Source organism: Scyliorhinus canicula, chromosome 15 (assembly GCF_902713615.1).
Source record: "Scyliorhinus canicula chromosome 15, sScyCan1.1, whole genome shotgun sequence".
Classification (NCBI taxonomy): Eukaryota; Metazoa; Chordata; class Chondrichthyes; order Carcharhiniformes; family Scyliorhinidae; genus Scyliorhinus; species Scyliorhinus canicula.
The window spans coordinates 29,320,036-29,533,321 of NC_052160.1; the positions used below are offsets into that span (position 1 = coordinate 29,320,036).

Sequence of the window (213,286 nt, forward strand, 5' to 3'; positions counted from 1 at the left end):
GGAAGGGTCAAGAACTAGAGGACACTGATTTAAGGTGACTGACAAAAGAAGGAACCAAAGGAATTTTTTAAAGCAGCGACGACCTGGAATGTATTACATGAGAGTGTAGTGGAGGCAGATTCAATTGTGGCTTTCAAAAGAAAAATGGATCATTGTCTGAAGAGAAATAATTTGCAGGGCTCTGGGGAAATAGTGGCCAATGGCAATTGTTTAATGTCCTTTGGGAACATAATCTGCCATCCTTACCTGGTCTGGCCGATATGTGACTCCAGATACACAACAATGTGGTTGACACTTAAATGTACTCTGAAATGGGCTGGCAAGCCACTCAGTTCAAGGGAAATTAGGGATGGGCAATAAATGCTGGCTAAGCCAGCGACACCCACATCCTATGTAAGAATAAAAAAAGTTGCTTTTGCAGTGAGCCAGGTGGACTGCCGAATGGCCTCTTTCTGTGCTGGAACCATTCTATGACTATTGTAAATGGAGCTGACCACTAACTCCTGATTGACAAGATTCACAAGTCGTAGAGTTGCAGACAGTTGTCTTTAATCCCCTGGTAGATGTAACATAGACCATTATGCCATCTCCTTCCACTAATTATGCAGCCTTCTGTGAAACTCAGCACCAGCAGTGTCCTGACCAATTATTGCATGATCAAGTTGTGCGGAGTAGCAGAGTAGGTATGAGGCTTATATGGATGGTCATTCTGTTTGTATATATGTTATTTACAGCATAAATTTCTATTTATCTTTTTGCAGAAAATACACCAATAAAAATGATTTGACCACTGAAGTATTTGGGTTTAGGGGCGGTGATGCGGCAATGGTCTTCAGTTTCTGTCTCAAAGTACCTGCTTCTTTCAGCCAACTGGTATTCTATCTATCGGATCAAACTGCACTAGGGAGAATAGGTCTGAGATCTGGAACTCCAAAACTACAGCTGTGTTTCTGCCCCGTGCTCCATGTGTGAAATATTTCTCCTGGACTATTTGTAAATAAGGAGCCATTTAGTTTAAATAGCTGGTGTGGTTAAGAATAACAACATGTTGGGCAGCACGGTGATGCAGTGGTTAGCACTGCTGCTTCATGGCCCCGAGGTCCCAAGTTCGATCCCGGCTCTGGGTCACTGTCCGTGTGGTGTTTGCACATTCTCCCCGTGTTTGCATGGGTTTTGCCCCCACAACCACGCTAAATTGCCCCTTAATTGGAAAACATGAATTGGGTACTCCAAACTTGTTTTAAAAAAGGCACCATGTTCCATGTAGAGTTAGAACCTATCTCCAAGAACTACCAATGAAAGTAGAAGGAAATGGTAACTAACTACTGAAAAAACTGCAAAGGAAATGGCTCCGGATGAATCATCAGCAGACAATGAGCCAAGGGATCTCTGCCTTTGGGCAGAACACACATGAAGCATGACTTGTAAATAATGCTATTTTAGTCAGTACAAATTGGATAATAATATGATTGAGGGTTAGATGTACACAATTATTGGGTAGGGTTGAAAAAGAAGACAACAAGCTTTATGGAATCCTCGGCTTTATAAACAGAGGCAAAGAGTGAGGAAGTGAGGACGTCATGGTGAACCTCTATAAAACATTACTTAGTCTTACCTGGAGTATTCTACCCAATTCTGAACACCACACTAGGAAGGACATGATTTCAGAGATGATGAACTTTACTTTGGTGGATAGATTGAAGTAGTTGGGGTTATTATCCTTGGAGAAGTGAAGGTCGAGAGGAGATTTGATAGATATTCAAAATATTTTTTACAAATTTTTTTAAATTAAAGACAGCATGGTGAGGACTCAGGTTCAAATCCCAACCCTGGGTCACAGTCAGTGTTGTTTGCACATTCTCCCCGTGTCTGCGTGGGTTTTGCCCCCACAACCCAAAGATGTGCAGGATAGGTGGATTGGCCAAACTAAATTTCCCCTTAATTGGAAAAAATAATTGGGCACTCTAAGTTTATATTAAAAAAAATATTTTTAGTCAAGACATAACAAAAACGATAGCGAGTAACCAAAACCCTCCCCTCCCCCCCCCCCCCCCCCCCCCCCCACCTAATGTTAACCAACTCTTTAAAGTACAAAATTAACGGACACCACCTTCAGAAGAACCCCTCAATTGCGCCCCTCACGATAGAACATAGAACAGTACAGCACAAAACAGGCCCTTCGGCCCTCGATGTTGTGCCGAGCAATGATCACCCTACTTTAAACCCACGTAACCCGTATACCCGTAACCCAACAATCCCCCCATTAACCTTACACTACGGGCAATTTATCATGGCCAATCCACCTAACCCGCACATCTTTGGACTGTGGGAGGAAACCGGAGCACCCGGAGGAAACCCACGCACACACAGGGAGGACGTGCAGACTCCACACAGACAGTGACCCAACCGGGAATCGAACCTGGGACCCTGGAGCTGTGAAGCATTGATGCTAACCACCATGCTACCGTGAGGCCCCACGATGTACTTAACTTTTTCAAGATACAAAAATTTCACAAAATCAGACAGCCATACAGAGGCACTGGGTGGAGAAGCTGACCTCCACCCCATCAGCACCGACCTATGATCAATCAGCAAGGTAAAGGCCAGAACATCGGCCCCAGTCTGCAGTTCCAACACCCCAAATATGGCCACTAGGGGACAGGGCTTCAGCTCAATAATGTAGAATTGCTGACAAGGTGCTGAAGAAGGAGACCCAAAACCCCATGAGCCTATGACATGCCCAGAACATATGTACATGATTGACTGGGTCCCTCCCACACCGCTCAGACTCATCCTCCACTTCCACAAACAACCTATTCATCCTGGATTTGGTCAAGTGGGACCTCGACACCACTTCAACTGCATCAGCCCTAACCTTGCACATGATGACGTCGCATTCACCCTTCACAGTCTTGCACCACACCCCATCCTCCAGCTCAGACCCCATCTCCTACCCCCACTGGTTTTGACTTCATCCAAGGATACCATCTTCTCAACTATAAGCCTCCCATAAACTCCCGACATGCTCCCCATCTCCATCCCCACCAAAAACAAAACCCTCTCCAACAACGAAGAATGGGGTATCACTGGAAAAGACAAGAAAATCATCTTCTCAAAGTTTCGCACCTGCAAATATCTAAATGCGCCCACTTGTGAAAGCCCAAATTTCGCCAACGACTCCTCAAAGCTCGCAAATCAGCCCTCCACAAACAAATCCTTCATCACAGCAACCTCCTTTTCCTCGGATCCCCGGAATCTACTGTTGAGCCTCGCTGGCTCAAACATATGGTTCGCACACACCGGCAACAGCTTCGACACCGCCCCCAGTTTAAAATGTTGTTGAAAGTGTTCCATATCTTCAATGTGGAGGCGACCACCAGATTAATAGAGTACTTCCCTGGGGAAAAGGTAGCCGTCGCCAACACCCGTAGCCCTGACCCCTTCTCTGCACAATCTCTACACCATCTGCACCCACACATCCTCCAAGTTCGCATACCGTCCCAACACTTTCTCAGTGTTTGCCACCCAATAATAGTAAACGGTAAAGTTTCCATAGTCCCAGATAACCATAGGCTGCTTTCCCCTTTGAGGGGGAGAGCTGACTGGTGGTGATTCAACCCGAGGATCACCACACCTCAAGTGAGCAAAATTGAGGCCTTCCTGAATAACCTCAGCAGGTACAGGAATTGAACCCACTGCTGTTGGCCTCACTCAGCATCACAAACCAGCTGTGACTAGCCCACTTAGCTAAACCAGCACCCAATAATAGTATGACAGACTTGGTAGTGGTAAGCCTCCTGACTGCTGATCCCTCTGAAGTACCGTTTTCCAGATCCTGGCTACTTTTCTCACCCAAATGAACTTCGAAATCAGTCCCTCCAATCCTCAAAAAAAAAAGAATTTGGGCAAAACACTGGCAAGCACTGAAATAAGCGGCAGGACATTCATTTTCACCGCCTGAATTCTGCACCTCTGCATGTCCGCTTTAACCCTGCTTACCAGACTAGTGACATACAGTTTTCAAAGCCGACCCCAACCTAGGCCACCTGAACTCCTAAGTACCAGAAATAGGAACCCGTCAGACGAAATAGGAACACCCCCAAGTTGACCCCTCACCCCGCTTGGGTAACTGGGAAATACTCCCTTTTCTCAGAATTTAATTTATACCCCGAAAAAACCCAAATTGTTTCAGCAATGCCATATCACCCGTTTTGGGGATCAGGTCCGTTACATATAAAAGATCATCAATGTACAGGGATGCCCTATGCCCCAATCCAATCCCCCACCCCATTTACTATGCCCTTTACCTACCTGACAACCTTAAGGCAATGGCCAATGGCTCAATTGCCAATGTAAACAAAAGGGGACTCAGGGCACTCCTACCTCATTCCCCTATGCAACCGAGAGTAACTCAAGCTCATATTGCTTATGTGTTAACACTAGCCTTAGATGCCTCATATCGTAACTGAAGCCATGCCACAAACTTAGGCCCTATCACAAACCGCTCCAATACAACCCCTATTCTACCCTATCGAAGGCTTTCTCCACATCCAATGTCACAATGACCTCACTACCCTCCGCTGGGGACAATATCACATTCAATAGCCATCTCATATTAGACGACAAGTGTCTACCTTTCGCACACCCAGCCTGATTTTCCTCTTAACCTGTGGGTGATGCCCCTCTAACCTAAGTGCTAGAACCTTTGCCAGGATCTTGGCGCCGTAATATCTCCCGATAGGCCACTGGTCACCTCAACTGACCAGCCAAGAGATGGCTGGCCTTCTCCCCATATCCATATACTATCCCACCTTGAGCACCGCAACTGCTGCACTGCCTTATCAGTGGAAAGTAAGTCAAATTGCATCTGCAACTTCTTTCTACCAGCTAAAACCTCTGGCGTTGGGTCCCTTGAATACCCACCATGTACCTCCAAAATCTCATCCATCAAACACTGGCGCTTCTCTCTTGCCTCCTTGTCCCTCTGTGCCTTAAACAAAATTGCCTCCCCTCACACCACTGTCTTCAAAACCTCCCACAGTACTGAGGGTGACATTTCCCCATTCTTATTGAACCCCACGCATTCATCAATAACCCAGGTCATCTATTTTAAAAAAAAATATTTTTATTGAGGCATTTATTATGTACATTCCACTCCCCCATCCCTGGAATTCCTATTGCGGAATATTCAGCATTCCTCACCTCTGGCAACAGGGCTCTCCCTATCACAAAATGTCTATGCGCGAATACACATTATGTACCGGAGAGAAAAAGGAGAATTTCCTGCTCCAGGATGCAAAAATCATCAAGGATCGCCTTCATTTAAAAAAAAATATATTTTATTGAGGTATTTGAAATTTTTTATAACAGTAACATAAACAATTACATCAATATGGTAAAATAAACATCCTCCCCCCCCAGACCAATCGTCACACACCTCAACCATGCAACAACAATCTGCCCCGCCCCCTTGGAATCCTGCATCTGTTGACATTTAAATTTTCCCCGAGAAAGTCGATGAACGGCTGCCACCTCCGGGTGAACCCTAACATTGACCCTCTTAAGGTGGACTTTATTGTCTCGAGAACCCAGCCATGTCACTAACCCAGGTCTCGACACTCGAGGGCTTTGAGTCCCTCCACATTAACAAGATCCGTCTCCGGGTTACCAGGGAGGCAAAGGCCAAGTCGTCAGCCTCTTTTGCCCCCTGAACTCCCGGATCTTCCGACACTCCAAAGATCACTACCTCCGGACTCGGCACCACCCGTGCTTTTAGTACCATGGACATTGCCTTAAGCAAAACCCTGCCATAACCCTCTAAGCTTCGGGCATGCCCAAAACATGTGGACATGATTTGTTGGGCTTCCCGCGCACCTCGCACACCTATCCTCAACCCCGAAGAACTTACTCATCCTAGCCGCTGTCATGTGTGCCCGATGGACTACCTTAAATTGTATCAGGCTAAGCCTGGCGCATGATGAGGAGGTATTAACCCTGCTTAGGGCATCTTCCAATAGCCCTGCCTCTTTCTCTACTCCTAACTCGTCCTCTCACTTGCCCTTAAGCTCCTCCACCGGAGTTTCCTCCGTCTCCAAAAGATCCTGGTAAATATCCGATACTTTCCCCTCTCCCACCCAGGTACTGGAAACTACTCTATCCTGTATCCCCTGTGGAGGCAGCAGCGGAAAGGCCGGCACCTGTTTTCTCAGGAAGTCTCGCACCTGCAAATACCTAAAACCATTCCCTGCTGGCAATTTAAATTTATCCTCCAAAGCTTTCAAGCTGGGAAAGCTCCCATCTATAAATAGATCCCCCATCCTTCTAATTCCTGCCCTCTGCCAACTCCAGAACCCGCCATCTAGCCTGCCCGGTACAAACCTGTGGTTATTATAAATCGGGGTCCAAATCGATGCTCCCTCCCCTCTCTTATATCTCCTCCGTTGCCCCCAGATCCTCAGAGCTGCCACTACCACCGGACTTGTGGAGTATCGTGCCGGTGAGAACGGCAGAGGTGCCATTACCAGTGCTCCCAAATTGGTGTCTTTACATGACGCCACCTCCATCCGCTCCCATGCCAACCCCTCCCCTACTACCCACTTCCTAATCATGCCTATATTAGCCGCCCAGTAGTAATTGCAGAAGTTTGGCAGCGCCAACCCGCCCTCCCCCCGACTGCGCTCCAGCAACATTTTCTTCACTCGCGGGGTTTTAATTGCCCACACAAAGCCCAAAATAATTTTAGTCACCCAGTGAAAAAGGCCTTAGGTATGAAGATGGGGAGGCACTGAAAGACAAACAGAAATCTGGGGGGGACCGTCATTTTCACAGTCTGTACCCTCCCTGCCAGTGATAGCGGGAGCATGTCCCAGCTCTTAAAGTCCCCTTCCATTTATTCTACCAACTGGGATAGGTTTAACTTGTGCAGTGCCTCCCATTCCCAGGCCACCTGGATTCCCAGATATCGAAAGCTCTTCCCTACAATTCTAAGCGGCAGCTCTCCCAGTCTCTTCTCCTGTCCTCTTGCCTGGATCACAAACATCTCACTTTCCCCATGTTCAATTTATACCCCGAAAAATTGTCAAATTCCCCCAAGATTCGCATTACTTCCCCCATCCCCTCCAACGGGTCCGAAATGTACAAGAGCAGGTCATCTGCGTAGAGCGAGACCTGGTGCTCCACCCCACCCCGAACCAGCCCTTTCCAGTTCCTCGAGGCTCTTAACACCATGGCCAATGGCTCTATGGCCAGAGCAAACAGTAACGGGGAGAAGGGCACCCTTGCCTCGTCCCTCAGTGTAGTGTAAAATACCCCAACCTCGGCCCATCTCCTTCATGCACACTGCCAACACCTTTGCCACCCCCAAGGGGACCAGGGACTTTGGTTTGGGCGCATCCAGCTTGGGGCTCAGAACATAATTCAAATCCCCTCACAAAATCAGCTGGTGCGTATCCATATCAGGTAAACCAGCCAACATCCTCTTCATAAATTCCACATCATCCCACTTTGGGGCATAAACATTCACTAGAACCACCAACTTACCCTCCAATGTCCCAGTAACTATGACATATTTGCCCCCTTGGTCCAGTACCATCTTATCCGGATCCGGAACTGAACTCTGAAGTATTGCCCCCGGGCCCTGCTATCAAAGCCTGAGTGGAATACCGGGTTAACTCAACTCTTCTGATGCCTAACCTGGTCCCTTATCTGTAGGTGGATCTCCTGCAACAGCGCCTCATCAGCTCTCAAACTTTTTAAGTGGGAGAAAACTCTTGCATGTTTCACTGCCCCCCCCCCACCCAAACCCCTCACATTCCATGTAACCAATTGAATCAGGGGTCTCTCAGCCGCCTCCCCTTTAAGACAGCCATTTCCACCTTGAGGGCTCACTTCCCCTCCATCCATCAGACCCGTGAAATCAGAGCTCACCCCAGATGGCCGCCCGCTCCACCCCACGAGTGGAACAGCTTCCTGCTCCCAGGCACAATCAGCACTATATTCCTCCTCCATCCCAAAAAAACACTTCCTCTCGAACCACTGCCTCTTACATCCATCCCCTTCCCCCACCATTCACACCCTCGAGGCACCACAAAAACAGCTTGCACAGGTTCTGCAAACCCCCTTCTCACCTCGCTCTCATTCACCAGCCACCCTCACTCAGCTAGCCCAACAGAAGCCCATCCTATCCAAATAACAATGAATAAAGCCAGGCCCCTAATTAAAACCAACCCCCCCCCCCCCCCCCCCCCCCCATCCCCATTCCCCAACCCAGAAATTGCTGAGCACCCTATTCCCTTGTCCCCAACCAAACATCTGCTCTAAGCCTTTTGGTGCTCAAAGAGCCTAGGAGAAAGGGAGATAGACTCCCCAACTAACCAGCAACTATTTCAAATATAATCATACAAAGTAAAAGAAAGGGGAAAGGGAACAAGGAACACAGAAATACAAGTTCAAACACTCTTGCTACAAGAACATCAGCACACAGGGCCATCCCAACTACCAACCAAGTCTACTGCAAGCCCCCTTCAGTTCAGTCGATATTGCTGCCGAACTGGCAAGTAGGAGGCTGACCTTCAATAGGGCGAAATTGGCGCTTTAGCAGAGTGGGATGCAGTTATACCCAGCCTTCAGCCACGATAAATGCCTCCGTGTCCTCCGCCGACTTGAAAAGAATGACTTTGGGCCTTGTGTCTAAGACCCAGGGTCGCCGGGTATACCACACCAAACTGCACCCCACTCTGCAAAATAGCCAATTTCACCCTATTGAAGGTCGCTTTCCTCGCCAATTCTGCGGTAATATCTTGGTATTTGCAGATATTGCTACTTTCCCACCGCACCTCCCAATTCACCTTGGCCCATTTTAGAAGCCGGTCCTTTGACTGATAGCTGTGGAAAAACACCGTCATCGCTCGTGGTGGCTCATGCCCTCGTGGCTTTGCCTGAATGACTGGCGGACCCGATTAAGCATGATAGGGGCCCCTTGTCCTCCTCCCTACCAACGTCTACAAAATCGGCTCGAAGTATTCAGTCGGGCTCGGACCCTCCACTTCCTCAGGTAGCTCCACGATCCTCAGGTTATGCCGCCTCGACCTATTCTCCAGGTATTTGACCTACGCTCTTCAGCCATTACTTCACTCTTCCACACTCTGCAGCTTCAGATCTAGTGAAACCAACTGGTCGCTGTGCTTCCTTCACCTCCTTCAACACCTTGCCATCCTGCCGTACCGTCACCAACTCCTTTTCCATCGCCCCCTTTACAGGTGCCAGGGCCTCATTCACTGACTTTCTGAGGGTCTCCGTCATTTTCCTCCCATGCGTCTCAAAACATTTGCCGAACTGTTTATCGAATTCGACAGCCCTTACCTCCTCCAATTTATTGACTGCAATCAGCGTGGCTCCACCCGATATGCTTGCATCTGCCATCTTAGGCCCCTTTGGGCTTCGCGCCTTGCTTGACTCCTCTGACAGACTACCGCGTCCTCCTTTTTAAATTATGTTTCTCCTTGTGTCCTTGGACATCTTTATCCCCATAAACTCTCGAATATGCTGGGTTCACCCAACAATTACTCCCGAAGATGGGAGAAAAGAATCAAAAATTGACAACTCTGACTGGAGCTACCTTCCATGTGACCGCCTTCTACATGACACCACCGGAAGTCTCAGAGATATTCAGAATCATGAGGGATATTGACAGAGTAGATCAGGAGAAACTTCAGGGTTTACACGATTATGAGAGGCATGGACAGGGTGGATAGGGAGCAGCTGTTCTCTTTACTTGAAGGGTCAGTTACTCGGTGACACAAGTTCAAAGTGAGGGACTGGAGGTTTAGGGGGGATTTCGAGGAAAACGTTTTTACCCAGAGGGTGGTGACGGTCTGGAATCCGCAGCCTGGGAGGGTGGTAGAGGTGGGTTGTCTCACATCCTTTAAAAAGTACCTGGCTGAGCACTTGGCACATCATAACATGCAAGGCTATGGGCCAAGTGCCGGCAAGTGGGGTTAGGTAAGCGGTTAAGGAGTTTTTCATGAGTCAGTGCAAACTCAATGGGCCAAAGGGCCTCTTCTGCACTGTATTATTCTGTGATTGTGATTCTGTGACCCGATTCCTCAATGAGAGATTACTGGAGTAAACTATGGGCTTGGTATAACTACAGGTTGGATATTCTGCAACAAACTGATATGCAGGTGTGTTGACTACAATCAGCCTGATTTGTGAGCAACATGGTGTATGTCTCAGTGGCAGTAACAGTCATGTAGGTCCCCTACAACTGCCACCACCCCAGCGATGAAAGCCGTCACTAAAACAGCACTAATCCTAAAGATCAGCACAGCACTCCAGATAAAATTCATGACTTATCCAATTACAACGCAGTAATTGCACAGTAACTGAAAGCTCAGTATTGGCCTAGGCCAGGGCTGTTGTACACAAGTTAGACCAAACCTTTTCTGCTTCACTGTGACAATGTGCAAGAACCTTAATGGATTGGAATGAAACAAGCACATTGTACAAAGCAACATGCTGAGATTTATTTTGCTCCCGAGGTGTCAATAGAGAATAAGGAATAATTTACACCAAAATATTTAATATATATTTACCAGGACAGTAGCATCTGTTTCATTTTGATCTCCAGTTGTTAAATCACAAGCATAAAATAAACTCTGAACAAATACAATTAAAACAAGTTTGCAAGAGACACATTTATCTGAAAAATGGAGAATGCTTTTATGTTTGAGGCTGCTATTACAGGTGGAATATGCCGGTGAATTTCTAAATCTTACTCTGCACAGGGCTGTGTTAAGTTTGTATTGAATAGAAACTCTAAACTACCTACTTTGTTCTCAGAGCGACTTCCAAGCTAGACAATTTCCATTATGACTCGTGTTATAATGTAGAGGCACTGACCATTTGTCATCTAGGTTGAGGCTGGGGTTCTGGTCTCATGTAGCTGCTCGGAATGAGCTGAAGGTAAACCTTTCTAACTAAAAGGAAAAATGCCTGGCACAGCCCTGATTCACACATGGAGGTTTTCCTGAAGGAATCAGAACACTTAAAAGTTCACAGGTTCTACTTTAAATTGGATTAATGTCTACCTTTGCTGGAGAATAGGAAGAGGTTGAATGTAACAGTATCCATCCTTGATACGCAATCTGTAGGCTGATCCAATTGGGCAGCGGCAGCTTTGGGGCCTACAGGTTTAATTGACACTCATTCACCAATTATTATCCAGGCCTCCAGATGAAGTGGGTTGAGTTGGTGGTGTTACACCAGAGATCTAAACTGTCTAGTGAACATAGCTCTGTCAGTTAGTCTGAATCCATATTGTTAGCAGCTGGGGAGAAGACAGTTTTTTTTCCCATAGCATTTCCACAATGAGACTCTGGGGAGGAACGAAGAGAAATGTAGAAAAAAGAAGGTTCTGCAGAAAACTTCAAAAAAAATGTAATCAGATCCTTCCCTGAGAAGTAAGCAGCACTGGGTAAATGTAGTTCCAGCTGCTTTGTCAGGGCTATTTCAATACACAGTAAATGAATGACAACAGAACAATAAATCTGGAAAGAAAAACTTTCAAACACGGGGAAATAAAAGTTGCTAAAAAAAATGTCTAAATTGTGATTTACTGCTTTGATTACTGCTCCACCTCTCTTTGAAATAGCAGCAGTTTGTTGTGTTCAGATTTTGGAGCTGTGGGGGGTGATGATGTAAATGCTTTTACTGCAGCATGTTAAGAATCTTGGAGCACAATCTGATGAATACATTGAGGAGCAAGGAAGTCAAACAGACAGCTGATTAAATGTTCCACCTGTTCAAGAAACAAAAGTCATGAAGAGTAATTATTCACCTCATAAAGCACAGGACTAATAATTCACCCTGTAAAACAGCTCTCACAGCCCCTCGCCGCAACTCCTTCCAGATTGACTCTTCACTTATGAACAAGTCTTGCCATCAATTAAATATGGTGGATGACTGTATCCAAGTTATCCAAGTCTTAACGGAAACCTGGTTGAGGTGGTAACTTTGCCCTGAGCAAAGCCTCCTCATTTGGCTGTACATTCCACCATTTGCTTTGCCCAGATAGTCGCAGTGGCTGTGGCACTTATCACCGAATCACACCTACTCCTCTGGTACTTTATCCTCCTTTGAGCATCTCCACTCATCGCAACTCCCTTTCAAAATCCATATTCTCTACTACCCAAGTAAGATAAAAATATTTGCACCAAGATATCTTCACTGCTTGCCTCCCTCAGCCTCTGCACTGACAAACCTCTTGGGAATTTCAACCTTCATCTTAATTTATAGTATGCTCTCTCCTCTGAGTTCACTATCTTCTTACCCTTCTTAAATTTCTCCCTCCATATAAACTCTCCAGCGCATATTCATTAGAATCCCCTTGCTCATTTATGTGGCCCTATTACTCCCATTGATATGGCGTTCTCTGATCACTTCCTTCACCCACATCCTCTATCCCATCTAAAAGTTGCTTCCTTCTGTATCTCCCAACCCAAACAGACAGACTCAAACCTGAATGGATATGGCAGATAACTGGTTAGCTATACATTTCCAGGTTTGATTGGACCAGACAAAGGACCATCAGGTCCTGTTCTTGCCTGCCAAAAGTGCTCACAATTCTACAATCATCCTGAAATGCAAAAATAACTTCTGGCTTCTTTCTCTGGTGAAAACCATCTTCTAAAACCGTTTTTTCCTGTCCCCTCCACCTTCACCAACAAGTGTGTGGACCGTATGGAGTTATTTATCTCTAAGATCAAGAGCAACTGAACAGCTGCCTCTCCCATGTCTCTCCCTTGCATTAGTCCCACCAGGCCAAACTTCCTCTACCGGTCCCACTGCCCTAGACCTGAACTTTCACCGTTCTCAACTTTCTTTCCTACCTCATGTTGTCCAAGGACCAGATTCAGACTGTGACAAAGGTAAACAATCCATTGCCCTTCTGGTCTGGTCTGCAAGCGTTGACACAGGGATACAGTCTCAGTGCAAAAGGCACAGGGGTGTTGAATTCTTACAATATTCACAAGACCTTTTTGGTGTCTATGTCATAAGCCCCACATAGAGAAGGGGCAATTTGGACTTAGTTTTAAGAAATGAAGCTAAGCAGGTAGAAGAGGTGCCATTGGGAGAACAGTTGGTAGCAGTAATGATTTGATTAGAACCAGAGTAGTTTAGAAAAGCATAAAGAAAGACAAAGTGCAAAAGATTTAAATTGGGGCAAGGCCAATTTTACTAAGCTATGATATGATTTAGAAAATGTGGACTGGATATAGCTACTTGAAGGTAAATCAGTCTCAGAGTAGTGGGAAGTACTCAAGGACGAGATAATGAGAATTGAGAACAAACATTTTCCCACAATGACAAAGGGTGTAACTCCCAAATCTAGAACCCTCTGGATGCCAAAGAGCATACAGAATGGATAAGACAAAAAGGGAAATTTCAGATACCAAGAGTTCAATACTACAGAAAGCAGGAGGAATATAGAAAGTGCAGGGTAAAATAAAGCAAAGAAAGGACATGAAAAATATCAACAATAAAATAAAGAAAAAGCTTAAAGTCTTTTATAAATAGAAAAACAATAAGAGGATGACAAAGGAAAGAGTAGGACCAATAAGAGAAAAAAATGTAACTTAAACTTGCAATGAGAAGGGTGGCACAGTGGCGTAGTGATTAGCACTGCTGCCTAATGCGCTGAGAACCCGGGTTCGATCCTGGCCCTGGGTCACTGTCCGTGTGCAGTTTGCACATTCTCCGCGTGGATCTCACCCCCACAATCCAAAGATGTGCAGGGCAGGTGGATTGGCTATGCAAAATTGTCCCTCAATTGGAAAAAAAATGAATTGGGTACTCTAAAATTATAAAAAATAAATAAATAACTTGTAATTAAGCCATTCGGCCTGTGATGTTTAACGTGGCAAAAATAAATGGTACATTACTGAGATCCAGAGGAAGAAAAGAGGGATGTTGGGGAACGTGTCTACACCGGTCAGGTAGGTAAGGTGGCTAAAAAGCCAGATAGGCGATATTTGCCGTTAACAGTCGGAAAGATATGCTAGAACTACACAAAACATTAATTAGGCCATCAGCTAGAGTACAGCGTGCAGTTCTGGTCAACCAGAGTACAGAGAAGATATATGAGGATGTTGCAATGGTTGGAGAATTTTAATTTTGAGGAAGTTTGGATAGGTTGGGTTTTCTTTGCAATTCAAGGCAGTTAGGGGAAGATTTAATTGAGGTGTATAATATTGCGCTGGGCTCAGGATAGAGTGGATAGGAAGGACCGTTAGCAAAGAAGTGACCAACTATGGGTTATAGATCTAAAGTAACTGGCAGGTGAATTAAAGGGGAATTGAGGAGAATTTTTTTCATTCAGAGGGTAGCGGGGCCTGGAATTCCCTCCCTGAAATGGTGCTAGAGGCCGAAACCCTCATAACATTTGAAAAGTACTTGGATATGCATTTGAAATGCTGTAACATACGGTTTTGGACCAAAATCTGTTAATTGGGATTAAGCTAGTTTTCTCTTTTATGGCTGTCACAGACACCGATGGACTGAAAAGCCTCCTTCTGTGCTTTAAATTTTCTATGTTTCTATTCTACCTTCTGTAAACGTGAGGCAATCTGAAACTCTGCTGCCCATGTCCTGACTCACACCAAGAGTCAGTTACCCATCAACAGCCTTGTGTTCACATTAGTTTCTGGTTAAGCAATAGACTAATTTTAAAATGCTCAGCCTCGTCTCCAACTCCCCCCATGATGTCACCCCTTCCTAACTCTGTAATCTCCTCCTGCCTCACAACTCTCCGAGATGTCTGTTCTCATCTAATTCTGATCTCTTGAGAAACCCTAATTTTAATTGCTCCAACATTGGTGGCCAAGCACTTCAACTCCCGAGGCCCTAAACAATGGAATTCCCTGAAGACACCCCTTAAAATCTACTTCTTTGTCCAAGCTTTTTGTCATTTACCCTATATCTCCTTGTGTGCATTAATGTCAAATTTTGCTTTATAATGCTCTCGTGAAGCACCTCGGGACATTTAATTAGATTAATGATGCACTATAAATACACAATGTTGTAAGCTACAGGACCGAAGTTCAGGAAGAAATTTTCACGTGCGTTATGGTTATAATGCACATGGTTATATAGGCAGATCTAGAAATCATTGCTTTGGCCATTTAGAACCATAGAATTTCTGCCACTATACTGAAACTGGAACTGAGCTTCCTTTGTGATTGTTTCAAAATTAGAATAGATTAAAGGAAGTTAGATTGTGTCTAATTTTTGATTCAAATTAGGTTACTGAAAATCTCCGGTGTGTTTAGATAGAGAATGACTAGCACAACCCTGTCCCACCGCACAAACAGTGGTTAAAGTAGCGAAGGCTTTTGTGATTTTACATAAAATATAATACCCATAAGTGAACATATTTTACATCATTATCAAAAAAAACAGAACAGGCAAATTGTGTGAATTTTCTACAAGGTGGATGAGTGTAACATGTGAGGGGCAGCGTGCACGGAGCTGCTGCACTGAGTACTTGCCTGTTGCTCACTCTTCGGGTAGATGAAATACTGCAGGCAATCCTCAAGCTCCAGTTTATCCCAGGGAAGGCTGAAATAGACAGGGAGAATTGATTTGGAAATTCTATCATATACATTTAAATTATGCATGAAAAGAATTAGACATCTCTCTAAACGTTTGCATTTTTTTCGTCTTCCTATACTCGAGAATGTTTGACAACACAAATTATAATTATTGTTCTTAAAGTACAAGAAGTCCACGTCGGACATTGGGAAAATCAGATGTAGTCCCTACAATACTTCCTGCAGCACATAAGCCCACTTCTCTAATGTTGATGTTTTAGTTATTTTGCTGGTGTAAAAGCATTGGGACAAATTGGGACAGCTAGGTCCTCCTAGCCCCAGAACAGTGATTAAAAACCTTCTGGTTGCCCTTTGAACATCCAGGTATATTTGTAGGGGCGAGCTCAGTGCAGGCACTGCCCAGTTGAATCCCAAATTGACAACTGGATCCTATGTAAGTCATCCTTTGCTTTTAGGGGGAGTGGGAGAGTTATTAGTTATGCCTGGTTTGGGACAGTACGAGGAAATTAGAAGAAAGGAGGCATGAGGCTAGTGATCCTGTTATAAGATAAACTAACAATGAAAATGAGCCCAGCCCTGGACATTGCAGCAAGACATTCTGGAGAATGGCAGATATCACAAAATAACAAATGGAAGTGAGTTGCTGCAACTATAGAAGGTTCAGAACAATTGCACTTTGGGAAGGTGGAGAGTTTATCTTGAACCTCAGTGAATCAGTGAGAGCAACTGCCTATGCTAGAAACTATTAGACTACATTAACAGCATTCCCGGGTGAAGTCAGGTAATACATCCATCTGAAATGACAATCTTAAATGAGGGAAATTCACACTCAAGTTAACTTAGAGTTCCTGTGGGTGTGACTTTGTCGGTGGCAGCAGGTTTTGCTGCTGCTCTATTTGTCCCCTTAGCTGGAATAGTATGTCCAGTTCTGGGTGCCACACTTTAAGAAGGGTTTGAAGAGGGTGCAGAAAAAAGATTTACAAGAATTTCTGAGAACTTCCATCATGCGTATAGATTGGAGAAAGTGGCACTTTGAGAGGAGCAAGTTGAGAGAAGATTTGATAGAGGCGTGCAAAATCACAAGGGGTCTGACAGTGTAGATGGGAGAAACTGTTCCTATTGGTGGAAGGATTGAGAACCAGAGGCCACTGATTAAGGTGAATAGCAAAAGAACCCCAGGTTAGATGAGGGAAAAAGGTTTAAATTGCAGTAAGTGTTTAGAATCTGGAACATACTGTCTGAGCATGTGGTTGAAACTGATTCAATCGTGATTTTCAAAAAGGTATTGGATAATCATCCAAAGTGAAAATCAATGCAGGGCTATGGGGAAAGTGCATGGTAATGGGACTAGCCGAGTTGTGCTTCCAGAGAGCCTGCATGAATATAATGGTCCAAATGCCCTCCTCCTCTTGTGCTATAAAAGACATCTGCTGATTAGGAGGCTGGAATTTTTGGGCCTATACGAAATATTGAACGAATTACACTACTAATTTTTATTTTTGACAAATGGAAATGTACTCATCTTGCAGAATCCTCTCCTTTGTTTCATTATTCACCTTTCTATTGAAATATCCTAAGGTATATTTATGAGGTATACTTACAGGTATACAAGGTATATTTAGAAGAACACAACTAAGGTTGTGACAAATTTACTCACCTAGTCAGCAGTGTACTAAAGCAGCAGACTCCGTTATCTCTCTCCAAAGCCAGCATTAGGCAAGGACCACTAGTGAGCAGTGAGCACTGGGAAACAAAAACAATCACAGGTATAGATATCCGACAAGGAGATAACATGAAATAAAGATACACATAACTGCACAGTGCTACACTGCTACCATACACACCCCCATAACAGAGTATGCATGAATAGGTAGATCAAAATAGACAAAGGGAGAAAACCTTAGACAACACCTTCCAAACCCACATGATCACTACCATCTAGAAGGACAAGAGCAGCAGATATCCTGGGAACACTGCCAACAGGAGGTTCTCCATGTCACTCACCACCCTGACCTGGAAATATATCGCTGTTCCTTCACTGTCGCTGGGGCCAAATCCTGGAACTCCCTCCCTAACAGCACTGTGGATGTACCTATACCTGAAGAACTGCAGCGGTTCAAGAAGGCAGCTCACAACCACAACCTTCTAAAGGGCAACTAGGAATGGGCAATAAATGCTGGCCTAACCAGCGACGTCCACATCCACAAACTAATTTTTAAAAAAATGTGTAATACTGCATGGGGCGAACTACCCAACCTTATGTACTGCCTGGCTCAGTGTCTGTTCCTGTTAATAGCAGACTCCATTGGCTCTTTTTAAAAAAAATGTATTTTATTCCAAACATATTCAAAAGTACTAAAACATAAATAAGTCGGAGAACATTCTCCACATCTCACGATTTACAGTTTGTACAAGTTTTTATCCCCTGTTCACCCCCTCCCCTACCTCATCCCCCCCACCCCCACAACGAACAATTCCTCAAACATGGTTGTGAACAGTGCCCACTGTGTCTCAAAGCCCTCCGCTGATCCCCTCAATTCAAACTTAAACTTCTCCAACCGGAGGAAGTTGTACAGTTTCCCTAGCCAAGCTGCCGGGAGGCATTGTCGATCGCCATTCCAGCAAAATCGTTTGCCGGGCAACCAGATGGGCGAAGGACACCACATTAGCCTTCCTCCCCTACATCAGCTCTGGCATTTCCAATACCCCAAAAATCGCCACCATAGGGTCCGGCCCGGCCTCTAACCCCACAATCCTTGCTGCCGTCCTGAACACCCCCTTCCAATACCACTCCAACTTCTTGCAGCCCCAGAACATGTGTAAGTGGTTTGCTGGTCCTCCCCAACACTTCTCACAGTCCCTGGAAGAACCCACTAATTCTCGCTCGAGTCACGTACACCCTGTGTACCACCCTAAACTGTACCAAGCTCATCCTCGCACACAAAGAGGTCAAATTCACCCTGCGCAACACCTCACACCACACTTCCCATCCTATCATCCCATCCCATCCCCCTCCCACCCCCCCCCCCCCCCCCCCCCCCCCCAACTCTTCCTCCCATTTCTCCTTCATCCTCACCACTTGCGCTCCCCCTACTGGACCCCTCCTCTATCCTTACCCATTCTAACCCTTCTCCTTCCCACCACCGCCTCACTTTCCCCATCTTCGCCACCCAATAATAATGCAGCAGATTTGGTAAAGCCAACCCCTCTTTCTTCAGTATTATGAAACGTCTTATAGATTGCTTGCAGAATGTTTCCACTTGTGAGCATAACTAAAGGTCTTTAGTTTAAAATAATCACCAAGAAAACAAATTCAAAATTCAGAAGAAACCTATTTCCTCACTTCCTTTCTTACACACTGTTCAATTGCACAAAGGCCTACACAGCCAGTTCCAGTGAGGCGAGTATAAGCAACATCTATAAGGGATAAACTAGATAAGCACCTGAAGGAGTAAGTAATAGAACAGTAGTTCCCAAACTGTGAGTCATGACTCTAATTGGGGTTGCAGAACAGTAAATGGGGTCAAAAGAAATCCCCCAACCCTTGTACCTGGCTGTGGGAAATAGCCAATCCTAACTTTTCTTTGTTCTTTAGAGAGATACAGACCATGTAAGGGCAGGCAGAAGGTTTTGTTTTTTGTCAGGACATCATGATTGGCACAGGCTTGGAGGGCCAAAGGGCCTGCTCCTGTACCGTACTTTTCTTTGTTCTTTGTATAATTAGAACTCCAGACAATTGTAGATTTTGATTGGCTGCGGCAGCTTTGATTAGGCATGCTCTGACCTAACTATGAATCTATATAAATATGACAGAGGTTGTCCAGAAAAGCATCTCAGAGCTCCGGTGATGGAAACAGATGCAGACTTAGAAACCACCGACAGACGAATTACCAAGGGCTCGGGATGTTCATCACAAATTTTCATATATTTATGCTGATCTATACTACGTGAATTTTTATAATTACATACAGAATATTGTTTTATTGCTGTTTTGTTTTTGTTGATATCTGGAGTTGTGCTCATTTACATTAAAATGGGGCATTTTGGAAAATAACTTCAGGAAGTCTGGAATAGAAGAATATGGTGATGATATGTTTAGATGAGGAAGGATTGTAGGATGTTGAAATGGTGCATAAACATCAGCATAGGCTGGGCAGGCCGAATGGCCTGTTTCTGTGTTACACATTCTATGAAATGTTTCCTGATAGGTGCAATGGAGATGAGGCAGTAATGAGAAACACAGTGGAAATCATAGTCTTTCTGTAAAGCTCCTCTGTGATTACTGTTTGACTATTTTCACTTATTTCCTCACTTCCTTTCTTACACACTGTTCAATTGCACAAAGGCCTGGTATTCTACACAGGCAGTTCCAGCAAGGTGAGTGTAAGCAAATTGCAAATGTGTCTCCTAGCAACTTTTCAATCATTAATTTGAATAGAGCACAAGTTCAGAGTATAAAATGTGCTCAGTATTCATGTGAATGCCCCTGTGAGGATTATTGAAAATGGCATACTGTAGTTGAGGTGTTGTCCACATTAATGAGCTTTGCCACATGCTGAGCCTGTGATTGGTCCAGAATGCTCATCCTTGCCCCCATCAGCCGATAACCACAGCTTCCCAGCTGGTCCAGTACTTCAATGTACGGTGGGTGGTGGAACCTCCTGATAAGTGGAGAGGGCAGAAGCAGGCACATGGTCTGGCACAATGGCCTGGGCAGCAGCAGGTCTGTGGGACAAAGAAAAAGAGAGTACAGTAGACTAAATCTGACTCATGGTTAGGGAATTGAGATTTCAAATATGACATTCCAACTTCAGACAATGCGAGACCTGGGAATAAGATCAGGGGTGCACAGGAAGACAGAATTAGAGGAGCGCTGATAGAACATAGAACAGTACAGCACAGAACAGGCCCTTCAGCCCTCAATGTTGTGCCGAGCCATGATCACCCCACTCAAACCCACGTATCCACCCCATACCCATAACCCAACAACCCCCCCCTTAACCTTACTTTTATTAGGACACTACGGGCAATTTAGCATGGCCAATCCACCTAACCCGCACATCTTTGGACTGTGGGAGGAAACCGGAGCACCCGGAGGAAACCCACGCACACAGGGGGAGGACGTGCAGACTCCACACAGACAGTGACCCAGCCGGGAATCGAACCTGGGACCCTGGAGCTGTGAAGCATTTATGCTAACCACCATGCTACCCTGCTGCCCCTGCTACCCTGCTGCCCCTGATAGCTCAGAGGATTATTGGGGATGGAGGAAATTACAGAGATAGAGAGGGGAAAAGCCATGGAGGGGTTTGAAAACAAGAATGAGAATTATAAACTCAGACATTGCTTGACTGGGAGCCAATGCAGGGCAGTGAGTGGAAAGGGAATAGGAGAATGGGAAGCTGCAAGGTAAGACAGGGCAGATGGGTTTTTTAATAACGTCAGGCAAGGTCTTCATCAATCTAACATACACAATTCCCAGGTGTGGGCTCCACACTATAGTTCTCACCCTCATTCACAGGCAACATTCTTTGCAATATTGGCTGGTAGTGTTTTTGAGGGAAGGTGCTGTGGTACAGGTTGGTATTATTATTAGCTGGTACTGTTGTTGATGGAGGGGTTGTGATACAACATGGTATTGTCACTGAGGAAGGGGCTGTAGTTCAGACTGTTACTGTGAAGGAGGCTGATATGGTTACTGACCAGAGTTGGTTGGCAGCATCAATAACCCTTTTGTGGAAATTAGTATAAAAGGTAAATAATTTGATGGTAGCACAGTGGTTAGCACTGTTGCTTCACAGCACCAGGGTCTCGGGTTTGATTCCCAGCTTGGATCACTGTCTATGCAGAGTCTGCACGTTCTCCCCGTGTCTGTGTGGGTTTCCTCTGGGTGCTCCGGTTTCCTCTCACAATTCCCGACAGACGGGTTTGTTAGGTAAATTGGACATTCTGAATTCTTCCTTAGTGTACCTGAACAGGCGCTGTAATGTGGCGACTAGGGGATTTTCACAGTAACTTCATTGCAGTATTAATGTAAGCCTACTTGTGACACTAATAATGATTATTATTATTTGCTGAGAAGGTTCCTAATATTGTGGCTGGGACTGAAAGTTTGTAGCTCTTATTCAGGCTAGTACATATATTAAGGATTACCTTGCTGCTTCTGCCATGTGGTCGCTCCTGAATCCAAATGGGTGAGAGTTAAAGACCTAACCAGCTTGCGTTTTTTTGGGAACTCAGGGTTGATGAGCCAGTCCTTTCTGTTACAGTGAACCTGCAAACAGAAAATTGGATATTTGAGGAATGCATTAACATGACAGCTGAGGGGAAGTTAAAGGAGCAGTTTTGCCATCCAAGGGTATCTCCTGATGCCATTTTGTGTTCTAAATGACGCCACAGCATTGGAACTCCCAATTTAGGAGTTCCCTAGGCTTACTCCAATGTTCTTGGAAAAAACAAGGGATTTTTAGCCCGAATGTGTTTGTATCATTTCTCGTTTTTCACATCATGAGGTGTCACACTGAGTTACATAGGGCATGACACAGACATCGAATGCTAAATATAAATACATCTTTACAAAATAATGGGGCATCTTGAACATATTTCTTCAGAGCAAATGTTAGGTTTTACCTGCTCATCCTGCATCATTTGTGACTCTTCACAGCAAAGTCCTTCTGGGAAAAATGTCTTCATATCCCGGATCGCTGTCACAAAGTTTGAGGAACCTGTAAAGGAAATAATTAGACACAGAGTGTCATGAATGTATAAATTCTTAGAAATTATATTTCATATTTGTGGCAGTAATATTATTCAAAATCTCGGTTTGAAATACATAGATAGTATGCCTTCTAAAGCTGTAATTAAGGAGTTGTAAAAGGCGCAGTCATGATTTGTTCCAACTATTTATCTGATTACAGATAAAGGTTGAATTGCTGGAGACTCCCTGGAGAATAAATAATTTATAAGGGACTGTTATTTAGTCATAGATAAGCAGGTCATGGACATCTCAGTGGGATACAGATTACGTAATTATTGGGAAGAGTCGGGTCGGTCTGTTGTTTTGCACTCTGCTACAATATTTTAAGTTGAACAGGAGATTTATGAAATGCTGTTAGGTTGAGCAGAAGTGTACTGGATCTGCTCTTGAAAGGAACTCTCTCCAAAAGTTTTTATTTTAAAATTAATTAATTAGTTAATGCTAGAAATGTCAGTCAGCGGGGTAAAGTGCTTCACCTGTGAGATGTGGGAATTCAGTGACGCTTCAAGTGTTCTGGACAACTACATCTGGAGAAAGTGTACCCAATTGCAGCTTGGTTGGAGCAGCAGTTGGATGTTCCTAGGAGTATGCAGGTGGTGAAAAGCCTCATCGGCAGGAGTTTTAGCGACATGGTCACACCCAAGGTGCAGGCAGATTAATGAGTGACCACAAGAAGGGGCATGCAGTCAGTGCAGGAATCCTCTCTCCAACAAGTATACCTTTTAGGACACTGGCCTATCAGGGAAAACCAGCAGCAGCAGCAGCAGCCAGAATGGCGGCATCATGGCTGGCTCTGTTGTTCAGCAGGGCGGGTCAACACGCAAAAGAGCAGTAGTTACAGGGACTCTATAGTCAGGGGCACAGATAGGCAGGTGCTTCTGTGGCCGTGACAGAGACTCCAAGATGTTACCTCCATGGTGCCAGTGTCAAGGATGTCTCTGAACGGGCACGAGACATTCTTAATTGCGAGGGTGAACATCAGAGGTCGTGGTACACATTGGTACTAACGACGTAGGCAGGAAGAACATAGAACAGTACAGCACAGAACAGGCCCTTCGGCCCTCGATGTTGTGCTGAGCAATGATCACCCTACTTAAACCCACGTAACCTGTATACCCGTAACCCAACAATCCCCCCATTAACCTTACACTACGGACAATTTAGCATGGCCAATCCACCTAACCCGCACATCTTTGGACTGTGGGAGGAAACCGGAGCACCCGGAGGAAACCCACGCACACACAGGGAGGACGTGCAGACTCCACACAGACAGTGACCCAGCCGGGAATCGAACCTGGGACCCTGGAGCTGTGAAGCATTGATGCTAACCACCATGCTACCGTGAGGCCCCTAAGTGACAAGAGTGACAAGGTCCTGCAGAGGGAGTTCAGGGAGTTAGGTAGTAAGTTAAAAAACAGGACCTCTAGTGTTGTAATCTCGGGATTACTCCCTATGGCATGTGACAGTGAGGCTAAGAATAGGAAGATAGGGAACAGCACGATGGCGCAGTGGTTAGCATTGCTCTGGGTCACTGTCCATGTGGAGTTTGCACATTCTCCCCGTGTTTGCGTGGGTTTCGCCCTCCACAACCCAAAGATTGCAGGGTAGGTGGATTGGTCACACTAAATTGCCTCTTAATTGGAAAAAATTAAGTGGGTACTCTAAATTTAAAAAAGTAAAAAAAAAGAATTGGAAGATAGTGCCGCAAAACAGATGGCTGAAGAGCTGGCGTAGGAGGGAGGGTTTAAAATATCTTCCAAGGCAGCTGAGACCGATATAAGAAGAATGGGTTGAACATAAACTGGAGGGACATCAATATCCTGGCTACGAGGTTTGCGAGCATTTCGGGAGGGTTTTAACTAGTGTCAGCAAGTAAAGTAATGAGGGAGAGTTAGAGACTAAGGCCAGTAAGTCTAAGAGGAAGAGCAGGCAGGGAGAAGTTGCTGAATACAGAGGGACTGGTGGTCTGAAGTGGGTTTGTTTGAACGCGATGGATAATAGGTAAAACGGACGAACTTGGAGCTTGGATTAGTACTTGATGGGTGTGAGGGATGAGCTGGTCTGGCTGGCCGCATAGGGAGTGCAGGGGGTCGGGGCAATGGGCAGACATTTGGGGTGGACTAGGTGGACCCGATTCAGACAAAAAGTCACCGTTCTCGTGCCCCACCCATTCCTCTATCCCAGCCACCCCCGCCTCAAGGACTCGATGGGACTGTGTAATGGAATGGCCAGCTCACATGGAGGGATCACCAAGGTGGACAATGGCAAGTGCCAACATGGGCAGGAGTCAGACGTTGTCAAACGATGCGGAGCACCAGAGCTCATGCCAGAGGGGGTTGTCATCAAATGGGCCAGATCTGCTGTACTGCCGCCCAGGGCCCGCACCCCATAGTGCAACAGGTGAGGGGGCTGAAAGAGTGGGGGGTTGTGCGGGTGGGTGTTCATGGGAGGGGGTTCTGATAATCTCCCCTCCTCCACCAGGGCACCCCTCTGCTGCACGATGTTGTGGAGGATGGAGCAGGCCACCACGATGTAGGAGACTATCCTGACGCTATACTGGGAGGCCCCTCAAGAGCAGTCCAGATCCTGAACCGCACCTTCAGGATGCCGAAGCACCGCTCGATCACACCCCTGGTTGCTGCATGGGCATCGCTGTAGCGGGTCGCTGCATCGGTCTGTGACCTCCAGATAGGCATCATCAGCCATGGCCGCAGTGGATAACCCCTGTCGTCCAGGAGCCAGCACCTCATCGAGTGCAATCCCTTTCGGTTTGTGAAGACCTGCCTGTCATCGGCCGGTACTTGTAGACAACATGCATCCCATCGATCAACCCCTGGACCTGGGGCATCTTGGTGACGACGGCAAACCCTGCTGCCCGGGCATCCTGGTGGACTCGGTCCACATTGAATTTGATATAGTGACTGGGATATAGGGGGCTGGATTCTGCGATTCTGGGGCTGTGTGCCCACGGAGGTGGGAACGATGGCGTTCTACGTCAAACAAATGGTGCAAAACGGCCACCGATTCCCCGTTTTGCTGGGGGCTAGCAGCGCGGCAGCGTAGAGCACCTGGCTCTTGCTGCCGATATGCCCCAGAGAATTACCGGGTCCGTGGCAGCGGCCGCACCGTGCAACATGGCGCCGGCGCACGCGGATCTGGCCTGCGAAATACGATCATGGCCCCCTTCGGCCGGCTCACGTACCCTGGACCACCGCTCCACAGCCCCGAATAATATCCCTCCCCTGCCCACGGATAGGTCCTCCCCTGACTCTGACGGTGCTGGGCTGAGTCCGCAATCACCATGCTGAGTTCCCGACGGGTGAGACCACACGTGTTCTCACGCTGTCGGGAACTTGGCCGGTCGGGGGGGGGAGCATCGGGGGACGAGTCTCAGGCAACGTCCTGAGGCCGTTGATTCGTGGCGTTCTCCTGGAGTACGTTGCTTTGGAAGGTGCGAAGCGCCGCAATAGCAGCGCCGCCCCGATTTGGTCGTGACTTCGGATTCTCCGGTCGGTCGCCAAACGCGATTTCGGCACCGGCTACCGGAGAATCCAGTCCAGGGCCTGGAGATGGCGCGGATGCACCTGTGCACTGAGGACTGAGGGATTCTGCACAGGTCCCCACTCAGCGCTTGGAAGGACACCATTGCGTAAAATATCATGGCGACCGTCACCTCGATGGCCACCGGGAGTGGGAGCCTCTCTCATTCCCCACAGTGCCAGGTGTGCCATGATCTGGTAGATACGTCACACTGTCCCTCTGCTCAGCCAGAATTCTTGATGTCACGCCCGGTCCAGTAGGTCCTCAAATGACTGGCGCTGCTGGTACACACATGGCCACATGCAGTGCCTCCTTCCCACCTCCTCCTCTCCGGTGTGCTGGGCGGCCGGCTTCTCCATCCTCACATGGTTGGTTCCTGTTCCTCTGTGGCAGGCTCTTCTGCTGCAGAGTCCTCCTCGAGCAACTCCAGCGCGTACTGCCTCAGTGCGTCTTCCAGAACTACGGCGAGTAAAATGAAGGCCACCATTCCTGACTGAATTCAGATGTCCATTGTCTGTAGGGGGTGAGTCAGACATGTTAGCATGGTACATACTTCCGGGCCACCGGTATACACAGTGGCCCAGGTCTGCACTGCAGCCCCACTTGTGCATTTCCTCTCCCCTCCTCCCCACAGCCACTCCATGTTGTTCTCCCTGGCACTCTGCCTTCCGCACCCCTGGCACCTGTCTCTGCTGCCAGGTATACCATTGGCTGGTGCTACCCATGCAAGTGGTATGCCCCGCAGCCCCCGTCCGGCACCCTCCTGGAGGGGCTACTGTGGCTGCTGCCCTTTGGTGGGCTGCGTCCTGTCTAGCTGGCGAGTGGCAGCCGGTTGGGGTGGGAGCTGGTGAGTGATGGCTGGGGTGGTGGGGGCACCCATACAGCTGTGGCACTCTGCACGAACAGGGGTCACGGTGGGCGGTTAGTGGGGTGCGCAGAAAGATGGCTGCCTTCAGGCCGTGGCAATTGCCAGGGTGCCCGATTTTTAAACAAGTGAAACTCGCCGTCAGGAATTCCCCCCAGCGGAGGCGGGGCATCGCAGAGGCTCTGGTGAATACCGGGCCAGACCCACTAATGATATGCAAATGGTGTTTATGCATGTGTGGAGTGATGCCGCTCGGACGTGACTCGGAGATTGTCATCTGAGGGAGTGGGACTTCTCCTTCTTCTCTAACATACATCGGGTGTACTTCCCGATAGATTTTTTTGTGGTACAGTGGGGAAATTGGTGCTTCTAGGGGTGGTGGGGGCTGAATATTCAATGTAATTTCAGATCACATATCACATTATGTGAATGCGAGATTGGAGTCGAGTTGGACCCAGCGCTGTCCTTGGAGGCTGAATACTGCACTCCTTGCAGTCAAGGGCTTCTGTGAGAAGATAGCCTCAGTCTAAGGAAATTATGTGAATGACATTCAGACTGGGGAGTGATGTGTTGGGCTGGCTGGGTCGATGTAGACTGCACTTGATGCAGTGTAGCGAGAGACAGACTTCCAACACTTGAGATGCAACACGATTCTATTTAACATCTAAACTATTATACATGTTCAACTGTGGGTTGACACTATGCTGACTTGAATGGAGACCTGACACTAGCCTGACCAGACCTACGAGCTACCACATGGTGTTTGCACTGGCTAGCTCATGAGCTCTGACTGTCTCAGAGGATTGGTCGCGAGAGAGTGGGAAACCTAGTGCCCTCTGGCTTTATTGTGGTAGTGTCCTGCCTGGTGATTGGCTGCTCTGTTCTGTGTGCTTACTACTCATCCTGTGTGTCAATCGCTGCCTGTCTGCACTCCATTATATACATAGATGTATATTATGACAGCGAGATTAGGGCAGCACGGTGGTGCAGTGGTTAGCACAGCTGCCTCATGGCGCCAAGGTCCCAGGTTAGATTCCGGCCCTGGGTCACTGTCTTGTGCATTTTGCACATTCACCAGTGTTTGTGTGGGTTTCACCCCCACAACAGAAAGATGTGCAGGCCAGGTGGATTGGCCACGCTAAATTGCCCCTTAATGGGAAAAAAAATTAATTGAGTACTCTAAATTTTAAAAAAAGAATGGGGAGGTTTCGGGCAGCGCAGTGGCGCAGTGGTTAGCACTTCTGCCTCAGGGCGCCGAGGACCGGGTTCAATCCCGGCCCTAGGTCACTGTCCGAATTGTGTTTCCACATTCTCCCTGTGTCTGCGTGGGTCTCACCCCCACAACCCAAACGATGTGCGGTGTAGGTAGATTGGCCACACTAAATTGTCCCTTAATTGGAAAAATGAATTGGGTACTCTAAAGTTATAAACAAAAAAGAAACAAAAAGAATGGGGAGGTTTCGCCTTCTGTACTTTGGGAGGCAGTGACCAGAGGAAAGGCAATCTCATACAAGGCTCACAGGGATAGGGAGAGAGAGCGGACAGACATGGGTTGATTGGCTCCATTCTGGACGTGGAAAGGCAGTATTCCAAAGCCCAACGATGGAGTTGTTGGCGGAATGAAAAAGATTACACGGGAAGGTGGTGAACCAACTCTGTTGCTCATGAGGGACCATTTAAGAGTATGTTGCCACGGCCAGCTGCCTGCTGGCTCACCAGCTGAGGAGGCAGGCAGTCACAAGGGAGATAGCCCAGGTTAGGGATGAGGGGGCCAGCTGGTCACGGTTCTGGAGATCAATGGAGCTTTCTACTGGAGGCTGTATAAATCTGAGCCACTGGAGAGGAACTTGGGTAAGAAGCGATTCCTGGACAGGCTCAATTTCCCGAGGGTATAGGGGACAAGGGGGCAGGGACTGGAAGGGGTTATGGAGGGTATCAACTCTATACAGTCAGGGAAGGCGCCGAGACAGGGTTGGTGCCACATTTACTGGGGGTGTTCAAAGACTCACTGTCGCAGGGGGTATTGCCACCCATGTTAGCACAGGTGTCAATTTCACTGATCCTGAAAAAAGACAAAAGACCTGGTGGAGTGTGGGTCATACAGACCCATATGCCAACTGAATACCGATGCGAAAGTGCTGGCCAAGGTTCTGGCAAAGTGGCGAGAGGGTTGCTTGCCAGAAGTGATTATAGAGGACCAGATCGGCTTTGTAAAGGGCAAACAGTTGACGGCCAATATCAGACGACTGTTACATGTGGTCATGTCCCCATCCAGGGAGGAGATACCCGTAGCCAGAAGCTGTGTGTGTGTGTGTGTGTGTGTGTGTGTGTGTGTGTGTGTGTGTGCGCGCGCGCGCGCGCGCGCGTGTTGGGGAAGGGTTGGGTGCTGTCGGCAGCGGAGAGACTTGGGAGCTTTGCACTTCCCTTCTTCCTTCTTAGGAAAATGACCAACTGTTTGCACTGCATTTGATTGTTCTGTGGTTTATATGAGTTGCACCTGTTCTCTGCTGAGCTACATTTGGAATAAAACATTTATTAAAAAAATACTAAACACTACCCAACTAAATTCTGCAAATTTGTCATACTTGCAATTGTTGATTTTTACCATGAGCTTAATTGTGCCCTCTAGCACTGACCTCATGGAGTCTGTGGGATGCGTTGGGTGGGTTGCCCATTTCCGTTGGATGACGGACAAGATCATAACATCTACTGGTCACCTGGTTAGCCCTATAAATTGCAGTGTGTTGGCCCAGCACTGAGCTGTTCTTCGCAGAGAAGATGAAGTGGAGATTTGATATAGGTGTTCAAAATTATGACGTGGCCGTACAGAGTATATGGGGAGAATCTCTTCTTGTTTGTGGAAGGATCAAGGACCAGGGGCAATGATTCAAGGTGATTGGCAAATGAAGCATCGGCAACATGAAGTAAAACTTATTTTAAGCACCGAGTGATTAGGATTTGCATTGACTGAGGTTGTGCTGGAGACAGATTCAGGTGAGGCTTTGAAAAGAGAATTAGATATTTATTTGAAAAGAAAACTTTGCAGTGTCAAGGGTAAATAAAGGTGGTGGGGTGTGGGGGCAGGGGTGGGACTAGGCGAGTTTCCCTGGCAGACAGCTGGCATGTACATGAAGGAGCAAATGGCCTTATTCTGTGCTGTAAACATTCTAAAATTTGCGATGATATGTGTATACTTCTACATTTTTTTCATTGTGTATATAATCTGTGTGGCTAAGGAAAGCTCTGTCTGTTTGTGTCCAGGGTTAATCAAAGGAGTTCAAATCATCTGTGGAGTCTAAGGGATGAAAGAGTAATAAAGTGTTATGTCTTTAATTTGTAATGAGGCATTATGGTACATTTTAAGATACAAGTAAATACAGTAAATTTGAAATGTACATTTGGAGTTAAATGTTGAAATTGATGTGTAGCTGTTGCATTTCAAAAGGTTCGAAGGTGACAAGGAACATCTGTATATTACAGGAGATTTGTGTGTAAACAGAGGCAGACATTTTACATTTTATTTATCTAAATTAGAGGTAACATAGGAACATGAAAGGTTTTAATATTTAGGGAACCTACGTTCAAAGGGGCTTGTGAATGGACAATAAAAATGGAAGGAAAAATCTATTTATTTTTTAAAAAATTTTAAGTACCCAATTATTTTTTCCAATTAAGGGGCAATTTAGCATGGCCAATCTACCTAACCTGCACATCTTTGAGTTGTGGGAGTGGAAAAATGTATTTATGAGAACAGGTTTTCAGCTGTAGTGAGCTGCTCTGGAGCCAACTCCTTTGTGTTGGTTACAAAAGATTTTTAACTGACGATAACAATGCAGTCTCAGGCCAGGAGGATATTTGCCGTTTGTTTGACTCTGCCTGTGGAAAACCATATTGCGTGTTTTGGTTCTGGGAAGCAAGTAGATTGTACTTATGTTTGCAGTGAAAGGCAACATTTTGTTCGGGTAATATTTCCTGGATTTTTCAGGTTATAATCTATAAGGACTGGTTGCCAAAAATATAGTTGTGTACCTTTGGTAAAACATTCTTGGAGGTTATTTTGTCACTGTGTATTGTTTATCTCGTTTGTTTAAGTTTTATCTTTCCTTTTAATGAATATTTTAATTCTTAAATTATTAAAAGTTATCACTGGAGTTCTGTGTGTTTGTGTTCAGTAGCTATCCCACCTCGTTTCTACATACAAAAAAAATTATATTCAATTGAGACAAATTTCAATCTGAAATCTGGCTCACACGGCTTTCACTCAGCTGCTGTCATAACAGATTCTGCAAAAGCGGAATGCTGGAGCAGTCAATGTCACAAATGTTACTTAAATTACAGCAGCAAAACAGGATCCACAACTTATTCATTATACACATTTAGTAAATGGATAGTGCTAATGTGTTAAATGACTTACCATATAAGCCGTTATGGGCTATGTCTGTTCCACAGAGACTTCTCCATAGGAACTGGTTCAGACCTCTGGCCTCCCCTGGATCTTCAGGGCCAAGCAAGTCAAGCAGCTTTTTCACAGCATTATCTCGTTGAACACACAAAATGACAGAAGCACCCGAGGTCAGGGAATCAATACTGCATTTCACCAGTCGTGGATCCTGGAAAAATGTTCAGCAATTGCAGATCAATAGTCAGTGTTGAGCACAGAACACCAATGGTGAAGTACACCATTAAAAATTTTTCCACAAAACGCAGGACCAATCCAACCTGGCTAACTACTGCCCCATTGGTCTACTCTCAATCATCAGCAAAGCAATTGAAGGGGTTGTCTCGGCAGTGCTATCTTGCACAGCAATAATCATCTCACTGACACTCAGTTTCTGTTCTAATAGGGCCACTTAGCTTTTTTTTTTTCAAACTATTTTTATTTGACAAATTTTCAACAGTTTTACAATTTACAACAATGCCACAAAACTCCCCAACCAACCAATGGCCACTCAGCTCTTGCACTCATTACAGACTTGCTCCAAGTTTAGACAAAGAGCTGAACTCAAGAGGCAAGGTGAGAATGACAGCCCTTGATATTAAGGCAGCATTTGACTGAGTATGACATCAAGAATCCCTGCCAAACTTCAGGTCAATGGGAATCAGGGGGGAATACTCCATGGTAAATCATAACTAACACAGAGGAAGAGTGTTGTGATTGTTGGAGGTCAATAGTCTCAGTCCCAGAAGTTCCGAGACCCAAACATTTTCAGCTGCTTCATCAATGACCTTCCCTCCATCATACGCCAAAATGTAGAGCTATTTGCTGATGATTGCATCATTTGTGACTCCTCAGATACTGAAGTAGTCTGCGCTCAGATGCAGCGAGACCTGGGAAACATTCAGTCAAGATTCCAAACCAGACGACAACAGTGGCTAGGATACGTAACCAAAAGCCCAATATTTTTGTTTATTTGTAAGACTGTGTGGAAGGACTGATTCGCTACAGGAATTATTACATGAAGAAATAGGGATTTGTTGCTTTTTTTAAACAAAACTTTATTATGAATACAATCTTAAACTCTTTGACTTCACACTCAAAAAGAACAGCTTACAATTCCCCCTTAAACCCTACTCCTCAATGTCATGTGAGAGTACCTTGAAGAAATGGGTGTTTATAAATGGGGGTGGATAAATATCTGTGGTGAGAGTACCTTTAAGAAATGAGTGTTTACCACTGCAGTGATGTCAGAGAGTGGGTGGAGCTGGGCTGTCAGCTTTTTACTTTTGTTTTTGAGCAGGCTGCAGGGTGTGTTTTAGTTTCATTTTCAGAGCTGGACGGCTGCAGTCACAGTCAGAAGGTGTATGAATCTCTCTCTGTAATCTAAGGACTGTAAATCGATCCTGGTGATTTAAACTCATAACAGTAGTGACTTTAACCTGATGTGTTTCTGTTTTGAAGGTCTTTAAGTCTTATGGATGTTAAAAGGACAGCTTAATCATTACTTAATGTTGTATTCTTTGGCGGTTGTATTTGAATTAATGGTTGCTAAGATGTTCACTGTATGTTTTAAAAAGATTAACTTGAGTTCATAGAATAAACATTGTTTTGCTTTAAAAAATACTTTTCAGTTTCTGCTGTACCACACCTGTAGAGTGGGCACTGTGCTCCCCATGCCACAATCTATTAAAAGTTGTGGGTCAGGGGAACTCCATGATACCCTTTGGGGTTCTCTAAACCCTGGCTTAGAACATCAATTTCCCATTAATCAACAAGAAAATAAACACACAGCTCTCACTCTATCTTAAAATCAGCATGGCATAGAGTAATACTTGCATTAAGAAACAGATTTGGCTCCTGTTGGAACTCCTTCAGACTCTGGCTGAATGACTTCCAAAAGCTGGTTCACCTGGCATGTTTCAGCATTTTCCTTGTCCCCAGACAAGTCTGTTCTGCTTTAAATATCATTACTCTTTTATAACCATCCAACTGTGAGAGAATTGTGGATTCAGTGTCGGACAGATCAGAATTCACCTCTTCTCTCTCCCAAAACCTTCACCAAAACGGATTCTCTGCATTCCCTGGCTCCACCCACCAGTTACATTATTTCCATAAATGGAAAAACAAATTAACTCTGCAGACTGAAAGTACCTCAATGCCCATGGACTTTCCCCAGTCAAACCACAGTGCATTAGCCCAGACTGAAAACCTCATTCCTTTGGTGAATTTTACCTTCTGGCTCCCAGACATTTACAAAAAATCCTTTTTGAAAAATATGACCCCTGCAGTCAAACATACTACAGCCCGGAGTCAAATTCTGCTTGAGTGGAGGTCTTCAGCTCCGCCCAGTGCTTTGGCTTGGTTGGGTGACCTCATGTCATTTTTACACTTTGAGAAGGTCAAATACACCATTCAGGGCTCTTTAGAAGGGTTGTACCTAAGATGGCAGCCAGTCATTTCTTTTTTTAAAGAGTTAGTCACCGTCAGCTGTTAAGGGGTTTAATTTAAAGTTGTGGGGTTAGGTTCATTGGGGGTCTTGATTATTTGCGTTCTTTTTGCATTGTAACTTGAATGAACTGATTTATATAATTTTGTTTATAATGAAAATTTTTCAATAAAAATATATCTTTTTGTTAAAGAAAGGTGCTGTCAAAGGAGCTTTAACAAGTTGCTGCCTCGCATCTTGTAGCTGGTACACACTGGATCAACAATATAAATAAAGTGCCGGCGGTGGAGGGAATGAATGTTCTGCATGAAGTGCCAATCCAGCAGGCTGCTTTGTCCTGGATGATGTCAAGGTTCTTGAGTGTTGTTGGAGGTGCACTAATCCAGGAAAGTGAAAGAGTATTTCAACACAATGTATTCTTTCATGGGATGTGAGCATTACTGGCAAAGCCAGCATGTTAGCCATCCCTAATTACCTTGAACTGAGTGGCTTGCCACACCATTTCCGAGGGCAGTTAAGCATCAACCACTGTGGATCTGGAGTAACATGTAGCCAGACCAGGTAAGAATGGCAGATTCCCTTCCTTGAACCACAAAGCCCCTAGTCGCCACATTCCGGCGCCTGTCCGGGGAACTTCAATGAAGCCTACTTGTGACAACAAGCGATTATTATTATTATAGGTTTTTATGACAAACAACAATGGTTTCATGGTCAGCATTACTGAGACTAAATTTTCAAATCCAGATTATTAATTGAATTTAAATTCCACCATCTGCTGTGCTGCCCTTGTCCCCAGAGCCTGGGCCTCAGGATTACTAATCCGATGACATTACCACTCCACACCGTCTTCCCTCAAGACAGATAGGTTTTGGGGAGTGAGGAGGTGAGTTACTTACTGCAGAATTCCAAGCTACATTTATAAGGCTGGTCCAGTTGAATTTCTGGTCAACGGTAACCTTCAGGATGTTGATGGTGTGGAGACTCCGCAATGGTAATCCCATTGAGTGTCAAGGGCAGAAGCTTTGATTATCTCTTGTTGGAGATCATCATTGCCTGGCAGTTGTGTGACATAAATGTTATTTGCCACTTATTAATCCAAGCCTGAACACTGTCCAGGCTTGCTGCATGAAGACACAGATTGCTTCAGTATCCGAGTTGTCACTGTACCAGGATAAGGCTCAGGTGCTAAACCAACCTGGCTGGCTGGCTAGCTGTGCTGTTTGGAGAGAGTGGGTAACAACTGAGTACAAGACTACTGTGCACCTATCCACTGGAGGAACTGAAACCATTGTTGCTAGAGAGATATCCTCAACTGGTTAAGCAATCTAACTGCAGACTTTCACTTGCTATTAGCCAAAAGAGGGTCATCTCCACCTGGAAACACTGGTGAGTCCCAGGAATTTATGTCAACTTTCATATAAAAACAAATTATTTCAACTGTACAGACCTGCTGAATGCTATGTGGAGTCAGAAGTGAGGCTTTTTCTGGATCCAGACTGACGAGTTTCATTCCAACAACACAGAAATATTCCTGGTCTAACTTGCGGAGTATCTTAAGGTGATATTGTGGCCAAGAAGAGGGTTTGATAACCAGCACTGTAAACAAAGGCTGGGCACCTGCAACCAACAGCAACAGAATCATAGACATTTCACTAACTACAACAATGATATGCTATTAAACACAGCTGGCTTAGGGATGTATAACCTATAGGCAGAATGTGTGTAGGGCATTTCTGGAATATCTATCAAAGCTCTTCATTCATTTTTTTGGTGAGATAAACAATATATGTATATGAATTGTATGTAGAGCATAATATGACCTCTCTCGAGGTAGATATGGACACTCAGGACTTACCAAGCAGCATGTAGCTGAAGATAGATTCTGCGTTGACGGTTTGTGTTTCTTTATCTGAATCAGTAAGAAGAACGTTAAGAGACAGACTGTGTTAAGGATTTTAATCTTTTAAAAAATGTTTTTATTGAAAGATTTTCATCTTATGACAGACTTATCAAACACATACCATGCAATTGTATCTGCCCAGAGAAGAAAAAGGAAAGAATGGAAAATATAAAACACAGGAGTAATAATAATAGCAAAAACATAACACAGAAATAGCCGAGGCGGGGGCAGCCAACAGCTCCACGGTCAGGGCCATTGAGTACCGCAGATCCACTTCCAATATGAAGTAGATCAGTCATTACCTAGCAGCCTTTTCCTTCCTATACCTCAGGGCCCTGTACGCTATTATTTCCCCCCTTATCACTACCTTTAGCGCCTCCCCTTTTTGGTTGCAGGATACATATCCATCGATGGCTTGTGACATTTTTTCGCAGAATGCCTTGTCGGCAAGGAGGGCTATGTCTAGCCTCCATGGGGGGTGTTGGGCCCGGCCCCGGCCCGTCACCAACCTCACATCCATGTCATGTAGCGCGTGGTCTGAGATTATTATTGTGGAATGTTCCGCGCCTAAAACCCCTGGAAGTACTGACTTACCCACTACAAAGAAGTCTATGTGAGGATAGGCTTTGTGAACATGGGAAAAGGAGAGATCCTTCTCCTTGGGTGGTTGAACTTCCACAAGTCCACTCTCCCCATCTACTCCGTGAAGATTTCCAGTTCTCTAGACATTCCTGATTTTGTCCCCGATCTGGAACTTGTCTGTCGCTGGGTCCTGCACATAGTTGAAATCTCCCCCATGACTAGTTGGTAGGTCGGGGATCTCAGCCATACTTTTAATGAACTTGGCAGCGTCCCAGTTTGGGCCGTATATATGTTTATGAGTACTATCAGGACTCCTTCTAGGATCCCGCTAACCATTACATAGCATCTCCCAAGATCATTCACCATGTTCGTTGTTGTAAAGCCTGTCCTTTTGTTAAACAGTATGGCCATCCTCCTTACCCTTGTGTCGAAGCACACCAGGTATGTCCGTCCCACCCAGCTTTTCCTTACCCTCAGTTGGTCTTTCTCTCTTAAATGCATCTCCTGAGGAAAGACTACAACTGCCCTCAGGCTTTGAGATGGGCAGACTCTGGCTCTTTTCGCTGGTCTGTTAAGTCCCCTTATGTTCCAGGTGACAATTCTGATGGGGGGAGGTTTCTGTCCCCCTCCTTCTGTGGGGCCACACTTGCCTCGTGAACATGCCCTTGTACACTGGGGTTTCCCTTTGTTCCCTTTAGTTCATGGTCATCCAAGTTGACCACCATCACTTTCCTCTTTCCAACCTTCTCCATGAGCGACGTGTTGCAACCAGCATTCTTCCCTCTCCTCTCATCTATCTCCCGACCTTCCCTCTGAGCTGCTTGCCCGAGCCGCCCCCTCTTTCCTTTCCCCGTAATCCTGTTTCCACCCCCCCCCCCCCCCCCCACTTTCCTGCTCCCACCCCCCAGTTTGCCATTTTACCCCACCCACCCCCACTCCTGCCAGGTGCTCCCTCCCTCTCTGGAGATGCACTGCGACACCTCGCTAGTGTGATGGTTCTCCCCTGCATATGGATCCTATCCCCTCTTCATGTCCCCAAGTACAGTTGCCCTCTCCCTCCCCTTAGATCGTGTAACTTAACATAGTACTTAATTGTCCCTCACTGTTTCTTCCAAAATCTGTCCTTTCATATGAATTTGTTTGCTTCCTCTGGTGTGTTGAAATAAAGTTCTTTGTTGTTGTACGTGACCCATTGTCTTGCTGGGTGAAAGCACTTTGCTTTTAAACAGTGCAGTTTTGGCCCCAATAAACGCAACCCGGTGCTTGGTCAGGTCAGCTTCAATGTCCTGATGGATGTGGATGGTGTGTCCTTCTCACTTACACGACCACATGCTCCTTGTCCACTTCAAAACCCATTGGAGTTTCACTATTATTGCCTGTGGTGGTTTCCCCGATTTGGGTTTTTGTCAGAGCGACATGTGGGCCCGGTTCACCATTGGGGGTTTGGTGACGTGACCAGTTTTCTGAGCATCCTTCAAACCTGCTGGGTTCTTGCCCTTTGCACCCTCCGGTAGCCCGACGATTCGAAGGTTCTGTCGACGGGACCTGTTTTCCTGGTTGTCTACCTTCCCTTTTAGCGTCTTCTGGGTCGTTACCAACCTTCTCACCTTGGTTTGAGCGAGGCGATCTGCTCGACCTGGTCGGTAGCCGATTTCCCCAGGTTCCGCACCGTCGCCTCTTGGGCCTCCGGTCTCCGCGCTGTCCATTGCTCCCTTTATGGGGGCCAGCGCATCCTCTATTGTCGAATTCATAGCCAACGTTATGTCCTCTTTTATAATCTCTCTGTATTTCTAGAGCTGCGCAGAGATAACCTCTATCAGTTGCTCAGTCAAAGTGTGGGCCGGCTCTGGCAGCCCTGCTGGGTTCACCATGCTCAGGTCTGGCTCACCTCGCATGTCCCCTTGTTCTGGGGTTGGGGGTCTTCCTTTCTTTGCTCTTGCTGTGTTTGCTGCCTGACTGCTGGTTTGACAGCAACTCGGTGGTTGGGGAACTTTGTCGTACTTTCGGAGCCCATTTGATGGGCTGAAAAAGGTCTAGTGACAAGTTCATAGGAGAGAGCCAACTTTTGTCCGACCGCTTAGCTGATGGCTGCCACTGGGAAGTGTCACGGGTTTGAATCTTATACTAGAGATACAAACAGCATGAGCAAAGGGATTCAGCATGTCATAGAAAAACACAATCACACCATCCATACAACTGAGTTATCCCAGTTATCAGTCTTCAAAACATAGGGCGATCAGTGCAATAGTCAGAGAACAGTATTTGTTGCATTTTCTAAGATTATCATTTCAACATTACCAAAACTCCTGCTTCATGCCCAGGTGATTATACCTACCCAGCTTGGTATTCCCAGATCTGAGACAGGGAGGTAGGTACCTCAGTAAAGGCCGAGCTTCGGGATCTGTGGATGATACAATATGCCAATGATTACTGGAGCAATTGAACATCAGACCAACACCTCAAGCTGCTGGAAGTGGGTGGGAATAAAACTGGATTTATTTTTTTAAAATATTTAATTGAGGTATTTGAAAATTGTTATAACAGTAACATAAACAATGATATCAACATGATAAAATAAACATTTCCCCCCCCAGCCCAATCTTCACACAACTCAACCATACAACAACAATCCCCCCCCCCCCCCCCCCCACCCCCTCCTTTGAAATACTGCATCTGCTGACATTTTAATTTCCCCCGAGAAAGTTGACGAACGGCTGCCACCTCCGGGTGAACCCTAACACTGACCCTCTTAAGGCGAACTTTATTTTCTCGAGACTGAGAAACCCAGCCAAGTCACTAACCCAGGTCTCTGCACTCGGGGGCTTCGAGTCCCTACACATTAACAAGATCCGTCTCCGGGCTACCATGGAGGCAAATGCCAGGACGTTGGCCTCTTTCGACCCCTGAACTCCCGGATCTTCCGACACTCCAAAGATCACTACCTCCGGACTCGGCACCACGCGTATTTTTAGTATCATGGACGTTGCCTGAGCAAAATCCTGCCAAAACCCTCTAAGCTTCGGGCATGCCCAAAACATGTGGACATGATTTGCTGGGCTTCCCACGCACCTCGCACACCTATCCTCAACCCGAAGAACTTACTCATCCTAGCTGCTGTCATGTGTGCCCGGTGGACTACCTTAATAAAACTGTACTTCATAGAAATTAAATGGGCTAGCCTCTAGCTGTCACTCTACTTCTAATATACCCATGTCATGAGAAGATATGTAATACATCCTGGAAAATCAGGCCGACTCTAAATGACATTTCATCTAAAAGTCCAAATTTTAGTATAGAAAGATGGCAACTAGAAGCAGTGCTTCAACTGCTAAGACCTCGGCCCATGGTTTAGGGGTAATAAATAGTGGGAGTACAAGCTTGAGTTTTTCAGTCCTGACTTAACTTTTTCCAGTACTTCTTTAAAAACGTATTTTTTTGGGGCCTGGTCATCACAGGAAAGGTCAGAATTTATTGACCATCCCTAATTGCATTTGAGAAGATGGTGACGAATTGTCTTGTACAGCTACAGTCCATGTGGTATTTCTGAAAGGACACGATCAGATGGGAACATAAAAACTCGGTTCACCTCTGCAACTTTGCTGACTGGTGACAGGCCATAGACTGGTGACCAAACCAGGTCAGCCTGATTCAGGACTGACAGTAATGGGGAATGAGACCTGGGGTCCACAGCTCTGCCTGGCCAAATCTACAGATACTGAACTATCCCTAGGCCAGGGCCAGCTGTTTGGACATTCTGGAGGTCAGATTTGCCTGATAGTTGACTGAACCAGAGACTATCACAACATCTGTGATCTGAAACTGGAGTCCAAACCACACATTTTGCAGCAATGGAGTGTATTGGCATGGAGAGTCAGGGTCAGCTGGAGCAAAGGATCCATAGCACTCGATAGTAGTACTGTATCCAGGCAGGGGAATGAGCCTGAAACCAAAAGAGGATGGTTTGAATTCGGAAGTCTTCGAGGAAACTGGGAAAATCTGTTCTTAGGTTTCACTTGAAGTCAAAATCCCAAACTCGCTAAATTGTTTCTAACTCCATTTTATCAGCAAGAAGCTAACTAACGCAAAGCCAACAGTGATCGATTGGTCTCCGTCGGAGGAGAAGGCTTATATTACAGGGCAGAAAGGATTTTCTCATACCTGAGGGAAAATAACTGCCTTGATTCCTGGGGCACAAACGTCCTTAAAGACACATCACTACAGGTGATTTGTGTCAGGTGCGATAATGGCAGCTCTGATTTGTATATGACAGTTACTTGTATAAGGAAGAAGTGAACAGATAATTAAAATGAAAAACCCGCCCATGAAATATCATATCTGGAGAATAAAAATGAGAAATGGATACGAAAGCTAATTTCAATCTGGCTCTCATTTCTGTATATTCCCTCCTCGAGAAGAATGAGAAACAGTCCCATTAGAGATGAAACATGGATCATACCCGAGATTAGCTCCCTGTCAGTGAAGAACAAAGCCGCCTGTCTGAAGGCCAGCTCCGGGGTTGGTGACATGACTTTCTCCAGGTTGCTGTGATTTTCCTTGAACAAATTGGCCCTGGGTTTGGATGCACTGAGTATAGCAGCCAGTGTTTTGAAAGCATTCACACGTCTCAGCACACACACCAGGGCAGGGCCGGATGCCAGGCAGTCAATGCTTGCCTGCCAGTGTCTGTCACCCACTTCAAATGGGGTCAATTCTTTGGCCTGGCTTCGGCTTAAATGTGGCAGCCATTTCAACCCCAGAAGTTCAAAGCCTCCATCTATTAGCTCTGCACCTGAGGAGAGAACAGGAGGTTAGAGACATCCCCCATGTTCATCTATATATCACACATCTACAGTTCATACAAGTTGTCAAGTGAGAGTTCCTTTAAGAAATGGGTGTTTAAGAAATGTACCTTTAAGAAATGGGTGTTTATCAGTGATGTCAGAGTGTGGGTGGAGCTGGGCTGTATGTCAGCTTTTTACTTTCGTTTTCGGCTGTTTGCTGCAGAGTGTGTTTTAGTTTTGTTTTCAGTGTTGGAGCTGAAGCCAGAGCAGGTGTACTGTTGATCTCTCTGCCATGAAAAGACTATCTCTAGATCATTTGGTGAATTCAGAATTATAAATGTTCTCAGTAGTGAATGTAAATCTAATGTGCTTCTGTTAAACGGTATTTCTTTTGTCTTCTGGATGTTGCTTGGGAAGTTATTAAGGATTACTTAGTGTTGTATTCTTTGGGGGTTGTATTTGAATTAATGGTTGCTAAGATGTTCACTGTATGTTTTAAAAAGGTTAACTTGAATTCATAGAATAAACATTGTTTTGCCTTAAAAAATACTTTTCCATTTCTGCTGTACCACACCTGTAGAGTGGGTCGTGTGCTCCCCATACCACAATCTATTAAAAATTGTGGGTCAGGTGAACTGCATGATACACTTTGGGGTTCTCTAAACCCTGGCCCATAACAAAGTCAAACTGCACCACCATTAAAATCTGTCAGCGAGTAACTGATTCAAAACAGTTGATACAACCCCAAAAAGCCGAAAATTCCAAAACAGCCATGGGGTGTGAAAACCCGAATCTCATGCTCATTCCAAGCATTTGCTTAACTTCAAGTTTGATCTGATATTCAGAATTTGGTGAACCGTAAGTTCCTCCAGCTTAAATTTGGGAGGGCCAAGCCATGTCTTCAGCTCTAGCTACCACCTGTACCAATGATTTCAGCTACTATCTTTGCTGTCCTGTTTAACGCTGAGCTTCACACAATTTCCACTACGAAAACCACTTAAATCAATGCCACACCAACTAGCCCCTCTTTTCCCAAGACCTTGCACATGCCTTTGTCATCTCCAAACTTGTCAACTCTAAAATTGTCCTTGCTGACAACCCACCTTCCATAAATTCCAACTTGTCCTCATCCTGTGTCACTTGCATGCCACTGTTGTCCTCTCTGGCCTGCGCTGGGTCTCCAGCCCCATGTGCAATAAATTAAAAATTCTCACTTTGGTGGTGGCATTGTGGTACTGTCACTGGACTAGTAAACCAGAGACCCAGAGTAATGCTCTGGGGATCCAGGTTCAAAACCCGCCACTGCAGATGGTGAAATTTGAATTCAATTAAAATCTGGAGTTAAAAAGTCGAATGATGACCATGATATCATTATCGATTGTTAAAAATCCATTTGGTTCACTCGTGTTCCTTAGGGAAGGAAATCTGCTGCTTTTACTTTGTCTGGCCTACATGTGACTCCAAACCCACAGCAATGTGGTTGACTCTTACCTTCCCCCTCAATGGCAATTAGGAATGGGCAAGAATGCTGACCCAGCCTGCAAAGCCCATGACCCACCAACAAATTTTCTAAAAAATTGTCTTTAAATCCCTTGACAGGTATGGCCAAATAACACATTTACAATGCTCTCTGGCCCTGTACTACCTGACTTCTCTGATTGACCTTTACTAATTGGGAGCATTGTATTCAGACCCCAGCCGTACTTTGTGGAACTCTCTGATTAGATCACTCTATCATGCTGTACTCCTTTAAAAACTTCAAAGTCAATCTCTCTGTGCACGTCTTTGGAACCTCTCCTGCGCATTCCATTCTTGGTCCAATGTCTGTTTTCCTTTCAGTAAAGCACTTTGCATAATTCTTTACGTGAAAGATGCTAAAATAAATGCAAAAACATGGTAAGCAGCCTCACCTGATATGTTGCGTGATTTATTTGATGGGGGTCGTAGAAGGTCCCGCAGACAGTTCCCAGCATTTTTCACTGCTGTGGGTCCAGTTAGTGTGAGAACAACAACTTGCTCCAGTTCAGGATTGGACACAAAGCTGTGTTTATACAGCACATCCATATTCAGGTTGGCAGAATGAGGCACGGCACTGAGAGATCCACCTGCACACAGACAGAAAGCAATACCATCACCTCAATCCACAGCACACAAATGTAATTGCTAATGCTTTCCACTTCTAAACACATTGGTTACAGGGTGACACAGTGGTGAGCACTGCTGCCTCACAGGGCCGGGGACCTGGATTTGATTCCGGCCTTGGATGACTTTGTGGAATTTGCACGTTGTCCCCATGTCTGCACGGGTTTCCTCCCGGTGCTCCGGTTTCCTCCCACAGTCTAAAGATGTGCAGGCTAAATGGATTGGCTAAGATAAATGTACAGGTTTGCGAGGATGGGACAGGGGAGTGGGCCTAGATGAAGTGCTCTTTCGGAGGGTCAGTGCAGAGGTAATGGGCCAAATGTCCTCCTTCTGCACTGTAGATATGGAGTTCTGAAATGGACGCAGGCCCCATGAGAAACAACAGGTGATGTAATTTCAGAGCTGATAGTGGTAATGCCAGAAAACAGTAAATGTTGGAAATACTTAGCAAGCCTGGCAGTATCTGTGGAGAGAAAAACAGTTAACGTTTCAGGTCAATGACCATTCATCAGAACTCTCCTATGTCTTATGAATATGGTTGACTCCTAACTGCCCTCTGAAATGGTCACTCAGCTGTATTAAACTGCTACAAAAAACAATAAAAGCAACACTGAAACATTGCCCTTGGCACCAGTCACAATGTAGCTCAGTCTAGTTGACTCTGCAGTCATCTTCCCTACCACCCGGGGGCCTCGCTAAAATTGGGAGAGCTGTCCCATAGAGTCGTCAAGCAACAGCCTGAAATAGTCATACTCACCAAATCATATCCTACAGCCAATACAGCCAGAATGGAAGCAGACAATTAAACAACTAACTGTTCCAACTCTACCAACATCTCGATCTTCAATGATGGAGCAGCTCAGTACCTCAGTGCAAACGACAAGACTGAAGTGTTTACAATTATCTTGAACAAGAAAGTGCCAAGAGGATGATCCTGGAGGTCACTGCATTACTGAAGCCAGTCTTCAGCCTATTAGATTAATTCCATATTCTATCAAGAAACAGCTGAGCACATTGAGTACATCAAAGTGTATGGGTCCTGACAATATCCAGCCTGTCCACCATCTGCAAGGCACAAATCAGGAGTGTGATGGAATACTGACCACTTTCCTGGATGAGTGCATCTCCAGTAGTACTCAAGAAGCTTGACACCATCCAGAACAAAGCAACCCACTTAATTGGCATCCCATTCACATAGATTCATTTGCTTCACTACTAATACAAAGTGTATACAATCTACAACATACACTGAAACAACTCACCAAGGCTCCTTGGACAGCTCCTTGAACCTTCCACCCATGATTGCTACCATTTGGAAGGACAAGGGCAGCAGATACTTGGGAACACCACCACCTGGAAATTGATCTCCAAGTCACTCACCTTCCTGGTTTGGAAATATATTGATGTGGAGATGCCGGCATTGGACTGGGGTGAGCACAGTAAGAAGTCTTACAACACCAGGTTAAAGTCCAACATGTTTGTTTCAATCACTAGCTTTCGGAGCACTGCTCCTTCACTTGAGGAAGGAGCAGTGCTCCGAAAGCTAGTGTTTGAAACAAACATGTTGGACTTTAACCTGGTGTTGTAAGACTTCTTACTGGAAATATATTGTCATTCCTTCACTGTCCCTGGGTCAAAATCCTGGAACTCCCTCTCTAACAGCACTGTAGGTATACCTATACCACATGGAATGCAGTGGGACAAGAAAGTAGCTCACCACCACCTTCTCAAGGACGATTAGGATTGGGCAATAAATGTTGGCCTAGCAGCAATGCCACATCCCATGTGTAAGAATTTTGATCCTGAACTAGCTGTACTCATGACCAGACTGTTCAAGTTACAACACAGATGTACATCTGACAAAGTAGGTTTTTTAATTCATTTACAGGATGTGGACGTTGCTGGATAAGCCAGCATTTATTGCCCATCCCTAGTTGCCCTTCAGAAGGTGGTGGTGAGTTGCCTTATTGAAGCGCTGCAGTCCTTGAGGTGTAGATACACCCACTGTGCTGTTAGGGAGGGAGTTCCAGGATGTTACCACAGTGACAGTGAAGGAACGGCGATATATTTCCAAGTCAGGGCAGTGAGTGACTTGGAGGGGAACCTCCAGGTGGTGGGGTTCCCAGCTATCTGCTGCTCTTGTCCTTCTAGATGGCAGTGGTCATGGGTTTGGAAGGTGCTGTCTAAGGAAGCATGGTGAGTTACTGCAATGCACTTTGTAGATGGTACATACGGCTGCCACTGTTCATCGGTGGTGGAGGGTTTGAATGTTTGTGGAAGGGTGAGAAATTGAGTGGGCTGCTTTGTCCTGGATGGTGTCGAGCTTCTTGAGTGTTCTTGGAACTGCACCCATCCAGGCAAGTGGAGAGTATTCCATTACACTCCTGACATGTGCCTGGTAGATGGTGGACAGGCTTTGGGGGGTCAGGAGGTGAGTTACTCGCTGTAGGATTCCTATCCTTTGACCTGCCCTGGTAATGGGGCTGGTTTTATCACAGTGGGCTAAACAGCTGGCATGTAATGCAGGGGAAGGCAGCAGCGCGGGTTCAATTCCCGTACCGGCCTCCCGGAACAGGCGCCAGAATGTGGCGACCAGGGGCTTTTCACAGTAACTTCATTGAAGCCTACTTGTGACAATAAGCAATTATTATTATTGTTAGACACAGCGTTTATAAGGCTAGTCCAGTTCAGTTCCTCAACAATGGTAACACCCCAGGTTGTTGATTGTGGGGGATTCAGCGATGGTAATGACATTCAATGTCAAGGGCCGATGGTTAGATCCTCTTGTAGGAGATGGTCATTGCCTGGCACTTGTGTGGCGTGAATGTGACTTGCCACTTGTCAGCCCAAGCTTGGGTATTATCCCGGTCTTGCTACATTTGGACATAAACTGCTTCAATATATGAGGAGTCGCGAATGGGGCTGAACATAGTGCAGTCATCCACAAACATCCCCACTTCTGACCTTATGATGGAAGAGAGGTCATTGATGAAGCATCTGAAGTTGGTTGGGCCTAAGGCACTACCCTGAGGATCTCCTGAAGTGATCTCCTGGAACTGAGATGATTGACCTCCATCATCACAACCATCTTCCTTTGTGTCAAATATGACTCCAACCAATGGAGAGTTTCCCTCGATTCCTATTGACTCCAGTTTAGCTAGGGCTCCTTGATCCCATATTCAGTCAAATACTGCCTTGATGCCAAAGACAGTCACTCTCTCCTCACCTCCGGCATTTTGTCCATGTTTGAACCAAGGCTGTAATGAAACAGGAGCTGAGTAACCTTGGCGGAACCCAAACTGAGCGTCCATGAGCAGGTTATTGCTGACTAAGTGCCGTTTGATAGCACTTGTTGATGATTCCTTCCGCCACTTTGCTGATGGTGGAGAGTAGACTGATAGGGCAGGGCGGTAATTTGCTGGGTTAGATTTGTCCTGTTTCTTGTGTACAGGACACACATGGGCAATTTCCCACATTGCCGGGTAGATGCCAGTGTTGTAGCTGTACTGGAACAGCTTGGTTCTGCAGCACAAGTCTTCAGTACTATTGCCGGGATATTGTCAGGGCCAGTAGCTTCAATTTTACAAGGGCTGACTAATTGAAGCCACAGTCAGTCAAATGCTGCTTTGATGTAAAGGGTAGTCACTCTTACCTCACCTCTGGAATTTAGCTCTTTATTTTCCCCTATGCTTGGACAAAGGTTGTAATGAGGTGTGAATCTGCAGCATCCAGTGCCTTCAGGTGTTTCTTGATATCTCTAGAGTGAATTGCATTGTCTGAAGACTGACATCTGTGATGCTGGGGACCTCCGGAGGAGACTGAGATGGATTATCCACTTGGCACTTCTGGCTGAAGATTGTTGCAAATGCCTTAGCCTCGACTTTTGCACATGGGCTCCTCCAAAGTTGAGGATGGAGATATTTGTGGAGCCTCCTCCTCTAGTGAGTTGTTTAATTGTCCACCACCATTGACAGCGGGATGTGGCAGGACTGCAGAGCTCAGATCTGATGTGTTCGTAGTAAACTGTCAGATCCACAAAAAGTAGAACAAATCAAATCTAGCCAATTACTGCCTCATTACTCTCAAGCATCAGCAATGTGAAAGAAGGTGTCAGTAACAGTGCAATAAAACAGCACTTATTCACCATCAACCTGCTTAAAGATTAGTATGAATTCCAGCAGGACCACTTGGTTTCACACCTCATTACAACCTTTGTCCAAGCATAGGGGAAAATAAAGAGCTAAATTCCAGAGGTGAGGTAAGAGTGACTACCCTTTACATCAAAGCAGCATTTGACTGACTGTGGCTTCAATTAGTCAGCCCTTGCAAAATTGAAGCTATTGGGAATCATCTCGCCACTGCCTGAAGTCATAAATAGGACAAAGGAAGTTGGTTGTGGCTGTTGGAGGCCAATCATCCCAACCCCAGGACATCCTCAGGAGTGCCTCAGGGCAATGTTCCAAGCTCAAGTATCATCAGTTGCTTCGTATCAAAAGTGGGATGATGATTGCATAGTGTTCAGTTGCATTCATAAATTCTCAGCAGTCCATGCCTGCATGCAGAAAGACCTGAACAGCATTCAGGCTTGGGCAGATAATTGGCAAGTAATATTTGCACCACACAAGTGCCAGACAATGATCATCTCCAACAAAAAAAAAATCCGCTTATCTCCAACAAAAAGTAGAATCTAATCATTTCCTCTTGCTATTTAGGGCAACACGGTAGCACAAGCAGCTAGCACTGTGGCTTCATAGCGCCAGGGACCCAGGTTTGATTCCCCGCTGGGCCACTGTCTGTGCGGAGTCTGCACGTTCTCCCCGTGTCTGCGTGGGTTTCCTCCGGGTGCTCTGGTTTCCTCCCAGTCCAAAGACGTGTAGGTTAGGTGGATTGGCCATGCTAAATTGCCCTAGTGACCAAAAAAGGTTAGGAGGGGTTATTGTGTTATGGGGATAGGGTTGAAGTGAGGCTTAAGTAGGTTGGTGCAGATTCAATGGGCCGAATGGCCTTCTTCTGCACTGTATGTTCTATATTTTATTCAATGGCATTGCCATTGCTGAATTCTCCACTATCGATATCCCGGGGGTTACCATTGACCAGAAATTCAAATGGATCTGTGCATAAATACTGTAGTTAGAAGAACAGGTCAGAAGTTGGGAATTCTGCACTGAGTAACTCATCTTCCTATTCCTCAAAATCTGTCCACCATCTATAAGGCACAATTCAGGATTGTGCTGGAATACATTTCACTTGCCGAGACTAGTGCAGCTCCAGCAACTTGAAGCCATCCAGGACAAAGCAGCCTGCTTGATTGGCACCTCATCCAGAACATTAAACATTCATTCCCTCCACAACTGCTGTACAGTAACAGTGGCAGCAGTGTTGTATCATATACAATATGCATGGCAGCAACTTGCCAAGTGTCTTTTGACAGCACCTACCAAACCTGCAACCGCTACCACCTATAAGAACTAGGGCGCAATTGCACAGGAACATCCAAAGGTTCATGCTAAGCTGAGTGGCCCATAAGTTTCCATGCAGGCTGCTCACAAATTGACCCCTTTAAGTTATCACGAATGTGCAGCCACGCAAATATTTTAAAGGCCTTTGCACTTAAATGAATCGAGGGAATGTTGAACACCAGCATCTGCAAGTTCCTCTCCAAGTCACACACCATTCTGACTTGGAACTGCATTGCTGCTGATTAGCTGAGACTGGGTTCAAATCCTGGAAGGTCCCCCCCCCTCCCAATGCTATCGGTGTACCTGCACCACATAGACAGCAGTGGTGCATCCCACGAACAAAGAAAAAAAACTGATCTGAAAAAAAGCTGATGCCACTGGACTCCAGGATCCCTGCCACTGGCTGGTACTCCCACTTCCCCAATTTATCATCTATTGCAAAACCTTACCTAAGCCCTGCAGCGTTTGTTCAGTGTAGGGAGCCACGTGAAAACACAATTCAATCTCAAATTTGGTATTGGGAGGAAGCCTGTTCCGAACACCTTTGAGTAATCCCTGTTCCGCCAGCTCATTCGCTATACCTACAGCAGGACACAAGCACAGTGTGAGTACAATGTAGTGTATGAAGAGTTGAAATAATGGTGGCAGATCAGTGACTATAGAGGAATTAGTAGCTCAGTTAGGTCAGGATGCTACTGCAAAAACTCAACCAAATAACTCCATACTGGTGAAATATTTGTATTATTGTACCTTTCAGCAAGCTGACAACATGATGATTTGCGTTTTCTTTCTTTAAAAGTAGCAAGAAGCAGGGACAGGGCAGGTTTGTGGGAGGGCCGCCATCAGAATCGTGAGGAATTAGGGCTCCACTTCCGCAAAATACTGGGATCTGCAATAGCAAAGGAGTTTCCCTGTTGAGAGCTCCGAATAAACAATGGGCCGCAAGTTATTCAACTGTCCATTATCGAGTATTCCACAAATCGCTGAATATATTCTCACTTGATACATTAAATTGCATATCCCCCAACACGACTCACACAATTTTATCCTTCACTCACCTCTGGCTGGCAAGGTTCTACCCCGGTGTGCCTTTTACAATGCGAACGTCCCTTCTCATGGTTTCTTTTATGTGAAATAGGAACTATTCAAATATGTAATTTTTCCCCTTAGAAGGTGCAATGGTCTTTGCATCAACCACTCCCTGTGGTAAAGCATTCAACCCAATCACAACACTCTGCCCATTCTGTCAGCATATGTCTCTGTGCTGTCTGTTACCTTCCTCCTTCGTGTCTACCAAACCCACTTCTGAATATAGTGTTACCAATTCCCAAATACAAATCATCTGTGCATACCAAGAAAAGGAAAGGACCGAGTACTGACCCTTCCAACACTTACAATCTGAGAAACATTCATTTATCCTAACTCTTTCTTTCCTGTCCTTCAAAAAGCTTTTATTCGTGCTAAATTTCTTGAAACCATATTGCTACAATCTTTGAAAATGGACTTGTTAAAAACAATTTCTACCAGACTCAGTATTATCTTTATCTACCTAAATGGTGTTAAACTTGTCACTCATGACTTGATTTAACAATTCTGGCTCTCCTTGATTAAGTCATGATCAGGAACAGAAAGAGACCATTCAGCCTCTCTAGCCTATTAACATTAGATTGTGGATGACATATTTGTACTTCAAAGCTATCATCGTTCTCTCTCTTGATTAACTTGTACTATATCTATTTGCTGTGACCCCCGATTTTCTCCCAGTGTGCTGTATCCTCTTACTTTGACCTTCTCCCACTGTGCCATAACCCTTTAACCATGGCCTCTGACATTCTCCCAGTGTCGGAACCATTTATTAATGACGCTGATCTTCTGCTGTGCTGTACCTGCATACTTGTAATCCCAAGGCTCCCCGCTCTCTTTGCAGACAATCGAAGGCGTCGCATACCCTGTAGACTGAATCCTCGCTTGGTACAGATGGACATTATATCTCCATAGCAATGAGGTGGTACAGCAGGAGATACTAGCAGAAATATGTCAGCTGAGATACAAGCAAAAGTGAGAAACTCAATATTTCTTTCAAATTATACAGTGATATTTGTTTATGGTGGGGCATGCAACCTGCATGTCAATGACTGATGAGGCAGAAGGCAGAAAGCCACATTCAGCTTGAAAACATCCATTTTCCAACACCATTCATGTTCACAGCAGTGAACAGCCCCTTCATCATCATGCAATTAATCAGGAGGCACTGGGTGACTGAAGGTCATCACACGCGACTGCCAGGGCTTGCCTCTGTATTTCAGGAATCTCAGTCACTGGAACGGACTGCTTCCCTTGGAAGTGACTAGCAGAAAATATTTAACAAAGATTAAAGGGTTCTTATTGGAATGGTACAGTGTCTTCTCTTACAGAAATGGTACAACATATGTTACTCTTCAAGAACCAGACTAGATCTGTGGTCTTCTGCCAAGAATCAGTATAAACTCACAGCCTCCTAATTGGAGCAGGGCCTTTAGTTACTTGTACAATATTCTGTCCGAGCATTGGGATGTACCTCTAATTGTTGCAACAAGTGTAGCAGGAGGCCTGCAAGTCTCTCTGGGGTCTATGTGGGTTCCCGTAGACTGGAGATTTTGAGATCTGTGGATGAAGGATTGGTACAGTAGAAATAGAATCAGGCTGTGTATCAAAATCCTTGACAAGTGCAAGTTTAAATAAAAATTGATTTTTTATTTATTTCTCTTGATTCTTTTGTCAACTTGGCTGAATTATGTTGAACGCTCACCTCTGAGTCAGCAGTCATGAACTCAAACTGCACTCCAGGAATTGAGTGCCTAATGCAATGGGACAAGCTTGTTTTTGCAGTACTGGCAGAATTGAGGGAGAGCTACACTGTGATAGAATCTCTGTGGTGTTCATTGTAACGTCCTTTTCAGTGTGTTACATACCTGGATTTCAAACTGTTTTTCCTGCCAGGGTTCTGAACGCCTACTCGTACAATCCCATTTTCAGGAATCCTTCCACCAAACCACACGCAGAGCTCCCAGTGGATACGGCTTTCCTGGTGTGGGGAGTAGAGGACTGGCTCATCACGATGCTTGCAGTAAAGGGCATTGATGGAGTGCTGATCTGTCACACTGGCCAGCTGAGGATCTGAGGGCCCAACAATGTCCATCCACAGTGCACGAGCATTCATACCTCTCAGTGCTAATGCCAACAGAGGTCTTGGGTCAGCATCATCTGGAGTGTAAGCAGAAGGCAGCTTACCTGTGGAGGAAAACAAAACACTGTAACCATGGGCTAGATTCCCCGTAAATCGCAATCGGCGCAGGGGCGGAGAATGGGCGTCAACCCCAAAATTTTGACTGGCGCCGTTCCCGCGATTCTCCGGTCGCCGGAGAATTGCTCGGGAGTCTCTCACTTGCGAACTACGCGCCGTGGCAAAGGGGCAGAGGCCCCCCCGCGATTCCCCACGTGAAACCGGCCGAGTTCCCGATGGCGTGGTTCTAACCACCTATCGTCCGTCGGGAACGTTGGCTGGCGGCTGCGGACTCAGACCGCGGCCGTCCTGGTGGTGGGGGGAGGGGGGGAGCCTCATGGACGGCCAGGGGAGCTATCGGGTGTCACGGACTCGCACGTTCTCGGAGGTCTACATTTTTGGTCTGAGCCCGCCATGCCGCACAGGCCGGCCGCTGCAGGACGCCGCCGTGTGCATGCGCAGACTCCCGACCGGAAGTGTGGGGCCCCGTATCCACAGCCAGAGCTGCGAGGAGCACTCTGGGGCCCTGCCAGCCCCCTGCAGGTAGGGGACTCGCGCAGGACTTTCTTAAGGAAAACGCTGGCATGGGGACATAGCCCCATTATTGGAGAATCCAGCCCCATATCTATTAGCAAACGTGTGAAAAATTACCTTTTAAATAATTAATGTAACTATGGATTTGAATTCTATAATATTTTGTTTGGTAGAGAGAGATTTACGAGAGTTTTGAATCGAGTGAGTGAATCCAGCCAAGGGTTTGCTGGTTGATTCTCCAGGACGATTAATTGGTTATTCCGCTACTCAGACTAAGTTAGAATACACAGCCCACTGGTCACATTTGGCTTTGCACTCTGTTTACCTGCGCTTTCAGCCAGGAGTCTGTGTGAAGAGTAAAGTAGACGAAGGCCACAGATATCTATACCATAGCCAAGGATGAGCTGCAGTGTGTGATGAAGGGCCATAGGATTAATCAATAAGTTATCAAAAATTAATGCCATGGTAATCTGAAACAAAGTAATGGTGAAATGAATTAATCAAACTTAATTCTAAGTAAGCATCTACTTTAAAACAATCTGTTGACATTCACACATAAAAGGAGAAGCTTACAGACAAGTTTGCCCTCAATTTCCTGCTCTGTGGGATGGTGGGCATAATCTGCTGTTGGTTTCCTCCAGTAGATATTTGCTGGAGTACAGATATTGTACCCAAGTGCTGTACACCGTAACAGTCATTTCTCACATGATGTCAAGTCAGTTTTTCGCATGACCAACACTTAGGATTTGTGTCTCTTTACTTCTATGATCCATCATTAATTATGGACCTGACTGGATATTTACACAGGTATGTTTCATTCCAACACATGCACTGATATATGACAGCAGTGTACAATCCTGTCCTTACCTCTGGTTTCTCCTCACAGCTCTCACTGATCTCAGTCACAGAGGGACAGTAGCTCTCGTCTGTCTCTACTGTCTGCCAATAAAACCCCATCTCAGTTTCAAATATTTTCTTAACAGTCTGTGTAAAAACCAAAGGACAGCGGAGCTAAGTTCAAATTCTCATCAGGGTTACAGACTCAAAGATCCTATACTTGTTATATTATCTTTTACATCCTCCTGGTGCAACTAAACAACACATACATTCAGTGTGACCGACACTCATGAGAGTGCTCAATGTGAACAAAACAGTTATTCATACCCACCTTGAGATCTGAATTGACAGAGATAATGGAGTTGAGACGAACTAGAGGAAGGTAGATTTGTGGAGGGAACATTTGTTCCTGAAGAGAATTATTCAGCTGTTTATACCACCATATCACTGCTTTCAGGCATGTTTGAGATAAGAATTTCACAACTAGCTGATAAAATATTGATGTTCCGCGCAGTTCTTCTTTTGTCTGTGAATAACCAAATAAAGGAGGCTAGGGCAATCAGTTCTCACAGTAAATATCCTTATGACAGTGCCTGCCCCTTTAATCACCCAAATCCCAGGAACAACAGCTACTGATGTACATTCTAGCCTTCCATTGAGAATAGGCAGGGCTGTCACCACATCTGGTTAAGGCACTAAAGCACTGGTTAAGACCTTACAGTAGCTTCATTCTTTAAAATGTCGAATTTTCCATTCACACTATAATCCACACAGTCCTGGATATTTCCTGGGGAGAACAAGAGGTGAAGATATCCAGCCTGCGATGTGCTCACATCACAGATATTGCACAGCTGATTAACATGCTCCACAGATTTCTCTATGTCCCGTTCACATTATTTTCATGCTGCAAATAAGTCCTCTTGCTCACACATGAATGTATTACAGTTCTTTCTCATCCCTAAGTAACTTAAAATAAAAATCCTAAGCAGCATTGTGTGCCCCTGCAAGTTGTGATGGCTGAGATGGGAAGGAGTGTAGCTTATGGCAAGGCAAGATAAAGTCGCCAAAGTCCTAGGTGACTATAGGCTGCTTTCCCCTTTGAGGGGGAGAGCTGACTGGTGTTTTAACCTGAGGGTCACCATACCGAAGGGCAAGGTTGAGAAGGCAGGCCTACATGAATAACCGTACCTATATGAATAACCTCAACTGGTTCAATAATTGAACCCGTGCTACTGGCATCGCTCTGCATCACGAGTCAGCTGTCTAGCCAAGTGAGCTCAAACAGCCTCATGTTGTAAAGGACTGACTAGCAGAAAATATTTAACAGAAGATTAGAAGGGTTCCTGTAGGAATGGTACAGTATGTCATTCCCTAACCGCAATATATATTACTCTAGTTTACTGTATATTACTGTAGCTTATAGACTGCACAAGTGAAGGACATTACAAAATACTAATTTTTCTTCATTCAGTATCCTGTAGATAAACCAGCATTGCGATTAGGAAGAGTAGGCATGGATATTATGAGCAAACACTACTGACCTTGTTTTTCCGGCTCTTACTGTAGGTGGGTTTGCTGGGGCTCGGCCCCTGACTAATTGGCACCACACAAACATAAAGAGCCAGGCCATCTTCTTGCCAGACCTGTTGAAGACCCACCACCTGAAATGGTGCCCTCAACTCCACCTCAGCACAGTCTCCATATAATCCATTCACAGGAACCAGCTGACTGGGAACCTGGGTAACAGGAAAAACAGTTTGTTCATAAACACTTCAAAATAAACATTTTGAAAGTTGGTAATATCAGGTCACTCAAAGTATTAGGTGCATTTATTTTTCTGACATCTTCTTGTAGTTCAGCTGTTGTCCACACATCGCAGTGGTGGAAAATAACAGGCTGAAATCCGTGAAAACTTGACACAAAAGATTGACTTCTAATTTTTTTTAAACAACTGGATCACCATATTAAGAGCAATCGGTTATGAAATACCAACACACTCCTGTCCGGGAGATCTGAAAGATTCTAAAATTAAGACTGTGGCTAGGTGGAGACCACAACCCCTGTTCAACTTAGGAACACTGGAACTCAGTATTGCATCATCCTCTTTTAGCAAGAAACTCACCAGAGAAAGGAACCACGACACCAGTGTATTATACAAGTTGGATGTGGTCATCATTGTGTCTAGAGAGTGTCCAGCCTGCGGTCCACTTGTCACCAGTTGGCCACAGCTGGAGAGTTGGACAATAAGTAGAAGCATGTCACTTCTTCCTTTCTGAGGTAAAGTGCTGATGTTGGGCAAATAGGAGGCCTCCTGAAAATAAAGAAAAGAGAATGAGCCAATGGCTACAGAGCTTCCTCCAGGTATAATTGGACTATGGTTGCCCAGTTATCTAAAAGATGAAAGGAATTTGTGAGACTGCAAATCTGATGTCTCACACAGTATCTTGTCCCCTCTCTGTCGCCTACTGGTTCACACCTGTCACAGTGTGATAACAGGAGCAGGTCATTTCGGTTAATATTAATGTAAATGATCAGTCATTGAGCATATTCAAGTCTGAGATTGAGGAGTGGAGTTCCCTCTATACCACTTTGCTGATACTAACTGCGAAAGAAGAGCAGAGTTCCCTCTAAGCCACATTGCTGATACTAACTGTGTGAAAAAGGAGCGGGTTCCTCCTACACCACATTGCTGATACTGACTGTGTGAAAGGAGTGAAGTTCCTCCTATATCACATTGCTGATACTAACTGGGTGAAAGAGGAGTGGAGTTCCCTCTATACCACATTGCTGATACTGACTGTGTGAAAGGAGTGAAGTTCCTCCTATACCCACATTGCTGATACTGACTGTGTGAAAGAGGAGTGAGTTCCCTCTATACCCACATTGCTGATACTGACTGTGTGAAAGGAGTGAAGTTCCTCCTATACCCACATTGCTGATACTGACTGTGTGAAAGGAGTGAATTCCTCCTACACCACATTGCTGATACTGACTGTGTGAAAGGAGTGAGTTCCTCCTACACCACATTGCTGATACTAACTGGGTGAAAGAGGAGTGGAGTTCCCTCTATACCACATTGCTGATACTGACTGTGTGAAAGGAGTGAAGTTCCTCCTATACCCACATTGCTGATACTGACTGTGTGAAAGAGGAGTGAGTTCCCTCTATACCCACATTGCTGATACTGACTGTGTGAAAGGAGTGAGTTCCTCCTACACCACATTACTGATACTAACTGGGTGAAAGAGGAGTGGAGTTCCCTCTATACCACATTGCTGATACTGACTGTGTGAAAGGAGTGAAGTTCCTCCTACACCACATTGCTGATACTGACTGTGTGAAAGGAGTGAATTCCTCCTACACCACATTGCTGATACTGACTGTATGAAAGGAGTGAAGTTCCTCCTATATCACATTGCTGATACTAACTGTGTGAAAGAGGAGTGGAGTTCCCTCTATATCACATTGCTGATACTGACTGTGTGAAAGAGGAGTGAGTTCCCTCTATACCACATTGCTGATACTGACTGTGTGAAAGAGGAGTGAGTTCCCTCTACATCCACATTGCTGATACTGACTGTGTGAAAGGAGTGAAGTTCCTCCTACACCACAATGCTGATACTGACTGTGTGATAGGAGTGAAGTTCCTCCTATACCCACATTGCTGATACTGACTGTGTGATAGGAGTGAAGTTCCTCCTATACCCACATTGCTGATACTGACTGTGTGAAAGAGGAGTGAGTTCCCTCTAAACCACATTGCTGATACTGACTGTGTGAAAGAGGAGTGAGTTCCCTCTAAACCACATTGCTGATACTGACTGTGTGAAAGAGGAGTGAGTTCCCTCTATATCCACATTGCTGATACTGACTGTGTGAAAGGAGTGAAGTTCCTCCTATATCACATTGCTGATACTGACTGTGTGAAAGGAGTGAGTTCCTCCTACACCACATTACTGATACTAACTGTGTGAAAGAGGAGTGGAGTTCCCTCTATACCACATTGCTGATACTGACTGTGTGAAAGGAGTGAAGTTCCTCCAATACCCACATTGCTGATACTGACTGTGTGAAAGAGGAGTGGAGTTCCTCCTACACCACATTGCTGATACGGACTGTGTGAAAGAGGAGTGAGTTCCCTCCATACCACATTGCTGATACTGACTGTGTGAAAGGAGTGAAGTTCCTCCTATACCCACATTGCTGATACTGACTGTGTGAAAGAGGAGTGAGTTCCCTCTAAACCACATTGCTGATACTGACTGTGTGAAAGAGGAGTGGAGTTCCTCCTATATCACATTGCTGATACTGACTGTGTGAAAGAGGAGTGAGTTCCCTCTAAACCACATTGCTGATACTGACTGTGTGAAAGAGGAGTGGAGTTCCTCCTATATCACATTGCTGATACTGACTGTGTGAAAGAGTGGAGTTCCTATGACACATTGCTCACAGTAACCGTGTGGAAGAGGATTGGCATTGCCTGCGTGCTGTGCGCTCACACTAACCGTGTGGAAGAGGAGTGGTGTTCCCTCTGCGGCACGCTGCTTTCCTGTCACAGACCTCAGGGGCTTCAGGCTGTCCAGCTGCCTGTACAACCGCTGTCGGCTCTGCTGCTCCTTCCTCCAGTGCTCTCTCAGCCTTTGGTCATTTGGCTCCAGACTCCGACTACGACATGGATTACTGTTTCAAAATTAAATAGAATGGAAAAGCAGAATATTTGTTACGAGGTGTGAACCTTTTAAATGTTGTTGTTCAGAAGGTCTGGGTGTGCTCTTTAACATTAATAAAGAATGCCAGCATTCAAGTACAGCATGGAATTAGAATGGGAAATAGCATGGTTGCCTTCACTGCAAGGGGGCTGGAGAACAAGAATAAGACCACGCCAAGAGTCGTGTGTGCAGTCTTGGTCTCCGTATCTAAAGATGGACACATTTGCATTGGAAGCAGTACTGTGAAGGTTCATTAAATTGGTTCCTAGGATCAGAGGCTGAGTAAATTGGACCTATACTCTCTGGTGTCTAAAAGAATAAGAAATGTTCTCATTGAAACACACTAGGTTGTGAAAGAATTTGTTGGACACTGAGAAATTGTTCCCCCTGGCTGAGGAAATAGAACGTGAGGCACAGTCTCAGGATGAGAGGCTGATAATTTAGGACTGAGATGAGGAGAAATTTCTTCACCTAAAAACTTGTGAACCGTTGCAATTCTCTACCCCAGAGGAATGTGGATGCTCCATTGTTGAATATATTTAAGGCTGAGATAGACAGATATTTGGTCTCTCAGTGAATCAAGAGATAGTAAGAAGTCTTACAACACCAGGTTAAAGTCCAACAGGTTTGTTTCAAACACGAGCTTTCGGAGCGCAGCTCCTTCCTCAGGTGAGGTCATTCACCTGAGGAAGGAGCTGCGCTCCGAAAGCTCGTGTTTGAATCAAACCTGTTGGACTTTAACCTGGTGTTGTAAGACTTCTTACTGTGCTCACCCCAGTCCAACGCCGGCATTTCCACATCATGGTAATCAAGAGATAGGGGGAGCAGGTGAGAAAGTGGAATTGAGGCTGAAGATTTCAATGAATGGGGGAGCAGGCTTGTGAGGACATATGGTCTACTTCTGCTCCTGTTTCTTATGTTATGTTCTAAATCAAAATACTTTACAACAGGGAACAAAATAATTATATACAATTTACTCATTAACAGTAGTTTATCCTCATCACAAGGGTTATGGAGTTCCCATCAGGAATTAAACTTGCTGGAAGTATTGAAAGTACATGGATGTTTGCACATTTTTGCCTTTTTTGCTTTCTTTCTGATGATGTCTGTAACGGTTATAAAGCCAAAAACTACCTCAATAAAATTGTTTATTTAAAAAAAGGAATTAAACTTGCTAGTCCGTTGAACACCAACCTGACACTGACCTGAACACCAACAAGTCACTGAGGAGGTTACTGATTAGATGCTACGTACAACCATAATGACTGGCAATTATACTGCACCTTTTGCACGGAATAATGTCAAAGGCACTTCACAGATTAGCGAGAGAAATTAGGAGGGGTGACCAGACATTTGGCCAAAGAGGTGGTTTTCAAAGAAGATCTCAAAGGAGGAGAAGAAGGTTGGGACATAGTTGCACGTAGTTAGAATCATGCTTTTCCCCCATCGCATGATATGTTGTCACTGGTGAACGTTAGAGGTTGGCAAAGATGAGGCTTTGAAAAGATTAAAAGTTAAGGATGAAATTTGAAATTAGGTGCGTTGAGGGACCGTCAGCCAATGTGGACCATAGTTGGTCTGACCTCAGCAAAGGCAAATAGCTCCTCTGTAACTGGAGTGACAAATCCCAGAGCGACAGAGAGAGAGTGAAAGAAAAATCAGAAGAGAAAGGAAACCAGTGGAGATTAAAGCAGAAACAAGATTGAATTCCAATGAAAGGTCATCTTCCTGGAAGTTTACCTCTGTTTCTCTTTCCATAGATGCTACCAGACCTGCTGAGTATTTCCAGCATTTTCAGTTTTGTTTCAGATTTTCAGGATTTGCTGTATATTGCTTTTGTTTGGAAGAACAGATTGATATTTTGTTAAAGCATCTATGAACTTTCCCCGTTTCACGCATATTCCCTTCCTTACCGGTTTATATTTGCAGGATATTGCTCCCTTCCAGGCAGTGTTGGCTCACTCTGTCTGACAGCTGGTATTGTGACTTTTGAAGTACAGTTTTTCAGTGTGGGAGCAGATGCGAGGATGAGTTGGTCACTGGGTGAACTGAGCGCCTCTCGGGCTTGTCTCTCTGTGTTAGAGTCTAGAGCCACAGACACCCCAAGCTGCTCACCGACAGGCTTCTTGCTTTCACTTCTTGCTTTCCTTCTCTTCATCTGGGTTTGTTTGGCTGCATCATCAGTTGCTCCTGTCTGTTCAACTATATGTTTAGAATCACTGTATGGCATTTTTGTGGACTTGACAGAGGCTTTTCGCAGTTGCTTCAGTAACTTGCTTTTACCGGTGCAGTTGCCGTAGCTGGTAGAGAAAAAAATAGATTCAGGTGAATGACTGACATTAAAATTATATGTATTAGGCTCATAATTCTGCAAGTGGGGAGCGTAACGTTAGTGAAACTGTAATCCAGAGGTCTGGACGGATGGCTAACTATTAACAGCCTTCTCAAATGGCCTAGCAAGTCACACAGCTGTAGATAGCTTACCATTGCCAACTCAAGGGCACTGGGGGATGGGCAATAAATGCTGGCCATGACATCACACATGTTCACATCACATGAATGAATAAGAAAAGTGTTCTGGATTCCACCTGGTGCAGGTGTACCCGATTCCCCCAGTATTTGAACTGGCAATTGAGGCTCCCTACTAGTATTGCATATTCATCCGTAAAGCTCTATGGTAACCAGTGTATGTCAGTCTCTGTGAAAGTTGAACAGTTTCTTAAATTTCAGTACAAAGTGGTACATATTTCAGTTGCACAGTAGCGTAGTGGTTGCTTCACAGCACCAGCGACCAGAGTTTGATTTCCAGCTTGGGTCACTGTTGGTGCGGAGTCTGCGCGTTCTCCTCATGTCTGCGTGGGTTTCCTCCCACACGTCCTGAAAGAAGCTTGTTGGGTGAATTGGACATTCTGAATTCTCCCTCAGTGTACCCGAACAGGTGCCGGAATGTGGCGTCTAGGGGATTTTCATAGTAACTTAATTGAAGTGTTAAGTAAGCCTACTTGTGACACTAATAAAGATCATTATTATTATTCAGGAAGAAAATTTAACAGGAAGCATCACTGTGCTGTAACTCACTTGGATATCATTATCAATCTGTGGTACGTGATGTAATCTTAGTCCCACATATAGGTGACAGTTCATTCACACCAATGAACATACTTCAAATTGTGAGAGCTAAAATTCTAATTATGCATTCAAATAGCATGAGTTTCATTCTCTCACTTAAATGATTAACCTTTCCTCACCCTGAGTCACTCTTGGGTTCTTTCTGTTCTCGGTCACTATCATGGGCTGACACGCTGCTCTGGCTGTCTTCCTCAAAGGATGATTCTGTGGAACTGTGTAAAATAACAGGTACAGGAACAAGAATTAAAGATAAGGATTTACTCTCACACCCACTGCCAGCTGGTGGGGATTCCTGGCAGCAGCAAGGCCTTAGGTAATGATGAAACTTGCCGCCATGGTAATGAGGGCTTGTGAACCCAGTAAATCCTACAGGAACCCAATAGGACACAGATAGACTCGCAGCTTGAAGTTGCACACTGAGGCAATTAAGTTATGACTTCAGCTCGGAAAAGCTTCCTTTAGTTTGGGTGGATTTTGCAATCCAGAGCTCTCAAGAGTACTCAGGTGAAGAGTAGTTCAGGAAATCGCATTCCTGAAAATTCTACTTCCCTTTGTGAGTGCTGGATAACCTATCATTATTTCAGTAAAAATGCAGACACTTTGGAAAGAAATGGACAATTTTCTCAATGGTGCTAAGCCATGAAGGAAACTCATGCTTGTTAACCATTTAAATAAGCTGGAAGCAGGCCTGGACAGTATTTTAGTTTAACTGGACCATTATAGGGAAGTTTTTACATCATACTCACTGTAGTAAGCTAACTTATGGTCAAGACACCATTTTGAACTAATATTGGGCCATAGAAGTTGATGTACCATCATTCGGACTCGAATCGTGAAGAAGTTCCATATATCAGGCTTTAATCAACTAGTTGTGTGCCCTACAGTTGACTTACAGAGAAAGGCCGACTGCCGGGTCCTACGGGTTCTTATAACCCGCCTCGTAGGTGGGACTACTTGCCTCTCGGCCAATGGGTGAGCAGTCACATGACTAGCCTCAACCAATCAGCAGAGAGGCAAATGACCGGCCTGAGCCAATGGGCAGCGAGTGCTCTGAACCAATGGCAGATAGGGACCGTAAATCTCCTAGTTATACGACCACATTCACCCCTTGTGGAGAAAGAAGCCGGGGGGGGGGCAGGAGTAACAAGAGAGGGGGGCTGTTGGACTGGTGGTATGACTAGAGAGAACGAGGTGTACCGAGGTAAATGGCGGCTGCCCACTGGCTCGCGACGACTATGCATATACAATGAACGGCAATGAACAGTACACAAATAGAAAAAAAAACAGGAAAAAAATGTGCAACTTGTACATTGGAACTCTGAATGACACAGGGAGTCCGATAAAAGTCCAGTGGAACATCAGATCGACGCGATCAGTCTATCGGGTGCCCTCGATGTTCTGCTGGACCGTCGCAGCGGTGCTGGTGACGTCAGGCCGGTGGCCGTCCTTGACTCCGGGAGCAGCGGTCGTGATCCTGTGTCCGTACCCCTGGTCGGTGCTAGCGAAGCTCTGGCCTGGGTAGGGGGTTCATATGCGCTGGGTTGCGGGGGCGCCGGGTGGGTGGGACTGGGCGGAGGGTATTGATGTGGGGGGTTGGGGCCGCACGCCGGCGGGTGCCAGGTCTCGAAGGGAGACCGTGTCCCGCCGACCATCGGGATACTCCATGTACGCGTACTGCGGGTTAGCGTGGAGTAACTGGACTCGTTCCACCAACGGGTCGGACTTGTGCACCCGCACGTGCTTCCGGAGCAAGATGGGCCCGGGTGTGGCCAGCCAAGTCGGGAGAGGGGATCCGGAGGACGACTTCCTAGGGAAAACAAGAAGACGTTCATGAGGCGTTTGGTTTGTGGCAGTGTAGAGGAGAGACCGAATTGAATGGAGGGCGTCGGGGATGACCTCTTGCCAGTGGGAGATAGGGAGATCTCTGGACCGTAGGGCCAGTAGGACGGTCTTCCAGACTGTGCCATTCTCCCGCTCGACCTGCCCGTTACCCCGAGGGTTATAACTGGTCATTCTGCTAGAGGCGATGCCCCTGCTGAGCAGGAATTGACGCAGCTCATCGCTCATAAAGGAGGACCCCCGGTCGCTGTGGATGTACGCGGGGTAACCGAACAGGGAGAAAATGGAGAGGAGGGCCTTGATGACGGTTGTCGTGGTCATGTCGGGCAGGGGATGGCGAAAGGGAAGCGGGAGTACTCGTCAATCACACTTAAGAAGTAGGTGTTGTGGTTATTGGAGGGGAGGGGACCCTTGAAGTCCATACTAAGACGTTCAAAAGGGCGGGACGCCTTTACCAGATGCGCTTGCTCGGGGCGGTAGAAGTGCGGTTTGGACTCTGCGCAAATGTGGCAATCCCTGGTCACGGTCCTGACCTCCTCAATGGAGTAGGGCAGGTTGCGGGTCTTGATAAAGTGATAGAAGCGGGCTACCCCTGGATGGCAGAGGTCGCGTGGAGGGTGCGGAGGCGGTCAATCTGCGCGCTGGCGCAGATACTGCGGGACAGGGCATCAGGAGGCTTGTTGAGCTTCCCAGGACGATACAAGATATCGTAGTTGTACGTGGGCAACTCGATCCGCCATCGCAAGATCTTGTTGTTCTTGATCTTGCCCCTCTGTGCATCGTCAAACATGAAGGCCACTGACCACTGGTCTGTGAGGAGGTTGAACCTCCTGCCGGCCAGATAGTGCCTCCAGTATCGCACAGCTTCAACTATGGCCTGTGCCTCCTTTTCCACCGAGGAATGGCGGAGTTCGGAAGCGTGGAGGGTCCGGGAGAAGAAGGCCACGGGTCTGCCCACTTGGTTGAGGGTGGCCACCAGAGCTACGTCAGATACGACGCTCTCGACCTGTAATGGGAGGGACTCGTCAATAGCACGCATCGTGGCCTTCGCGATATCCGCTTTGATGCGGCTAAAGGCCTGGGGCGCCTCCATCGACAGTGGAAAAATGTTGGATTGGATGAGGGGGCGGGCTTTGTCGGCGTAGTTCGGAACCAACTGGGCGTAATAGGAGAAGAAGCCCAGACAGCGTTTAAGGGATTTGAGGGAGTTGGGGAGAGGGAGTTCCATCAGGGGGCGTATGCGTTCGGGATCGGGGTCTATCACTCCGTTACGCACTACGTAGCCGAGGATGGCTAGACGGTCGGTGCGAAACACGCACTTATCCTTATTATGTGTGAGGTTAAGGAGTTTTGCGGTACGGAGGAATTTCTGTAGGTTGATGTCATGGTCCTGCTGGTCGTGGCCGCAGATGGTGACGTTATCAAGATAAGGGAAGGTCGCCCGTAAGCCGTATTGGTCAACCGTTCGGTCCATCTCCCGTTGGAAGACCGAGACCCCATTTGTGACACCGAATGGAACCCTTAGAAAGTGATAGAGGCGCCCATCTGCCTCGAACGCGATGTACTTGCGGTCACCCGCGCGGATGGGAAGCTGGTGATAGGCGGACTTAAGGTCCACCATGGAGAAGACTTTGTACTTCGCGATCCTGTTAACCAGGTCGGAAATACGAGGGAGAGGGTACGCGTCCAGCTGCGTAAACCTGTTGATGGTCTGACTGTAATCAATGATCATCCGGTTTTTCTCCCCAGTCCGAACTACCAGCACTTGGGCTCGCCAGGGACTGTTGCTGACCTCGATGACTCCTTCCTTTAGTAGCCTCTGGACCTCGGACCTGATGAAGGTCCGGTCTTGGGCACTGTACCGTCTGCTCCTAGTGGCGACGGGTTTGCAATCCGGGGTGAGGTTCGCAAACAAGGAAGGGGAGTCCACTTTGAGGGACGCGAGGCTGCAGACAGTATGGGGTGGAATAGGGCCGCCGAATTTAAAGGTCAAGCTCTGCAGGTTGCACTGGAAATCCAGTCCTAAGAGTGCCGGTGCGCAGAGGCAGGGGAGGACGAGGAGTTTGTAATTTTTAAAAACCCTCCCCTGGACGCAGCACCCGGTGATGTGGACGGAGTGCAAACATGAGGCATGAGGGGGGGGGGGGGGGTTGCGTGCCACGTTACCCAAGGGGCTGCCGTGCGGCCGGGGGCATATGCGCGAGCGTTTCGGTCGGCAACCTCCAGGGAGAATGCGAGGGTCCATGCCTCAGCGAGGCTTAAAGTGTCTTTTTCTAATAGTCGCTGGCGTAGTGCAGAAGGTCACATGCCTGCAACGAAGGCATCCCGAATTAATAGTTCCGTATGTTCTGCCGCAGTAACTGGCGGGCAGGCGCAGTTTCTCCCCAAGACAACGAGGGCCGGATAAAATTCATCAAGGGACTCACCGGGGAACTGCTGCCTTGTAGCCAGGAGATGCCGTGCAGAGACTTGGTGAACAGGCCTTTGAAAATGTCTTTTCAGAAGGTCCATGGCCCGCCATAGTCTTGTTCATCCTCAATCATCGAGTAGACGGTGGTGCCCACGCACAAGTGGAGGATGTGGAGTTTCTGCTCCTTGGTGGGTTGGCTGCCTGTGGTGGAGAGGTAGCTGTTGAAGCACGCCAGCCAATGTTTAAAAGTTGCTGACGCGTTTGTAGCATGCGGGCTGATGCGGAGGCAGTCTGGTTTGATCCGAAGCTCCATTTCAAAATTCTAGTTGATTAAATTGATGTACCATCAATTGGACTCGAGTCGTGAAGAAGTTCCATATATCAGGCTTTAATCAACTAGTTGTGTGCCCGACAGTTGATTTACAGAGAAAGGCCGACTGCCGGGTCCTACGGGTTCTTATACCCCGCCTCGTAGGCGGGACTACTTGCCTCTCGGCCAATGGGTGAGCAGTCACATGACTAGCCTCAACCAATCAGCAGAGAGGCACATGACCGACCTGAGCCAATGGGCAGCGAGTGCTCTGCACCAATGGCAGATAGGTACCGTAAGCCTCCTAGTTATACCACCACAGAAGTAATATTGTATTCTGTACTTTATAGTCATTCACATGCATTAATTAGTTACTGTGTGATAGCTGATCAATCACAACTCCAATTCCTGCCTAACCCCGATAACCTTTCACCTCTTTGTTTATCACAGTAGAAGAGAATGAATGATCATGAAATGTCCCATTGTTCTTCTCCAATGTACGTAAATGGTTAAACCCGTCAAAATTAAGTCAGTAACAACAATGACCAATTGAATAATTACAACAGAATTGATTTGGGATGAGGCAAGGCTAATTCAAGATCTAAAAGAGGGCTTTAAGAACCATTTTGTTGCTTGCAAGTCGGACTATAGTCGTGGTGGTACTCAAAGTTACTGGGCAGGATTTGTGGTAAATCACTGTCAGTGAGGGAAGCTGAGGAACATTTGCACTTCACCTGGGGTGTTCGCCCAAACTGCAGGTGTAAAGATCAATCGTGCATTGCTATGTATACCTTTCCTTTCTTTTTAAATAAACTTCCATATTATTTGCTATTTCAGAGTCTTGTCTTGCCTTATGGTTGAGTCTTTAGAACAAATCCATTTTATAGGGTCAATTCAGAACTGATTAATTAGGCCGTGCATAACTAAATTAAACTGGATCTACCTCTTTAAAACTGACAAGGATTGGATCTCAAACATCTGCTGTGAAATAAGCTGTCCAGTCACACACTATTTGTACAGATATGGAGAAGTCAAGTCTTATCTTTCAGTATTCAGAATTCAAAGAGTGTGCAGCCAATCAACGTAGGAACCGTTTTGCCCTGGGAACCAATTCTACAAATTTGTTAGATTGAATACTTTTTCTTAAACGTTTTTATGGTATGTTACCCTGGATTACTGTCCATTACCTTTCATTCTGCAGACAGGTGAGCTTCTCCTTACTGTCTTTGCAGCCTGTCTGTGATGTGCTTCCGTCTTGCTCCCAGTTCCGGAGGTCAATAAAAACAGTTTCCGGTTCGGAAGCCTTTTTCACTGTCAGCTTTTCTTTCATCCTGATATAGCTGTTTGTTTCAGGACTGAAAACATGAAATAAGAAAACAGAAAAGATTAATAAGCCCATCACTTAACAAAGAGTTCTATTCTGAAGTAAAAAATATACCTCCCAAGCAGATCTGAGATGATGGCTGGGAATTTGTGGCGGCATGGTGGTTAGCACTGCTGCATCACAGCACTAGGGGCCTGGGTTCGATTCTGACCTCAGGTAATTGTCTGTGAGGAGTTTGCATATTCTCCCCGCGTCTGCGTGGGTTTCCTCTGGGTGCTACGGTTTCCTCCCACAGTCCAAATATGTGTAGGTTAGGTGGATTGGCCATACTAAATTGCCCTTTAGGGTGGGGTTACAGGGCAGGGGATTGGGCAGGGGGTGGTCTTTTGAAGCATCGGTGCAGACTCGATGAACCGAATGGCCTCTTTGTCTACTGTAGAAATTATATGATTCCAGTTTCTTTGATGTTATTCCCATTTCACTATTCCAACTTTGAGAGAATGTTGGTCCCGGACCACTTCTGGTTTATCGGGAAAATTATTCCGCACTCTAAAAATTCAAATGGTCTCTCAGAACATCATGAATATAAAAGATCCCACGACAATATTCAATGTGGAAGAGGGTTCACTCAGTATCCAGGCAATTTTCTGCCATCAACCAATTCCATCCAAAATAATTGATTCATTTGGCATTTCTTTCATTTGCTCTTTGAGAGTTTGTAGTGTGCAAATTGGTGTTTGTTTGCTTACAACTACTCTAAATATCAAAATTAATGAATTCACAGTAAGACACTTACTGAAATGTTCTTTACATATCCTAACCACTGAATTAGATATACATATTGTTAGCCATGAATTTAATTAATTAATTTTTAATACTTTATATTACCCAAAGTTGATGGAGGCAGGTTTTTGCAAGGGGTCGGGGGTTGCAGGTGTTGATAACAGCGCCGCGTCCATTTGTCTCAGAGAGATACTTGGGATGTCCGGATGGGGGAGTGTTTGTTTTGAGTCACTGGGGTGTTGGAGGATGAAATGGGGGGTCGGGTTTTTCGTTGTTTTGTTTTGTTGTGTTGAATATTTAAAAAGGTTAACAGTTGAATAAAAATATTTTCAAAAAAAGAATATTACCCAAAGTTCCTCATGGTTGTCGAATAGTTTTTAAAAACATCAATAAATTTAGAGTACCCAATTCATTTTTTCCAATTAAGGGACAATTTAGCATGATCAATCCACCTACCTTGCACATCTTTGGGTTGTGGGGCGAAACCCACGCAAACAAGGGGAGAATGTGCAAACTCCACACAGACAGTGACCCAGAGCCGGGATCGAACCTAGGACCTCGGCGCCATGAGGCAGCAATGCTAACCACTGCGCCACTGTGCTGCCCTATGGCTGTCAAATAGTTTTGTTTCTGATTTCCATTCTCCGATTTTAAACGACAAGCATATTTTAAACTTCAAATCATATTTCCTGAAACCATGGGCGGGATTCTCCATCCTGGCAGCCAGCCAATGGGGTTTCCCATTGTAGGCACCTCCGTGCCTCGGGAAATCCACGGGCGTGAGTGCGCTGCCGCTGAAATAGAGATTCCGCCGGCGAATAATCCAGCCCCATATTTTTAACAAGTTAAACAAACACATTATTAATCACTAACTTGTTTTGTACCTCAGAACATAATTGGAGTTATTGGTACTGCCTCCATCAAGCCTGGTCCAGCTTGTTCTGTTGGACTGGCGCTCTCCATCATGCACCGGGGTTTGGGTTTTCAATGTGATAGCTCCTCCTGACTGCTTTACAGACAATGAGGTGAGCTGTTCCATAAGGCTCTGTTCTCTATTAACACGAGAAGGTACTATATAGCAAAATGAGAGCACACAATAAAATCCGCTTACACTCGGGGCAGATTTGCATTTAATTTGACACAATAAACCAAGTATTGTACAAAAGCTAATTAAGGTGCAACTCCGAGACAGTGTAACTCCATCAGAGTATGGTTCTTTACAGTTTGAGCTGAGGGCGCTACAAACCAGACAGGCTAGACCTGGGCAGGACTGAACTGATGTCCTAGAGGGAGTATTTGCTAGAATGGTTGGGTTTAAACTAAAATGGCAGGGGATTGGAACCTATGCAAGGAGGAAGCATGGACAAGACCAAAGACAAACGGGAAATAAGGAAAATGATAGGCAGAGTCTTCAAGGGCCAGATTCAAACAGGGTCACTGTGCAAAATAATGGGATTGGGAGAAGGAATGTTGAAAAGACAAGCCTTAAGGTATTTTGCCTTAATGCGCAAAGCATTCGCAATAAAGTGGATGAATAAATCATGCAAATAGAGGTAAACAAGTATGATATAATTGGGATTAAGGAAACATGGCTGAAGGGTAACGAGGGATGCGAATTGAATTTCCAAGGATATTCAGTATTTAGGAAGCACAGACAAAAAGAAAAAGGCAGTAGGGTTGCATTGCTGGTTAAAGTGGAAATGATGTACCATCAATTCACTACAAGACGATGAGAGCGAGTGAACATAGGCTTTATTATCCAAGAACGTGCCTGCCTGTGACTGCTGTAACAATGAGCGCGCCCCCAGGCGGCCGGTCTATATACCGCCTGGAGGGGGGGGGCAGAGCCCACCAGGGTGCCAGTACAATACATGAAAGGAGATCATATAACCATTCCCTGGCCATAGGCCACAGTACTATAGACAACTTATATTATGGTGAATATATTCACCACAGGAAACTAATGCAATAGTGAGGAAGGACATTCGCTCCGACTATGTAGAATCTGTATGGGTAGAGCTGAGAAACACCAAGGGGCAAAATAGTTAGTGGGGATTGTATATAGACCCCCAAACTGTAGTGGTGATGTTGGGAATGGCATTAAACAGGAAATTAGAGACGCATGCAATCTGGAATTATGGGTGACTGGTAGCACAGTGGTTAGCACCGTTGCTTCACAGCGCCAGGGACCCAGGTTTGATTTTCGGATTGGTCACTGTCTGTGTGGAGTCTGCATGTTTTTCCGCATGTCTACGTGTTTTCCTCCAGGTGCTCCAGTTTCATCCCACATGTTCTGAAAGACGTGCTTGTTAGGTGAATTGGATATTCTGAATTCTCCCTCAGTGAACCCAAACAGGCGCCGCAGCGTGGTGACTAGGGGATTTTCACAGTAACTTTATTGCAGTGTTAATATAAGCCTACTTGTGACACTAATAGTGATTATTATTATGACTTTAACCTGTATATTGACTGGGCAAATCAAATTAGTAACAATACTGTAGAGGAGGAATTCCTGGAGTGTATACTGGTAGGTTTTCAAGAGCACCATGTTGAGGAACCAACTAGGAAAACAGGCCATCCTAGACTGGGTATTTTGTAATGAGAAAGGAATAATTGGCAATCTAGTTGTGGAAGACCCTTGGGGATGAGCGACCAAAATATGATAGAATTCTTCGTCAAGATGGAGAGCGACGTGGCACTTCCGGTGACGGCGGGCGGGAGGCAGTCGCACACTGGAGGGCTCCCTCTCGGGAATAGAAATTTCAGAGTTTTAACGCCCGGTCCCGGGGGCAACGGAGGCTGAAAAAGCTGTAAGAAGGCACAGGGAGGAGAAATGTCCAAGTTTGAGAAAAATCCGGCCCAGAAAAAGGGGGTTAATGAAAGTCCACCAGTGAGTGGAAAAGTCAGTGCAGGAACTGTAAGGAAAGCGGAGGCTGGAGCACCAGGGGAGGCCGCATTGCTCACAGCAGAAGAAATGACTAAGGTGATGGCTGTGGAACTTGAGAAACAATTCACAAAGCACATGGAAGCAATGAAGAAGGAGATGGGGCTGTATTAAAAGTGCTGGTGGAGGAGGTGCGGGAGCAAGGTGAGACGCTGAAGGAAGTGGAAGAGGCATTATCGCATCACAGTGATCAACTCACCTCGATGGGGAAGGAGTTGCAGAAGGTGATAAAGACCAACAAGGGTCTGCGAGCCAAAATCAAAGACTTGGAAAACAGATCCAGGCGGCAGATACTGAGGATTGTGGGTCTGCCCAAAGCGGTGGAAGGCCCGAGGCCGATGGAGTACTTTGCCACGATGGTGGCGAAGCTATTGGGGGAGGGGGATGATCCCTCTCGATATGAACTGGATTGGGCTCATCGGTCGTGGAGGGCGATACCAAAGGCGAGTGAGCCGCCAAGAGTAGTAATTGTGTGTTTCCGTAGGTATAGCGTGAAGGAGAAAGTCCTGGGCTGGGCAAAGCAGAAGCAAGTGATGCAGTGAGCGGGAGTTGGTATACGCATATACCAGGACTTTAAGGTGGCGCTGGTGAGGAGGCAGGCTGCCTTCAGCCGGGTGAAGAAGGCACTGTACAACAGCAAGGTGCAGTGCAGCATAGTGGATCCAGCTAAGTTGACGGTGACCTACAAATCCAAGGACATTTATTTTGGGACGGCGAAAGCGGCAGAGGAGTTTGCGAAGGCAGAAGGACTATGGCAGAATTGAGAAATGGGACTGAGAGCGGGTCGTGTACCTATGTAGCCTCATGTAACTTTAGTTTTTCACTGCATGTTGGTGTATGTACTAAATGAGTCTACGCTGTATATATATTTAAACAAGGGAAGAGATGGGACTTTCAATTGCAATGATGGTTCTTTGGGGCTTGGGTGTGTATGCTGGGGTTGTTTGCTAAAGGGGATTTCTTGGTTTTCCTGGGACAGGGCAAGGGGGAAGGAGATCCGGGTGGGGGCCTCCATGCTGACCGGTTTAAGCCGGCCAGTGAACGGGAGTAAGGTGGGGGGAGGGGCTGCAGCCATCGGAGCCTGGTAGAACAGGTTTCGGTGAGTCAAGCCAAGGTGAAAAGTTGGGGAAGGAACCGAGGTTCGGGGGGGAGTTTACAAGAGGAAGTGGAGGGGAAGCGTCTGGGAGGGGGAGTGGGGAGGTGTCTACAATTCATGGGTGTCATTCACGGTACACTTTCAGGGATTGGATGGCGTAGAATATTAGGGGGGAGGGTTGAGGGGGTGGACTATATATGTCAATGGTGACCATAGGCGATTCCTGATTCCTTTTTCTTTTTTCCTTTCTTTCCACCTTGGGAGGGTTTGTTTTATTTGATGCTTATATTGTCAGGTGGGCCGTTGTTTGGGGGTGGTGAGAGAATGGGATCATTGTTGTTGATAAGGGGATTGACATTGTATTCGTTTACTGTTTGTTGGTGGGGTGTAAATTCTGAAGAAAATGTGAAAATGGAGAACAAAAATATTTAAATAAATTTATTTAAGGCTAAACAACTAAAAAAAAGATGGAGAGTGACGTAGTTGATTTTGAGACGAGGATCCTGAATCTAAATAAAGGAAACCAAAATGGTATGGGGCGTGAGTTGGCTATGATGGATTGGGGAACATTACTGAAAGGGATTACGGTGGATAGACAATGGCAAACATTCAAAGAGCGCGTGTGAATTGCAACAGTTGTTTATTCCTGTCTGGCGCAAAAATAAAACAGGAAAGATGGCCAATCAATGGCTTCTGAGGGAAATTGGAGATAGTATTAGATCCAAGTAAGAGGCATACAAATAGGCAAGAAAAAAAACAGAAGACATGAGGTTTGTGAGAAGTTTAGATTTCAGCAAAGGAGGACCAAGGGATTGATTAAGAAAGGGAAAATAGAGTACAGGGTAAGCTTGCTGGAGATATAAACACTGACTATAAAAGTTTCTATAGGTACGTGAAGAGTCAAAAATTGGTGAAGACAAATGTATTTCCCTTACATCAGAAATGGGAATATGTAATAGGGAATAAATAAATGACTGACCAACTAAATACATATTTTGGTTCACAAAGGAGCACACAAATAATTTACCCCAAATGTTGGGGAATACAGGGTTTAGTGAGAGGGAGGAACTGAAGGAAATCAGTATTAGTAGGAAAACAGTGTTGGGGAAATTGATGGAATATAAAGCCGACAACTTTCCGGGGCCTGATAAGCTATGTCTACTGTAATTCTTTCAGGGAGTAGCTAGTAGAGTTGATGTGGATGTGGTTTATTTGGACTTTCAGAAGACTTTTGACAAAGTCCCACATAAGAGATTAGCATGTAAAATTAAAGCCCGCGGAATTGGGAGTAGTGTATTGAGATGGATTGAAAGCTGGTTGGCAGACTGGAAACAAAGAGTTAGGAATAAACTGGTCTTTTTCTAAATGGCAGGCAGTGAATAGTGGGGTATCGCAGCGGTCAGTGCTTGGATCCCAGCTATTTACAATATATATTAATGATTTAGATGAGGGAACAAAATGTAGTAACTCAAAATTTGCAGATGACACAAACTTGGGTGGGAGTGGGAGCTGTAAGGAGCATGCAGAGATCCTTCAGTGTGATTTCTCCACATTGAGTGAGTGGGCAATTACATCACACGACACATGCAGTATAATGTGCACTTTGGCAACAAAAACAGCAAGGCAGATTATCAGAATAGCCATAAATTGAGTGTGTGTGTGCGTGTGTGTGTGTGGGGGGGGGGGGGGGGATGTCTTGCTGTCTTGATAGACCACATTTGTCTGCAGTTTTGGTCTCCTTATCTGATGAACGATATTCTTACTAAAGAATGAGTGCAACGAAGGTTTACCAGACTGGTTCCTGGGATGGTGGGACTGACCTATGAGGAGAGATTGACTCAGTTAGGATTATATTTGCTGGGTTTTAGAAGAATGAGGGGAGATCTCATAGAAACCTATAAAATTCTAACAGGACTAGACTGGGAAGATGCAGGAAGGATGTTCTCAATGGTGGGGGAGTCCAGAAACAGGGGTTACATCTAAGGATATGGGATAGACCATTTAGGACTGAGATAAAGAGACATTTATTAACCCGAGAGTGATAAGCCTGTGGAATTTGCTACCACAGGAAATAGTTGAAGCCAAAACATTGTATGTTTTCAAGAAGGAGCTAGATATAGCTCTTGGGGTGAAAGGGATCAAAGGATATGGGGGAGGAAAAGTGGGAACAGCTTATGGCATTAGGTGATCAGCCATGATCATAATGAATGGCAGAGCAGGTTCGAAGGGCCAAGTACCCTACTCCTGCCCCTATTTTCTATGATTCTGTGTAATCTTAGCAGTAACTAAGTATGTGCAGTTACCTGGGAAATGTTCTCATCCATTGTAACTTTTACAATGGGTAATCAAAGTCATAATGCATGTCAATGAATTAAAACAATCAGCCATCTATCTTTAACATGCAAATAAATAGGATGAAAGCATAGTCCAGGAGGTGGAAAAGAAGCGTTTTTCCTGGCCAGTTTTAGCCAATCACCAACCTGGAACTTACCTGACATTCATTCACTTTGATCAGCACAAGCATCATAAAAATCAAATTCACCCATATACCTTTTTTTCCCCTAAAATACACTTTATTCAGAGAATTTATAAAAGTACATTATGTGCATAAAGGTTGAGACATTCTATAAGGCCGAGACTCTGGGCTCACCACCTGCCAAACTACATCAGTTCACTCATTTACTGCTGCCCCCACAAGGCAAACAGCCTGAAGCTCAGACCACAATCCCTGTGAGAATAGCTAATTTGGAAAATCATGGGAGACTGTTCACATTAAGCATATGATGAATTGCTAACAAAATCCCAAAGTGGCAACTGGTGCAATTTAAAATGAATTAACTAAAAAAGTCTGGATTTTAAAGCTACTCTCAGTAATGGTACCCATGAAATCATTGGGATGTCATAAAAACCTAGTTCGCTAATGTCTTTTAAGAAAGAAAACCTGCCGTCCTTACCCAGTCTGGCCTATCTGTGACTCTAGACTCTTAGAAATGTGGTTGAATCTTAACTGTCCTCGGAAATGGTCTAGCAAGCCACTCAATTGTACCAAACCGCTCAAGAAAAGTTGCAAAGGAGTAAAACTGGATGGACCACCTGGCATCAACCTAGGTATCAGAAATGACAATGGCACACCCTGCCTAACTTCCCTGCAAAATCTTCCTTGCCAAAAATTGGGCGAGCTGTCTCACAGACTATTCAAGCAACAGTCTGCCGTACTCACCAAACCATACCTTATAGCCACTGCCCATGACTCCTCCACCACCATTCCTGGGTATAACCTGTGTAAGTCATATCTAACTTTCAGTGAATTATGTCAACAGTTAGAAACAGCCAACTTAAATTCAGCACTTGACTTAGGAGACATCTTAGAATGGATTTTTGTACTTCTGTTAGGCAGCAAAACAATCTGTACTCTTAATATTTGATGTATTTAGTTGTAGAAACAATGGAGAGATCTTGGTGCCTAGAACCATGCTAACATACTAAAATGCATGCCAGAAGAAGCTGATTAATTGAAAACCTCGATGACAAGCCAAAGCATTAACCCTCTCAGCAGAGCTGACACTGAACATTCAAGCTTTTCAGTTTATAAGTATTATTTCACCTTTTTAAGTTCTAGATTTATTGGGTTAATATGAAGTCAGATAATTGCATAATTAAGAATCAAATAAATTAAAATTAAAAAGCTACACCTGCCCTGATGTGGCATTAGGCCAAAATGGGCAAGGAAACCGTCTGTTGATAAATCAGTACTTCCCCACGTTGAATAACACTAAGAAAAGTCAGTGAGGGTAGCAAGGACACAGAATGTACTCTAGGTGGAAGACTTCAATGCCCATTGCTAAAACGTGCCTTGTAGCATCACTACTGACCAAGTACACGGAGAACATATCTGCCAGACTGGGTTTGCAATGAGTATGTTGGGTGAACCCAGCATGGCAGTAACGGGGACATGACTGTCCCCGAACAATCTGTAATGTCATGGCCCTCACTCTGCCACTAACATCAAGCCAGAGTATCAACTTTGGCTCAAGGATGAATGAGGAAGGGCAATCCAGGAGAAGCACCTAAAAATGAGGTGCCAACCTTGTGAAGTTACAACACAGGCATGCCAAACAGCAGAAGCAGCATGTGGTAGAGCGAAGCAATCCTACAACCAATGGATCAGATCAAAACTCTGCAGTAATGCCACATTAAGTCGTGAATGGTGGTGGACAATTAAATAACTAAAGAGAGAAGGAAAATCTATAAATATATCCTTTCTCAATTTTGGATGAGCCCAGAATGGCAGTGCCAGAGACAAGACTGGCTGACTTCGAACCAGCTTCAGCCTGAAGTGTTGAGTAAATGATCCATCGTAGCGTCACCCCGAGATCCCAACATCACAGATGCCAGGTTTTAGCCAATTTTGTTTCACTCCATGTGATATCAAGAAAGGGTTGAAGGCACTGAATTCAGCAAAGACCATGGCCCCTGACAGCTATCCTGGCGATAGTACTGAACACGTGCTCCAGAACTAGCCATGCCATTAGCTAAGCTGTTCCAATACAGCTACAACATTGACATGTACACCACAATGTTGACAATTGCCCAGGTATGTCCTGTCTAGGATAATCAGGGCAAATTCAATCCAGCCAATTACCAGCCATCAGTCCACTTTCAATCATCAGCAAAGTGATGGGAAGGTGTTGTCAACAGTGCTATCAAGTTGCATTTACAATAATATCCTGTGCACCAATGCTCAGTTTGGGTTCCATCTGTGCTGCTTAGTTCCAAACAAAAGAGCTGAATTCAAGAGGTGATGAGAGTGTGAGGCAGCATTGGATCAGGTATGATATCATGGAGCTCTAGCAAAACTGAAGCCCATGGGAAACAGGGAGGGAAAAATTCCCCATTGGTTAGAGTCATATCTAGCACAAAGGAAGGTGTTTATGGTGCTGGAGACAAATCATCTCAGCCCAAGGACATTAAGGTAGTACCCTAGGCCCAACCATCATCAATTGTTTCATCAATGACCTACCCTATATCACAAGGACAAAGATGGAGAGATGTGCTAATGACTGCACAATATTCAGTGCCATTTGTGACACCTCAAGTATTGAAACAGTCTTTTTCCTATGCGGCAAGATTCAGGTTTCAGCTGATATGTGACAAGCAACATTTGTACCATACAAGTGCCAGGCAATGACCATCTCCTTCAAGAGAAAATCTGCCCATTTCTCCTTCACACTGAATGGTATTACCATTGCGAAGTTCCCACAATCAACATCCTGGGGTTGCCGTTGATCAGAAACTTAACTGTATCAATTATATAAATACTGTGGCTACAAGTGCAGATCAGAGGCTGGGATTCTGTGTCAAGTAACTGAGTTCCTTATTTCCCCAAAGCCTATCAACCATCTAAAAGGCACAGATCAGGAGGGTAATGGAACATTCTCCACACGTCTGGATAAGTGCAGCTCCAACAACACTCAAGAAGCTCAACGTCATCTAGTAAAAAGCAGCTTACTTGATTGGCACCTTATTCATCACCTAAAATCATAAGAAACAGCAGGAGAGGTCCATTTGGCAGGAGACAGCCATGTGGCTGCTCTGCCATTCAAAACGTTCATGGTTAATCTGGTGGTGGCCTTAACTACACTTGCCTACCTGCCCACAAAACCCATGATCCCTTGCTGATTAAACGTACGTCTAACTCAACCTTGAATATGTAAAATGACCTAGCACAGGGGAAGGTGGTTAGGTTGCCAGCGAATCGTGCACACATGTTTTGGGGTTGCCAGAAACTGGAGACAGACTGGGAAGCAGTATTTGGGACGTTATCTAAAATTGTAGGAGTGGAGGTCAGACCAGACCCAATGGTGATGGTCTTTGGGGTATCGAAAATGCCAAAGCTGCTGGAGGGGAAAGGGGCGTGTCATGGCCTTCACCTCTCTAATTGCCCGGTGAAGAATCTTGATTAATTGGAAGCTGTGGGCGGCAGCCTGGCTGGGGAACTGTATGACTTTCTTCAGTTGGAAAAGATCAAATTTGAGTTGAGAGGGTAGGCAGAGGGCTTCGAGACACGATGGGGGTTGTTCTTGACAATATTTGAGGAACTGTCCATCACGGGGAATGGGGAGGGAAAGGGTAATGGGTAAAAAGGGGAGAAATTGTACAAATTGTGGACTGTGAGATTGTGGAGTGTGCTGTTGTAAATGTTACTGTTTTTTTACACATGTTTGGAATAAAATACATGTTTTTTTAAATTCTCTCTTTTTGGAGATGACCATTGCCTGGTCCTTTTACTTGCCATTTGTCAGCCCAAGCCTGAATGTTGTCCAAGTCTTTCTTCAGTACATGAGTCAAAACTATTACTGAACATTGTGCAATCATCAGGGCACATCCACACTTCTGACCTTATGATGGAGGGAAGATCATTGATGAAGTAGCTATGATAGTTGGGTCTTCGACACTATCCTGAGGAACTCCTGCAATGCAGTCTAAGTGCTGAACTTTCTCACAGCCAAGAAACACAATGGTGAATATGCAGCAATTCAGAGCACCTAGCTGGAGGAGACTAAATTGTAATGAGTATCCAAATAGCCTAGTTTCTTGCTTTAGGAAGAACTGTGGAATCCACCTTAACACTTTCATGCAAGTGAGGAGGGTCCTTGGATAGAATGGTTCCCCAAATCCTGGAGTGTCCCATCCTGAGGAGTACAGCTCTAATTATCTTGCTCCATGGTTGAAGGAGGATTTTAGTGGTGATTGCCAGTGGCTATGGAAAAAGAGCACTTTTTAATGATTATAAAATGCATGAATGTGATCCCTACTTACCCGAAGCAGACCAAGTTCCATTCATGGTGCTGTCTAAATCACTGCTGCAGTTTTCCAGCTTTTGTAGACTCTGTAAGATCCCATCCAGTCTACTTGGTCTATACACTACAAACAAATTCAAAAGCAGCTGGAGGTTAGCTTGTAGGCATACCTCAATATTCTGAGATTTAAATTAAAAAAGAGAGGGTCCTGTTTAAAAAAAAAACAAGAACACACATTGGGAAAGACTTGGTCTTTGAGACTGATACTGGTGCCAGGACTGGAGCCGAGCGCATCACTTCAGACTTTACCAAATGCTTTTGGCGGAGGTAAAGGAATCACTGACTGCCAGGCTCCAGTCAGACATTTGGTGGTTGGGATGGCCAGTAACCTGGCATATAAACCTGAGGAATTGAACAAACGAATGTGATATAAAATAGGATAATTAGTTAGAATAATGTAGAGGATAGAGCCGGTCTGATGGTAGTGAGTTAGCAGGCAAAGAACAAAGGAATTGAGCGAAGCATGGCCAGAAAGGGGGGAGGGAGCCTTGTGCAGAGGATGGTGAAAAGAATGCTGGGTAACAAGAGGCCCAGGGTTGAGGAATGCGAAGTGAACCAATCAGGATATATGGCCAGGTCAGGAGGTGTATAGGATGACCTATGGGAATCTTGTATGTGAAACTTGATGCCATTTGAATGATATGTATAGAGATCTCTTGTCCTCGGTCCTCACTTGGTCCTGGGAGCTTCAGGAGACTCTATGTGTTCTGAATTTCTATAGAGCGGGTCGCCTTGCAAGTTGTTTAAAAATAAATATACCATGCCTACGATCCCTCTCGAGTTTTATTGAGACTAGACTGACGGGTAAAGAACTTAATTTGTCAAACCTAAAAGTTTAGCTCACTACTGATGAATACTGGAGGAAGCTATGTGGGATCTGAAGTATCTGGATTCTTCCTCTCTGACACAATGCTGAGAAAGTGTTTCCATAAGGGGAAGCCTGAGAATAATTCCTTCTGCCTCCTAAAATGCTTGGCCAGCATTTTTTAAAATCACAGTGATTCTTTCCATATCTAGTCAGTTATCTACCCAGAGGCGAAAGGGCAGTAAATACCTTCTACCAAATCAGTTGTGATCAGTATTCTAACTCAACACCACCCTTCCCTCTTCAGAATGTTTTAACTAAACACTTGCGTCTGCAGCAGAGGGGGATAATGTTTATCAGCTCACCTCTAAAGAGAGTATAGGTGGTCTGTGGGTGTGCCGTCCTGTACATGTTGACTTCCTTCTGTTTAGCCCTTCCTGTGGCATTTGTATAGTTTCCTGGTTTCTATTAGAATTGCTTAAATGGCTTTCAGTCGATGTTGCCTTGTTCAGGACAGTTTCTGGTCCGTTTTCAGGGATATTCTGCACAAAGTCCATTTCAGTTGTTAATTCTGAAAGTCCATATATGGCTTTGGTTGGTATGTGGCAGCAATCTAAATTTGTATCTCCACTGCCTTGACATCTTAGAATTTTCGGTGTCTTATTTTTAATGACTTTGGATGTTATGGATGATTGTGGATCTCCTCCACCATTATTTCCTAGATCCACAAAGTGCTCATTTATGTCCAGTGAATTCTCATTCTCACCAGTGTTAAAAGCTGCGGATTGTCCTAGTGATTCAACAGTGTTACCAATTAAAGAACCAGCTTCTGCCGCCATAAATTTTCTGCGGGTGGTTGACTTTTCCAAATACCTTGCATTTTCACTCCTAAAGTCCTGCTGACCATCAGATGATCCTTCTTTATAATCTTGTGCCCAAGCCTCAAGTGGGCATCTTGCAGACTCCAGCATTTCCTGTGGACATTAGAAACCATTGACATTGTCACCAAGATGGATAATTCATGTTTAAGAGTTAAGACTTCAAGGAGAGAAGTGAGGAAAACATTTAAAAAATCTACAGGGTGGGAGCATCACTCTGTATGAGCATGGGCCAGAGAAAGGTTTACAATACAATACTCACAATTTTTCACCCTATATTGGTGTTTAGCAGCTCTGTATCAATACAAAACCTTGCACTTTATGTCCTATATAAAATACAGTGAGAATCAGATGTCCCTTTATTCAGAAAAGTTGACAGTTAAGCTCCCATCCTAGTATATGTCTGACAGGGCAGCACATGCCCAATTATATTTAAGCCTGAAAAGTTCATCTCACCTAATTTTGTTGTGGAAGTGGGAGGCACATCTCTGAACTGCTGTCATGATGCCTGTATTGGCAATTCATGAACAGTGATGTATGATGACAGACTCAGTTTTGCACTGATTTTAATGAAAATAGATTAAAGTTGTTGTTTCACTGATTCAATAAAATAATTTACTTCAACCTCGAGCACATGCACTTCAAATCACAGCAGTGTCAGGTGAGCGGGAGCTCAATCACAGATATGTGAACAGAATTGGGTCAAAATGGAATCAGCGGAAATTAGGTAAGAGTTGGGGTACTGTCTGCAATGACAAATTCTAAGTCAGGTTCTTGTGTAAATGGAGCAGGGCACAGGCAGCATATCTTGAAGGTGGTTAAGGGAATGTAATATGTGTTGAACAGTTGCATTTTACCTCAAGAATTGGATCATCAAGTGATATCTCCTTCAAATCCTCAGGCATGTGGGAAATTAGCCCAAAGCCACCACGCTGGAAAATGGGAACTTCACCATCTTCTGAACCAGACTGTGCAACAAAAGAAAAACGTAGAACATAAGAGTTTGGATTGGAGTGCAGTAAAGGTGAAGAGTAAAAGGAGCTGGGTTGACATTCGGTGACAGGTGAGGTAGCTCACCATCAGTGTCCGCTCAGGGAATTCACTCCCATACACAGCAAGAACCACATTAAATTGTGGGATTCCAAAGCTGAGACTTACTGATGAAAAGTCTGAATCAAGGGAGGGAAGTTCATCCTTAACATGAGCGAATATCCTATCCCAGTACGATTTGAGACCATCGCAACCAATCTCTGAGCTATCATATGTTCTCTGAAGTTCACAGTTGGCTTCATCAACTTGGGCTGGTTTCGGATTATTTGAAGTCATTTTTATTCACAGCCCTGCTTTTTCATACAGTAGGAATCTGAAAACAGAAACAATTAAACAGTTTGGATCATTTACATTTCTTAGTGATTAACCTACCCAGGATAACATGCTCAAGGGCTATCCAGTCAGTTAGACTATGAAAGATTCATGCACCCATGAGCAAAAAGAAATTTCTTTCATACAACCTATTCCAGTTAGAGTTGCTACAATCAAAAGTAAATTCATAATCAGGTGGAATGAGAAAATACAGCAGGAAAGAGGATTAAAATGTCAGCAAAGTAACAGGATCAGCTCCTTAAACTCATTCAACCATTAAATTTGATTATAGTTGATCTGGACCTCAACTTGATTTACCCGCCTCTGGGTACCCAACAAAACCGGATAGATCGCAATCTTAAAAATTCCAATTGACCCATAATCAACTGTCTTCTGGGAGATAGAGTTCTGGAGTTCCACTACTCTTTATACAAAAATGCAAAGCAGTACTAGCCTCCCACTTTGGTCAGTGTTCCTCTGGGCATGTATTGCCACACATCCTCATCCCACAACTCTCATTCCCTCCCCAGGCCGTTGTTAACCCCATGCCTCCAAGACTCTCTGCCCCTCCGCGGGTTACTTACTTGCCCCACCTGCCTCAGAGTGGGTGTGGGAGAGGTGGCATGCTGTGCCTGCCCAACCAGAAGCCAGTATTTTTCCCCACCCTGGGAGGGAACTTTGTTTCCCACAGCCTGTTGGCAACAGGGGCATATATTCACTCCCTCACCTCGGTGAGCCTGTGAATGCCCCTCACCAGGGGGTCTGTTTCTCCGTCTCCTGCACTGTGTTTGCCCCCACTTCGGCCCACCATCCAGTGCATGTACATCAATCTTCCAACCCCATGGAACGCATTTTGCAGCCATCTCCAACCAGTCTGCCTCCCCCTCTGGAAGCATGTGTTTGAGCCCACCCACACAAGGGAAGCCTGTTGCTTTCCCCCCAGTTTGCCTCCCTCCCAACATCGCATCCCAAGGAAGTGTTTGAAACCCCTCTCCTAGTGATCCTATGCCTGTACTCACCTCCTCCCCCAATCCAGGGGTCCTATGCCTGCACATTTCCACGCCCCCAGGGGTCTTGTGTCTGTACCCCACACCACAGGGATCCAGTGTCTGCAAACACTCCCCCCCCCCCCCCCCCCAAGGATCCTGTGTCTGCAACCTCCCATCTTTATTTGCCTCCCCGTCCTTGACCCCCCCCGGGTCTCTGTTTGCCCCCCTCCGGTCTTTGTTTGCCACCCCCCCTGGGTTTTTATTTACCCCCGCGGATCTTTGTTTACTCACCCGGTCTCTTTGTTTACCCTCCACCCCGGTCTTTGTTTACCCTCCCACGGGGTCTTTGTTTACCCCCGCAGGTCTTTGTTTACTCCCCCGGGGTCTTTGTTTACCCCCCCGGGTCTTTGTTTACCCCCCCGGGTCTTTGTTTATCCCCGGGTCTTTGTTTACCCCCGGGTCTTTGTTTACCTTCCCCCCGGGGTCCTTCTTTACCCCCCTGGGTATTTGTTTACCCTCCCCCGGGATCTTTGTTTACCCCCCCCCCCCCCCCGGGGTCTTTGTTTACCCCCCTGGGGTCTTTGTTTACCCCCGGGGTCTTTGTTTACTCCCCGGGACTTTGTTTACCCCCCCGTCTTTGTTTACCCACCGGGTCTTTGTTTACCCCTCTGGGTATTTGTTTACCCTCCCGTCTTTGCCCCTCCCCCCCCCCCCCCGTCTTTGTTTCCCCTCCCTCCTGGTCTTTGTTCCCCCCCCTCCCGTCTTTATTTACCCCCCCATCTTTATTTACCCCCCTGGTCTTTGTTTTCCCCCCCCCCCCATCTTTATTTACCCCCCCCGTCTTTATTTACCCCCCCGTCTTTATTTACCCCCCCCCCGTCTTTATTTACCCCCCCGGTCTTTATTTACCCCCCCCCCCGGTCTTTATTTACCCCCCCCCGTCTTTATTTACCCCCCCCCCCGTCTTTATTTACCCCCCCCGTCTTTATTTACCCCCCCGTCTTTATTTACCCCCCCCCTCTTTATTTACCCCCCCGTCTTTATTTACCCCCCCCCCCGTCTTTATTTACCCCCCCGTCTTTATTTACCCCCCCCGTCTTTATTTACCCCCCCCGTCTTTATTTACCCCCCCCCCGTCTTTATTTACCCCCCCCCCCGTCTTTATTTACCCCCCCCCGCCCCGTCTTTATTTACCCCCCCCGCCCCGTCTTTATTTACCCCCCCCCGCCCCGTCTTTATTTACCCCCCCCCGCCCCGTCTTTATTTACCCCCCCCCCGTCTTTATTTACCCCCCCGGTTTGCTCCCAATCCCTGTGTTTGCCCCCATTAGAGGTGTCTATTCGCCCTGGAAAGTCCGTGTTTGCCCCTCTCCCGGGGTCGGGGGGGGGGGGGGGGGCTAGGTCCGACCACCCCACTGTTTTGTCCCCCAACTGTTTCTCACCTCTTAACGGTCTGCCGGTTTGAATACACCCGGCACAAAATGGTTACACCGTTGCTCTTGGTTACGTGACGCTAACCTGGCCGAGGGTTCGTATGAATTGCAACAAGAATGAGCCAGTAAAGCACAAGATGGTCATTCTCAATTACAAAGTGCTTTCGTCCTCCGAACAGCGCCGGCATCTCGGAGGACTCTCAGTCACTGCTGCAAGGACACTTGGCTGAGACGTTGCCCAAGTTCTATGGGATCGAAAGTAACTTTTTTTTAATAGCTTATTGTGGTTTCTTTGAGAATTGGTGAATCGGACTTCATATTTTACCCCCAAAAACCGAATCTACAGTATTTTCCATTTGTTCATATTTTGTTCTTGCTGAGACCCGGCACACACGACGACCAAATGGCCAAATTCTTTATCGTATTATGAACAATCGAATTTATTGATTAAGCGTATTTTTAATGTAAGGGAGTTGATGGCTGATTTTACAACTATTCCCTGGCTCTGCAGGAACACGAGCCCAAAAATAAGGCCAGTACCCCAGTCTTTGCAGCATTAAGACTCACAGCGTTGCACCGTTTGGTCAGTCGCCCAAGGACCAAGGCTACGAACTAGGAGCTGAGATTCTTAAAATCATCCCTTGTGAACAGACTACCTCCCACAGTTAAGAAAGCATTTAAAGTTAGTACAGTAAATAGGGCTAGCAATCTTGCCGATGAATCACAGGTTATGGACTTGAGGCTGGTCCTTCACCGAGGAGGTGCTATGATTCATTGGGACTAATCAAAGGTTGGGCATATTCCATAAGTTTTGACTCTTTCTGATCAAGTGATAAATGATCATGTCATATTTTCTCATAGTGTTCAAAAGTTACTTCAGTTGCCATGTTCTGTAACGTAATGGGGTTTTTGGAGCTGTCACGTGAGAACGTCTGAGGCTACCTATGAGCGGGCAAAGGAGGTACCCAGATATAAATCACAGATGCAGAGCTCTGCTGTTCCCCTGGATTGCCCTTCCCAATCGAACAGTGCTATTTCTGTGATAACACAGCATATACTCAACACTCGAAAGTTGGTCAGACGTCTTACCTACTGGAAACATAATTAATTTAGCAGAACTGATGACAGCCCTATTAGGCTCCCTGTCATAAACAAAGTGGGGAAAGGAGTCATCAATTGTGGCATCAGTCAAAAAGTAAACTAACAACATCACCTTTGCTTAGTCCATCAAAATCCTCAACCACGACCTCATTTCAGAGTCACACCAATTTGTGATGATAAGTAAATTGTCATCTGTATGCAAATAATTAATGTACAACTATTGTAGTTCCAGCATCCAACCATCAGGTGGTGTGAGTACACATGAGATCTGGAAACACCATGTGTTCCAGCAGACGTTGTTAGTAAGGAGTTTGTGGCAATTGCATATTGAAGTAGCTCTGTGGTATCTTAGTGTAAGTTAGTGTTAAACCATTATTTCCAACTGTATTAATCTTAGACATTTTAATAATTCATTAGTGTAGTGTTAGTAATAAATAAGATTGTTTATAAAACAAAGTCTAAGATTCTTTGTTCACACTACAATATCAAGATTCAACATCAGCCCAATCAAAGAACAATGCAAAATTCTGTGCTGAGATAATACCAGAAGAAAGAAGTGAGAGCAGGTTCCCTCAACAGTCTTTCTGGGCGAGTAGGGGGGATAGGCAATAAATGTGACCTTACTGGCATTAGCTACATCCTCGCAGCAAATAAGAGAGCCAGCATAGTAGAATAACCTGCATTATCTAATGCCTTTCCCTGACCACAGGGTGTCCCTAGAGGTCTTACTTTGAGGTAATAATGGACTTTTGAAATGCGATCACTGTTGCAATGTAGGAAACACCGCAACCAATGTATGTATAACAAAGGCCCATAATCAGCAATGAGGTGAATAACCAAATACTAAAACAGAAAATACTGGACAATCTCAGCAGGTCTGGCAACATCTGTGGAGAGAAAAGGGAACTAACGTTTCGGGTCTGGATGACTCTTTGTCAAAGCTACCAAATAGTCCGTTTTCGTGATGCTGTTTGACCAATAAATATTGTCCTGGACACCAGGAGTTCTTAAAATGGTGCAGTGGGCGATTTTTACTCAAGCTAGCAGAGGCACTCACGGAACGTTATAGTGGGAGGCACGGCAGCATAGTGGTTAGCACTGTTGCTTCACAGCTCCAGAGTCCCAGGTTCAATTCCCAGCTTGGGTCACGGTGTGTGGAGACTGCATGTTCTCCCTGTGGCTGCATGAGTTTCCTCCGGGTGCTCCGGTTTCCTCCCTCAAGTCCTGAAAGACATGCTGTTAGGTAATTTGGACATTCTGAATTCGCCCTCTGTGTACCCGAACAGGCTCCAGAATGTGGCAACTAGGGGCTTTTCACAGTAACTTCATTACAGTGTTAATGTAAGCCTACTTGTGACAATAAAGATTATTATTTGAAAGATGGCACAACAGCACAGGTGCTGCACTGGAGCGCCAGCTTAGATTTTGCCTTCAGCTGCCTGAATATGGGACTTGACCCCTTCCTGACTGAAATGAGAATGCTTTGAGGAGAATCAGTGGAAAAATGTGACACTGGCCCTGGCATGAGCATGGGATGGGGTGGGGGATTGTATTATTTTTCTTTCAGGGTGCTGTTAGCAGATGCAAAGAAGAATCACGTTTCAATCTGGTAAAGAAAAACTATAACACATACTTCATTGGCTGTAAAACGTTTTGGGGCATCTTGAAATTAAAAACAAAATGCTAGAAATCGGGTCCGGCCGCATCTGTGTCGAGAAACAACAATGTTTCTTTCCACACCATCGGCCTGACTGGTTCTGAATATTTTCTGCAATTTCTGTTTGTATTTGAGATTGCCAGCATTTGCAGTATTTCGCTTCTGTATTGGGGCATCTTAAATTCCTCTTTCTTGATCAAAAATCGTTCCTGATAATTGCACTTCAACTTCATCTTCACTCTTTGATTTCCCCTCGTCTTAACCTGTGACTTTGCGGCCTCGTTACTACAAAATCTGGAAAAATCCCAGGATATTCGTCCTTCAACACTTCAGTTGTCTGATTTTCCACTGGCTTATCAACCACAGTAAGCATCACTCCCACATGCGATCCAGCTATATCATTACCCAAGATAAACTGTATTCCTGGACCAGATAGTTTCTCTATATTACTCCTACTACCACTTCACCACTCTTCACTGGACTTTCCAACCTTACCTTATATAATTGAACACTACTCCTCTCACCCTAAATTCCACATATTACCACCTTTTCTGGCAATATTCTTCCCAAACTACATAACTCCTCATCTCTTACCATTATAGATTGACTAGCTCCCGTATCTCATAAAATTGTGACTTCTTTACCTGCTCCTCCTGATACACGAGTAAACTTTACCCACACAAGTAAATTCTTTAAAGAGATCTGGCACCTTCTTATCAATCACCTCTTGATCAGGCTGTACAATCTTTTGCCCCTCCTTCGCTTCACGTGGGCTTTCCTTTACCACTTTCACAAACCCCACTGTCTTATCCTGTTTTACCACATCAGCCTTCCCAGTGCTTTTCTTCAACCACCAACACTGTGACTTTACATGGCCTAGTTTATTACAGTGAAAACATTTGAAACTTTTCATTTCTTTTCCACCCTCCTGGATTTCTTTTTTAATCTGAGGTACACTCTCCTTATTATCTCCCATCAGATCACCTTTACCTTTACCACTTGAGTATTTTGTATGTCCCCAGCTTCTATCCCTCACAGGCTGAAACCGATGTCCGAAACCAAGCTTTGATTTATGAACTAATTCATAATCAGCTGCTAATCTCTCAGTTTTAACCCTCTGATCTTTCACATTCTATTAGATTGACAGGGAGTGGGATAGATTGGTTTTGGACAATGCTCGGCACAACATCGAGGGCGGAAGGGCCTGTTCTGTGCTACTATTCTATGTTAAAACAAGGCTTTAAACCACCCAGAAACTTCGAAACAGCAATCTCAAAGTTTCCTGCCACAGAGCGAAAATGCTCAGCGTCAAAGAGGGAGGTCCGCCAAACAGAGCGCCACGGCCTTGGAGGACCTGCCACTGGGCAAGTGGAAACCCCTCTTGTGTCACAAGCCTCTCGTTGTTTACAATGCCCTCTGCACAGTGTTATTGGCTGGTCAGTGCCACGTGACGATGTAGCCGGAAGAGAAGCAACGCTGAGAAAGCCGGTGGCCATTTTCTGTCGAACGACAATCCTTTTATTTTAAAAGGTACCTAGCACCGCGGGGGGAGGAGGGATTAGTTCTTGAGGATTTAGGAGAAGATCGCAACAAAAGTAAGGTCACATCGCGGGCACAGTAAGTTATAACCCATAGCAGTAGGGGTGACTGACACACTTATGGTGCGGAGTATCTCATAGCAACATGCATAGGAGTGACAGTAACCCATAGCAACAGGGATGGCTGTACTTCGCAACGGGGATGGCTGTGAATAGCAATAGGGATGGCTGTAACCCATAGCAATAGGGATGGCTGTAACCCATAGCAATAGGGATGGCTGTAACCCATAGCAATAGGGATGGTTGTAACCTTTAGCAACAGGGATGGCTGTACTTAGCAACAGGAATGGCTGTGAATAGCAATAGGGATGGTTGTAACCCATAGCAACACGGATGATTGTAACCCATAGCAACAGGGATGGCTGTGAATAGCAATAGGGATGGTTGTAAACCATAGAAATAGGGATGGTGTAAACCATAGCAACAGGGATGGTTGTAACCCATAGCAATAGGGATGGTTGTAACCTATAGCAACAGGGATGGCTGTACTTAGCAACAGGAATGGCTGTGAATAGCAATGGGGATGGTTGTAAACCATAGCAATAGGGATGGTTGTAACCCATAACAATAGGGATGGTTGTAACCCATAACAATAGGGATGGTTGTAACCCATAACAATAGGGATGGTTGTAACCCATAACAATAGGGATGGTTGTAACCCATAACAATAGGGATGGTTGTAACCCATAGCAATAGGGATGGTTGTAAATCATAGCAACAGGAATGGCTGTGAATAGCAATAGGGATGGTTATAAACCATAGCAACAGGAATGGTTGTAACCTATAGCAATTGGGATGGTTGTAACCTATAGCAAGAGGGATGGTTGTAACCTATAGCAATAGGGATGGTTGTAACCTACAGCAATAGGGATGGTTGTAATCTGCAGCAAAAGGGATGGTTGTAACCTAGCAATAGGGATGGTTGTAACCTATAGCAAGAGGGATGGTTGTAACCTACAGCAATAGGGATGGTTGTAATCTGCAGCAAAAGGGGTGGTTGTAACCTATAGCAATAGGGATGGTTGTAACCTATAGCAAGAGGGATGGCTGTAATCTATAGCAAAAGGGATGGTTGTAACCTATAGCAAGAGGGATGGTTGTAATCTATAGCAAGAGGGATGGCTGTAATCTATAGCAAAAGGGATGGTTGTAACCCATAGCAATAGGGATGGTTGTAACCGATAGCAAGAGGGATGGCTGTAATCTATAGCAAAAGGGATGGTTGTAACCTATAGCAAGAGGGATGGTTGTAATCTGCAGCAAAAGGGATGGTTGTAACCTATAGCAATAGGGATGGTTGTAACCCATAGCAATAGGGATGGTTGTAACCCATAGCAATAGGGATGGTTGTAACCCATAGCAATAGGGATGGTTGTAACCCATAGCAATAGGGATGGTTGTAACCCATAGCAATAGGGATGGTTGTAACCCATAGCAATAGGGATGGTTGTAACCCATAGCAATAGGGATGGTTGTAACCCATAGCAATAGGGATGGTTGTAACCCATAGCAATAGGGATGGTTGTAACCCATAGCAATAGGGATGGTTGTAACCTATAGCAATAGGGATGGTTGTAATCTGCAGCAAAAGGGATGGTTATAACCCATAGCAACAGGTGGCCTTGTCACAGAACTGTAAATTCAGGTATCACCTCAAATTATTTAATCACTTTAATTTTTAGTGGATTGGCGGTTCTTCATAGATCCGTGGCATCCTCATCCTGTGACAGTGTCACTCATTCTTGGGCAGCAGGTCACAGCAACAGGTGTGATGACTGCACTAAGGTGCTACACAACCTGATGCCATCATGGTCCATACATGCGCAGATTTTGTGTCATGAGTGGTCAGTTTATATAGATGCCAGTGTGACTAGTGCTGAGCACAATAACAACCCCACAGACACAGAACACACTTGCTTTGACCTGATTTATCGGGCTGGGCTGACTCAGATTTCTTACCCTAGTGACGATGTGATATGATGGAGGTGTTGTGATGATTTTATTTATCTGTACAGAAATTGAATACAACATGTCTGAACTGAGTGATGAGTCGAGTGAAACGGAACTTCTGAATCGTAGCCTGTCCATGTGGCATGGCTTTGAACAGCGGATTGGTTGTGAGGACTTGGACGTTCCATTAGACCTTCACACAGCATCATCAATTGGGCAGTATGATGTTGTGAAAGAATGCATTCAAAGGTAACAACCGAGGGATTGTTGTCTGCTGCGTCTGATACCAGCAGTGTTACCATTTAAGCAAGTGTAAACACCTACATTTAAAGATGTGAATTCTTCGAAATTGGCCTAAAGTTTACCAGTGGCGATTTTAACTTTCCCCCTTTATGAATCTTAATATACCATTAGATTGAATGTTCACATTTTTAAATGTTGTCCGTTGAACTTCCAAACTGCCCCAGGTCACAAGTGTGGATCCCAATTAGTTAATATTATGTCAATCTACCAACAATTCCAGTGTGAGACACTATATCAGCAATCCCAGTGTAAATCCCATATCAGCAATCCCAGTGGAAAACAAAAATTAATAATTATGTTAATTAATGTCCCCACCTTTAGGATCTAGGTATTTCCCCCTTACCCAATCCCAGGAATCCCTATTTAGTGCTTTGCAGAAAGAGAAAACCATTGTTAAACAGGATAGACTGTACTTTATTATCTTTGAATTTGATGCCAGCATTGAGGGTACCCCTGGGCTGAGTATAACTATGACACAGACTGGCCCAATATGTAGGCGTAAGTCACTGTGTGGCTGTGAAGCTGGGTTAGTGTGTGTGTTGTGGGGGTGTGAGAGTGTGTAGGTGTGGATTTGGTTCAGTGTGTGTGGGGGCCTGAGTCTTTGTTTGGATCAAGCAGTCTGTGGGTCTGTCAGTGTACAGATGTGTGTCTGAGTCAATGTTTGGGAGATATGCTGGGAGCAGGGAATGATTCATTATTTGTCATGTTTAGAGGAAAGATAAACCCGAATCAGAAGAACCGGGGAGGCTGGACCCCTCTGATGTATGCATCATATATCGGCCATGATACCATCGTCCACCTCTTGCTGGAGGCAGGAGTAGATGTCAACACGACGACAGAGAGAGGGCAGAGTGCGCTGATGCTGGCAGCCAGCTGTGGCAATGAGAGTATCGCCTATTTCCTGCTTCAGGTCAGTTTGTGCAGCAATTGCGCGATGTGTCCTGGTGCATGTCAGAGGTATAAGTTAGGTTATAGATGTTGATGGAGATAATATAGTGCACTCAAGGCAACAGAACATCCCGAGAATGCAATGAATGTGATTGAATTGGTGCAGAGACATAAAAAGGAACTAGGATTATGTTATAACCCCCATGAGACCCAAGGGAAGACCCGATTAATCTCCCTGTGAGCCTCGTGGAGTATGAGCTCCCCACTGAGGGGCAGGAGCCCATCAGCGGGATAGTTAACTCAGGACCTTAAAAGCTGGCCAGGTATGAGCTGCGCTGCAAAGTAGTCCCAACTGCGACTGTTATTTGTAAATACTTTACTTTAGGTAATAACAATTCCTTTGACTCTTCCGTCCGGAATCCTCTGTGACTGCTAAATTGGCTATGAGGATAAAGAGGAACTACAGTTGGTGCTGCTAACCATTTGGAGCACAGCCACCTCTCTTCACAAAGGAATAAGGTTTGTACTATTTTGAAAATGTCACTCTTCAGCATACTGTCTGCATTCAATGCGGGTGTTAAGAACTGGACTCAGTATGTGGAACATATGTTTTTTAAAAGGTCGAATGCTATTGTTGGGGATGATCACCAGACAGTGATTCTTCTGACCGCTTGTGGGGCCTCCACTTTCAGCATCATAAAGAGCCTGATGTACCCAGCGGCCCCTGGAATCCAAGATGTTCAAAGAGCTAGTGGCACTCATGGCAAACGATTATAACCCCAAACTGTCAGTTATCGTACAGAGGTACTGATTTAATATGTCCGAGTGGACCCCAGGGGAGTCCGTTACTGAGCTTTTGGACTAATTGCGCAAATTGTCAGAGTTTTGCTACTATGGGTCATCCCTACCCAAGATGCTATGGGACTGCCATGCATGCGAGTAAATAATATGGCGATGCAATGGAAATTTCTGGCTGAGCCGTTGCTGAACCTAAAAAAGGCTTTTGAGATATCGTTCTCACGGGAGAGTGCAGTGAAGAGAGTCCAGGAACTCCAGGGATGTCAAGGATGGAGGTAAACAGTTTAGGTGCCCCCCATTCCAGCGCATAATGCCCCCTACTGCTGGGACTTCCAGGACCCTGCCCTGGCCCAAACACTGCCGGGACCAGGCCCGTTGGAATTGATGGAGCACGATACACGGCGGTGCGGTACTTGTGGCCAGTGAAATCATAGGAATAGGAAACCTCGGGTCAGCCTGTAAACCCGAAGGAGACACCAGCCCAGAGCCTGGACCCTCCACTTTGAACAACCTGATGACGAGGAATGTGCAATTGAATGCATTGCCATGCCACGAGTTTCCCCCAACAGGATTACCATCCAGGTGAACAGCTACCCATTAGAGATTGAGTTGAACACAGACTTTTGCAAGAATCAGGACTGGAGTTCAACAGTTGAGTTTGTGGGACACTGAGGCGAGGCTAGCGTCCTATACAGGCCAACTCTTAGCCATAGCGGGCACTACAAAGACCCTGGTAACCGACGTGCAACGTCTCACCTTACAGAATCGGAGCAGCATTGCCCCACCCGTTGGCTGATGGAAGACAAAGGCCAACAGCATTTATGTCAAGGACATTGGCTGCTGCAGAGTGCAATTATACCCAGATAGAAAAGGAAGGGCTGGCCATTGTATTCGCGCTGAAGAAATTTCATCAGTACGTGTATGGGTGTCAATTTACCATTATGACGGACTACAAGCCATTGCTAGGACTGTTTAAAAAGGACAAGGCGAACAGCTGACAAAGCTCTTTTGACACTTCACTTTATGGGTACCTTGCCGGTCATCACCATTCGGACACGCAACTGGATGCATGGTAGCACAGTGGTTAGCACCATTGCTTCACAGCTTCAGAGCCCAGGTTCGATTCCCGGCTTGGGTCACTGTCTGTGTGGGATCTACACATTCTCTCCATGGGTTTCTTCCGAGTGCTCTGGTTTCCTCCCACAGTCCAACGATGTGCAGGTTAGGTGGTTTGGCCATGCTAAATTGCCCTTGGTGCCCAAAAAAGGTTAGGTGGGGTTACTGGGTTTCGGGGATGGGGCGGAGGTGTGGGCTTAAGTAGGGTGCTGTTTCCAAGAGTCGATGAGGAATCGGTAGGCCAAATCACCTCTTCTGAACTGTAAATTCTATGAAGACTCCACATTGGCCTTTTCACAGTAACTCATTGAAGCCTACTTTGTGACATATGCGATTATTGTTATTATTATTTACTCCCACCAGCCACCCCGATGCATCCATGGGAATGGCCTGGCTGGCCTTGGGTGCGCCTACACGCTGATTTAGCTGGCTCTTTCGAAGGATCAATGTTTCTACTCAGGTTGACGCCCATTCCAAATGGCTGGACATCCATCGTTGTCGTCAACCCTGTCGAAGGCTGTGTTTGAGAAGTTACCTTCAGCACCCAAGTGATTCTGATGTGCTGGTCACAGACAGTGGCATCCCCTTCACCAGTGTCGAGTTCAAGCGGTTTATGAAGACATCCGCATGGGCCCATATTACTCTTCCTCGAACGGGCTGGCCGAGCAAGCGGTGCAGGACATCAAGAGGGGTCTGCAGAAAACAGATCAATGAGCCGTGGAGCTGTGACTGGCACGATTTTTTTTCAGCTAATGGACCTCGCAGCGATGTGCACAGCACCAGCAGAACTGTTGATGGGCCGGAGGCTCAGGCCCCGCCACAGCCTCATGTCCCCCTGGTGGCCCCGACACCGAGATGTGAGAAGTGATAGACTGCGACTCGGAATCCAAAACCTCCAACGGCAATGGCCAGGGATCAGTCACCAGTGGTTGTTACCCCCACACACACACATCCAGCCCCCCCCACACACACACCCAGCCCCACCCCACCACACACACACACCACAGCACCCCCCACCCCACCGCCAACACACACACCTAGCACCCCCCCCCTCACCACACACACACCCAGCACCAACCCCCCCCCCCCCCCCCACCACACACACACCCCCCTCCCCCACCACACACACACACACACACACACTGGAGTGCAGGCGAGAGATAAGCAGGCGCCCTCCTGTTACTACCTTCTTCGGAGGGGACCTACGGACTTCATGGTGGTAGGGATGTTATGACCCTCACGGGAACCACGGGACAGCTCGATTAATCGCCCCGTTGGTCTATGAGCTCCAACCCCACTGCCTAGCAGTTAACTCAGGATCTTAAAGTCGGCCCAGCCAGATAGGAGCCACCCTGCAGAGTAGTCGCAGCTGGGACTAGGCTTGTGACTTGTACATACTTTACTTTTGGTAATAACCATTCATTTGACTCTCCTTCTGGACTCCTCTGTGACTGCCAAAGATTATAAGACTCATTACGGTGAATGTTCAGCCAGTGTAGACAAACCAAAAGGTCTCGGAACATTAACCCTGTTTTGTCTCCTTATGGATGCTTCAGACCTGCGTTTTTACAGCATTCTCTGTTCTTGTTTCAGATTTCAGCATCCGCAGTATCTTGCTTATTTTAGGTGGATTGGGATGTTTGGAATAGAAAGTCACAATAGTTGTGTATTTTTGCACTGCAGTTATGCAGGGAATTTACAGTGCAATGGACAGCCCTTCATTAATATAATGGTCACCAGGCGGCAGCACGGTGGCGCAGTGTGTTACCCTGCTGCTCACGGCGCCGAGGTCATAGGTTCGATCCCGGCTCTGGGTCACTGTCCATGTGGAGTTTGCACATTCTCCCCGTGTTTGCGTGGGTTTTGCCCCCACAACCCAAAAGATGTGCAGGGTAGGTGGATTGGCCACACTAAATTGCCCCTTAATTTGAAAAAAAAATTGGGTAGTCTAAATTTATTTTTTTTTAAAAGGAAAAGAATATATATAATGGTCACCACAACACCAAAGTTGTACTTGTATTAAAGGGAGGAGGAGGTGGTGGCTTAGTGGTATTATCACTGGACTAGTAATCTAGAGACCCAGACTCATGCTCTGGAGACCCAGGTTCAAATCTCACCATGCAGGTGGTGAAATTTGAATTCAATAAAATATCTGGAATGAAAAGTCTAAAGATGATCATGAACCATTGCAGATTGTCGTAAAAACCCATCTGGTAAAGGAAACCCTTCAGTGAAGGAAATCTGCCATCCTTACATGGTCTGGCCTATAGTGACTCCAGATCCACAGCAATGTGATTGACTCTTAAATACCCTCAGGGCAATAAATGCTGGACAAATAAAAAAAAAGATACACAGACTGATCGAGTTTAAAGGAGGGAGCTACAAGGAAAGATTAGAGAATATCCAAATCTACTGTGAGGAGAGGAGGTGCTTAATGGGACATCATTCAGGATATAAATATTAAATGGGGAATTTAGAACATATCATTGCAGAATCTTGCTGCAAACTAAGCTACACAAGTAGAACCAGATATAAAATTGGGGCTTCAATGGGAGGGTTAGGACACTGAAGGGATAGGTTTCGCTGGGAATGTTAAGGCACCAGAGATTTGATGGGCTAAATGGCCTTTTCTTCCATTCATGCAGCAAGGGCTGAGTTGGAGCTGACGGATGACAGAGGCTGGACTGCGCTGTTCCATTGCACGAGCACCGGGCACCAGCAGATGGTGAAGTTCCTTCTGGACAATGGGGCTGATGCAAACCTAAAGTAAGTCACCAAACAGATACGGCTGGCATGTCCTTCACTCTAAGAGTGTCCATGTCCCATATTGCATTCACTGCTCACACAAATAAAATATTAAAAATGTTGTAAATGCAGTGTCTGCATTTAGATAGCTGATAATGTGCTAAATTAAAACTATTCACCTGACCCAAGAACCACCTCGCCTCCTGAAACATAAAATGTGAATGTAACAAAATGTTGCCCCCTGCTGGCTCCCTAGAATCTTTATACTTTATTCTTTCTCTTTGAAGCACCTCAGCTAATTCTTTTTTCAAAGAATTTCTAAACTCTAATTCAACACAGTTTTTGACAGAGAATTCCACATTCTACCTACCCTCTAGGTGAACACATTTTCCCTTTAATTCTTTTTTAAAAAATCTTAAAATGGTGCCTTTCATTCCCATCTCGACAAACAATGGAAACAGTCACTCCATGACTTGGACATCTCTGTCACTACTTGACCTGCTCAACTTTAGAAAGATCAATAATCTCCCCAATGCCTCTAGTCTCCAGTCGCAACCCACTCCCCACACCCATCCACTTCCCCACACACACACACGCACACACACACACACACACGCGCCTCACCTCACCCACTGCACTCCTATATAATACCAGTAGCCAAAGTGTTGCTAATCCACTTCTGTCAAATGACTGAACTAACACTGCCATCTTCTATTTTAGAGAGCCTGTTTTTGGATTTACACCTCTGATGGAAGCTGCCGCCTCTGGTCATGAGATCATAGTCCAATACCTCCTGAACCATGTAAGTGTCTCTCACTTCCCATCTTATCCTATGTGTGCTAAGAGTTCTCTCAACTATCTCATGATGGCAGATGCTTCCCCTGCTTCGTAGGTTTACTGTCCTGACCCCATACAGGATTTGAGTCTGGGTCAGGTCAACAGGGCCCATCATGGTTGGTGGTGAGCAACTGAGTCCCATAGAGCAGGGAGGCAGCAGTCAGTCTTGGCTCAAGTCGAGTCAGCTGGGAATAAGCAAGGCTCGGGAATTTTTTTAATTCTTTCATGGAAAGGCCAACATTTATACCCATCCCTAATTTCCCTTGAGAAAGTGGTGATGAGTTGCTTTCTTGAACTGCTGCAGTTCATCTGGTTACACCCACAGTGTTGCTGGGAAGGGAGTTGCAGGATTGTGACCTAGCAGCAGTGAGGGAACAATTATATAGTTTCAAGTCAGGATGGTGTGAGGTCTGGAGGGGGACTTGCAAGTGGTTCCCATGCATCTGTTGCCCTTGTTCTTTAGGTGATGGAGGTCACGGGTTTGTAAGGTGCTATGGATGGAGGCTTGCCAAGTTGCTGCAGTGCACATACTGCTGCTGCTTGGCATCAATGGTTGGAGGAGTGAATGTTTAAGGTATTGATCATGCAGCTGCTTTGTCCTTCTCGAGTGTTCATCGCACTCATCTAGGCAAGTGGAGAGTGTGCCATCTCATGCCTGAATTGTGTCTTGTAGATGGTAGACAAACTTTGAGGAAACAGGAGATCAATTCTAACTGCAGAACTCCCTGCCCCTGACCTTCTCTTGTAGCTACAGTATAGTATGACTGGTCTAGTTCAATTTCTGGTCAGTGGTAACTTGTGTGGCACAAATGTTATTTGCCATTTATCAGCCCAAACCTGAATGTTGTCTAGGTCTTGCTGCATATGGGCTACAGTACCTGAGGGGTTGCAAATAGCGCTGAACATTATGCAGTCATCAGTGAACATCCCCACGCCTGCCTGACCTTTTGATGGAGGGAAGGTCATTGATGGAGCAATTGAAAATGACACAGTCCTTGAAACCCCTGCTGTGACCTCCTGCAGCTGGTCTGATAGGCCTCCAGCAACCTCAGCCAATTGCCTTTGTGCTAGGTATGACTACAATTAGTGGAGAGTTTTCCTCCTGATAACCATTGATTTTAGTTTAATTAGGGCTCCTTCATGCCGTACTGGGTTAGATTCTACCTTGATGTCAAGGATAGTCAATCTCACCTCACTCCTTTAATTCAGTGTTTTAAATTTTTTTTTTTTTTTATTCAAAATTTTACAATAATTTTTACAAGCCACTACAAAAAAAGAAAAACAACAAAAAGAAAACATAACAGTAAAACAGAAAACAACTTAACCATTTAACAGTTTAACCAATTAACAAAATAAGGTGGGGTATTTGCCCTTTACAAATGAAATCCATCCACCGCCCAAGCCACACCCCACCCACCCACCCCTCTGGTTTGCTGCTGCTGCTGACCTCCATCTAACGTTCCGCGAGAAAGTCAAGGAACGGTTGCCACCGGCTGGAAAACCCCTGCAAGGACCCTCGCAAGGCAAACTTTATCCTCTCTAACCTGAGAAACCCAGCCATGTCACTGACCCAAGTCTCCACACTTGGGGGATTTGCGTCCCTCCACATTAACAAGAGCTGTCTCCGGGCTACCAAGGAGGCAAAGGCCAGAACTCCGGCCTCTTTTGACTCCTGCACTCCTGGATCATCTGATACCCCAAATATCGTTATCCCCCAGCTTGGTTTTACCCGAGTGTCCAAGACCTTGGATATAGCCTTTGCGAAGCCTTTCCAAAATCCTGTAAGTGCCGGGCATGCTCAGAACATATGGACATGGTTTGCTGGGCTCCCTGAGCACCTCACACACCTGTCCTCCACCCCAAAGAACTTACTCATTCTCGCCACTGTCATATGCACCCGGTGCACCACCTTAAACTGAACCAGGCTAAACCTGGCACAAGATGAGGAGGAACTGACCCTGCCCAGGGCGTCTGCCCACAGGCCGTCATCCAGCTCCTCACCCAGCTCCTCCTCGCATTAGCCCTTCAGTTCCTCCACCGAGGCCTCCTCCGCCTCCTGCAGCTCCTGATATGTTTCCAATATCTTGCCATCCCCTATCCACATGCCCGAGACCACCCTGTCCTGCATCCTCCAGGCAGGCAGCGGGAATTCACCCACGCGCTTTTTCACGAACACCTGAACCTGCATGTACCTAAAGGTGTTCCCCGGGGTAGCCCAAATTTCTCCTCCAGCGCCCCCAGACTAGCAAAAGTCCCTTCAATAAACAAGTCCCCCATCCTTCTGATACCCGCCCTGTGCCAACTTGGGAACCCCCCGTCTATTCTACCGGGAACGAACCTGTGTATCGGGGCCCAAACTGAAGCCCCTACCTCCCCCCTGTGCAGTCTCCACTGCCCCCAGATCCTCAATGTCACCGCCACCAGCGGGCTGGTATACCGCATCGGCGAAAGCGGCAACGATGCCGTTATCAGTGCCCCCAAGCTAGTATCTTTACAAGACGCCGCTTCCACGCTGCCCCCTCTCCCTCCACTACCCATTTCCGAATCATGGATATATTCGCTACCCAGCAAACCCCCCCCCCCCCCCCCCCCCCCCCCAAAACTGTGCTCCAAGAGCAGTCTCTTAACACGCGGGTCTTATTTCCCCATACAAATCCCGCAATAATCCTATTTACCCGCATGAAAAAGGACTTGAGGATGGGAAGGCACTGGAAGACAAACAAGAACTTGGGGAGGACCGTCATCTTTACAGACTGCACCCTGCCCGCCAGGGAAAGCGGTAGCATGTCCCGCTTCTTTAAGTCCTCCTCCATCTGATCCACCAGCCGCGTAAATTGAGCTTGTGCAGGCACCCCAGCTCTTACCACCTGAATGCTCAAGTAGCGAAGCTACTCTCCACCATCTTAAGCGGTAACTCTTCCAGTCTCTTTTCCTGGCCCCTCATCTGTATCACAAAGAGCTCGCTTTTTCCAACGTTCAGCTTATACCCCGAAAAGTCTCCAAAATCCCTAAGAATCTGCATGACCTCCCCCAGTCCCTCCACCGGATCCGCAATATACAGGAGCAGGTCATCCGCATACAGTGATACACAATGCTCTCTCTCTCTCTCTAACCCCCCCTGCAGTTTCTAGACTCAACGCCATGGCCAGCGGCTCAGTTGCCAGGGCAAACAGCAGGGGGGACAGGGGCACCCCTGCCTCGTCCCTCGATGTATCTGAAGTACCCCGACCGCAGCCGGTTCGTCGACACACTCGCTACCGGGGCCCGATACAACAATTTGACCCATTCTGTAAATTCCTCTGAAAAACCCAAATCTGTCTACACTTCCCGCAGGTACTCCCACCCCACCCGATCGAAGGCCTTCTCCGCTTCCATTGCCGCTACCACTTCTACATCCCCCCCCTTCCGAGGGCATCATGATCACATTCAGGAGCCTCTGCACATTCGTATTCAACTGCCTGCCCGTCACAAACCCTGTCTGATTCTCATTAATCACTCCCGGGACACAATCCCGGGACAGAATTTGTCCTCAATCCTAGTGGACAAAATCTTGGCCAACAGCTTTGCATCCACATTAAGGAGCAAAATTGGCCTATAAGAGCCACATTGCAGCAGGTCCTTGTCTCGCTTGAGGATAAGCGAGATCAGAGCCTGCGACATTGTCGGGGGAAGGGTTCCCTTTTCCTTAGCCTCATTGAAAGTCCTCAACAACAGCGGACCCAGCAGCTCCAAGAATTTCCTACAAACCTCTAGCCCCTTTTTTTTAAATATAATTTTATTGGAATTTTTTACAGAAATATAAAACGTAACGACAAACAATGAAATGCAACAAAATAACCCATAATAACTGTATCACCCCCAGACCGTATCGACGCATGTATCCCATCCCCCACCCCCCCCAACCCCAATGAACAACAGAAGAACTTAAAAATAAATTTAAATTAATAAACAACATAGTCATCGCCCCCCCCCCCCCCCACACCTTTTCCCTCCCCCACCCCCCCGGGTTGCTGCTGCTGCTACTGTCCCCGTACCCTATCGTTGAGCCAGAAAGTCGAGAAAAGGTTGCCACCGCCTAAAGAACCCTTATACCGACCCTCTCAGGGCGAATTTGATCTTCTCTAGCTTAATGAAACCCGCCATGTCATTGATCCAGGTCTCCACGCTTGGGGGCCTCGCATCCTTCCATTGTACCAAGATCCTTCGCCGGGCTACTAGGGACGCAAAGGCCAGCACACCGGCCTCTTTCGCCTCCTGCACTCCCGCTCCACCCCAACCCCAAAAATCGCGAGTCCCCATCCTAGCTTGACCCTGGATCCCACCACCCTCGACACCGTCCTCGCCACCACCCTTCCAGAACTCCTCCAGTGCCGGGCATGCCCAGAACATATGGGCATGGTTCGCTGGACTCCCCGAGCACCTGACACACCTGTCTTCACCCCCAAAGAACCTACTCATCCTCGTCCCAGTCATGTGGGCCCGGTGCAGCACCTTGAATTGGATGAGGCTAAGCCGCGCACACGAGGAGGAAGAATTAACCCTCTCCAGGGCATCAGCCCATGTCCCGTCTTCGATCTGTTCCCCCAGTTCCCCCAGTTCCCCCTCCCACTTAGCTTTCAGCTCCTCTACTGACGCCTCCTCCGCCTCCTGCATAACCTTGTAGATATCAGATATCTTCCCCTCTCCGACCCAGACCCCGAAGCACCCTGTCGCTCACCCCCCCTCGCGGGAAGCGAAGGGAATCCCTCCACCTGCCGCCTAGCAAATGCCTTTACCTGCAGATACCTGAACATGTTCCCCGGGGGGAGCCCAAATTTCTCCTCCAACCCCCCCAGGCTCGCAAACCTCCCATCAATAAACAGGTCCCTCAGCTGTCTGATGCCCGCTCTGTACCCAACCCTGAAATCCCCCATCAATGTTCCCCGGGACGAACCTATGGTTCCCCCTTAACGGAGCCTCCATCGAGCCCCCCACTTCTCCCCTATGTCACCTCCACTGCCCCCAAATCTTGAAGGTAGCCGCCACCACCGGACTCGTGGTATACCTCGTAGGAGGGAGCGGCCACGGCGCCGTACCAGGGCCCCAGGCTTGTATCTCCACAGACGCCCTCTCCATCCGTTTCCATGCTGCCCCCTCCCCCTCCATTACCCACTTGTGCACCATCGACACATTGGCCGCCCAATAATACCCCGAGAGATTGGGTAACGCCAGCCCCCCCCCATCTCTACCCCGCTCCAAGAAGACCCTCTTCACCCTCGGGCCCCCCTCCATCTCCCTGACTCCCTCAACGCCATAGCCAAAGGTTCAATCGCCAGTGCAAAGAGCAAGGGGGCACCCCTGCCTGGTCCCACGGTAGAGCCTAAAGTACTCCGATCTCCTTCCATTGGTAACTACACTTGCCATCGAAGCCGCGTAGAGCAGCCTCACCCATTTGATGAATCCCTCCCCGAATCCGAACCGCTCCAGCACCTCCCACAGGTACCCCCACTCAACTCTATCAAACGCTTTCTCCGCATCCAGCGCCACTACTATCTCCGCCTCCCCCTCCACTGCCGGCATCATAATAACATTTAGCAGTCTCCGCACATTCGTGTTGAGCTGCCGTCCCTTGACAAAGCCCTCTAGCCCCTTAACCAGTTCCTCCATCTCGATCGGGGCCCCCAATCCCTCTAGTCGTCCCTCCTCCACCTGTGGAAACCTTGTTGGTCCAGGAACTGCCTCATTCCTCTCTCTCTCTCTCTCTCTCTCCCCCCTCCCCCTCCGGGGGCTCTGACTCGTACAGTTTGCCATAAAAGTCCCTGAAGACCTCATTAATCCTTGCCGAGCGCAGCACCGTGTTACCCCTCCTGTCTCTAATTCCCCGAATCTCCTTGCCGCCTCTCTCTTTCGCAGCTGATGTGCCAGCATCCTACTTGCCTTCTCTCCATACTCGTACACTGCTCCCTGTACCTTCCTCAACTGAGCCTCAGTCTTCCCCATGGTAAGCAAGTCAAACTCCGCCTGCAGGCTCCGGCACTCCTTCAGCAACCCTTCCTTGGGGGATTCTGCATACCTACTGTCCACCCTGAGTATCTCCCCCACCAATCTCTCCCTCTCCATCCTATCCCTCTTCTCTCTGTGGGCCCTGACCGAGATTAGCTCCCCTCTGACAACTGCCTTCAGCGCCTCCCAGACCACTCACCTGAACTTCCCCATTATCATTGGTCTCCACATAGCTTTGGATACACCTCCGGACCCGCCCACAGATCTCCTCGTCCGCCAGTAGTCCCACGTCCATTCTCCACAGAGGGCGTTGGCCTCTCTCCTCCCTCAGCCCCAACTCCATCCAGTGCGGGGCATGGTCCGAGAAGGCAATGGCCGAATACTCCACCCCCTCCACTCTCTGAATTAGCGCCCTACTTACCACGAAAAAATCAATCCGCGAGTGCGCCTTCTGCACGTAGGAGAAGAAGGAAAACTCCTTCGCCCTTGGCCTGGCAAATCTCCACGGATCCACTCCCCCCATCTGGTCCATGAACCCCCTCAGGACCTTGGCCGCTGCCGGCCTCTTACCCGATCGCGCTGCCGGCCTCTTACCCGATCTTGACTTAGACCGATCTAGCGCCGGGTCCTGGACCGTATTGAAATCCCCCCCCCCCCCCCCCCCCCCCCCAAACTAGCCATCTCCTTTTTTAGGCCAGCCATGTGCCCGCACCTTCCAGCTCCCCAGGCGGAAGCCCCCCGCCCCGACTCTCCCCTTTAACATCAGTTCCCTTCCCCCTCAGTCAGCACAGCAGCATCCCAGCCCCCCCTTAACTCCCCCTCCCCAAACAAACATCCGCTTAATCTCCCCCCCCCCCCCCCCCCATTGCGCTCCCGTAAATCAGCTGACTCATTCTGATCCCAGCCACTCCCGCCTCCACCTCCAATCCCCCTGTGGGTCCCTTACAGGTCTCCACTCCCCCCCCCCCCCCCCCCCCCCCCCCAACCTAAGTGGGGTAGAGAGAGTCCTCCCCCCCCCCCCCACCCCGTCTGAACAAAGAGAGAGAAACAAAGCAAAGTACCGTACACTCAAACCCCCAGCTTCAGGTGCCACCCCCACCATTTCGCGGGTAAACCGCGCTCCCCATCTGGGCCGACCCCACCTCCTGTGAAGCAGTTCTTCCCAACTGCGACCTCGCCCAGAGCCTCGAGGGCCTAGGGCAAAGGGGACCACAAAAACGCAAGAAAACACAGGGGAAACCCCAACATAACATCGCCCCCTCCAGCAACCCCATAACATACTGCAGTCCATTAACTCGAGTTCAGCTTCTCATTCTTAATGAAAGTCCACGCCTCGTCCGGCGTGTTGAAATAGTGGTGCCGGTCTTGATATATAACCCACAGCCTCGCCGGTTGTAACAGTCCGAACTACACCCCCTTTCTGTGGAGGACCGCCTTGGCCCGGTTGAATCCCGCATGCTTCTTGGCCAGCTTTGCACTCCAGTCCTGATAAATACGGATCTTGGTGTTCTCCCACCTGCTGCTCCGCTCCTTCTTCACCCATCGCAGGACACACTCCTTATTGGTGAAGTGTTGGAACCTTACCACCATAGCTCTCGGCGGCTCATTCGCCCTCGTCCTCCTTGCCAGGACTCTGTGCGCCTCATACAGCTCTAGGGGACTCGGGAAGGCCCCCGCGCCCATCAGCGTGCCCAGCATCGTGGTCACATACGCCCCAGCATCCAACCCCTCCACACCTTCAGGGAGACCTAGAATCCGCAGGTTCTGCCTCCTTGACCTATTGTCCAGATCCTCCAGCTTCTCCTGCCATTTTTAGTGCAGCGCCTCGTGCGCCTCCACTCTAACCGCTAGGCCCAGGATCTTGTCCTCATTATCAGAGGCCTTCTGCTGCACCTCCTTGATCGCCGTCCCCTGCATCTTCTGGGTCTCCACCAGCCTTTCAATCAACGCTTTCTTAGGGGCCAGCATCTCCGCCTTTAAATCCGCAAAGCAGGTTCTTAAAAACTCCTGCTGCTCCCGTGACCACTGGGCCCACGCTGCCTGATCTCCGCCCGCCGCCAGCTTGTTTTTTCGCGCCCGTTCTCTCTTCCCCAAAGCCGCTTTTTTGATCGCCCCACTCCTGGTCCACTCCACACAGAACTGGGGGACCCTCACTGTTTCCTTCCCACACCGGGAATCGTTGTCAAAGTACCGCTGGAGCTCCTTAAAAGGGCCCAAAAGTCCGTTATCGGCAGGAGCTGCCGACTGTGCGACCTACCCAGGCATAGCCGCAACCGGAAGTCAAGTTCATGTTTTTGTTCATGTTTGAACCCAAACTGAACATCAGTGACCAGGTTATTGCTGAATGTGTCGCGTGATCGCACCATCAATGACACTTTCCACACTTTGCAGAGGATGAAAAGTAGACTGATGGGGCAGTAATTGGCCAAGTAGGATTTTGCTTTGTGTGACCAGGACATTGCTGGACAATTGTCCACATTGCTAAGTAGATGCCAGTGTTGTATCTGTACTGAAACAGCTTGTTTAGTGGCATGGCTTGTTTTTGGGACAGGTCTTCAGTACGACTACTATGATATTGTCAGGGACCATAGCCGTTGCAGTATCCAGTGCCTTCGGCCGTTCCTTGATATCACTTGGAGTGAATCAAATTAGCTGAAGACCGGCATCTGTGATGCTGGGGTCCTCAGCAAGAGGCCGAGATCGATCATCCACTCGTGGCTGAAGATGATTGCTGAAAGCTTCAGCCTTGTCTTTTGCACTGATCTGCTGTGCTTATCCATCATTGAGGATGAGGATATTTGTGGTGCCTCCTCCTTCGGTTATTTGTTAATTGTCCACCATCATTCACGACTGGATGTGGTAGGATTGCAGAGCTTTGATTTGATTCATTTGTTGTGGGGTTTCATTTGTTGTGGGGTTTCATTTGTTGTGGGGTTGCTTAGCTCTTATCACATGCAGTTTCCACTCTTTGGCATGCAAGTAGTCCTTTGTAGTAGTTTATCAGGTTGGCATTGCATTTTTAGGTAAGCCTGCTGTTATTCCAGAAATGTTCTCCTGTACTCTTCATTGAATCAGAGTTGATCCCTTGCCTCAATATACATGGTAGAGTGAGAGTTTACATTGATTGTGATTAAATACAACTTTGCTGATGCTGGGATTTGAACCCCAGAGCATTAGTCTGGGTCTATTGGCTCAGTAGCATTGCTGCTATGCCGCCAATCCTGTAACTCCAATAATGAAGCTACCTCCTTTTTTTGATTCTGAATGCAGGATGTCCAGGTTGATGTAAAAGATAAAATTGGGGAAACGGCTCGCTCCTTGGCACTGATGTATGGGTACATGAAGATAGCTAGTCTCATCGACCTGCACACAGCACCGGTATCCAAATCTGTCCGTAGGGACACAGGTAAGTTGTGGTGTCAACATACATTTACGCTTCATGTACATTTGAGGTTTGTTTCCACACGTAAAAGCCATCACACTGCAATTATCAGCAAGACTGCGGTAGGTTCTGGATAACCTGCAATAGGCTCCTGCCTAAGACTATTTCACACACTTCCCAGGAAATTCTATTGTGGGACTGGAGGCAGAAAAGCTGTAGGGAGAGATTATAACATGATTGAATTTCAAATTTCAAGAGTAGAAAATCAGTATATTATCTAAATTGATAGGGATTGCAGAACTCTTGAGGTACAGAAAGATCTGGGTGTCCTGGTATGTGAATCACAAAAAGTTAATGTGCAGGTACAACAAATGATTAGGAAGGCAAACCGAACATTGTCATGTATTGCAACGGAAATGGAATATAAAAGTAGGGATGTTTTGAACTTTGACAAAGAGCCACCTGGACTCGAAACATTAGCTTTTTACTCTCCCTACAAATGCTGCCAGATCTGCTGAGATTTTCCAGCATTTTCTCTTTTGGTTTCAGATTCCAGCATCCGCAGTAATTTGCTTTTATCCGATGTTTTGCTACAGTTTTGCAAGGCATTGGTGAGACCACGTCTAATGTACTGTGTATAGTTTTGGTTCTTTATTTAAGAAAGGACATAATTGCATAAAAAGCAGTTTAGAGAAATTTCACTTGACAGATTCCTGTGATAAAAGGGATTATCTTTTTAAAAAATAAATTTAGAGTACCCAATTATTTTTTTTTCCAATTAAGTGACAATTTAGCGTGGCCAACCCTGCACATCTTTGGGCTTTGGGGGTGAAACCCATGCAGACACGGGGAGATGGTGCAAACTCCACACAGATAGGGATCGAACCCAGGTCCTCAGCACCGTAGGAAGCAGTGCTAACCACTGTGCCACCATACCACCCAGCTAGACGATTCATGACTAACAAGGGAGTCAGAGGTTATAGGCCAGAAAATAGAGTTGAGGCCGCAATCATATTAGTCATGATCTTATCAAATGGCGAAGAAAGCTCAAGGGACTGAATGTCCTACTTCTGCTCCTAATTTGAGGTAAGGAATGCTCTTGGGTCAGGAATGCTCCAGGGAGCACATCACTCAGCAACAATAAAACTGGAGATGGAGGGCTGGTGGGGCATAGAGAGAAATCAGCAACATTGGGGAGTGGTTGCTGGATTAGCGGCATCCATTTGACACTGTCACTAGAATTGGTGCAACTATGGCTCAAAGATGATCAAGTAACAAGCAGGTCTATTTATTTACTTTCGGAGCCTGAGCACGAGTGGGTACAAGCTGATGGATAGCAATTCAGTCATAGCTTCCAACAGCCATTCCCCCAGTGAGTTTGCTGGGCAGCACAGTAAGAGGTTACTGAACAGAGCATGAAAGAACTGGTGTGAAGCTGCTTAATCTCTCTACAGGAATGGACGAAGACTTCAGCTCCTCCGATGAGTCCTTCTCGTTCCAACCACACCACCCACACACTCGCCACCCACATTCCCGGAGAAACAAGGGCCCCAGTATTCACGATGGGCCACAGGCACTAGCCCACATCACAGGTCATGGAACGAAGGGATGGCCACAGCAGTATGGTATAACTTGTTTCATCATCTGTGTGGGGGAGAAAGACTAGATTGTGCAATGGGTGGGTTGTGGGATTGGGAGTGTACTTTGTTTAACATCTCAGCTAAAGAATCAACTTAGATTTTGTGGTGAAGTCTCTGGAGTGAGGCTGGAACTCATAGACTCCTGACTCAGAGGTGAGAGGGGAAAGTGCTACCCACCGACCTTTGGCTGACCTAATTTTACCGGGAGGCATAGAGATAGAGAGTAAGATTCCCTGTGAACTTTGCGCGTGTTGGGAGACTAATAGATTGCCTTTTAAAGCATGGTTCTCAGACTGGGGATGTTGAAGAGTTTCCAGTGGGTCTGTGAAATAATGTGAAAGTACCATGCTCTCTGCCTTTTAAAGCATGGTTCTCAGACTGGGGATGTTGAAGAGTTTCCAGTGGGTCTGTGAAATAATGTGAAAGTACCATGCTCTCTGCCTTTTAAAGCATGGTTCTCAGACTGGGGATGTTGAAGAGTTTCCAGTGGGTCTGTGAAATAATGTGAAAGTACCATGCTCTCTGCCTTTTAAAGCATGGTTCTCAGACTGGGGATGTTGAAGAGTTTCCAGTGGGTCTGTGAAATAATGTGAAAGTACCATGCTCTCTGCCTTTTAAAGCATGGTTCTCAGACTGGGGATGTTGAAGAGTTTCCAGTGGGTCTGTGAAATAATGTGAAAGTACCATGCTCTCTGCCTTTTAAAGCATGGTTCTCAGACTGGGGATGTTGAAGAGTTTCCAGTGGGTCTGTGAAATAATGTGAAAGTACCATGCTCTCTGCCTGGGCCCCTGCTCTCTCCTCAGGCTGCAATCATCTTTGCACACTTGCTCGCTCCCTGTTCCCCTTTTGCTTTCTCTGTGCTCTGTACTCCCCATGTTGCTGCCATCTCTAAGTTTGTGCCAAGATAAACAGACTCTGCAGTGAGAAGCAGGCATATTCATCTCGCTGATATCTGTATGTGAATACTTGCTTTCTTAAAAGCATTATGAAAGCACTCTTTATGGGCAACATTGGGGGATGCATGATTATTAATCCATTTGAAAAGGGTGAATTTAAAGAATTGAGAACCACCATTTGAGGGAAGAGCCCTATGTTTGTTAATATCAGCCTACTTGTGACACCAATAAAGATATTAATATTAATCAACCCACAGTTCAACTTCCCCCATCACATTCTCACTGTTTCTTCTCTCTGCATTCTCATATTCACTGTCTTTTCAGAGTCTCTCCCACCACAAGGATACGTCACATTTAAAAACAACCAGGAAGTAGATGAAGAAGATATCCGGAACCGTGACGTCACCTCTCCAATTAATGAACATGATGTAGAGAGCAACAGCAGCAGGGGTAGGTGCAATTGCTACTGTCGCACCAAAACCAAGGGGCTGGCTGTTTCCTTGCAGCTGGTCATGTGTGCATGTATGAACATATGTGTGTGTCAGTGTGGGCAGCAGCATGAATGTATGTGCAAATGAGCATAAACGTGTGCAAGTGTGAGCATGAGTCATAAATGAGCATGTGAGTAAATATGTCCACCTTTGGAGCAAACATGATCATGACTGTGCACATGCGTGTAAATGAGCATAAGCATGTGTTTGTGAGAAACAACTCTTAACTTGTACAGAACTGCGTGGACCTCTCCTGCTCTCAAAGGCTTAACGGTGTGCTTCAAGGGAACATGACTGTCAGCAGCTTATTGTTTGGGATACAAATCTTTTATTTTTTTAAATAAATTTAGAGTACCCAATTTTTTTTTTCCAATTCCGGGACAATTTAGCGTGGCCAATCCACCTAACCTGCACATCTTTGGGTTGTGGGGGTGAAACCCACGCAGAAACGGGGAGAATGTGCAAACTCCACACGGACAGTGACCCAGGGCCGGGATTCAAACCCGGGTCCTGCCGTAGGCAGCACTGCTGACCACTCTGTCACGTGCCACCCTAGCTACAAATCTTTTATTGGGACTTCGCACTTGAACCATTAATCAGTTTTCCACCTCTCTTTTGCTCGTGCTACTGTCTATGTATTTCTAGTGAGTTTGTTTTGCTCTGTATACATAGTAAGTGACTCTGTATTTGGGCTAGATTTTCCTGTGGTTGGGTTGTATATGTTGGATGTCGCCTGCTGATGACGGTTTTTCTAATATAAAAATAGAGTGCTATAAATACTCAACAGGTCAGCCAGTATCTGTGGAAAGAGAACCAGAGTTAATATTTCAGGTCTGTGGCCTTTACTGAACAGTCATTGATCTGAAATATTAACTCTGTTTCTCTCTCCATTGATGCATTTCTGTTTTTACTTGATTTCCGTATCTGCAGTATTTTGCTTTTGACAGTGTTCTGAGCAATGACTGACAGTTTTCCTACACTGTAGAAGAAAATCCATTCTGCATCACCGACACAGTGACCACTCGCAGGAGCAGCGGCAGCAGCAGCGAAGGGCTGGTGAAGGCATTCAGTGTTAGCTGTGAGGGATCTGTGGAAAGTAACGAGGTGAGAAAGGATGCACAAAGGGGCTGGCCATTTATGGGTTGGAAATACCCTTAAATCTGCACAAGTGAACCTGCTTCAATCCTGCCCATTGACAGCCCTTTGGAAACCCAATCAGCCTTTCTAGTTTTTCTATGAATGGACTGAGAGGTATACAGTTGGGACAGGGATAGGCCAAAAGTACAGTTGTGATCTGATATGCAAAATTATCTTCCCGAGTTACTGGGGCATGTTGTTTGTCACGTAGGGCAGTGGGGCCTGGTTTCGGAGTGAAGGGCAGTGGGGCCTGGTTTCGGAGTGAAGGGCAGTGGGGCCTGGTTTCGGAGTGAAGGGCAGTGGGGCCTGGTTTCGGAGTGAAGGGCAGTGGGGCCTGGTTTCGGAGTGAAGGGCAGTGGGGCCTGGTTTCGGAGTGAAGGGCAGTGGGGCCTGGTTTCGGAGTGAAGGGCAGTGGGGCCTGGTTTCGGAGTGAAGGGCAGTGGGGCCTGGTTTCGGAGTGAAGGGCAGTGGGGCCTGGTTTCGGAGTGAAGGGCAGTGGGGCCTGGTTTCGGAGTGAAGGGCAGTGGGGCCTGGTTTCGGAGTGAAGGGCAGTGGGGCCTGGTTTCGGAGTGAAGGGCAGTGGGGCCTGGTTTCGGAGTGAAGGGCAGTGGGACCTGGTTTCCGAGTGAAGGGCAGTGGGGCCTGGCCTCAAGGCAAAAATAGAACATAGAACAGTACAGCACAGTACAGGCCCTTCGGCCCACGATGTGCTGACCACATCCTAATTTAAGATCAACCTAACCTGCACTCCTTCAATTTACTGCTGTCCATATGCCTGTCTAAGAGTCACTTATATGTCCCTAATGACTCTGATTCCACCACCTCCGCTGGCAGTGCATTCCACGCACCCACCACGCTCTGTGTAAGGAACCGACCTCTGACATTTCCCCTATACCTTCCTCCAATCACCGTAAGATTATGTCCCCTCATGACCGTCATTTCCACCCTGGGGAAAAGTCTCTGCCTGTCCACTCTATCCAAGCCTCTCATCACCTTATAAAAGTAAATTACTGCGGATGCTGGAATCTGAAATGAAAGAGAAAATGCTGGAAAATCTCAAAGGGTCTGGCAGCATCTGTAGGGAGTGAAAAGAGTTCACGTTTCGAGTCTGATGACTCTTTATCAAAGCTGGCAAAGACCAGTCATTGGACTTGAAACATTAGTTCTTTGCTCTCCCAACAGATGCTGCCAGACCTGCTGAGGTTTTCCAGCATTTTCGCTTTCCTCTCATCATTTTGTACACCTCTTTCAAGTTACCTCTCTTCCTTCTTTGCTCCAATGAGAAAAGTCCAAACTCCCTCAGCCTTTCTTCATGAGGCTTGCCCTCTAGTCAGGCAGCATCCTGGCAAATCTCCTCTCCAAAGCATCCACATCCTTCCTACAATGAGGCGACCAGAACTGGACACAATATTCCAAGTGTGGTCTAACCAGGATTTTATAAAACTACAGCAAAACCTCGCGGTTCTTGAACTCAATCCCCCTGTTAATGAAAGCCAACACCATATGCCTTCTTAACAACCCTATCAACCTGGGTGGCAACTTTGAGCGATCTATGTACGTGGACCCCAAGATCCCTCTGTTCATTCACACTTCCAAGAATCCTGCCTTTAACCCTGTATTCAGCATTCAAATTCTACCTTCCAAAATGAATCACTTCACATTTATCTTGGTTGAATAATTTTTTAAAAATTCATTCACGGGGTGTGGGCATCACTGTCAGTGGGCAGAACTTATTGGCCATCCCTAATTGCCCTTGAACTGTGTGGCTTCCTGGGGCATCTCAGAGTCAATTACATTTCTCTGGATCTGGAGTCACATGTAAGCCAGACCAGGCAAGGTTGGTAGATTTTGTTCCCTAAAGGACATTAGTGAAACATGTTTTTTTCAACAATAAATAATAGCTTCATGATCTTCGTTAGACCTTTAATTGAATTCAAATTTTACCATCTGCTGTGGTGTGTTAGGATCCTAGACGGGAAACCGACTATTTGCAATTTATAAAACTGAGGAAATGTTACAGCACCCCAGGAGTGATAACACTGACCAGTAGTTATAATTTATGTTAAAACAAACTTTAATTTAAACACAGGATTAACCACATTAGCAACAAAGAAATAGCTTTACAATTAACATTTATAATAATTCTAAAGTAAAAGAGAAAACCGTAACTTCCTAAACCTGTCATGAATAAAAGTTAACAACCAAGTTTCTACTTGCTTTTCTGTGTGCAGAATCTTTGGTGAGAGAACCTTTCAACACCAAACTGAAACACCTTTGTTCAGATGAAAGTTCCAGGACGTCCTGGCTCCTCCTATTAACTACATCATCTGTACCCAATGCATAAGGAATTCTTTGATCTCTTCTCACAAGATGTCCCTTGACTTGTTTAGTCAGGACCAAGCACAATAACCCTCATAAAGTATCTATACCCCAGGCCTTCAAATGTAAACAATATTCCATTAGACAGCATGATGGCATGGTGGTTAGCACTGCTACCTCACGTTGCCGAGGTCCCAGGTTCAATCCCGGCTCTGGGTTACTGTCCATGTGGAGTTTGCATATTCTCACTGTGTTTGCTTGGGTTTCACTCCCACAACCCAAAGATGTGCAGGCTAGGTGTATTGGCCAAGCTAAATTGCCCCTTAATTGGAAAAAAAATGAATTGGGTACTCTAAATTAAGAAAAAAAACAATATTCAATTAGCTAGCTATTTGTAAGGGCAGCAGAGTGGCGCAGTGGTTAGCACTGCTGCCTATGGTGCTGGAGACGTGTTCGATCTCAGCCCCAGGTCTGTGTGGAGTGTTTGTTTTAATAAATTCAGAGTACCCAATTTTTTTTTTTCCCAATTAAGGGGCAATTTAGCCTGGCCAGTTCACCTACCCTGCACATCTTTGGGTGTGAGGGTGAAACCCACGCAGACATAGGGAGAATGTGCAAACTCCGCATGGACAGTGACCCAGAGCCAGGATTCGAACCCAGGTCCTTAGCACCGCAGTCTCAGTGCTATCCACATGCCGCCCTGTGTTGAGTTTACACATTCTCCCCGTGTCTGCATGGGTTTCATCCCAAAACCCAAAGATGTGCTAGTTTGGTGGATTGGCCACACTAAATTGCCTCATAATTAGAAAAAAAAAATAATTGGGTACCCTAAATTTATTTTTTAAAAGCTAGCTGTCTGTAAACAAGTAAATGGTTTTCAAGATCTATTAACAGAACATTTAACTGCAAATCAATGATTACCATCACAGGTGGGATTTGAACCGTCGTCCCCAGAGCATTAGTCTGGGTCACTAAATTACTAGTCCAGTGGGCCATACCACTACATCATCGCCTTCTTCCAATTTGTGCCTTATACATGGTGGACAGGCTTTGGGGAGTCGGGAGAAGTTACTCAATGCAGTATTCCTGGCCTGTGACTGGCACCGTAGCCATATTATTTATATGGCTGGTCCAATTGAGTTTCTGGTCAACAGTAACCCCAAGATGTTGATGATGGGGGAATTCAGCGATGGTGCGGGATATGATTTCTGAGTATTGTGTTAATGGCTGCACTGCCTGTATTCTCTAAATCACATCAACTTGTTCTTTGAAGGATTCAGATCAATCCAGTAAATGCAGCAGCAGAAAGCAGTTGAGGATTCGCAGAGGCCATGGCAAGAGCATGGAGGGTGCGCTTTCGGGAGACAATGACCTTCACACAATTGCCAGTCCACAGCTACAGATTCCAAATAAGGAGCTGGTGAAATACCAAGGACCAAAGGTACAGTTTGGTCCTAAGCACAGTAATTAGGTTGTGTAGGCGGGGTTATCTTTTTAGCTCCCTCATTGCGGTCAGAAACATCATATAATCTCAATCTGCGCTTCTGCATATTGTATAATTATCTCATAGCAACATCTGTTTAGAATGAGTCACATAATCACCCCTATTTGCCCCTTAAAATTTGTTTATTATCAATTGTGAAAAAGATCACTGACGTAATATTTCTATCATGGAATACTGTGATTCACTGTCACAGACACTGGGATACTGTGATTCACTGTCACAGACACTGGGATACTGTGACTCACTGTCACAGACACTGGGATACTGTGACTCTCTCACAGACACTGGGATACTGTGGGCGGAATTCTCCGCTCCCCTCGCTGGGTGGGAGAATCGCGGGAGGGCTGGGCGACTCACAACACGCCCCCCCCCCCGCGATTCTCCCACCCGCCGCTCGGAAGAATCGCCGGTTGCCGTTTTTCACGGCGACCGGCGATTCTCCGGCCCAGATGGGCCGAGCGGCCTGACGTTCCCGACCGGTTCACGACGGCGGCAACCACACCTGGTCGCTGCCGTCGTGAACATAGGCGCCAAATGCTGGTTTGAGGCTTGTGGGGGGCGGACAGGGGAGTGAGCACCACGGCCGTGCTCGGGAGGGGACTGGCCCGCGATCGGTGCCCACCGATCATCGGGCCGGCGTCTCAAAGCGACGCACTCTTTCCCCTCCGCCGCCCTGCAAGATCAGGCCGCCACGTCTTGCGGGGCAGCGGAGGGGAAGACGGCAACCGCGCATGCGCGGGTTTCAGCCGTCAGCCGCGCATGCGCGAGTTGGAGCCGTCAGCCGTCGTGACGTCAGCCGCGCGTGCGTCGGTTGGAGCCGTCAGCCGTCGTGACGTCAGCCGCACATGCGCGGGTTGGAGCCGCCCAACCTGCGCATGTGCGGCTGACGTCACGTAGGCGCCGCCGTCGCGTCATTCTCGTCACGCCGCCTTGACGCAAGTGTCAAAGCCCGGCGGCCGAGAGTTACGGAGCGCCGCTCCTAGCCCCCCGGGTGGGGGTGAATAAGGTGAGAGGAGCGGCCTCCGAGTCCGTCGTGAAACCCGGCCAAGTTCACGACGGCCTTCCCGATTTATCGCGGGAGCGGAGAATTCCGCCCTGTGACTCTCACACAGACACTGGGATACAGTGACTCTCTGTCACAGACACTGGGATACTGTGACTCTCACACAGACACTGGGATACTGTGACTCTCACACACAGACTGGGATACTGTGACCCTCACACAGACACTAGGATACTGTGACTCTCACACAGACACTGGGATACTGTGACTCTCTATCACAGACACTGGGATACTGTGACTCTCTATCACAGACACTGGGATACTGTGACTCTCTGTCACAGACACTGGGATACTGTGACTCTCTATCACAGACACTGGGATACTGTGACTCTCTATCACAGACACTGGGATACTGTGACTCTCTGTCACAGACACTGGGATACTGTGACCCTCACACAGACACTGGGATACTGTGACCCTCACACAGACACTGGGATACTGTGACTCTCACACAGACACTAGGATACTGTGACTCTCTGTCACAGACACTGGGATACTGTGACTCTCACACAGACACTGGGATACTGTGACTCTCTGTCACAGACACTGGGATACTGTGACTCTCACACAGACACTGGGATACTGTGACTCTCTATCACAGACACTGGGATACTGTGACTCTCTGTCACAGACACTGGGATACTGTGACTCCCTGTCACAGACACTGGGATACTGTGACTCTCTATCACAGACACTGGGACACTGTGACTCTCTATCACAGACACTGGGATACTGTGACTCCCTGTCACAGACACTGGGATACTGTGACTCCCTGTCACAGACACTGGGATACTGTGACTCTCTATCACAGACACTGGGATACTGTGACTCTCTGTCACAGACACTGGGATACTGTGACTCTCTATCACAGACACTGGGATACTGTGACTCTCTGTCACAGACACTGGGATACTGTGACTCTCACACAGACACTGGGATACTGTGACTCTCTATCACAGACACTGGGATACTGTGACTCTCTGTCACAGACACTGGGATACTGTGACTCTCTATCACAGACACTGGGATATTGTGACTCTCTATCACAGACACTGGGATACTGTGACTCTCACACTGACACTGGGATACTGTGACTCTCACACAGACACTGGGATACTGTGACTCTCACACAGACACTGGGATACTGTGACTCTCTATCACAGACACTGGGATACTGTGACTCTCACACAGACACTGGGATACTGTGACTCTCACACAGACACTGGGATACTGTGACTCTCACACAGACACTGGGATACTGTGACTCTCTATCACAGACACTGGGATACTGTGACTCTCTGTCACAGACGCTGGGATACTGTGACTCTCTATCACAGACACTGGGATACTGTGACTCTCACACAGACACTGGGATACTGTGACTCTCTATCACAGACACTGGGATACTGTGACTCTCTATCACAGACACTGGGATACTGTGACTCTCTATCACAGACACTGGGATACTGTGACTCTCTGTCACAGATGCTGGGATACTGTGACTCTCTATCACAGACACTGGGATACTGTGACTCTCTATCACAGACACTGGGATACTGTGACTCTCTGTCACAGATGCTGGGATACTGTGACTCTCTATCACAGACACTGGGATACTGTGACTCTCACACAGACACTGGGATACTGTGACTCTCTATCACAGACACTGGGATACTGTGACTCTCTATCACAGACACTGGGATACTGTGACTCTCTATCACAGACGCTGGGATACTGTGACTCTCTATCACAGACACTGGGATACTGGGACTCTCACACAGACACTGGGATACTGTGACTCTCTATCACAGACACTGGGATACTGTGACTCTCTATCACAGACACTGGGATACTGTGACTCTCTATCACAGACACTGGGATACTGTGACTCTCTATCACAGACACTGGGATACTGTGACTCTCACACAGACACTGGGATACTGTGACTCTCACACAGACACTGGGATACTGTGACTCTCTATCACAGACACTGGGATACTGTGACTCTCTATCACAGACACTGGGATACTGTGACTCTCTATCACAGACACTGGGATACTGTGACTCTCTATCACAGACACTGGGATACTGTGACTCTCTATCACAGACACTGGGATACTGTGACTCTCACACAGACACTGGGATACTGTGACTCTCACACAGACACTGGGATACTGTGACTCTCTATCACAGACACTGGGATACTGTGACTCACACAGACACTGGGATACTGTGACTCTCACACAGACACTGGGATACTGTGACTCTCACACAGACACTGGGATACTGTGACTCTCACACAGACACTGGGATACTGTGACTTACACACAGACACTAGGATACTATGACTCTCACAGACACTGGGATACTGTGACTTACACACAGATACTAGGATACTATGACTCCCTGCCGTAGACACTGGGATCCTGTTAGTCTCCCTCACAGATACTGGGATCCTGTTAGTCTCCCTCACAGATACTGGGATCCTGTTACTCTCCCTCACAGATACTGGGATCCTGTTAGTCTCCCTCACAGATACTGGGCTTCTATTACTGTCTTGCATAGTTACTGTTAAGGCAGTGATGTTTAAAGCACCGATATAGTCGACCATACTTATGAAGGATCAGAACTGAGCTATTTCATCCGTCCTTTCTGTGGAATGGGCTCATGTAGTTGGCTGACCTGCTCCTGCACTTCTGTCCTATATGTTGCATCGGTTCCATCCCTCCGTGGTATTGTGGAGTTTTGTTAACGTTCTCTCTGGTTACAGGACTTGCCACAGTTTCTGGAGCAGATCGGCTGCTTGAAGTATCTGCACATCCTTGAGGAGCAGGACGTGGATTTGCGAATATTCCTCACTCTGACAGAAACTGATCTGAAAGAAGTAGGCATTACGTGAGTAGGTGCTACATGAACAGGTCGAACAAAGATGTCGGGCACGTGGTACTGCTGTGTGTAACTGGGCGAGTGAGGAGTTCAGAGAATGTTTTCGAGAGAGTTTCTTAGAACAGCAGATTCTGGAGCCAATCAGAGAGCCGGCTGTACTGGACCTGGTATTGTGCAACAAAATAGAATTAATTGTTAACTCCATAGTGAATGCACCCTTAGGGAGAGAAGAGTCCATCGAAGACTAGTATTTTAAATTTAAAATAGAGTAATTATGAGGGCACACAAATGCGGCGAATGAAAGTGAACTGAGGTTAAGCGTTTTGTCAGTAAAGATGCTGTGGCTGATATTTAAAGGGATATTTCACAATACACAGAATAGATACATCCCAATGCGAAAGAATAATTCCAATGGGAAGACTCCCCACCCATGGTTAACAAATAAAGTCACAAACTAAAAGTAAAACAACAAGATGGGTGCTAGGACAGAAGATTGGACAGAGTATAAAGAACAGCAAAAATGACAAAAAGATTAATAAGGAAGAAAAAATTAGAGTACAAAAGAAAGAAAAATTAAGACGGTTGGTAAAAACTTATATAGATATTTAAATTTTAAAAAGAGTTAACAAAGTGCAGCATTGGCCCTATAGAAAATGCATCTGGGGAAATTGATAATGGAAAGTAGGGAGAAAGCGGATTAGTTGAACAGGTATTTAATGTCATCACTATTGAGGATACAAGTAACATCCCAGAAATTTTGGGCAGCACGGTGACACAGTGATTAGCATCGCTGCCTCACAGTGCCAGGGACTCGGGTTTGATTCATACCCTAGGTGACTGTCTCTGTGGAATTTGCATATTCTCCCCGTGTCTGTATGGATTTCCTCCGGGTGCTCCAGTCTCTTCCCAATGTCCAAAGCTGTGACGCTTGGGTAGATTGGCCATGCCAACATTGCCCCTCAGTGTCCAAAAGGTTAGGTGGGGTCACTGGGTTATGGGGAGAGGGCGCGGGCCTAGGTACAGTGTTCTTTTGGAGGGTCGGTGCAGAATTGATGGGCCAAATGGCTTCCTTCTGCACTGTAGGCATTCTATAATTTCATGATAAATAGCTGTAAATCAGGAAATGGAAGGGAGGGAAGAATTCAGAAAAATCACAATCACCAGGGAAATGGTATGAGCAAATTGACTTCATCCTAGGGTCTCAAAATAATGGCTTGTGAGATAATTGATGGATTGGTTTTAATTTTCCTAAATTCAGGGACCGTTCCATTAGATTGGAAAATAGCAAATGTAACTTCTTTATTCAAAAAGGGAAGGATACAGAACATAGGAAACTACAGGTCATTTAGCTTAACATTTGTCATAGGGGAAATCTTAAAAGCTATAATTATATGTTATAGCTGGTCACTTAAAAAAAACTTACGGCAATCAAGCAGAGTCAACATGGTTTTGTGAAAGGGAAATCATGTTTAACCAATTTATTGGAGTTTTTTGAAAGTGTCACATGTGCTGTGGATAAAGAGGAACTGGCGAATGTACTGTACTTTGATTTCCAGAAAACATTTGATAAGGTGCCACATCAAAGGTTACTGCAGAAAATAAAAGCTCATGGTGTAGGGCATAAATTATTGGCATTGATAGAAAATTGGCTAGCTCACAGGAAACAGAATGTTCGCATAAATGGGTCTCTTTCTGGTTGCAATGAGTGGTGTGCCACGGGGATGTGGCCTCAACTTTGTACAATCTGCATAAATGACTTGGATGGAGGGACCAATGATATTGTTGCAAAGTTTGCTGATGACGCAGATAGGTAGGAAAGTATATTGTGAAGAGGACATAAGGAGGCTACAAAAAGATATAGATTGGCTAAGTGTGTGGGAAAAGATCTAGCAAATGGAGTACAATGTGGGCAAATGTGAAATGGTCAATTTTGGCAGGAATAATTTTTTAAAACTTATTATCTAAATGGGGAGAGAATCAGTGGGATCAGGACACATAGGTCTTTGTTCATGAGTCACAAAAGCTAGTATGCAGTATTAGAGTTATTCCTGTTTATTTCCTTTGTTCTAATTTCTTCTTTTTTTTATTTTCGTCCTGGACCCATAATTGGGATGTGCCTTTAAGCAGAAATCTCAAAGTTAAACAGCTTGCTTGCCAAGACACTGGGTGCCATTCTCCGCTCCCGGGAAAAATCGGGAGGGCCGGCGTGAACTCGGCCGAGTTTCACGACGGCCGCCGGGCGGCGCGCCGAGAGTGACGCGACGGCGCCGCCTATGTGACATCAGCCGCGCATGCGCAGGTTAGCCGGCTCAAACCCGCGCATGCGCGGCTGATGTCACGGCGGCTGACTGCTCAAACCCGCGCATGCACGGTGGCCGTCTTCCCCTCAGCCGCCCCGCAAGACGGCTTGATCTTGCGGGGCGGCGGAGGGAAAATAGTGTGTCCCGTTGAGACGCCGGCCCGACGATTGGTGGGCACAGATCGTGGGCCTGTCCCCTCCCGAGCACAGCCGTGGTGCTCAGTCCCCACCAGGACCCCTACAAGCCCCAAAACGGGCATCTCACGGCGATTTCACGACGGCAGCGACCAGGTGCGGTTGCCACCGTCGTGAAACGGTCGCGAACGGCAGGCCGCTCGGCCCATCCGGGTCGGAGAATCACCGGTTGCCGTGAAAAATGGCGAGCGGCGATTCTTCCGAGCGGGGGGTGTGAGAATCGCGGGGGGGCGCCAGGGGGTCGTGAAATTAGTCATGGGGGTTCTCCCACGCGGCGTGGGGAGCGGAGAATCGCACCCACTGTGTTCCCAGGTTTTGTATTTTGGAGAGGAAAAACCACACTCCTCAGCACTGAGTGGATCTTAGGGGCCAAGTTTGGAGATGGTCGGTTCGATTGGTTAACTTGCAACCATAGGTTGCAAGGGACAGTTTTCTGCCTGACAATGGCCAGTGATTGGTTCCTGCATATGCTTTCTGAGAGAACTGAGCAGAAATGTTTAGATGGAAGTGAAAGGAATGCTCTCTCGCTCTCGCTCGCTTGCTCGCTCTCTCTCGCTCTCGCTCACTCTCTCTCTCGCTCTCTCTCTCTCGCTCTCCTGCTTGCTGAAGTGGAAGACCTGCAAGCAGTGACTGCCTGACACATTCTTTGCTGTAAACCTGAAATTATCTCCAGTCTAGAAGGAAGAAGTACCAAAACAAAAGCTTGAACTTCAGAAAGACATTGACTGGATGCATCAAAGATCCTTATCCTTTTATTTTTTTAAATATTTTATTTCCCTTTCCACCACCCTTTCTCCTCTGTGCTGTTTGTCTGCTTGTGTGTGTGTGTATAGAGAGTGGCGCAAGTTAAGAAGATGGGATTGGGAAAGGGGTAGTAGATAGTCAGTTACATTTTCTGTCCGATTAATTAGAATCCTGTACATAATAAAAGGTTACTTGTATTTTGAAGTTGCAAATATGGCGACTGTAGTTTATTGGGCTCAACCAGGGACCTTGGGTATTTGAAATTAAATCTAATTTCACCTGTGTTGTGATTCCGGATCAAGTGGGATTGGAATTGACTGTGCACTAGCCCAGCGTGTTGTGACAGCAGGTACAGCAAGTAATTAGGAAAGCTACTAGAATGTAATTGTTTATTGTGAAGTAATTGAATAGAAAAGTAGGGAAGTTATGCTTCAACTGTACAGGGCATTAATGAGACCACATCTGGAGTACTGTGTACAGTATTGGTCTCCATATTTAAGGTGAAGATGCATATGCAGTAGCAACAGTTCAGAGAAAGTTAACTAGACTAAAGGTTGGACTGGTTAGGCTTTTATCCACTGGCGTTTGGAGGAGAAAGAGGCAACTTGATTGAAACCTGTAAGATCCTGAGGGATATGGACAGGGTGGATGTGAAGAGGATGTTTCCTTTTGTGGGAGAATCTAGAACTAGGGGGGCACTTTTAAAAAAATAAGGGGTCGCTCATTTAAGATAGAGATGAGGAGATTTTTTTTTTCAGGATTGTGTGCCGTTGGAACTTTTCCTCAAAAGGAAGCAGAGTCTTTGAAAATTATTAATGCAGAGCTAGATGGATTCTTGATTAACAAGGGGGTGAATGGTAATTGGGGGTAAACAGGAATAAGGGGTTGAGGTTATAATGAGATCAGCCATGATCTTACTGAATGGCGGAGCAGGCTCAAAGGGCCGAGTGGCCTACTCCTGCTCCTAATTTGTGTGTTCATATATATGTTTATATATCTCGGGAGGACTAGTGAAAGGTATTAGTTGGAGGGTGGTGGGAGGCAGTGGGAAGTGGGATGAGATCAGTGATAAAGTTCTGGGAGTGTGATTTATTGCTGGTGTCTCTCTCTGCAGTTTGTTTGGACCTAAAAGAAAGATGACGGCTGCGATTGCCCGCTGGCACAGTAATGCCCTGCCTCTCAATAACACCCTAGAGCAGGCCTACGCTGATCGGCTGGAGACAGAAATGCAGGAAATGGCAATTCAGCTTCATAAGGTGCAATTTATTTCATTTAAACTATATTGAAAATAATTAAACAATATCTGTGATGAAACTCATGATTTGAGGTATTGATTTTCTAGGGCAAATACAGCACAGGTGAGATACCGAGTAAAACTCCCTCTGCACTATTCCATCATAGATTTCCAGGGCAGGTACAGCATGAGTTCAACAGGTTAAATACAAAGTAAAACTCCAGTCACACTATTTCCATCAAATATTCCCAGGTACAGGATGGATTAGATATAGGGTAAAACTCCCTCTACACCGTCCCATCAAACATTGTCCCATCAAACATTCCCAGGGCAGCAGGGCAGGTACAGCACAGGTTAGATACAAAGGAAGACTCCCTTTACACTGTCCCATCAAACACTCCCATGTAGAAGATGGATTAGATATAGAGTAAATCTTCTTTTGCATTCCGAGGCAGGTACAGGACGGCACAGATGCAGAATAAAACTACCTCTACACTATCCCATCAAATGCTCCCAGACAGGTACAGGATAGTTTCAATACAGCTGTCTCTACACAGTCCTCAAACACTCTCGTGGTGGCCACATCAGGGGTCAGATACAGAGTAAAGATCCCTCTACACTGCTCAGTATTCAGGAGGTGTGTGGATGTGAACATTCTGAGCAGCCAGAAGCAGGTCTAACTCTAGCTGGGTCAGTTCATTGAAGTTTTGTGGTTCTTTTATCAGAAGTGTGAAGAAGTGGAGTTGATGAAGGGACGAGTATCACAGAAACAGGAGCTGCGAGCCGTGGTGGAAGGGGTTTTAATGGAGGATAAAATGGCCTGGAAACAACAACAGAAACAGATTGAAGATACACAGAGGGTCTGTCGAGACACAGCAGTTATCCTTGAGCAAATCAAGTGAGTCAGTGCTATCTGTCACCATGGATATGGAATTCCTAATGGGCTGCATGTGTAGTGGTGCCTGGAGAGAGGGAGCTCGAAGTAATATTACCAAGGACTGATTATGTGATGGATTGTGGGTGGGATTCTCCGTCGGTTGACGCCGAAATCGGGAAACGGATTGGGTGGAGAATAAGTTCCGATGCCGAAATAGCTGCAGGTGCCGATTTCACGCCAAATTTCAATTTCCTGTTGCCTCAACAGCAGCATCAATGTGTTCCAAAATGCACATCCAGTAAACACCCTTGACATATCATTCGGGCCCAACCTGGTATTCTCCGGCGCCTCTGCGATTCTCCGCCTCCGATGGGCCGAATTCCCGACAACAAGGTTCACTTGTGCTTTTACAAATCATAAAACTGGCATTGTGGCCGATGAGGGAGAGCGAGGAGGTAGGACACGGAGAGGTGCGACTGTGGGCTGCTGGCTGGACGCTGGCTGGGGTGGGGTGTGGATCCTGCCAGTGCTGGAGGGGGGAGGGGTGTGGTGACGGGGGAAGTGACTCCCCATGGGACTGTTGCAGTGTCCTGGCACGGACCGCCATTGCCACAGCCTGCAAGGCTTCCTTTATACTGACCACCCACCTTGGCCTTGATTCTGCAGAGTGCCACTGGCCATAAGGATGCTACCCATCCCGCACCTCAGCACCCCCTCCCCTCCACCCCACCCTCCGCCATACCAACCCCCCTTTACCCAACCGGGCTGCTGCGTCCTCCACAGCATCGTACAGCAGAGGGGCGATATGCCAGAGGAAGAGGATGAACGCCAGGCCTGGCCCAACAAAGAGGATGGGGGGGGGGGGGGGGGGGGGGGGAGACGGCGACGGCGAGGATGGATAGGACATGGGACCCAGGCAGGGATGAGAGGCCGCATGATGTGTGTGCAGGACCAACGCGCGCGGGACTCTGATCGCCTCCAGGTTCACTATCTGGGTGGGGAAACTGGCCAGGAGCACGGATACCACATCCCGCCCCACTGACCCCCACACCTGCAACCCCTCCATGATATTTACATAAATATTTATCTGTAAATATCACAAATATCTGCACAAATATTTACAGATACGTTTTCTAACCCCTACAACTAAACTCAGCCCTGCACCCATGCAAACTTATGTCTAACTTTCTGGCCTCACGGGCCCTAAAACTGCATCTAGGTGGGTCCCCAGATGGTACATCAAGAGTTGAGAAGGCCTGCTGTGATTCCCACCCTGCGACCTGTGTCCCCATTGGCGGGCGTCTTCTGGGGTGACTTGGCCTGGATGGGCCTGGCTGCTGTTCGGGTGTCCCAGGTGACGTGGTGCCGCCCAGTTCTGCCCGCTGCCGGCTAGATGCGTCAAAGGCAAGAGGGGGTAGTCCGAGGCGCTGCGGTGTTCCGACATCTCCCCTGCAGGAGTCACAGGCACAGGCGCAATCAGCTCCTCTTCCCCCGGGGTGACCGATGGCCCCGGGCTACTCCATGGGACAGGGCTGCGAGCAGAACTAACCTCTGACGCTCCCCCGCCACCTGACGCTGCAACTCCTGGAGGCCCACTCTGGTCTCGACCAGGGTCCGTATGCTCACGGCCATGAAGCACAGGGTGTAGACCATCGCAGTATGGGACTGCGCTACATCACCCATTGGCTGTGCCACCACCTACCGGGTCTGTGTCGCATCAACTGGTGACTGCGCCATCTCCCTCTGGGACTGGGCTGCCTCCCTCGCTGTCTGCGCCACTTCGGCCAATGTCTGGGCAATGCTGCCGACGTTCCCAGCCAAGGCCTGCTGTGACTGGGCCACGCTCCAGAGCGGCCCTGCAATTTCCAGGTGGCTCTGGCACATGGCTGCCTGTGAGGCAGCAACTCTGTCTTGGGCCTCGGCCAGTGCCTCAAAGAATGCTCCAGGCCTTGGACATGCTGATCCACAGCCGCAACCCTCGCCCCTAATGCCTCCACTGCCAACGCCGTGTGATATTGGCCTTGATGGCATGCATGTTTCGCACCACCTCCTGCTCCTGCATGCGGTTGGACTCCTCCAACTGTACCTGCAGGTGCTGGAAGCTCGCCGACAACCCTTCATGTCGTCCCTAGCTCTGTGAGTGCATCTCCACTACAGATGGGACTGTCCGTTCCAGAAGCCCGAAACCCATCTGGGACGGCAGCTAGCCCTTAGTGTTGGCCTGCCCTCCGACCATCCGCCCCCTCGGGAGTTCCTACCTCCACCTCCTGTACCGGAGCAGCCGTGTGGTGAGCACCAGATAGTGTACCAGGAACCTCTTCACTAACATGCCCAACCGAGGTGAGTGTCTATGGGATGGTGGAGGGTGTTAAAGACAACTGTGACGGAAAATCTGTGTTAACTCCGGACTTGTGATCCGGGGCGTCTTGGGTCTCTTGTCGAGGGCTGCCGTCCGTGCTGCTGTCGACGTCTCTGTTCAGCGACGGTGGGGAGGGGTTGGGTTACGGGTGTGTGGGACGGGATTAGTGCTAAGGTCACAACACTGCCTACTCACCCTGGCCGCCCTGAAGGGGTCATGCAGTTTCTTCCTGCACTGCAGGCCTAGCCGGAAGGTGTTCTGGTGGCGCTGACTGCCTCTGCCACCTGCGCCCAGGTATGGCGAACGGCGGTGGCTGGCAGCCTCCTTCCTGGGTGGCCTGCCTCTCCTCCACGCGTCCAGGAGGGTCTTGTGCTCAGCATCAGTGAATCTTGGCGCCACTCTCCTTGCTGCCATCTTGCTGGCTGGGATGTGTGGGGTGTGGTGTATATATGGCTGCAGCTTGTCAGCCCCCTGAGAGTCAATCGCGAAACCAGTGAACCCTGCACCATTTCTCATTGGAATTAATTCTTGGACGGCACGGTGGCCCAGTGGTTATAAAAGCATATAATTTACAGTGGAGAAGGAGGCCACTGCTGCCTACGGCGCTGAGGACCAGGGTTCGATCCTGGCCCTGGGTCACTGTCCATGTGGAGTTTGCACATTCTCCCTCTGTCTGCGTGGGTTTCACCCCCACAACCCAAAGGTGTGCAGGATAGGTGGATTTGCCATGCTAAATTGCCCCTTAACTGGGAAAAAATATAATTGGATACTCAAAGTTATAAGAAAAAAAAAGAAATTGATTGTGTTCCACATCGGTGCTAACCCCTCAACAGTCGCTGAATCGGTCCAGGTGTGGCTCCAGTTTTGCTGTCGTAGAACGCCACAAATCCTGCCCCGGCGTCAACACTTAGTATCAGGAACGGATAATTCCGCCGTGTATGTTTTACAGTGACTGTGTAACAGACTGTCATGGGCTACATGTGTAAGAATCTGGTTATGACTTGGGTGCAGATGGGAAAGATAATATCTGCAGGCAACAACAGGGTGTGTAATGCGTTTGATCAGTGTCTCAGTGTTGGCTGATGTAGGCTCAGTCCCTAACTCCTGAACCACCCAAGCATCTTCTCTGTTTGAGGGAACGGTTTCTCATCACTTTATCCTCTTTGCTAGGGCTTGTCAATCTGAGCTATCGGCCCGATTCAAAGATGGCAATGGACAGAGGAGGAAAGCAGAGCTCTGGAAGCAACCACGAAACACACAGGAAGGTTGGTAATGGCTTAGTATGGGGCTGTGCATGTAACACCAATTACCACATGAGCCGTCTGTGGTAACTAATAGGGTTGCTGTACTATCCCAATGCACCAGACAAACTAAAGGTGCTGAGTCCTTGGGAAACAATATCAAGGGTATTGTCACCTAAATGCACACAGTGAATGATGCCAGAATATGCCATCATATCTCGGCTCCATCTTGTCCTCACTTGACGATATTGGGAAGGAATGCTACCTGATTATGTCTCCCATTCCATTCGCCTCCCCGGCCCCAATAACCAAAGGGACGGTGGGGTCTATTTTAACAACCCGGTCTCCACCTACATTTCCTGGGGAGTCCTGAATGGATAATATTTATAGTTGGTTATTGATTCGGACCTTGATCATGTCCTTCAATCATTCAGTTCCATGTTTGGAAGGTAAGAAATGGAGCTCAAAAATAACATCCGTTTGATAACACTTTCCTCTCTGAGTCAGGAAGTTATGACTTTGATGGCACTGTGGCACAGTGGTTAGCACTGCAGCCTCAGAGCTCCAGGGACCCGGATTCAATTCCAGCCTCGTGTGACTGTGTGGAGTTTGCACTTTCTCCCCATGTCTGTGTGGATTTCCTCTGGGTGCTCTGGTTTCCTCCCACAGTCCAAAGATGTGCAGGTTAGATGGATTGGCCATGCTAAATTGCTCCTTAGTGTCCAAAAGGTTAGGTTGGGTTACTGGGATTATGGGGATAGGGTGGCGGCATGAGCTTAAGTAGGGTGCTCCTTCCAAGTGCCAGTGCAGACTCGATGGGCCAAATGGCCTCCTTCTGCACTGTAAATTCTATGATTCTATAATACAAACTCCACTATTAACTATTTTAGAAATAGACTTCCGGTGGCGGCAATGGAGTGAGCAGTCGCACATTTGATGGCTCCCACTCAAAGTGGATTTTTTTGGTCTTTTCCCCACCCTGAAGAATGAAGTATTTGATGACAAGAGGTGCAGGAGTGCCTGTGGAAGATTTTATTCCTCTGGTGCACCTGGTGGATGGATCCACGAGCTAGGAGTGAGGCAAGAAGAAAAGAGCTGCTGGAACAGGGAGAGTCTTCGTGGTGTGGCACAGGATAAGATGGCAGTGGGCAAGGGGGCTGGAACCAATGGGGTCAGTGGAACAGCTAATAGAGTTCCTAAGATGGCGACGGTGTTGGAACTGATTAAGTTGGGGATTGAGAGTGGAGCTGGAGTCCCAGGGCTGGACGATCAGAAAATGGAGGAGGCGGTGGGGGAGCATGAGGAGCAGTTGGCCTCGTTGGTGGCCACGGTGGGGATGGTATCGGAGACACAAAAGAGGCTGAACGTGAAAGTGGAGGATCTGGAGAATCACTCTGGAAGACAAAATCTGAGGATCGTGGGGATGCCCAAAGGCAATTTAAGGTGCGGAGGCTGGCATGTACTTGGCCAAAATGTTGGAGAGTCTGATTGGGGAGGGGGCTTTTGACCGACCTAGCGCACCGTGCACTGATGAGACCACAGGCGGGCGAGCCACCACAGGCAATGGTGGTGCGGTTGCATCGCTTTCTGGATAAGGAGAAGATTCTCCGATGAGTGAGGCAGACTAGGAAGTGCACCTGGGAAGGGAATAAGCTGCGGGTGTGCCAGGACCTGGGAGCAGAACCGGGTCAAGGCTGCCCTCTTTAAAAAGGGAGTGAAGTTCAGAGTGCTCTACCCGGCCCACCTCTGGGTGTCTTTACGGAAGGGTGAGTACTATTTTTGCACGCCAGAAGACGTGATGGTGATCATGAGGGACAATGATCACAAGTAGGCTTCAAATTAAGTTACTGTGAAAAGCCCCTAGTCGCCACATTCCGGCACCTGTTTGAGGAGGCTGGTACAGGAAGGCTGATGGCGGGGTTTCTGGAGGGCAGGCCTTTCATGGGGAAACACCGAGGGTGCAGGCCATCATTTGGGGGTATATGGAGTTAAACGACACGGGAGGTTGCTGCCGCCACGCTGTTTGAGGAGCTCAACGCGGTGGTTAGAGGGGAGTTTTATTCAATTTGGGCGCATAGGGAGAAAGCGGTGCGTGTGGAGATGGCAAGGCTTGTAGATTAGATCCTGAGGATGGCTAGGAGGTATTCGGCAGCTCCTGTTGAAGGAGAGGCAGAGGCTCCAGATGATATTTGGGTTCGTGTCCACGGGGAAGGCAGTGAGGCAGTTACGGAAGACCAGGGGAGCAGTGTATAACTATGGGGAGAAGGCGAACAGGATGCTGGCCTACCAGCTGAGGAAGCAAGAGGCGGCGAGGAAGATTGGCAGAGTAAAGGACGATAAGGGCAGGGTAGTGTTGGAGAGTGTGAATAGCATGTTTGAGGCATTTTATAGGAGGTTGTACGTGTCGGAGCCCCCGGCCGGGGGGGGGGGGGGGGGGGGGGGGAATGCGGCTGTTTTTGGACGGGCTGAAGTTTTCTAAGGTAGAGGAGGAGCTGGTTCAGGGATTGGGGGCCCAATTGGGTTGAGGGAGGTGATGGACAGTATGGGGGGCGATAAAGGCAGGGAAGGCCTGGTTCTGGGCGGGTTCCCAGTGGAGTTTTAAAGAAGGTTTGGGTCGGGTCGTATGGCCAAATATTGTTACTGAACATAGACGGCAAGTTGTTGGCGTAGGTGCTGATCTCGCAAATCAAGGTCTGCGTCCCAGGGGTGATAGGTGAGGACCCACATGGGTTTTGTGAAGGGGGTGTAGTTGTCGGTGAAGATGAGGAGGCTGTTCAATGTAATTATGATGCCTTCCGAATGGCAAACGATGGTGGTAGTGGTGGCGATTGACGCAGAGAAGGCGTATGATCGGATGGAGTGGAAGTACTTGTGGGAGGTGTTGGGGCGGTTCGGGTTCGGACAGGGGTTTGTGGACTGGGTCCGTTTGCTATACAAGGTGCTGGTTGTAAGTGTGCAGATGAACCGAGTGAGTTCAGGATATTTTGGGCTGCATCGGGGGGACGTTCTCCCCATTGCTTTGGTAATAGAGCTACTGGCAATGGCTCTTAGGGCGTCGAGAGCATGGAGAGAGATTGTGCGGGGAGGTGCCAAGCATAGGGTCTCACTGCATGCAGACGGCCTGCTATATATTTCAAACCCATTGGGTAGTATTGGGGGCATGGGGATATTGGAGGAATTTGTTCAGTTCTCCGGGTACAAGTGGAATATGGGAAAGAGCGAGGTGTTCCCGATTGAGATGAAAGGGCAGGAGAGATGTTTTGCGTAGCTGCCATTCAAGGTGCTGGGGGCAGGTTTTAGATACTTGGGCGTCCAGGTGACATGGGGCTGGGCACAGCTGCACAAGCTGAACCTGACAGCTGGTGGAGCAGATGAAAGTGGACTTTAGGAGGTGATTGTGGCTGGCAGGGCGGGTGCAGATAGTAAAATGACGCTGCTGCCAAGGTTTCTGTTAGTGTTTCACAACCTCCCATCTTCATCCCGAAAGCATTCATCACAAAGGTCACTGCGCTGATTTCTGGGTTTGTGTGGGCAGGGAAGACCCCATGGGTTAGGAGGGCTTTCCTGAAGAGGGGGAAAAGATGGGGGTGCTGGTGTTGCCGAATATGGGTGACGAACATCGCCACGATTAGGAAATGCGTCGTGGCGGAGGGGCCGCCGTAGGATCAGATGGAGGTGACATGGTGTAGGGGGACAGATTTAAGAGCTTTGTTGTCAGCACCTCTGCCATTCTCACCAGCCAGGCACTCCATGAGCCAGTCGTGGTGTTGGCCTAAGGGTGTGGGGACACTGGAGGCAGCATTTGGACTGGAGGATGCCTCGGTGTGGGCACCGATCTGCGACAACAATAGGTTTGCGCCAGGGAGGGGTTGGACACAAGGTTTCGTGGGTGGCAGTGAGCGGGGATAGAGCAATTTGGTGACCTGTTTATAGGGGGCGGGTTTGCGGGGTTGGAGGACCTGGAGGAAAAGTACGAACTGCGCAGGGGGAATGGTTTCAGGTACATGCAGGTTCGGGATTTTGTAAAGCGAGAGATGCCGTCCATTCCTGTGCTGCCACCCCTGGGGTTGCAGGATAAGGTGCTGTAGAGGGATAAGATAGGGGAGGGGAAGGCGTTCGAGGTCTACAAGGAGTCAATGGACTGGGAGGGGCCCCTGATGGGGGACATAAAGTGGAAGTGGGAGGGGAGCTGTAGGCCGGACGTTGCTGAGGCCCTGCGGAGGGTGAATGTGTCCTCGTCATGTGTCAGGTTAAGCCTCATTTGGTTTAAAGTAGTCCATAAGGCACTTATGACGGTAGCAGGGATGAGTAAGTTTTTTGAGGGGGTAAAGGATAGGTGTGGGTGGTGCGCAGGGGAGGCCCTCGAATCACATCCACATGTTTTGGACATTTCCGAAGTTGAAGGGGTGAAGGTGGCCCCGAGCCCGGAGGTGGCAATGTTCAGGGTGTCAGAAAACCCGGGGTTTTGGGGTGAGAGAAGCCGATGTTTTGGCCATTGCCTCCTGATAGCCCGGAGTTGCATTTTGCTCGGGTGGAGGGTCTCGGCTCCGCCGAAAGCGATGGTGTGGGTGAGCGACCTGGTGCAATTTCTGAGGCTGGAGAAGGTTTAGTTGGTCTTGAGGGGGTCAGTCGATGGGTTCACGGAGGTGGAAGCTGCTTATTGATTTTTATAAGGAGGTTTGAGGGGTCAGCAAAGGTGGGGGATGGGGGGCGGATTGTAAGGGGGTTAAAATGGGAAAAACAGAGGGCAGTATTGGGGAGCGGAGAGAAGTGGGTGTTGGTTGTTTATAATGTTTGGTTGTTCTTTTGCTTTTGTTTGTTTTTATGAAAATGCCTTGAATAAAATATATTTTAAGAATTAATTATATTAGAAATAGAGGCAGTTTACTGGAAGAACTACTGAGGGAGTGCTGTGCTGTTCGTACTTGGTGGGGGATTCTTCAAAGAGGCAGTACTGAGGGAGTTCCAAACTGAAGGAGAGGCAGTACTGAGGGAGTGCTGCACTGTTGGAGGGATAGTGCTGAGGAAGGACTGCCCTCTCACAGGGATAGTACTGAGGGAGTGCTGCACTGTTGGAGGGACAGTGTTGAGGAAGGACTGCCCTCTCACAGGAATAGTACTGAGGGAGTTCTGCTGTCAGCGGGGCAGTACCGGGCAGGTTCTGCACTGTTGGAATGGACAATATGAGCGAGAGCAGCAATTTTGGAGGGACAATACTGAGTGGATGCTGCACTGTTGGAGGGACAGTGTGGGGAAAGTTCTGCACTGACAGAGGTAGTACTGAGGGAGAATTACTTTGCCAAAGGGGCAGTACTAAGCAGGTTCTGTAGTGTTGGAGGGTCTGTACTGAGACAGACCTGCACTGTTGGTGAGTCAGAGAATCCTAGAATCCCTTCAGTGCAGAAGGAGGCCATTTGGCCCTCGGAGTCTGCACCAATCCTTTGAAAGAGAACTCCACCTAAGCTTACTCCCCCGCCCTATCCCAATGACCCCTTAACCTAACCTATAAATCTTTATTTTTTTGGACACCCAAGGGGAAATTTAGCATAGCCAATTCACATAACCCGCACATCTTTGGACTGTGGTAGAAAACCGGAACACCCGGAGGAAACCCACGCAGACACTGGGAGAACGCATAAACTTCACAGACTGGAATTGAACCAGGATCCCTGGTGCCGTAAGGCAACAGTGCTAATCACTGTACCACCTCTGTACAGAGGGAGTGCTGCACTTTTAGAGGTGCTGTATTGAGGGAGTTCTACATGGTTGTAGGGCTGTGCTGAGGGACCTATTCACTTTTGGAGAGGAGGTACCAAGGCAGTTCTGCACTGTCGGTGGATCTGTACAGAAGGACCACTGCATGCTCAGGAGGGGCCGTACTGAGGGCCCACTGCACTTTCAGTGGGTCTGTATAGAGGGAGTACAGCACTGTCAGAGGGCCTGTATTGAGGGACCTCTGCATGGTCGGAGGGGCAGTTCTGATGAATTTCTGCACTGTTGGAGAGTATGTACTGTGGGATTGCTGCACTGTCAGAGGGTCTGTACTGAGGGAGTGCTGCACTGTCAGAGGGCCAGTACTGAGGGTGTGCTACACTGCCAGAGGGGCAGTACTGAGGAAGCGCTGCACTGTCGCAGGGGAAGTACTGAGGGAGCGCTGCACTGTCAGAGGGGGATTGCTGAGGGGGCACTGCACTGTTTTGGGGCAGTACTGAGGGAGTGCTGCACTGTCAGCAGGGCAGTACTGAAGGAGCGCTGCACTATCAAAGGGGCAGTTCTGACGGAACGCCGAACGCCTGTCGGAGGGGCAGTATGAAGGAGCGCTGCACTGTTGGAGGGACAGTACTGAGGGAGCACCGCATTTTCAGAGGGACAGTACGATGGGAGTACTGCACAGTTGGAGGGGCAGTACTAAGGGAGCGCTGCACTGTCGGAGGGGCTGTACTGAAGGAGCGCTGCACTGTCGGCGGGGCAGCACTGTCGGAGAGGCAGCACTGAGGGAGCTCCCCTCAATGAGAAAGCACTCAGGGAATGCCGCACTGTCGGACGGGCAGCACTGAGGGAGCTCCCCTCAGTGGGAAAGCACTCAGGGAATGCCGCACTGTCGGACGGGCAGCACTGAGGGAGCACCACACTGTCAGCGTGTCAGCACAGGGAGCGCCCCACTGTCAGAGGGGCAGCACTGAGGGAGAACTGCACTGTCGGCGGGGCAGCACTGAGGGAGAACTGCACTGTCGGCAGGGCAGCACTGAGGGAGAACTGCACTGTCGGCAGGGCAGCACTGAGGGAATGCTGAACTGTCGGAGAGCAGCACTGTCGGAGGGGCAGCACTGAGGGAGTGCTGCACTGTCGGAGGGAAAGCACTGAGGGAGTGCAGCACTGTCGGAGGGAAAGCACTGAGGGAATGCCGCACTGTCAGAGGGCAGCACTGAGGGAGTTCCACACTGTCCGAGGGAAAGCACTGAGGGAGCACCGCACGGTCGGAGCGTCAGCACTGAGGGAGCACCGCACTGTTGGTCAGGCAGCACTGAGGGAGCGCCACATTATTGGACGGGCAGCACTGAGGGAGCACCGCACCGTTGGACGGGCAGTACTGAGGGAGCACCGCACCGTTGGACGGGCAGTACTGAGGGAGCACCACACCGTTGGACGGGCAGTACTGAGGGAGTGCTGCACTGTCGGAGTGTCAGCACTGAGGGAGCGCCGCACTGTCGGAGTGTCAGCACTGATGGAGCACCGCAGTGTCGGACGGGCAGCACTGAGGGAGCGCCGCACTGTCGGACAGGGAGCACCACACTGTCGGAGGAGCTGCACTGAGGGAGCACCGCACTGTTGGACGGGCAGCACTGAGGGAGCGCAGCACTGTCGGAGTGTCAGCACTGATGGAGCACCGCAGTGTCGGACGGGCAGCACTGAGGGAGCGCCGCACTGTCGGACAGGGAGCACCACACTGTCGGAGGAGCTGCACTGAGGGAGCACCGCACTGTTGGACGGGCAGCACTGAGGGAGCGCAGCACTGTTGATCGGGCAGCACTGAGGGAGTGCTGCACTGTCAGAGGGGCAGCACTGAGGGAGCGCTCCACTGTCAGAGGGGCAGCACTGGGAGAAGGTCGCTCTGTCGGAGGGGCAGCACAGACGGACGTCACACTATCAGAGGGGCAGCACTGAGGGAACATTGCACTGTCGGAGGAGCAGCACTGAGGGAGCGCCGCACTGTCGGAGGGGCAGCACTGAGGGGACGTCGCTCTGTCGGAGGAGCAGCACTGAGGGAAAGTCACACTGTCGAAGGGGCAGCACTGAGGGAGCGCCGCATTGTTGGAGAGATAGCACTGAGGGAGTGCCGCACTGAGGGAGTGCCGCATTGTTGGAGAGATAGCACTGAGGGAGTGCCGCATTGTCGGAGAGGCAGCATCGTGGGAGCGCCATGCAGTCAGAGTGGCACTGCGGAGCGAGCGCTACACTGTCAGAGGAGCAATACTTGAGGAGTGCTGCAGTCTCCACTGAGTAATCAAGATATAATTTGCCTGTTCGGTGTTCAGGTGGGAGTTACACAGTTGGTTATTGCTGTACTCTGATAGTGACCCAGACTGTTGATGTCGCTAATCTTTTCTCTCTTTCCAGAAGGTCTTGCTAACTGGAAATCTCTTCTAGAATCCCTAAACATATCGGAACTGAGTGCAACTCTTGAAGAATGTACAGGAGAAATGGGTGAGCAAAGTCATGTGAAAATCAGCAGCTGCGTGGATTGCAGTTTGCTTTGTACAGACACTGCTAGCATTATGTGGAAGAGCCATGGGCTCTCCTTCATTGTTAGAGAGCAGTAATTTCGCACCGATAGACATGTTGCACACACCGAGTTCCTGTGTCACCAGGCTCTGTAGTCTTTACTGCCTGTTTGAGTTGCCTATCTCTCCACCTCCACAGACTTGTGCTCAGCTGCATATTGTAACAGCCGAGGTGTGAAATCTGTCAAACACCCCAGAGACATTTAGTCACTCACTGACTTTGCTCTGTCCTATCGGCTGGATCCTGACTGAGAGTGCCACACCCACCTCCCGCCCCTTGATTGGGAGCGAGCCGCCTCACCGCTGGCCACCAAACCGGGAATGAGCCAACCTGACTGATAGTGACCAACCCCAGCTCTGATTGGGAGTGGCCCTGATTGGATTTTGACTGAAGCTGTATTTACTGTGAGTTTCTGTTTCCAGGTAAAGCTGTACAAACTGTTGAACAGAATCTGGAAAACCTGCTGAATTCGGACACTAGGAGCTCGATTGGAGACAGACCGCTGATATCTGACACTGGTGGGTGAAGCGCACACTAAGGTACTTAACGCAGCACAAGCATTTTACATACACTGCAGCAGCTGATTTGATATGTGGCCCTGCCCTCTCACTAACAAACCTGTTGGACTTTAACCTGGTGTTGTAAGACTTCTTACTGTGGTTCTGCTCTGACTGCTGTTCAGGTCCTGCTCTCTCTCTGCAGTCCCCCTCCGCCCCAGTGAACTCTGGATTATTGGGCTGTGCTGAATGAAGGGAGGTGACTGACACGTGAACCTATCCTGTATGGGGATAAATTTGATGTTCAAGCTAGATCCTGTCCTTTTTTTAATGTCTTTGCTGCTTTCGTTGTTTATACTTTTCCAGTTTTCTTTCCTCCTTAGATCCAACACTGTCAGATGCCTGAGGGATTCATGGAATCCGGTATTAGCTGACTGGACGGAGGGTGAAAGTGCCACCCTGAAGAAAAGGAACCCTTTTCAGTTAGTTTCAAGGCCCCAGGCTTCAGCAAGACTCAGGCCAACCTCGGGGATGATGACTGGGATAGACAAACAGCTCAGCCCGTCCAGGCCTGGTGACGTGCAGGACTTGAAGTAGTTCCTGTGATGCAGCGGTGAGATGAGGTGATGCTTGGACTTTGTGCTGACTGGCATCCTTCCTGATGCATGGTGCCCTTCTGGTTGACGGGCTTCTGGAGCCGATGCTTGTTTACCCATTGTGTCACTCTTCAGTGGCTCATTTCATCATTAATTCCCTTCAATGCTTGTCCAACTAAACAAGTGGATTCTGATCCTCTTAAAACTGATTAGCCCAGCCGTCAGGCAGCCAGTACAGACACAGGTCCTTTTCCCCATTGCCTTGGTATGACTGGAGATGTTTTGGTCACAATGTGGATGTGAGGGATTGTGTGTTGAAAACTAAAACCACCTAGCCAACAGTGATCTGCAAAGTGAAACCATCCATCACTGATCTGCAGGGTAACAGAAAAAACTATCATTTAACACTCTTGCAGAAACCAATGCCTGAATATGAACTGTGACCTTGTGAAGATCAGGACCTGAGCTAATGAACTATGGCCTTAGGGAGGTGTACTGAAAAATTGGAAAAATATGACATTTGAAACATGAAAGTAACACTGAGAATGCCTGAGACTTTTTATGAAAGGAAAAAGTCCCTCAAAGGGTTCACAGCAGCAGCTTGTTTGAAATGCAGACAGCTTCACAGGCGTGAAGGAAAACAGCTAGAAACAATTCATTCTGATTTACAAGTTAAAAGGTCATTCGATCAACTTAAATTCTTAAGTTATATGAAAGGGAACAGTATTTCACAATTCTTTAAGCAATAAATTATTTTATTGAACAATTAAAAAGAGCAGCCAGAATCAAAAGGTTTAAAGTAAGGGACAACTGTTAAGCATGAAAACTTGCCGACACCAGTAATAAGATGAGACAACTGATTTACAAATAAAGAAACCCATAAGGTGACAAGGTTATACTATAGCATACACCATTTTCATGTTAAAACCTTTTAGAAGATAGCCAAGCCAGATAAGGTTAGAGTCAAAGGGGGTAACCTGAACGTGACATTAGCTTGACCCAAAGATGACCCAGGTTGAGACTGAAAAAAATCATTAATAAAGACATAAATCTGAAAGGTAAATGACGAAGACACAGACAAATTTATTACATGTCAAGCAAAGTGAAAAAGTTCAAAGTAAGTGCGCGTTGGTGGAATGAAGCCGTGCTGTTGCAAGGAGCTATGCTTCTAACCGATAGAAGCTAGCTTTCAACTGTCAGGCCAGCAGTCAGCATAGGGAGGCTAGCAGTCAGCAAAGGTATTTGTGAAGGTCAGGCTGCACAAATTGCTATAAAAACTCTGAACATTGAGCAGAGAGACAGAATCTTTCTCGGTGATGGGACAAGCAGCATCTGAAGACCGAGCAACCCAGAGAAGCGAACAGAAGACCTAAAGTTTTTTAAAAAACGATTGACAAGATAGACTTGAAAGTCTTACAACTGGTCTGAGAAAGGTCTTTTTACTTTTCTGTAAAAGTAGTTTTTATCTTTTTAATTTGAAAATAAAGTTAAGTTTAAATTGGTAAACTGAAAGAGTGGTTATTATTATTAGAAAGTTTACTCTACTTAGCAAGCCGTACCCGTGGGTAAGCTACTGAGTGGTAAGTAAATGGAATCTTCTAGGAATATATGGATTATACCAGGGGGTACTTGAAATAATAGTTTGACCTGATTGGCATCCACTTAAGTCTGCCTAGGAGTCAGGGAAAGCAAGGGAATCCCTGGATCACCATTTAGAATTACAGCACTCTATCAGGTATAGGGGGAATTCTAAGAATAGTAGTGAGGTTTTTACTTCAGAGGGCAGGTCCTTGGCTGATGAACAGTAACCTTTGAGCAAGCAGGACCTTGGCTGATGAGAGAGTGTGTCCTGTATAATGTAGAAAACACTTGTCCAATGAATAAACCAGAGGTGCTGTGTGGCTATGTGACACCTGAGGCAGGGTGTGAAAATAATCGGTGTGTTTCCACTCGCTGTATGAACTGCAACACACAGCAACTACTTTCACCTAGCATTCATTTGAAATTTTTGTTTTAAAAGTGAGAATATATTGAAGTATTGCAAGAGAATAAATGTGTGGTGTTTATACCTGTGTTGAAGAGCCATAGAAAAAAATCTTAGACATTTACAGCATCGTGCCTATTTTAGTTGATGGAGCTATCCAACCGTATACCACTTTCCAGCTCATGGTCTACTGTCCTGTGGGCTATAATACTTCAAATCCATATCCAAGTACTTACTTAAATGCGAGGAGCCTCTTACCCTTTCAGGCAGTGAGTTCCAGACCTCCAGCATCCACTGGGTGAAAAAATATCTCTTCAACTCTTCCACTAGTTCCTTTAATCTTCAGGTTATTGACCTCTCTTCAAAGGGTAACAGTTTATTTCTAATCCATTCTATCTCGGTCCCTTAATTTTATGCATCCCAGTTAAATTTCCCCCCTACCTTCACTGTTCCAAAGAAAATAACCCCAGCCTTTTCTATTTTTCCACAGTCAAAATAGTCCATTCTTGGCAACATCCTCATAAATCTCCTCTGTATACTCTCTAATGTAGTCACATCCTTTCTGCAATATGGTGATCAGAAATAGTCAAAGTACTGCAGCTGTGGCCTAACAAATATTTAATACACTTCCATTATCACCTTTCTGTTCTTGTGCTCTCAGTCCCAGTTAACACAGGAAAGTACCCCATGTGCCTTTCTTTCCCCAAAATATACTTTATTCATAACATTTTTAAAAGTAGAACATAGAACAGTACAGCACAGAACAGGCCCTTCGGCCCTCGATGTTGTGCTGAGCAATGATCACCCTACTCAAACCCACATATCCACCCTATACCCGTAACCCAACAACCCCCTCCTTAACCTTCCTTTTTAGGACACTACGGGCAATTTAGCATGGCCAATCCACCTAACCCGCACATCTTTGGACTGTGGGAGGAAACCGGAGCACCCGGAGGAAACCCACTCACACACGGGGAGGACGTGCAGACTCCGCACAGACAGTGACCCAGCCGGGAATCGAACCTGGGACCCTGGAGCTGTGAAGCATTTATGCTAACCACCGTGCTGCCCGTGCTGAAGTATATTTCCAAAAAGTTCAAAGTTGACCTTGCATAAAGTGTAAACCAAATCCTTTTCTTTCAATACGACTCGCCAAATTTAAGGGCATTTAAGTGGTCACTGGATAGACATATGGATGAAAATGGAATAGTGTAGGTCAGATAGGCTTCAGATGGTTTCACGGGTTGGCGCAACATCGAGGGCCGAAGGGCCCGTACTGCGCTGTAATGTTCTATGTTCTATAATACAGTACGTGATACTCTGAGGTGTCTCACAACAAATACAGCATAGTTTTACAATATTTATTTTGTGTCAAACAAAAAGCACGACGGTGTTACTCAGTTAGCAACCGCTTGTGTGCTACGGCGAGAGAGCCCGAGATGTGCTCTTTCTCCATTGAGCCTTTGCAGCATCTACCCTAAGCTTTAATACGTCCTTCAGCATGTGACCCTGCATCTAGGAAGTGCTAGTCTGCAACAATCTGTCATTGACGGTTCTTCACAGTGGAGGACTTGCAAGTGTCAAGCAGACCAAAGAACAATTTTCACTAGGTTGATAGTCCTCCAGCAACAGTTGATGTCCCTAGGAACAGCTCATGGAGCACAGAGTGCTACATTATTAAGCTGCTCGGATGAATCTTGACAAATACCATTGCATTTCTTTCCAGACCTGTTTTGCAAAAGCACAATCCAGAAGGAGGTTGGTGACCGTCTCTTCCCCACTACAGCCAACTCGAAGACAACATGCAGAGGGGATGAGATACGGCCTGCAAGGGAGAGCTTCCCAACATATGTCAGTAATAAACCACATACGTCAGGGAGCTCTGAATTTGTTTGGCCTATTATTCCCCTTAGTGGGAATATACCTTGACTGTCTGAACTATCACTTGTTTAAAGGCAGCCCATTGCTCAGTTACTATTTTGCCTGCCAACCCTTGACTCCAGTTAATTTGTCCCAGATCCATTCTTGCTCCCTTGAATCTGGGTTCCCCCAGATAATTATTCTCACCCTGTACTGTTCCTTTTCCATAGCCAATCTAAACCTTATGATACAAAGATCACAGTACTCCAGTCTTCTTGCAATGAATGTCAAGATGCTATTTGCCTTCTTAACTGCTTACTTCACCTGCATGCTTGCTTTCAGTGATTGGTGTACAAGGGCACCCAGGACCTCGATCCCTTTGTATATCAACATTTCCCAATCTATCAGCATTCTTTTTTCCTACCAAGGTGGATAACATATCCATGCTATACTGCATCTGCCATGTATTCTGTACTCTTCTTTGGCGATCACTTGCTAATGTGTATGATTGCCCACTGAAGAAACTCTGACACTGGTCATGGGTTCTGTGGGTCCTTGATGGCTGAACATGGGTTCTGTGGGTCCTTGTGGACAGCATGGTAGCACAAGTAGTTTGCACTGTTGCTTCACAGCGCCAGGGTCCTAGGTTCGATTCCCCACTGGGTCACTGTGTGGAGTCTGCACGTTCGCCCCATGTGTGCGTGGGTTTCAGAGATAGTATTCCTTTTTAAGGCTTCTTTTCTGAACCTTTTTCTGTCAGGTGTTCTTGAAAAATTGTTTCTCTTCAATGCAAGTAGGTTTCTTCTAAACAAAGGTCTCCCAGTTATTGATGTCTGTATGTTAGGCTAACTGGTCTGTAATTCTGTTTTCACCCTCCTTCCTTTTTAAATAGTGGGGTTACATTTGCCACCCTCAAATCTGCTGCGACTGTCCAGAATCTACAGAATTTTGGACGATGACAAATGATGCATCCGCTATTTCCATGGCCACCTCCTTTAGTACCCTGGGATGTAGATTTACAGGCCCTGGGAATTTATTGGCTTTTGGTCCCATTATTTTTTCCAGCATTATTTTTTTAGTAGTACTAATTTCCTTCAATTCTTCCTCACTAAAGCATTGGTTCCTAGTATTTCTGGGGAGCTATTTGTGTCTTCCTCAATGAAGGTCCTGCTTTTTAATTCCTTATCCAACTCTCTCAATTTTGACTGTAAGACCACATGCCTCTTTCTAACAATGTTGTTGGTACTGATGCAGACCACAACTGATGGTTGTTCACCTTCCCCTCTCCAGTTGCTCTGTAACTGTTCAGTGCCATCCTTCATTCTGGCATCTGAGAGGCAACATTTTGTGCTGGATTCATGTCTGTGGCTGCAGAAATGTCAGAAACTACAGAATCTCACTCTTCTAACTTCTTCCATCCGGCAGGAGGTACAACAGTCTGAGAACACGCATGAACAGATTCAAAAACAGCTTCTTCCCCGCTGTTATCAGCCATGATTGAATGGCGGAGCAGACTTGATGGCCCGAGTTGCCTAATTCAGTTTCTTTGTCTTATATTTACCAGACTCCTAAACAACCCTCTTATGGACTGACCTGATTAGCACTACACCCTGTATGCTTCACCCTATTCCAGTGTTGATGTAGTTACATTGTGTACCTTGTGTTGCCCTATTATGTATTTTCTTTTCATGTACTTAATGCTCTGTTGAGCTGCTCGCAGAAAAATACTTTTCACTGTACCTCGGTACACGTGACAATAAACAAAATCTAATTCACCTTTCATTGTTGCTTTTCCATTCTTCTCTGTTCTCCCCTGTAGAATTGAGCTAATGTTGGTGCCACATACTTGGCTCTGGTTGCAATCTCCAGATGAACCAGCACTTTCATCAGTATTCAGAACTGAATGCTGGTTGGTGAGTAAGATACACTCAGTGGACTACTTCATTACCTATTTCTTAACTGCCTGTGGTCACCAATTCCCTCTCTCCCTGTATACTGTTAAGTTTGGGTGGCCCCTGCATAAGTATGATATTCACAAAACTCTCACCTCTCTGATATGCCGCAGTGACGCCAGCTGCTGCTCAAGATCCAAATTCCATAGCTTGAGCTGCAGCAGCTCATGACTCTTCCTGCAGATGTGGTTATCGAGGGCATGGGAAACATCCTGACATTCCCACATAGCACAGGATGAGCATTCCAGTGATCGGAGCTGCCCTGCCATTCCTTTCCCAATTAGATAATAAAACTTGCTCCTTAAAAAGAAAGACCATAAGACATAGGAGCAGAAGTAGGCCATTCATTCTGCCCATCGAGTCCGTTCCACCATTCAATGAGATCATGACTGATCTGATATGATAGGCCTCAACTCCACTTTCCCACCTTGTCAACATAACCTTTAATTCCACAACTGATTGAAAACCTGCAATCAGTATATCTCAGTCTTGAACACACTTAACAACCCAGCCTCTAGAACCCTCTCTGGTAACGAATACCACAAGTTTACTACCGTATGCAGGATCAACCTAGTGAACCTTCTCTGGACTGCCTCCAATGCCAGTATATCTTTCCTTAACTAAGGAGACCAAAATTGTTCACAGTATTCCAGATGTGGCCTTGTATAGTTTTAGCAAGACTCCCTTACTTTTATACTCTATTCCCTTTGAAATAAAGGTCAACGCTCCATTCGCCTTCCCTATTACCTGCTGAACTTGTGTGTTAGCTTTTTGTGATTTATGCATGAGCACCACCAAATCCCTCTGTGCTGCAGCTTTCTGCAGTCTCTCTCCATTTTTAGATAATGTTCAGTTCCTTTACTCTTCATACCAAAGTGCATAACTTCACATTTCCCTCCATTATATTCCACCTGTCTAGTTTTTGCCCACTAACTTAACCTGACTATATCCCTGTAGATTCTCTATATCATCCTCACCACTTGCCTTCCCACCTGTTTTTGTGTCATATGCAAACTTGGCAATAATACAATTACGTCTCTTGTCCAAGTCATTTATATATTATAAATAATTGTGGCCCCAATACCGATCCATGTGACACTCCACGAGTTACAGATTGCCATCCTGAAAATGCCCCTCTTATCCCAACTCTCTAGTTAGCCATCTTCTATCCATGCCCAACATCATGGGGTCTTGTCTTATTAAGTAGCCATTTGTGCCATAACTTATCAAACACCTTTTGGAAATCCAAGTATATTACATCATTAGTTCCTCTTTATCTATCGTGCTTGTTACCACCTCAAAGAATTCTAATAAATTTGTCAGGCATGATTTCTCCTTCATGAAGCCATGCTGACTTTGCTTAATTATATGTATTTCTAAATGCTCTGCTATTACATAATTTATAATTGACTCGAAAAACATTTTCCCAATGACAGATATTGTTAACTGGCCTATAGTTATCTGTTTTTTTGTCTCCTTCCTTTTTTGAATAAGGGTATTACATTGGCAGCTTTACAATCTTCTGCCACTTTTTCAGAGTTTAAGGAGTCATGGAAGATTATTACCAGTGCATCCACTATCTCTGTAGCTACTTTCTTTAATATCCTGGGATGCAACCCAACAGGTCGAGGAGACTTATCGGCCTTCAGGTCCATTAGTTTACCTCGGACTTGTTCTCTTGCAATAATTATTGTATTTATTTCCTCCCCTTTTTCCCCTTGATTATTTTGTATTTTTGGAATGTTATTATCGTCTTCTACCATGAAGATTGACTTAAATAACTCCTTACCAGCTATTCTCTTCTCTTCTGTTGACTTCACTTAAATATAGGAAACGTAACTGGAATGTTTTACTTAATCTCTATTATTTAAAAAATAAATCACAGTTCCTTAGACTAACTCACTAACATGGGAGATAGGCACACAGGTACAGTATTCAGCAAACCAATCAACTCATAGTCTTCTTCTAGAACATAGAACATAGAACGATACAGCGCAGTACAGGCCCTTCGGCCCTCGATGTTGCACCGACATGGAAAAAAAAACTAAAGGCCATCTAACCTACACTATGCCCTTATCATCCATATGCTTATCCAATAAATTTTTAAATGCCCTCAATGTTGGCGAGTTCACTACTGTTGCAGGTAGGGCATTCCACGGCCTCACCACTCTTTGCGTAAAAAACCCACCTCTGACCTCTGTCCTATATCTATTACCCCTCAATTTAAGGCTATGTCCCCTCGTGCTAGCCACCTCCATCCGCGGGAGAAGGCTCTTGCTGTCCACCCTATCTAACCCTCTGATCATTTTGTATGCCTCTATTAAGTCACCTCTTAACCTTCTTCTCTCTAACGAAAACAACCTCAAGTCCATCAGCCTTTCCTCATAAGATTTTCCCTCCATACCAGGCAACATCCTGGTAAATCTCCTCTGCACCCGTTCCAAAGCTTCCACGTCCTAATTTCACTGTTTTGATTTTTGTCTCATTTTTTCAAACTTGAACATGCCCCGTTCTGCTGCTGACTCCCTCCAGGTAATGTCCTCGGCAGCCACACTTTGGGGAGCTCAGAGTCATGCATTACAGAAATAAATGAAGAAAGCTTGTACCTGATGGACCACCTACTCAAAGAAGAGCATAATATTTCCCACGATTGGGCCCAAACCTTTCCTTCCAGCATGATTGCATCCTGACGTCTGAGTCTTGATTTTTAAAAGCTTTTCAAAGACTGGCCCTCCTTGTGTATCTTGACTTGTCTGCAACCATTGACATGGTTGATCACAGCATCCTACTCCAATACCTCTCTACTGTTGCTCTATTGGTTGGGACTGCATTTGCATGGTTCCATTCTTATCTACCGAACCATAGCCAAAATATCACCTCTAATTTATTTGCGGGATGTCTGCATCACTGTCAAGGCCAGCATTTATTGCCTATCCCTAATTGCCCTTGACAAGGTAGCGGCGAGCTGCCTTCTTGAGCCGCTGCAGTCAATATATGGTGTGAGGAGATCCACAGTGCTGTTTGGGAGGAAGTTGCAGGATTGAACAAAGAACAAAGAATAAAGAAAAGTACAGCACAGGAACAGGCCCTTCGGCCCTCCAAGCCTCCACTGACCATGCTGCCTGTCTAAACTAAAATCTTTTACACTTCCTGGGTCCGTATCCCTCGATTCCCATCCTCTTCATGTATTTGTCAAGATGCCTGTTAAATGTCACTATCATCCCTGCTTCCACCACCTCCTCCGACAGCAAGTTCCAGGCACCCACTAACCTCTGTGTAAAAAAACTTGCCTCGTACATCTCCTCTAACCCCTGCCCCACGCACCTTAACACCTTAAACCTATGTCCCCTAGTAATTGACGCCTCTACCCTGGGAAAAAGTCTCTGACTATCCACCATGTCTATGCTCCTCATTGTTTTGCGGACGTATTTTTAGGCCGCCCCTCAACCTCTGTTGTTCCAGTGAGAATAAACCAAGTTTATTCAATCTCTCCTCATAGCTAATGCCCTACATACCAGGCAACATCTTGGTAAATCTCTTCTGCAGCCTCTCTAAATCGTCCACATCCTTCTGGTAGTGTCGCAACCAGAATTGAACACTATACTCCAAGTGTGGCCTAACTAAGGTTCTATACAGCTGCAACGTGACTTGCCAATTTTTATACTCAATGGCCCGGCCAATGAAGGCAAGCATGCCGTATGCCTTCTTGACTACCTTCTCCACCTGTATTGCTCCTTTCACTGACCTGTGGACCAAGGTTTCTTTGACTGTCAATACTCTTGAGGGTTCTACCGTTCACTGTATATTTCCTACCTGTATTAGACCTTCCAAAATACATTACCTCACATTTGTCCGGATTAAACTCCATCTGCCACCTCTCCGCCCAAGTCTCCAAACATCTAAATCCTGCTGTATCCTCTGACAGTCCTCATCGCTATCCACAATTCCACCAACCTTTGTGTCGTCCGCAAACTTACTAATCAGCCAGTTACATTTTCCTCCAAATCATTTATATATATATATATATTATGAACAGGGAAGGTCTCAGCACTGATTTCTGCGGAACACCACTAGTTACAGCCCTCCAATCAGAAAAACATCCTTCCATTGCTACTCTCTGCCTTCTGTGACCTAGCCAATTCTGTATCCATCTTGCCAGCTCACCTCTGATCCCGTATGACTTCACCTTTGTACCAGTCTGCCATAAGAGACCATGTCAACGACCTTACTGAAGTCCATATAGACAACATCCACTGCCCTACCTACATCAATCATCTTTGTGACCTCCTCGAAAAACTCTTATCAATTTAGTGAGACACAAACCTACTCTTCATAAAACCCTGCTGCTTCTCGCTAATACGTCCACTTGCTTCCAAATGGGAGTAGATCCTGTCTCGAAGAATTCTCTCTAGTAATTTCCCTACCACTGATGTAAGGCTCACCGGCCTGTAATTCCCTGGATTATCCTTCCTACCCTTCTTAAACATAGGAACAACATTGGCTATTCTCCAGTCCTCCGGGACATCACCTGAAGACAGTGAGGATCCAAAGATTACTGTCAAGGCCTCAGCAATTTCCTCTCTTGCCTCCTTCAGTATTTTGGGGTAGATCCCATCAGGCCCTGGGGACTTATCCACCTTAATATTTTTCAGGGCGCCCAATACCTCGTCTTTTTGGATCTCAATGTGACCCAGGCTATCTGCACACCCTTCTTCAGAATCAACATCCGCCAATCCTTCTCTTTGGTGAATACTGATGCAAAATATTCATTGAGTATCTTGCCCATTTCCTCTAGCTCCATGCATAGATTCCCTCCCCTGTCCTTCAGTGGGCTAACCCTTTCCCTGGCTACCCTCTTGCTTTTTATGTGCGTGTAAAAAGCCTTGGGATTTTCCTTAACCCTATTTGCCAATGACTTTTTGTGACCGCTTTTAACCTTCCTGACTCCTTGCTTAAGTTCCTTTCTACTTTCCTTATATTCTACACAGGCTTTGTCTGTTCCCAGCCTTCTAGCCCTGACAAATGCCTCCTTTTTCTTTTTTGATGAGGCCTACAATATCTCTCGTTAGCCAAGGTTCCCGAAATTTGCCATATTTATCCTTCTTCCTCACAGGAACATGCCAGTCCTGAATTCCTTTCAACTGACATTTGAAAGCCTTCCACATGTCAGATGTTGATTTACCCTCAAACATCCGCCCCCAATCTAGGTTCTTCAGTTCCCGCCTAATATTGTTATAATTAGCCTTCCCCCAATTTAGCACATTCACCCTAGGACTACTCTTATCCTTGTCCACCAGCACTTTAAAACTTGCTGAATTGTGGTCGCTGTTCCCGAAATGCTCCCCTACTGAAACTTCTACCACCTGGCTGGGCTCATTCCCCAATACCAGGTCCAGTACAGCCCCTTCCCTAGTTGGACTGTCTACATATTGTTTTAAGAAGCCCTCCTGGATGCTCCTTACAAACTCTGCCCCGTCTAAGCCCCTAGCACTGAGTCCCAGTCAATATTGGGGAAGTTAATGTCTCCCATCACAACAACCCTGTTGCTTTTACTCCTTTCCAAAATCTGTCTACCTTTCTGCTCCTCTATCTCCTACTGGTTGTTGGGAGGCCTGTAGTAAACCCCCAACATTGGGACTGCACCTTTCTTATTTCTGACCTCTACCCATATAGCCTCACTGCCCTCGGAGGTGTCCTCCTGTAGTACAGCTGTGATATTCTCCCTAACCAGTAGCGCAACTCCTCCATCCCTTTTACATCCCCCTCTATCCTGCCTGAAATATCTAAATCCTGGAACGTTTAGCTGTCAATCCTGTCCTTCCCTCAACCAGGTCTCTGTAATGGCAACAACATCATAGTTCCAAGTACTAATCCAAGCTCTAAGTCATCTGCCATACCTATTATACTTCTTGCATTAAAACATATGCACTTCAGACCACCAGACCCGCTGTTTTCAGCAACATCTCCCTGTCTGCTCTGCCTCAGAGCCATACTGCCCCTATTCCTTGGTTCTCCCTCAATTTCTTCACCTCGAACCTATTGCTCCGGTACCCACACCCCTGCCATACTAGTTTAAACCCTCCCATGTGACACTAGCAAACCTCGCGGCCAGGATATTTATGCCTCTCCAGTTTAGATGCAACCTGTCTTTCTTATACAAGTCACACTTGCCCCGGAAGAGCTCCCAGTGGTCCAGATAACTGAAACCCACCCTCCTACACCAGCTATTTACCCATGTGTTTAGCTGCTCTATCTTCCTATTTCTAGCCTCACTGGCATGTGGCACAGGGAGTAATCCCGAGATCACAACCCTAGATATCCTGTCTTTTAACTTTCTGCCTAGCTCCCTGAACTCCTGCTGCAGGACCTCATCCCCCTTCCTTCCTATGTCGTTAGTACCAAAATGTACCATGACCTCTGCCCTCCTCCTTCAGGATGCCCGCTACCTGTTCTGAGACATCCTGGGCCCTGGCACCAGGGAGGCAACATACCATCCTGGAGTCTCTTTCACGTCCACAGCAGCACCTATCTGTGCCCCTGACTATAGAGTCCCCTATGACTATTGTTCTTCTGCGCTTTGACCCTCCCTGCTGAACATCAGAGCCAGCCGTGGTGCCACTGCTCTGGCTGCTGCTGTTTTCCCCTGATAGGCGATTCGCCCCAAAAGTAGCTCAAATGGAATACCTGTTCGATAGGGGGTCAACCACAGAGGATTCCTGCACTGACTGCCTGCCCCTTCTGGTGTCACCCATCTCTCTGCCTACACCTTGGGTGTGACCACATCTCTATAACTCCTATCTATGATGCTTTTCACCACCTGCATGCTCCTAAGCTGCTCCAACCAAACCACGGGGTCTGCGAGGAGCTGCCATTGGTTACACTTGCTGCAGATGTAGTCGACCGGAACGCTGGAAGCGTCACAGATCTGCTACATCTCACATTTGGAGCACTGCACCCCATTGAGTGACATTTAAGCACTTGTTAATTAATTTGAAATAAACACTTGAATGATTGTTAGATTGAGTGACAATTAACTATATGGCCCTGACGCTAGATTTTTACTCTAAAATTAAATGCTATATACTAATCTCTGCACTCAGGTTTAGTTACTACACTATCTAGTTAATCAATTAGATTTTCTTTGTGATATAATTTTTTTTTCAAATTTAACAGACTCCCAACCAGCCAATCAGGTCACAGCTTTACTGTCATGTCACTTCAGTCCCCCCACCCCCCACCACAATTTGAATGTGTAATAATTGCATTGACTTCTCTTTCGCTTCTGCCTCGTTATCTCTCCTAAAGATCTATCTTTTGATCACTTCTATTTCTCAGCTGTATACTGCCTATCATCCGATGACATAGTTTAAGTCCCCACATGTACCACAGCTACCTCACCACAACTCCTCCACTGGTGTCTAAATCATCAGACTATTAGTCTGATTTCCAGCAGTAGATGAGCAGGCTGTAAAGTTGCTGAGTTGTGTAGGAATGATGACAAAGGACTACAACGGTTTAATATAAGATCTTCAGCAGCTTATACATGCCATGGCTGTAGCCAGGCCAGTGAGAACTCCCGCTCTACCGACACATCACTTCCTGGAAAAAAACATGGGGCGGGTTTCTTCGCCCACCACCCCCCCCCCCCCCTCAACCCCCCCACCCCCCGCCGGGTGGGAGAATCGCCGGGGGTCAGCATGAATCCCGCCCCCGCCATTCTCCCGACCCCCCCAAAAACCATCCCGGTGTGAGTCGCGCCGCCCACCTCGGAAAATGGCGGGGTCCGGCGCGACTCAATGGGCGCCGGGACCACCTGAATACTCCGGCCCGCGATGGGCCGAAGTCCTGCCCACCTGTAGCCGGTCCCGCCAGCGTAAATCAGAGTATGTCCTTTACCGGTGGGACTTGGCGACGCGGTCGGGCTCCGGGGTTCCTGGGGGGTCACGGGGGGATCTTGCCCAAGGAGGTGCCCCCACGGTGGCCTGATCCATGGGTCAGGGCCCACCGATCCGTGGGAGGGCCTGTGCCATGGGGGCACTCTATTACTCCGCATCGGCCGTTGTGGTCCTCCGCAATAGCCGATGCGAAGACGAACCCTCCCGCACATGCGCGGGGATGACGCCAGCAAGCGCGTCGGCCGGCAGAGGCCTTCGGCGCGGGTTGGCGTGGCGCCAAGCCCCTATCCTGCCAGCTGGCGGAGTGCCAACCACTCCGGGGCGGCCCGACGCCAGAGTGGTTCACGCCATTCCATCCCACCGGGATGCCCCACACCACCGGGTACGGGAGAATCCCGCCCATGATTACCGATTCCACATCTTCAACATTTTAGTTCGGACAATTCATACTCGCATGCAAAGAACAATGTTGAATGCAGTAACAAAGCATTGAGGCCGGATTCTCCATCAGCTGACGCCGAAATTGGAAAACGTAATTGGGCAGAGAATCGGTCATGAGGCCAAAATCGTGGCTGGCGCTAGCCGCCCACAAGAATGCCAGGCTCCAGTGCCTCAACAGTGGTGTCACTGCGTACTACTCCACATGTACAGTGAATGCTGTTCGCATATCATTAGCAGGCATGACTCAGTATTTTCCAGGGCCTCCGTGTGCTCCGCCTTCGCCAGGAGGAATTACCAACGGCAAGTTTCACTTGTGATTTCAAAAATCAGGAAGAAGGGCCTGTGCCGTGGGGGCATTCTATTACTCCGCATTGGCCGTTGTGGTCCTCCACAATAGCCGATGCGAAGACGAACCCGGCTGCTCAGGGGGAAGAGTCGTGTCGGGAAAGTGTCCAGTATCGCCATAGTTCCACTGTCTGTGGGGCTCCTGCCAAGAGACTCTTTACACCACACACCACTGACTGCCCACTGTGCCATGGGTCCTATGGGTGTTTCCCCCTCCTCCCAGGCCACCCCCCCCCTAGGAAACTTTCTGGTCCCAGCCAACCCATCAACAGGTTGGGTGCGCTCCAGCGCAACCAGTGCCATCGTGTTTGCTGGGATGAGTGTGTGTGGGATGTGGACTGCTCATATGCGACTGCAGCTTGTCAGCCTCTCGAGTGCCTAATCCGACACCGTTTTTCATTGGAATCAATCGTGTTCCATGTGGTGCAGGTGCTAGCCCATTAATGGTTGATGAATTGCTTCGGGACCGGCGCCAATTTAGCTATCGTAGATGTCCACGAACTCTGTCCCAGCGCCAACACTTAGTCTCTGAAACGGGGGAATCCCGTCTTGAATAACCTTGAGCTACAAAACCTGGTGCAAAGCTCAAGCATGTCCCTTCCCCCACCCACTTTAAAAAGAAGTGCATGTATATACCTAAGTCAGTGCATAGTCCTTGAGTTTGGTGTTTGGGATGCTGAGCTGCCCCAAGTGTGTTATTACACCTGTTGACTGTGCTTCGGATGCATGTGATGGATGGTATGAGATGTGCCAGGGGTATGCACACTAGCTGCAAGGCTTGTTGCTTTGTTGCAGGAGGGGTTTCCATTTCTATCAGTGCAAGGGCCATAGATTATGGACTCTGTGTCAACGTCTGTGACAGTTGGCAGTGCTGGTCCGAGTACCTGTAACAGATGACGCAGGTTCCTGACATACAGGGTACCATTTGAGGTGACCACATAACTGTTTGGTTGAGGGCATGGCTGTGGACCACTGCCAGTTTGTTATGGCCACATATGGTTTGTATTCTGACTGCCTGACCCAGCTCCAGAGGACAGAGTCTGTGGGTATTATTGTCATAACATCTTTTCCCTCTTTGTCGCCATTTCATGAGGGCTCCCCCTCACATTCATTCCCACTTTGGGTTGCAACAGGGCTTTGGCGACAGGGATCATGGATGCATTTGGAGAACATTTTCGAGGGCAGATCCTCCCTTGGCAGATTATGTAGATTAAGTAGTCCAGCATAGAAGTCTGTGTTGTCATGGAGGCATTTTTCTTTTTAAAATTTTTCCAATTGAGGGGCAATTTGGCATGGCCAATCCATCTACCCTGCACATCATTTTGGGTTGTAGGGGTGAGACCCACGCAGACACGGGGAGAATATACGGAGGCATTTTATTGAGAAGGTGCTTTGCTGATATACTGCGTGCTCTGCCAAGCCACTCGATTATGGGTATCGAGGGCTGACTGTAATATGACCAAAGTCCCATTTGTGTGCAAAGTCCTTGAACTCCCTGGAGACAAACTGCCGGGGGTTATCCTTTGTGGAATGCCATGTGCAACAAAATGTCACTCCAGCTTTCCAATTACAGTGGTGCTGTTTATGTCAGGTAAGTAATCAACTTCATACCACCCTGAGAATGAATCAACAGGGACCAGATGTTGTCTACCATTCCACTCAAATATATCTGCCGTGGTGCGTGACCATGTAAAGTCTGGACATCATGGAGGTGCAGTGGTAGAATTGGGTGTCGCTCTATGCCGATGGCCTCTTGCTGCATGTTTCGGATACGTTGGAGAGTATGGGAAGGATTTATGGGCCTGTTGGGGAGGTTGGGGGGGCTCTCAGGGTACAAACTGAGTGTAGGGAAAAGTGAAGTATTCCCGGTGAATGATCTGACACAGCGGGCTAATTTAGGGGGGATGCTATTTACGGTATCGAGGGATAGGTTTAGGTATTCGGGGATTCAGATAGCAAGGGAATGGTCGGGGCTCCATAAGTGGAACTTAACAAAGCTGTTGGAGGAGGCCAGGGAGGATCAAGAGGTGGGATACACTGCACTTAACGTTGGCGGGGAGGGTTCAAGTGGTGAAAATGAATATTCTGCCGAGGTTATTTTTTATTTTTCAGGCTCCCTATCTTTATACCAAAGGCCTTTTCACGATCATTTCGGACTTTGTATGGGTGGCGGGGATGGGGAGGTCCTGCTGCAACTGAGGCAGAGGCAGCAGGGGGGGTTGGCTTTGCCGAACTTGCTTCATTATTATTGGGTGGCGAATGTGGACAAGGTGCGGCAGTGGTGGGAAGGAGAAGGGGTAGAGTGGGTTAGGGTGGAAGAGGAATCTTGTAAGGGGTCTAGTTTGAGGGCTATGGTGACAGCAGCATTACCAATGGCTCCAAGTAGGTGTTCAGAGAGCCCAGTGATGCAGTCCACGGTGAAGATATGGAATCAGTTGAGGAGGCATTTTAGGGTGGAAGGGATGTCAGTGTTCACGCCGCTGTGCGAGAATCATGGGGGTGGGGGTGGGGATGGTTAGTGTATACAGGAGGTGGAGGGAAGTGGGGCTGGTCAAGGTGAGGGATTTGTATTTGGAGGAAGGGTTCACCAGTCTGGAGGAACTAAGGGAGAGGGTAGAGCTGCCTAGAGGGAGTGAGTTCACGTATCTTCAGGTTAGGGACTTTGCACGATAGGTCTGGAAGGGGTTCCCACGGTTGCCGGAATACACCCTGCTGGAGCGACTGCTGCTTCCTGATGTAGAAGGGGAGGGACAAATTGGGGATATATACAAGTGGCTGGGGGGGGGGGGGGGGGGGGGGGGGAGAGAAGCAGGGAGGGTGGGGGGAGCAGGGAGGTGAGCGGGGGGGGGTGAAGATCAAGGAAAAATGGGAAGGGGAGTTGGGAATGGAGATCAATTGGGGAGTATGGAGTGAGGCACTGCGAAGGGTAAACGGGACTTCCTCTTGTGCAAGGATGAGCCTGATACAGTTTAAGGTGGTGCACAGGGTGCATATGACTCGGGGGAGAATGACTGTATTCTTTCTGGGGATAGCAGATGAGTGTGAGAGGTGTGGGTGGGGGCCAGCGAATCATGCGCATATGTTTTCAGGTTGCAAAACATTAGGAAGATTCTGGGTGGGAGTGTTCGCGGTCTTGGCTAGGATAGTGGAGGAGGGGGTGGACCCAGACCCTTTGGTGGCGATATTTGGGGTTTCAGAGAAGCCGGAGCTCATGGAGAGGAGGAAGGCCGATGCCGTGGCCTCTCTGATTGCACAGCAGCGAATTTTACTGGAGTGGCAGTCGGCATTGCCTGCAGGGGTAGTGGCTTGGTTGGGTGACCTGCACGGTTGGAGAAGATAAAGTATGAGTTAAGGGGCTCTCTCGGGGGGGTTTGAGAAAAGGTGGGGGATGTTTGTGATCGTGTTTGAGGAGCTGTTCGTCGCAAGGGGGTGTGGGGGGGGGGGGGGTGGGGAGTGTGAAAAAGGGAAAAAATCTGTACAGACTGTATAGTTGATTGCTGGGAAGTATGTTTCCCGGGGTGTTTATTTGCTGTAACCTGTTTTGATACATGTTTGTAATAAAATACTTTTTTTTAAAAAATGGAGATGCAATGGTTCTTTGGGTCGACAAGACTTGAGCGTGTTGCGTGGTGCACACCTGGAAACTTTCCTCTCCATGTCAGAGTACATTGAGGGCCAGTACATTGAATTCCTTTGCCTTATATTCTGTTGCTTCCACCCCCATGTGTCAATGATGGAGTTGCTGGATGTCGTACGTCTGCAGTGAGCTGGGAATGACGAATCTGTGGCCATGCAGTATCAGCCCATCTTGCATGGTTAACTCCTCTCACATGGCATAAAACTGCAGAGCCCGTGCAGAAGCTCTTTGGATGTCACAGGCCATCCTTTCATTTTTTAAAAAATATTTTATTCAAGGCATTTCATATAAACAAACAAAAGCAGAAGAACAACCAAAAATCATTATGAACAACCCACCCCTGCTCCCTTAATACCACCCTTTCCTCATCTCCTGCCTTCCCCATTTTAACCCCCTTACCGCCATCCTCCCATCACCTGCTGACCCCTCAAACCTCCTTAAAGAAATCAATAAACGGTTTCCACCTCCGGGTGAACCCACCTCCGGGTGAACCCACCCACCGACCCCCTCAAGACAAACTTGGCCTTCTCCAGCCTCAGGAATTTCGCCAGGTCGCTCACCCACACCATCGCTTTCAGCGACTCTGCGTCCCACCACCCGAGGAAAATCCGTCCCCAGGCTATTAGGGAGGCAAAGGCCAAAACATTGGCCTCTCTCACCCCCTGGACTCCCAGGTCTTCCGTCCCCTGGAATATTGCCACCTCTGGACTCAGGACCACCTCCACAGCTTGAGGCACACCACCAGCCTCTGATAACTAACCAGAAAATCACCCATTTATTCCCTACTCCTTGCTTTCTATGAGTTAACACATTACCCATAATGCCATGCATCCTTATCTTATGCAACAGCCTTTTGTGTGGCACCTTGTCGAATGCCTTTCAGGAAATCCGGATACACCACATCCACCGGTTCACCATTGTCCACCACACTCGTAATGTCCTCTAAGAATTCCAATAAATTAGTTAAACTATAATACTGCATTCAATAAACTCAAGAATATGCTGTCACCTCCTCCCGTGTTGCAATACTTCAACATCCGAGCACCTATACTTTTATCAGCAAATAGTTCTCAGCATGGACGAGGAGCAGTATGCGTCTTGGAACAGGCTTTAAAGAATTCCGCTACGTCAACAGGTAGTCTGTGGCCTTGGGTGGTGCTGCTGATCTCCAGCCAAACAGGAGTCTTGGCATGTGATCAGGGAGGCAAAGGCTAGGGCATCCGCCCCTCTCCCTGTAAAGAGTTCTAGCTGTTCCTATACCCAAAAGACCGCCACTTGTGGCAACAGTTCCACCCTCACTCCCACAACCTTGGGCATGGCTTCAAAAAAGGTGGTCCAGTAACCAACAAGTCTGTGACAAGATATGAATATGTGGGTGTGGTTGGACGGGCCTCTCTGGCATCGTTCACATTTGTCCTCCACCTTCGGGAAGAACCCACTCATGCGTGTTCTGGTCAAGTGCGCCCTCTATACTACTTTCAAGCTGTGTTAGGCTGAGCCCTGCGCATGGGGAGATGGAGTTCATCCCATGCAGAGTCCTCCCCCTATCTCCATGACCAACTCTTCTTCCCATTTCACCCATGTCTCGTCCAGTGGTAACCGTACCTCCTCCAGTAGGCATCTGTACATGTCAGCGCAGCTACCATCCCCTAATTCATCTGTGGTTAAAAGTCTGTTCAGTAGTGAGTGTTCTGGTAACAGGAGTAACGTTGCTATCTCCTTGCGGAGGAAGTTCCTTAATTGCATATATTGCAGGTCGTTCCCTTTCGTGACCTGGAATTTGTCCATCAGTTCCCCCGGGTCGCTACACTGCCGTCTATGTGTACGTCCCCTACCGTCAGTGTTCATTCATTCTTTCTCCACCTTTTAAAGGAGATGTCTATTGTCACCAGTGTAAATTTATGGGGCTGGATTCTCAGCCGGCGGGATGCTCCATTTTGCCAGCAGCCCGGGGGTTTCCCGACGGCGTGGGGCTGCCCCACAATGGGAAACCCCATTGACCAGCCGGCGTAACGGAGCATCCCGCCAGCGGGGTGAACCTGAAATGTGGTGTGGCTGGACGGAGAATCCAGCCCATGATTCCTGCAGATGGGGGCCATGTGTTACCAGTCCGAAATGGTGCCTCAGTTGGTTCCACATTCTCATCGTGGCTACCACTACTGAGTTTTGTGAGCAATTAGCTGGGGGGCAATGGGAGTGGGGCTGTGGCCTGGGCTCAGAGGGACATTCCCGTACAGGAGCTCACCTTTTCTCCTACCCATTCCTCTCACGGCTCCTTGACCCATCCCCGTACTCCTTCTGCGGTGGCTGCACAGAGGTAGAGCTGGAGGTTCGGAAGGGCCAGTCCTCCCATGTTCCTAGAGTTCTTACCCCCACCAAACAAACACCATGATTAGCTTGTCTACTTTGGTGAAGAAGTCCTTCGGGATGAAGATCGGGGGGGGATCTGAGTAGGAAGGGGAACTGAGCAGCATATTCATTTTTTATTGTTTGTACCCTCCCCACCAGGGAGAGCAGGATTGAGTCCCACCTCTGTCGGTCCCTCATTACCTCTTCCAGCAGACTTGACAGGTTCCATTTGTGACTCCATATCCAGTCGTGGGCTATTTGGACCCCCAGGTATTGGAATTTGGTTTGGGCCACCTTGAACGGCAAGTTTCCCAGCTCTGATTCCACCCCCCCCCCCCCCCCCCCCCCCCCCCCCCCCCCCCCCCCCCCCACTGCGGATTCCTGGGGACTATTTAGTTCTTGTTCAGGTTGAGCATGTAACCTGAGAAGGCTCTGAATTCTGTAGCAGTTCCATTATTGGTCCCATACTGGCTAAGGGGGTCCAAGACGTAGAAGAGCAGGTTGTCTGTATATCGTGAGACTGCGCTCTCTGTCCCCCCTCTGGATGCCTCTCCACCCTTTCGCTTCTCAGAGCGATGGCCAGTGGCTCAATTGTCAGGGCAAATAGCAGTGGGGATATTAGGCACCTGTGCCTCATGCCTCTGTACAGCTGGAAGTATTCAGAGTTGGTGGTGTTCATTGACATGCTTGCCATGGGAGCGCTGTGCAGTAGTTTCACCCACAAGGTGAACCCTGGCCCAAAACTCCATGCGGTACCTCCATTTGACTCTGTCAAAGTCCTTCTCTGCATCCAGGGAGATGATCACTTCTGGTGTCTCCTCACCACGTGGGGTCATAATCACGTTCAAAAGGCGTTTGATGTTCGCCGCCAAGCTGTCTGCCCTTGACGAAGCCCATCCGATCTTCCACGACTACCTCTAACTCGGAACACTCCAGTTGCCTTGCCAGGGATTTTGCCAGAACTTTGGCGTCAGTGTTCAGGAGTGAGATGGGACTGTATGACCCGCACTCCATCAGATCTTTGTCTTTTCTATAGATCAGTGATATCGAGGCATGTACCAGTCTGGGTGGCATGGTTGCTCTCGATAGCGAGTCGTTGAACATCTCCCGCAGGTGCAGGGACAGTGCTGTTGTGAATATTTTATAGACATCCACCTGGAATCCGTCCAGTCCCTTCCCCAACTGCATGGAGTTGATAGTCTTCATGATTTCCCCCAGTTCTGATGATGCTTCCAGACCCTGTATATTTTCCTCCTCCACAACCACCATGTCCAGCCAATGGAGAAACTGCCTCATCTTCAAATCCCCTTCCAGGGGCTCGGAGGTGTACAGCTCCCGGTAAAACGTCGCCAAGGCCTCATTGATCTTATCTGATAGTGTGACTAGTTTACCATTCCAGTCCTTCACCTGCGCTATTTTCCTCGTGGCTGCCTGCTTTCTCAGCTGGTGAGCCAATAGGCCTTGTCTCCATGTTCATAAAAGGCCCTCCGTGTCTGGCGGGGCTGGTGCACTGCTTTCCCAGTGGAGAGCAAATCAAATTCCATTTGTAACTTTTCCCTCTCCACCAGTAGGTCTGCGCTGTGGAGTGTTGCCTTCCAATATGGAGTCGATCAATGTTATCTAGCCACCTTCTTCTTCCTGTCCCTAACTATTTCCCCCCTTATCACCGCTTTCAATGCCTCCCAGGATGTGGAGGGTGAGACCTCCCCATTCTGGTTGCAGGTTGCATACCCGTCGATGCTTGTGATATTCTTCCGCAAAATGGCTTGTCAGTGAGGAGGACTCTGCCAAGCCTCCATGGGCACTGGGCCCAGCCCATCTCCAATCTCATGTTCATGTAGTGTGGTGTGTGGTCAGAGATTACTATTGCGGAGTATTCCTACCACCCCTGGAAGCACCAATTTCCCCACTACCAAGAAGTCGATGCAGGAGTATAATTTGTGGACTTGGAACATAGAAAAATACAGCACAGGACAGGCGCTTCGGCCCACGATGTTGTGCCGAACTTTTGCCCTAGATTAAGAATAAGTTAATCTACACCCCATCATTCTACCGTAATCCATGTACCTCTCCAATAGCCACCTGAAGGTCCCTAATGTTTCCGACTCAACTACTTCCACAGGCAGTGCATTCCATGCCCCCACTACTCTCTGGGTAAAGAACCTACCTCTGACATCCCCCCTATATCTTCCACCATTCACCTTAAATGTATGTCCCCTTGTAATGGTTTGTTCCACCCGGGGAAATGGTCTCTGACTGTCTACTCTATCTATTCCCCTGATCATCTTATAAACCTCGATCAAGTCGCCCCTCATCCTTCTCCGTTCTAATGGGAAATGGCCTAGCACCCTCAACCTTTCCTCGTATGACCTACTCTCCATTCCAGGGAACATCCTTGTAAATCTCCTTTGCACCTTTTCCAAAGCTTCCACATCCTTCCTAAAATGAGGCGACCAGAACTGCACACAGTACTCCTAATGTGGCCTTACCAAGGTTTTGTACAGCTGCATCATCACCTCACGGCTCTTAAATTCAATCCCTCTGCTAATGAACGCTAGCACACCATAGGCCTTCTTCACAGCTCTATCCACTTGAGTGGCAACTTTCAAAGATCTATGAACATAGACCCCAAGATCTCTCTGCTCCTCCACATTGCCAAGAACCCTACCATTAACCCTGTATTCCACATTCATATTTGTCTTTCCAAAATGGACAACCTCACACTTTTCAGGGTTAAACTCCATCTGCCACTTCTCAGCCCAGGTCTGCATCCTATCTATGTCTCTTTGAAGCCGACAACAACCTTCCTCACTATCCACAACTCCACCAATCTTCATTTCATCTGCAAATTTACTGACCCACCCTTCAACTCCCTCATCCAAGTCATTAATGAAAATCACAAACAGCAGAGGACCCAGAACTGATCCCTGCGGTACGCCACTAGTAACTGGGCTCCAGGCTGAATATTTGCCATCCACTACCACTCTCTGACTTCTATCGGTTAGCCAGTTTGTTATCCAATTGGCCAAATTTCCCACTATCCCATGCCTCCTTACTTTCTGCATAAGCCTACCATGGGGAACCTTATCAAATGCCTTACTAAAATCCATGTACACCACATCCACTGCTTTACCTTCATCCACTTGCTTGGTCACCTCCTCAAAGAATTCAATAAGACTTGTGAGGCAAGATCTACCCCCCCACAAATCCTTGCTGACTATCCCTAATCAAGCAGTGTCTTTCCAGATGCTCAGAAATCCTATCCCTCAGTGCCCTTTCCATTACTTTGCCTACCACTGAAGTAAGACTAACTGGCCTGTAATTCCCAGGGTTATCCCTATTCCCTTTTTTGAACAGGGGCACAACATTCATCACTCTCCAAACCTCTGGTACCACCCCTGTTGACAGTGAGGACGAAAAGATCATTGCCAACGGCTCTGCAATTTCATCTCTTGCTTCCCATAGAATCCTTGGATATATCCCATCAGGCCTGGGGGACTTGTCTATCCTCAAGTTTTTCAAACTGCCAACACATCTTCCTTCCTAACAAGTACCTCCTCGAGCTTACCAGCCTGTTTCACACTGTCCTCTCCAACAATATGGCCCCTCTCATTCGTAAATACTGAAGAAAAATACTCGTTCAAGACCTTTCCTATCTCTTCAGACTCAATACACAATCTCCCGCTATTGTCCTTGATCGGACCCACCTTCGCTCTAGTCATTCTCATATTTCTCACATATGCGTAAAAGGCCTTGAGATTTTCCTTGATTCTACCCGCCAAAGATTTTTCATGCCCTCTCTTAGCTCTCCTAATCCCTTTCTTCAGTTCCCTCCTGGCTATCTTGTATCCCTCAAGCGCCCTGTCTGAACCTTGTTTCCTTAGCCTTACATAAATATCCTTCTTCCTCTTAACAAGACATTTAACCTCTCTTGTCAACCATGGTTCCCTCACTTGACCATCTCTTCCCTGCCTGACAGGGAAATACATATCAAGGACACGGTTCCTTGAACATGTTCCACATTTCACTTGTGTCCTTCCCTGACAGCCTATGTTCCCAACTTATGCACTTCAGTTCTTGTCTGACAGCATCGTATTTACCCTTCCCCCAATTGTAACGCACCTATCCCTCTCCATAACTAATGTGAAAGTCACAGAATTGTGGTCACTATCTCCAAAATGCACCCCCACTAACAAATCCATCACTTGCCCAAGTTCATTACCAAGTACCAAATCCAATATGGTCTCCCCTCTGGTCGGACAATCTACATACTGTGTTAGAAAAGCTTCCTGGACACACTGCACAAACACCACCCCATCCAAACTATTTGATCTAAAGAGTTTCCAATCAATATTTGGGAAGTTGAAGTCACCCATGACTACTACCCTATGACTAATGCACCTTTCCAAAATCTGTTTCCCAATCTGTTCCTCCACATCTCTGCTGCTATTGGGGGGCCTATAGAAAACTCCCAACAAGGTGACTGCTCCTTTCCTATATCTGACTTCAACCCATACTACCTCAGTAGGCAGATCCTCCTCGAACTGCCTTTCTGCAGCTGTTATACGATCTCTAACTAACAATGCCGCCACCCCCCCCCCCCCCCCCCCCCCCCCACCACCTCAATTTACCATCCTCCCTAATCTTGTTGAAACATCTATAACCAGGAACCTCCAACAACCATTTCTGCCCCTCTTCTATCCAAGTTTCCGTGATGGCCACCACATCATAGTCCCAAGTACCGATCCATGACTTAAGTTCACCCACCTTATTCCTGATGCTTCTTGCATTGAAGTATACACACTTCAACCCATCTCCGTGCCTGCAAGTAATCTCCTTTGTCAGTGTTACCTTCCCCACTGCGTCACTACACGCTTTGACGTCCTGAATATCGGCTACCTTAGTTGCTGGACCACAAGTCCAGTTCCCATTCCCCTGCCAAATTAGTTTAAACCCTCCCGAAGAGTACTAGAAAACCTCCCCCCAGGATATTGGTGCCCCTCTGGTTCAGATGCAGCCAGTTCTGCTTGTACAGGTCCCACCTTCCCCAGAATGCGCTCCAATTATCCAAATATCTGAAGCCCTCCCTCCTACACCATTCCTGCAGCCACGTGTTCAACTGCACTCTCTCCCTATTCCTAGCCTCGCTATCACGTGGCACCGGCAACAAACCAGAGATGACAACTCTGTCTGTCCTGGCCTTTAACTTCTAGCCTAACTCCCTAAACTCGTTTATTACATCCACACCCCTTTTCGTACCTACGTCGTTGGTCCCAATGTGCACCACGACTTCTGGCTGCTCACCCTCCCCTTTAAGGATCCTGAAGACACGATCCGAGACATCCCTGGCCCTGGCACCCGGGGGGGGGGGGGGGGGGGGGGGGGGGGCAACATACCTTCCGGGGGTCTCGCTCATGATCACAGAATCTCATATCTATTCCCCTAACCATTGAGTCTCCTGTCACTATTGCTTTTTTATTCTCCCCCCTTCCCTTCTGAGCCCCAGAGCCAGACTCAGTGCCAGAGACCTGGTCGCTGGGGCCTTCCCCCGGTAGGTAATCCCCCCCAACAGCATCCAAAACGGTATACTTGTTTTGAAGGGGAACGGCCACGAGGGATCCATGCACTGTCTGCCTGTTTGTTTTCTTTCCCCTGACTGTAACCCAGCTACTCTTGTCCTGTACCTTGGGTGTGGCTACCTCTCTGTAACTCTTCTCTATTACCCCCTTTGCCTCCCGGATGATCTGAAGTTCATCCAGCTCCAGCTCCATTTCCCTATCACGGTCTCTGAGGTGCTGGAGTTGGGTGCACTTCCCGCAGGTATAGTCAGCGGGGACATTGGTGGTATCCCTCACCACCCACATCCTACAGGAACATGCAACTGCCCTAGCCTCCATCCCCTCTTACTTTGCAGAATACAGCTGCACTGTGGACAAACTGGAACACCGCCCTCCGACTCTGCTCCCAGTCAGCTGTACTCTCTGTAAACTCCTGGCTCCCTTCACGCTCTTTGAGGAAATGTAGGAAATTAAATGAAAAGGAGCACCTTACTCCCTCCTCACCTAACTCCCTCAGTCACCAAACTCTCACTATAGCACTCAAATGCACCCAAATTCAGCACTTAGTGCAAACAAAGTCTGCACTGGCAGAGGTTTTCACAGATATCTTTAACCTATCCCTACTCCACTCCGAGGTCCCCACCTGCTTCAAGAAGACCACCATCATACCGGTACCAAAGAAGAACCAGGCTACGTGCCTCAATGACTACCGCCCGGTGGCCCTGACGTCAGTTGTAATGAAGTGCTTCGAGAGGCTGATCATGAAGCGCATCACCTCCATACTCCCGGAACGCCTTGACCCACTTCAATTCGCATACCGTCGCAACCGGTCCACATCAGACGCCATTTCCCTGGCCCTACACTCATCCCTAGAGCATCTCGAAAACAAGGACTCCTACATCAGACTCCTATTTATTGACTACAGCTCCGCCTTCAACACCATAATCCCAGCCAAGCTCATATCAAAGCTCCAAAACCTAGGACTTGGCTCTCCACTCTGCAACTGGATCCTTGACTTTCTGACCAACAGACCACAGTCAGTAAGAATGAACACCAACACCTCCTCCACAATAGTCCTCAATACTGGTGCTCCGCAAGGCTGCGTACTTAGCCCCCTACTCTACTCCCTGTACACACACAACTGCATGGCAAAACTTCGTTCCAACTCCATCTACAAGTTTGCTTACGATACGACCATAGTGGGCCGGATCTCGAATAACGACGTGTCCGAATACAGGAGGGAGATAGAGAACCTAGTGGAGTGGTGCAGCGACAACAATCTCTCCCTTAATGCCAGCAAAACTAAAGAGCTGGTCATCGACTTCAGGAAGCAAAGTACTGTACACACCCCTGTCAGCATCAACGGAGCCGAGGTAGAGATGGTGAGCAGTTTCAAATTCCTAGGGGTGCACATCACCAAAAATCTATCCTGGTCCACTCATGTCGACGCTATCACCAAGAAAGCACAACAGCGCCTTTACTTCCTCAGGAAACTAAGGAAATTCGGGTTGTCCACATTAACCCTTACCAACTTTTACAGATGCACTATAGAGAGCATCCTATCGGGCTGCATCACAGCCTGGTATGGCAACTGCTCGGCCCAGGACCGCAAGGAACTTCAGAGAGTCGTGAATACCGCCCAGTCCATCACACGAACCTGCCTCCCATCCATTGATTCCATCTACACCTCCCGCTGCTGGGGGAAAGCAGGCAGCATAATCAAGGATCCCTCCCACCCGGCTTACTCACTTTTCCAACTTCTTCCATCGGGCAGGAGATTCAGAAGTCTGAGAACACGGACGAACAGACTCAAAAACAGCTTCTTCCCCACTGTCACCAGACTCCTAAATGACCCTCTTATGGACTGACCTCATTAACACTACACCCGTGTCTGCTTTATCCGATGCCGGTGCTTATGTAGTACATTGTATATATTGTGTTGCCCTATTATGTATTCTCATGTATTTTCTTGAATTCTGTTTAATTCCCTTTTCTTCCCATGTACTGAATGATCTATTGAGCTGCTTGCAGAAAAATACTTTTCACTGTACCTCGGTACACGTGACAATAAACAAATCCAATCCAATCCAATCCAATCCACTGTATCTAGCTCAGATTTATTCTGTGACTCCAGCCTCTGAAAACTGGCCTAATCCAATTAACTAATTAACAAGCTCCAGCTGCAAGTAGCTACAAGTAGAACCTTTGTTTAAAGCTGATTGAAAATTTGCCTTCTTCTCAACTAAACAGCAACTTTTAAGTTAATTAACTAAATAAAAGACTAGACTTTGAATAAAAATACAAAATAAACCCTTAATATCCCTCAGTCACCAAACTCTCACTATAGCACTCAAATGCACCCAAATTCAGCACTCGGAGCAAACAAAGGGAGAAGACTTGGGAGAAGAAGAACTCCTTCTCCCTCAGGTTCAACCTCCATGGGTCCACCACACCCCCCAGTTGCTCCAGAAAGGCGGTCAGTTCTGTCACCATAGCCAACTGTTTCTCTGATTTGCATCTCAATTTGTCCGTCTGTGGGTCCTGTAAGCAGTTGGCCTTCCAACCCCCGACCCCATGATGTGTTGTTGAGTCGTTGGGCATCTAAGTCAGAGATTTCTGTCATGGTCTCTTTGATAAAGCCTGTGTTGTTCCAGTTCAAGGCATATACATTCCCAAGCACCACCAATACCCCTTCCAGGCACCGCTGACCATCCACCCAGGTCTGTCACTGTCTTTCCCGCTGTAACAGTCGTTCTCTTACTGAACAGTATGGCTACCCCCCTCATCCTCATCCTGTAGCATGCTCGGTATGCCTGTCCTATCCAGCTCTTTCTTACCCTCAGTCGGTCCTTCTCAGTCAGGTGAGTCTCTTTTTAATAAAGATTATGTTGGCTCTCAGGCTTCTCAGATGGGTGAATACTCTAGATCTTTTCACTGGCCGTTAAGTCCCCTGACATTCCAGGTGACTATTCTGATGGGGACATTCTGTTTCCCCCGCCCCTCCTGCGGGATCAACCATACTTACCTTGTGGACGTGACCTTGCATACGGGGCTTACCTTTGTTTGGGGGCCATCCAAGAGGGCACTGATGTATTCTTTATTTCAGCCAGCCCCATGTGTGACCTGTTGTAACCAGAATTCTACCCTCCCGCCCACCCCTCCTAACCCCCGGTTCTCTCCCCATCCCACCCTCTTCCCTGTGCCCCTATGGGCTTCCTCCCGCATGGCTTTCTCCCCCCCCCTTATCCTTCTCCCTCCCTTCCCCCTGATTTGATGTTTTGTCTGCCCCTTCTGCAAGGTGCTCCCTTCCTTTCGAGAGCTGCGCCGCGCTAGCTCTTTCTTACCCGGTATGGGCCGGTTTAGCTCAGTGGGCTAAACAGCTGGTTTGTAATGCAGAACAAGGTCAGCAGCATGGGTTCAATTCCCGTACCGGCTTACCCGAACAGGTGCTGGAATGTGGCGACGAGGGGCTTTTCACAGTAACTTCATACTTGTGACAAAAGATTATTATTATTATTATTATTACCCTCAGTCATGTGTGTGGAACTTGGCTATTTATATGAGTACAGCCTCAACCGGGACCTTGGATTCATATCCCATTACATTCACCCCCCCCACCATCTGGCCTGGGCTTGCGAAATCCTACCAACTGTCCTGGCTTGAGACAATTCACACCTCTTTAACCTGTGATTATCCCTCTCTCCTGTTGCTCTGTCTGCACCTGTAAAGATTAATTACCTGCAAAGACTCTCATTCAAAGTATCGTCTTGCATCTTTGACTTTGTCTATATATATGTTTGTGGAACCCATCTCTTCATTCCCCTGAGGAAGGAGCTGTGCTCCGAAAGCTCGTGATTCGAAACAAACCTGTTGGACTTTAACCTGGGAAATCTCAGCCCAACCTCAAACCATTTGCTTTCATTTCATTTTAACTGAATTTTACCATTTCTTTCTTTCTTAATATACATTTCATTCCCCCCCCCCCCCCCCCCCCAATCTTATCCACCTTTCCTGCACCTTTCTCCTCTTTGCTTCCCCCTTCCCCTCCCCCCACACCTACAGTTCATCCTCTGATGTTAGTTTCCCTGCTGTTTGACCTTTCACGCTTTTTGTCCACTCTGGGGACTGCCATTAACACTCTTTCCCCTTAGTATCTGTAGCCATTAGCACCCGGTTTCCCTGGGTTTCTGTGGCTATGGCTCATCTTTCATTCTCACTCCACAGGATAAATATTTCCCACTTTCTCTGTTAGCTTTGACAGAGTCATTGGACTTGAAACGTTAGCTCATTCCTCTCCCTACAGATGCTGCCAGACCTGCTGAGATTTTCCAGTATTTTCCCTTTCGTTTCAGATTCCAGCATCCGCAGTAATTTGCTTTTATCCTGGACTTTAACCTGGTTTTGTAAGACTTCTCACTATAGTCTACAGCAGTGTTCTTCAAAGTCGAGGACGCGACCCGCAGGTGGGTCCGGGGCGGGTGTTGGGAGGGTCGCGGAGCCGTTGTCGGCGGTGCTTCCGATCGCGCAAATCCCCGCGTAGCAGCCAGCTTTTCATAACACCGGCTGCAAGAGGCCGCGAACATGTTTTAAAAAAAATTTGGGCCGCATTGCGCATCCGCACACGATGATCGGCGCGCATACGCAAATGCGGGCATGCATGCTGTCGTGGATTTTACTGATCTATTAATTTATTTTATTCATTTAATTTTTTTTTCATTTATTTCATTCATTTTGTTTTTTTTACAAGTTTGGGGGGTTTTTATTCATTTTTTTCATTTATTTTACTCATTTTTTTTACAAGTACAGGAGGGGGGTTTATTTGATAAAATTTTACAGGAAAAAAATTCAAAACTTTGGACAGATGGACATACTTTCCGACACCTTCATCCAACAGGTTCCATTGGAGGAGCGTGTACGAGGGCCAAAGGGACCCAAAACCATTTCCTCCATTTTTGTCAGCAGCGAACAAGGTAAGAGAAAATGGTGGGTCGCGCAGGTCGGCCGGCGTGGGTCGCGAAGGTCGGCCGGTGTGGGTCGCGAAGTTTGGCCGGGTTGGGTCCCGAAGGTTGGCCGGGTTGGGTCCCGAAGGTTGGCCGGTTGGTAAAAATGGGTCCCTGGAAAAAAAGTTTGAAGAACACTGGTCTACAGACATTTCCCCCAGTTAAATACTGGAAGACTGAAGACATTGTCTTTGATCCTCACTACAAGTTCTGTTCCTCAATCATCAACTTTATAAATTACCCAAGGCCACACCAGATTCATCACAAATTTGGTGTCCTCAAGACAAGCTTCTGACCCCATAGTCACGCCATCACTAAGGTTGCCTAAGGAGCTCCTCTCCTGCCGAATCCCTTTGTTGCTGCTGGAATTAATTACTCCATGCATTGCAAAACAAAAACCTCCCCTGGGCTCCCTGTTGTCGCCAGGTGCTTGGGGTGACATTTGCTGGACTGGAGCGTGTGGCTGCAGATGCTGAGAACTTCTCATTTTAAAGGTTGCTCCGGGGCTCCCCCCTCTGGCTGAACGAGACCATTGCCCTGCCTTTCACAGACTAAGCTCCGGAATGCATTGCGAGTATTGCATAAATTATATGTGTTTGTTTCGTGTAAGATTAATGAATACGGTAAAGAGTTTCTCAGGAACATATTGTCCGTTTGTTAGTATTAATGATAAAGGAGGTGGGGGAAAGCTGATGAACGACTGAGTATAATTCTGTCACCTTTATTTTACAGTGTATTGCAGTTGGTGAGGTCAGAGCTTCGCCTGTACCTCAGCAAAAGGGTTTCTGCTGTGAGTAGCACATGGACGAGGCTCTTGGGCTTCATCCGTGCGGAATCGATAGCAAGAGATTTCGGAAGCACAATTTTTGCAACCTGGGGCTGCTGGTGATCGTTTGTCTCGGCGCTCCCATTTATTTAATATAAATACAGAAGCGATGTGTAGGGATCGATGTATACAAATAAATGAGCTGCGACATCTATAGGCTCAAAGTTGTGGAACAGATGCTGTGCAAAGAGCAAATGACATGACATGGTGCTTATGAGTGCGGAAAGTTGGCGTGTAAAGTTTGTTACATTATGTTCGTGATTATGCTACAGATTAAACGTTTTTTTTTGTTACAAAATAAATTTAGACCACCCAATTATTTGTTTCCAATGAAGGAGCAATTTGGCGTGACCAATCCACCAATGCTGCACATCTTTGGGTTGGGGGGGGGGGGGGGGGGGGGGGGCGAGATCCATTCAGATCGGGGAGAATGTGAAAACTCTACATGGACAGTGACCCAGGTCCGGGACTAAACCGAGTCCTCAGCGTTGTAGGCAGCAGGGTTAACCACCCTGCCACCCGTTGTTAAATATTTTTTATTGACTTTTAAATTTGTACACTAACTTCATTGCAGTGTTAATGTAAGCCTACTTTTAAAAAAAATATTTTTTTATTCTCCTGTTTCACATTTTCTCCCAAATTTATACCCAACAATAATCAGTAACGAATGTAATGTCAACCCCAAATCATCAAAAACGATCCCATCCTCCCACCAAATCCCAGACATTAGCACAGATGTTAACATCAACAAATGACAAAGAGGAATCATCCATAGTCACCATTAAAACATACAGCCCCTCTCCCCCAACCCTCCCAGCACCAGTTCTCGAAAGTGCATAATGCATGGCGCCCATGAATTGTAGAATTCCTCCACCCTTCCCGTCAGTTCAAATTTGACCTTTTCAAGCATCAAGAATTCCAGCAGGTCCCCCCGCGAAGGCACAGGGTGGAGACGTTGATCTCCACTCTAACAGGATCTACCTTCCGGCGATCAACGAGGCAAAGGCTATAACATCTTCCTCCCCGGCTGGTCTGACACCTCGAATATGGCGTCCCTAGGGCCCGGGTCCAGTTTCACGTGCACCACTTTAGAGATTACCCTAAACACCTCCTTCCAGTAATCTTTCAGCTTTGGACAGGACCAAAACATACGAACGTGGTTTACGGCCGCCCCCCCCCCCCCCCTCCCCCTCGCCCTCGCTGTCTTGTTATGCTCTTGGCGTAGCATAAGCTGCTTCCTTGATGTTCACTCTGACAAAGGAAGGTTCAGACGTGGAGATAACTTCAACACGTTTATTAAACTATTTACAATTCTCCTATTCAGATTAGCCTCTACTGTTAATCCTTCTATAGCTACTCAGACTGACGAACCAGTCTGCTACAATCCACGTGGTGGGTGTGATGTTGAATCAACCCTGCATCTGTACTCACTGAGTGTCTCCACTGGAAAGAGGAAGATCATTTGTGCTGTGTCCTTTATATATGGGTTGGTGTAATGCCCCCCTGTGGTTGTGTCACCTCTGTGTGTCATGTCTCTGGTGCTACCTCTAGTGTCTAGCTAGTCTACATGTATTTACATTAACCCCTTGTGTATCTGCAGTGATGCATATCACCACATCCCCCCTTTTTCGTGTTACATATTTTCTGTACACTGTTAAAGAAAATTGAGCAAAAAACAGGTAGATAAGCAATGCTCTGTACAAGTTATGATAACAGTCATTATTAAACAATAAGTCCAACTCATATGTATGAGTCCAAAACCCATCAATTAACATGGTCGAATGTCTTTCTTGTTGGGTTGGTGAATTGGTGATTTTGACGGTGGCATGTCCTTGTGAACACCATCAGTGTCCCTGTACATAAGGAACCAAGAAGTGGTCAAATCACTTTGTTGTCTGATTTGGAGTCTTTTTTTCTTCCGATGCTTGTGATAGCGATGTTGGATAGCATCTGTCCCGAAAGCCAGGTTGCCTGTTGATAGTGCAGCACGTGAATTGGGAAGATGCATCGTCCTGCCATGGTATGTCATTCTACTGAGCCGAGCAGTAACAGTGTCCCTCATGGGCAGAGTTGTACCATGTCGTACCAGTCGTAGTTCCATTGGTGTAGTCTTTGTCGTGCTTGCTGTCGACGATGTCGTCTTTGGTACACGTCGTGTCGTTGTCTTTGATATGGTTTTCATAGGTTGTGATGTGTTGGATGGTTCTGTTGTGTTCCCTATGCTCAAGGACCACACTCTGTGGATAATATGAGTCCTTCACACAGTTACTCGTGTCGGACCTGTTGGGCACTCTGTTGGTTTGGACCTTTAATGAGGCAAGGGAGGGGGGGCTTTGCCCCCAACTATGTCACGGGCGCTGATTTCCTTGATCCTTAAGCGGGACAATGACCCTCTGCAGTGTGGGTCATACAGGCCGATCTCGCTGCTAAATGTAGATGCCAAGCTGTTGGCAAAGATCTTAACTACAAGGATAGAGGATTGTGTGCCGGGGGTCATTCATGAGGACCAGACGGGGTTTGTAAAGGGAAGGCAGTTGAATACCAACATACGAAGGCTTCTGAATGTCATTATGATGCCGGCTGTGGAAGGGGAGGCGGAGATAGTGATGGCATTAGACGTGGAGAAGGCCTTTGATAGGGTTGAGTGGGGGTATCTGTGGGAGGTGTTGGAAAGGTTTGAGTTTGGGGAGGGGTTTGTCCATTGAGTGAGGCTGCTTTATGAGGCCCCGATGGCGAGTGTAGCCATGAATAGGAGGTCGGAGTTCTTTCGGCTGCACCGGGGGACGAGACAGGGGTGTCCCCTGTCCCCCTTGAGCCCCTGGCCATGGCGTTGAGGGAGTCGGGGAATTGGAGGGGCCTGGTGCGGGGTGGGGAGGAGCATCGAGTGTCGCTTTATGCGGACGACCTGTTGCTGTATGTGGCGGACCCGGTGGGGGGAATGCCGGAGGTGATGAGGATTCTCAGCGAATTTGGGGGTTTTTCTGGGTATTAGCTCAACCTGGGGAAGAGCGAGCTGTTCGTGGTGCACCCGGGGAATCAGGAGGAGGGGATTGGTAGGCTCCCACTGAAGCAGGCAGGGAGGAGCTTTAGGTATCTGGGAGTCCAGGTAGCTGGGAGCTGGGGGCCCTGCATAAGCTTAACCTCACAAGGTTGGTGGAGCAAATGGAGGAGGAGTTTAAAAGGTGGGATATGTTACCGCTGTCGCTGGCGGGTAGGGTGCAGTCCGTCAAGATGACGGTGCTCCCGAGGTTTTTGTTCCTGTTCCTGTGCCTTATCCCGAAGGCCATTTATAGGAGAGTTAACAGGAGCATTACGGGATTTGTATGGGCGCATGGGACTCCGAGGGTGAGAAGGGTGTTTTTGGAGCGGGGCAGGGATAGGGGGGGCTGGTGCTGCCCAACCTCTGTGGGTACTACTGGGCTGCCAATGCAGCGATGGTGCGTAAGTGGGTAATGGACAGGGAAGGGGCAGCATGGAAGAGGATGGAGATAGCGTCCTGCGTGGGCACGAGCCTGGAGGCGCTGGTAACGGCGCCGTTGCCGCTCCTTCCAACGAGGTATACCACGAACCCGGTGGTGGCGGCTACCCTCAAAATTTGGGGGCAATGGAGACGGCATAGGGGGGAGGTGGAGGGGCTCGATGGAGTCCCCGATACGGGGGAACCACCGGTTTGTTCCAGGGAGCATCGATGGCGGATTTCTGGGCTGGCACAGGGTAGGTATTAGGAGGTTGAGGGACCTGTTTGTGGAGGGGAGATTCGCGAGCTTGGGGGAGTTAGAGGGGAAGTTTGGGCTCCCCCGGGGAACATGTTTAGGTACATGCAGGTTAGGGCGTTTGCCAGGCGGCAGGTGGAGGGGTTCCCTCTGCTGCCCCCATGTGGGGTACGGGACAGGGTGCTCTCGGGGGTGTTGGAGGAGGGAGGATTTTGGACGTATACCGCGTAATGCAGGAGGTAGACGAGGCCTCGGTGGAGGAGCTGAAGGGTAAATGGGAAGAGAAGCTGGGTGAGGAGATTGAGGAGGGGATGTGGGCGGATGCCCTGGAAAGGGTGAATTCCTCCTCTTCCTGTGCGAGGCTTAGCCTCATACAGTTCAAGGTGCTGCACAGGGTCCACATGACTGGGACGAGGATGAGTAGGTTTTTCGGGGGCGGAGACAGGTGTGCTAGGTGCTCGGGGAGCCCAGCGAACCACGCCCATATGTTTTGGCCATGCCCAGCGCTGGGGGAGTTTTGGAAGGGGTAGCAAGGACGGTGTCGAGGGTGGTGGGATCCAGGGTCAAGCCAGGCTGGGGACTCGCAATTTTTGGGGTTGCAGTGGATCCGGGAGTGCAGGAGGCGAAAGAGGCCGGTGTTCTGGCCTTTGCGTCCCTAGTAGCCCAGCAGAGGATCTTGCTCCAATGGAAGGATGCGAGGCCCCCAAGCGTGGAGGCCTGGATCAATGATATGGCGGGGTTCATTAAATTGGAGGTGAAATTTGCCCTGAGGGGATCAGTAGGCGGTGGCAGCCTTTCCTGGCGGAACGGTAGGGAAATAGGCCGGCAGCAGCAGCAACCCGAGGGGGGGGGGGGGGGTTTGGTTCGGTGGGAGGGAGAATTGTGTACATAGAACATAGAACATAGAACAGTGCAGCACAGAACAGGCCCTTCGGCCCTCGATGTTGTGCCGAACAATGATCACCCCACTTAAACCCACGTAACCCGTATACCCGTAACCCAACAATCCCCCCATTAACCTTACACTACGGGCAATTTAGCATGGCCAATCCACCTAACCCGCACATCTTTGGACATGGGTTTGTGGGATGTGGCGGGTGTTATCTCTTTCCTTTTTGTTGTTTGCTTTTTTTGTTTTGTAGTTGCTATTGTAGTTGGGTGGTTGTTGTTCTTGGGTTTTTACCATGGTTGTTTTGTTAATATTATTTTGTTGTTTATATTTTGTGAAAATCTTAATAAAAATTATTTTAAATTAAAAAAAAAAAACAGTTACTCATGTCAGCGTGCTTTGTGGCATCTGCTGTTTTCTTGAGCGTGCCAGCACTGAGTTTGCGGCGCTCCCTGTCTGGAGTCATGTCCGGCTTACTGGAATCAGCGTTGGCATTTGGTTGCTCCCCATCTGGAGTCTGGTCTGTTTCACCTGAGTTAGTGTTGGTTTGTCGATGCTCCCCGTCTGGAGTCATAGCAGGTTCACTGGAGTCAGCTGAGATTTCTTGACGCTCCATTTCTGGAGTCAAAACATTCAGGAATGCATTGGAGAGGCTTGAGTGAATGAGGTTTGAAGTAACGTGGTGTCACCGGAGTCACCAGTAGTCTCACTGTGATCGTTGAGTGCCTCTGTACACACTAGCTGAGGTCTGTCACATTGCACATCTTGTATGGGGAGTGGGATTCCGTCGTCACCTGTCTCACATACAGTGGGTAGAGCCTCAGTAGCTTCTTGTTGTTCACTTGAGCTGGGTAGACTGTCAGAGTCTTCTTCTGGTGGCTCAAACAAGGTGGGTGGACTGTCATAGTCGCTTTGTTTTTCACTGGAGCGTGGTGGACTGTCATAGTCTTCTTGCTGTGCACGTGAGCATGGCAGACTGTCATAGTCTTTCTGTTGTTTACTTGAGCGTGGCAGACTTGCATCGTCTGCTGCTGGTTGCTCAGAGGAGGTTGCTAGACCCTCATGGTCTTGTTCATGCAAGGACTGCGCTTTGGAGTCTTGCATTGCTTCTATCATGGAGGCTGTCCACGACCTCGCTGTGGAGGCTTGTGTCACTCGATTCACTTCTTGTTCATGCAAGGACTGCAGTGTGGAGTCTTGCATTTCTTCTATCGTGGAGTCTGTCCACAAACTCGCTGTGGAGGCTTGTGTCACTGGAGTCACTTCTTGTGTGGAGATGTGCAGTTGTGGTGCTGTTGAGTCTTCCATCACAATCCTGTGTAGAGGCTGGGACCCTTTGAGGTGCGTGGACCACTCTCTGTGTGGAATCGAGAACCCTTTGCGGTGCGTGGACCACTCTCTGTGTGGCAACAGGCCGCTCTCTGTGGGCTTGTACCGCTCTCTGTCTCTTGGTGTCAGGCCGCAGCATAATCCTGCACGAGTTGGGATGTCATATATGCTGTGCTGAAGATCCTCAAATCCGAAGAACACATCCGCGTCTATGTCGGATTCTTCACTGTAGAACACATCTCGTTGCGGTTCGGATTTGGTATTGGGGTCGCCATCTCGAATGATGAAACCTTCGCCTGAGTCGTAGTCTTCTAGGACCATATCATCACTTTTTGTGTCGGAGCTGGCATTGGGCTCGTGATGTCCAAAGAAGAAATAAAGGTCGGAGTCGTAGTATTCAAGGACTGTATCATCTCCTTGGGCGTTGCTAACTGCTTGTTGCAGGGTTCAGCGGAGGTTACTTTCAGCTACCGTTTGAATTTCAGGCATTGTGCTGTCGTTCCAGGTGAAAGAATCAGGTTTTACCTCTTAAATTTTTTTTTTTTGTGTTTTGGGACGTTTCCCCTTTAAGTGGGAGTGGTCCGGGACCTCTGACGTCACAAAGCGTGTGACGTCGGTCATAGGAAGCGACTGCGCATGCGCATATCGCTGTTCCTTTACTGGGGCCTTTTTCACAACTGCGCACGTGCAGCACCTTTACCAAGATGGCCGCCGATCAAAATTGTCGTTCTCTGCTCCGGGAACACGGCCTCGTAGTAAGTACTGGCGCCTCTCTAACCGTTTTCTGTTGGTTTGTGTGTTGTTCCTCGTGTCTTAATAAAACTCATAGTCTCAAAGGTGGAGAAGATGCTTTATTGTGAATTTGTTCTGTTTTCAGAGCTTAACTTACGGCTACCTCAAATGCTGCCTGCCTGTGTCTGTGTCCTGCTACCAGTTCTTCCTTCCGTGAAGTGTGTCCTCACTTCCTGTCCCTGTGTATTTATAGCTCTCCTGTGCTCCCTCTAGTGCTTGCTCAGTTGTATTGCATCTACTCAGATCTATAATCACCACATCCCCCCTTTTTTCTTTACATATTTTCTGTACATCGTTAAAGAAAATTGTACAAAACAGTTACTTATGATATGTGTATCTATACAAGTGATGGTGCTATTGCATATTTTACAAAGCCAATTTATATTTATGAGTCCAATCTTAATAAAAACATTTATGAGTCCAAACTTGATGAATTTGTTCATTGAGTTTTTTCTTTTTCGTTGTTGACGTGGTGATATTGATATTGCAACTCCGTTGTGAATGTTGTCAGTGTTCTTGTTATTTTAAGTAACCAATACGTCATCCCATGGTGTTTGCATGGTCGAACCACTGATGTTGACTGACATGGACTTTTTTCTGTGCTTGTGGTATCGATTTAGTATGTCATCTGCCTTGAAAGCTGGTGTGCTTGCTTGTTCTGGAGCAGATGTGAGTTTGTGCGATTCGTTGTCATCCCATGGCATGTTTGTAGTCTTGTCATTGCTTTGCAGTGTGCTGTGGCATTGTTCTTCATGTGCAGAGTTGTACCATTTTGTACAAGTCGTTGTTTCATTGCTGTTGTTTCTGTCGTTCCTGTCTTTGTTGTTTTCGTTGCCGTTCTTGTTGCTGTTTTAGTCGTTTCTGTCTTTGTTGTTGTCGCTATCTTTGTTATGCTTCTTGTTGGTTTTGTTGTTCTTCTTGTAGTTTTTGTCGTTGTGCTTGTAGCTTTTGTTGGTGCTGTTGTTCTTGTTTCTGCAGTGCTTCTTGCGATTTTTGTTGTTCTTATCGCGCTTCATGTTGCTTTTGTTCTTGCTGTTGTTGTTCTCGTTTCTGCTGTGCTTCTTGTGGCTTTTGTTTTTCTTGTTATGCTCAATGAGTGTCCCGTGTGGATAATTTGAGTCATTGTCACAGTTATTGGTGCGAGTGTCCTTTGTGGAATCTGTTACATTGAACGTTTCGTCTCGAGAATGGTGAGAATGATCTGATGTTGCATTGATGCTGGTGACATCAGTCATTTGTGGTGGATTTGATTCATTGTCTTTGCTTTTTGGTGCTCCTCTTCTGGAGTCAAATTCTTCACGATTTCATTTGACGCGGTCTCTCTGGACTCTTGGTGCTCCTCTTCCGGAGTCAAAATCTTCATGATTTCAATTGACATGGTCTCTCTGGACTCTTGGCGCTCCTCTTCTGGAGTCAAAATCTGCATGGTTTCTATTGGCGTGGTCTCACTGGACTCTTGGTGCTCCTCTTCTGGAGTCAAAATCTGCATGGTTTCTATTGGCGTGGTCTCTCTGGACTCTTGGGTGGCCCTACTCTGTGCTTCTGTACAGACAAGCTGAGAACTGTCAGTCTTGCTGTGATCCTGTACCTCCTGTATGTCAAGTGTTATCACCTTGTCACTGTTTTCGCATGCAGTGGGTTGATGTACATTGTCTTCTTGATTATGTGAGCTTGGTAGGCTTTCATGGTCTACTTGCGGTTGCTCAGATATGGCGGGTTGACCTTCATGGTCTTGTTCATGCATGGTGTTCGCCAGGGAGTGTTTGCTTGCTTCCCTTTTGGAGTCTTTCATCACTCTCACTGTGGAGTCTGTCATCGCTCTCTCTGTGGAGTCTTTCTGTGCTCTCTGTGTGGCGTCGTCTTCGTCTTGGGTATTGCTGTCATCCAATGTATCAATGATCCGCCATGGCACCATGGTGTTGGATTCATCTACCACGAGTAGATTCGTGTTGAGCTTTGCGACCGTGTCGCTGATAATGTGATCAGCATATCCGAATAACTCAGGCATGTCTGAGTAGTATTCTTCGAAAACCAAATCATCTTTTTTTGCTTCGGATTTGGTATCGTTGTCTTCATCATTTTTTGCATAACCGAATAACTCAGCCATGTCTGAGTAGTATTGTTTGAAAAACAAATCATCTATTTTTGTTTCGGATTTCTTTTTGTTCTCTTCATTTTGGGTGGTGCAGACTGCTTTTTCCAGGGTGTTGTGAGAGTTATTTTCAACTGCTGGTTTAAGTTCAGGCGTTTTTCTGTGTTCTGAGGCAAGAAAATTTGGTTTTACAGCTTTAAGTATCTTGTTTTCAATTTTCGGGCATTTCCCTTTTAAGTAGGCATGGTCCGGATGCTCAGACGTCATGACGCTCGTGACGTCTTGCGTAGGAATCAATTGCGCATGCGCAAATCGGCCTTCCTTTACTGTGCGGTTTTGTGTCCACTGCCGCGCATGAGCATAACGATCCACGACCAAAACGTTTTGAGACTGCGCATGCGCGGCTTGCGCATGCGCATAACGATCAGCAACACAAACATTTTTAAACTGCGCATGCGTGGCTTCTGTTTCCTGCGCATGCGCAGATTTTAGTTCTTTGTCTTCCAGAGACTGTAAAATGTGCTCCGACGCCATTTTATCGTGGATTTCAGCGTCTGAAGCCACTGCTGGTATCATGTGTTGTTCCTCATGTCTTAATAAAGCTCATAGTCTCAAAGGTGGAGAAGATGCTTTATTGTGAATTTGTTCTGTCTTCAGAGTTTAACTTACGGCTACCTTAAATGCTGCCTGCCTGTGTCTGTGTCCTGCTACCAGTTCTGCCTTCTGTGAAGTGTGTCCTCACTTCCTGTCCCTGTGTATTTATAGCTCTCCCGTGCTCCATCTAGTGCTTGCTCAGTTGTATTGCATCTACTCAGATCTACAATCACCACAGTTTGTTTGTGTTTTCCTCGCAGTATTTACCAAATTTGTCCAGGACTGCCTGGAACTCGCTCCTCTTCTGCCCTTTGGAGAACTTGAATGTTTTGAAGATCTCTTCTGCTCTGGCACCGGCGATGGTGAGCAGAAGCTCTGTCTTTTCAGCATCGGCCACGTCTTGTAGGTCGGCTGCTACCAGAAAGATCTCAAACCTTTGCCTGAATGCACGTCAGTTTTCGTGGAGATTGCCGTGGCACTTGAGCCGCTGTGGAACTGGAATCTCGATCATCTTGCCTGGCTGTTGTTGCTGATTGTCACTGTTCGCTGAGTTGTAACTATTTGCATTGAAACAGTCACTCGCTGGTACCATGTCTTGTTATGCTCTTGGCGTAGCATAAGCTACTTCCTTGATGCTCACTCTGACAAAGGAAGGTTCGGACGTGGAGATAACTTCAACACGTTTATTAAACTATTTACAATTCTCCTATTCAGATTAGCCTCTACTGTTAATCCTTCTATAGCTACTCAGACTGACAAACCAGTCTACTACAATCCACGTGGTGGGTGTGATGTTGAATCAGCCCTGTGTCTGTACTCACTGAGTGTCTCCACTGGAAAGAGGAAGATCATGTGTGCTGTGTCCTTTATATATGGGTTGGTGTAATGCTCCTCTGTGGTTTTGTCACCTCTGTGTGTCATGTCTCTGGTGCTACCTCTAGTGTCTAGCTAGTCTACGTGTACTTACATTAACCCCTTGTGTATCTACAGTGATGCATATCACCACACCCGCAACATTCACACACATCTTCTACCCCCTCAAAGAGCCGGCTCATCCTCGCCCTTGTAAGGTGTGCTCTATATACCAGTTTGACCTGTATCAGCCCCAACCTCGCACACGAGGTGGAGGCGTTCACTCTTTGGCGCACCTCACCAGAACCCCTCCTCCATACCCTCTCCCAACTCTTCCTCCCACTTTGCCTTGATCCTTTCCAGCGGTGCTTTCTTCTCTTCCAAAATAGTCCTGTGAACTGCTGACACTACCCCTTTCTACAGTCCCCCTGTCGTCAGTACCTCCTCCAGCAATGTGGAATCCATCTCTACTGGGAAGCTCTGTACCTCCTTTCTGGCAAAATCTCGAACCTGCATGTATCTAAACATTTCCCCCTGCTCCAGCCCATACTTCGCTCCCACTCCTTCAATCCCGCAAAATGACCCCCAAGAAACAAATCTTTTAGTGTCCTAATTCCTTTCTCCTCCCATCTCCAAAAATTTCCATCCCACTTCCCTGGCTTAAATCTATGGTTCCCCCGAATCGGTATTTCCCTTGACCCTGCCCCCAACCTGAAGTGCTGTCGGAACTGCCTCGAAATTCTCAACGAAGCTATTACTACCGGGCTCCCTGAGTATCTCTCCGAGGCCGTCAGAATGGAAGCCTACTTGTGACAAGAAAGATCATTATTATTATACAGAAGGTGATTGAAACGGTTATTATTTACAATTTACATGTTTTTCTTAGCCCCCCCCCCCCCTCAGGCCCTCAATTCCCTCCTCCCCTTTTCTGCTATTAAGGCTCCGTCTTAGGCCCTTTCTTCCACTGCAGATGTTATAGTCTATCTTTCATTTTGGGGTTGTCTCTCTGCCTTTATTGCCCAGAACATGTGGGCGTCATTGGCCAGGCTTCCCTGGCACCATTCTCACTTGTAATCCATCTCTGGGAAGAACCTGCTCATTCGGGTTCTGCGTAGGTGTGCTCTGTGCACCACTTGAAACTGCATGAAGCTTAGCCTTGAGGTGGAGCTAGCCCTACTTAGTGCTTCACTTCAGAGTCCCCACCCTGCTTCTGTCCCCAGTCCATCCTCCCATTACTGTCTTTCTCCATCGAATGGTGATCTTGCCCTCTCTAAGAGTCATCCATATATGTCCCCACAGTTCCCTCTCTCCATACTGTCCACGTCCAGCAGTTCCTCCAACATTGTGTCCCTCGAGGCCCTAGCGTACCTCATCGTCTCCTTGCAGAGAAAGTTTTTGATTTGTAAATGTCGGAGTGCCTTTCCGTTCGGTAGCTCCAGACTCTCTGACATCTTCCATGTCTATCTCCCATGTAGAATTCCTTAATCATTAGCGTCCCCTCGTCCTGTCTCCACCTCTGAAAGGTGGCGTCTAGCATGGCTGGTGGGAATTTGTGGTCACCGCAGATGGGGGCCATGGTGGAAACCTCGGTAACGCCAAAGTGTTGTCTCATCTGGTTCCAGGTTTTTAAAGTTGTTACCACCACAAAAGGGATTATTATTTAAATGGCAAAATATTAAAACATGCTGCTGTGCAGAGAGACCCGGGTGTGCTAGTGCATGAGTCGCAAAAAGTTGGTTTACAGGTGCAACAGGTGATTGAGAAGGCAAATGGAATTTTGTCCTTCATTGTTAGAGGGATGGAGTTTAAGACTAGGGAGGTTATGTTGCAATTGTATAAGGTGTTAGTGAGGCCACACCTGGAGTATTGTGTTCAGTTTTGGTCTCTTTACCTGAGAAAGGACGTACTGGCGCTGGAGGTGTGCAGAGGAGATTCTCTAGGTTAATCCCAGAGCTGAAGTGGTTGGATTACGAGGAGAGGTTGAGTAGACTGGGACTGTACTCATTGGAATTTAGAAGGATAAGGGGGGATCTTATAGAAACATATACAATTATGAAGGGGATAGATAGGATAGATGCCTACTCCTGCTCCTAGTTCTTATGGTCTTAAGCCGTTCTGCAGGTCCGAGATGTAGAGGAGCATATCATCGGCATAGATTGAGACTCTGTGCTCTCTGCCTCCTCTTTGGATACCCTTCCACCTCTCACAGGGTGATGGCCAGAGCAAACAGGAGCGGGGACAGCGGGCATCCCTACCATGTGCCTCTGTACAACTGAAAGTATTCAAAGCTGGTGGAGTTGGTCTGAACGGTCACTTTGGGAGTGTTATACAGGAGTTTCATCCATGAGGTGAACTGCATCCTGAGCCCAAACCGCAAGTCTGCGAACATCTCCCCTAGGCGTGGGGTAAGAGCCGGTGCAAATTCTTTGTAGAAGTCCGCTGGGAACCATCGGGCCCCAGCGCCTTCCCCGCCTGCATGGAGCTGATGGTCTCTATGACCTCACCCAGTCCTATTGGTGCTTCCAGCTCCCTCCATCTGTTGTCCCCCATGACTGGCATGTCCAGTCCATCGAGGAACCGTTTCAAACCCACGTCCCCGTCGTGGGGCTCGGAGGTGTACAGTCCTCGGTAGAAGGCCTCAAATGATTGGTTGACCTTTTTTGGCTCAGCTACCAATGGGCTTCTGTTGTCTTTAGCTGGGCTATTTTACTCATGGCTGCCTGCTTCCTTACCTGGTGGGCCAATAGGCAGCTAGCCTTCTCTCTGTGTTCAGGTTAAAGTCTATTTGTAGCTTTTCCACTGTGCCAGAAGATCTATGTCAGGGCCTCGGCGTAACTTCTGTCGACCTCCAGGATGGAATGGATTAGTTGCTGCCTAGCCACCCCGCCCTCTCTTACCTATCTCTACGAGCCTTGTTGGCTCTAATCTCTCCCCTAATCATCACTCTCAGTCCCTCCCAGAACGTGGAAGGTAAGACTTCCCCATTCTGTTTGCTAGTGATGTACTCTTCTATGGCCTGTGATGCTTTCTGGCAGAAGACTTTGTCGGCCAAGAAGTCCATGTCCAACCTCCATGCAGGACGTTGGGCACGGCATGTCTCCAACCTCACATCCATGTAACGTGGAGCGCGGTTGGAGATGACTCACGGAGTATTCCGCTCTATTTCTGGAATCATCGATTTCCCCACTGCAAAGTCGATACAGGTGTATGTATACCTTGTGTACTGGTGAGAAGAATGAGAATTCCCTCTCACTTGGGTGTAGAAACCACCATGGGCCCACTGCCCCTATCTGCTCCATGAACGTTCCCAGTTCCCTCGCCATGCCTGTCTTTTTCCCCGTTCTGGGGATTGATCGGTCCATCAATAGGTCCTGTACAAAATTCAAGTCACCCCCCCCCCCCCCATGATAAGTCGGTGTGTGTCGATGTCGGAGATTTCCGCCATGGTCTTCTTTATGAAATCCATGTCATCCCAGTTGGGAGTCTACATGTTTGCCAGGACTATGGTGCCCAGTTTAGGACACTGCTGATCACGATGTACTGCCCCTGGGTCCATAACCATCCTTTTTGCCATAAACACCTTCCTCTTGCTAATCAAGATAGCTACCCCTCTAGCCCTCATCCCACAACATGAGTGTTATGTCTGCTCACCCAGCCCTTCCTTACCCGCAGTCGGTCCTTTTCCCTCAGGTGCGTCTCTTGAAGGAAGACTATGTCGGCTTTTAAACTTCTCAAGTGGGCAAAGACCTGGATCTTTTCACTGGGACGTTCCAGGATAACCCTGGTGGGGGGTTTTGGTCCCCCAGGTCCTGCGGGATCAACCTGCTTACCTGGTGGACGCACTCCTGCAGTCCAGGGTTCCCCTTTGGTAGGGAGCCGTCCAAAATGGCCTTGGTTACCATTCTCACCATGAGGCCGGGCCCCTGAGCTCCGGGCTTTCCCTTTGCCCACGGATCACCCAACGTGACTGACGACTGTGTGTACGCCACGTGGTTTCGCCCCTGCACTCCAGGTTTTCCCTTTGTTTAGGAACCCTCCAAAGTGGCTGCTTATGGCACCATCTTGTTCCCTCAACCTGCACCTTACTTGCAGAAGTCAATCTAAAATCCATCCCTTTCTTATCTTTGTATTTCCCTTGTGTTCCCCTCCCCCCTCTGTCGCCCCTTACACTATCCCCCCCCCCTTACATTCCCCATCCCTGCCCCTGTGGTTATCCCCACCCCCTGCCAGATGCTCCCTCCCGGGAGGTGCGCCGTGGGACCACTTGCTTCCTAGAGTTAGCTTTGCCTGCTAGTGTGGTGGCCCCCACTCCCAGGGCTGATCTTACCCCTTTCCTATGCCCGATCAATAGTTGTTCCCTGTCTCCTCTTCACCCTCTCCTGCGTTCTGCTGCCCACACCCTTATCTGCTGTCTGATATTCATGCTCAAAGCGAGGCAGTACTGTCATGCGCAAACATTATATTAATTCATCACAGTTCTTTTCTCTTTTCCTCCTCTGCTGCATCCTCAGTGCTGCCTTGTCTGCAAAATGTCCAGGCTGTTGGTCAGCACAAACTCATCCACCTCTGCCGGGTGTTGAAATAATGTTCCTTGTTTTGGAACGTGACACAGAACAAAGAACAAAGAAAAGTACAGCATAGGAACAGGCCCCTCGGCCCTCCAAGCCTGTGCTGACCATGCTGCCCGTCTAAACTAAAATCTTCTACACTTCTGGGGTCAGGTTCCCTCTATTCCCATCCTATTCAGGTATTTGTCAAGATGCCCCTTAAACGTCCCTGCTTCCACCACTCCTGCAGCAGCGAGTTCCAGGCACCCACTACCCTCTGTATAAAAAACATACCTTGTACATCTCCTGGAAACCTTACCCCTCACACCTTAAACCTATGCCGCCTTGTAATTGACCCCTCTATCCTGGAAAAAAGTCTCTGACTATCCACTCTGTCTATGCCCCTCATAATTTTGTAGACCTCTATCAGGTCACCCCTCAACCTCCTTCGTTCCAGTGAGAACAAACCAAGTTTATTCAACCTCTCCTCATAGCTAATGCCCTGCATACCAGGCAGCGTCCTGGTAAATCTCTTCTGCACCCTCTCTAAAGCTTCCACATCCTTCTGGTAGTGTGGCGACCAGAATTGAACACTATACTCCAAGTGTGGCCTAACTAAGGTTCTATACAGCTGCAACATGACTTGCCAATTCTTATACTCAATACCCCGGCCAATGAAGGCAAGCATGCCGTATGCCTTCTTGACTACCTTCTCCACCTGTGCTGCCCCTTTCAGTGACCTGTGCACCTGTACACCAAGATCTCTCTGACTGTCAATACTCTTGAGGGTTCTACCATTCACTGTATATTCCCTACCTGTATTAGACCTTCCAAAATGCATTACCTCACACTTGTCCAGATTAAACTCCATCTGCCATCTCTCCCCCCCAAGTCTCCAAATGATCTAAATCCTGCTGTATCCTCTGACAGTCCTCATTGCTATCCACAATTCCACCAACCTTTGTGTCGTCTGCAAACTTACTAATCAGACCAGTTACATTTTCCTCCAAATCATTTTTTTTTAACAAAGAATTTTATTGAGGTATTTTTCGGCATTGTAAACAGTTACAGATAACAAACAGAAAAAAAAGACAAAAATATGCAAACACCAACGTAAAAACAATGCCTCAATCGAATCATACTGCACAAGCCCGCTCCTCTCCCATAAACACTACCCACCTATTTATCCCTCCTACTCTACTCTAATCTCCCCCCCCCCCCCCCCCCCCCCCCCCACCCCCCTCCCCCTCTGCTGATGTTCACTCTCCCGCAAAGAAGTCAATGAATGGTCGCCACCTTCGGGCGAACCCCAGTACAGATCCCCTCAAGGCGAACTTAATTTTTTCCATACCCAGAAAGCCATAGTTCGGTCTTCGGGGGTTTAGAGTCCCTCCATGCCAGCAGTATTCGCCACCGGGCTACTAGGGAAGCAAATGCCAAAACATCGGCCTCTTTCTCCCCCTGCACTCCCGGGTCTTCTGAAACCCCAAACATTGCCACCCCTGGACTCATCACCACCCTTGTTTTTAACACCCGGGACATGACCCCCGCAAACCCTTCCCAGTACTCCCTAAGCTTAGGACCTGCCCAAAACATGTGAACATGGTTTTCTGGTCCTCCCGCGCATCTAGCGCACTTGTCCTCTACCCCAAAGAATTTGCTCATCCGAGCCACTGTCATGTGGGCCCGGTGAACGACCTTAAACTGAATCAGGCCGAGCCTGGCACATGTTGCGGTCAAATTTACCCTACTCAGGGCTTCTGCCCACAGCCCGTCCTCCATCTCCCCGCCAAGCTCCTCCTCCCATTTGAGTTTCGGTTCCTCCATCTGGTACTCTTCCCCTTCATGAGAGCCTTGTAAATATCCGAGACTCTACCCTCTCCTCCTTCTCCTCCAAAGACTATTCTGTCCTGGATCCCCGTTGGCGGGAAGGATGGGACCTGCCTGCGGACAAAGTCCCGCATCTGTAAGTACCTAAAGTCATTTCCCCTTGCCAGCCCAAATTTCTCTTCCAAGCCCCTCAAACTCGCAAAGCTCCCCTCCAGGAACACATTGCCCACACTCCTCGCCCCCGCCCGCCACCATGTTCGAAACCCTCCATCCATGTTCCCAGGGGCAAATTGATGGTTATCACATATTGGAGCCCAGACAGACGCACCCACCTCCCCTACATGGAGCTGGTTTAGCTCACTGGGCTTTTAAAGCAGACCAAGCAGGCCAGCAGCATGGTTCAATTCCCGTACCAGCCTCCCCGGACAGGCACCGGAATGTGGCGACTAGGGGCTTTTCACAGTAACTTAATTGAAGCCTACTCGTGACAATAAGCGATTTTCATTTTTTTTTCATGCCTCCTCCACTGGCCCTATATCCGCAGAGCCGCCCCCACTACCGGGCTGGTGGAGTACCTGGCCGGCGACAGCGGTAGGGGAGCCGTAACCAGGGCTGCCAAACTGGTGCCCCTGCACGAAGCCGCCTCTACCCGCTCCCAGATAGACCCCGTACCCACCATCCACTTCCTTATCATGGCTATGTTAGCCTATGTTAATCAGACTCGGCAATGCCAGCCCTCTCTCGCTGCGGCTCCTCTCAAGCATCGCCTTCTTCACCCGCGGGGATTTTCCTGCCCATACAAAGCTCATGATGATTTTGCCAGTCCTTTTAAAGAAGGACCGTGGGATGAAGATCGGGAGGCCCCAGAAGATGAACAGGAATTTAGGGAGGATTGTCATCTTTACAGTCTGCACCCTCCCCGCCAGTGACAGCAGGAGTGCATCCCATCTCCGGAACTCCCTCTTCATTTGTTCCACCACTCTCATCAAATTTAACTTGTGCAACCTGCCCCAGTCTCGTGTCACCTGTATCCCCAAGTACCGGATGCTTTCCTCAACCAGCCTAAATGGCAGCTCCTTCAGTCTATTCTCCTGGCCCCTTGCCTGCACCACAAACATCTCACTCTTCGCCATATTTAATTTGTACCCTGAAAACCGGCCGAACTTCCCCAATGTTTCCAGTATACTCTCCATCCTGGCCAGTGGGTCCGACATGTACAGGAGCAGGTCGTCCGCATAGAGAGAGACTCTATGTTGCACCCCCCCCTATTCATTCCCTTCCACCCCTTCGCAGCTCTCAACGCAATCGTCAACGGCTCTATGGCCAGCGCGAACAGCAACGGGGAGAGTGGGCATCCCTGTCTGGTCCTGTGATGTAATCTGAAATACTCTTGACATTACCCTGTTCGACCTAACACTAGCTTTTGGGGCCTGGTACAATAGTCTGACCCAATTAATCAGTCCCTCCCCGAACCCAAACCGTCCGAGCACCTCCCACAAATAGTCCCACTCCACCCGGTCGAAGGCCTTCTCCGCGTCCATTGCCGCCACCACCTTCACCTCCTTGCCCGTCGGGGGCATCATGATTACATTAAGCAGTCTTCTCAAGTTAGCTATCAGCTGCCTGCCTTTCACAAACCCTGTCTGATCGTCCCCAATCACCCCCGGTACGCAGTCCTCAATTCTAATCGCCAGGACCGTTGCCAGGAGCTTGGCATCCACATTGATCAGGGAGATTGGCCTGTATGACCCGCACGATTCCAGGTCCTTGTCCCACTTCAATATCAGCGAGATGGTGGCTTACGACAACGTCGGCGGCAGGGTCTCCCTGTCCCCTGCCTCATTAAAAACCCTAGTCAAGACCAGTCCCACTATCTCTGAGAACCTCTTGTAAAACTCTACTGGGTATCCATCCGGCCCCGGGGCTTCCCCCACTGCATGGCCTTTAGGCCCCCCAATACCTCCTCCACTCTAATCTGGGTCCCCAGCCCCTCCACTAGTCCCCCGCCTACTTTTGGGAATGTTAGCTCATCCAGGAACCTTTTCATCTCCGGCCCTTCCGGGGGTTCTGAAGCATACAGCTTACTATAGAAGTCTCGGAATACCTTATTCAATCCTGCCGGGTCCTCCACTCTGCTCCCCTCCCCGTCAATTACTCTACTTATTTCCCTGGCCGCCTCCCTCTTCCTGAGTTGCTGCGCTAGCAATCTGCTCTCCAAATCATTTCTATATACTACGAACAAGGACTTCCAGTGACGGCGGGTAGGAGGCAGCTGCACACTGGAGGGCTCCCGCTCGGGAATAGGAATTTCAGAGTTTTAAAGCCTGGTCCCGGGGGCAACGGAGGCTGAAAAGGCTGTAAGAAGGCACAGGGAGGAGAAATGTCCAAGTTTGGGAGAAAAATGGCCGTGAAAAAGGGGGTTAACGGAAGTCCGCCGGGGAGTGAAAAGTCAGCGCAGGAACTGTAAGGAAAGCGGAGGCTGGAGCACCAGGGGAGGCCGCATTGCTCACAGCAGAAGAAATGACCAAGGTGATCGGTGTGGAACTTGAAAAACAATCCACAAAGCACATGGAAGCGATGAAGAAGGAGATGGCGGCGGTATTGAAGTGCTGGTGGAGGAGGCGATTGCCCAGGTGAGGGCGGTGGTATCAAGCACAGCGGCGGAGGTGCGGGAGCAAGGCGAGACACTGAAGGAAGTGGAAGAGACATTATCGCAGCACAGTGATCAACTCACCTCGATGGGGAAGGAGTTGTGGAGGGTGATAGAGACCAACAAGGGTCTGCGAGGCAAAATGGAAGACCCGGAAAACAGATCCAGGCGGCAGAATCTGATGATTGTGGGTCTGTCCGAAGGGGTGGAAGGCCCGAGGCCGACGGAGTATTTTGCCAAGAGGTTGGCGAAGCTACTGGGGGAGGGGGACGATCCCTCCCAACATGAACTGGATCAGACTCATCAGTCGTGGAGGCCTATACCAAAGGCGAGTGAGCCACCAAGAGTAGTAACTCTGTTTCCGTAGGTACAGCGTGAAGGAGAAAGTTCTGGGCTGGGCAAAGCAGAAGCGGGTGGTGCAGTGGGCTGGAGCTGGTATATGCATATATCAGGACTTTACGGTGGAGCTGGCGAGGAGGCAGGCTGCCTTCAGCCGGGTGAAGAAGGCACTGTACATCAGCAAGGTGCAGTGCGGCATTGTATATCCATTAAGTTGAGGGTGACCTACAAATCCAAGGACTTTTATTTTGCGACGGCGGAAGCAGCGGAGGAGTTTGCGAAGGCAGAAGGACTGTGGCTGAATTGAGAAATGGTCATGTACCGTTGTAGCCTCATGTAACTGTATTTTTTCACTGCGTGCTGGTGTATGTACTAAATGAGTCGACGCTGTATATATTTGGACAAGGGAAGAGATGGGACTTTCAATTGCAATGATGGTTCTTTGGGGCTTAGGTGTGTATGCGGGGGTTGTGTACTGAAGAGGATTTCTTCGTTTTCCTGGGATCGGGCAAGGGGGAAGGGCTTCACGCTGGCCGGTTTAAGCCGGCCAGTGAACGGGAGTGAGTTGGGGGGAGGGGCTGCAGCCATTGGAGCTTGGCAGAACAGGTTCCGATGAGTCAAGCCGGGGTGAAAAGTTGGGGGAAGGAAACAAAGTTGGGGGAGGGGTTTACAAGAGGAAGTGGAGGGTCTGGGAGGGGGGGGGGGGGGTGGGGCAGTGTCTATAATTCATGGGTGTCATTCACAACACTCTTTCAGGGATTGGATGGCGTTGAATATTAGGGGGGAGGGTTGAGGGGGTGTACTATATATGTCAATGGTGACCATAGGCGATTCCTGATTCCTTTTTCTTTTTTTTTCCCACCTTGGGAGGGTTTGTTTTATATGATGCTTATATTTTCAGGTGGGCCGTTGTTTGGGGTGGTGGGAGAATGGGATCGTTTTTGTTGATAAGGGGATTGGTATTGTATTCGTTTACTGTTTGTTGGTGGGGGTGTAAATTCTGAAGAAAATGTGAAAATGGAGAATAAAAATATTTTTTAAAAAATAAAATATATATATATATATATACTACGAACAGCAAAGGTCCCAGCACTGATCCCTGCAGAACACCACTAGTCAGAGCCCTCCAATCAGAAAAGCACGCTTCCATTGCTACTCTCTGCCTTCTATGACCGAGCCAGTTCTGTACCCAGAGCCAAGCTGGGAACACCATTCCAAATGGCACTCTGCTTTTGTACAGGGCCAATTTCACCTGGTTGAATTTGGCTCTGTGCTTTGGCAGGTCTGCACCAATGTCCTCGTGCACTCGCATTCTATGTCTTTCCCAGCTGCTCGCGTCTGCTTTGCCCATTGCAGGATCTTCTCCTGGTCCTGATAACACTGTAATTTGGCAATTATTGCCCTTGTATGTTCCCCTGCCTTGGCCTTCGGTCAGAGCGATGCTCTGTCGATCTCCGGCGGCTTCTTCCCCATTCCGTCGATTGCTGTCTGCATGGCAACCAACACCTCCATCACGGCCACCTTGACTGCCACCTGGACCTCCACTTTTATCGCCTATCTCATCACCATCAATTCCTTCGACAGGTATTTCTTCCATCTCCAAACCTGGGGGTGGGAAGCAGAGGCCCTTGTTCGGGTCATGGGTCTCCCTTTCTCCGGGGTGGCCGGGGACCCCTTGCCTCTTGGGTCCGCCGACTCACTCATCTGCTGCTCTTGGCCTTTTCTGCGGCCTCTCGAGTTCCCATTCACTGGCATGTTGTTCCCATTCTCTCCCTTTCTTACTTGTTGGTGAAATAAGTCTGAATTTCCAGGTAAATTCGACTAAAAGTGCCTGATTGCATTTTGGAGAGCCACCTGATGTGTGACTGCTCAGCACATCACCGACACCGGAACTAGAACACATGGGGCAGGATTCTCCGTTGGCTGACACTGACATTAGGAAACACGATTGGCGGAGAATAGGGCCCAACGCCAAAATAGCGGTGGGTGCCGATTTGATGCCAAATCATAATTCTCCAGCACCTCGACAGTGGCGTCAATGTGGTCCAGAACGCATGTAAACCCCGTTTACATATCATTAGTGGGCCTGACCGGGTATTCTCCAGGACCTCCGTGATTCTCCGCCTCCGATTGGCCAAGTTCCCATGGCACGGTTCACTTGTGCTTAAAAATTGTGAAACCAGCGTTGTGGCTGCTGAGGGAGAGAAAGGGGGTACGGAAAGTGCCCAACATCACCATAGTTTGCTGCAGTTGTGCTGCTGGCCGGGGGGGCCTTTTTGTCAGGCCGGGGAGAGTAGCGGAGGGTGGCCAGGCGGTGGGCTGTGGGGTCAGGATGGACAGGTACAGAACGCCGTTGCCACAGCCGGAAAGGCAACCATGCAGCTGCGCACACTGCTGCTAGCCTGCTGTAAACCTAGGGCCACAGGTTGTATAGGTGCCCCCCAAGCCACGCCCTCATCAGCTGTAAGGGCGCACTCCAGCACGGCCAGTGCCATGGGATGAGTGTGTGTGGGGATTGTAATGTGTATATGCGGCTGCAGCTTGTCAGCCTCCCGAGTGTCAATTATGGACCCGGCGAATCCCGCACCGTTTTTCATTGGAATCGATTGTGTTCCACGTGGCATCGGTGCTAGCCTCTCCACAGTCACTGAATCAGTCCACGTTCAGCACCAGTTTTGCTGTCGTGAACGTGTCCGCGAATCCTGCCCAACATCAACATTTAGTCTCAGTAACAGAGAATCCAGTCCATGGCATTTAACATTTCTGGAAGCATTCATTAGAAACAGGGAGGATATAAAAATTTAAATTTAAAAAGAGCTTGCATTTAACCTTTCATATTATTGGGATGACCCAAAGAACTTCACAGCCAATTAGGTAATTTTTGAAATGTATTGACTGTTGTAATGTAGGAAACACAAAAGCAAATTTGTGGCACCATTAAAATATATTACGTGGGCACGTGTAACAGTGGTTAGCATTGCTGCCTACGGCACTGAGGACCCGGGTTCGAATCCTGGTCCTGGGTCACTGTCCATGTGGAGTCTGCACATTCTCCTAATGTCTGCATGGGTTTCACCCCCACAACCCAAAGACGTGCAGGTTAGATGGATTGGCCACGCTAAATTGCCCCTTAATTGGAAACAAAATAATTGGGTACTCTAAATTTATAAAAAAAAGAAAAAGAAAATTACGTCTATCTGAGAGCAAATATCTGAAGGCGACACGGTAGTTAGCACTGCTGCTTCACAGCGCCAGGGGCCCAGGTTTAATTCCGATCTTGGGTGACTGTGTGGCGTTTGCACCTTCTCCCCGTGGGTTTCCTCCAGGTCCTCCGGTTTTTTCCCACATTCAACGATGTGGAGATTAGGTAGATTGGCTATGATGAATTGCCCCTCAGTGTCCAAGGGTTAGTTGGGGTTATGGGCAGAAGATTGGGCCTCGGTAGTGTGCTCTTTCAGAAGGTCAGTGCAGACTCAATGGGCCAAATTGTCTCCTCGCACTGTAGGGATTTTCTATATTTAATACAATACTCAGATCTCACCTGTACTCTCTCAGTACTGCAATGAAATGTGAGCTCTCTGGAGTGGGACATAAACTTAAAGACCTTACTCCGCGGCGAGCCAACATGGCTGGATTCTCCACTGGTGGGGTTCTCTGTTGCGCCGGCAGTGCACCCACTCCCGGGGATTTCCTGACGGTGTGGGACTGCCCACAATGGGAAATCCCATTGGCCGGCTGGCGGCACTGCCAGCGGGAACGAGCCACACCAGAAAACTGGTGCGGTGGGATGGATAATCCCACCCTATATATTCAAGGTGTAAAAATCTTTTACCAAGATTTGTTGACAAGATGTTGTAAGAAGAACAGGGAACGCTGGAATAACAGATGTAGCAGACCAGCTGAGGTTTTCCAGTATTCTCTGTTCTTGTTTCAGATTCCAGCTTATGTGACCATCAATTCACTCGAGACACGAGAGGAAGTAAACTGTGGCTTTAATAGACTTACAACTGAGCCTGCCTGCGACCAGAAGAACTGAGGGCAGACTCAAGACCGCAGCGCTTTATACTTGCGGTAGTGGGAGGGGCCATGGGCGGAGCCAAGGGTGGTGCCCTGTACAAGCTCCTCATCTCCCCCTGTGGGCAGAGCCACGCTACGGCTCACAGAGCCCACAAGGACACAATGCTATATAGTGTGAATTAAGCATTATACATTCACCACATTCACCCCCTGTAAAAGATCAAGTCCGGCGTGGGCTCCAGTGGCCGAGTCGTCCGCTGGGATCGGCGGAGCACTGAGGTTGCAGCCTCCGGATGGCTGTGTGCTGACGGGCAGTGTGGATCTGAGGGTGGACTCCGGGGGTGGTTCGTTCAGAGCTTCGTTCCTGACCTGTGCGACGAGCGAAGGGGGGTGCAGGAAACCTGTAGGCGTGGGGGGGCGGGGGCGGGTGGGGTGCAGTGTGAGGGGTACCTCGGTGGTGGTGGTGGATCCTGCAGGCGCCAGGTCCCGGAGGGAAACGGTGTCCCTCCGTTCTATAAAGGCGTAGTGTGGGTTCGAGTGTAGCAGTAGTACCCTCTCTACTAGTTGGTCCGTTTTATGTGTCCCGACGTGCTTCCAGAGGAGAACCGGGCCCGGTGTCCTCAACCAAGATGTGAGCGAAGCCCCCGTGGTAGTGCCCCTAGGGAAAACAAATAATTGCTCGTGAGGGGTCTGGTTAATGGCCGTGCACAGGAGGGACCTAATTGCATGGAGCGCGTCGGGGAGGACCTCCTGCCAGTGAGAGGTCAGGAGATTCCTGGACCGTAGGGTCAGTAGGACGGTCTTCCAGACTGTCGCGTTCTCCCTCTCCACCTGCCCGTTCCCCCGGGGGTTATAGCTGGTAGTCCTGTTTGAGGCGATGCCCTTGTCGAGCAGATACTGACGAAGCTCGTCGCTCATGAAGGACGAACTCCTGTCGCTGTGTACGTAGCTGGGGAAGCTGAACAGGGTGAAGACACTCTGCAGGGCTCTGATCACTGTGTGGGAGGTCATATCGGGGCATGGGATAGCAAACGGAAATCAGGAGAATTCGTCTATGACGTTGAGGAAGTACACATTTCGATTGGTCGAGGAGTGGCCCTTTGAAATCGATGCTCAGGCGTTCAAAGGGCCGGGAAGCCTTTACCAGGTGGGCCTTGTCTGGTCTATAGAAGTGCGGTTTGCACTCCGCACAGATCGGGCAATGCTTGGCGATGGCTTTTACCTCCTCGGTGGAGAACGGCAGATTCCGGGCTTTGATGTAGTGGGCGAGCCGGGTTTCCCCCGGGTGGCAGAGGTAATTGTGGATAGCCTGTAATCGGTCGTCTTGCGTGCTGGCGCATGTGCTGTGGGACCGGGCATCTGGGGGCTCGTTGAGCTTCTCAGGCCGATATATGATGTCATAATTATAGGTGGAAAGTTCGATCCTCCATCTCAAGATTGTATCGTTTTTTATTTTGCCCCGTTGCAAGTTGTCGAACATGAAGGCAACCGATCTCTGGTTGGTGATGAGGGTAAACCTCCTACGTGCGAGGTAGTGCCTCCAGTGCCGTACGGCTTCCACAATGGCTTGAGCTTCTTTTTCGACTGAGGAGTGTCGAAGTTCCGAAGCGGAGAGGGTTCGGGAGAAAAAGGCTATTGGTCTCCCTGCCTGGTTCAGAATGGCGGCGAGAGCGACCTCTGAGGCGTCGCTCTCCACCTGAAAGTGGACGGATTCATCCACCACCCACATGGCGGCTTTGGCGATGTCCTCCTTGATGCAGTTGAAGGCCTGGCGGGCCTCGGCTGACAGTGGGAAGAGTGTGGTCTTAAATAGTGGGCTGGCTTTGTCCGCATACTGGGGGACCCACTGGGCGTAATAGGAGAAAAATCCAAGGCACCTCTTGAGGGCCCTGGAATAATGAGGGAGAGGGAGTTGTAAGAGGGGGCGCATACGGTCCGGGTCAGGCCCCAGGACTCCGTTTTCCACGACATAGCCGAGGATGGCTAGCCTGGTTGTGCGGAAAACGCATTTCTCCTTATTGTATGTGTGATTGAGTTTCTGGGCGGTTTTGAGAAATCGGTAGAGGTTGGTGTTGTGGTCCTGCTGACCATGGCCGCAGATGGTGACGTTATCCAGGTACGGAAACGTGGCCCGCAGCCCGTACTGGTCCACCATTCGGTCCATCGCTCATTGGAACACCGAAACCCCATTTGTGACACCAAAGGGAACCCAGAGGAAATGGAAGAGGTGGCCATCTGCCTCGAACGCCGTATAGTGGCGGTCCTCCGGGCGGATTGGGAGCTGGTGGTATGCAGACTTCAGATCCACCGTGGAGAATATGCGGTACTGGGCGATCTGGCTGACCATGTCTGCAATTCGGGGGAGGGGATACGCATTGAGGTGCGTGAACCGGTTAATGGTCTGGCTGTAATCAACCACCATCCGGAACTTTTTCCCGGTCTTGACGACCACCACCTGAGCTCTCCAGGGGCTATTACTGGCCTCTATGACTCCCTCACGTAGGAGCCGCTGGACTTCGGCTCTAATAAATACCCAGTCCTGCAGACTATACCGCCTGCTGCGAGTGGCTACAGGTTTGCAGTTAGCAGTGAGATTAGCGAAGAGTGTAGGGGGGTCGATTTTTAGAGTCGCTAAGCTGCATATAGTGAGAGGAGGTAGGGGTCCGCCGAAGCTGAGTGTGAGGCTTCTAAGATTGCATTGAAAATCGAGCCCGAGTAAGAGTGGGGCGCAGAGGTCTGGGAGTACGTACAGCTGGAAATTAGAGTAGCTGGCGCCCTGTATTGTTAGGGTCGCAACGGTGCGCCCTTGTATTTGGAACGAGTGCGAACCCGAGGCGAGGGAGATAGTTTGCCGTGCAGGGAAGATAGGGAGTGAACAGCGTCTTACCAGGTCTGGATGTACGAAGCTCTCGGTGCTCCCGGAGTCGAAGAGGCACGGTGTCTTGTATCCGTTGACCTAAACGGACATCATCGAGCTCCTGAGGTGCTTTGGCTGTGACTGGTCCAAAGTGACTGCGTTGAGTTGCGGGTAGTCAGTGGCTTGATCAGCAGTGCTGGAGTGGCCCCGTGATGACTGTCCACGGAGGTCGTAGTCGTCAAGATGAACATCGGGTGATGGCCAAGATGGCGGCCCCCGTTGATCGCACGTGGCGGGCGATGAAGAAGATGGCGTCCAAGATGGTCACCCCCGTGGATCGCACGTGGTGGGCGGCGAGGGAGATCCACGCCCAAGATGGCGGCCCCCATGACTCGCACATGGCCGGCCGCGTGGGGGAGGATTGCCAAGATGGCGGCCCCCATGAGTCGCACATGTCGGGTGGAGGCGGAGTCGGCAGACACACTGCAACATTGCGGGGTCTGCGAGTTGGGGGACCGATTGCTCTGGACAGCGGGAGAGTTAGAGGGTTTCGATTTAGACAGGCATACCTTAGCATAATGTCCTTTTCGACCGCAGCTGCTGCAGGTCGCGTCGCGGGCCGGGCAGTGCTGCCGTGGGTGTTGGGGCTGACCGCAAAAATGGTACGCTGGCGCTCCATAGTGGGTGGGTGGCCGCGTGGCGCAGGCCTGGGGCAATCTCTGGTCGGGGGTCCATGATGGGGCACGTGGTCTGCGGGGAACGAGTTCAAACTTTGAAACGCAACCTCCATTGAGGTTGCTAGCGTTACCGTGTCCTCCAAGTACCGGGCCCCTTTTTCGAGGAGACGCTGGCGCACGTAGTTAGACCGGACCCCTGCAACATACACATCACGGACAGTGTGTTCCATATGTTGGGAGGCAGTTACAGCCTGAAAGTTACATTCCGTGCAAGAGCTTTTAGATCGTGCAGGTAGTCCTCTAGTGACTCTGCGGGGCGTTGGCGGCGGGTAGTGAAAATATGCCGCGAGTAGACTTCATTTACAGGCCGCACGTATAGTCGGTCGAGCATAGCAAGGGCCTCGGTGTACAAGTTGGTACTATCGTGCTGCGTAGAGATGCGATGGCTCACCCGTGCGTGCAGTAGACTGAGTTTCTGCTCTTCAGTAGTAGTGGAGGTAGTCGACGCAGCCAGGTAGGCCTTGAAGCACCGAAGCCAGTGTAGAAAGATTTCCTTCGCTTGTGCAGCCTGCGGGTCGAGTTCTAGTTGATCAGGTTTGAGGGCTGATTCCATGGTGGTTTTTAAAGTCTATTAAATTGATGTGACCCTCAATTTACTCGAGACACGAGAGGAAGTAAACTGTGGCTTTAATAGACTTACAACTGAGCCTGCCTGCGACCAGAAGAACTGAGGGCAGACTCACAAGGCCGCAGCACTTTACACTTTGGGTAGTGGGAGGGGCCAAGGGTGGAGCCCTGTACAAGCTCCTCATCTCCCCCTGTGGGCAGAGCCGCGCAACGGCTCACAGACAGAGCCCACAAGGACACAATGCTATATAGTGTGAATTAAGCATTATACATTCACCACACCAGCATCTGCAGTATTTTGCTTATTTGAATACTGTAATCCTAATTGGAAATAATCGCAACTACTGTTCATTGGAAACTGTTAAGGTTCTAGTTCACAACACACAAAAAAATCACAAAGATTTCTGAGTTGTTAAAGTGCAGATTTTAATTAAAAAAATAAACTTCATATTCGAGAATACAAAGTGAGCAGCAGGTAACAGTATTAATCATTGTTTACATTCATTGGATTTGAACTGCATGGTGGAAACCAAGTCGGTGCTAATCTGGGTAACAGTCTTTAGCAGCATATCTCAAAGTCAGAATGAACATCCAGCATCATCACAGTCATAGCTTGAAACCTGTGCTGACTGGTTGCTTTGCAACACTACTGCACGGCATCGACTGCAACAAATCTGGACTCTTCTTTCACTTTGGTTATTCAGTGTTGGGTTATTCGGTATTTGGGACACTGAAACAGAGGTTTTAGACAAATAGAGGTGCTTGATATCAGTCTGATTCAGATCTGAACCAATGGGCCTGATTGTTGGGAGGCGGTATTGAGGATGTGGCTTGTGATGCCAGGACATGACGAGTGAGCTGCCATCAATTTTGGATTTTTTGAAATGCCGTGAGGTTGACACATGGCATCAAAACCTCGGGAATGGGCTCCAATGTGTTTAAAAAGCAGACTCATCATGATCATAAGTACAAATAGGAATCAGGCTCTCATCATCCACCAGCTGCTGTAAGACTTTCCTTTGTGCAGCCAACACTATTGTCCAAAATAAACAGTGACATTTTGAGATACAACAGTATAGGTTCTTTACTATCACCTGAGCCAGACCTCAGCTTCAATAAAATCGTATCTCAGTAATGCCCCATCTACTATTCCCATTGATAGGCTCCAAATATGTTAAATATTTCTGGTTAACATATACAGTATAAATTCAGACAATAATGTTTTGATAAAAACACTAAAGTATTGATACATTTACACTTTGTGACTGGGTGGGATCACTGGCAGATCAGGAACACGGGTTTGTTAGTGGAGATCAGGATTTTTAAAGTTTTGTTAAATCAAATGAAAATGACAAGCGCTTGTGGTGGGACAGTGCTCATTTTCTGGTAACTGGAATGAATCTACCTGCGCATTACCTGGTACAAAGTCTTTATTGAGTTAGCATTGCACTTCAAATTTCTCAAGTGTCTCCCAGAGAAGATCAGATTTTGCTGACAGACTGATATCCTAAGATTACACATAAGATTATTCAACCTCAAAACAATGTGATTATAGTCTGAGACCAACAGATCTCCTCAGCCACAGAAAGATGCTTCTTGCATTGAATGTTGATGTTTTGATCCATTGTTCTTTTTCACCCACTGTTTTAAGGTCTCAACTACAATTGTTTGGAAAGCAGTTTTCATACCTGTAGAATGCCACCTTCCTCCACCCATGCCGCCCCCACCCCCTTCCTGAATCTTTACTGAAACTACTTTCCTGTAAAATACAGGAATATCTGTAGATATAAGAATAGACTACTCAATTTCTAGCTTTGAATGTTCTGGTGAACAGCAAAGATTTAATTACCAGCAAATAATTTAGTCAGGACCAGATCGAGTTTAGTTACCAGGAACAAATTAAAGTGAGTCTCAGATTCAGTTTCATGTGGAGCAGATAGGGAGAAATCATTCCCATTGGTGGAAGGATCAAGAACCAGCAGACATCAATTCAAGGTGATCAGTCAAAGAAACTATGGGGATATAAGGAAACACTTTTATCTTTACATCGAGAGCAAGAGCATTTAGGATCTGGAATACGTTGCTCGAGTATGGTGGTGAAAATTCAACCGTGGCTTTCAAAAGGCAATTGGGTAATTTTCTGAAGAGAAAAAATGAGCAGCTATGGGGGAAAAGGTGGGGGAGTGGAACCAAGTGGCTGGCACTGACAGAAAGCAGGCACAGACATGACAACCGACCAAATGGCACAGGAAAGGCCTTTCTTTGATTCTATGTGTCGTTGGAGCAGCTGGAGAATGGAGCCATTATGTTACTATTTCTCCTGCAAGTCAGGATGGCGTGTGGCTTGGAGGGGAACTTGCAGGTGGTGCTGCTCCCATGCTTCTGTTGCCTTTGTAATCCTTGGTGGTGGAGTTCTCAGGTTTGGATGATACTATCAAAGGAGCCTTGGTGAGTTGCCAGAGTGCATCCTGTAGATGGTACGCACTGCTACCACGATGTGTTGGTTGCAGAGGGAGTGAATTTTTAAAGTGGTGGATAGGATGCCAGTCAAGTAGGCTTCTTTGTCCCGATTAGTCTTGAACTTCCAGAGTGTTGGAGTTGCACTCATCCAGGCAAGTGGGGAGTATTCCATCACACTCCTGATTTGTGCCTTGTAGGTGGTGGACGGGCTTTGGGGAGTCAGGAAGTGAGTTATAGAATCATAGAATCCCTACAGTGTAGAAGGAAGCCATTCAGTCCATTGGGTCTGCGCCGACCCCCTCAAAAGAGCACCCTTCACAGGCCCCCGCCCTATTGTAACTCCACCTAACCTTTTGGACACTAAGTGGACGAGCATGGCCAATCCACCTAACCTGCACATCGTTGGAGGAAACCAGCGCTCACAGAGGAAACCCACGCAGACATGGGGAAAATATGCAAACTCCATACAGTCACCTAAAGTCAGAATCAAACCCGAGTGCCCCAGGCGCTGTGAAGCAGTAGTGCTAACCATGGTGCCACTGTTACTCACTGCAGAATTCCCCGCTTCTGATCTGCTCTTGCAGCCACAGTATTTATATGGCTGGTCCAGTTCAATTTCTGGTCAATAGTAACTCCCAGGATGTTGATAGTGGGGGAATTCAATATGCTAATGCCATTGAATGTCATGGGGGTATGGTTGGATTCTCCCTTGTTGCAGATGGTCATTGACTGGCAATGACTGCTGGGACTTGGATTGTGTCCTGTAAAAAGTTTGCTTGAACAATAAATCATTTTCATTATACTCTCGTACCTGACTCCTCTGTGACCACTAAAGTAAGGTAGCTCTGTTAACTAAGGATGTCATTAGTATAGTAGTGAGAGATAACCTTAGCTCAAAAGAGAAAAACATAGAATCAGTTTGGGTAGAGATAAAACATAGTAAAGGTAAGAAGTCACTTGTGGAAGTAATTCTTAGGTTCCCTAACAGTTTTTCACTTTCGGATAGAGCATAAAGGAAGAAATAAATGGGACAATTTTGCAGAGCAGTACAGTATACGGCCAACCAGGGAGCAGGCTATGCTAGAATGGGTAATGAACAATGAATCAGGGTTAATCAATAATCTCATGGTACAAGTGCCTTTAGCTGACTGCAATCATAACATAATGAAATTTCAAGTTCAAGTTCAGTTTGAAGGGGTGAAGTGTGGATGTAAGACTAGTATTTTAAACTCGCATAAAAGATCATTTTAAGGCTAGGAAAGCGTTGCTAGCTAAGTGAATGGGGAATGATAGGACAGGAGAGATACAGTGGCAGACCTTTAAAGAGATATTTAATAATGTTCATCAAAGATTTCTCCCAGTAAGACTCTTTGTGAAGGGTGCATCATCCATGGCTGAATAAACAAGTTGAAGATTATATTAAATTGAAACAAATCTGCAAAGATTACTGGTCGGTCAGAATATTTATCAGATTTTAAGAACCAGTAAAGAAAGACTAAAAAAAGAGGGAGAAAGTTGAGTGTGAGAGAAAGCTAGCTACCAACATAAAAGTAGAGAGTTTATGCAAGCATTAAAATAGGAAAACAGTAACTAAAGCTAGTGTTGGTCCTGTAGAGATCGAGTCTGGTGAATTGACAATGGAGAACAAATGGAGGTGTTGAAGAGGTATTTTGTGCCTGACTTCACAGAAGACAGAGAAAACTCCCCAAAATCAAAAGGTGAACAGGAAGGATGAAATTAAAATCAGCATCACTTGGAAAAGCTGCTGGGAAAACTAATAGACCTAAAGGCTAACAAGTCCCCAGGACCAGACCACTTGCATCCTCGTGTCTTAAAAGTGGTTGCAGAGATGCAGACATGCATTTGCTATTATCTTCCAAAATTCTTTAGATTCTGGAAGGGCCCCAGTGGATTGGAAAATAACTTTGGTAATAACTTTATTCAAGAAAGCGGCAGACAGAAGGCAGGAACCACAGGCCAGTTACCCTAACATCTGCCACAGGTGTATTGCAGGTGAATTGTATTATTGAGGTTATGATCATATTATCATAATGTCAGACATTGTCAATATGGCTTTGTGAATGGGAAAACGTGTTTTACTAATGTACTGCAATTTTTGAGAACTAACAAGCCAGGTAGATAAAGGGGAACTTGTAGATGTGATGTACTTGGATTTCCAAATGGCATTTGAAAAGGTGCCACATCAAAAGTTACTGCATTAGATCGGAGAACATTGTGTAGAGGATAACATTATAGCAAGGATGAAGGAAAGTGGCACTATGGTGCGGTGGTTAGCACTGTTGCATCATGGCGCTGAGGTCCAAGGTTCGATCCCGTCCCGGATCACTGTCCATGTGGAGTTTGCACATTCTTCCCATGTCTGCGTGGGTCTCACCCCCACAACTCAAAGATTGCAGGGTAGGTGGATTGGCCATGCTAAATTGCTCCTTATTTGGGAAAAAATAATTGGGTACTCTAAATTTATTTTAAAAAAAGTATGAAGGGTTGGTTAGCTAGAAATAGAGAGTAGGGATAAAGGAGTATTTTTCCAAGTGAGCAAGCTGGAATTAGTGGAGTGTCGTAGGGATTAATGCTGGGGCTCAACTATTTACAATCTACATCAATGATTTGGATGGAAAGACTGTTATGGTAGCTAAGTTTGCCAATGACACCGAGAGAGGTAAGAAAGTAAGTTGTCAAGAAAAGGTAGAGAGTCTGCAAAGAAGTATAGACAGGTTAAATGAGTGGGTCGCAATTTGGCAGATCGAGTAGAATGTGTGAAAGTGTGAACTTGTCGGACTTTGGCAGGAAGAATGGAAACGCAGCGTGCTAGTTAAATGGTCAGACGGTGCAGAACTCAGTGGTACAGAGGAATCTGGGTGTCCTGGTACATGAATCACAAAAAGTTAGTATGCAGGTACAGCAAATGATTATGAAGACAAATAGAGTTTTGGAGTATATTGCGAGGGTAATGGAATTAAAAATTGGGAAGTTTTACTGCAGCTGCACAGGGCATTGGTGAGACCACATCTGGAACAGTGTACGGTTTTGGTCTCTTTATTTGAAAAAATATACAATTGCTTTTGAGAAGGTTCACTTGACTCATTGGGGCTTATCCTGTGAAGAAAGGTTGAACAGGTTGGGTCTATACTCATCGGAGTTTAGAAGAATGAAATCATGAGGGGTCTTGACAGGGTGGATGTAGAGAGTGTGGGTCCTCTTGTGGGAGAAAGAATTAGGGGTCATTGTTTAAAAATAGGGGCCACCCATTTAAAACACAGATGAAGCACATTTTTTTTCTCTCGTGAGTCTTTGAAACTTTCTTCCTGAGAAAGGGGTGGGAGCAGAGTCTCTGAATATTTTTAAGGCAGAGGTGGATAGATTATTGGTGAGCAAGGAGGGATGATGGGTTAGCAGGTAAGGTAAGATGCATAATTTGAGGTACAATCAGATCAGCCATCATCTTATTAAATGGCAGCGCAGACTCGAGGGCCGAATGGCCTACTCTGCTTCCTGATCATATGAAACATAAGTGGATTTGATGGTGTAGATACTGGGAGGATATTTCCATTTGCGGGGGAGTCTCGAACTAGGGGATACAGGGCATTATCCACTGGCTGTATCCCACTGGAATTGGGATGGGACGCAGCCGGTAGACCCTGAGCTGGCCGGATCAAATGGCCACCCGGCATCTATTGGCCTCACCAAGGAGACCCTAGTCAAGCGCCGTTTAGCACTGGGCCACACAAACGGGGACCAGATGGAAAAGCAAGTGAGGGGGTCCTCCAGCAAATCGGGGCCCCCCTGGTGGTCAGCCTTTGGGCAGGGTGGCACCCTGGCACCAACCTGGGCACCTTGGCACTGCAGCCTGGCACCCAAGCTGTGCCACCTGGGTGTAAACCTGGCCCTGCCAGGGAGCCCAGATGGCATTTCCATACTGGCAGGGGCACTGCCTGGGTGCCAGGCTGGCAGTGTAAAGGTGCCAGGCTGACATGCTGCCTGTACCAGATAGCGGGCCTGGGGGTGCCTTGCCAGTTTGTGGTGGTGTGTGTGGGGGGCTCTCGGCGCCCCAATCTCTTCCTGCACGGAGGTGCTCTGCTCATTACAGCTCCTCAATTCAGGGTATGCGGCTAAGTGTGGCCTTGGCAGGGCGTTCCCCGCCATGAGCCGAAAAAAACCAAAGTGTCCTTAGATAGCAAGGTCATTGGGCTCAGCTTTTTTTTAAAAGTTAAATAATGCCCAATATTTTTAAAGACATAGATGAGGAGGGATTCTTTCTTGGAGGATCACTAGAATTTGGAATTCTCTTCCTCAAGAGGTCTCCGAATTCATTCAACGCTGAGTTGACAGGTAAGGGAGTCAAGGCTTATGGGGAACAGACAGGAAAGCGGAATCGAAACACAATGAGATCAGCCATGGTCTTACTGAACACTGGAGTAGGCACAAAGGGCTAGATTACCTACTCCTGCTCCTGAGTCCTCTGTTTTCCAGTTCTGACAAAATACCAATAAGCTGAAACGTTAACTCGGTTTCTCTCTCCATGGATGCTGCTTGACCTGTTGAGTACTTCCAGCCTTTACTGTTGTTATTTCAGATTTCCAGCATCTTTAGTATTGTACTTTTATTTTGGTGCATCGGTCATTACTAACGATCCATAACTTGAGCAGGATCATTATTTGTAACAAACAACAACTCTACGTTTACAAGAATAGTTCTAGGAATGAGCAACTTCAGTTAGGAGGATAGTTTGGAGACGTAGTGACTGTTGTCCTTGGAGAGAAGCAACGATTGGATAGAGGTGTTCAAAATCATGAGGGGCCTGGACAGAATAGATAGGGAAAAGCTGTTCCTGCTTATAAAAGGATGAAGAATGAGTGGGTAGATTTAAAGTGAGTTGCAGAAGAAACAGATGTGATGTGGGATAAAATTTCTTCACACAGCGAGTGCTTGGTCTGAAAGGCGCTGTCTGGAAGCGTGTTGGAGGCTGGTTCAATTGAGGCATTAAAGAGGGCATTGAATGATTAGTTGAATTGAAACAATGTGCAGAGGAAAAGGGAGGGGAATGGCATCAAGTCATCATGCTCGGTTGGAGAGATGGTGCAGTTACGATGGGCTGAATAGTCTCCTTCTGTACAATATCAATTCTGTGATCATGCCTGGTAACAAGCTATAATCTGGTACGAGGTCAGCCTTCTGAATTGTAGTTGAGGCGGAACTAGAATTAAGACCTGAATGCAGAGGACTCCAGTGTTACAACAGGAACTGCACCTTGATCCTCAGGTGCAAAACAGAGAGCAGAAAGACCCGACTGCATGACACATTGGGAAAGGTGGTATATCGATCAATTCATCAGCCTGTTTGCTCTGATCACTTTATGATGTTTTATCTTGGAACAAGACGATTGAACAAATAGGGTTGTCTCCAGTGTAATATAATCCAGTTCACGTATAACAAAGGTAGTGTACAGCACCAAGGTCCAAATCCCAGGACTGCATCCATTTCTTATCCTGACTAAATACTGCAGCTTTGCCCAGTCACAATCTCAGAGTATGAGGCCTTAATTCAAACACTCTGAACCAGCCCAAATCCAGAACATTCTGAACCAGCCCAAATCCAGAACATTCTGAACCAGCCCAACTCCAGCACATTCTGAACCATCCCAGCCCCAGCACACTGTGAACCAGCCCAACTCCAGAACATTCTGAACCAGCCCAACTCCAGCTCACTCTGAACCAGCCCAACTCCAGCGCACTCTGAACCAGCCCAACTCCAGCGCACTCTGAATCAGCCCAACTCCAGCGCACTCTGAACCAGTCCAACTCCAGCGCACTCTGAACCAGTCCAACTCCAGCACACTCTGAACCAGTCCAACTCCAGCGCACTCTGAACCAGCCCAACTCCAGCGCACTCTGAACCAGCCCAACTCCAGCGCATTCTGAACCAGCCCAACACCAGCACACTCTGAACTAGCCCAACTCCAGCACACTCTGAACCAGCCCAACTCCAGCACACTCTGAACTAGCCCAACTCCAGCACACTCTGAACCAGCCCAACTCCAGCACACTCTGAACCAGCCCAACTCCAGCACACTCTGAACCAGCCCAACTCCAGCACACTCTGAACCAGCCCAACTCCAGCACACTCTGAACCAGCCCAACTCCAGCACACTCTGAACCAGCCCAACTCCAGCACACTCTGAACCAGCCCAACTCCAGCACACTCTGAACCAGTCAAACTCCAGCACACTCTGAACCAGTCCAACTCCAGCACACTCTGAACCAGCCCAACTCCAGCACACTCTGAAGCAACCCAACTCCAGAACACTCTGAACCAGTCCAACTCCAGCACACTCTGAACCAGTCCAACTCCAGCACACTCTGAACCAGCCCAACTTGAACAACTCTGAACCAGCCCAACTCCAGCACAATGTGAACCAGCCCAACTCCAGAACACTCTGAACCAGTCCAACTCCAGAACACTCTGAACCAGCCCAAGTCCAGCACACTGTGAACCAGCCCAACTCCAGCACACTGTGAACCAGCCCAACTCCAGCACACTCTGAACCAGCCCAACTCCAGCACACTCTGAACCAGCCCATCTCCAGCACACTCTGAACCAGCCCAACTCCAGCAACTCTGAACCAGCACAACTCCAACTCACTCTGAACCAGTTCAACCTCAGCACACTGTGAACCAGCCCAACTCCAGCACACTCTGAACCAGTCCAACTCCAGCACACTGTGAACCAGTCCAACTCCAGCACACTCTGAACCAGCCCAACTAGAGCAAACTCTGAACCAGCCCAACTTCAGAACATTCTGAACCAGCCAAACTCCAGAACATTCTGAACCAGCCCAACCCCAGCGCACTCTGAACCAGTCCAACTCCAGCACGCTCTGAACCAGCCCAACTCCAGCATACTCTGAACCAGCCCAACTCCAGCACACTGTGAACCAGTCCAACCCCAGAGCACTCTGAACCAGCCCAACTCCAGCACACTCTGAACCAGCCCAACTCCAGCACACTCTGAACCAGTCCAACTCCAGCACACTCTGAACCAGCCCAACTCCAGGACACTCTGAACCAGCCCAACTCCAGCAAACTCTGAACCAGCCCAACTTCAGAACATTCTGAACCAGCCAAACTCCAGAACATTCTGAACCAGCCCAACCCCAGCGCACTCTGAACCAGTCCAACTCCAGCACACTGTGAACCAGCCCAACTCCAGCATACTCTGAACCAGCCCAACTCCAGCACACTGAACCAGCCCAACTCCAGCATACTCTGAACCAGCCCAACTCCAGCACACTCTGAACCAGTCCAACTCCAGCACACTGTGAACCAGCCCAACTCCAGCACACTCTGAACCAGCCCAACTCCAGCAAACTCTGAACCAGCCCAACTCCAGCAAACTCTGAACCAGCCCAACTTCAGAACATTCTGAACCAGCCAAACTCCAGAACATTCTGAACCAGCCCAACTCCAGCACACTCTGAACCAGCCCAACTCCAGCACACTGTGAACCAGCCCAACTCCAGCACACTCTGAACCAGCCCAACTCCAGCACACTCTGAACCAGCCCAACTCCAGCAAACTCTGAACCAGCCCAACTTCAGAACATTCTGAACCAGCCAAACTCCAGAACATTCTGAACCAGCCCAACCCCAGCGCACTCTGAACCAGTCCAACTCCAGCACACTGTGAACCAGCCCAACTCCAGCATACTCTGAACCAGCCCAACTCCAGCACACTGAACCAGCCCAACTCCAGCATACTCTGAACCAGCCCAACTCCAGCACACTCTGAACCAGTCCAACTCCAGCACACTGTGAACCAGCCCAACACCAGCACACTCTGAACCAGCCCAACTCCAGCAAACTCTGAACCAGCCCAACTCCAGAACATTCTGAACCAGCCAAACTCCAGAACATTCTGAACCAGCCAAACTCCAGAACATTCTGAACCAGCCCAACCCCAGCGCACTCTGAACCAGTCCAACTCCAGCACACTGTGAACCAGCCCAACTCCAGCATACTCTGAACCAGTCCAACTCCAGCACACTGTGAACCAGCCCAACTCCAGCATACTCTGAACCAGCCCAACTCCAGAACACTCTGAACCAGCCCAACTCCAGCACACTCTGAACCAGCCCAACTCCAGAACACTCTGAACCAGTCCAACTCCAGTACACTCTGAACCAGCCCAACTCCAGAACACTCTGAACCAGTCCAACGCCAGCACACTCTGAACCAGCCCAACTCCAGCACAATGTGAACTAGCCCAACTCCAGAACACTCTGAACCAGCCCAACGCCAGCACACTCTGAACCAGCCCAACTTCAGAACATTCTGAACCAGCCAAACTCCAGAACATTCTGAACCAGCCCAACCCCAGCGCACTCTGAACCAGTCCAACTCCAGCACACTGTGAACCAGCCCAACTCCAGCATACTCTGAACCAGCCCAACTCCAGCACACTGAACCAGCCCAACTCCAGCATACTCTGAACCAGCCCAACTCCAGCACACTCTGAACCAGTCCAACTCCAGCACACTGTGAACCAGCCCAACACCAGCACACTCTGAACCAGCCCAACTCCAGCAAACTCTGAACCAGCCCAACTCCAGCAAACTCTGAACCAGCCCAACTTCAGAACATTCTGAACCAGCCAAACTCCAGAACATTCTGAACCAGCCCAACCCCAGCGCACTCTGAACCAGTCCAACTCCAGCACACTGTGAACCAGCCCAACTCCAGCATACTCTGAACCAGTCCAACTCCAGCACACTGTGAACCAGCCCAACTCCAGCATACTCTGAACCAGCCCAACTCCAGAACACTCTGAACCAGCCCAACTCCAGCACACTCTGAACCAGCCCAACTCCAGAACACTCTGAACCAGTCCAACTCCAGTACACTCTGAACCAGCCCAACTCCAGAACACTCTGAACCAGTCCAACGCCAGCACACTCTGAACCAGCCCAACTCCAGCACAATGTGAACTAGCCCAACTCCAGAACACTCTGAACCAGCCCAACGCCAGCACACTCTGAACCAGCCCAACTCCAGCATACTCTTAACCAGCCCAACACCAGCATATTCTGAACCAGTTCAACCCCAGCACACTGTGAACCAGCCCAACTCCTGCACACCGTGAACCTGCCCAGCACCAGCACACCATGAACCAGCCCAACTCCAGCACACTGTGAACCTGCCCAGCACCAGCACGGCGTGAACCTGCCCAGCACCAGCACACTGTGAACCTGCCCAGCACCAGCACGCCATGAACCTGCCCAGCACCAGCACGCCATGAACCTGCCCAGCACCAGCACGGCGTGAACCTGCCCAGCACCAGCACGGCGTGAACCTGCCCAGCACCAGCACGGCGTGAACCTGCCCAGCACCAGCACGGCGTGAACCTGCCCAGTACCAGCACGGCGTGAACCTGCCCAGTACCAGCACGCCGTGAACCTGCCCAGCACCAGCACGCCGTGAACCTGTCGAGATCCAGCACATTGTGAACCTGCGCAACCCCTGCAGAGTCCGGGCCTCACGGGTTTAGTGTTAACTTTACTCTGGGTTTTATTTCTGCTGCACTGTTTGCCCCGCCCCGCATAGACATGCTCCTGTGCATGGCCCCTGCATCTAGAACCCGCCTCCTGTGAGTTCATGGTCATGGTCAAGGACAGGAGTTCAGTTTGACCAGTGTTAATCTGATCTTTCCTCTGTATGAAACTGGAATTGCGCGAAGCTGAGGAACACCTGCTCGAGGGAGATCTGGTTGACTGAATAATCCTTGACATTGTATGTCTCCTTGGCCCTTTCTAGTGTGCCGAAAATCTGTAAACAAGGGGAGGAAAATGGAAGTGATTCTCCATTTACATGCAAGCATGACAATTACAAGCTCAAGCTACTAGTAACATCAGTTGGCGGTGAGCAAAGAGTTAGTATCAACAAGCAGTGAATTGTGTTGATAGGTTAGTATTCTCAGTTACTGTGAGTGCCAGTGATGGGTTAGTAACTTTAGTTACAATGTGGTTATTAATCTCAGTTACAGTGAGTAGGTTAGTATCAGCAAGCAGTGAATGCTATCGATAGGTTAGAAATCTGTTAACTGAGTACTATCTGTGGGTTAGTATTAGCAATCAGTGAGTACTATCAATAGGTTACTAATCTCAGTTAAATTGAGTATTATCAATAGGTTGGTATCAGCAAGCAAATAGTACTATTGATACGTTAGTAATTTCAGTTACAGTGAGTATAATCGATGGGTAGGTATCAGCAAGCAGTGAGGAGTCTTGATAGTTTAGTAATCTTCGTTTACTGTTCGACTTCTGGTGGCGGCCATGGAATTAGTGGTCACACATTTGGCAGCTCCCGCTTGAGGCGGTTTTTTCGGTCCTTTTCCCCGTTTGCTGGGCTGATATTTTGGTGGAAAAAGGTGCAGAGGAGGTGGAGGAAAGTAAAGCTCCCCTGATGGTGTCGGTGGATGGATTTGTGGACCAAAAATGGGTCGGGAAGGACGGAGCTGTTGGAGTAAGAAACTCTGTGCGACACAGGGGAAGATGGCGGAGGGTAAAGGGTTGGCCCTACTAGCCCAATGGTCAATGGAGCAGCTGATGGGACTTCTTAATGAGAAGTTAAGCAGGCAGAGAAGGGAATCTCAGGAGGACCTGACAAAGGTGGTAGACTCGCTAAAAGTGGGGATCGATCAGGTGGAGCAGAGGCTAGAGACCCAGAGGCAAGCGATCCATAAAGTGGAGGAAGTGATGGGGGAGCATGAGGAGCAACTTACCTCGTTGGTGGCCGAGATTGGGATGATGTGGGAGACCCAGAAGCGGCTAAAGGAGAAGGTGGAAGATCTGGAGAACTGTTCTGGAGACAAAATTTAAGAAGTGTTGGGATGCCACAGGGCATCGAGGGAGCAGACACTGGCTCATACGTAGCCAAAATGCTGGAGCAGATGATGATGGAGGGGGCCCTCGACCGGCCCCTGGAGTTGACCGGGCGTATAGGACGCTGATGAGGAAGCCGTTGGTGAACACTCCGCCAAGGGCGATGGTGGTGAGGCTCCACCAGTTCCAGAGGCAGGGTTGTTGAAGGGGCAGAAGCTCCAGATGGAGCTCGGCTAGTGTCTAATGGGAAGGCAGCGGGGCAGTTGCAGAGGGCCAGGGAGGCAGTGTATGAGTATGGGGAGAAGGCGAGTAGGAAGCAGGAGGCAGCAAGGGAGATTGAAAAAGTGAAGGATGGGAGGGGAAGAGCGGTTCTGTACCCGGTGGGGGTGAATGGGGCCTTCGAGGAACTTCATAAGAGGCTCGATGAATCGGGGGAGCGTGGCGATTCCTAGACCACTTGAGAGTGCCGCAAGGTGGAGGAGGACCAGGTAGAGGAGCTGGGGCCCCATTGGATTAGTGGAGGTAATAGAGTGCATGGGGGCGATGCAGGCAGGGAAGGCCACGAGCCCTGATGGGTTCCCTGTAGAATTTTATAAGAAGTTACTGGGGATCCGAGGCCCCTGCTGGTAAGGGCATACCATGGGGTGCGGGATAAGGGAGAACCCCCTACGTTATCGCAGGCTTCAATATCCTTAATTTTGAAGCAAGATAAGGACCTGGAGCATTGTGAGTCCTGCTGCCCGATATCGCTGCTAAATGTGGATGCCAAACTGCTGGCAAAGATCTTGGCCTTGTGAATTGAGGACTGTGTACCAGGAGTGATAGGGGAGGACCAGACGGGGTTTGTAAGGGGAGGCATCTGTTGGCTAATGTTAGGCGGTTATTAATGATGTAATGATGCCCCCACAGGGACAGGAGATGGAGGTGGCAGTCGCTACGGACACGGAGAAGGTAGTCAATCGGGTTGAATGGGAGTATCTGTGGGAAGTGCTGGGATGTTTCAGATTTGGGCAGGAGTTTGTGGATTGGGTCCAGTTGCTGTATAAGGCACTGGTAGGGAAGCATAAGGACGAAAATTACGGTACTCCAGAGGTTCCTATTTGTTTTCCAGAACCTCCCGATCTTCATTCCAAAATCTTTTTTCAGGAAAATTAATGCTCTGATTTCAGGATTTGTGTGGGTGGGGAAATCTCCATGGGTAAAGAAGATGCTGTTGGAATAGGGATATGTGTGGAGGTCTGGCCGTACCAAATATAATGAATTATTATTGGGCAGCAGATATAGCCATTAGAAAATGGGTGGTGGGGCAGGGGACGGTATGGGAGCGAATGAAGGCAGCCTCTAGTAAGGGCAGAAGCTTAGGGGCGTTGTTAACGGCGCCTCTGCCGGCCAAGTACTCTAAGAGCCCTGTGTTGGTGGCGGCCATGAGGGTGCGGGGACAGTGGCGGCAGCATCTGTAGGAAGGTGCTTCGGTGTGGGCACCAATTTGCGGGCATCATAGTTTTGCACAGGGAGAGGTTGGATGCGGGTTTTTGAGTGTGGCGGCGGGCAAGGATCGAGCGGTTCAGGGATATATCAATAGGTTAGTAATCTCAGATAACTGTGAGTACTATTGATAGCTTAATATCAGCAAAAAGCAAGTACTATCAATCTCAGTTACACTGAGTATAATCAATGGGTTAGCGTCAGCAAGCAGTGAATACTATCAATAGGTTAGTAATCTCAAGTACAGTGAGTATAATCGGTGGGTTACTATTAGTAACCAGTGAGTACTATTGATAGGTTAGTATTACAGTGAGTATTATCAATAGGTTAGTATCAGCAAGCAGTGGGTGCTATTGATCGGTTGGTAATCTCAGTTACAGAGAGTACCATCGATATTTTAGTAATCTCAGTTAACTGTGAGTACTATTGATAGATTAGTAATCTCAGTTAACTAAGAATACTACTAAGGCTTAATATCAGCAAGCAGTGAGTACTACCGATAGGATAGTAATATCAGTTACAGTGAACACTATCAAAAGGTTAGTAATCTTAGTTACAATGAGTAACTATCAATAGGTAGGTATCAGCAAAATATAAGTACTATTTAGGTTAGTAATCTCAGTTACAGTGAGTACTATTAATGGGTTAGTATTAACAAGCAGTGAGTATGCCGGTTGCGGCTATGCGGAGCTAAGCCGCACGTTCGGCAGCTCCCGCTTTAATAGGACTTGTGGGCTCTTTTAAGGGCCCCAAACGGCGCTGATTCGACGATTCCCGGTGGATAAAGGGGTCTGGAGCAAAACCCCCCGGGATTTATGGTGCGGACTCGGTGGGGCGAGGAGAAAAACGGCAGCAGCTCCCCTGGAAAAGTGGGGGAAGGTGGACAAAATGGCGGCCGGTGGAGCCCCTGAGGAGTGGAGGCAGTGGGCTGAGGAGCAGCAGGCGGCCCTTCTGCGCTATTTCACGGAGCTGAAAGTGGAGTTGTTGGAATCCCTGAAGGTGACAACTAGAAAGCTGCTGGAGACCCAGACAACCCAGGGTGCAGCGATACTTGAGTTGCAGCAGCAGGCCTCTGAGCGCGAGGAGGTTTCGGCCCTCGTGGGGAAGGTGGAGATACACGAGGCGCTTCATAAAAAGTGGCAAGATTGGTTCGAGGAGATGGAGCTTCGATCACGGAGGAAGAACCTGCGGATCCTGGGCCTCGAGGAGGGGCTGGAGGGGTCGGACCTGCCGGCCTATGTGGCTGTGATGTTGAACTCGCTGGTGGGGGCAGGATCCTTCCATCTGCCCCTGGAGCTGGAGGGGGCCCACAAAGTACTGGCCAGGCGGCCTAAGGCGAATGAACCCCCGCGGGCGGTGCTGGTGCGGTTCCATCGGTTCAGTGACCGGGAGTGTGTTCTCCGATGGGCCAAGAAGGTGAGGAGTAGTAAGTGGGAGAATTCGGTAGTGCGTGTCTACCAGGACTGGAGTGCGGAGGTGGCCAAGCGGAGAGCCGGGTTTAACCGGACGACGGCAGTGCTCCACGGAAAGCAGGTGAAGTTCGGCATGTTGCCGCCTGCGCGCCTGTGGGTCGCCTACAAGGACCGGCATCACTACTTTGAGTCCCCAGAGGAAGCGTGGGCCTTTGTGCAGGCTGAAAAGTTGGACTCGAACTAGAGATTGGGAGCTGTGGGAGTTTTTCTATTTCTGTATCATTGTTTATGCTGTAGCGGGTTATTCTGTTTGTTTCTGTTTTTTCTCTCGCTTTCGGACGATGTGGGTTATGGTTTTGTGTTCTAAGGGGGGTACTGGGGTTTGTGGTTGATCTGTGTCTTTGTTTGTACGGAGTTGGTGGTTGGGTTGGGACTGCTGTTTGGGAGCTGCGTTGGTGGGGTGGGGCAGTGTGAAAGCATGGGCTTTTCTCTGGTTTCCCGCGCTGCGGGATGAGGGGGTGGAGCTGGTGGCGAGGGGTGTGGTTATTAGACCGGGTTTTCCACGCTGAAGCGGTGCCAAGGAGCTGATGCAGGGGAGAAGGGGGGACCTCATATCGGGAGGGGTCGGAGTTAGAGCGGGAGCTGCCGGGGTCAGCAGAAGTCAGCTGGCTCACAGGAGTACAGTGGAGGGAGAGTCGCGGCGAGGAGGGGTCCTAGCCTTTGGGGGGGGGGGGGGGGGGGGGG

The 213,286-nt window shown here is 47.7% G+C and overlaps 3 protein-coding genes and 1 non-coding gene across 17 annotated transcripts in view; 2 read left to right on the forward strand and 2 right to left on the reverse strand.

Annotated features, from left to right (window-relative positions):
• Positions 1–10,509: 10,509 nt before the first annotated feature.
• On the reverse strand, positions 10,510–84,122 carry LOC119978565. Of its 8 annotated transcripts, none has more exons than XM_038820301.1 (32): positions 84,031–84,122; positions 81,397–81,601; positions 81,096–81,206; positions 80,234–80,334; positions 78,515–78,619; positions 68,540–68,726; positions 66,736–66,903; positions 61,109–61,201; positions 59,774–60,160; positions 57,657–57,831; positions 55,274–55,462; positions 54,693–54,887; positions 53,483–53,677; positions 53,182–53,298; positions 52,640–52,784; positions 51,470–51,788; positions 51,076–51,161; positions 50,405–50,559; positions 49,269–49,407; positions 48,968–49,099; positions 42,828–43,022; positions 40,593–40,925; positions 38,472–38,537; positions 35,510–35,563; positions 35,102–35,271; positions 31,185–31,380; positions 22,239–22,333; positions 21,762–21,882; positions 20,122–20,333; positions 17,266–17,351; positions 15,546–15,615; positions 10,510–11,797 (listed from the first exon to the last, which is right to left on the reverse strand). In XM_038820301.1, exons 3-32 carry the CDS (start codon positions 81,110–81,112, stop codon positions 11,720–11,722), a joined length of 4,581 nt encoding a protein of 1,526 aa, XP_038676229.1. In that variant the 5' UTR covers positions 81,113–81,206; positions 81,397–81,601; positions 84,031–84,122; the 3' UTR covers positions 10,510–11,719. The 8 variants fall into 8 exon arrangements, 7 of the variants coding, with proteins under 7 accessions (XP_038676229.1, XP_038676227.1, XP_038676228.1 ...); XM_038820299.1 differs by lacking the exon at positions 84,031–84,122 and adding an exon at positions 82,881–83,053; XM_038820300.1 differs by lacking the exon at positions 84,031–84,122 and adding an exon at positions 82,620–82,718.
• Positions 84,123–88,210: 4,088 nt separating this feature from the next.
• Positions 88,211–138,146, forward strand: anks3 (ankyrin repeat and sterile alpha motif domain containing 3). Of its 7 annotated transcripts, none has more exons than XM_038819809.1 (17): positions 88,211–88,309; positions 90,393–90,576; positions 91,342–91,540; positions 96,078–96,198; positions 96,898–96,979; positions 106,267–106,402; positions 107,833–108,003; positions 109,240–109,365; positions 110,392–110,510; positions 114,136–114,303; positions 118,200–118,324; positions 122,668–122,809; positions 123,513–123,685; positions 127,194–127,288; positions 135,383–135,469; positions 135,970–136,065; positions 136,428–138,146. In XM_038819809.1, exons 4-17 carry the CDS (start codon positions 96,155–96,157, stop codon positions 136,448–136,450), a joined length of 1,587 nt encoding a protein of 528 aa, XP_038675737.1. In that variant the 5' UTR covers positions 88,211–88,309; positions 90,393–90,576; positions 91,342–91,540; positions 96,078–96,154; the 3' UTR covers positions 136,451–138,146. The 7 variants fall into 7 exon arrangements, with proteins under 7 accessions (XP_038675737.1, XP_038675742.1, XP_038675738.1 ...); XM_038819814.1 differs by having other exon boundaries at positions 135,386–135,469; XM_038819810.1 differs by having other exon boundaries at positions 88,237–88,374.
• A 30,289-nt stretch (positions 138,147–168,435) lies between these two features.
• LOC119979160 lies at positions 168,436–168,570 on the forward strand. Its single transcript, XR_005463663.1, has one exon. It is a non-coding gene; the product is annotated as a U11 spliceosomal RNA (small nuclear RNA).
• A 34,788-nt stretch (positions 168,571–203,358) lies between these two features.
• The window catches only part of abca3b (ATP-binding cassette, sub-family A (ABC1), member 3b), a 191,204-nt gene continuing 181,276 nt past the window's right edge, over positions 203,359–213,286 (reverse strand). Inside the window, 1 exon segment of the mRNA XM_038820903.1 lies at positions 203,359–208,646. Coding sequence (XP_038676831.1) covers positions 208,459–208,646 — 188 coding nt within the window. The 3' untranslated portion in view covers positions 203,359–208,458.

What these genes read in the sequence shown, in the direction of transcription:
- anks3 (XM_038819815.1), top strand. Translation starts at nt 89,971, where the DNA reads ATGGTTATAACCCATAGCAACAGGTGGCCTTGTCACAGAACTGTAAAT. An exon ending in TCACAGAACTGTAAATTCAG is followed by an intron (nt 90,023 to 90,392) that starts GTATCACCTCAA and finishes TTATCTGTACAG; the next exon opens with AAATTGAATACAACATGTCT. An exon ending in AGAGAGCAACAGCAGCAGGG is followed by an intron (nt 109,366 to 110,391) that starts GTAGGTGCAATT and finishes CCTACACTGTAG; the next exon opens with AAGAAAATCCATTCTGCATC.
- LOC119978565 (XM_038820301.1), bottom strand. An exon ending in AACTCCAATTATGTTCTGAG is followed by an intron (nt 66,904 to 68,539) that starts GTACAAAACAAG and finishes TCATGTTTTCAG; the next exon opens with TCCTGAAACAAACAGCTATA. An exon ending in ACTCCTGGCTGAAAGCGCAG is followed by an intron (nt 51,789 to 52,639) that starts GTAAACAGAGTG and finishes TTTCCTCCACAG; the next exon opens with GTAAGCTGCCTTCTGCTTAC.